The 267620-nt window shown below is 31.6% G+C and overlaps 7 protein-coding genes and 1 long non-coding RNA gene across 10 annotated transcripts; 5 read left to right on the top strand and 3 right to left on the bottom strand.

Annotated features, from left to right (window-relative positions):
* The first annotated feature begins 15923 nt into the window (after positions 1-15923).
* LOC142330690 (sodium-dependent phosphate transport protein 3-like) lies at positions 15924-48999 on the top strand. The gene is made up of 7 exons (XM_075376137.1): positions 15924-16092; positions 19027-19217; positions 27537-27770; positions 35104-35191; positions 42264-42370; positions 47157-47309; positions 48859-48999. The coding sequence occupies exons 1-7, from the start codon at positions 15924-15926 to the stop codon at positions 48997-48999; spliced, it is 1083 nt and encodes a 360-aa protein (XP_075232252.1).
* A 12424-nt stretch (positions 49000-61423) lies between these two features.
* LOC142330052 (glycoprotein-N-acetylgalactosamine 3-beta-galactosyltransferase 1-like) lies at positions 61424-85029 on the bottom strand. Its single transcript, XM_075375078.1, has 6 exons — positions 84794-85029; positions 83147-83306; positions 81868-81986; positions 75236-75346; positions 62602-62759; positions 61424-61629 (listed from the first exon to the last, which is right to left on the bottom strand). The coding sequence occupies exons 1-6, from the start codon at positions 85008-85010 to the stop codon at positions 61471-61473; spliced, it is 924 nt and encodes a 307-aa protein (XP_075231193.1). The 5' UTR covers positions 85011-85029; the 3' UTR covers positions 61424-61470.
* A 520-nt stretch (positions 85030-85549) lies between these two features.
* Positions 85550-127036, top strand: LOC142330497 (uncharacterized). Of its 3 annotated transcripts, XM_075375785.1 has the most exons (5): positions 85550-85848; positions 91665-91846; positions 98160-98309; positions 102409-102553; positions 125194-127036. In XM_075375785.1, exons 2-5 carry the CDS (start codon positions 91835-91837, stop codon positions 125832-125834), a joined length of 948 nt encoding a protein of 315 aa, XP_075231900.1. In that variant the 5' UTR covers positions 85550-85848; positions 91665-91834; the 3' UTR covers positions 125835-127036. The 3 variants fall into 3 exon arrangements, with proteins under 3 accessions (XP_075231900.1, XP_075231901.1, XP_075231898.1); XM_075375786.1 differs by lacking the exon at positions 91665-91846 and having other exon boundaries at positions 85551-85848; XM_075375783.1 differs by lacking the exons at positions 85550-85848; positions 91665-91846 and adding an exon at positions 95527-95663.
* Positions 127037-129502: 2466 nt separating this feature from the next.
* Positions 129503-136264, bottom strand: Sce (E3 ubiquitin-protein ligase Sce). The gene is made up of 2 exons (XM_075375204.1): positions 135225-136264; positions 129503-131563 (listed from the first exon to the last, which is right to left on the bottom strand). Exons 1-2 carry the CDS (start codon positions 136210-136212, stop codon positions 131346-131348), a joined length of 1206 nt encoding a protein of 401 aa, XP_075231319.1. The 5' UTR covers positions 136213-136264; the 3' UTR covers positions 129503-131345.
* A 237-nt stretch (positions 136265-136501) lies between these two features.
* Positions 136502-182273, top strand: LOC142330246 (alcohol dehydrogenase [acceptor]-like). The gene is made up of 10 exons (XM_075375415.1): positions 136502-136825; positions 139237-139439; positions 152893-153079; positions 155309-155556; positions 158800-158970; positions 163688-163841; positions 173556-173719; positions 175811-175988; positions 180762-180984; positions 181971-182273. Exons 1-10 carry the CDS (start codon positions 136672-136674, stop codon positions 182173-182175), a joined length of 1887 nt encoding a protein of 628 aa, XP_075231530.1. The 5' UTR covers positions 136502-136671; the 3' UTR covers positions 182176-182273.
* Positions 182274-183320: 1047 nt separating this feature from the next.
* Positions 183321-192522, bottom strand: LOC142330612 (uncharacterized). Its single transcript, XR_012757821.1, has 3 exons — positions 192448-192522; positions 187527-187689; positions 183321-183546 (listed from the first exon to the last, which is right to left on the bottom strand). It is a non-coding gene; the product is annotated as an uncharacterized LOC142330612 (long non-coding RNA).
* A 25623-nt stretch (positions 192523-218145) lies between these two features.
* Positions 218146-234827, top strand: LOC142330549 (uncharacterized). The gene is made up of 4 exons (XM_075375896.1): positions 218146-218411; positions 223557-223696; positions 229783-229973; positions 234538-234827. The coding sequence occupies exons 1-3, from the start codon at positions 218310-218312 to the stop codon at positions 229967-229969; spliced, it is 429 nt and encodes a 142-aa protein (XP_075232011.1). The 5' UTR covers positions 218146-218309; the 3' UTR covers positions 229970-229973; positions 234538-234827.
* Positions 234828-249722: 14895 nt separating this feature from the next.
* LOC142330523 (uncharacterized) lies at positions 249723-267074 on the top strand. Its single transcript, XM_075375856.1, has 3 exons — positions 249723-249965; positions 263276-263403; positions 266797-267074. The coding sequence occupies exons 1-3, from the start codon at positions 249840-249842 to the stop codon at positions 266981-266983; spliced, it is 441 nt and encodes a 146-aa protein (XP_075231971.1). The 5' UTR covers positions 249723-249839; the 3' UTR covers positions 266984-267074.
* The last annotated feature ends 546 nt before the right edge of the window (positions 267075-267620 follow it).

The following is a 267620-nucleotide window of genomic DNA, read 5'->3' as shown; positions in this document are numbered from 1 at the left end:
TTTCTCCCTGCCATTTCAGTATTATCGATTAGAGTTATTAAAGACTTACACCTTTCAATTGGCACATCATTGGTCTGTGTTTTCTTCTTTTTTTCGCGATTTCGCGTAATGCGGTTGGAATCATTACATTTTCCATCAAGGTCATGTTTTCAGTCAAGTTGGATGATCCAGTAGACATTTCTCGTAACGGTCAAAGATGTTACAGCTGTATCCAGTTGCCAGCCTGCGTCATCAAATTTCAATAATTTGTATCGCTGCTCAAGCTTACGAGTATTCAGAAAAACGCATCGTTTGGAGCTTTCGCGTAATTTTAAGTGGCACAATCTGAAAGCGCATTATTCACATGCTGAAACCTGACGTTCACTCATTATATGCATGCATATTTTAAACGGCTTGCGAGATATATTATTTTCTTTTCGGCGTATTAGATTAATTGCTTGAGCCACGGTTGAGTTCAACTCTCTTAACTCAGACTTTGATGTATACTTAGCTATGTAATAAGCTATTGATTCGTTGTTCCACATGGTTGAATATCCATACTACCTTTCAACAACTATAGGGGTGTACGATTGTAGTTGTTAATCCAGATATCTTCCTGACGACGTTTCAAAATGCATCCTCTTCCACCATTATGATTGAACTCATCTGAAGAATGAGTGACTATCTTATTTTTTTCTCACGTTTGTCTAGGAAAGCTAAATCGCCACATTGTAGTGGTGCTATTTTTTTTACAAGCAGCAGTGTGTCGATGTACCTGACATCGACTTTACTATCTCTTGCAGTTCATCATCGTTCAGTGGCATTTCACATGTACAAACTTCATCGAGTTTTTGGAGTCCTTCTGGTAATTCAAACGACGGATAATTCTCAGCCCAGCTATATGAAGGTGTGGGGTACCGCAATTATGGAACTCGATGCGCTACTAGAAATCTTTAATTTTTGCACAAAAAACTAGTTCATTATTGACAATGAACTTGATTAGTGTGTTTACCCGTGGCATGAAATGTCTACTGGATATTGTTTTATCATTCGTTGTGTCGCATGAATATCTAGAGAACTTGCATCTTCGCACGAGCGACCTTCCGTTTTTAACAGAGTTCGTCTTGTCTCCAACCAATGCAAGTCATTCCAACTAAAAGTAACGAAGAACGCTGGTAGTCTAATGCATCTAATTTGAGCGATAAGTTCATTTGGAGCCGGCCAGTAAGTCGATCGATGACCCTATTAGATTTCTTATATATAGGTAACGTCATCAATTCGACTTTCTTGACCTTGAATTTTTCTTCCTCAAGTTGATATAGTTGACTTGATACGATAATATTTGAACATGGATAAAGCACAGAAAAGGTAATCATTTCGTTGAAATTTTAAATCACTGCCTAAAATTCTGCTTTGAAAGTAGTCCATGGTGTGATATTGCTTTCACGAGATTCCGTAAGTCCATTAATACCGTAATGAAATAGATAGAACCATGACTGTTCCTCTCCCTTAATCTCATGACCTACATTTACAGTATTTATTATCACGTGTCTTTCTAATAATTTGGTAACATTCTCATTAACCTCCAGCCCACCTTCAACATTTGGCTGTACACAGTCTAATGGAAACACTACCGATGTTTGGAGTTTATATTCGCAGTTTGCGTTAGTATTAGCTCACTGGAAATTAGGGTACGTCATTGGATTTACTCTTCTACATGCCAGTTTAAACGATATTGTTTTTTGGCTGAACATCGATGTAGTCAATCGTATATTGAAAATTTCTAGAGCCTGCTGCTCCTTTACATATTCGTGTCAGCTCTTGTAAAATATCATACTCAATTGCACATGTTTTACCATTCTGTCCAGCAGTGGCTCCTTTTGGCCCACATGAATACAAGTCTGTGAAGTTGTATTTGTCATTAAAATGCATCACATCGTAGGATTTTCCAGCTGATATTAAAATGCCAGCCAAATGATTCTCAAACATTTTAATCAAAGCCTCACAAAACTTCTGTCCAATATTATCTTCATTTCGTGAACCATTTAGGTTTCCTAATAAAACAGATTTATTACTGTATTCAATCGTAAAGTGTTTACCATACATGATAAAATCATGTTTGATAATATCAAATTTAAGGAATCAGCAAATAGCTCTCTATGGGATACGCATTCTCTATTTCTTCACTGAGAGTATGAATAATTGTACATATCTTGTCGTTTTCAATCAAATTCGTATGTTCATTTAATCATCTCTCATATAATCATAACCTCACCAACTGATGATGAGAGTAGTTCGCGAAAGCACTTTGAGAAAGTTAATAAATCAATTCTATAATTCTGTTTTGGTGTTTATTTAATTTATACTATTATATCAATTAACACAACGGTTAGTTCATAAGGTATCTGAATTTTCAACAAAAAAAAAAAAGACAATCTTTGTTTTGTATGTGCGCTAATAATCCAAAAACTACTTGACCGATTTCGCTGAAAATTTCACAATTTATTATTATTTGTCCCGGGAGCGTTTACATGTTATTAGTTCCATATATTTGATAGCCTAGCATGAGATGCTTGTTATGTATAGGAATCACCAAAAACATCGTATATCCCAGAGCACTGCAATGATTTTGATTTATTTAATTGAAATACAAGTAATATTGTACATATTATTATTTTTGTATTATAATTTGTTAAATATAATACTAAATTTATTTAATTCAAACAGTCAAATTTAGCAATAGCGAAGCATTGCTGAGTTCACTAGTTGTGAATAAAAATCATTATGGAAGGAAGCTATGCTAAATACTACTATCTCTTAATTTCAGATGCTTATTTATATAAAACCACGTATACTACGAACACATTCAAGCATTACAGGGCAATAACTGCTAATCTTTTCATAAACAGGGTAGGTATACAAAATATTACTACCAAATGCGAATTTTACGTGTAGTAAAAAATCCATGAATACATCACATTCATAAATAAATTTTATTTACATAATAATGTGATAAAAATAATGCAAGACAAACACATAACGCAAGAATATTTTGAAAAAAAAACTTTTTAGTTGTTTCTAGAGTGGTTCATTAACTACATTATACCTTTAAAAAGGAGTTAAAAAACCTCCAACAATTCTTTAAGTAAATGACCATAAACTTAGAAACCAAGTTGTTTTATTCATTTTTCATCAGAAATTTCTAAAGCATAGTTTGATAGTACTGCCAGTGAAAATGTACGAGAGGTTATCTCTAAAGTAAAGACCGTGTCATTGTAAGAAAATTTCTTCTGAAAAATTTATAAATTTTTTATTTCTCTTAAACTACGAGTACATAACTTATACTACTTTATATAATCACCACATAAATTAAGATATTTATCGTAGCGATACACCAGCTTTAATATACCCTCGTCGTATTCTTCTGCCGCTAGTCCATTTAGCCACTGATTAACAGCATTTTTATGTTAATCGTCACCCGCGAATCGCTTACCACTCAAAAATTCGTTCAATTTCCCAAACTAATGGTAATCAGAAGGAGTTAAGTCCAGACTATATGGTAGGTGATAGTAAATTTCCCATCCAAATGTTCTCGATAAATCACGTGTCGGACCCGCAACATGTGAACGTGCATTGTCGTCCAGCAGGACAACGTCGTCGATCAGCCGCCCACGTCGCCGATTTTGAATGGCGCGCCGTAACTTTCGTAGAGTTTCGCAATAGGCTTCTGAAATCAATCAGCAGTATGCCAAACCGATCCCAAAAGACTGTGGCCAGCAGTTTGCGTCCAAATGGTTGTGGCTTGACCTTTGGTTGGTCTGGTTGGTGATTGAGGGTGACGCCATTCACTTGACTGCCGTTTCCATTCTGGCGTGTAATACGATGTTTCATCGCCGGTAACAGTTGAGTTAAGAAATTTATCACCTTTTTCTGTGTAGCACAACAAAAATTCCAAAGCAGATCCCATTCGGATTTTTTGTGACGTTCTGTTAAGACGTGCGGCACCCAACGTGCACAAACCTTCCTGAAGCCTAAACGGTCATGAATAATGCCACCAATAACAGCTCTTGAAACAACAGGAAAGAGAAGGGCCAGGTCAGAAATCGTTGAGCGACCATCTTTCCTCATTTCATCATCGATACGTTTCAACAAATCCTCAATGATTATCGAGGGCCTCCCCCAACGTTCTTCATCGTGCACATTAATTCTGTTATTTCTAAAACTTTTACACCATTTTCGGAATTTTCTTTCATTCATTACATTATCACCGTTCACTGCAACCAACTGCCTATGAATTTCAGCCGGCTTAACGTTCTGATGGTTTAAAAAACGTATGACCACGTATTTCACAGACGTCACGCCGGAACTAATCAAAATGGATTCAGGGATGGTCGAAATGTATATTTCTGATGAAATCTGAAAACCGAAATTTTTTGCGATTACAATACTTCCTTTACTTCGTACTAGGAAGTAAAAAAACGTATTTACGGAAGTAAAAACTGGACACTTTTTTGTAATATCCACATTTTTATTAATGAATAAGTAGTATAGTTAAAAACACAAAGAGTGAGAGAAATTCTATTGTTTCATTAATTCTTTCTTTGATATATTAAACATGTTGAGTTTTTCATCTTGGTTCCCTTATATCTATACTAATTGTATTTTTTTTGTGTATTTTATTAAATTTTTTAACTATTTTACCCCCCTCCTTTCATCTTTTATTTTTTTCTTTTGTTTGCTTTATTTATATTTTCTTAAAAGAGTAGAAAGAAATGAATATATAAATTTAGATCTTACTAATTAATTTTGTTATAATTTTTATTTATTTTGTCTAAGCAACTAATTTTATTGTATTCACGATTTATTCTACTGTTCATTGTTATTCTATTTAAGTTATTTTTCTTTTTATTTTATTTCAGTATATAAATATTTTTTTTTATTTGTTGTTATTGATTTTAATTACATTTGTTTGAACTAACTAGATTGTTATTATTAAATAGGTGGATTCTATTAATTATCTCATCTTCACTTTATTGTTTATGGACAATATAAATCTTTTACAATATATGAAAGATTTTCTATTTATGTATGAAATGTATTTATATTTTCATATAAAAGAAAATAAACACTTTGGTAGGTATTGTTTTTAGTTACCGATCTCCGTAGTGAAGTGGTAGCGTTTCGGCCTTTCATCCGGAGGCTATAGAAACGTTAATCTGTTGGTTTTGTTATTGTGACTGGCAACAGAATAGATATGTTTGACTTTCCCAGCATCGCTAGTATTTTCGTGCCGGAGACATATGCAATTAATAAGGCCTTATACATAACTAGCCCAACATTTCGACATGTTTTGATTTGCTCAGATTCCATGAGTGCCTTACAGACATGTACTCCAGATACCCTGTTATCTGTGAGATTGAGTGTGTTATTTCGCAAACGAACACCATAATACAAAACTGTGAGCTTCTACTGGATCCCTAGCCATAAGGGAATTTCAGGCAATGAGCGCGCTGATGGTGCGGCAAAGGAGGCTTGTTTCCAGCTTCCTTTCACCAATCGCATGGTTTTGAACGATCTTGTCCGTTTTCTAAAGATGATGGATTATGATGAGTGGAAAAATGAATGGAATGCTACCGTGAACAATAAACTTCCCCCAAATTAAGAACACTGTGTCACCATGGAGCTCCTCAAGCAGAAATAACCGTCGAGAGCAGGTTATTATCTGCCGTTTGCGAATAGGACAAACTTGGCTCATTCATGGATACCTAATGACTCAAACAGATGCACCCTTTTGTGCTCACTGCAACTCCCAACTAACAGTGCATCAGATCCTTGCGGATTGTATTTGTTATGCGGCATTACGTTGAAAATTTAAACTAGGGGTTTACATGCAACATGCAAACTATTTTAGGGGATAATGAAATGTTTTTATCTTATTTTTACGATTTCTTAGGGCCGTCTGTTTACATTCAAAAATCGAAATTACTGTAGTGTGTTTCAACTATCATGCCATTTGCCGTAAACTGTAATTTATTTCTTTAATTACGATTTATAATGTAAGGTATATCATTTGTAATTTGTTATATAAACACGCCCTAAATATAGATATAAAGAGATAATAATTCAAATAAAATATCATTCTTACTACATGGTTCCCGTTAATTTCATTTTATTCCACCAGATTACACTGTACATTTCAATTATTATATTGATAACTAGCAATCAACCATGACTGCGTAATATTTTAATTCTTTAACTTTATTTTATATTATATGATCTCCTGACGATGGTTTAATGGCTGAAAGATCTGGAAAAGTCAAAATAATTTTGCTGGTAAGGTAGATTTGCACTTTTTAATATTTATTTAATACATCATATGGTATATCTTTATGTTTTTATTTCGCTTTTAATATGGCCATTTACTTTGAAGATGCACTTTTGCGGTGCTGGGTCTTTTAGTTTTTAGATGCCTATTTTTTAACATTTATTTTTATACAATAAATATATTGTGTCCGGCCGATGATAACACGAAAGCGTTTTTCGCCCAGAAAAACAAAAAAAATAAAAATAAAATCGATTCCCGCTAGGTTGCATTTTTCATACACTCAAAATTCCATTTCCATATCCCACGTACAATTTCCAAGCTTACGTGGCGATTTAATCATGCCAAAAAAAAAGATTAAAAAATTTCTATATGTACAAATTATGTTCCTTCCCCTTCCATGACTGTATTTGCCAGTGTAACATCCCCTAGGGTAATGATAGATGTGTTGTTGCAATTTAGTAAAAGTTGGTTATTTACTTAAGGTTGATTATTGGTTGTTTTTTTTTTTATTAAATTTTATTATAGGTAAAATTATTTGTTTAGAGAAAATGGATTTAATGCAAGATATGATAAATCCAGTTCGATACGAAATTCAATAATTCACACTGTTCTATATGTTTATTAATTATTTACACAGTAATTTTTTATTTGTATAACTCTTCATACGTTGTATTTAAGAGTGGTTTAATGCAATTTTATTGTAACAAAGGTTTTATTTTATACATGCACGTGCTTTACTGGAAAGTATGTTCTTCATATAGGCTACGAATAATATATATATATATATATATATATATATATATACATCCATTACGCACGTGCAAATCTCTTTTGATCAAACCCCCCTATTACAATATATGCATATAATGATATAATCTACACTCTTATCCAACCGTATTCTTTCCGTATTTATGACATCCGTCGTAAATTGCAGAAAGTTCTAGCAAGATTTCTAGAGAAGTGCACTTGTTTCCCTTCTACCCTTATAAAATCCCTATAGGCGATTTCTTCACCCTCTCATTTTCATAAGCACATTTCTACGACTAACTTCCTCTTTATATTATGGAAACCTTCGTTTTTAAGGGTGATATCGCTCTACTTAAAAGATATTATAATAATGATATAGCTTGGTTTCCTTCCTTTTGTTGTAAATGTGTGATCATATTTAACTTATTTTGTTTTTACTCATAATAATTATTATTAATATAAATTATTATTAACTTAGAAAAAAGTAGATTTGAAATTTGTGAGCGACTATTTAAGAACCACTGGATCAATTATCGTGAATTAATTCTATATTGTACGGAAAAACTTTGCAGAATATAATTATAAACCACGATTGAAACACATCCGGTCAAAATTAAATCAAGATTCTCCCCAGTATCCAAAATTTTATACGGCAATCCTGTATATACCCATTTTTTTCTACAGAATTTAACTTCCAAATCACGAATAGTTGGTCACAGATTAATCAACATATACTGAGAAAACTTTTTATCATAGTCTATTTATAAATCATGATACTTATTTACCATCTTGGATCAAACCAGAATTTCTTAACGTATTTAAACCACATTTATGAGGAACCACAATTATGAAAGAAGAAAAATCTTTTATTTCTCATCTCTATATCTTTTATAATAAATTAATCTTTTTGGAAAAGTATTATTTCTGTTGAAAAGACAAGTGATTATTTAATTTTAATAAAAATGAAGCGGTTATAATAAACTAATTACACAAACTAAGTAAAATTCGAAAACTTTGCCTAGAGAGTTATTGAGGCCTGCAGTAACGACAGCTTCCTGATAACTGACTTTATGAGTGTAATTCTGAGCTTGAACTACAGACGATCTGAACTTATCGTTCAAATTATCTATTAGACCCTTTCAAGAGTAAACAAGACATACAAGTATGTGTATGGGTTCTAGGTCATTGCGGCAAACTTGGAAATGAACGAGCTGATGAGTTTGCCAAGAAAGCGGCAACAAATGGTCTGAGAATAGAATTAAGCTGTCAGAGCGACTTCATGAAATCAGTCCTTGTCAAAACTACGTACACAATGGAATAAGTTCTGGTTGCTGAGTCCTCTCACGACCTTATATGGCAACCGGAAGAACGTCTTTGAGAAACCTTTTATCCCAAATAACAGTAGAGACAAAGTCATCGTAACGCGGCTGAGGATTGGTCACATAACGCTAACCCACGCCCACCTATTTGGCTGTCGTCAGCAGAACTGTGTGGTGTACAATGTAAAACGGTCCGTAAACTATTTAATCCTAGATTGCCCAGTTGTTCGGGTCTGCTCGTCATCAACGTAAAGTATCGGCTTAACCGGAAGAAATCAATCAAAAGACTGTTGAGTTTTTTCTGTTATAGTTGGAAGAAGGAGCTTAATTTAGCGGTTTTGGTTAAATGAGATCTCTTACAGAATACTGTGTGCCCAATGGAAATAGTCTTTCTTTCTTTTTCCTGTTTAGCCTCCGGTAATTACCATTCAGATAATACTTCAGAGGATGATGTGTATGAGTGTAAATGAAGTGTAGTCTTGTACAGTCTCAGTTCGACCATTCCTGAGATGTGTGGTTAATTGAAACCCAACTACCAAAGAACACACCGGTGTTCTTCGGTATCGTAGATACCGATCTACGATCTAGTATTCAAATCCGTGTAAAAATAACTGACTTTACTAGGACTTGATAATGGAAATAGTCTATCGGTCATGTTCCTGTTTCGATATTTGTTATCCAATATTTGGTGTTTATTATCTAATTATTTATGAATACTTAGTTTTATTTAAGAGGCTAATGACTCTTATCGTTGATGTAACTATAAAGAAACAATTTTATCATTTTTGAAATTTTTCCCAAACAATTCACTAACATAAAATAATAATTAATAATGTTATAATGGCTAGGCTTCGTACGTCAAATCTTTGTCATAGAAAGGCAACACTTACTGTTATATTACCTTGAAATGTCTTATTTCTATTTACATAATCCGCACTTATTTTATTTCTTAAAAGCTATTCTAACAATTATACTACACGGTGGCGCACAAAATGATCCAACATTTGTTTTGGAAATAATTGTTTAGGTTAAACAACCTAAACATATACTAAACCTATTGTTTAGGTTGTTTAACAATCTAAACAATAGCTTAGTAAAATATAGGCTATAATAAAACATTAACGTGTTTTATGTTGGCAGAAGTGACAAAAGTTCGTCAATGTTAGTTTCTTCTCTTTCCGAGTGCGCTGTTTTTTTATCGATCCAAAGTGGCTGACAAAAGGAAGGATGTTGAAGAGCGCGTAAAGACTGTGTTTTTTTAAATAAAACGATAAGTGTGGTGCTTGCACAAATACGGTTGCGTACATATTTTCAAATTCGGTGGTCGCCCTAATTTAAAACAATACGTCTAGTTTTTACAATAAATTTAATAGTGATTGTTCAGTATTTGAGAGTAAGCGCAAACGGCCTGCCGATGTTCGTTCTCCACAGAATGTCAAAGCTGTTAGAGCAGCGTCGCTGAGGATCCCGGGCTAATCAACAAGAAAAGCAGCAGCAAACTTACGATTTCTAGGCAATCTGTGCGGTGAATTTTAAAAACCGATTTGCATTTATTTCGGTACAAAATAAGAGTGTTGGGTAAATTAACGGTTGACAACAAACGTCAAAGAATAGCGTTCGCTGAACGGGCTGTCAACCAAGACGTATTGTTGAACGATGTCAGGTTTTCAGATGATAACCCAACGGGTTGGTCTAGTGTCTTCCCAAATCAGCTGATTTGGAAGTCGAGATTTACAGCGTTCAAGTTCTAGTAAAGCCAGTTATTTTTACACGGATTTGAATACTAGATCGTGGATACCGGTGTTCTTTGGTGGTTGGGTTTCAATTAACCACACATCTCAGAAATTGTCGAACTGAGAATGCACAAGACTACACTTCATTTACACTCATACATATCATCCTCATTCATCCTCTGAAGAATTATCTAAACGGTAGTTACCAGAGGCTAAACAGGAAAAAGAAAGAAGAAGGTTTTCAGATGATGAAGCTACATAAGGGACTGGGGCCGGATGGCATTCCAGCCGAGATAATCAGAATATTAGCAGAGAGGATGCCTGCAGAGATTCTTAATATCATGAACAAGATCCTGAGAGATGGTTGTATTCCAATGCAATGGAAGGAGTCTAGGTTGGCCCTCATCAAGAAACCGGGGACCGATGACTTACCGGTAGCATATAGACCTATACGCATGATCAATAACATCTGCAAACTCCTAGAGAGATTGCTGGAATCGCGTCTGAAAATTGCAATTGAGGAACATGGTGGCCTTTCTAACGCTCAATTTGGTTTTCGTAAGGGGCGTCCTACGGTGGGTGCTGTTAGAACAGTTATGCGTCTTGTGGACGAAGCGGCGTCGGTACTTGGCGCACTAGGAAGATACCGATTGTGATAATGCTTGATGTGAGCAATGCTTTTAATTCACTGACGTGGGATGCGATCCTACGTTGAGAGATAGGGACATCCCCGGATACCTTAGAAGAACTATCCAACATTATCTGCAGTATAGGTTTGTTATCAGTTATCAGGGTAGATCCAGCTTCCGCTTCAAGGTGACGTGTGGAGTACCCCAGGGCTCTGTTCTGGGACCACTCCTTTGGAATCTGGTCTACCATGGAGTTCTTGGGCTGAGATATCCCTTGGGAGTTTACCCAGTGGCTTTCGCTGATGATCTGGCTTTGGTTGTCACTGGGAAAACTGAAAAAGAGATATCGGTGAAGGCAAACGCAGCGATACGAATGTCAGAAATCTGGTTATCTTCCAAAGGCTTAAACCTTTCGCGTGAAAAAACGAAATATGTAGTCATGACACGCCGTAGGAGAATAAACGATATTCCAATCCGAGTTGGGATAATCCGATACAACAGCAGACTTCAACCAAATACCTAGGTATCTGGCTCGACAAGAGACGGAGTTTTACGTCGCATGTGAATGAAAACGAAAGCGTGCAGAGAGTATGGTGAAAAATCTCAGCAGATTACTCGGCAATATGTCGGGACCCAGAACGGCGAAACGTAGGATCTACGCCCATGTAGTCAACTCTATTTTACTTTACGGCATACAAGTCTGGGAAAGGGCCTTGCGTGCCGATAGGAATAGAAGAGCCCTTGAAGGTATACAAAGGCGCATGTCATTGAGAGTGATATGCGCGTATACTTCAGTATCTATCGAGGCAGTATTTGTAATTGCGGGAGTGCCTCCGCTCCAACAGCTGGCGGAGATGCGAGTGAATATCGCACGTGGACAACCGCCTAAATTAGCATATGAAGAGATGCTGCGCAAGTGGCAACACCGCTGGGATATAGCAAATACGGGAAGATGGACGTACTGCTTGATACCTCTGATCCGTTCATGGTCAGAAAGGAGGTTTGGGGATACAAACTTTTGGTTAACGCAATTCTTTACTGGGCATGGGTCGTTTAGATCCTATCTATGTGCTAGACAGAAGGTAGAAGACAACAACTGTCCTTATTGTGGGGCACATGATTCTTCTGAACATGTGTTATTCGAATGTCACCGCTGGACTGAAGATAGGCGATCTTGTATACAACGCATAGGGCCCATAACTACGGAGAATGTAGTGCAAAAAATGTTAATTAATGAGGACTACTTTAAAGTGATTTCATCGTTTATAACCGCGGTTATTAAGCAGAAGGATGAGGAAGCTCGCCAGGAAGAAGCCGCGCGTTGAGGAAGGCGTGTACCACTTTGGTGAGAATAGGCAATATGAAGAAGTAATTTTGTGTGAGGTAATCACATCTTCTTAAAAAACTCTAAAACTTTGTGAAAATATACTGTAATGCTAAGATATAAACGTTGTCAACGGGTAAATTATGGTAGTGTTCCAGCTCGTAAGTTATGAGAAGATCGGATAAGAAGACATCAATAGATTCGCTGGATGAACATCTATAAAATAAACAAAAGATCAAACCGGTAAGCTGACCTGCCGTGCCGGACGTACAGCCGGTGGGTGGGGAGGCGAGCTAGAGTTAAAGACACTCTTCTGCTTCGAGTCAAACTTGAATGTAGATCCGTTCCAGAGGTGTAGGTGGACAAGATGTTCAAAAGAAAAAAAAAAGTTTTCAGATGAGGCACATTTTTACTTAGAGGGGGTCATTAATAAATAAAATATGCGTTTTTAGGCTTCCGAAATTGCACAAATTTTTGAAGCGAAATTGCGCATGCATCACGCTTCAAGAACTACGGTACAGGCCGCTATCTCAATTCATGGGGTAATAGGCCCATTCTTTCTTGAACTGACAATGAACTGTGAACGTTATCTAACATGCTGCGTAATAATTTAATTCTTCAGCTTCTTGCAAAAGGATTTCGATTAGAAAACGTTTTGTGGTTGGACAACAGGTCCTCGAACTGAGTCCTGATTTGAATCCGTGTTACTATTTTCTTTGGAGATTAATAAAGTAAAGCTTTTCCCTAAATATCCTCGGACAGTGTGGATGGAACTGCGAGTGCTGGTCACTAAGGCGTGCAACGATAACCGAGGATATGTGTCGTCGAGTTATTACCAACATTGGAGTTCGTGTTCAAAAAGTTGCTAGACGTGATGTTAGTCATATTGAACATGTGATAAGCAGAACATAATCTCCTGATGTATAGTAAACATGTTGTATTTTACTTTTCCACTTTGCGGTTCAAATAAATATTTTTTTAAATAAAAATATACAATTAATATAATCCACATTATCAGCACGTTGATGTGTATACTAGGACCGGACAGTCATGACTGTTTTAAAATTTTAACTATGATTTTTTTAAACTTTTGACTTTAAATGTATTAATTTTAACTCCTAATGATTGCTTCCAAGTAAGCCGAAGGATTTAGAGAACACATCAACGTGCTGGTAAGGTGGATTTTATTAATTGTTAATTTATTTATCTAACATATCAGCGGTACCATGTTTGAAAAATGAAATATTTTTTAACAATACCAAATGTTGGATTATTTGATGAGGTGGTTAGGTTTAGTCGGTAGGGCGCAGGCATACATATGCACATTAATAATAACTAGCGGAACCTGTTGTGACTCAGACACGTGTCCATAAGTGGGATTCCCCACATCAAAAAAAAAAAAAAATTGAAAAAATCTGATTTGAACACCACATAACTTCCAAGCACACCTATTAAATTACATATATGTATTTTTTTTTAATGAAAAGTACATAAAATCTTATTTCATTAATAACTTCCGATATTTTTTTTTGTATTATTGAGTTATATTATTTATCGAAAAAGTTTATTACAATCAGGGTTAATAATTATTAATAATTCAATACATTTAAATTAAAAAAAAGTTAAAAAATTAAGTCGGATTTGAACCGACGTGCCTTCTCCTTGTAAGTTCAAATATTTCATTAATTAAAATTTTATTTGGCTATAACTCTGGATCCAATGAAAATAAGTACCACTAATGATATATCGTTCAAAAGTTCTCAATGAAGGCTATTACTACAGTTAAGAGAAAGTCCAAAATCCAAATTTATTGGATTTTGGGCTTTTTTGGACACTTTTGGTCCAGTTGATTGCAATCAAAAGGAGAGGTGCACAAACTAGATGTTAGAACAGTCCTAAATCCAAAATTTCCAAGGTTTTGATTTATGCGAAATGCATTCGTACAGCCGTCACGCCGGACCTAGTCAAAATGGATATTTCTGTTGAAATCTGAAAACCGAAATTTTTCGCGATTTTTCGCGGAAATTTTTCCTTTACTTCGTACAAGGAAGTAAAAATGGGATTAGATGTTTGTATTCGTATACCCCTAAAACCATTAGCATATTTAAAATATAATGCATTTTTACTTCCTTGTACGAAGTATTGTGATCGCGAAAAATTTCGGTTTTCAGATTTCAAATGAAATATCCATTTTGACTATCCCTGAAAACATTTTGACTAGTTTCGGCGTGAATTCTGTACGTACGAATGTACTTGGCATAACTCAAAAACGATCAGCCATAGGATGTTGTAATTTTGGATTTAGGACTGTTGTAACATTTAGTTGTACACCTCCCCTTTTGATTGCAATCGACTGGACCAAAAGTGTCCAAAAAATTCCAAAATCCAGATTTATTGGATTTTGGACTTTGTCTTAACTGCAGTAATAAGCCCTAATTGAGAGTTTTTAACGATATATCATTAGTGGTACTTATTTTCATTGGTTCCAAAGTTACAGCCAAATGAGGTTTTAATTAATGAAATATTTGGATCATATAAGGGGATGGCATATCAGTTCGAATAAGACTTCATCTCCCTTTTTTAAGTTTTTTTTTTAATTTAAATATATTGATCTATTAATAATTCTTAACCTCAGATTGTAAAAAAAATTATAATAAATAATAATTTAATAATAACAATAAAAAAAAAAAATATGAAAAAATATCAGAAGTTATTAATGGAATAAAATGTTACGTACTTTTCATTTAAAAAAAAATGTGTATATGTAATTTAATAGGCGTACAAGGAAGTCATGTGATGTCCACAATCAATGTGCCCACCTGGTAAAAGGGTAATCCAAAATTAATTTTTATTTACAAGCTAAATTTTAGACAATTGTTTTTTTACTTTATGATGATCAATGTTCTTTTACTCATGATTTCAACTGAATTTCCTTGTAAAATCACAGGAGCTATTGAACATTTAAAAAACCTGTTAGAATTTTAAGTAAACTTTATTCAGTTTGTCATTAAAAATAAATATTTTGTATGAGATGAACTTCCTGCAGGGCTTGTCTACTATTACAAGTGATAGGATAAAGAACAAAGAGGGGACTGAAAGGGTTGGGATTTGTAGATGGAAAAAAGCAAAATAAGTTGAAGTGGTTTGGACATCAAAGTAGAATGGGAGGAGATAAATTAACAAAAATAAGGTTTTGATCAACAAATAATTCATATGAATTGACATGAACCCTCAGATTTTATTTTGTGAATGTATTGGTTAGATTCTAAAAAAATAGACTTATTAATAAATACTTTAAAAATAATTAAATCATTTTTACCAATATTAAGATATACTCTCTCACAACTTGGATAGAAATAAAAATAATGAAAAAAAAATAAACAGCAAAAAAACATATGTTTTAAAAAAGAAATGTACACAAACATCTGACAATAACTCATATGATTTATTAAAGTATGTAAGATTAGATAGAAATAAATTATCTCAGAAAAAATTACTTTGTTAATTTACATACAAGAAAAAAGTAAAAAAACACAAGACATGTTAATAATACAGTTAAAATCATGACTTCAGAATCTCAAGTATGACTTTAATAGTATTATTTAATGATTAAAACATGAGAAAATAGTTATTAGTTTTTGTGAATTAAAATTGTAAAAAAAGTAATATCAAATAATTGTGCTGTGTCATAAAAAGCTTAAATATAACAAAAAAAAGAAGTAAATAAGGGTATATGAAAACAATTTTTACAGATATAATCCTTAAATATTACAATAAAAAAATGAATAAGAGTACATGAAGACAATTTTTACTGACACAGAAGGATGAGGAAAAATACTTTGTCTGCTAGTGCCGATAATAATAATTATGTCAGAAGAAGATAAAATTGGTACAAGTGAATCTTTTGAGGGATTAAAAATTTCTAAACGTGAAAATGAAATTGGAAACTTTGCAGAACCAGAAGAATCTTTTTCATTTATTCACATGCAAAGAATATTAACTGAGAGGCTCGATAGAGGCAACGTAGGAAGAAGAAGTAAGTAATTTTGCAGTAATTCAGACATAACTGGCAGAAGAGTAATGTTTCATTTATGTTGTGGTTTGAAAAAGTAATACTTTATTTAACATTTGAGGTGTGATCAAAAAGTATCCGATGGCTCATAAAAATAAAATACTTAACCTGTTTATTTCCTTCAAAGTAGAACTCCCTTTTGATGTAACACACTAATTATTCATGAAATGATATGATGAATTTTCCAACAGTTGTGGTCTCTTGAGTCCGCATCATCCCTTAACTGACAAAGAACAGTTATGTAGTAGTACTCTTTATTGACATTTTGTCCTTGAAGAGAATATGCATGGTTAACCACTCCTGGATAATAAAAAAAGATTGTTAGCATGACCTTCATACTGTTGTTTGAAAAATATATCACAACAATGCTCTAGCCCATGAACTATATCTAGAGATTCTTGACAAAGTATGGGATTGAACACCTTCATCAGGCTCCTTACCCATCAAATATGGTTCACTGTGATTTTCAGCTCTTTCCTAAGCTTTAAATTCAGTTTAAAGAAAAGAGATTCGAAGACAGTAGGAGATCAAAAGAAATGTAACAAGAGGACTTATATGGTGCTCACTAAAAGTGACTTTGAAAAGTATTTCCAACAATGGAAATACTGCTGGATAAGTGTATTACATCAAAAGGGGCCTATTTTAAAGGGAACAAGTCACTGAACTAAATAGGTTAAGTATTTTTGATTTTACAAGCCAAAGTACTTATTGATCACACCTTGTACTCAGGGGCTTAGAATAAATTCTTGTACTACATAAATACTATAGTGAACAGACAGTGAATAAAGTATGTTAATACTACACAATATCCCTTCAACATTATCACAAATTCCTGACCAATTTTATATATAAACAACTTTGTAAATTTCTTGAAAGAGGAATTCTACTATTGTTGCTAACACAATTCTGCTATTGATAATCATATACACTATCACATGAATTCATGCGTTATTGATGAGTATGAGTGAGTTTGGGAGCAGCACTTGGTGCTAGTCTTTTCAGGTAAGAGGTAAACAGTTTGAAGATCAGATAGACTCCAAACACCCTGTTGTTTGTGAAATTCAGTGTGTTATTTCACAAATGACTAGACATAATATAACATTGAGCTTCTACTGGATCCCCAGCCATATAGGAATTTCAGGCAATTAGCGCGCAGACAGTGCGGCAAATGAGGCTTGTTTTCAGCCTCCTTTTACCGGTTGCATTGCTTCTATGATCTTGTCTATTTCCTGAAGAGGGTAGTTCATGATGAGTAGTAAAGTGAATGGGGTACCATCATGAACAATAAACTTCGCCCAATTAAGAACACTTTCTCACTGTGGAGCTTCTCATTTAAAAGTAACCATTGAGAAGAGATTATTGTCTGCTGTTTGTGAATGTGGCACACTAAGCTCACTCATGGAAAACTGATGATGCAAACAGGTGTACTCCTTTGCGCTCACTGTAACTGCCAACTAACAGTGCACTACATCCTTGTGGATTGCATCTGTTATGTGGCATTGTGTCACAAATTTAAACTAGGTGCTAACATGCAAATTATTCTATTCTAGAGGATAACAAAACAAAATTCTTATGTTTTACAATTCCTTAGGGCTGTCTGTTTATATTCAAACGTTTGAATTACTGTTTTTCTACTATTTATGCCATTTGTCACTAAGCAGATGGTAATTTGATTGTCTTATTTTTAGCATATGCTACAGATTTTTTCATTTTAAGATGGATTTTGTTTTTAAAGATGTCGTTAATCAATTTTAAATTCTGTATTTTTAACAATTAGTCTTTTTTTTTAAACAAATACATTGTGTCTGGGTGATGAAACATGAAAGTGTTTTTTGCCCTGAAAAACCAAAACAATCATCATTCTGCAGTAGGGTTCTAACACATCCTGGCCTTGTAAATCAAAGTTGCAACAAGATACAAATACAGCCTCCACATGAATGTGGGATACAGGTGCCTATGAGTCTCAAAATAACAAAACTTACAGAATATCATATAACTCAAATCAACAGTATTACTCTTTGTTGAAAGAAAGAGAATCTCACAATGAGGATATAAACTCAAGCCTTGTATTAACATCCCAAATAACTTGTTTTTGTTTTTAATTAATGTTTATAATGCCCCAAAATGTAATCCTCTAATAAAAGATAATACTGTTTATCTTTTCAGTACAGTAAAATTTTAACATAATTCAGACCATAAAAAATGACTTACAAATCTATAAAAAATCACAATTTATAAAATAATTTTTATTTATACAAAACACAAATTTATATTTATAAACACAATTTTATTCTTCTATATTCAATCTTTGTCAGAAGATCTTCCTCTATTTTCTTTAGACAATTGTTGAGCAATTTGACAACTTGTTTATTCTTTAATCAGATTAGATTTCAACTGGTTTTTAGTTTGAACAATATTTATTTATTTCCTCAACTATTTTTTTTGTAATATAGCTGTAGTACAAATTTCCCCAATTTATGATGTCAGTCACTGATAACCTGGGAAAAAAGAAGATGGAAATAATTAAGTAAAAACAGTTTAGGTTAAGTTATTGTCAGCTTAAACTCACCAAACCTCTGTAGGAACAATAATTAAGATAAATTTTAAATGGTCATTCTTGTTATTCTCCATGTATGAGCTAACTACATTATCCATGGTATAATACTGAATAATATTTAGGTACACCAATGGAGATTTGGAAATTGATATCTCCCCCAAATGCCCCAATGTAAATGCCAGCTGAGGATGTTTGTAGAGCATTTTACTAAATAATAATATTTAAATCCATTTATTTTTATATGTGAAAAGAATGTCAAACAATCCAAATAAAATAGTCTTGTACACTGCAAAGAATGAATTGTTCTGTGAGTTGTTACACTTTAAATTTTTTTATTACAGGTTTACTGCAACAGAGATTTGTTACATGCGTTATTGGAATGATACTACTATGTAATGTATACGCATTATCTACTTTAGTATGTTTTTCACAAACTGATTTAGACTATACCTATTCAGATATAGAGGCAGTAAATAGTTCATGTCCTGGACCACCAGTTAATCTTACAAGTGAAGAGTTAACTCTTTTAACAGTAAGTAAATATAATATTTAATTGCCAAGTGATATTTTATTATTTATTTAAACAAATCATTATATTTGATTTGTTTATTGATATTTCTATAACTGATTTCATCATTGATCAACCTTTTTAAACAGGTTAATTGTTTACCATTTGCCCTGTCTCAAAACTCTATGATATTGAGATACGATGTTATTAGATATCAGATTTGATATTAGATTTAATATGATATTATGAGATATCTTTGTTATTAATTTAACCTAACATGAACAATAGAAAAACATACTTTTAAGGAATTTCTCAACCAAAAAAAAATTATAAATCATAATTTGTATATTTAACATTAATTAGATGAGGTCAGTGAGTGAAGCGCTCTTCTAATTAAGGTTAAATATAAAAATTGCAAGCAAATAATATGTTCAATCATTCATGAAAAAAATGAAAACTTTTGGCTGTGAAATTTCAAAAAGTACCAAAAATTTTTGTATTAAGTTGGAAATTTATAAAAACATGCATACTACCTTTAAAAGTCTTCCAACGATTCAGACTTATCTGTTGGAGGCTATATCTGGTTGCTGCTGGTGCTTAGAACCATTGTAAAGCTGTCAGCAGAACATGAATTCACCAGATGACTTATTAAATAGTGTATTTGTTTATTGTACCTGGGCATATTTGCCAAAGTCTCAGGGCATAATTTATGTATAAGCTCCAGTATTAGGATCAACAAATTATATAGAGTAGTTAACTGGTGGTAATAACTTTCAAATCGTAAACAATTATAATACTTTGAACATGAGTAATGATAATAGTGACGGGCAAAATGTACTATTTGACTATTGCTAATAAAATTTCACTTCCACAAATTGGAACTGGAACAAAGAAACACTTTTTACTACTACCCCCAATACCTCCTACGCTCCAGTTACCAACAATCACCCCAGCTCTGTTATATTTTCTATGACCTGTTTTTTCTTGATTTATTTCTACAGTTACTCCTACACCACTAATCACTGAAGACTCTTCACAAAAACTTCACAAAGGTATGAACTTCAGTCTACACATGTACTAGAAGATATGACAATATCTTTAAATAAAAAATCTTGATGCAGTTGTTTTAGTGTAATCCAAAATGCAAAAAATTGACAAATCTGAGTTTAGTTAAATTATGATTCAAAAACAAAGTATTTTTAATTTGTGGGATTGTTTAGTCACACTTTCTTATAACTTTTTTTTTTTGGTGAGAATCAACTACATTAATTCTTTTGTGAGAACAAATCGCTTACCTTTCTTCATTTAATGTAATTTGATTTCCACAATTAGAACATTTCATAGATTTTGAAAAAACACTGTGATCAAACAAAACCACACAAGAATTCTTTATCTTCTGATTAAAAATAAACTGTGATAATGTAAGTCATATTCACTGCATGAAACAACTCATATGAACATGGTGAAACCATAACAACTGGATTACATGATCCTTGATTGTTGACCCCTTTTCAGGCTTGTGATAAGCAAGTTACTCTCTGAAAGCGGCAATCTACTAAATCCAAAGCTTTTCTGACTCATTTAGCTTACTTTATTTTTGTAAAAAAATCAGTTATTATTTTCATCATGTGCAATGTAAGTAATGCAGTAACTTATTCTAATCTACCTGTAATACATCCTACTTCAGTGATTTTTTCAATAATGAGATAAAAATGAGAGTTTTGAATAATAAACATGAAAGGGATTTTGAAAATTTAAAATGTTTAATCAGTTTTCAGAATTGTTAAAATTTTTTAATTAGGTATATTTTAATGCTTCATGTATAAAGATTTTGAAAAAAATGTGATTTGAAAAATTTGTATGAACATACAAAATTATTGAACTGATCGTTTGTAAGTTTTTTTAAAATAAAAGTTGCTAATAGATGTTTGAAATTCAAAGACATGAATATTTTTATTAGCCACATTTAAAGAAGGCAACAGGAAAAGCCATTTCTTTCCTTGGTTTTCCTAGTAAGCCTGGGGTGGTGGTTTATTCTCGAGTTTTTTTATTTTTGGAGCTGATTTGTTGTGTATGTCACAGCACTTTAAACCATTATGAATATGGCACCTAATATACATACATTTAAATGAGAAAAAAAATATTTACCTAATGATTAAAAGTAGGAAATGGGATATCTTAAACCTAATTAAAAAAAATTAAGCTATGTAATTTTAAAATTAGTCTTCCTTTATTCAAACAACAAAACTTATCTGTAAAAAACTGTTAGAATTTTAAAGCTGAGAATTTCCAATGCCTTATTTTTTTATAGATAAAAATTTTTAATTTTTAGTTCTAATTTAAATCAATTGTGAATTGGTTAATTGATGGATTATTTATTTATCTGGTACAACAGAAAAGCTACTTAAGCCTTGGTTTATCATACGTTGCAAAAAACAGGACAATATAATTGTCAAGTTGTGCAAATAATTCCTTGAGGCTTTTAATGAATATTTTATTATTTTATAATGAATAATTTTTTATTTTATACAAAGAAGTCGGATTGACTTCTTTGCTAATGAGTATAATGGGAGGATTTCCCATTATATTCATTAGCAACATCTGTGTATCTTGCATTTGGAGACAAATCAGATTTTTACTCAGTTAGAAAAAGTTTGAAATTTCTTTTTCTTGTACAAGGAACATGTAGCGCCAAGCCAGAGCAGTTATCAAACTGACCATGCAACAAACTATGAAAGTGTAACAAATCAAAAAATTTCCTTCAATCATTTAAGCAAGGAAGGCCAAGTTTTCTGCGAACTTCATTAGAAATGTAAAATTGACAGAAAATGGAATTTATGCTGGAGCCATGAGGTAAATTTTTCTTTGATATCCTCGATCATTGCAGATGTAAAATCTCTGTCTTGGTTCCACACTACTGTAAAATACTCCAGAAGACAACATACCAGCGATTTATACAGAGCGAGATAAGTGAATACATCTCTAAAATTCCCTGCCAACCATCAATCGAGACAAAGATTGCATCTTGTCTTGCTGTCTCCTCAACATGATTGACCATAGAAAGTGTTTGGTCAAAAAGTATATCGAGATCCCTAATTTTCTCAACTCTTGCAATTGGAACTCTATTAATAGCGTATTGGAAATATGAAGCGATTGTCTTGAGAATGACAAGGTTTTGTTTTGTCAATATTAAGAGGCATCAAGTTGGTCTGGGCCCAAGAATAGACTTTACAGATATTATGAGTTCTAATAACACTATACAGTTTTAACCCTTTCCACTGCAAGTTTTTTTTCTAAATGGAAACTCCATTACTTGTAACATATTTCACTTTTTGCTGTATGCATGAGACTTTTCTTTTCTTAAATATTTAACCTATTTCATGATGTTTGTACTTTAAAAAAACTAATTTCGCATAGAAAAACCAAAATAAATTCAGTATTTACATTAAAAACTTTTGTAGTTTTTTCTGCATGATGGGGTCATTGCTTTGGCTCCTGGTCTATGATGGCGTCTTACAGCTTCCGTTGCCGGCTGCAACTGAAATAGTGGCGTACGCTGATGACCTGGTCGTTCTGGTCAGTGGCAGGTGAGAGGCTGAGCTGGAAGAAAGGGGAAACACAGCCTTAAATGCGATCGGGGATTGGATGCGGGGACACGGACTGGAGCTGTTCCCACAGAAATGTGCATACATTACACTAACGGGCAAAAGAACGGTGGGTAGAATAAACCTCATGTTAGGCGGACAATTGCTACAAAAGAGAGACATGACAAAGTACCTGGGGGTACAGATCGACAAATCATGTAAATTTAGTCAACACGTAGTAGACAGTTGTACAAGGGCCGAAAAAACGTTGAAATAACTGAATGCGTTGATCACTACTCAGTCGGCCCCAAGGGCTTCCAAACGCCGATTAATCATGTCAATGATAACTTCAGCGTTGTTATATGCCACCCCGGTTTGGGGTAGAGCAATGAGGGTCATGAGAAACCGGGCACGTCTACAGAGGGTCCACGGACGTGCATTGTTGGGTGTCTCGGCGGGTTATAGAACTACGTCGTACAGTGCGGTATATGTGTTGGCGTCAGCTTTGCCAATTGACCTGCAAGTTACGAATGCGAGAGCTTTGCTACGATGGTATACGGAAGAGTGAGGTCGAGGCTAATGTAATGGAGATATGGCGTGAAAGATGGATGACTGGAAATGATGCAGCCTAGACAAGGAGCTAATCACAGACTTAGACATGTAGACGAAAAGGAAACGTGGTGATATAAATTTTTATACGTCACAAATGCTCTCCGGCCATGGAACGTTTGAACATTACCTCAATAGATTTTTGGCAGACGGGACTCACCGTTCTGCATGTTTTGCGACAGAGAGAACACAACGGAGCACACCATATTTATGTGTTGTTACTGGCATCTTTGGCGGACTCAAGCAGGCATCGACAGATTAAGACCCGAAAACCTGGTGTCCTTCATGTTGTCCTCAACAGAACTGGAGGTCCTTCGACACATATGCCGTGAAGGTGTTACGCGCTAAGGACGCTGAGGGGAGACGTCGTGGACTTTGGCGTAAGGAAGGACGGACAGCCCCATCCCTGATGGCCGGTATGCTTAGGTGTGCCGGTTCCGTTGAGCGGATAAGGACTCCGGGGTTAGCAAAGGTCAAGAATAAAATTAAGACCGAGATCCGGCCGTCGTGTGGGGCCCGAGAACGACATTGTCGTGCCTGGTTATCCCCTCCCGGGGATTAGAGGCAGGCAAAATAAAGATCTAAGATCCGACTGGGATGCCGAACTGCCGTGCCTGATTTTCTGCCGGTGGGCGGGGAAGCTCCCTTAGAGTAAAAGGACACTTTCCTGGGCTGAGCTTTACTTAATTATATTTCCAGCCCAAGGGAGTAGGGTGGAAAAAAGGTTTAAGTATTGGTATAACAATGGCTTCTGACCAGACCGAAGGGGAAAATAGACTATTATAAATACATAGTAGGTGTTGTAGCGCCGAATTAGGAAGGTGTGAAAGCATACTGAGACGAATGTTGTCGGGTCCAGGAGAGGTATCATGTGAGTTTTTAAGTGCGTGTGACAACTCGTTGAATGAAAATGGAGCGTTTAATTCGCCGAACGAATCACCAACGTTTAACAGTAATACTTCCATCTGTAATTTCTACCTCTGAAATTCATTACTCTATGATTTGATGAGAGACACCGAATGGAAAGAATCTGCCAAATTACTTGCCACAGCAGAAGGTGATATATAAGGAGTTCTTCATGAATGTGTCCGAGAATGGATTGTTTTGGTGATCTGCAAATTGTACAGATCTTACAGAACAGCAGACGTGGGAATAGTGCGTGAGATGGTGTCCATATATTTCCTATATGACTTCCTCCTAGCGTCTAAGAATACCTTATGTCATAGCTCTCTAGTCCTAGTGTACAAATCTAGGTGATTGATATTTCTAGAGTGTTGTACTCAGAGTTCGATGAGAGATACAAATTGCAGATACGCAATTTAAAAGGGACTGAGATTTTTACAGCAACAGCAGGAATGAGGGTAGCTAGTTGTAGCCTTGTAGCCGACACCTCATTCCGCATGAAAATAGCAACACCACTCTCTCTTCTATCTACAAGTCAGTTGTATTTCTCACATGTATAGCCTCTGAGTGTTACCACATCTTGCTTTAGATGCATTTCTTGGAAGCACATTATTAATGGTTCATGTGCGTACATCAAAGAATGTTGATGTGTTCTTCAATGCGGGACCAAAGATCTCTAACATTCCACTGAATAATGCTCATAAAGGTAGTTAGATACAAAAATATAGATAAATATATATGAAAAATTTAGTTGTAGGTGATTCGGTTTCTCTTTTTGAAATTTTTTATTTTAAAAAACTTTGATGCCCTGGGGTTGAGTGGCTCCTCTATCATATCCTCCAATAGACGTGGTGTTGGCTGGGGAGATTTTGATAAATGGGAAGTTGCAGATAACATCCCAGAGGAGGTGGTTGTGTGGGCTCCCTTAACAGGGAGCTTATTGGGTGGCTTACCACCAGCGGTATTTACTCCTGTCTGCAAAGGTAGAACTTTAAGGACAGGAACTTTCAGAGAGATCCCACTAGTGTTAACATCACTAGCTGCAACTATAGACTTCTTATTCATTTTATTCAACTCAGAGATAGTTGCAGTAAGTAAAGCAACTTGATCAGATAACATCTGAGCAAGCTTTTCCAGTTCTCTGCAGGATCTGCACTGCTGGTTGCATGCATTTATAGGAGCTTTAACTGATGTCGCAGTAGCAAAAGAGATATCCGGTTTAAAGAAGTTTCGAGAGCTAACTGTCCCTTTTATATTATCTTCGGGCGGCTGGGAAAGAATGCTTTTGCTCAGTACAGATTTTTAGGATTACCTTCTCTTCTTTAAAAGCTGGGCAATCTCAAGATCGAGCTGATTGTGTACCTCCACAGTTAACACATTTTTCTTTCTCCTGGCAGATAGTGTTGTTATGACCTTCTTTGGCACATCAACCACAGATTATTATAGGTTTGAACAAGATGTTGTGGTATGACCATACCTTTGGCATTGAAAACATTCCAATGCCAAAGTAATGTTTCCTTTGGAATGTTTGAATTTGGGATAAAAGGTTGCACCCGAACCGACAGGTAACCCAATTTAATCTTCTCTGGTGGTACTGGAAGATTAAAAGTTAATATAAGGGAAGGTGTAGGTTCTTCCACTCTGTTCTGTCATTTCTTTATTCGTTTCACCTCCACAACTTCTTGTGGAGAAGTTCATCAGCTATTTCTGTTATATCCATGTCCAGAAGGTTGCGGCAAAAAATTACTCCTCGGCTTGTATTTAACATCCTGTGGCATACCGCACTTATATTCCTGAGATATAATAGAGAGCGACTCTCCTCATCATTAAATGTTTCTATTAGAATTGTTCTGTCTCGTAATTCTTTTATGTTCTTCAGAGAACCATATGAACCGGTTACAACTTTGTTAATAAGGAAAGGCGGGACCTTTAGAAGGGAGCCACATTCCTCATTATTCCAAAGCACAACAAAACGAATGTTTTTGTATTTTATATTTGATGTTTTAGAATTAGTTTCTTCTGCAGGATTATTATCCTCATCAGACAAAGCTGACCAAGACCTTTTCTCTAGACAAGAAGTGGTGGCTTTTCGGATGGACCACCAACCATCATGACGTTTATTTGAGGACTTGAAATTTTGGTACCACAAGTACCGGCGATATAACAGACCACTCCAGCAGAGTGGATGCATACTGGAGCTAGAGCTACATACAACTGGGTTCACCCTGGTGCCCAGAGGACATTGTTTTGATATTTGAGACTCAGTACATAGAGCCATTCACCCATCAGCATTATCCACCTTGGGTCACGATCGCGTTTCGTAAGATGTCGCAGCACCACCAAGTGTATGTAAGAAGAAACAGTTAGGGCTGTGGGGATGCCAACCCCTAAAGTCTTAAAGAATAAGACTCCCCGTCAGGGGATACAATTCTTATTGTTTAAATAAGTTCTTAACTTAATAACATAAAATAGAACAGGCCTAATTTTATTAACATTGTTTTTTTTTTAATTTAGATGTCTTGTTATTAACTTAAAATAGCGCAAATTCGGTTTCATTACCATACTAAAATTATTAATGAATTTTATATAAAAAGAAATTAATGTATTTAAAGGTAGTATTATTATTTTTATGTATTAAATTCTACTAATATAAACCAACTTATACAGAATATTGAGGTATGACATATCTTACCTTAATTTTTTTTATGAATGTACTTTTGTGGAATTCTGCATCCTCAGTCATGAATTAAATACGTATTAAATAAAGACATTAAAAATGTTAATTAAAAATATTAAAATAAATGGTGTGTGTGTGTGTGTGTGTGTGTGTGTGTGTGTGTGTGTGTATGTATGGCACATGGTGTGTGTAATGTTTGTTACATTACTGTAACTGTATATATATATATATATATATATATATATATACAATATATATATATATATATATATTTCATTTTTATATGATATATTTTGAAAAAACTTTTTTATTTATATCTGTTTTATCCCAAATGTTATTAAAGGGTGCCATAAATTGAAGTGTTGCTTTTTCTGGTGTTTCTCAGGCATTAATACCATGTCTATTTTGTAATGACAATGCTGATCAAGCAGGGTTGAAAGAAAATTACTTATAAATTATATTAATCATTGAATATATTATAATAAACAAAGGGTTAAAATGAATTTATATTAAATTTAATTAACCTTTATATTTAACTAACATTTATTTATTTTTATTATTCTTTAACAGGAAGGTACGTTATACTGGGTTAAAAATCATTCAATAATAGTGAATTCTTATTTTATTGGTTATTCATTAACACAAATACCAGGTGGATTAATAGCAGAAAGAATTGGAGGTAAACATGTAGTAGCAATTTCTCTACTGTTTTCTTCTTTGTTAACTGTAACTACACCAGCTATTGTCAAAAAATTTCATGAGGATGGTGCAATTGTAACACGTTTCTTGTTGGGATGTTTCATAGTGAGTCTACTGTATCTATTTTTAGTTCTGAAGATTAATTACCTCGTTAGCTGAGGTAATTATAAATGTAAAATTATAATTAATCTACAGTCATTAATTATAATGACTGCTTGCCCAATTGTTAGGTTGGATCAATGTACCATTTCACACAACTATCAAATATATTAAAAAAAAATTTAGCTGATTGATTCTTTTTCTTTACAAATATACAACATTGGATGTTAAAAAAAACTGTTGACAACTTACATTACTTTAAGCATTTATACATTATAAATAATTGCTCTTTTAAATTGTAATTTTAAATATTAACTAATTTGGAATGATCAGTCAGTTGTGATTTTAACTGTTGCAACAAATAAAAAATGAATACCAGAATTTTCAAATTAAGTCCTTAAATTTTTTTCTATTACTGAATCTGAAAAGTCATTAGTTTATGAAAGACGGGGAAATATTCTTTAAATGAATCTAATTTGAAAATAAGAAGAGTTTTTCATTATTAGAAAAGACCTACTTTTCTTTCTTTCGCTTATTACTTTTTTGAAATAAGAAGTTAAGAAAGTATCTAATGGGTTATTTATTCAGGTAAATGAATATTGTATCTATTTATTTTAGTTAACATGTTTTTAAGCTACACATATGTAATCTTATGTCTTAAAAAAATACAATATGTAATACATTACAACCCAATAATAAAATGGTGGCTGTGAACAGTATTGACATTTCATTGGTGTTAAAATATAACTATTTCAGCCAGGCTTCAAATCCTATGTGAGATGAGTCAAAATATGTCGCACAGTAAAATATATTTTAGCTTCCAAGAAATAGAAGCTAAATTATCTTTTGTCTTACATAACCTTGATTTTGATCTCTGATTTCTTGTTAATTGATTAATGGGTAGCAATTATTTCAATTCAGAATGATAATGATGATGTGAGATATGACAAATGTTGTACAGGGATGATCTGTAATGTATGTTTTACAATTTTGGTAGTTTGTTTTATTACTAGAAGAGTTAGAACTTTTTTTTTAATGTAATTGTGTATTATAAAATAATGCACTTAATAGATACAATAATAGATACAATAATAGATTATCAGTAATCTGACTGTTAGCTAAACAACCTTAACAATTTGTCAATTCTACTATACCAATTAATGTTACTCACGCATTATCTCAGATATCTTCTGAAAAAAAAATTGATATGAATGAAGGATAAAAACCACCACTGGCTAATGTAATGAAGTAGCATCTAGATAACATTTTCAGCTAACTACAAACTATTTAGGAAATTTAACTATGATCGAAAGATAAATTTTCAGAAAATTTTCTTTTGAAATATATGATAGTTTGTTGAATATTTATTTTAACATGGATTGATTCAAAAAGTTATTATGAAAGATTATAAAACTGGAGTATTTAAAGAGGAAAGTTGGATAAGTTGTTGGCCTTGGGTACATGTATGGTGGAATTTCCTGGAAGTAAGATATACAGAATAAAGTCACGTTCTATGAGTTTGTGAAATTAGGATTGAAAATGAACCATAAAAAGTCAAACTTGTAAATGTTAGTCTAAACCAACAAAAAGTACTGAAGTGGGATAAATCTAATGAATATTTCAGAGAATTACATAGGTGCATGGGCACTGAGGTAAGTTTTTTTAACAACACTGAATTCATAGCATGTTGTGAAAAAATAAATAAATAGAATTTTATTCTGATTAGTTTGTAATAATAATAATTTTTTTTGTGGAGGAAAGTGGAAATGAATTTACGGACGGAGTGTCGGGCTACCACTGATGGTATTATCCATCCAATCACTATCAGCAGCCTACCGACTAAAACCCAAAACCACCCCTCTTTCTATCAGGTCTCGACCCGGAACCATTTAACACATTACTTCCGGTCGAGTCATCCTATACTAGCCTGATTAGGCGCTACCTAATTTTCAGGACTATCCAGGTCAAACTTTTTGGGCCTGAGAATGTTGCCGATGAATCGGGCTACACTTTCCCAGCTGCTCAGATTACGGAGCATCATCGGAACCACATTGTGGGGGCTGAGTGCTCCGAAATCCGCCTCAAGTGCCCCTCATCTGCCGCCCACCGAGCACATTTGAAAAAGGTGTGCTCAGCATCGTTCGGTACACCGGGGCAATAGAGGCAATCGGTGGACGGTGCTTTCCCGATGACATGGAGGTAAGCGCGGAAGTACCCGTGATCCGTTAAAAATTGGGTCATATAGTACTTCACCTCTCCATGCCGACGCTCCGTCCAGTCTGACCAGAGGGATAAGCCTTGCGGTCCATCGTCCTCTGGTCTCGTGGTCCCAGGTCTCTTGCCACGCGAGGAACGTGCGAGTGAGTTCCTCGTTGACAATGGTCTCTCGATCTTCACCTGCCCGTCGCCTCCTGTAGATCACCTGGCGCTCCCTTGCCAAAATAGCAATGGGTATGACGCCGTGACCACAAGTACTGCAGGCTCGGAGACCGTCCCATACGAGGAAGCGACTCTCAAGGCTGCGGTGCGTTGCACCTGCGCGAGCCGCTTCCGGTTTCTTGCAACTCTTAATGCCTGGGCCCACACTTCCGACCCGTATATCAGGATGGAATGCACCGTGAACATCAGCAATCGTCGTCTGCTGGCCTTCGGTCCGCCGACGTTCGCCATGAGCAGCTTTGTCGGCGGCTCTCCGAAGCTGCTCAGCAAAGCTGAGTTTCCAGTCAATCCTCATACCGAGGTACTTTGCGGCCGGCTCGGTCTCAACAACCTCTACTCCGACCCGCAGGGAGAGAAGAAGGGTGTCTATACGCTTCTTCGTTTGAACCATAATCTCCGTTTTGCTGAGAGCTAGACAGTATCCCTGGTCTCTTTAAGTGCTTCCACAGGTCCTGTGGTTTGGTCTATTCTCAGTTATTTTATGGCTGCTGGTCGAGTGAGTACCTTCCAGTAGTATCAAGTCTTCGCTGATTATAAGACTGTCGACACAGTTAGCGCTTATTTATTTTAGGCTTATTATTTCTTCCTTTCACGGAAGTAAGAGGGATACAATTATTGCGACCCGTACTCGCCTCATTGTGGCTGAAAGGTGGCAACGACTCCTGGTTGTAAGACCTTGTTACAAACAAGGGATTTTCCCTGGTCCTGGAGCGCAAGCAGATTACGGGGGCCGTAATCTGTGATTTCGTGCCGTACGTTTACATATTGTACCCAATCGATTCAGTAGCGGTCAAGAGGTACAAAGAGGGACAGGGGAATAAAGAAGGCCCCCACCTTTAGTAGTCCTGTCCCCAGGCAGTGGTCACATTCTTGGGTTCGCCCAGAGTTTCTTGTAAAAAGGAAGACAGCGAGCGTGACTCGATCCCACGGTAGTGAGGCTAGGGTAACTCTGGCCATGCTAGAGGACCAGATGGTAGTGAGGCCTGGGCGAAAGAGGAGAGCGGAAATTTCCCCGTTCCCCTCGTGTTCAGAGAGTGATCTCTGGAAGGTAAATGAAGGGATTCCCACCCGGGAAGTTAGACGCGACCCGTTGGTCGAGGACCGTGCGGAGTGAAAGCGTTTTTAACGTCCAACGTAACGGGAAAGACCACACGTCACAAAAAATGATTGTAGTCATCTGCACGCCGCACTGCCTCAACAACCCCTGAATTGCATCTAAGGTCAGCCGACCCTGCCGGAATCAGTACTGGTCGGATGACAGGCCACCTGCCTGATTCATCGTCGCAACCAGTCTTTTCATTAACAGCTTCTCCCATACCTTCCCAGCTCTCTCAAGCATGCACAATGGGAGGTGGTAGGACGGCGACTCTGGGTTTTCTTTGCCCTTGGGAATTAGCGCAGTCTTCCACCTGGCACTAAAAGACCCAGCCTTCAGACATGGATTATACATGTCTAGTAGAAGACGGGGTCTGCAGTGCCTCACTAGTTTGAGTACCTCAGCCAGTATATCGTCGGGACCAGGGGCTTTTTTGCCTTTCAGCGACCGTGGGACTCCCTCCAGTTCCTCCATCGAGAAGAGTGGGAAGTCACCCACGTCGCCGAAGTCTCGCTTGGTACGAACCGAGTAGGCTGGAAACAGCGTCTTAACGACGTGCCCCGCTTTAGCCTTGTCCAGTGGAGCTGGTGACCGTGAGAGCTCCAATTGCCGAGTTACTATCTTGTAACCCAGCCCCCAAATGTCTGCATCCATGGTCTCCGTCAGTTCTCTCCAGCAGCGTGCCTTGCTCAGCGTTGATGGCTCGATGGAGCCGCTTCTTTGCCGTCTTATACTCGGCTGAACTGGCGTTTGCGTCAGTGCGATTCCCTGCACGTTGCGCCACTCGTCTTAGTCGAAGACACTCTCGGCGCAACCTCGCAATCTCCGGTGTCCACCAGTATACAAGTCGCTTCCAGTGCCTCGGCCCCCCGTGGGGCATGGAAGCATCGCATGCAGAAGCGATCAGTTGGATGGTCGAAGCAACTACGGCTTCAGCGTCAGCATCCCCCCTTTGGTGATATTTTCAGAGGCTACCACCCCTATAAAGATCTTTCTTTTGAATTTCTTCTCGTCGATTTTATTGATGTATCTTTTCACCAGCCGTGGGAGCCCCGGGCGCTCTCGTCCATCTAGGACTCTAAATGAGATATATTGGTGGTCGCTACCGGTATAATCCTTGAGGACTCTCCAGTCCTGGACGAACATGACCAGCTCTTCGGAGGCGAGGGAAATGTCGGGAATGGTTTCCAAATATCCTGGGCGGCGGAACGTCGTCGTGTTCCCTGTATTGAAGTCCAGTACGTGCCGCCATGTCCAGAATGTATTTCCCTCTGGAGTTGGTATGCGCCATACCCCACTCTAACGCCCTGGAGTTGAAGTACCCAGCTACCACCAACCCTCCAACGGCAGCGAGGATAACATCCTCCAGCACGTCAACTTTCCGGCGAAAATCCGCTATCGAGTCATTTGGGGTGAGGTAATAGCTAAAAATCGTCACTTCACCGCAGCAGATCCAAACGAACCACTCGCATGCGCCGTGCCTCCGAATTTGGGCTCTGATTACTCTGAGTGCTCCGATTCGGAATCCATATCGCGGCAGTCCCGAGCGAGCCTCTAAACCGTTGGTTGTCATCACGGTCCCGGTACTGCTCGCTGAACAGCACCAAGTTGGCCTCCCTATCTCTGGCTAGCTGCAGCAAGCCGACTGCTGTTAAAGTTGGCTGTAGTGTGTTCAACATTTTAATGGAGCCTTCTCTTCGCCTGCTCCAGGGCTTCCCGGAAGACCTGACACTCCCTTTTTACAGGTGCATGAGCCAGCTGCGAAGCCTTAACCTCTTTTTCTTGGCAGAGCGTGCACTGAGGGGGGGTGGAACACTCCTTAGTCTTGTGTTCCCTTATCCCGCACTTATGGCAGAGCCGGCTTCTGTCAGGCCCCTTACATCCACTAGCCAGATGCCCATACCCATGGCACCTGAAACACCGTGGGACCTGTGCCCTGGGTCTAATTTGACAGTATAACCAGCCAATCCTTATCTTGGATTGACTGAGCAGTCTGGCAGCAGCCTTCTTTCCAATCTCTATTATTGCTGCTTTCTGCCTCCTGGCATTAGGACTGGTAATGCTAACTCGGCAGTCTCCTATATTTCTGAGATCTCTTTCTAGTGCTGCTTCCACATCCTCCTTCCCTATGACGCAATCTAGATCTTGGATCTCCCGTGGTTCCAGATTGCGGGCTTCAGCTCCTTCTTAAAGTGCAGCCTTCAGGACAGCACTGAAGGTCTTTTTTTCTCTGGTAGCGCTGCTGAGTTCAATCAGAATATCTCCCGCCCTGGTTTTTCGTATTGCTGCTACCTCTGCCTCAGTCTCCTCCAGTTTCACCCACTTCCGAATCTGACTGAGAGTTTCGGCATACGATTTCCCCTCGGTCTTTTTAATGAGGATCGCTTCTCTAAGATTCTTCCTCTTTTTCAAATTTTTCCTTTTTCTGCTGCCTCTGGAAGATTTTTGTTCCTCCTTTGCAACCTCTTCACAGCTCTGGCCCTTCTTTTTTCCCTTCTTATTTCCCACTAGTGTCCATGGTTGCACTTTTGGATAATTTGTGATTGAAAGGGTAAATAATAATAATACACTATGTATATCACATCAGAAATGGGTAGGTATGTTACCCACTGATAAACAAAGTAATCATGCCCAACATTTGTCTGGATGAATCAAAGGAAACTGTGATAAAATCTTTGATCAGCATTTCAAATTATACAATTATAAATAAAAAAATGATATAGTTCAATTCCATATTAATAATTAAAAATATAAACATGTGAAGTAATATTAAAGAAGATGATTGAAGATACTAAACATAAAAAATAATTACAAAATTAATCACAATTCAAAAAGAGTTAAATGTAGATGTAGAAAACTTTTTTTAATTTGTAATATTTAGAAACTCATTGGCAGAGAAATATTTTTTTCTATAAAACAAACTTTTCCAATCTGTATTAAATAAATTGGTGGGAAGAGTTTTTAAATGGTTCGATAATTTATTAAAAATGGTAGTGAAAGCATAATAAAGCTCTTTGCTATAAGCTGTAGTATTGTGTTATATGAAAACAGTTCAGATGTCTGGTTTGATACAGGTGGGTGTTGTTATTTATTTAAAGAATAAATGATTGTTCTTTTCTGCAAAGATTGCACATTTATAAATGTTATAAAAACATGAATAAGTTATCTTTTAATTTCCTTTGTCTACATGAGTAAAAAAGGTGAAAAATAAAATTATCTGAATGTTGTTATATAATGTACCAAAAGCCACTTGCTTTTTTTTTTAGAAAAATAACAATATGGGATTTTTAAAAACATTAATTGACTAATATTAATGTTTGGCTTCAATACTAGAACAGTAAAAAAAAGAAGAAATTTGACCAGTGGAATTAAGTAGACAGTTGAGAGGAGGAAATCCTGGAAGCTGCATCATGGGTAGATGGAGCCACAGTAACTAAAGTCAGGAGGATGGAATGGAGGGATCATGCAATAACAAACAAACTATTAAAAAATAATGTGTTAGGAATATGCAAAAGGTAAAATAACATTTAGACGTTCCATAAGGTCATTAATAATTAATTATTATCACAAACAGTGAATAAATTTATGAAAAAATGAAAAATTCAGTACACTAAATTTTTATGAGTAACAGATAAAGTAAGGTAATTAAAATATATATGGTCTCTAGGACATACTAACGATCGAACACAATCAACAAATTCACCTGTATATATAATTTACTTATTTAGTATTTACTAATCAGAAGAATGTATGTTTGAAAGGAAAAAAAATTAATCTGATTCATAAAGTGATTTTTTATTGTAGGGACCAATGATACCAGCACTCTGTGTAGTTGTTGCCCATTGGGCACCACCTGATGAAAGAGGAAGGATAATAACTATTGTATTTTGTGGTATGTAGAACAAAAAGTTCATTGTAATTAAAGTAGATAATTTTAGTTTGACCATAAGTAATAACACAATACAAAAATAATCACTAGTGAAATTTTTAGGAGAAATTAATCAAAACTATGTGATCATTTTCTAATGCAAGTGCTGCAGATGATGCTCTAGGCTTGCAGGTGCTTACAATCTTCCTTGCCTTGAAGTAGCTGACATTCTGCAGGGTTTTGACTTTCTGTACAGCTACCTTGTCTTTGTTAACAGGACAGGTCTTTGTAGAGCAGGCTGCCTTTACAGTTTACACAGGAAGGAGAATCCTTGCATGGCTCTCCTTCATGAATCATCTCACTAGACATGTATATTTGTGGGTTTTTGCATTGAACAACAGTGTGGCCAAAATGTTGACAGCTGTAGCATCTCATTGGTTGCGGTAAAAAAAGCCTGCACATCTAATCTGTGTATTCCTGCACGCACTTTCTCTCTATATTTTTTTTGGAGGTTTTAGGGCATCAACTACTTTGATCATTAGCCCTTTCTACTTCAAAAAAAAAGAAGAAAAACAAGACAATTCTTTTACATTTAATGAAACCAAAGACTGTTAATTCATTCTTGATTACAAATTCAAACAAATACAGAAATAAAATAGCTAATTATCTTGATTCTTGAACGTATCACACTTGTTTACCGCCTAGCCTTTCCTTTCGGCTACCCTTTCTTACATCTTTTTTCCATCCTTCTTACAGTTTCTACTTCTGATGACAAGGTGTATGAGGCCTCGAACAAGGCATCTTCTTCCATTTCAGACACCAGTGATGACAACTTAGATGGAGTGGTTCACGTGGGTATTATTGAATCTAAACTTGATGCAATCTCCAATGGTATATTTGGGGATTTGGGACGGCTGAAGTACTAGCTGTCCTCTGGGTTTTGGGAAAAAATTGGTGCAGGTTGTATTGCATCTATATCTGATGGTTACTTGCACCTGTGTCGCACTAATCTCAGACTTTTTCTGCAGCCTTGCCATACTCTCCTTCGCCTTATGATTGGTCGAAGGAGTGATGTTTTTGGCTCCTTATCCTTACGCACAACATCGATTGGTGGTTGCATCCTCGCAGGTTTTGCTACTTCTTTTCATTGAGAAGATTCGATCCTAGTGTCAATGATGTCCTTCTGTGGATGAGTATTTGCGGGTTTTAATGGTTTCTTTTGCTGAATAGATTCAATCTCAGTGTCAGTGATTTTCTCTATCACAATAGCAAGACTTTGTGCAAGCATAGAAAGCAAATGCTCCACATTAACTTTGGATGACGAAGGGGCAGCAGCTGCTTTTGCATAAGTAATTGTTGGTCAAGGTGTTCTACTGCTAACAATTTTCCTCGCTTCAGGGTAACTTATCGTTTGCAGTGTTTTAACTTCCTGAATGGCTGTTTTCAATTTGTACACTGGCTAGTTTCTTGAAAAGTAGTTGTGATGCCCTTTGCAGTTATGCTGGAGGATCTTTACACCGATTGCCTTCATGAGTTTCCATTCTACACATGTAGATTTCTTGCCTTTCACATCTGACCGCAGTGTGTCTGAAATGTTGGCACTTAAAACATCACATAGGTTGCGAAATAAATGCGCACACATCTAGATGATGTATAGCACATACTTTTTCAGGCAGATTAGGTCTACTGAAGGTCAACATATGTGACCTTCACCATTTCTTCTCGTGGTTAACCTGTGGCATTTAATCACTCCTTGACTTTACATTTCCTCCATTATTTCTTCTTTGGTGCAGCTAAGAAGATCATGGCAAACAACAATTCCTTTCAATGATACTGTGTGGTTGAACAGACACAGAGAACTCACTGCTCTTCTTTAAAGCTTGAACTATTCTGCTTTGACTCTCTTTTATGGTTTCGATATATAAACCATTGAAAGTCTTGCGAATATCTTTGACAGAACTAACAGCACAATCTGCAATCACTCAAGCAATTAAGAATGAACTGACTTTCTGAAAGTTTCCATTCTCCCAACAAGATGTCCAACAAGATGTCTTGGTCTGGGTGCATTTTGCTAAAGAAACCCTTCCTCAAATCTTTACTAATTCTGTCAATATCTTTGCTACATTTCCTCTTCGCTTCTGGTGAATTTGCTGTTTCTAAATGAGGGTGTTTATGTGCTCCCTCTGCCATGTTGAGTTGTTCAAGTTTCTGCATGATATTTCTGTAGCAAGGCTAGTCACCGGGGTACACCCCCATTCCAGGGCTACTAACCTTGGAGGTCCAATTGGTAATGTGGTGGAAATTGCATATTTCCTGGCAGAGAGCTGATGCACAATCTCTGCACTGACTCCAGGTCTCTACTCACCGAAGTTTTCAGGGCTCCCATTCACCGACGTACATGTGTACCTTCACTATATGCTTACCATCGTAGGGGACATGTGGACAGCGGAAGGGTCTCCATTACACCTGCAATCATTTCAACTCTGGCCATCACATCACCAGCTCTAAATATGGTATAAGTCCATTTTCAAATCATTTCAAATGTACATGGTGGCAGAGAAAATCCAATCAAACATAGTGTCCTGAAGGTGAAAAACAAGTCAAAAATTATTCCCAGGAAAATATTTGGTGCCCTGTTAGCCAGCTATACATATTGTACATATGTACAGCTGTTACTGCCCTGGACGTGGAACATAGGTGGTGTGTTCCAAATGTGGGAACTTTCTACATCAGGGCATTATTTTTTTTGTGGATATCGACTACGGTCTTTAGCCCTTGTCACGTTCTTTAAAATAAGGGTCTAAATCACCACCAGGTTCATCATATGTAAGGCTGTAAAGGGCCCTTACACTTAATTTAAAAACACCAAAGTAACACAGAACATACATATTAGTACTTTGATAACACTTACATCGTGTAAAGGGCCTTGATACTAAAATGAAACAATAAATAAACAAAAACTAAATTAAAAATGAGTCTTAACAATACTAACATTATTAAAAAAAAATCCATATTCATAGAAGAAAATACTTCTCTTAGAGATTCCTTAAACACAAGAACCTGAACCTACTTATAGACTTATTAATAATCTGCTAGTGTGCAGATAAGCAACTATTTTTTCTTTTCCATTTTTCAAATTAGCAGTAGTATTATTTATTAGACTGACCTCTTTCTGAGGTCTTCATATATGGCACACTCTTCCATTAGATGCTTGATTGTAAGAAGTTTATTACAAACCTCACACATTGGTCTTTCTTCGCCAGTTAACAAATATGAATTTATTATTCTTGTGTGACCGGTTCTGAGTCTGGTCACTGCCACTTATTGTCGGTGAGTCAGTTTCACATCGCCCTTCCATTTATATGGAGAAGTTTTAATTGCATTTAGTTTCATATTTAACCTTCTCCATTCAGAGATTCATATTTATTTTTGAAGGAATGATAGGTAGACAGATTTTAAAAAAATCTCAGGTATTAACTATGATACAAAAACTGAAATGAGTTTTTTTTATGGAGGTTTATAGAAAAATATTATTTAAATATAAGCAAACATAAGCAAGACCAAAGTTTATGGAGAAATTACCTTATTAAATTTGTACCAATTATAACACTAAAATTTTAGAAAAATGCTAAAATAAGAGTAGTTTTTAAATAATATTGTTTTTTATATTTCAGGAAGAACTCTCCACCTTTCCCCACCTAATAATAACTTTATTGGAACTGTGTTTTTTTTTATATTTCTTCTTTCTGATCTGTGCTGTACTCAGTACAGAGTCACTAATAGGTTATTAAATTTCACATATTTATTTATCAAAGTTGGAAATTTTTCTTTAAATAATATTGTACTAGCATATGCACTTAAAAATGTATAAAAAAAGTATTTGTTAAGCATTCCTGCCCTGAATAAAACCATATTATGACAAAATGCATACTACATTTCATATGCTAAATAGCGTGAACATTCATTTTAAATTTGAAAATTTTCGATTAGCCACCATTAAGACTACAGTAATAATGGTGGCCACCCTGTCAAGCATTATTTTTAATAAATAAAATGACTTTTCTTAACAGAAACCTATAGAACCATTCATGTTAAAATAAAAATTTATTTAAGTACAAGGTTTTTAAGTATTCCCACTTCACTGATATACCCTGTTACATATATATTATTTACAAGGGGTATCACGAAGTTCTCCCAGAACTTTCATAGCCTATTCTATTCGTGAAAATAATAGAAAAAGTTTTATAAAGATATGTCTGAAAATGCTTCGTTTGTGAATTACGGCTAGTCAAAGATTCCGCTCTGCTTTCAGCTAACGTGGTGAAATGAGGTCTTAATGAAATATTTAGGACGTTAATTAAAGGGCACAATTAGTGATTTCTTATGGCTTTTGACCTGAAATATTGAATAAAATAGGCCCCAGAACCGTATCTGTAGTAGTTTTTGAGAAATCTGGGGTGAAAATCAATGAATTGGGGTAAAAAAAGTGGTTGGAAAGTTATTGTACGTCAAAAAACATAAGTTTGACGCACAATAAATTTGTTAAATGGATAATAAACACATAAAACTTATAAACAAAATTTGTAGAGAACACACGTAGAGAATTTATTGTCAACTTTGAGATAATAATTTTTCAAATAATATATTGTATTTCTGTAATTAATAAAACAATTATTATCTAAGTAATTTCTATTTTACAATTGTGTAATTTTCTGTTTTTTGTTTTAAATTTTTTAAAAGCAAATCTTGTTTTTACAAATTTTTCATATCTCTAAAACAAAACTTGTTTTTTGATTACGTTAAATAAGTACTTTTTTTGACAAATGTAGCAATGTACAGTTTCTAAGTAAAATTCGAATTTTTCTGATTTCTTTGTTTTAATTCAACTTTTCTTACTCCATCTTGTTCAGAAATAAATTCTCTACGAGTCTTCTCTACAAGTTTTATGAATTTATTATTCACTTAACAAAGATATTGTACGTCATACATAAAAAACAGAGTATTTACCCCACTTTATTGATTTTCATCCCAGATTTCTCAAAACCTACTGCATATACGGTTGGGGAACCCATTTTATTCGATATTTCAGGCCAAACATCATAACAAATCACTAATTTTGGTCCTTAATTAACGTCCTAAATATTTCAGTAAGACCTCATTTCGAGCGACATTTTTCACTAGCCGAACTCGCAAACGAAGGATTTTAGTACAAATGTTTGTATGAACTGTTTACATTAATTTCATGAGTAGATTATGAAAGTACCGGGAAAACTTCGTGAAATACTCAGTGTGTATATGCATATATATATTTTTTTTTTTTTCGTTTGGTAAATATATATTAAAAATTACTATAAATTTGTATAAATAAATATTTATAAAATTATCTTTTTAATTTATATGCATGTATATTTATTGTAGACAAAATAAGAGAAATGGTTTATTTTTAAAATTAGCATTATTTTTTGTATTAAAAAAAAAATTAAAATATTAGGTTGTACTGTTTGCTATCGATATTAGTCAGTAATAAAGAGTAAAGCATTAATTGAAAATGTACTTAATGTTTTTCAACATTGATCCATGAGAACTGATTTGTTAAACATAACTTCAGCACTTTTTATTTAATCCAAAATCAAAATTACTTTGCATCTTACAGTTTGGAGGATATTTCCTGAGAGTGATGGTTGTTGCATTATAGAATAATTATCAATATACAGGATTGTTCTTACAATAAACATTAAAGTTATCACAAAATAATTCAAACATTTTTGGAAAATCAAGACATCAAAGTCTATCTTTTTTGAGAAATTTATATTTCTATTACAAAATACAGCATTAACATTTGAATCACATAAGAAAATTACTTGACAATTTGATCAGTCTTCTTTTGGTTTTAAGGAGATCTTTTCTAATAGTTGTTTTATAATTTTTTTCTTTTGTAAGAATACAAAGCTTTTTTTAGTGCAATTTACTAAAGATAGTGGTTAAATGTGAAAGTACTGACTACTACTAAGCATAACACAATGGATGCAGTGTTTCCATTTGTTTGTGATTTTATTCACTTATATCTCTGCTGCTGTAACACTATGTGAAGGAAAAATTTCTCTTTGGTACAGTCAATACAATTTGTTTTAAAAAAGAAAAAAAACAACAGTTATAGTAGGAAAGAATAAGGTGACCTTATACAACATTTAAAGATCACCTTCAACTTAAGGATCCTCTCCTTTCTTTCTTTTCCTGTTTACCCTCCGGTAACTACCGTTTAGATAATACTTCAGAGGATGAATGAGGATGATATGTATGAGTGTGAATGAAGTGTAGTCTTGTACATTCTCAGTTCGACCATACCTGAGATGTGTGGTTAATTGAAACCCAACCACCAAAGAACACAGGTATCCACGATCTAGTATTCAAGTCCATGTAAAAATAGCTGGCTTTACTAGGACTTGAACGCTGGAACTCTCGACTTCCAAATCAGCTGATTTGGGAAGAGGCGTTCACCACTAGACCAATCCGGTGGGTTAAGGATCCTCTCTAGAGGTGATTTTCTCCTGTGAGAAACTTAATATAACCTGAGAGGAAGTCAGTCACTGAGCAGTAACAATTTCAACCAAATTGTGAAACAGAACTTTAAAAATTTTCCTACTATATTATCAAATTTATTTAGAATTATAGAATCTTATACCCAAATTATAGAGTATGTTTTTATAAACTAATGAACCATAAATAAAAAAGCATAAATTATTTTTGTTTTGTATCCTATAATCATATGCCTCTGACTGTTTTATAAGTACTGACAGGTTATTTTTGATGAGTATTAAAATGTTATTGATATTAATATGCTGTTGTAGATAAAGTCGCTTTAAAATTGATAATGGAACTACTTGGCTCTTAGTGTGTCAATTACATTATAAGAATGTGAAATTACATTTTTTTTTTTGTAATTTTGTTTAATTTTCATTTTTATTATTTATTATAGGTGAACAGTTGGGAATAATTTACAGTACAATAGTAAGTTTTACCGTAACGAATGCAGTAGAATTTGGGTGCGAATACATTTACTATCTTTTTGGTATAGTTGGTTTATTTTGGTTTGTAGTATGTGCTGTTATCATTTACAATGACCCAGCTGTAAATCCTTTTATTTCACCCTATGAAAAACAATTTTTAAAAGATCATCTGAGAAGATTTGTCAAAAGAAACAAAGTATGTACATGTTTTAAATTTATACTACAGATAATTATATGTAACTGTTTGGTGGTCTGGCTGAGTGGATTATATTTTACTTGGATACTTCTACACATTTCCTCACAATTTAAGGATGTATATTTAGGAAGTTTGAGCTGGTTCTTGGAAGGTTTTTTAATTTCTGAAGAAGAACTTTTTGTTGTGGCATATATAAGCTGGACATAGAAAATTGTTTGAATGGTAATGTGCTACTTTCATCTTGTGTAACATGCCTTGATTTCATGATAGGTTAATAATAGAATGGATGTCTTTTGCCTAGAGGGAACCTTGAAAGTATATATTCCTAGGCAGGGTTGTTTGTTTCACTCTGCATTTCTGTTGCAGTTCTTATTTTTGATATCCTTTTCTCTAATTTAGGTTCTATGTATGTATATTAAACCGATGTGTCTGTCTGGAACCTATCCAAAGCATGCTTTCTTGAACCAATGAAACAAAGCATGAACAATGAACCTTCTGGTTAAATTGTTTTATCTTCTAAAGCCAGGCCTCCTAATCCTTCCCAAGATACACAATAAAATTAGTATTATCTAATTAATTGCTTCACTATTATTATCAAACCAAAAGTACTAATACTGTTTGTATATGATGAATGGCTAAAGGATGAATAAAATGCAGTGACCTTATACATATTTTGACAATGGTTATCATAAATCTGTATCGTTATAATAAAAAGTAATAAAACCAAATTTACAATTTTTTTAATATAAGTAAGGAATTAAAATTAAATAAGCCATTGTGTTTGGATTAATGATGTAGAGCACTCTAACAGTTGTATGGAGAAAGTTTAGTAAGTTCAAATCCTAAGGTTTAGTAGTCGATTGAAATTTTTCTTAACAGGACCGTGCCTGCATTTACTTTGAAGTGTTAAACTTTGAGGAAGTTTTTTATTTGATCATCTTTTTCTGAGTCTATTATAAAACTTATTTATTTTCTATTGGTTGATAAAAAATTACTGTATGGAATTGCTTGTTGATGTGGCAAGTACCTAAGTAATAAATATTAATTCACCAATTAGTTTGCAAAGAAGATTATCCATTTAATAATGAAGAAGCAGTGCTTAGAACATAATTATTCTTTATTTTATCATTGTGAGAATATCAATAATAATGAGTTTATTGCACGAAAATTAAATTTATGATCAGTAAAAACTTATTCATTATTGAAACTAAACAGTGAAATACTTGAAATCATTCTGTGATCTTGCTTGGAAGATTTCAACAAGTTGCCAGTATTTATTAAGGGTATGGAATTATGAAATACATTTTTGCACCATTTAAAGGAATGGTTGTTAAATTTACAGATATGGAAATATTTTTTAAACAAGTTTAGTAAAGTTTTTGAAAAACTATAAAAATATATAATTTGTACTAAAGCAATGTAGATAAAGATTTTATTTTCATAAAGATACTTAGTAATAAGAAACATTCTTTAGCTTGTGTTATATTGTCAGTAAGAGATGTTCATCAATCTACCTTTTAAATTTGTGGTACATAACCACAGTTTTTTTAATGAGTCTTTTGTAACCTTATCTTTGGATCTTCCCTTTGAATTGTATAGTGTTTGTCTTTTAGATTGTGGTACGGGTTTGTTAAAAATGTATAGTAGTAGCATTAAAACTGTGTTATATCTAACCAGTACTTAAAATCGTGTGTATGAAATGAAATAATTTTAATTTTAGATATAAATAATTGATTTTTTGTTGTATGTTTATACGTGTACCATTTTAGGTATGCTGATGTAATTTACTGTACAGTGTTTCACAATTACAAAAAAACTATTAGTTACAGCTGCGCAGTTTGTGGCAAAAGAAATAAAATATTATGAAATTTTTTTTACCATGTCAATAAACTTCAACATGTGTGTCTTTTGTCACTCGCAGAATGTCCAACCGATAATCAATTTCATGCCACGTGTTGGTCAACATTTCTTCGGTAATGCTAGCAACAGCATCAGTTATTCTCCATCTCAATGTGTCCAGGTCAGGTGCAGGTGTTGCATAGACCCTATCCTTAACATAATCCCAGAGGGAAAAGTCTAATGGAGTTATGTCTGGTGATCGTGGTGCCCAGGGAGTGGGAACTTTGCACCCAATCCATCTGCCATGAAATGTTTCATTCAGAAAATCTCAAACTAGTAATTCCCAATGTGATGGTGCACCATCCTGCTAGAAAACTACTCTAGGTTGCAAATTTAGTTGAGGTATAGCAAAATGTTGTAGCAGATCCAGGTAAATGTAAACATTGAGCTTTCTCCTGGATTGACGCCATTTTATAAAAAATTTGATTATTGTGCCCTCTACTCTGCCACTACCTGCAACAAACCAACATAAAAAAAACTTGATAATTTTTTCTTTCTTTTGCCACAAACGCACAGCTGTAACTGTAATAGATTTTTGTAATACATTTTTGTAATAAATTTTTGTGATCGTGGAAAGACTTTATGGACACTGTATTTTTTATTTGTAAATGTGGAAAACTGTGGAATAAAATATATATGTACGAGGGTCATTCAATAATTAAGCAAACATTTTTAGTGAAGGAAACGCTTAACGCAGGCAATTTAAACGTTTGCGTTAGTTGGCAATCTTGCGAAGTGTGTGTTATTCAGCTGTTCGATTAATCTTTATGTAAACGTAATCTTTAAAGTCGTAGTTACGATGGCATTTTCGAATAAAGCACTTTTGAAGAACAGTGTTCCGTGATCCGATTTTTACTTTCGGAAAGTGTATTACCGTCCGAAATATTCTCTGGGATAAACAAACAATACGGCACTAGTTGCATGAAGAGTGCGAGTTTTCACGCGTGGGTGGAAAATTTTAAAGTGGTCGCAAATGTTTGACTGACGGCACCGCTCCGGGCGTCAGGTCACAGTGTCGACCTTGGCCTTAGATTCTCGTATTGATTCATTTATACAAGAAGACCGATAACTTACAGTTGAAAATATTGTCGAAAAATGTAGAGTAAGTGTTGGCATAACTCATTCCATCATTCAAAACAAACTGAACTACCGTAAGAATTGTGCAAGGTGGCTTCCCAGAGAGCTTACTGTTCATCACAAAGCCGAGAGATTTCGCATTTGTACCGAACTCAAATTGAATAACGAAGGTGGCCCATTTTTGGATAGGATTTTAACCTGATGAAACTTGGATACATCATTTTGAGCCGGAGTCTGTCAAAGGATGCAATAGAAACTCCCTAAATCGCCTGTCCGTAAGAAATTCAAACGCAACCATCGTTTAGTAAAGTCGTGTTTGGAGTGTCAATGGTCTGATTTTCTGTGATTATTTGGAGGAGCAACGCACTATCAACAGCCTATAACACTACTCAGCCATAATTGGGAACAAAGTCAAGATCACGTTGAACAGGAAAACCGGAATGGCCGAGGAAAGGCGTGCTTCTTCAAGACAACATTCGACTTCATACAGTACAACTGACTCTGGAAACTATTGGCAAAGTGGGTTGGGAGCTCCTATCTCATCCTCCTTACAGCCCATTGAATTTTTATCCGTTTGGTCTGATGAAAGAAGCTTTGTTTGGCATCAAGTTCAACGACAACGAAGAGATAAAGAAAAAAGTACAAAACTGGCTTAGAGATCAAGATAAAGAATTCTTCATCGAGGTGATAAGAAGACTCGTAAAAAGATGGGACAAGTGCAGAGATAGTTGGTGGGGATTACGTGGAAAAGTAGACAAAAAAATTGTATTTATTTAATAAACCATTTCTTCGGTATAACTATTTTTCTGTTTAATTATTGAATGACCTTGTGTGTGTGTGTGTGTGTGTGTGTGTGTGTGTGTGTATGTGTGTGTGTGTGTGTGTATGTGTGTGTGTGTATGTGTGTATGTGTGTGTATGTGTGTATGTGTGTGTGTGTGTGTGTGTGTGTGTGTGTGTGTGTGTGTATGTATATATATATATATATATATATATAATTTCATAATTTATATAAATATATTAATACATGAAGATGAAATTTTAAAAGGGTGATGAAAAAACAACAGAATAATAAGTTAAATTAATAATTATACTTAAAAAATATACAAAAAAGAATTTTCATGAACAATGTGTCAAACTCTTGACTAGATAATATGAATGAAACAATTCTCATACTAATTTAATTTAAATAATATATTTAATATTCATGAAGCTCCCAATACCATTCCTGTTGCAGAAAATCCTGCCCTAAGAAAATTATTAAATAACATGTTCTTTTATTATAATTACATTAGTGTGGGATGTTTTCATTTAGGTCTAAATAATTTTCTAAATAATCCACATGTTTTTTTCTTTATTTCTCCTTATTGTAACAAACTGAAACTGACCATTTATAAGAATGTAAGCTATCCTAATCAAAAGCAGACCTCCTATGGGTTATATCTTTCCTTATTTTTCACCCCTTCTTCCTTTCAAAGGTTGATGTTTAATATTTATAATGAATGATTGATTTGATTTTAATATTGATGATTTTATATTTTAATATAGTTGATTTTAATATTTATTAATGCATTTTAGATTATGGATTGTCCAAATATAAAAAGTAAATAATATTTCATTGAAATAACATTTACATGAATTTTATTTTAAGACTATTGTTCTTTAAAAATATAGGGTCTGCTAGGTGATGCTACAGAGTAGGAATGATAGGGGCCAATGGTGATAACAGAACTTATAACCAGCATGAAAAATTAGTAGAATTTGTGTTGTTTTATTTATATTTTATTAAACTGCATTTATTTTGATTTTAGTATTTGCCCAGCACACCAATTTTTGAGATTCTGGGATGTGTACCAGTATGGGGATTAGTATTTGCTCATATTAGTTATGCTGTGTTGTTTAATCAGTATGAATTTTTTCTTCCTATTTACCTAAGGAACTACCAAAAAATAAGTCAATACTCTGTAAGTAAATCTCTGCATTAAATAATATGATATTTTCATTCATCTAAGCAGAAATTATTAAATATAAAATAATGCTGCAGAACTTATTTATCTTTTTACATAAGAATTCATAGTTTTCTTTTTGCAAAAAATTATCTATAACAAGTCTATCTGTCATAAATTGTACAAAGAAAATATTCATTTCTTTTAGCATCAAAAAATTAAAACTTAACAATAAATAACAATTAATCACATATTAGCTTTAATTTTGTTGATATACTGAATTGATTCTGGACTCAACAGAAAAACAAAATTAATCATACAATGATTGTATTGATGCAGTAAATTTTTTAAATAATCTACATAACACAGAATTTCATTTTTTTATTATTACAGCCAAATAATTATTGATATTAATTAGCTGTGGTAGAACCAATAGATGGAATTCACTTACATGCAAGGAAAAAAATTGTTTAATTTATTTAAGTTAAATTAATGTAAATATTAACATAACTTTAAATGCATATGCAACTCTGACCAAATCAAAAAGCATCATACCCTCTTGTTTTGAATGGAAAGAGGTAAAAGTTGGTGTTTAGTTTTTTATTGTGAAAAGTGTACCATATATTCAAACTATTTCAATTCACTATGAACATAAATCAACACAATTATTTACAGTAACAATTTAAGCAGTTTTTCTTATTTCCTTATTTACTAATGCTGCTAAAATTTAACCAGACCAACTAAACAAATTTAATAGCTCCATTTATTTTTATTTATTTATTCATCTAAGATGAAGGTTACACTCTGGTAAATTCCTTAAATTTTTTATATTGGACAATTTTAGGTTTAAGCCAAAACCTAAGTCTTGGCATTTGTAAAATAATTGAATTATTACTTGAAATTTCATGAAACTTATGTTCGACATCAACATGCTGATATTTCTAGTCAAATGTTGAGAACATCAGAAAAATGTTTAATAGCATCATAGTATACATTCCAACTACCGATAATGAAGTTCAAAATTAACCATTTTGAGAAATGTTTCAAATTCCTGTTTTCAAAGCCAAAGCGATTTTAGGTTTGAATTTTTTACATATAACATGGTAATAAAAACAGTTGAACTTGAAAATATTATTATAAAAATTTATGCTACTTGTCCTCTATAAATTCACAGTCTGGAGCCTTGTGCGATATATAGTTATGAGCTTCTTAGGGTAATGATACCTTGGTGAGCACATAACATGCCTACCTATCTATCAAGGACTCTATCCAATTCTTTATTTTTTAGAAACTTATATCTTTTACAATGCATATGTTGTAGTTTTAAGTGATTGTTTAATTTCAGTGTCCAATAAATTCTGTTATAAATTTACATGATTCAGTTTAATTAGGATGAGATTTTTTTTATTGGTTATTATAAATAAAGCTATTTTTCCTGCTCAACATTCAAGTAAGAGTGCTTTTACAGAATATTTAATAGTGCTTAACAAATAATTCTAATCTGTTAATTAATTAACATTGTTTGTTGTTTAATTAATACTTATATAACTACATTTTCATATTACAGAGCCATTTGTTCCATTACATCACATCTGTAGCAATCATAATTGTAGCAGTACTATCTGGATGGCTAGCAGATATTCTTTTGCTGAATGATGCTCTATCAATAGAGAAATTAAGAAAAAGTTATGCAGCAACAGGTAAATAGTGCACATCAAAGTATATAGTTGTCACTATTTTTAGACAATATATTAATTATAAAAAATGTACATTATGTATCTTTAATGAGATGGGCTATACAATCAATCTCTTTCTTTGTCTGTACAATAGTAGTACAGCCAGGATTTTAGTTAGGGTTGGAAATTTGTAACTGTATACTGGTAACTGAAAAATAGCATTTACCCATTTCAGTCAAGGGAATTGATTTGAATTATTCTTTTTTAATGATTCAGTGTTTTTAAGCTTATGGATGACAACTACAAAGTTGAAATTTGTATTGCAAACTTTAATATACTACAAAGTTTAAAATATATTTAGTTGATATTGAAGATATTTGTGGCTTTAATAGATGCTATTACTGTATCTCTCACAAATATAATTAATGAATATTTACATTGTGAAATGTTTTACAGTTATCTTAACTAAACTCTTATTCTTCTGTAAATTTTATATGTAATTTATAAATTTAAAGACCAATGTTGTTACACCCAAATTTCTTAAATTATTTGAAAACAAGCAGAATACTTACAAATTTTCTAGAAAAATATAATATAATGACAATCTTTCAGCATTATTTAGGAAAAGGTTTTCCGCTGATATAGTTCAACTTAATTTTTTTGAAAATATTTTAAAGAACAGGTAAAAAAAACAATTTTTTACTTTCTTTGTGGTATCTGTAAAACATTTAATAATAATTATGAATGAAAAACTTAGCTAATCAAAATGTTGATAATTAGTTAAATTCATAGCAACCAACCAGAAATAGAGGGTAAAATTTTGTTTTTTGCTAAGAACACTCATAAAAAATTATAGGTTCTCATTCAAAGATGTAAAACACAAGAGAACCACAGAAATCTTCTTGATTCTTTGCTATTTGCAGATGATAACTACAATATTTATATTCAAAGGTAAATTACTTAATAAGATTTGACAATTCTGCATTAGCTGTTAAAAAAATCTATTCTTTTATTTCAATGTGCTCTTCAGGAACACGAACCATTCATTACTAATCACATGGCTTATACTACCATAGTAAATGGTAGTATTTTTGTTGTTCTCATTATGAAATTTTTCTTTGTCTTGTGAGATAAAAAATTCCTGTGAGAGTTCAAATTAAATTATACTGCTTCACTTTGAAGTGTCTTAATGAAATACTTATCATTATTAAATAAAGCTTTGTTTGTTGAAGTGGATCTGAAACCACTTCAGTCATTAGACCATCGATAGAGTTCCTGCTGCACCAATTACGTAGCAAACAATCAAGATCCCTGTAAAGGAATGTACTAAATGGCGTCTCCATTCTCCCAGGATTCCAAATCCCCTGTACTTTCTTGATGTTTCTACAAGGATACAGTGGCGGATGAAGTGCTCGAAGAAGCAAAGCACTTCTTAAAGATCAGAAAATCAAAAAAAAAACTGGACAGTATTTAATTTAATATGCATGCAGAATTTTTGTATACAACAGGAAAAAACTATTTCCTACGGCTATAAACATTATTCAATGTAATGTTTGTGATCTTTGTTCTCGCTGTGAGGATATTGAAATCCTAATAAAGGAAGAAGATCCTTTAATAATGTGTCTGCAGGAGACTCAACTCCATTCACAGGATTATGTATCCTTTCATGATGACATCTGCGAAAGATATGACCATCAAACTGAGGGCAGCGGGCATGAAGGTGTGGCTGTTTTCCTGAAGGAAATCATATTAGTCACATGTATTCTGCTGGAGACAAACATTCCCTGCAGTCTCAGTGAAGAAATTTGCACCATTCAAAATAATATCTGCAACTTATATCTTCCATCAAATTCCAAAATCAATGAAGATGATCTGTTCAGTCTTTTCCCAGATTCCTTTATCCTGCCTAATAATTGGCAATTTCAATGCCTATCACTATTCATGGAGCTCAACATCATGTTCTTCCCAAGGCACTACAATTGATTGACTGAGGTAGAACTTTGGTCCCTGCTTATTGAACGATGGATCGTACACATTAGTATTATTTTCATCAGGTACATTTTCTTGCATTGATCTGTCCTTATGTTCAGCAATCCTACTCCCACATCCTACCTGTGTCCCTGAAAATTTCTTTGTAAGCGATCATAGACCAGTGTTATCTCAGTCGGTAATAGTGATTTACCTAAGAGTCAGCCACACAGGTGGGTAGTTCAGAAGGTGGACTGGATCGAATACAAGGATTCCTTTGACAAGAACTGTGACAAGAGAGCTAGCGCAATTCACCAACTCACCAAGTTTACACACCAAATTCTCGATAGCGTGAATGAATTCATCCCTTTAACATCTGGAAAGTCAAGTCAGCTGCTGTTCATTGGTGAGATGAAAACTGCAGACATGCAGTCTTAAGACTTGCACTAAAATAACTTATTGCACACACTAAGATACATACATAAAGGAAGTAGTTTTATGTAATTTCAATTGAAGACCTTATGACTCAATTGCTCTGCGCATTCACCAACGCGAGGGATGTTTGCCATCGAGTGTTTCGGTGTACTAAACGTTTTTTTTTTTTTTCGCTCGGTTGGGGTGAGTGTGAGCATGTCACACGTGTACTTAATAAATTGTTGTTTGGAGGATACTTTCTTGTGTGTTGGAAGAAGGGGATTGTGAAATTGTTGTTTAAAGGAGGCGACAAGGATCCTGCTGTTAGTTCATCATATAGGCCTCTGACATTACTTCTGGTTATTAGCAAAGTCTTTGAAAAGGTTCTGTATCTGCGTATAAATGAGAGGTTAACCTCGCAAAGATTGTTGATGGAGAATCAGTACGGGTTTCGTTCTGGAAAGGATACTCCATACTCTGTGTGTTGAGTATGGTAACAACCAATGAGACGGAATATGTCCTAGGAATTTTCCTGGACATTTCCGGAGCATTTAATTGTCTATGGTGGCCTTCTGTTATTTCCCAACTCCAAAAAATAGAATGTACTGTAAGTGAATTGCAAGTTATGCAAAGTTACTTCAGTCATCAGGATGTGCTGCTCTGTGAGGGCAGGCATGAGGTTGTCAAGATGCTGTCTAAGGGATGTTCCCAGGGCAGTGTGTTGGGTCCATTATTATGGGAGGTGAAGTTTGATTCTCTCCTGCAGCTGAGGTTGCCCAGCGGGTGTTGCATCGTGACTTATGCTGATGATGGGCTCCTGCTGATCAACCCACCAGGTTGGTCTAGTGGTGAACGCATCTTCCAAATCAGCTGATTTGGAAGTCGAGAGTTCCTGCGTTCAAGTCCTAGTAAAGCCAGTTATTTTTACACGGATTTGAATACTAGATCGTGGATACCGGTGTTCTTTGGTGGTTGGGTTTCAATTAACCACACATCTCAGGAATGGTTGAACTGAGAATGTATAAGACTACACTTCATTTACACTCATACATATCATCCTCAGAAGAATTATCTAAACAGTAGTTACCGGAGGCTAAACAGGAAAACAAAGGGCTCCTGCTGATCGAAGGAAGTTCGGGGAGGGAGATTGAACTCCGAGCCACTTGGGCTTGCAGGATGTTTGAGCTGTGGGTTCATCAACACAAGATGACGTTAAGCCCGGGTAGACCACAGCCTCCTCAAAGGCCGTTTGGCAGTGAGTCGGCGTATCCGTGTTTCGATGCAGCACAGCGTATAAAGTATGTTCAGGTTAAATAGTAACTAGGGGTGTTTCTTGATGAGAAACTGCAATTTAAGAAGCACCTTCAGTTCAATACGTCGCGGAGAGGGCCTGCAAAGCCTTCTTCGGTATTTGACGTATGGTCAATCCTGATTGTGTTCTTTACTTCAAAACCATGAGCATCCCTTAAATGGCATGTGCGAGGCTGTTATGCTATATGCGGCGCCTGTTTGGGCGGTTACGCTAAAATATAAAAGTTATCGGTATATATTATTAAGGACTCAACGCCTAATGTTAATGGTAACGGGTTGCTATTGTACTATTTCACGGGAGGCAGTCTTGGTGATTGCAGGCGTGAAACCGATAGACTTGATTACGTCTGAAAAGAAGTAGCGGTATTTTGCTAAGAAGTCCGGTGAGTTGACTTCGGATAAAGTTAGAGAAATTAAACATATCCTCTGCCTGCGTTGTGGCAGGCAGAGGAGAGATGGTGGGCGTTATACGCATGATCTCTCTCCAAATGTTGTTGGTTAGCGAGACGGCTCTTGGGTGCACCCTAATAAATATGTAACGCAATTTCTTTCCGGCCATGGTACTTTTAGGACAAACCGCAGAAATTCGGCCTGGTAGATGCTGGGATGTTTCCTCAGTGCGGACAATTGTACGACACCTACCATGTTCTTTATGAGTGCTCAAAGTACGAGTTAATGCATACAAAGACCATTTACCGGCTTGATAGGAGGGGATACACGAACCTCAAGAGATCGTGTATGCATGTTGTGGTTCTATCTAGCTCTGGTCCATTCCCGCTTAGATTATGGCTGCATGGCTTATTCGTCGGCACGGGTTACTGCTCTAAAGATACTTGATGCAGTCTACCATTCATCTGGCTACAGATGCGTTTTGTTTCGTTAAAGCCCTGTGGTAAGTCTACTAGTGGACAGTGGTTAGCCATCCCTTTGGAATAGATGAAATCACGTTATAATAGATGAAACCAGAAAGTGAACTCTTTTATAGATGAAAGTGAAAGTGAACTCTTTTGTAGCTCGCATTAACGCATAACCAAACTGCCCTAGTTTTGATGTAGTATTCTCCAACCTGTATGTTAATCGATATCAGGAACATGTGAGATCTACTGCTGTGTTAGACATTAAAGCTCAGCGTCTTCTTTTAGGTCTAAATATACAATTACCTCCAGGGCCTCCTGTTACTCAACATTACTATCCTCCTTGGCAGCCTTCTCTCATGAATTATTGCTTTAGTCAAAAAGGGACATGAATCTGTTCTTAGAAAAAAAAATGTTTCATATTGTAAATAATGTGAATTCAGATGTTGTGTAGTTTACACAGACTGTTCCAGACATGATAATTCTGTTGGTTGTGCTTTTGTAGTTGCAATAGGACACATGAATGTTTGGTCTTCCCAATATTGTCAGTGTTTTTTGTTGTAGAGCTATTTGCAATAAACAAGGTCTTAAATATATTAAGCCCAATATTCCTACACATACTTGTCTGTTCAGATTCCATGAGTGCCATGCAAGCTGTTAGTAATACGTGCTCTAGAACTCTGTTGTCTGTGAAATACACTCTAACATGACTGAAATGACTCTCTCTGAAGAAATGACATAATGCAAGTGTGAGCTTCTGCTGGATCTCCAGCCATAATGGAATATTAAGCGATGAGTGCGCTGATCGTGCAGCAAAAGAGGATTGTTTGCAGTTTCCTTTCACTAATCGCATTGTTTTAGATGATCTTTATGTTTTCTTAAGAGTGTATTTCATGATGAGTGGCAGAGTGAATGGAATGCTAACATCAATAATAAACTTCATGAAGGAATAACTCTTGTGAGGAGGTTATTATTTGCTTATTTACCTATTACGAGTAGGGCACACTAGGCTGACTGTTGGATATCTGATGACTCAGATAGATGCACTCATTTGTGTTCACTGCTACTGCCAACTGATCGTACATCACATACTAGTGGACTGTTTCTGTTATGCAGCACTGCACAGAGATTTAAATTTGTGGCTAACATCAGAAACAGTTTAGGTAACAATATAACTATTTTATCGAATGTGATACACTTTCTGAAGGTCAAACATCTGAATTGAAAAATTTGATTATTCATAGTCTTTTTAGTCTATGCCATTTGGCATACGCCAGATGGTACTTTGTTCTTTTGTTAAATTTTAATTACTGTATTTTATCATTGTTTTAATTCACTCATTTATATATTACTTTTGTGTAATTTTTATGTTAATCTTTTAAATTTAATTTAATATATAAATATTGGGTTTGGGTGCTAATGACAGTACTTCATTTGCTCCCAGGAAAAGCTATCAAAATTTAAAAAAAGTACACAAGATCATAGCAAGCTAATAAAACTCATATTGTCAAACACAGCAGCCCAGGAGTATACTAATTAAATTGTACTGATTGTAATGTTACCCTGAATAGACCTTATACAAATTCACCCCTATAAGAGGAACACATACATACACTACATGCATCAAAATCACCGGATCTTGATAAAAATTTATAAATTTTTATAAATTTTTTTTTTTTAGAATAAAAATTTCCAAATCACATTTTACAAACAGGACACGCTACCACAATAACAAATTTCACATACAACTCATAAAACCAAGATTTGAATGTACTTGAACAATATGAAATTCACAATTCCACAAAATTTGACAATATCAACATATTAAAGGAAACAAAACAGAACAAATATATTTTCTGATTAAATTTTTAAGGGGGAATTTCCTAATGTTTTTAATACGGATTTGTTTGCTATCAGTGAACTGGATATTCCACTGAGAAAGGAGCAATAATTAGCTCAAAAAAGGTTTTGGGAAAAGGTTCATTAATTAATATAAATGGGAGTCATTTAATATTTAACAACAATATTGTTTTCTAAGATGGAATGAAACTTATCCAAATAGCAGTAATGCTTCAAACAAATACTGATCAAAGTTTTTAAAATATACTTAACATTTAAAAAAAGTTTTGGATGGTTTTATAGAAATTTGATTATTTTTAGCAGTATTTTACTGTCCTCAATGACTGGTGCTGGTGTTAACTCTGGGCAGGTTTAATTAGGTAGACAAGTATTAAGAATGTGGTTGAAAATTTTATGTGTGTTTGGTGACTACATGACCAGACATATTTAAATTGCACATACTTCTTTGATCATCATGTTCTTAATTCTTATCTATCTAATTAAAAAACTCTGATACCAGTGTAATAACAGCAGCATTAGCCACTGAGCATAGTTTAAAAAGACAAAAAGCCTTTTGAAGTTACTTTTTATTTTAAGCAAATTCTTTATTATAAAATTTGGTTTGGTGTGTCATTACAAAAGCCTTTAATGTCATTGTTGACCATTATGGACAAGAATGTGAAAAAAAGATTAAAAAAGCATCCTGACTGAATACGGCTAATCTTTTAAACACTATATTCAGATATTTATGTGTGGTTTATTATTTTAAATGCTGATGTTGAAAGCACTGTAGGTAGCAAGTGTTTCTTAGTTTTTAATGTATTGTATTTGGTGATTATGTTTTTTATAATTTTATTAATGATTAAATTAAATTAAACATTTTTTGAATATATATATATATATATATATATATATATATATATATATATATAATACATTTATAATTTTTAACACGCGTTTTAATTTTTTGCAGCATCATTTGGTTCAGTGATATTCTTAGTTATTGGAGTTATTATTAAATGTAACAAATATGCTGTATCAGTTTTGTTTATTGTAGCAGTAACATTAATGGGTTTCTTTCACAGTAGTATCAGGATTAATGCGTTTGACCTCAGCCCAAATTATGTTGGTACTATAACAGGCTTAGCTCATGTTTTCAGCAGTTTGATAGACTTTATTTCACTAAAATTGGTGAAGTATTTTATTTCACAAGTAAGTGTTATTTTTAATAAATTTTGCATTAGTAAATATAATATATATTATCCTTAATCTTTTAAACATAATTAAAGTTTTCAGCAAGGGAAATACAAATATGTTTAGTTTTAACAAGAATTTTTCATTTTCTTCAAGATAATTTCCTTTTCTTTTTCATTTTCTTCTGATTTTTCAAATTTTTTTTCAAGATTATTAAAAATTATCATCCTAAAAAAAAACGATTTGATGCTAGTAGGTGATAGATAAATTGTAATAGTATGTGATAAATAAAATTCATTTGTAGCAGGGTCAAATCTAGAAGATAAGTTAGGACACTTAAAAATTTTTATTATTGACATTAAGTACCTTTATTTATTCATATATAATAAAGTCAATGGCATTAAAATTAACACCACAGAAATAGTATAAGTTAGCATGTTGCAACATGCAGTATTTATTAGAAGAGGTATGGGTTGTATATGGAATACAGTGAACTACATTCAACCCAGCAAAAATCTTTAAAAATTTCTTTGATCTATTTAATTAAAAACATCTTGTTGCTTATTGAATTGTTATTTAATTTCTTGTTGTCTTGACATTTTGAAAACATATAATTGAACATCTAACATTAACGTAACACATATAATTGAACCTTTTTTTCTTTTTTTTCCTGTTTAGCCTCCGGTTACCGTTTAGATAATACTTCAGAGGATGAATGAGGATGATATGTATGAATGTAAATGAAGTCTAGTCTTGTACATTCTCAGTTCGACCAATCCTGAGATGTGTGGTTAATTGAAACCCAACCACCAAAGAACACCGGTATCCACGATCTAGCATTCAAATCCATGTAAAAATAACTGGCTTTACTAGGACTTGAACGCTGGAACTCTCGGCTTCCAAATCAGCTGATTTGGGAAGACGTATTCACCACTAGACCAACCCGGTGGGTTATATAATTGAACCTAGTAACATATAAGTATACAAATAAAATAAGCATTCATCTGAACATTAGTATGCGTGACCATCCGGACTGAATGTACAACACGACTCCTCTGGGTCAGATTTTGGCGCCGAATGAATAGAAGTCACTACAACATCATAGTGACCACTCCTTGCAGTATTATAACAGAGGACATCGTATGACCATAGCTTGTTGGGGAGCTCTAGCCCTTGCTAGGTAGCAGCAGATGATGGCAAAAGTGGAACGTAACAGTGATCATGGAGTGTATTTTCAAATAGCAACATAAAAGTATGAGGAGAGTATGGTTAGTCTCATCTTATAGAAAAGAGTCATTCATTGTTTTTACTTACTCTGAGTTTTTATAACTGATATGGGGTTTTTGAGAAATATATTATGCATTTACAATTTTTCCAAAGCATATGAGGTGTACAATTTGTTAATATGAATTTGGTATCAAAACTCTCCATTCACTAGAGAGAAGTGAATGGCATATGGATTTTCTGTATTCCAAAAAATAATTTTGTAATTTTTTTTACATGAATAGATGAAATCAAGCCTCATGCTTAAAAAATTTCATTATTTTATTTTGTTGAATGAGTATTGTGAAATCTGATTTAATAAAATCTTTTTTCTTAGAATTAGCAGATCTCCCTTCACTAACTTACTTCTTTTGCCAATTTCCTCAATAATTTTAAAGAACTTCCCTATAATCTATTAGATATAAATGTAAGTTTTACCAGACAAGAAAGTAGGCAGGCATTTAGTGAATTCATCATTATAGACAGTTAGTGGTGAGCTCACTATGAAGGATTTTTTAAACTATTATTTTTAACACAGTAAATCACAGTCTGATTTTATAATTTTATTAGAAAAAATAAGTGATTTCATAGCCGCTGTTAAAAAAAAAAATGCCCCAACGTCACGTCCGTGCAATAACATCTATGCACATGACATGATACTTCGGTACCTTCACTTATGTTGGCTAACGGGGCAATGGTCTTGGTCTGGAGCTCGCCTTTGGAGTACAGGAATGGCAGTTCTGAGCTGTCTGAACTGGTTGCATTTGTGCTTCTCGGTTTTGCTGTTTGCAGCAGTGGCGGGAGACTTTGCCAATTTGTCAGTTTTGTCAAAAATCGGAGACTCAGCCTCCCTACTTGCTAAACCAGGCTCCTTGCGACTTTCCTTATTTCCAAAATTAAATTAAATTAAGAACATCGTTTTGAGACTATTGATGACATTAAAGCAAATTCGTCCCGGGCCTTAAAGGCCACTTCAAATAAAGCTAACCCAGGATTGCTTTACGAAGTGGAAATCGCTGGGAAAAGTGTGTGAATACGGGAGGGGAGTACTTTGAAGGGGCAGCACAAGGACCAATAATCTTAAAATTAATAATAACGATTAAAAAAATAAAGTTCAGTTATTTTCTAAATAGACTATACATTTATTGGAAGAAAAAATTGTGAATATTTTTTCTGTATTATCATACAGAAAGCAATAAAAATCGACTAAGCTTTCATTTAATTTCACTCCCACAATTATTGTTAAGGTTTTTTAATGCTTTTAAAAGCCCTACATTTACAAATAAAAAAATTAACTGATTTAGTTACAACATAAAAAATAAAAAATGGTCCAAACAAAATTGTATTAATATGTTTTATGAGATCATTTTAAAATTACTTATTCATAACTGTTTTCACTGGGATTCTCAGAATCAAAATATTGGAACTGAAGAATAATGGCATACATTATTTTTGTATTGTACTGGAATACAGTTCAATATACACACAAGCATACTGTAATACAAATATACTGAATTCTTACTACAATAAAAACAGCAATCTATTTAGAATTTATTTCTACATTAGTTGATTTCTTTCTATATTAGTGTGTATATTGAACAATATTGGGACAAGTAAAAAACTATAGTCACAAACATTTAATTAACTTTTTTTTTGTTTCAGCACGGGTATTTAGAGTGGCAGGTATCGTTTATGATTTTATATCTCATTCTTTTCTTCAGCTCTGTAATTTTTGTACTGTTTGGAAAAGCAGATTTACAACCTTTAAATTATCCTGACATATAGTCATTGATAAAATGTAACTTAATTTTTTAATAAAAAAATCTTATACATTTACATTTCTTTATCATAAATCTGTCTACTGCTGTATTAGATCTGACAGTGTCATTAAACATAATTATGAGTCATACAGAAAAATTAATGTCGATGTGATGAATATGAGAAAGAAAATCATGAGGAAAAATAACTGAAAAACAAGCAGTGAAAATTTGCTTAATAGTCTTCAACAAAGTTATATGAGGTCAATCTAAAATAATTCTACTAAATGTAGAACAGTTTTCATTCCTTGTATTAAAAATGCAAAATCACATGTAATTTTAATAAACGTTTTATAATCACGTGTAATTTTAATAATAATGTATGTTTTATAATTTATCAAAAAGTATATTTTTATTTCTTTATAAATGTTATTTCTATTCTTTAATTATTAATATTATCATTATTTTTTTTTAATAATGATTTGTAATTTTGGTATGCAATCTTTCCCAGTATGTTCCTAAATTGGTGTGGTTGCAGATACTAGCCATTTGCAAGTACTGAAGGTAAAATTAGGGTGACAAAGACTTTAAAACAAGAGATCATAAAGCAATAAAGGTTTTAAAGCTTACAAGGCTCATTAAGCTATACTAAGTTGTTAATAATTAAGTTATGAAGAGTTATGTTGTGTGGGGATTGAAATGCTCATGGTTGATTTAGTTCTATCAGCAGAGGTTCAGATGAAGTCGTTCAGAGGGATCAGAGGGAAGAGAGTACGCTAAAAGATTATTTTTTCAAGTAGGCTTCTTAGTCAAATTTTTACTAAAGAAGGGAAATCTGAGTGATAATAAAAATTGGAAGGAAATTATTTTATTTTCTGATATTCGAAATATTATGGTTAAAGTAATATTTGCTTAGAAACGTGTGAATGGCTTTAGTAAAAAGGGATAAGGTATTGATAAGATAAACATCATAAGAACTAAACAGAGTGAGAATAAATATCTAAACAGTACCTACTCCTAAATCCTTTGAAAGAGCCTTTGACTACTTTGACTCTAGAGAAATCATATGGAAAATTATGATATCACCTGGTCTCCTATAATATTCTGAAAAAGAAAATTATATTTCAAATTTATGAAATTAGGAGTTGGGCAAAATTATTTAATTACTCTGTTCTGTAACAGAATTTAAACTGCTTATTTTTCCTCATGTTAAAAATATCGTACTTTACAGAATAGAAAGTTGTCTACAAAGAATACAAAGTATAAAGAGAACACGGAAGTGCTCCAGTTTTTATTAACTGTTATCTTCAAAGAAATTTGAATGTAAAATGGACTGTTAGAAGAGAAAAAAGTATGTAAGTGCAAATTAATTATATAAGTTGGGTTGGATGTACACAAACAAAAGATTCTTCATGCAGTTTTAAGATGATTGTTAGACTAGAATCTGCAACTAGAAGGAAGACAGGATGATTTGATAGTGAAGAGTGATTTGAGGCAGGATGGTGTTAAGGAAAGAGTTAAAGGAGATTTAAGAATTTTATAGAAATATTTTCACTAGACTAACAGTATATTTAGAAAGAAAAACTTCATTTTATGGTTAATATAAATAATAATTAAAGAAAAACGGTTTTAATAATAATTTCTTAAAAAGAATGATTTTACTTTCTTTATTTTATTTTTAAAAGAACAAAACAGTTTGTTTACAAATGACATATTTTATGAAAAAGATACAAACAAATGCGAGTATCATAAAATTAATAACTAAATTGGCCATCATTGCTCATAAAGAAGCAATGAATTATAATATAAAGAATATATAATATAAAGAATTATACAAATTAAAGGATTGACTATTATTAAAATTAAAAGGAAAATAATATTTCTGAAGAATTATTAAATTTAATTATAATTTATTATTTGTCTTACAATGAATATCACAATAACTTTTTTGATATTGAATGTTATGTGGTTTAAGAATATAAATTAAATACTCCATTGTGATCATTAGTTCTGGTGAAATATAATGAAAAGATATTGCAGTATCTGAACAACAATTCCAACCCTGAAAAAAATATAATTTATTAGAGGTATTTATCTTTCATGTATTGCAAATTATATTTTAATGAAAAGATCAGAATCTTAAACAATCTCTATTTTAATGATTTCGTTTATCAAGATATTAATTACATTTAATGACAAACTGAACTACAGTATTAAACGCAAATGTTTTACTTGTAAAACATTTTAAAACCCATTCAAAATACATTAAATAGTTTATATAAGACCTTTTCAATGCTGTTATAATGGTAATTTTGTTGATTCATGGTTGGAAAAAAATTTTCAATTTAAATCAGCGCATAAAAAAATTATTTTTTAATTTTGTACATCTACCTTTATTTTCCATATGGGTGTTATCTTTTAAACAAAATACATCACATCAAAACAACCAAAATAAAATTGGTTTCAAAAGCAGATCAATAACATTCAGTTGATACATTAGTTATTCATTGATACATTCAGTTATTTCAAAACAAGATACCAGTACAATACAATACAATCACGTACAACATACTGTTTTTTTCTTTTTGTGTTTGAGGTAAAGGCTAATTTTCATTGATTCGAGTCTTTGTTCTTATGTTACATTTGAATAAAGTAAAGAGTAAATATTTACATTATTAATATGAATTGCATCCTCCTAAATCCACTAACTGGAAAGAATTTTGTCGAAAATATGTCTACCAGGCAGGGCAATGGAACTTCATGGAAAGAATTTTTAATTTAACATTGACTGTTGTTGTGCATAAAATAATACTTTTAAAAACTGGCACAATATTTACACAGTTTTAACACCATTTTATCATATAGCATAATTATAGTAAAATAACACTCTGGAATATAATAAGAATGTATAGAAATCAGCTGTTTATTGTATTTAGGTTATAGTGTTGACTGTTGAAAGGATGAAATGTATATGAGAAAATTTAACATTTAATTTAAAATTTAAACAAAGTAAAAAAAAAATATGTATACTAACAGTTGGGCTAGGATAGTATATATGATCCCAATACCAGTTCTCTTCAGATATTCTGTTTGGAATCAAATGATCATAAGGTACAAGAGGAAAAAACCGTCCTCTTCCAAAGGAATCCCTGGTATCAATTGCTTCTGCACCAATGCTTTCCATACAAAATCCTATAAAACAATTATATTAATAGTATAATACAGATAATAATACAACTATCATTTTAATAATACAGAGTGCTAAGCTTAAACAGAGGCTCCCATCACTCAGTAATTTATACTAAATGCATATTTTGGTGTGAGATGTGTAAAATAATGTGAAAGATGTTGGTACGACTAGAGCTGGAGTGGGATTGCACGTTTAAGTATTGCCAGTCTGTGTCAAGCATTGGATTTTGAATAAGGTTGTGTAATCATGAGTTAAAGTTTATTGAAATGCGGTTAACTGTTGAAGAATGTTTGAAAAATAGGTCAGACCAGAAATGTACCCGATGCAGGTCAGTTTTAACGATGCAGGTCCTACAGTACATTAAAGCGGCAGTTAAAAGATCTCCCCATAAATCTTTTCAGAGATTTAAGCCAGGAAAAGAACATTTCTCTAGATTCAATCCACAACCCAATGAGGAGATTCCTCATTGGTGTTTATGAGGAGAATGAAATGTTATTAGAACACTGGCATTTTAGTTTGTGCTTTTCACAGATAAAGTTTGGTCTCACCTTGATTGGTACATTAAATGAACATATTTGGGGAAATTCTTCATTTTAAAGTTGCAGCTAGAGAAATATTTTGTCCTAAATATCTGTTCCGAGCGCAAAATAAATTTACTACTTGGCTTCGACCAACCTAGAAAGACACGGTTACGATTACATAGAGTACGAACGAAGTGATAAAATGATGGCTAAATGGGATTTCGGTGAGGACTCCAAATCAATGTGATTGTGGAGCCGAAGAACAGATGATGGAACAAATTCTGAATGTTCGCGCTGAGCCCTCAAAGATATATGGCAAGAAATCAGAATAGTCTCAACAGCTGCAAGAGACAGTGGTATCACCAGTTGTGGTGGTATCATCATACTTTCAATACGCAGACTCGCCAACGGTCCATTTGCAAGCTTAGGAGAAAATTTTACAAGTGTTCCCAAGAGAAAACGTGGTTTTCTCGTGGTGGTGATGTAAATGCAAAGTCCCGGCTCTGGCATAGTAAACGTAATGATCAGGTTGACGTATTTATATTTCAATTTGATTTGGAAGTACAGAATGTTGCAGATATGCGGGCGACTTACAGAGGGAATGTGGCCGCCAGTAGAATGTTTGAAGGAACAAATATCGATGTGGATGTGACCCTATTTCGTGGATTAACGTGGTGAACAACGGTCGGGTGCTGGTTTATTCCAATAGGGACCATCATTTAATAACTTTTGAGATGCAGTTTGGGAATCAAGATAAAGATCAACGTTTTCATGTGGTTGAACCTGGTCGAGTCCGCCTTTCTGGACAAGAAAACGTTTTGAGTAAAGATTATCCGCAGGGAGTGTACTCAGTCCGTTCTTGTGGACGGTAGAATTTGACACTTTATTGTGAGTGCGCTTTCCTCCGGGATGTTTGACGGTGGGTTATGTGGAAGATGCTGTGTTATTGATATCAGGGAACTCTAAAAATGAATTTACTAGAAAGACTCAAAATTTAGCCAATTTTTTTGGATAAGTAATAAGAGGCGATGAATCATGGGTGTTAGAATACGATCTCGAGACTAAACGGCAAAGTTTTGAATAGCACACAAAATATTCCTCGTCCGAAGAAAGTACGCATGAGCAAATCCAAGGTGAACACAATGATTATTGTTTTTACGACATCTGTGCAATTTTGCACAAAGAATTTGTACCTCCAGGACAGACAGTTAATATCGGCTTTTTGGAAAGACTTCGAAAACGGGTCCAGTGAGTCCAAACGGACAATGTAAATGATTGGGTGCTGCACGACGATAACGCGCCAGCTCACACTTCGCTTTCAATTCGAGAATCTATGACGAAGAAAAACCCACCTCCTTTACTTCCACAGACTCCCTACAGGCCAGATCTAGCTCCGTGCGATTTCTATCTTTTCTCTGAGTTTATGGGACACCATTTTGGGACGATGGAAAACATAAAAAAACTGTAACTGATGACACACACACGCGTGCACGCACACACACACACACACAAAGAAAATGACTTCCGGTATTGCTATGAACAGTGGAAAAAATGTTGGAATCGCTCTGTAACTTTCCAAGAGTCGTATTTCGAAGGAGATGTCTTGTAATTTCTGGTCCAATTAAATAAAAGATAAGTAAACTTACTCATGCTTATTTAATTTTTTTAATTACAAAAATGAGTAATAATTCAAAATTACAAAGTACCTTAAAATCAAAAACACAAATAATGCGAAATGTGCATTAGTTAAAAAAAAAGTAACAGAAAGATAACTGGTGGAAGGCTAATCTCCTCTAGCCAGGGCGCTGTCCCCTTAAACCCCCACAATGTTCATTAAACTCATGCTTGCGAGAATAATGATGAAAAATAAAAATTAAAGCTTGTTCAATTTGTAAAAAATATCAGCGTATTGTAATTTCTTCAGAGCAACATTTCGATCAGTGAAAGCTCCAATACTTTGAGTGATTTGAAGAATGCAAGTTTCAAAATAGTGAGCCTCCATTTTAAAGTTACTGGTTATCCGTTTAAAGGATGAATAAAAATTTATTTTATAAGTGTCTTAGTGTTATCCTGGCAAACATCACTAAGAACAGACCGTACTTCGTTTCTCATATTTTTATTTTTTATTTTTTTAGTCATGTAACCGGAGTGAAGTGCAGCCAATCGCATCGAACATACAGTAACAGTGACAGTAGCTGTGTCGGTTGAACCACCACTGTATACAGTTGCAGCCTTTTTTAAATATTTTTCGGAAGAATATTTGCAAACCCAAATCAAGTATTCTCATTCAGAATAATCAGAAAAGGGAAAACTCTGCAATCATTATCCAAAATATTTTTACCTTCTTCACTCCTTCGAAAAATTTAGTAATTGGTTTTTAGATATATGCACGGACACCAAAAATCAAGTTGACATCTTAATTCGTTACCGAGAAATTAAAAAACCAGCAAATTTAATTATTACTCAATTTTAAAATATCCCTTCTTAGTGTACAAATATACCGTAAGAAGAACGAGTATATAATACATTTTCTATTAATGTTCATTATTTTTTTTCTCCGTTGATTATCAGTCAGTCAAAACATGTTCTTTTATATATATTTACTGGGATAATAAAAATTGATTCTGTATTCCTGATTCAGCCAGTATTGGTGATCTACTTTTCTTATGGGTAACAATTACATTCACACCTCCGAGGAATTCATGGCCATCCTACAGGGGGAATGTGTGAAACAGCGGCCACAGCCTGGAAGACGCGTACAGAATGTTTACTGGTGGAACAGGGACATTGCGAGACTGCGTGGTGAAACCAAAACAGCAAGGCGGAGGATGCAGCGCGCACGACGGAGGGACTCTGAGCGCCTACAGGAGGAAACGGAGGTGTTCCACGCGGCACGAAGAAGCCTTTGTAGAGCCATTAAGGCTGCCAAACAAGAGGCGTGGCAACACCTCGTGGAAGACCTGGAGCAAGATCCGTGGGGCAGGGCCTACCAGATCGTCACCAAGAAGTTTGGTAGGCGCCTGACCCCATTGACAAGGGAACAGTCTCTCACAGCGATAACGGAGCTCTTCCACGTCAAAGAGGAGGAATGGGAACCGATAGCTGGTGATCAACAAAGGCGCTTCACTGTAGAAGAACTACAGTGGGCGTCCAAGAAGATGAGCCTGCGGAAGAGCCCGGGCCCAGATAACATCCCTGGGTCCATCGTGAAGGTGTTGGTGGATAGGCACCCGTGGACGGTGTTAGACATGTTCAGTGGGACATTGTCCACGGGGAGTTTTCCCGGCTGTTGGAAGGAGGCCAGGTTGGTCCTCCTCCCGAAACCGGGAGCCGAAGAAACCAGGAAATACCGGCCGATCTGCCTCATCAACGAGATGGGAAAGCTGTATGAGAGACTGATCGCTGAAAGACTGCGGTCGGAGATTGAGGCGGGCGGAGGTCTTTCCCCAGACCAGTACGGCTTCGTTCGGGGAAGATCGACCGTCGACGCCGTCCGACGGGTGCTAGAGTGGGCCAGAGTTTAGTCGGCAGGCACGTGGCGACGAAGGAAAATCCCATTGATCATTCTCCTAGACATCAGGAATGGATTTAACAGCGTGCCATGGGGAGTGATCATAGGAATACTCCGGGAGAGAGGGATCAGCGGCTACTTGCTCGCCGTAATAAATGACTATCTGCATGAGAGATCTCTGCGGGTACGCACAGAGGAAGGAGAAGATGACTTCAACATGTTTGGAGGGGTTCTGCAGGGGTCAGTGCTTGGGCCTCTTCTATGGAACATCGCGTACGACGGCCTTCTGCGGGAAGAACTCCCGGAAGGATGCCAGTCGGTCGCGTACGCAGATGACCTCGCGCTGATGGTGTCGGGACGGTCGGAGGAGGAGGTAGAAGATAAGGCAAACTTGGCGGTGGCAGTCGTCAGCAGATGGCTGAGGGAGAGAGGACTACGACTGGCACCGCACAAGACGGCAGCTGTCCCGATCACCGGCAGAAGAAGACTGAGAGGAATGTCCTTCATGGTAGACGACGTACGGGTCCACACGTCCGGTTGCGCTAAGTACCTGGGCGTGTGGATTGACAAGAATGGGCTGTCTAACACCCACCTCAGAGAGGTCACTAAGAGGGCCGAGAAGATACAAGACGCTCTACAAAAACTAATGGGCAACAAGAGCGGACCACGGGCGAGCAAGCGACGGCTGATCCTTTCAGTGGTTTCCTCCGTCTTGCTGTACGCGGTCCCGGCCTGGAAGGACGCACTTTCGAGAAAGAAGAACGTACGGATGCTAGCCTCCCTTACCAGAAGAGCGGCGATACGCATAACATCGGCGTACCGCACCGTATCTGGATGCGCAGTGGCAGTCATCGCAGGGGTGCCTCCCATCGACCTGCGGGCCACGCAGCTGGTCTCCACATACGAAGGAACGCCGAAGGCGGAAGCCGGGAGGCAGCTGATGGTCAACTGGCAGGAGATGTGGAGAACGGCTACGGCTGGGGCATGGACCAGGAGACTGATCCCGGACTTGGGACCGTGGGTCAGGCGGAGGCATGGGGAGGTAGATTACTTCCTCACGCAGTTCCTGTCTGGACACGGGGAGTTCGGGGTCTACCTACATCGGTTCAAGAGAAGACGGACACCGAGGTGCTTCTACTGCGGTCAGGATGACACGCCGGAGCACACCTTTTACGAGTGCGAAAGGTGGGCTGTGGTCCGGCGTAGGCATGGCACAGATGGCCTCACTCCAGAAACAACTGTAGCTTACATGCTGAAAGGGAAGAGAGAATGGGATGCGGTACAGAGCATGGTGGCTAGCATCCTGAAGACGAAGGAGGTACATGGAAGAGAGTGGGGAGAAGACTTCTAGGTGCGGGTAAGCAGCAATGTCCCTAGCAAGTATACTGTGTGTTTCTTCTACTATATATATTATTTTTGTGTTGTATTGTATTGTGAATTCATTGTCTCCATTGTCACTGTGGTTGGTACTCTACGGCCGGCTCGAGATGACAAGCACGATCGCTTCGACCGTGTGCAGGAGGGCCACGGCTAGAGGTGACATCGCCGAAGAGACAACATGAAGTGGGTTTCATTTATTATGTATTTTCCTTGTATTGTATGATTGTGGTATTATTTTATTTTATTGATTGTGTTCCTTCTAACGGTTACGACGGCACTCACAGCGAACGTGCCCGCGGATTGCGGAAGGAGGAATAAGTTCAGACGCCAACGTGATGGGCTGCAACTTAAGGGAGGAAAAATAAATAAATAAACAAAATACAGGGGGCGAATCGTGGTCGCCGTGCAGGGCCAGGGAGGCAGCCTGGATGCAGAGGACGCTTTGGCTCCTTCATATGCAAGAATGAAGGTCAGTTGGGGTGCTCCGATGATGCATTTGGGACCCTCAGGTGTGAGAGGGGGACGCGGCGGTTTGCCGGCTTCGCGCAATGCGTAGCCGGCAACCTAGTGTAGGGACGGGAAGGGTAGCCTCTAAGTGGAGGGATGTAGTAGTCGTCCAGAAGGGAGGGCTGCTGCATCTTGATGAAACTGAGAGGACCCCGATGGGACGCCAAAGAAAAGGCAAGACAGGGGGGCAGTCGACTGCCACGACACTCCGACATTCCTGCGCATAGCCTAATGGCGGAGGCCGGGGATGTTGGGGGTGTTTAAGAAAGAAAAAAAAAGAAAAAAAAAAGGGTAACAATTACATGGAATTACATACTTTCTGAATTTCGGCAAATTTTAATATGTTAGGTTTTATACCTCAATAATTTATATTTTCAGATAAGCTCCATCTCTGATAGAACAGTCTGGAAACTCGTAAATAAAATACACTTGTAGTAAATTTTGTAAAACTGTTCAAAATTATTGTTAAAAAAAATTGTATTTTTATATTTTATTAATGATTAACTTTAGTGTTACTTAATATAGCAGGTATACAACAGTTTCGGGCTCAGCCCATCGTCATATAGCAAGTTTACTACAAAGGACGAAATGCATAAAACTTATATAATATATAGGCTAAAAAATATAATTTAATACACATAATTTGTGTGCATTGCAAGCGATAGACGGTGACATGCATTCGAGGTATCCTCTTTTTATGGAAATACACTAAGCACTCTTTACCCTAACCAACGAGATATTCTGCTGGATTCCAAGCCAACTGGTTTCCCAGGGATAAGCATGCTGACGTCGCTGCTAAGGGACCCATTCAAAACCCGCATTCACTACTCGTATTCTTGCCTCCAAATTTTCAAATGTTATAAAACATCTGCGAATGGAATGGGAGAGAGAGTGGAATGCGACAGTTGATGCTTCCTTGGTTTTCATCCAGTAAAGTAGTCCGCGGATAGGTCATACCAGACTGACACACGGGCGGAGGACTGACTGACGAAGGAGATTGAGAACAAGTGGTAAGAACGGTGGGACGGCAGCACAAAAGGCAGATGGACACACCGCCTGGTGAGAGATGTAAGGCGCTGGCGAGGGAGAGCTCACGGCTCGCTGGATTAATGCCTTACCCAGTTTATGGCGGGCCATGGGGGATACAGAGCATACCTTCATAAGTTCGGCCTCGATGATGAACAGAACTGCCCGGGATGCGAGGAGGAGGAGGAAACGCCTTACCACGTGTTCTTCTACTGTCTGAGATACGAAGGAACTAGGACAGAGCTACTTGACATACTAAGCAGGGAAGTGATGTTCCAGCCTAAGGAGCTGATGGATATAATGATAGAAAAGAAAGAAAACTGGAAGGCGATCACTACGTATGTGAAAATCATGATGAAAGACCTCCAAGCATGGGAGGAGTCACGAAACAATAGGCGGCGTCGGAGAGTGCGGGTGCGGACAGGTTCCCCCGTACATACGGGGGTCGCCTTGACTGAAGAGGCCGCGGACACTCCACTCCCGTATCTGATGGCGTTCGCAGGTAGTAAGTATGAGTGCCTGGTTAGTTTATGATGTAAGTTTGCTGTATTATGATACGTATATATTTGAGTATTTTGCTTTTGATGTATAGTATGATCTTGAGCTAATTCCCTTCTTCTTGGGGCCTTATTGTAATATGTAGTATTTTGTATCTTTTGCATTCTGTGAGGTTTTTCTGTTCGGCTGCAGATTTTTTTTTCTGCTGTCCGATCTATGCATTTTTAGTGTTGTGTTTTTGCACTGATCATGTAATATTAATGAATGTCTCTTTTCAAGCGTTTCTTTTTCTTTATGTTCTTGCTGTTATTTTTATGTTTTTTCTGTTTATATTGTTGTGAGACTTGTACATATTGTGTGACTTTTTTCTTTGCATGTAGTTTGTAGTATGTAGTTTCATAATCTGTTTTCTGTATCTTGATGTATGGTGATGTATCTTGTTTGCTGTTATTTTGCTGTAACTGATGTGTTTCTGTTGATTTTCCTATTATGATGCGATTGCACTACGACATATGAGTTGGCGTGTAACCCCCCTTCCAGAAAAATGCTTCTTTAGCGGTTCCAGGAAGGGTAGTAGCCAGGGGTGGGGGTTTAGTCGGTAGTGCGTAGATTTACATACGCATATTAATAACATCTTGCGGCACCTGTTAGCGAGCCCGACACTGCTCTAACACGGGTACTGCTCTCGTTTTTAATGATTATGGCTGACGGTCGCATGGGTAAGTGATAAGTGGTAAATAGTTGAGTTGTGTGTGTGTTTTGTGTACTCTGGGTGAGATTGTGGAAATTTAAATTAACTTTTGAGTGCTCTTTGGTGGATAGGTTATATCTTGTGGCTATGTCTTCTTAATTGTGGTTCACTTGTCTTGTGTTGGCTTGATTGTATGAATGTATAAATGAATTGTATGAATGTATTCTTGTAGTGGTTTAATATGGATGATGTTTGCTAGTGGAGACCGAATGTGTGTGTGGGCACTTACCCCCTCCTGAAGTGATGCTTTATTAGCGGTTTTCAAGGAGGTGGGGTCACCAGGGGTGGAGGTTTAGTCGAGTTGGTAGTGCGCAGGAATATATACGCATTTTCTGTAACAGCTTGCGGAACCTTTTAGCGAGTCCGACACTGCTTCGGCGCCCATAAATGGGGTTCCTCCACCTCACGGTGGAGTCAAGTGTGTTTCTCCACTTCACGTGTGTCAAGACTGACACACGGACATCTTATGGTAGTCGGATGATATTCCTATGGGTCCTCAATGTAACTACCGTTTAACTGTTCACCATATTTTTTTGGACTACGCAGCAATACGTCACAATGCCTACCACAATACGGCGTATTCCGTACAATAAACCAGTGGCAGCTCGCGTACAGGCACTGTGAAACTGCAGAACTCTCTATTTTTACTTGATATTATCGATAACATTTAATATAATAAGCCCTTTTTTATTTATTTCTTTATACTTTTACGATATATAATCATCCTTAAGCTTAATGTCAGTAGCCATCCTCCAGTTTATGAAAAAGATACAAAAATCTTTATATGGAACTGTGTGGTGTTTGTGCGCATGCGGACACATAAGAAGCTACACGCGAGGCTGCGGGAGAGAGAGCACTATCCCTCACGCAGTGCCGACCCTGGCGTGCTGGTGTAAGGTAGTTTGTTTTTTACTCCGTGTATGTATATTAACGTTCCTTGCTCATTCCCTTTTCTAGTTTAGTCGGTGGAAGGAATATGAAAAAGATTTAGTTGTTTTTTCAGTAGGGATCAGAAGACGGCGGAAAGCAAGGGCTCTTTGATTGCTAAATCTGTCCAAAAACACGTTAGAAGTACGAAAGAGAAGGTAATTAGTAAAAACTGATTATGTATTTGTTTCTGTGTACATAGAAATTTAAATTAAGCACCACTGGGCTATAATGTTTTTAAGCGGATATTTTATTTAGTTATTAACTAATAATACTAAAAAATGTTACTGTATTGACATTTTATTATTTATTCGTGTACCGTATTATTAATCGTTACGTTAACCGTGTACATTTATTATTAACCGTGTACCATATTCTTGAACGTGATAAACTGTAGAATTCGAATTTTTATTATCCTGCTTTCGGCTATTCTCTATGATTAATTTTTTCTTCGGTTCTTTTATTTTAGAGAAAACTTTAACCATTTTGAAAAGGCCCAGAAAAATGTTTCTGGAGCGGGACCCCCACTAATTTTAGTTACGAGCCCCCACTGCAATCAAAAATCTTTTTATTTGAAATTTCAAAATTCTGATGCTTAAATCTTATTTTGGTAACCATTATAATCAATAAAAAAGCTCCATTTGTACGGGGGGCCCCAAAATTTTAAAAATTCGGGGAATTTTTTTTTGTTACATTTAAATGTGTTTTATAAAAATTAAAAATAAGATTTTTAATGATTGAATTGCAAAGACTTTCCGGTAAAGCCAACATAATTTGCAATGAATGAAAGGCCGAGGTAAAGGATTTCGGGGTCATTCCGCCCCCGAAATCGACATTTTAAAATAAAATTTAATTATTAAAATAATGATCAATTTTAAATTCAAAGAATTAAATATTAGCGAAGAATTCAGAAAGCCGAGGTTCTACCCGCCACGAGAATCGGCAAAAATTAAAATCATTTAAGTAAAAATGTAAGAATTAATAATAAAATTTATGTATATGTATTTTATTGGGGTGATATAAATCAAATTTCTAATACTAAAAAAAAATTGGAAACAATAACCTCAAAATTGTTTTTAAAAAAGTATTATTAAAAAATCATGATTATTTTTATTGTTAACCACTCATCATCAATAACTACAGAGGAAACAGTTTAACAAAAAATATAATAAATTAAAAAACACGACTGCCGAAAAAAAAACATTGTTGACAAACATTACTTTTTTTCTGGTTTGGTTCCATCGTGATTTTGTATTAAACTAGCAAATACCCCGTCACAATTTAAAAAACTGTAAGATTAGTTGTGAAAATAAAGCAACAATTCCGAATAACCGTGATCTCTTAGATCAAGAGTATATACCTGATACATGCGAAAGTTACCCTTCAACCTATTAACAAATACCTCGTCTGAATTTTGAAAATTGGACGAGTGTTTGCAGAGATATTATAAGGGCACCTCATTGCACCTACCAAAACAGCGCTCTAAGGGCACCTCATTTGTTACCAGTTAATGGTGATAATTGGTCTAGCCTTGGACGAGGTGCTCGCATCACCTCAACACTCTAGTCTCATATGCAGTCTCCACAGGAAGCCCGTTATTATTAAACAGAACTTTTTATTAAACAGGAATTTTTTAATTTATTTAGTATTATTTTATTTTATCTAACGTAAATTTATGTTGTTTTATTTTTAGTTCAAATCCAGCTCACACAGTAATAGAGGCTCATGGTTCACAGTTCATTAATTCAATTCATTAAAGTTTGTGTTTAACTGGCAAATTTCCACTACTACATTTGTATATGTATATATGTATTGTTTGACACTCCCATTAACATAAGGATTCCAATGCAGGATCATACATCTAGCTCAGTCCAGTCATTGAGCTACTATGATGGAACATACATACATACACCCTAAATACATTACACTCCTTTTTGGGCAGCTGTGTAATAAGGAAAAAAAAAATAGATTAAGAAAATAATTGAAATAAAACTTTAAATAAAAATATAAAACTTTAATTAAGAATACCTTTGAAATTCTGAAAAATTAGTATTTCTAACAGTATTTATAGAATAAGTGTAAAAATTTAAATAACTGTTGCCGTTTTTTGTAATCAGAATACTAAGTGTGTAATGTTTAAAAACATCTTCAATACTTAAAACTTCAACTTGCACTATACTTAATGCTTTAATGTAAGCACCTAATTTAGGCTGAATTAGATGAAAATTTATGTCAAGATAACAAGAACTCTATATGATTAATCAAAGAGATATCTCTTTTCTTTTTTTTAGCCTCCAGAACCATCGTTAGGATTGCTGTTTGATGAGATCTACCAGAAGAGAACTACCAGATTTGGACTACTGAACCTGAAGATTTTCTTTGAATCTCCCTTACACCCACAAAAATAGGCATATAGTGTGCAGTTTCAAAGAAAAAAATAATAGAACAGTGTTTTTTTTTTTTTTTAAAACTGTGGATGCTACCAAGAAATTCTCCTGTAGTTCATAGCCTGCTGGTTGCAACAGATTGCCTTACAGCTCACTCTATGATACAGGTGCTACAGGATTTTTTAGTGGAAGAATTATTTCAAAGGATTATGGCAAACAGGATCCCCTGATCTGATTAGTCCAGACTTCTTTCTATGGGGTTACATAAAAGAAATTGTTTATAGGAGGAATCCACACACCCTGCAGGTAAATATTACCAATCCCATGCAGGAAATAGACAGGATACAGCTAACAAGAGTAGCCTGGAACATGATCAAATATGTTGATAAGTGCATAGAAGTGGAACATCATTTTCAACACCTTCTGTAAATATTACCTTGGCAATAAACTATTATTTATAGACTAAACTAAGTGATGGGACCACTTAGTTGAACGCCTGTATAATGATAGTACAATATAATAATTGTAAGTTAACCTATGAAAAAAAGTTTTATTACTCCAACAAGCAATACCAGAAATAAAACACTACTACACTTGAGTCATGCGGCTATACATGGGAGTGCAGTAATACATAAAAATTGTATGATAACTTTCCTACTGCTTTTTCTAAATTTGAGAAAAAGTGACTGTAGGATCAGCAATGCCATAATTTTTCTGTTCTTTCTGGTGTCTTTGTATTCATGATTTTAAAATTGATTTAAAGACACTAAAATCAAGCAAAACAAAAAACCATTTTGTTGTTTTGCCACCTCTAATTTCATGATCAGTAATCATCTATTTCAGAATTAATTTTGGTGAATGAAAATTTAGAATAAACAGTGGGCATGTAACAAAAAATGTTAAAATACAATTTTAAATATTGGGAAACAATGAAAATAATAGTAATAATTACAATATAATTAAATCATACCCATTTCCACATCTTCAGATCCTTCATTGTCTTTTTTACAACCAGTATTTTCGTCATTGTTGAATCCATCTTCAATTAAACTTTCTACAGCAGCTCTACTCAGTATATAACCTCAAAATATAGACAGAAATGAAATTAATCTAAATCTACAAATCCAAGAACAAACACTGTTCAAAAAAATTTTTTTTATGATTTAATAAAAATCAAGCATTGCTTTTAACTTCCAGTAGTAATAACATAAACCCACCGGCTTGGTCTAGTGGTGAACGCGTCTTCCCAAATCAGCTGATTTGGAAGTCGAGAGTTCCAGCGTTCAAGTCCTAGTAAAGCCAGTTATTTTTACACGGATTTGAATACTAGATCGTGGATACCGGTGTTCTTTGGTGGTTGGTTTCAATTAACCACACATCTCAGGAATGGTCGAACTGAGAATGTACAAGACTACACTCCATTTACACTCATACATATCATCCTCATTCATCCTCTGAAGTATTATCTAAACGGTAGTTACCGGAGGCTAAACAGGAAAAAAGAGAGTAGTAATAACATAACCTTTTTCCAGTTTTACTATTATCCATTTTACAAGTCTGGTTCATAATAATTGACTAAAGTAAGATTAATTTATAAAAAAAAATAATAATAATAATAATTTCAATGTTGTTTTAAGTACTCATTTCTTGAAAATATAGCTCAAGTATTTGTTTAAAAAAATATTCTTAAATGAATGTAATTAAAGCAGTAATTTCTACTTAACATAACCTTGAGTTGTCAATAATGTTCCCAATATGTCAATACAAAGGTTGAGCTTGTTTTATTTCAGTTTTATTAACATATCATACCTTGAGAAGTATCCTATTTTTTATACTGGAAAGTTGTTAACAATGGATACACTGAATGTGTATATATTCATTATTGAAGACCAAAGATTTTTCATTTGACATCAACTTTTTTAAAACATACAATATTAGCAAAAAATCAAAAATTAATGTAAAACATAACAGTTTCCAGTTTCTGGTTTAATAATTTGTATAGTTTTTATCAAGCAGATGTATGTGTATTACTGTTAGGGTTTAGTGGACAACTATTTTTTTTTAATTTTATATAAATTTTGACCTTTAAAACATTTTAAAGGATCCAAACTAAGGTTTATTGAGGAAACACTTTGTAAATCTTGATGTATAGACAACTTGTCCCTTGTTCATATAGTGAATGTAGCTTGTTACAACTGTTGATTGCCAGACCGGGATATGTTGTTAATTAGAAACCAACAACAGAATGATGACTGAGAAATAATATGAAGGAGTCTAATAATTTTGATGCAGTCAGGCTTCAAACTATGACACCCTGTAATGTGGATAGCACAAAGGAACTTCATTTCTAATTCAGTCATACTGAATATAAAATAGTCACATTATCATTCTTATCATTCAGTCACATAAAATTTACAAGAATTTAGTCTTAGTATACAGAATAGAGAAAAAACCTCAGATTTGAAAAAGAATGTAATTGTTATCATACTGAAATGGAACAATTTTTGGTATAGTGATAGACTCTGTTATGGTAAGAATAAATTAGTTATTAAAATAACTTACATTCGATTTCATTCTTTGAGATAGTTTTCTAATAATACTGAAAGATACTTTCTTCAAAACCGTAACATCATGATGAATATTGTTATAATTTATTTTCGCAGGTTTACTAGATGTAAATCTAAACTAATATATTATTTGATTATATCAGTTGCTGGATAACCTCAATAATTAACACAAATTTTAACAAAAAAGCTACTTATAGATTCATTTTAAGGATAAAATCAAAACCTAAACCGACAACGATTGTTAACGTCTATATGCCTACAAGCGCCCATGATGATGATGAGGTAGAGTGTGTATACGAAGAGATTGATAAAGCAATTAAACACGTAAAAGGAGATGAAAATTTAATAATAGTTGGAGGTTGGAATGCAAGCATTGGAAAAGGCAAGGAAGGAAATATAGTGGGTGAATACGGGCTGGGCAAAAAGAATGAAAGAGGGGACCGACTTATAGAGTTTTGCACGAAGTATAATTTAGTAATTGCCAACACCCAATTTAAAAATCATAATAGAAGAATATACACTTGGAAAAAGCCAGGCGATACTGCAAGGTATCAGATAGATTATATCATGGTTAAGCAAAGATTTAGAAATCAACTCGTTGACTGCAAAACTTACCCTGGAGCAGACATTGATAGCGACCATAATTTGGTGATAATGAAATATAGATTGGGGTTTAAAAACCTGAAGAAAAGGTGTCAGATGAATCGGTGGAATTTAGAGAAGCTTGAGGAAGAGGAGGTAAAGAAGATTTTTGAGGAGACATCACAAGAGGTCTGAGTAAAAAAGATAAGGTAGAAAATGTAGAAGAAGAATGGGAGAATGTTAAAAAGGAAATTCTTAAATCAGCAGAAGCAAACTTAGGCGGAATAAAGAGAACTGGTAGAAAACCTTGGGTTTCAGACGATATATTGCAGCTGATGGATGAACGTAGAAAATATAAGAATGCTAGTGATGAACAAAGTAAAAGGAACTATCGGCAATTAAGAAATGCTATAAACAGGAAGTGCAAAGAAGAGTGGATTAAAGAAAAGTGTTCAGAAGTGGAAAGAGAAATGAACATTGGTAAAATAGACGGAGCATAAAGGAAAGTTAAGGAAAATTTTGGGGTACATAAATTAAAATCTAATAATGTGTTAAACAAAGATGGTACACCAATATATAATACGAAAGGTAAAGTCGATAGATGGGTGGAATATATTGAACAGTTATACGGAGGAAATGAATTAGAAAATGGTGTTATAGAGGAAGAAGAGGAAGTTGAGGAGGATGAAATGGGAGAAACAATACTGAGATCTGAATTTAAGAGAGCATTAAAAGATTTAAATGGCAGAAAGGCTCCTGGAATAAACGGAATACCTGTAGAATTACTGCGCAGTGCAGGTGAGGAAGCGATTGATAGATTATACAAACTGGTGTGTAATATTTATGAAAAAGGGGAATTCCGTTAGACTTCAAAAAAAGTGTTATAGTCATGATACCAAAGAAAGCAGGGGCAGATAAATGTGAAGAATACAGAACAATTAGTTTAACTAGTCATGCATCAAAAATCTTAACTAGAATTCTATACAGAAGAATTGAGAGGAGAGTGGAAGAAGTGTTAGGAAAAGACCAATTTGGTTTCAGGAAAAGTATAGGGACAAGGGAAGCAATTTTAGGCCTCAGATTAATAGTAGAAGGAAGATTAAAGAAAAACAAACCAACATACTTGGCGTTTATAGACCTAGAAAAGGCATTCGATAACGTAGACTGGAATAAAATGTTCAGCATTTAAAAAAAATTAGGGTTCAAATACAGAGATAGAAGAACAATTGCTAACATGTACAGGAACCAAACAGCAACAGTAACAATTGAAGAACATAAGAAAGAAGCCGTAATAAGAAAGGGAGTCCGACAAGGATGTTCCCTATCTACGTTACTTTTTAATCTTTACATGGAACTAGCAGTTAATGATGTTAAAGAACAATTTAGATTCGGAGTAACAGTACAAGGTGAAAAGATAAAGATGCTATGATTTGCTGATGATATAGTAATTCTAGCCGGGAGTAAAAAGGATTTAGAAGAAACAATGAACGGCATAGATGAAGTCCTACACAAGAACTATCGCATGAAAATAAACAAGAACAAAACAAAAGTAATGAAAAGTAGTAGAAATAACAAAGATGGACCACTGAATGTGAAAATAGGAAGAGAAAAGATTATGGAGGTAGAAGAATTTTGTTATTTGGGAAATAGAATTACTAAAGATGGACGAAGCAGGAGCGATATAAAATGCCAAATAGCACAAGCTAAACGAGCCTTCAGTAAGAAATATAATTTGTTTACATCAAAAATTAATTTAAATGTCAGGAAAAGATTTTTGAAAGTGTATGTTCGGAGTGTCGCTTTATATGGAAGTGAAACTTGGACAATCGGAGTATCTGAGAAGAAAAGATTAGAAGCTTTTGAAATGTGGTGCTATAGGAGAATGTTAAAAATCAGATGGGTGGATAAAGTGACAAATGAAGAGGTATTGCGGCAAATAGATAAAGAAAGAAGCATTTGGAAAAATATAGTTAAAAGAAGAGACAGACTTATAGGCCACATACTAAGGCATCCTGGAATAGTCGCTTTAATATTGGAGGGACAGGTAGAAGGAAAAAATTGTGTAGGCAGGCCACGTTTGGAATATGGAATATGTAAAACAAATTGTTAGGGATGTAGGATGTAGAGGGTATACTGAAATGAAACGACTAGCACTAGATAGGAATCTTGGAGAGCTGCATCAAACCAGTCAAATGACTGAAAACAAAAAAAAAGATTCATTTTCAATTCAGAGATTTTTCTGGCTAGTTATCATTACAGTAAGCAGTGAAATAAGCACTAAAAAAACTGGTTATTTTGTTTTTCTTGATATTTGTTGGCTAGCATTCACAGTTACATTTATAATACTTTTAAAGAATTATTTATGTAAATACATAACTGAATACATAAAGTGTGATTTGTCATAATAGCTCTGTTTAATATAAACAGGTTTCCTTAGTTTGAAGTAGAAAAGTGAGCATAGATGATCTCGTTCAGGTCAACTACCTTTTAGATAAAGGGAAAGGATAATGGGCTCGTTGTCTTAGTCAGGTTTTTTGGCACATTCAGTAGTTCATATCATCCACTCAGTAACTAAACATGCTAAGTGTGAATTTGTGGCTTTTATGATACTTTATATGAACTGAGTTTAATAATCTGTGCATCATGTCAACAAACTAAAAATGGTCGTGATAACAACTGAAAAAAACTGGATGCAATTAGAAGAATTAAAATTGCGGCAGTCGATTTTGATATCAATGTTTCTACTGTTTCTGATTGGGTCAAGATGAAAAATAAGTTTGAAGAGTGTTCTTATACAATGCCAAACAAGAGAACAACAGAAGCATGAACAGCCTGGAGCTGTCTTCATGCTTGGTTTTGGGTCTGGCTCCAAGAGGGTAATAAAAACTGATGAACAATGAAGACGTGTCTAAACAAGAATGTGAATGAGTCTGTGTTTCCATGATTCATGCAACAAAGGGAAATAGGAATGGCAATGCCATTAACAGGTCCAGTTATTCAGGAAAGGCCAAGATTTTATTCAAAATGATGGGTGAGCCTGGATGACTCAAAAATACCTACAGAATATGTCAGGTAAATGTCTGTGGTCATAGTTTATCTGTTGATGTTGATGCTGTGAGCAGTTTTAAAACAGAAATGGACAACTTTTTCCAGTGATATAAAAAGATCAGATCTATAATGCAGATGAAAATGGGCTAAATTTTGGTCAGATGATGAAAGAAATTGCAAATCCTTGCAATTCTTTTCATCATCTGATATTTCTACCAGATATGGTGAACATATGTACATTAGGTATCATAATCGAATAGTTATGGATAATCTGCTTTGAGACACTACTTGCTACTAAAAATGGAACAGCTATTATTCATATCAAACATCCCATGTCAGGCTTGCTAGAGAAACTGAAGAATGAAGAGGGTTATCACTGCTCTCTTCATGGAGTTGAATGTTATACCACATGTCAGTGTGGCCATGTAACAAATGATATTCAGCTCTTTTCTTGCACATCACAGGAGCTCAAAAGTACTGTAACTAATACTAATGGATATTGTATTTCATGTAATTTACATATGTCACAGACATAATACTGTAACAGACAGTATAAAGCAACAAATTATGCTCTGAATCAATGCATTATAAACCTAGTTATTACTTAGGAGGAAAAATATTGGTCAGATGTGTTAAGTATTTGAAGAAGTAAATTCTTCACAGAATTTCATCAGTTAAATATTTAAATTAAGTTTATTTAATTAATATTCTCCATGTAATATTGAGTTAATATTTCTTTAATAAAATAATACCGTTTTTCTAAAGTTTAATTAGAAAGCAAACAACAGTGATTTATACTAAGAGAGAAAGTACTAAAATGATAAAGTACTAAATTTTCTGTTTTTTTCATAAATTTTATTTTTGTTCTATTCTTTTGTTCTTAATTTGTTTATGTCTATTCTTGGCTTTTATAAAAAAAATTAATGAATTGCTCAAAAAATTAATTCATAGAATGTTAATTAAATCATTTGCATGAACTTGAAACAGTTGATACCAAAACAGTTGTTCACATCTGTGAAGGTAAAAAATTATGAGAAACAACAGTTACACAATTGATTTTTTAACACAATTAGCACATAAAGAGTTAACTAAAAATAATCCTAAAAGTGACTTGTAAAACAAATATCATCAAGGAAATTGATTAAATATGAAAACTAAAATAAATCAAACATTGCTAATAAAAAAGAGATTATGCTCAAAAGCATAGGATTCCATTCTAAAGTAATTTTTATGCGCTGTGTTCATCTTCATTTACACACATATATCCACATATAAACAATGAAATATGCAGATAACCATTAAAATCATAAATTATAGTTAATACACATAAAAATGTTGATTTAATTTTAAAGTTAATTGTTCATTTTTAAAATTATAATAAAATTTTGATTGTTAATTACCTTACCGGCTCCACCACTCATAAATCCATTTTCAACGAATTTACTAAACTTACAGCCAAAGTATAACAGATCAGAAAATATATAATTACTTAATAAGTATCGTAAATTTTCCATTACAATATATCTGTAAATTAAATAAAAAAATATGTAAATTCATTTCAGTTTAGCAAATTTATAAAAAAAATATTAATCTAAAAACTTTTTAAATGCAAGTAATTTTATTTAATGTTACAAATGTAAAGTATTTTACTAAGAGAAGATATTAAAGATTTGTAATAATAAAGAGAAAAAGTTTTTTTTATTAATTACTCTTATTTAAGAAACTTCACTATAGATCCAAAAATTCATTCATTGGAGTTTATACTTCCTGAAGAATACAAAGCAAAATTGTGCAGAATTATTATTCATTCTACATCATTTAAAGGCGTAGTAAAATTTTGTTATAAAAAAAATTGTAATTGCAAGTTTAAAATATATGTAACAACAAACCTATAAATCTTGACTTTGATAATACAGCTTTATAATTAATCTGAGCTGGTTAGAGCAGTTCACTTAAATTTTTTACTATTTTAAGGAAAAGAGATAGTAAATGGAAATATAGAAATAACTCTCTTGTGAGTGGTAAACGCAAAGTTTAAATTAAAAGCTGCTTAAAATAAATCATTGGACTTATCACAAAATATAATACATCAGAAATATATAAATTGAATTGCTTCAACTGCACAAAAAAGTTGTTTATTGGGTCAAATGGAATACCTTTTAAAACAAAAGATACAATGTACATTTGAAAGCCATCTATTGCAACATAGTATCAGAATTTACTAACATTTCCTAGATGCAAACCATAAATAAAATTATTATATAACCTTGATATTCTAAACAAACACAAAAAATATGAATTTATTAACACAAAAAAAAATAAATATAATCATAATATATTACACAAGTAGGAAGAATTCAAATCCAATAAATTTCAATTTAATACATGTCTACCTAACTCAAAATCCCTACCATTGCAAACAGCAGCTTCAGTTTCTGAAGATGGCTGACATAGAGATTGAAAATGTTATGACAAACTTGAAAACATTAAGTTTGTTTCATTTTTTTGTTGAGAAAGTTTTAAGTTTTTTACATTACATAGTACATGCTTTTATGGCTATGGGATTTCAGCTGTAATTGTTTAAAATTGAATTTCAAAATTATAATTGGTTTAAATTTTACTTATTAATTAGTAAATTACAAAATCTGTAGAAGTAATTTTTAAAAAATGAAAGGAATACATACGTGTCATCGTCAGCTTTTAAAAACCACTGATAATCATCTAAATAATTATCATAAATATAAGTAAATGTCGCTTTTGTTTTACCCCATAACATTTCATGACCTTCTTCAACTGATAGTTCTACAACTGGCATGTTGCTTGTATTTTTGTTGATAGTAGTACCTACAAAGTACAAAGTAGCAATATTTATAGTATAATGCAGACTTAGAAATATTAATCATTATCTTTTCTTAGTTTACTTTATTGCTAATATTTAGGTTTTTTTAAAGGACATCTTTCAGTTAAGTATAATTAAACTGGAAAGTAGTTTAAGCAGTTAACTGCCTATTTGAAAGCAGTTTATGAAAATTCTATTATGAAAGTTCTATGTTTTTGTAGGACTGACTCTAATCAGAAAGAAGATGCAATTAATTCTAATTGGACCTGATGTCCACGTATGAATGTATTTTAATCAACAAAGATCAATTAATCACATTGTTTCAAGATAGATACTGAAGAAGATTAACTTCTAAACTGTAATTGGACTAATCTTGAAATAGAATAAATAAAAATAATATTAGAACACATTACCAAACAAACCAGTACTCAAACAATAAAAGATCTAATGAATGTACAAATACACTCTGTAATAACATAAAACTGGCATTTCCAAATAAACTGAAGGAAGTAATCACAAATGTAGCAAATTATTTATATTTTAGGAAGGATTAGGAGGTCTGACTTATATTATAATATACCTATATTACTTATAAACTTCATTTATATTATGGCTAAACCTATTATCAGAAAAGGAACTATCCTTTTCTAATTACATTAGTCCACAGGGAGTCTTCCCTATCAGGTAACAACAAGAAGCACTGAATTTACAGGTATCTGGAATGGAAAAATTAGGGATTAAACCTATATTCACAAACTTGATAAAAGAGAAAAAAGGGTAAAAATATAAGGGGGTGAATGGTGTGAAATAATCATCCTTTCAGAGGAGCTGCAGTTTAAGACAAACATGTGTACTCAGAAATTGAAGCTCAAGGTCCTTCTAAGCAGTGGGGACTCAATCCATCTAAATTCCCTTAAAAGATATTTTTAACCAGGTGCAAATGTTCATTACTAATAAACAATTTTGTATTGATTAGTGTAAGTGTGCTGCAAGAAAAGTTTTCTTCCTTCAGGAATTAAAGAGCCTTTTATGGCGACATAAAGCTACTGAAGGAAAAAAAACTTTGCCCATCTCTGGAATTGCGTGGCTTGAGAATTATCAAATTGAATTTTAAACTATTCAGTTACAGCATCATAAAAAACCTGTGTAATTTTCATATTTTAAAAAAGGGATCTTAACTCATTTGATCATTTTATAACAGATAGAAATATATTTATCAATCAGCAGTTATTGTTCAAATATTACATGCTTTTGGCCATATCATAAATAAACATATTTTTGACTTAGATATTGCTGTTAATTGGCTGGAACTTTCACATAACAGCTCCAACACTATTTCCAAAAAGGCATTTACAGTCAATAAAAATGGGATTAAGTTTACACCTGGTTTAGTTGTTCATTAACAATGGATTATTTTCTAACAATATAATTTTTTTTACTGATTGTATATTAATATATAAATTATAATGGTATAAATGTAGATAATACATACCATTTTCAGGCGAACTCATAAATAATAATTTATTACATCTTTTACCCCATGTATCCATAACAGCTTTTCCTTTAACATTTAAGTTACTAGGTGTAGTTAAAACAGCACACAATACTTTAACATTCTCACTAGTTTCTATGGCAGATACTTTGACATTATTATAGTTATTACTAACTTCTACATTTAATCCATTATTTTCTTGCAAAACATTAATCATACTTTGTTTTGATAATATTCTATAAACCCTATAACAATGAAAGTAATTAAACGAGCTCATTGATCATAATAATAAATTTTTTGAAAAGTAACTGTAAAGCACTACAAAATTGACTTCAGAAAATACTTTCAGAGCTTTTATGCAGCTGCAACATTGCTGTTGCTGGATATGAGACACTTTTTTTTTATTTACGTTATATAAGTTTTTTTTCTAATTTTATGTGTTTGTAATTTAATATTTTTTTTAGTGTGTTCTATCTACAACTTTTATGTGATGTAAACAAAATTAAAAATTGTATTTAAAATGTTTCAGTATATTCAGTTTCAAAGAGATGATTTCTGATTTTAATTTTGATGTGTTTATACGGATTCTTTGGGTCTATGATTGAATCCACAGTTTACACAATGCAGTGTAGTAGTCACAGCAATTTAAATTATATACATCTGGGTTTTATGTTTAATAATCTAATTTTATCTATCTGTGATAACAATTTCTGTATTTTATTTGTGGTTTTAAATGCAACGCCACAACTTTAACTTTCCTTCCTGAGATTGTGTGTAGTTTTGTGTAAATATTAAATGATGGCCTCAAACTAATGTTGTTAAATATTAGCATTAAATATTTTCTGTCACCAGATGTGTTTTCTATTAGTTTGTTAAATATTTTATTTAACATATTAAATTGTTTTGACACTAGCTAGTATTACCCAACTGAAGGCAAGTTTGTGATAATAATATAAACTAATATAAGAGGAATTGTAGGTTCAGGTGTTTGGCTTATGTTCTTTGTTGAGAAGCTGACATATGGAAGGAATTTGAGTTTCTAAGCAATAAAGTTCGTAAGTACAGTTGTAGTATTGTGTGCAAAGTGTTTAATAGTGTTGATTTTAACATTGTTGGATTCTAAATATATGATACTATCTACAATGTTTACCCATGTCAGATGACAAAAGTATTAAATAAACAATTTTATTTAAATTTAATTCAATTTTTTTCATATTTTCACACACACACACACACACACACACACACACACACACACACACACACAACACATGCGCACACACAAATTATTTCATTATAATAGTCATTATAATATATATGTATTATTATTATTTTTTGTATTATTATTATTATATTTTTATAGTAATTATAATATTAATTTTACTGAAATTACACATGGCATCACACTTAGACTAAAAGCTGTTACTCCAGGATGTTGAACTAGTACGGGAGGCCATGAGATTCCACTTGGAATCTTGGCAGTTAAGGAACCAAAACAAAAAGAAACCTAAAAATATGTAATTTTACAATTACTTAATACACTTAAAAAAAATGTGTTGGCTATGTGGCATGTCACACTGAAATTGGACTTGCCCACTTGGTTAAACACATAAAGAATAGCTCCTGGTGGTCAGGGGCTATTCTTAGCCCCTGACCACCACCTTGATACTGAAATTAATCTTCTTAAGATTCATATTATTCCTCTGAACTGTTAAATTAAAATTTAAATTCCATTTCAAATTCCAATTATAAACTACCCAGTACAAGAATATTAAGAAAAGACTTTTACATTAATTTTACCATAAAAATAGTTCATGGGATCTCACATCCTCAGTCATGATTGAGATATTTAGTGCAATTGTATTTAAAAAATTTAAAAGCACCAAAATAATTAAAATTATTTTTGCATTCATATAATAAATTAATTAACAGTTTTCATTGGGAGACAGTCTTATAAAATCTGCAACAGATACCAGCACTCATATAATAAATTAATACGTCATTTTCATTATTTTAGTATTTTTAATTAAATATTTCTATCATGACTCAGAAGTTGGGAACTCACTAAAGTACTTTCATGATAAAATTAAGGTAAGACAATCTCAATATTCTGTATTAGGTAACTTATATTAATAGAATTATATATATATTAATTTATATTATGTATATACGAGGTGCGACAATAAAGTAATGAGACTGATGAGAAAAAAATGTTGCTTACCGTTTTAGTCATGTTTAGTGTTGTCTTCTTCAAAGTAGTTCCCCTCTGATTGCACACACTTATTCCAGCGCTTCTGCCATTGATGGTAACTTTTCTGGAACTCATCTTTTGTAATATCCTCCAATACCTTCGTCACAGCTTTTTGGACATCTTGTGTTGTTTGAAAATGGTGTCCCTTGACCACCAATTTGACTCTTGGAAATAGAAAAAAGTCGCACGGGGCGATATCTGGGGAATAAGGTGGCTGTGGTAGTACTGAAATTTGTTTTGAGGTTAAAAATTGCTGTACTGACAGAGCAGTATGAGATGGCGCATTATCGTAACGCAGAATCCAATTATCAGCAATGTTGGCACGGACACGAAGAACTCGTTTATGAAGTCTTTCTAAAATTTCTTTGTAGAAATATTGGTTAACTGTTTGTCCAGGAGGCACCCACTCTTTAATTCAACAATTCCCTTGGAATCGAAGAAGCACACAAGCATGCATTTCACTTTTGACTTTGATATGCGAGATTTTTTTGGTCTGGGTGATCCCTTTGAGAACTTTGGCGTTTTGTCTCGGATCGTATTGAAAAAACCAACCTTCATCACCAGTGATAACACGGCTCAACAAATCTGGATTGATTTCCGTTTGCTCTAACAGATCGGCTGCCATATTTTTGTGTGTTCCTCGCGAAACACGGTGTGAGATTGTATGAGATGGGGACCATTTTTGCAAAAATGTTTTTCATACTAAGATCTTCAGTTAATATTAAACGAACCGTTTCTCGATTGATGTTGAGTTCTTCTGCAATCATTTTCACGGATAATCTTCGATCAGATCGAACGATTTCACGCACCCTGGTGAAGTTGACATCTGTCCGTGAGGTTGATGGTCGTCCACTGCGGTATTCATCTTCAACATTCGTTCACTAAAAATTTTATGCCACCGAAAAACTTGAGCTCTTGATATAATCTCCTCTCCAAAAGCCTTCTGAAGCTTACCATAAGTTGTCGTCGCGTTTTCACCCAATTTAACGCAAAAAGAAATGGCATACCGTTGCGCAATATTTTGCGGTTTCATTTCTGTGACGAGAGACACAAACACGTGTTCACTTATTACACCACAACTCACGACTGAGCAGTTGCATCAATATGCCGCTTGGACTAGAAGTAGCTTATAAACCAAGGTCAAAGATGGTGTGCCTACACAAGCTGCAGGGTTGCCACATCTTGCAAAGAAAAATCAGTCTCATTACTTTATTGTCGCACCTCGTACATCATGCATACATACAGTGATTACAAATTGCACGCCAATCATTCGGAAGATAATTCTGTAGCCAAAAATAAGAAAAATAGTTCATATTAATATAGGTCAAAAACTGTTCATTAATTAGTTACAACTCTCTCTTTCTGTTTAGCCTCCGGAACAACCGTAAGATATTACTTCACAGGATGAATGAGGATGATCCGTATGAATATAAATACAGTCTTGCACGTCTCAGGGACAACCATTCCTGAGATGTGTGGTTAACTGAAACGGCTCGCGAAACATTTAGCCCTGCTTTGTGCTCCCTCAGAGAAATTAAACCGTACTAAAATTCTTAAGAGTACAAAGCGAGGGGTAAGTTTGGTGTTTCCTTATTGTTTTTGATTAATCTAGCTTGTTTAAAAATTTTGTCGGAAAATATTCATTTTTAGGTTTGGAATAAAATAACTTTGTTAATTTACTAATAAATAAATAAATAAAAATTTCTGGTTGGTTAACTTTGTAGAGAATTTAATTCAGAGAAAATTGTTGTAAATAACCACTATTAAAATTAAACACATATGCAAAAGTTCAACTTTAATTAGAAAATGAAATACAAAAATAATATGATTTTAAACAGAACAATTTTCATCAATCTTTGAACAACAATAGTAAAATTTTTTTCGTAAGTTGACAATAACAGCTGATCGATCAATAATTAATCTATTATATAAAAGAGAATGTCCCCTGACTGATTCACTGACTCATAATCAACGTAAAACCAAAACTATTTTAGGTATAGACTTGAAATTTTCAGGGTACCTTCGTATCTTTAAGTAGGCGTGCACTGAGATGAGCGCAAGTAACCATAGAGCACGGGCGAGTTGCGCTTCCCGTCACGTTCAGAGTCATGTCTCGCTTCCCTTTCCCCTTCCTCTTTTCCTTTTTATTTCCTTTCCCTCGTTTTCCCCTTTTTCTTTTCCCATTTTACCTTTTCAGATTTTTCCCTATTTCCCTTTTACAATATTTCCCTGTCTTCCTTCTTCACCGGTTTTCATTCCAGTTGGTTTTTGATGAATTTCGGTATAGGTTCATTTTGCCGCTAAGCAGAAATCATGGTAAAATTCTTTGTTATTCCTAATTTAAGAACAAAGCCTTTTCCGGACACATGTTTATTATTAACTTTTTCATTATTTTAAACAGAGAAATACAGCTGTAAAATTTAACGGCATTCTTCTGGAGCACTCACACACTCATTCTGTTGCTCTGCGCACGCACACGATATATTAATATTACTTATTTGACAGATATAATGAATTACTTCATTTCCATGCTTTACCTATGCTTTTAATCTCAACCATTTTTTTGCATCTGACGTCTTCAATTATTTGCTTTAAATATTATAATTTTTTAATTCCATTTTAATTTAATTATTTATTTATTTTAAATTTAATGTAATATTATTTTATTTAATTTTAATTAAATTTATTTAATTCCCTTCCTCTTCTCCCATTTCCTTTCCCCTTTTTTCCACTTTCCCCGTCTTCTTTTTTCCCTATTTCCCTTTTCCGGTTTTTCCCTTTCTCCCCCGCGCGTAAATCGGTCTAGTAGTTTTTTTAATCTATAGCGGACATACATATTGGAACCACTGCAATGGAATCGGAAAATATTTAGTATAGCGTATGTTGCTTTTACGTCCAACAGATAGCGCTGTTAACACGAAATTTAGTTTTTTATCGATTTGAACCCCTTAAAATCAAAATTTCGCAAAATCTTTTCTCAGTGCACGCCTACTTAAAGATACGAAGGTACCCTGAAAATTTCAAGTCTATACCTAAAATAGTTTTGGTTTTACGTTGATTATGAGTCAGTGAATCAGTCAGGGGACATTCTCTTTTATATAATAGATTAATTATTGATCGATCAGCTGTTATTGTCAACTTACGAAAAAAATTTTACAAAGTTAACATGTTTTAGATATTTTTCAAATTTATTTTAATAATTTTTATACATGTATGTAAATTTTTCAATTTAGATCGTATCACTTTTCCGACCAGTTTGTGTGATTTGTTTCTAATTAAAACTGAACTTTTCAAATTTGTGCTTAATTTTAATAATCGTTATTTACGTCAATTTTCCCACAATTAAATTCTGTACAAAGTTAACTTGAAATTTGCATTTGTTTATTGGTAAATTAACAAAGTTATTTTTCTCCTAACTTAAAGTATATTTTCCGACAAAACGTTTTCGTGTTTACCCCGTTTTTCTTAAAACCTAAGTGATATAGAGGTCTGGGACCATTTTTTTTTTCACTTCTTTTATCAAAACCATAAGAAAGCACCAAAATTTACCCTACGATTTATACCCTAAGAATTTTGGTATGGTTTAATTTCACAGATGTAGCAGAAAGCTGGGCTAAATGTTTCTCAAGCCAAAACTCGCTAACGAACCGTTTTTTGACCTATATTTATGTTTTACTATTTGGCTATATAATCATCAGCTATTTTTGGCTATTGATCGTTCAGCTGTTATTGTCAGCCTACGAAAAAATTTTAAAAAATTAGCATGTTTGGCTTGCAATTTAGAATCACTCTGTATTTATGAGAACAGAACTTCAACCTAACTTTATCTTGTAGTTACCATAAATGTAAGTAATATCAGATAAATTTTGATTATATTTTTTTAGTAAAGTAAATTTAATTCCTTCTCCTATGTGCATATCTTATTGTATGTCTTGAACAATCTATATTAAAGAAGTATTTGAAGAAAAGAAAATTTCTTACCGTAAAAAAATTATTTATTTAAAAATTTTGATTAGATTTACTAATAGATCCCATTACTATGATGGTTGCAGGAGATCTGAAATAAAATATGAGATACTCCTGGAAATGCATAACCATTCTAAGGAATAACAAACATTTAATTCCAGGCTTACTATCAGAAAGTAGAGGAGTGATTTTTTTTACTATTGCCTTCTTTGCTGAACTGAATACACTTCGCACTTCAACATATGACTCTTACTGAGATGCAGATTATATTCAGCTCCATAAATGGCATTTTATTCAGCTCACTATAGGGACTGCAAGGACAGAAACATAATTACTTACTGATACCTACTGAACTGACCATAATGCACCAGACTGGGTTTATGAACTATAACTGGCACCTGTTAATACCTCAAGTATTTCATCATTTACATAACTATAATAAACATGGTTGTAATACCTCTAAGTACTTCATATAAATCAGAACTACAATAAGGAAAGAGATTGTAAAGCAATAAATTAATGATCCTACTCTGTTATGAAAAAATGTATTACATTCATTATCTCATTCAATAAGAGAAATTTATAGATCGGTGTAACAAAAAAATTCTTACCTGTTTAAATTATTATAATTAATATTGCATTCATTTTTTACAGCAATTATTTTATTATTTGCATCATTTAGTATTAAAACAGATACAACTCCGCATAATATACCAATAGTGAATACTAATAACAATAATAGAAAAAATGTAATGCCAGTACAACCTGAAAATGAAAGGGAAAGTAACTTTTTAAGTAAAAGATTAAAACAATTTTGAACGTAAATGAACATAAAGGTAAATTGTTAAATAAGTTCTTTATCCAAAAAGATTACAATGTAAATACATTTTTTAGTGTCAAATATTATAAATATATCTTTACACAATATCCATTAAATAAGAAAAGAAAAAACTATCTGATATTTTTTTCTTTTTATGGGAAAGAGAGAAAGAATTTCTACAAGTTACAAAAACATATTTCAATTTATTTCAACTTTATCTTCTACAAAATCTTTTACTGTCATCAGTAAATGTAATATAATAATTTTTCTATGAAATTTATTCCTAAATAAGATAGTATGAATTAAAACAATTTAATTATTTTTTTATTTATTATATGACACTTATGAGCAGAAATTTAATTAATTGTCAGAATATTTAATCTAACTATATTAAATCTTACAATAACTTAATTATTGTTATTCTGACCATAATGGGTAATTAATAAATTAGTATGACATTTTTACTCAAATCATTTTGCACATGTTTATACGTGTAAAAACATATGAAAGAGGATGGTGAAACATTATTTCACACCTTATAATTATTATCATGCAACAAATATCATCAAATTAAATTACAAAGATTTAGTTACAAATTTAGAAAAAGAAAACAAACCATACACAAATTTAAAAATATACTGGTAGCAGAAAAAAATGTAAATATTAGGGTTAAAAAAATAAGAGCAATACTGAGATAATTATATCAGTAGTAAAGGTAAAAATAAAAAGAAATTAATTATAAAATAAATTACTAGCTTATATACCCGGTTGACTGCTTAGAGTTATAATTTCTTCATCCATTTATTTTTTACAAAATTGTCATAACTTTCCACAACAAACATAAATCTTCTTTGCATTCATTCCTTCTTCTTAAATTTAACCTTTCAAATCTAGCATGTTTATTACCCTAAAATAGTATGGCTTGAATGAAAACAGGGGGAGTTTGAAGAAAGAACTTGTATTTTAAACTTTTGAACAATATACAATACAACATCTAATGCAACTGTACAGCAAATATATTACATAGAAATAACTAAGCTGTATAAATTTATGCAATTTAATTAAATTTTTAATTTGATTTAACTTAAATTTAATTAAATTAATTAATCCTGTCATGATAATCGAGAAAAATGGTATAGAGATCTATAATTTGTACATAAAGAGTTACATATATACATGTACAATATAAAAATTACAATTTACTTTCAAACTACAACACAACAGATTTCAAGGCTGCAATGATTTATTCTAATCCAATGCTTACCAGTAAGCATTTAGTACTCAGTTACTAAGTAATAATTTTCCCAAGTTTGGTTGGAATCAATTCTATGGATCATCAAGAGGAGCTTTGAAACATATGTACATACAATGACTTTTATTTATATTAAGATTTATAAAATTAATAAACCAATTTAAAGCAAGTAACATTTACAATTGCAGTGATAAGAAAGTAATTATAGAGAGAAGGTATGAAAATACAATGCACTGCTCAGTGATTTCAATCAGTTTAGACTGTTGAAGCAGCTGTAATGTGACTATGATAAGAATGAATAATGGACACAATAATTTAAATTTTAGTAATTTATCATTAAAATCATCTGAAAGAGTACAATATAGAACAGTTGTGAAAGAAAGAAAATATCAATGGTTTCATTTATATTATTTGAAGAAGTATATGAAGAAAGGAGCTGTCTCTTAAATTGATGAAACACTAAGTTTCATACATACTTTACCTGAACAAACCAGCTCAAAGAGTTAACAAGCCACAAGACTTTACTCTTAATATAGCTTTCATAATTTAAATCATTTTCATTGACCTGAATCTTTGGAATTGTAAAATATTCAGGCAACTCAGTGAAAGGAAATAACTGATTAAAATACCCTTAGTTTTTTTTCATGTTGAATGATATGTTGTAATAGTTTAAATAAGTTGCATCTAGCAGCAAAATATAATTATTCATAAAATTAATTCTTTTCCATCTTCTGATTTTGTTTTGTTTCTATCTGTTTAAAACCTTTGCAAATATTTATGTTTCATCAGAACATTTATTTATAAAATTCAATTAAAAATATAATTTAAAATATTTAAATTATGGAGAGGTATGTTTACTATCTCATTAATATGGGATTTTTCTATCATTGACCAAGATGGTAAACATACCTCTTTATAATTTTTACATTTTATATTATGTTTTTAATTAAATTTTATGAATAAAGTTCATGATGAAGCCAAGATCTCTGGGAAAGTTCTAAACTTGGAAAAAACAAAACAAAAGTGGCAAAAGTTTTATAAATGTATATTTGTAGAGAGAGAGAGGGGAAGAGAGAAAGTGTGACTGAGAGAGAGGTTGATTTCAGCATCCCACTGAAATTGATAAAACTGCCACCACTGACCATTGGTTATAGAAACTCTGCTTCATATAAAGAATTAAAAATAACACATTCAAATAAATTTTGACACATTGCACAAACTTCAACTTTAATACCTGAACATCATATTGAGTATAACTTTACACCAATAACACACAAAAAAACAAAACAAAAAAAACACTATTACTAAAAATAGCTAACCATTTTTAAATCTGCATTTTGAGATAACTATTCGACTACAAAAAATAATTTTTTTATAAATAATATGAATACAAGACATATTAGTATCAATATTACAACTGAATTATATAATATAAAATACATTACTTAACTCAAACATATAGAAAAATAGCAGATTATAAATGTGAAAAATAATAAAAATAATCTATAAGAGAAACTATTATCAATGTTATCAGTTATTTCATTTTTATAACCACTTACATAATCTCTACTAGATAAAATAAAATGAACTAAAAAAGAATATATTGGAGATCAATAGCATAATTAATAATAAATTACCTTTTTTACATAGAAAAATATAAATTTGAATCTGTTCTTTAGTAGATGTTAAATTTTTAGCTTGTTTTAATTTTTATAGCACATAAAATAAAATAAAAGATATATATGAACTAATCTATACAGAGAAAAGATCACTGATTTACTGTTCCTATCCTGGATAAAAATGCCTAATTTCATGAGGGTTTATGAGTGGGATTATTGATATCTAGAGAAAGCCTTAAGGTTACCTGGATAAGAGTTGATTATCTGATTGTACATTTTCTTTACTGGTGGCAGTTCATAATTTTTCACCATCTATTTATTTATCCTTTTTTTCTGGAATGCTTTCTTTTCAGTTTATTGCTCTTTGTTAAATCTATGTTGGTTGTGATGGAATCTTACAAGTACGAGTATATCCTGATCTTGTAACAGGGTGAATATGCCTGCAACTCTGGCTGAATATTCTGTTTCCTTTCTGGTGGCTGGGCAAACAATTTATTTGCTAATTATGTAAACCTAATCTCTTAATCAATTATTTCTAAAATATGAAAAAAAAGTATTTTGGTATTACAACTGAAAGTATATTCTTTGGAACAGAACTCAGACATAATTTAGATAATAAATTAAAACATTTAATTATATATTACAATTTTTTTAAATGTAATGTTACTGTTCTGATTATTATTCATCATAACTTTTTTTATTAATATTATTCAAATTATTTGTTACTGAAGACAAAAAAAAATTAAAAAAACAATATAATGAATTACTAATGCATGAACGATTTTTAATTGATAAGATAGTAGTGATATAGTATTTCTTATCTTAGAATTCTATTAATACCAATAATGATAATGATGTTAATACAATGAATTTATCAGAATTTCCTGTGCATCATGTTTGTTAATAGTTCACCAATAAGTAAATTATATAAAACTAAATTGACATTACTGCAAGAAATAATAGTAAGTAATAGAACAATTATTTTATTGCTTAATTTAAAATTTATTTCATAAAATAAATAATGATTTATAAAATTTATCATGATTAAATAATGATAATTAAATTATAGTATATGCTAAATGTGCTGTTTAAACAATCTTCTACGCCATTATAATTCAGATTTATGATAACTTCTTAACTATTCATAGAGAGTCTTTTGTAGGGGTTGAATTAAAAGATAAGGAAGGTGAGCAGGTCTTTAACTGTGTGAGGTTTTTGGAGAGGCATCATAACTGGTGAATTTTAAGAAATATTTACTAAAATAAAAATGATTACAACTGTTAAAAAAAACCCAATTTGATCAGTCTATATGGCCCATTTTTTTCTATATAACTACATTCATGTAGTTACATTTAACTACATTCAAAAATAAACAGTATGAATATTAAGGTCTGCTAAGTAAATATGCTTCCAAAAGGTTTTTTAGAAATTTAGTAAGTCCCTTTCTCAGTGTACTGCTGATGGATCTATTTTTAATAGTAAGTGCTTCTCTTAAATGGGTTAAATAACCCACAGATTGTGGTCAAATAATAAAATTGATTTCTGTTATGTTTATTCATTTAGTACATATTTTTATTAAATTATTGTATTAGTAAATTGCATACTTTTTAAACATATAAATTCATCATTTTTTTCATTTTGTGAAAAAAAATTTGTATTTTTTGGCTGATATCTTTATATTTGTGACCTGTTTCTATGAGGCAATTTCCAAAGGTTGATTCTGGGTATATATCAGATGCCATTAATTTATGAATTCAAAGAATACATTCAAAAAATGAATCTTTTCAATTCATTTGACAATTATAAAATTAAATAAAAATACTATTTATTTAAGTTTGTTTTAACATGTAATTACAGCAAATATAGTACCATTTATTGATATAATTTCATTTTTTAAATAACATATCAAACAAATGTCCTTCAACATTTACTCTAAAGTGTTTCTATGAAGTTTTGCATCCCTGCTTGCTCCATGTTATCTGGGATTTCTTTAATTTCTTCTTTCTTTTTGATTTTCTTCTTGTATGGAGGCTTTGAGTACATTAATGTTGTAAACATTAATCATCAGTAGATCATTAGGTTTACTGGTGAAAATGCTAGATTTTTAGATAACCCCAAGAAAAAGTAGTTGCATGCTAACAGGTCTGGAGAATATCCAATATTTCATTTATAAATCACGTGGCCTGAAAACTTCTCTTGAACCACCACCGTGGATGCTCTAGAATTGTGGACTGGTACTCCATCCTGCTGCAATCATATCACATTCAAGTCGATCTCAGGAACAACGGAAATGAAGCAATTCAGGGGCAATGCAAATCTTGTTGCAATGAGCAAATCTTGGGCAATGTAACATCGTTGTGTACTGCTAAGAATTGACTGTCACCACATGCTCTTTCTCTTTGAAGAAAAAAAGACTTGATTTCAAAACTTAACAGAGTACATCAGACAGTTACACATGGGCTGTGAAGAGGACACATCTGAAACTACTTAAAATCCTGTCGGACCATTTTTTTGTTGGTTCACTGTGTCCAATAAATGAAAATTCACTTAGTCTTTATAAACAGGCATATTTTTTCATAGATAAACAAATTTGCACTAAAAGTGATGCTTGCTTTGTCATTTTCACTTGACCTTACACTGCCATGATTTTTTACAGATGAAAGTTCAAAATCCTTGTGTATGTGTAGAATTCTTCTGACACTGCTGTGGGATAAACAAAGTATGCAGTGAGATTTCGAGTTAAATGCTGAGGTCTCCTCATAATTGCCTGCCTCACTATCAGTGTTTGGAGGAATTTCCATGTAATGCACAGGACTACGAATTCCTGTGCACTTTCTTTTTTACTGCAGAAGTAATTTGGAATTTTGTTATCCACAATTTTATTGAATAATGGCTAGGAGTGGTACCATAACACTGAATATTGAAATGCTGATGGAATAATCACTGTGTAATCACAACAAAATCACTATTTCTAAAATATATTTTTACTACAAAAGCAGGTCCTCTGCTCCTTGTAACTGAAATGGTATCTGGCATGCAAGGTCACAGTCATTTCAATTCCCGCCTACGCTTCAGGGTTATCAACTTATTTTGCTTTAAAAATCATCAGGTTTCCATGACTCACTTCTTAGACTGAAAGCTTTTATTAAATATTATTTTTGATACAAGGCATAGGCAACATGGTAAAAAATATCATCCGTAAGTAAATGATGACTTGTTCTTGCTTAGAAGCAAGAACAATCTTATTCCTCCTCAGAAGCATACACAAACAGGTAATGATGGATAAAACAGCCAGATAAGAATGTAATTGTCAAATATAGATTACTCTGAAGCTTTGTCTGGTCAAGATAATTGTTAAGAAATTTGTATTCATTATTTTTCACCTTACTAAGATAATTATAACTGAAAGTACATTTTTGAAATATGGTATTTTATTTTGTTTTAATTTTTTTATTCAGTGGATGAATTTTATTTTACAACTGTTTTTTCCACAAATTTTTGCATTCGACTGGCAAAAGATCATGGATGTATTCAAGGAACATAATTTTAATGGTACAATGCCAAAAGGAGGCAAAACAGAAGTAACAAATATGTTCAATAAAGTTCAGGTAATAATAATTTTATTTTATTATATTAATTGTAAAATATTACTTAACCTAATTATTTACTTAAATCACTTAATTTATTTATATATTTCTTTATATGGCAGATAAAACAATCAGCTGTCTACTCCAATTTCATAAAAAATCTTTTTATGGATCATCCATTAGTCTCACTTGGTACATTTAATCCATATCTCCAATATCTTCTGTCCTGTGATACTTTCTTAATTAAAACATTCTTGTTACAGACTACATCTTTGATTATTTGCTTTACACAGCATCTTTGTTTCCTCCCACACAAACCTTCTATCTTTCCTTCAGTTACTAAATTCACTAACACTGACTGTTTTTCTATCTTAATATAAATGGCCTTCCAAACTATTTCTGTTTCATGTACAATTTTTGTTGCAGAATTCTTTTCCTTTGATTGATCTTAAAACCTCTTCATTTTGACCCTTTTCAATCCAATTAATTTTCTACATTTTTCCCGAAATGTCATATTTCAAATATCTTTTTGCCTTTTTGATTTACCTTGTGGTCCATGTATTGCTGCCATACACACTGAAAACATTAAAAAAATATATATTCTCTAATTTCTACATCTGTTTTATGTTAATAAATGTTTTTTTCTGTGTAATGTCTCTTCTTCCTTATGTTAATCTTGGTTTGATATTTTCCTTATATCAACCATCCCTTATAATTTTATTATAAATTATTTAACCTCTGGTATACAGGGTTTGTCTATTTGAACATTCAATATATCTTCCAGTCTATCATATTTCTTTACATTTATTTTACTCATTCCTTTTCTGACTAAGTAGCTGATTTGTCAATCAGTCAATAATATTTAATATTTCTTGTAACTCATTTTTCTTCTTTTTTGTCATATCGAGGGTGGGCTTATTCAGCCCATACTGGCATACACCTTTTATTCGACCTCAAATAAAATAAAAATTTTATTTTAGCTATTTTATTAAGCTTTCATCAAAGCTTACCATCATTATCTTTATTCTTTAAATTATTATCTTGTTCATAAACCTTTATTTCAAATCTTTTATCACTTCTTTATTAAATTGAAAAGAAATAGGCAAGTACTCTGGAAGTTGGGCCAGCCACTCTGATTCCACCTGAAATACCATGGACCTTTCAGTAGTTGGCAAGATAGCTTACTTTATTATCGGAGTTTAATGAGATGGCAACCGTCTGTGCCTGATTTTAATAATAGAATAAAATAAATATTATTGTTTTATTTTCTTCCGTGATTAATCTGATAATTAAGATACATTTATTCATATTCTTTCTTCCTTAAATTCATATTTTTTCTGAAACCAAATTGGTTTTCAGCTAGTACGCCTTTCACCTTCTATATTGTTCATTTGTACATTATCCTTCTTAGTACATTTTTGTCCATTCGTAATAGTTCTCACATTTATCTGATTCTGTTTTCTTTGGTATTGTAATTTATTATACTTTTATTGAAATATAAGGAGATGTTTCCTGTTCTATCTGTTTTACAAAATTGCTTTAAAACAGAATTATTCAAATAATATATCAGTTTGCTCCATTGTCTTGTTTGTGTTCATAGGTGATGAATGAAGACAACACCTTGTTGATTACTGAAGGATCGTTTAATTGTAAGCTGTCTTGGCGGTTTAAAATAATTTTGTAACATAACACTTGTAACTTATGTTACAAGTGTAACATAAGTAATGTTCATCCGAACAAGGATTGAGAGAGTCCATCTGGACGTGACCGCCTTGGGTCAGGTCCAGAACTTCACTGTAGGCCTCGTCCAGACATCTTGAATGTCTTACATCACTGCCCTCTGAATTAGCTAACTGAGTTCGTGGAAGCACAAACCCCGCGCCTAGTTCTACCCTTAATTTGAGCCAATTTCTAGTAAATGTCTCAAAATACGGGGCAATTTAACAAAAACATACCACCAGAAATGTTGTTTGCAACAACAAAATTTAGTCCTAGTTCCCTTAGTGAATTCAACTTCAGTTCATACCCCTGACTTTGTTTCATTATGGATTCCAGTCTGGTCTACCAGGGAGAGGTAGACAGACCTCCTACTCCTACTCAGCTCCATTGCAGAGTCCGGCTGACATTTACTTAATTTCGACATCGTTGAGATGTCACTACACCTCACCGCTACATGGAATCCATTCAGACCACTGCAGCAGAACCAATGAGTATTGCAGCTGGGGCATGGAATTACAACAGGGTATGCCCTGAGACCATTGTTTGTGACTCACTAATGTAGAGCCATTCACTGTACGTTACCGTGTGTTTTATAGGTGTAAACAAACGCCTAAAAACAAACGAGTGTTGCCTTGTTTGGTCCGTCAGTAGTATTTTATTTCCTACCCGGCATTACTGCCAGATGGTATTAATGCAGGTGGTATTACCTACCTGGCATATCTGGGGAGCATTTTTCCAATCCGTTACCTGGGGATGCTCCTGATGAGGGACAGGTAACCCCCACACAGGATTATTATTATTGTAATTACTAAAAATAGTTTAGTAAACAATTATAGTCCTATAGCTATTCTTTTGGTAATCCTAATCCTTCTTTTGGTAATTTGGTGAAATCTTGCTTGGTGGTTTAAAAACAACAGTAATTGTATGAAGGTCATCATCTCCTTGACTGGTTTCAAAGTTATTTAAATGATAGAAAATTTATTATTAAAATAGGCAATAGTTTTAGCGAACTTAAAAAACTTGTAAAATTAGAGCTTGTCTGAATAGATTTTATTACCTAAAAAATGTTCTCCTTTTTATCTAATTTTTATTATGAAGTGAGGGATCTAAGAATCTTGTTTGATGATACTCTTAGTAAAACACATGGAAAGGATAGTCAGTAAAGCTAGAAGAAACCTTGGTCTCTTACAATGGATGGTGCGTTACTTTAGAAGCATGAATACCTGTCCTTTCTTTACAAGTCAATTGTGAGGTCTCATCTTTAATATAATATAGTAATCTGGAATTGTATCTGAGAATAGACCTCTATTATAACTGAGAATGTTCAGAAAAGGTTTCTCTCATGGCGTAAGAGGAAGTTTCATTTCCCACCATTTGGGATGAAAGAATGCATCGGTCAAGTATTCTACTTTCCATTTCTTGCTCATAGAAGATGTCTTTGGGATGCCCTGCATTTTTATTGTCTGCTACATGGTAAATTTGTCCAGGAATCAGATTAGTGTACCTAGTTCCTGATTAAGGAATCAAAGATAGTTTTTTTTAGTGTAAATTTATTCACCATCTGTCGGCACCAAACAATAAAATTGTAATCCTGTAGTAATATAATTGCATAATGTAAAAATTACATTAAAAATGATAAATGAGCATATTGTAAAAACTAACAAAAACCTCAAATATTAAATAACTACACATTATCATCTAAATTATGAAAATTCACCAGTCAAAAAAATAAATAAATTGTTTTTATAAGGAAGAAACCATATGATTCATAATAGCAAGATTCTCTTGACTGGTAGGATCCATAATAGTTATATAAATTCTACATTATTTTTTTAAAAATAAAATTAATTTTATCTTTAAATAGTGGACAACTAAGCTAATCAAACACTATCTTTTTACATGGCATATATAAGCAGGATATTCAGAACAAGGTTTACTTAAAAAATATACCTCGTACGTTTCAGAGTTGGAAGATTGGCAATTTTTTTCTATGCCAGGAATCAGGAGATTGCTGAATTTTTCAACAAAATTAGGAAGCAAATAATTCAATACAGTTTTATACTAATATCATACAAATGATATTCATGAGGGAACTAGTCCATTCCTTATTCTCGTCAGCTCTCTATTTCCATAAGGTACCTAGTCACAATATTCACAGTTAAAAACAAACCTCACAAAAGCAAAAAAGAAAATCAGAACTGACAGAAAAGCAGAACAGAAGAGCTGACAACATTGTTACAAAAATTTTTCAGCTACATTTACATTACATATTATAAGTTAAATAAAAAACTATCCTTCCCCTTAATATATATATATATATACACTTGTATATACACTTTTTTTTGTTTGAGATGTAACAAAACGTTTTAGTATTTTATTGCAATCAAATTTGTTTTAACAGGAAGTTCTCAAGGATGATCCAGAACTATGGACATGGATACATAAAAAAGCAGAACAGCTTAAAGAGAAAAAAAAATCACCATTTGATTTTGGTTTTGATCTGTTTAAAGAATATTTAGATTTTATGAAGAATAATAATGTTAAAGGTTAGTAGAAGTTCTTTTTATTTTAAAATCTAAATAAAAATCCTTAATTTTACACTATTCAATGAATGAAATGTCAACTAAAGAACTATCTCTTAAAGGTATATTTGTAGCATGGATGTTAAAATAAAATTACATCTACAGGTATTTTCAAAGAAAATTATATAAGAAGTTTATATAATGTATTAATAGTTATATAAATCTAGTTTTAAATGTAATTCTTCTTTAGATTTCTACTGTATAATTTCTAATTCACTATCACCTCTTACCTAATAAGAATTTAAATCTGGCATGAAAACAATTTCTTCTAAAATTTGTTACCAAGCACTCATCTATAACTCATGCCACTATATTAACAAATTTAACACAATATGTTGCACATAGTTTGTGTATATAATGCACAAATGTTAACAGTTTTTTTTTTAATTAGTCTCCTTAATAGCAATTATTTTTTTTATAAATAATTAAATACTGTGGTATCTGTAGAATGTTTGACAAAATTTAATACTTACAATTTTTTAATAACTTTCTTCAAATTGTTTTTCAATCAAAACATTCAAGTGGGTTAAAATATTATCCTGCTCTGTGTATATGTAAGTATCAAGGTTGTTAATGTTATCGATTAATAATCTCTGTTTGTAAGGTGGTTTGCAAATGTTGACTGTGTTGTTACAAGAGGCTTTCAAGTGTTGATTGTATTTTTATTTGAACATGTATCTTGTTTGATCATTGTAAACATTGTACAGTTAGAGAAGTTTGGTTATTTTATATTACAAAGGCATTCATTGTTTTCTTTGATAACTGATTTCTACATGTAATAATTTATTCCGTTGATCATTAATATAATTTTTTTAAATTAGTCAGAATATGTTCTTTGTTTATTTATGTTAATGTAACATATTTTTTATTATGTGTATTTTAAATGGTCTTTTAGATGATTTGATTATGTTGAGTAGTCTATAGATCAGAGGTCAGCAACCTTTTTGTCAGTAAGGGCGCAAAATAAATTAAAAAATTATTGGAGGCGCATGGAAAGTTACTGGAGGTGCCAAACTAGTATTACACAATAAGCGAATACAGTTACCTTAAAGTGAATAAAACAAAATTGTTCTTCCCAATCAACAGTAAAAAAAACAATAAATTCTTTTTCTTTTACAATTATTCATGATAGGTTATTTATAAAATCCATTTAACCAGTACGATACGTATCTGACAGTGAAATATTGCGTGATATGGTTACTAATAATACATAAATAATAAAATATAGTCAATAATAATAACACTCAAAATATGTAGCACTCAGAATACAGTAACATACTACCAAATTTATCAGAAGTGAGAATATTCCTACATGCCAAGTAGCAAGTGGGTCAGTGTATGACCTTGATTGCTATTTACTGACACTGAGGCTTGTGCAATTATATTGTCTTATATTCGCATTATGCCAATATGGTTGTTGGGCTTAATAAGTGTGTAATATAAGGGTGTATAAAAATCTCATTGAGGGCGCCACGTTGCCAACTCCTGCTACAGATCATACTTCTAAGAGCATATAATTCATGTGAAGTTGTATGGTTTGAAATCTTGTAAGTGACACAATCTGTCACTGTTGGGTTTCTGTTAATTTTTAAAGTGTTTTTGTTGTTTTCTATGATGGTGAGGACAAAAAAATTTATTTGTTTATTGAGTTTGTATGCAACTGTAATGATTAATTTGGTGTATTTGTTTATGTTTGGTAGTAGTTGTTCACTTTGTAAGTGTTGCTTTACCCTGCTAGTATACTATTTTCTGTATGTTTTTTATCGGTGGAATATATGTTTCTTCTGTATATGTTGCACAAATAATTCAGCTAGGATACTGGAAATAGAGAAATTTATATTTAGGTCATAAAGTTCTGTGGCGTAATATTTATTTTGGAATTCAATATAGTTTTTTAATAAAATCTATAAACATAAAAAGAACCAAACCTTTATCATATTTCAACATCATGAAATTTATGTAAACATACAATAGTAATACTAAATAAAAAATTTAAAAAAGGCATGTACAATATCACTTGACGTCAAGGTGAAAAATCAGCCAGCAACTGAAAGTTGTTACAAGGGAATCTGAAAATCTCTCTTCAGAGTATTGAAGAAAGATACTAAAAATTTTACATTTATAAAATTAGGTCTGGTTTGGTATTTAAAGTTTTTAGTTTTAAATAATTTTTATATACCATTATGGACAAAAACATAGCAAATTTTAAAAATATTTTAGGTGACCTGTATGCGATAATAGTTATCCCTAAGATTAATATAGCAATTCTCTATTAAACAAGGATTTCATGCCAGGCTTAATAAGAAACTAAGGATTAAACTGGATTCCCATTATCTTTTCCATTGAGCCAGACATATTGTCACACATTGGTACACAAAGACCACTGAAATACACAGGTATTGTACATACTTTCAGAGAATATCTGATATATCTTAAACCTTATACATTTATTAAGTAACACAATAAAATGTTTGTTGGTACATGAGTCGCTTCTTGAACATGACTCAGCCATTACTAAGAATAACAAATATCTCACACTTATCTTAAAATAGAAAGTAGTGGAGTAAAATGTTTACTTGTTTACTCTTCACTGAGCCAAATATATTGATGCAAATGAGTTTATTAAATCCACTGAAATGTAGATGGCATTCAATCTCGAATGACATCACCTATTTTCAGTTCAAGAACTGGTTGTGTTGTGAATATCATTATTGTTTTCCAAAGCACTTAAGCCATGATATTGAGTCAGAACTGATATCTCTTGAACCTCAGATGCTTTTTATTTATCTCAGCTGTAAGAAAAACAGAGAGAATAGCAGATGAAAAGAATAAATTACTAAATAGTCAATGAAGATGGTTGCAAGATTGATGGAAAGTATTATGACATAAGATTAAAGGCCTTAATTGTAAACTTTAAATTAAAATAAAAGTATTTATTAAATAATGTAATATATAATATATATGTTACACTATGTTCTGTTCAAAGGAACAGAACCAGTAAGATCAAAAATTATACTTAACTACACTGCCTCTGAACAGATAAACTCTTTTAATTATTTGGATGTATTCTCTCCTTTATTATGGATGAAGGCACTTGCAATAAAACTAATAAATTTAGAAGTTTTTGTGTAATTATACATTAAAATTTAATGAAAATGCTATAAAGAGACAATATTTAAGTTTCACAAGGCCATTGCTGTATCTACTCTGTCATATGGCTGTGAGGCTTGGGTTTTAAGGAGAACTGAATTAAATTTTATACAGGTCACTGAATCACTGAAATGAATTTCTTAAGGAGCCTTAAAGGAGTAACAAGAAGGTTTATAATCCCCAATGAGGATGTTAGAAGAGACTTCAATATTACTTCCATAACAAATGTAATAACAAATTATAGAGAGTGAAAGAAGGAACATGTAGAAAGAATGAAGGATTCAAGACTCCCAACAGCTCGTTAATTATGCTGTATTAGGAAGGAGCGGAAGAGGACGACTAAGGAAGCACTGGATTGCTGGTACAGTTTTATGACCTATACCGTGTTATGGGAATATACATGAATATTATATGTAATTAAAAATATAATAATAATCATTTTTTAAATATTACTATATTTTATATTATTTTTTTTAGAATATTTGTTGAGAATAACAAAAATTTTTTTTCTGGCTTAATTTTTCACGATAATCAAATTTTTCAACAGTTAACTACATTATAAACACAAAATAATTAGATAGGTACAGTCTTTTTTAACAAATGGTCATCAAAATTGATTAACAGGATTCATATGCCCAGGCAAGATCCAATACCTCAATCTACTTTTGGTTTACAATTTCTTACACATATAAATAAAAACTGAAATCAAGTAACACATTTGAAAAAGATGTCTAGCCAGTTGAATGTTTTGTATATTATAATTATTGAATGAGGTTTTTGTATGAATGAGGTTATACCCCAAATGTCTTATGAGCTTTTTTTTTGTTAATGTTATCTACAAATTAACAGTTTCTAAAAAATGACCTTTATCTTTGGTACCTGAATATGAATATTAGGTGGCTTATATGTAGAATGTAATAAGGACACTTTTCTTGCAGAACAGGAACTATTGATTTTAATAAACAATAGTTAAGTACAGTACTTAAATTACAACAAAACAAGGTTTTAATCATAGGGGTGCACATAGTCAACAATGAGGCCAAATGCACAAAATGTTTTAGTAAGATGTAATGGTGTTTACACCAAAGTCAAAGAAACAAATTTTGAAGATTATTAGATGAATTTTTTTTGGAATGACTATGCACTCTAAAATATATGACGGTATAACAATAATGACTAGGTCAAATTTGAAGTACAGTTTTAACATAATACTATCTTAAGACTGCTCCCAGTGATGTAAATCAAAATTAATAACAAACAATTTAAAATTTCTAATACCAAACTGTACAAAAACACTAAACTTAGTAATTCCAAGACATAATTTTATTTTATTTATATTTTTATGTACATATATAATTTTTTTATATTATTTAAAAAACTAAGTACAAATTATGAATTTACCCATAACTTCTTGAAACACAATTTTTTTTTTTAACTCCGGATCTACCGTTAGGCATTCTTCAGAGGATGAGATGAATGATTTGTAGTGTGTGTGAAAATGCCATGCCTGACCAAGATGAAATACAATTAAACAAATAGGAAGTTTTAGTACGAGGTCTGTAAATAAAGTGAGACTAATTTTTTTTGGCAGCCAAAGTGGCAACACTGTAAAGTTACTAGTAAAAATATGGTTATATGAACAGCTTATTTATATTAGGTATTAACATTTTAGTCGATTATTGCCGTGTGAGAAAAACACAAACTTTTCGTGAAACGAGTTTTTGTTGTTCACAACAAAAATGAATGATACTGATGATGAGCTACATTTTGCAATCAAGTTTTGTGCTAAACTCGGTGAGAATGCTACTACTGAAACTTTTTCAAAACTAAAAACAACATATGGAGATGATGCTCTCTCACGAGCCCAAGTTTTTAGATGGTTTAAAGCATTTTCAGCTGGCCGGGAATCAGTTGTGGATGATCCACACTCTAGAGTACCGTTAACGTCAAAAAGTGTCGACAATGTTGAGTGAATCAGAGACTTGACACGAAACGACCGGCAATTAACTGTCAGAATGATTGCAGAACAATTAAATTTGAACCATACACAGGTCATCAAATTTTGACAAACGAATTGGACATGAAAATTTTGTGCAAAATTGGCCCCAAAAAACCTTACTGTTGAACAAAAAAACAACAGGGTGGAAGTGTGCAGCGATCTTCTAGGGCGAATTGAAATTGATCCTGATTTTTCTAAAAAAAATGTTATTTAAAGGTGATGAATTTTGAATATTTGAGTACAACCCAGAAACAAGACGCCAGCGCAAGGAATGGCACACTTCAAACTCACCACATCCTAAAAAATCAAAACCATGCTAATTCGTTTCTTCTAATTAGTAATAGCACTGTCCATAAGTTGTTTTTGCCTACTGGACAGACTGTAAACCAATATGTTTACCGAGAAATTCTTGAAAGACTGCGGAAAAGAGTTGCCTTTGTGAGACTAGCCATTAAAGACAACTGGATGCTGCATCATGACAATGTACCTTGTCACACTGCACTCTCAGTTAATAAGTTTTTGGCAAAAAAAAAACATTCCTGTACTTCCTCAACCACCTTATTCACCTTACTTGAGTCCCTGCAACTTTTTCTTGTCGCCAACTTTAAAAAAACACCTCAAAAGACACCATTTTGGAACAGTAGAAAACATTAAAGAAATGTAACCGACTATCTGAAGGATATTCCGGTTTCTGAGTTCCAACATTGCTATGAAGAGTGGGAGAACCGTTTGAAGCATTGCATGGGTTCCCAAGGGAACTATTTTGAAGGTGATAGAGTCCATGTGTGATTGGATTGTGAATACAAAGTTTTTCTGAACCAGTCTCATTACTTTATTAACAGACCTCGTATAGTATTATATTTAACCATAAAATGTCAAAAATACACAGCAAGTTACTTACTATTAACTTAGTAAAATTTTTCTTTTAAGGATCTAACAACCCCTCACTTGAAAGGACTACTTTTGTGACATGTGCTACATTTGTTTTAGTTCAACTGCAATCTTTCTAATCACTTATCAGACCCCCTGTAGCTGACACCCTATTAATTTCATACTTTGGCTGTATTTTACCACATCTTGTAGTATTTTTTATTTAAATGATTCCCGGAATAATTATTTGTAATGCTGAATAATAATTATTGTCATACTTGCATTTACCCAATTTTATTTAAAATTAAGTACTATTATTTATTATTATTTTTTGAAGAGGCTCTACAAATTACTATAAATTTTAAAATAGTAAATATTATATATTCAAGTAAAATAATAAAGAAAAGAAAAAAGCTTCTTTAACTTTTTAAATTTCAGCTTTTTCATGGGTTCAATTGACAACTCCTTCATTTTCTTAGAATAGCTATTAAAAAAAAAAAAATGAACATGATTTAATCTATTAAGATATAAGTTTTTTGTTTTTGTTTTTAAAAATTAAAGTTTATTCTTTTAATTTTTTGGGGTAATTGAAAAGACTTTTTGATGAAAAATATTCATATAATTAAAACATAAATTGTTAATAATTTTAAAAAATATTATTCTAATGATGAACAGTGAGTTTTTAGTTGTGTAAAGTTTATTATTTAGATGACTATTCATTTGGGTTACAAAAAGAATTTACTTGGTAAATTTGTAAATGTAATTATGTATTCTTTGCCTCCTTTAAACTAGTCCTCAGAGATTTGATATACATATGCGTTCAATCCTCATTTCTTTCCATCCTCAAAATATTCTGTGGAAAATCATTTTTGGCATATCTTTTGGTTCACATAGTGGTTTTTCCTTTATTTAATCTAACATTGCAAGTATAATGTCTAATGTAAATTTTATATAATGTCTATCATCACCATTGTGCTTACTCCAAGTGTTACATATCCACTTCCATTTGAAAAATTTAAAAATGTTTGATATGCCTACTTCATAAAAACTAGTATAAGCCTAGTATACAAACTAGTAAGTTTCATGAGTGTAAGCATAGTACTTTAACACATTAGCCCACTTTTATCAACCTGACTGTAATAATTAAATAATAATAATAATAATAATAATATACTGTATTCTATAATGTTAACTTCAAAAAGATGAAAATAACATTGTATTATGAAGACTAATATATTAGGGAAATTTTAGTTACAGATGCCAGCGATGAAATTGTTAACCTGTTGAGAGACGATATATTACGCTATCTTTTAATGATGGAATTAAACTGGCCAACAACTTTACCAAAAATAAGACCTACACTGAAAATAAACAAGAAAAATATTAAAACAGAAACAAACAGATAAAACAAGAAAAGTTTATAATGTACATCAAGACAAGAATACACAATATATACAGATCGATACTTTAATATTAGATACTCAAATAGATATGTTAATACACATGTGAACTGAAAAATACACAAAATAAATACAACAGAATGTCTACATTTACAAATCTAATTCTTTAATTCAATAAAATATATTTTTTTTTAAGGTATATACATGAAACAGCGTAAAGGATATTACATACAAGTTAAAACAGTTATTAAAATGATGAAAGATAAAAAAATTCCGGAATAACAAATAAGAAGCAGATTTTTTTTTAGAAAAAATTACTGAGATTTTTGAAATCTTGGAAAACACCTTGTTTTCTGTCTATAGTTTGGGTGTTTTAATAGATATTCAGAAATGGATTAAGATAGTTTTATATAGTTCAGTAAACATTTTCAGAACAATATTTCATTTTTAAAAAAAAATATACACAGAAATTTTTATGTGTCTAATTAAAAATGATTTTAAATCATAAATATACTGGTAATACTATATTTATTGCAGTTTTTTTATAAGTTAAAATTTTACACCTTTTATTATGAACAGAACATTCTTTGTTCACAAATGAGTTTTAGCAGAAATTGTTTGAGTGAGTAAATAATATTCTAAATCCAAAATGGAAAAATAACTTAGTTTAAAAAAATTCTATTCTTTTAATTTCTTCCTCTAAGAGAAATAAATAATATTTAAAAAAATGAAATTGTAGTGAAAAACAATTAAAACTTTAATTGTTTAATTAATATCAATTTAATTTGAATCTTTTAAACAAATAAATACATTACACACACTATTTGGTAAATACATCTAAAATATATTTACACTGTAACTGTGGGAATGACTAATGGTTAACTACATTGACAGACAAAAAAAAAAAGTTTAATATTTCTCTAAGTGTGATACCATTTCGTGAATTGTTTATTTGCGTATATTACAGATCTGTAAATAGAATTTTTCTATCACCCTTAGTTTAAATAAATTACCAAAAAAAATTTAGGAAAAAATATAGGAAGGAAAAATATAGATAAAACTTGTAAAATTTATAATTTTGCATGGCCATACGTGTATTAGAATGATTTCGCTGATGCTTTTCTTTTATAAATAGCGTCAGGCACATCCCAAATTAATGTCCAACAGTAATCAGCTAGCATGTTAGTGTTCCATTTCGCTTTACAGCGGCTTTCCATCACTGAAATGTCTGGTGGAATCATTCATTGTGTTCGTCACTTACATCTCCGAGGTTTTCTGGGAAAAAAGTGGGGGAAATGTATTTTCAAAGACATATATCCCATAGCTCTGTATGAAGTAAGAAGTTGATTAACAATATCATGGTAATTGTCAGATTTTTGTTTGCCGAGAAAAGTTTTGCAAACATCTTTAAATGAAGCCCAAGCTGCACTTTCATTATTATTAAACATTGAGTTAAATAGATAATCTTTGACCAACTCTCTTATTTGAGGACCAAAAAATATTCCATCTTCAATTTTTCCTTCACTTACATTCGGAAATTTCACCTGATGTATAAAAATCCGGGATTATCCTTCTTCATTGCTTTTACAAAATTTTTCATTAGTGCTAGCTTGATATGGCGAGGGGGTAAAAATATTTTTTTGGGTTCAACTAAGGGCTCATGGATAATATTTTTTTCCATTTGGAGTTAAGTTGTTTCGCTTCTCCTACTCTTTGGTAACATAAAGTTTATCCCTAGCTTGGCTGTCCCATTCGTAAAGAAAACACATGTATGTGTTTTCATGTTACATGTATTTGTGTTATAGCCTAACTGCATGCCTAACAAAATAGCTACAACTTTCAAATCACTACATTTGTTCCAGCTATGTTTTTATAATTATTTTTTCAAGAACGTCTTTCATCACATCGTTTGTCGCTTTCAAATTAATACCATAAGCAATTGGTATAGAAGGATATTTGTTACCAGTGTAGTAGAATCACTTTTAAATTATACTTGGACGAATCAATGAAAAGGCGCCAGTCCTCAAGTTTATGAACTTGTTCTAAGTGCAACATAAGCTCATCAATATTTGTGTAATAAACCAAATTATTTTCATCAATAAAGTACTGAAAAAATTCTTTTTGTCTGCTTCGAAAGCCTGAAATTTTTGTATTTTTTAAAATTAAATTCCAACCTTGCAGTCTTGATCCTAACAGTTCAGCTTGATTTTTTGATAAATTTAAATCCCTAACCAGTCATTTAATTCACTTTGGGATATAAGATGTGGCTTATTGGAAAATAAGCCAAAATCATTGTTGTCTTCAGTACTGCCTGATTCTTCATCGCTGCTTTCGAAACATATATTCACAAGTGGCTCAGGAACTGGAATAACTTCGCTGTGAGGTACAGACCTGACTGCAGATTGCAATGAAGGATATTTTACAGTATGTTTAGATTTTTTTAGAAATTCCAGACACACTTTTTAAACAAAAGTAACAATCTGTTACATGATCCTTTGGTTCACACCAAACCATAGGTACACCAAATGGCAAAGCCTTCCGTGTACCTTTCAGGCATTTTATTAAATATATAGAAGAATTAGTGCATACTATATGAGGAGCTCACATCTTATCCTGATCACCAATTTTACACTGAAAGTAAAAATTATATCCTTTTTTAATTAAAGGTGAAATGTTTTTTTTATTTGATTTTACAGTAAACTCACCACATACATAAAAAAGGCATCCACATCATTTACACAATTTCAAGGCATTATGACACTGTACTGTTAACAAACTTAAGACAGCAATAAGACTGAACTAAATTAATTCAGTCCTAAATCCAGTGCTTAATACAAACAATACCAGCTGTGTTTTCAGCTAGATGTTTTGACCTGCACGGACATGGTTAATCTTGACCGTGAAGGCTCACTCTTCAGTATTAGATATGATGTCATAATATCTGATTATGATATGATTTAATTCTTTGTCTAGTATTGTTTATTTATAGCTTATAAATTATGTTAACAAAGTTAAACAATAAAAAATGAGCTAACAAAATACAATTTAAAAGGTTAAAGTGCTAACTACATTGAAAAATGAAAAAATCCTTAATTCAAATTTAAAATTTTTTGAAAAATAATGGGTGATAGAAAGATTCTGAGTTCATATTCATTTTCAGCATCAAAAAACAGATTAAACTCATATATCGCATGTTTAGGAACAAAAATTATGTTTGCCAGTGTTATCAAACTGAATAAAATTATTAAATGTTAAATCATTAAAAATTGTTGAATTTCTCATATAGGTGTCCAATATTAACAACAGTTAAGTGCTCATCAATCAGCATTAAGTATAATTTTTATATATTTTTAATAAAAAAAATTTCCTTGCTTTCTAATCTATGTTTTTGTTCATAATGATAAAAAATTAATACTATTTAAATCTATCAACTTTTTAAATGGTAAACCAACCAAAATTTATTAAATATATATATTTTTTAAATGCACACACTTTCAGTTGATATTGAAGCTATCTTCAATGACTCATAAGTTATCTTAAACTGTTACATAAATTTGGTTCATATTGCTTTCTAAATAAATAAAATATGTTTCCATATATATTTTTTGGAACATTAGTTTCATCCGGTGAGGTTAAGACTGGATCAATTTTTATAAAGTATCTCATCAGTTGTTTATATTAATTTCTATTGAAAAAGGACAGAAGGACATATGAAAACAAAGCATATTATTTGGATATATATTTATAGAAACCTATTTATTGATTTTTATAAAAGGATTCCATACAAGTTTTTCTGAATATTTCTGGGTTGTACATAATGTTGAATTCATCATTTCTCTGGCAAAACTTTAATTTCTGTTAACCCTTCAGAGCAGAATAACCGTTTGTATATATAATAATACATTTTTTACATCAAGTGATATATGAATGTACACCTTGTTGCTTCTAAAATGGATTGCAATTTATTACACATTCATTATGCCTTCCTCCAATATCTTAAATGATTTCAGATAATCTTTATTTTTTAATTGTCTCATACAACTGAACTTTTGTCAAATTTTCATGGAATGGTAAGCTGTTAGTTCACAGTCAGTCAATCATTAATTTTTTTAATGATGCTGAATGTGCTGTTTGGCTTTCTTCAGAATTGTGATAAGAAGCGTTATCTAAAATAACGACACTGTTTACTGGCAAGTTAGGCATTCATTTTTCTCTTATCCACTTTAAAAACATGCTGCAGTTCATCTGAGAATGATAATCACCTGAGGAGGATTTGGCTTTCCATACTATCAAGCAGTTGGGAACGATCCCATTTCACCACCGGCATGGATAATTATTATCCTTTCTCCTTTTTAAATTGCCACAGCAAAACACTCAGATGCATTTGAAGGTTGCCAACAGAAATGTTGGCAATGAGAACTTAAAATATAAGTCTCATCGATGTAGACAATTGATCTTCCTTCAATTCAATGTTCTTCAACTTTATTCAAATACAGAAACCGTTTGTAATGAATATCATATTTTTCAATAAGAATTGCCCTGTCATTTCTGATTCTCTTCCATTTGAAGGCCATGCTTAAAAAAAGTGTCTGTAAGCTACTCTTTTGCTCATTACATACCCCATCACTTTTTAGTTTTGCAGTAAGTTTCATTAGAGAATACAAGCAGCCTTCGGTTAAGTAAAATTTTAACATTTTACATCGTACAGCATTTCGATCAAAGCACTTGCTTTTTGCATTTTATTCCTGTGCAAGGAGAATTAAATTTTTTTCTGAAGCTATTTCACCAGTAATTCGATAAACTGTTCTTTTGAGATTCCTGTGGCACATGGAACACAATCTACAACTTTTTTGAAGTCACTAACAAACATTCCAACTGCAGTTTCTCCTGTCATGTAATTAAAAACGTCGTGTATAATTTCTTTACCTTGTCTGAATGTCCTTTCCACGTAAATTAGACATAATATGCAAAATATAAAACCAATTCACTGCCATAAGAATAGAGCCGACAAAAATTTGCTAATTTAATGCAAATAAATTAATTTTAAAATTTCACTTAAGACTTCAACTACTTTCAAGAATTGAAATTCAAAGAAAGCTATAATTGGATAATAACCATACTCTTCGGACACAAACAATTAACTGGACAAGTTTTAATACATGTTGTCTCTGATGGCTGGTACTAGACTGAGCAACTACATTAGAAAAATTCATTAAATAAGAGCAACAGAAAAGGTGAGAATTTATTTAAAGAGAAACTTGAGTCTTAACATAACTGCCCATCAAAAATCATATGATTAATGATGTTGTAATAATTTAATTTATAACAAATAAAAAAAAATATATATATATATCATATGAAACTGCAAATACAGTATAAATTAGAATGGAATAATTTAGAAAAATCTTACAACGGTTTGTATAAATAGAAATTTAATGTTTCATTTGAATGTTTAGAATGACACATTGTTCGGTTATTATTTACACAAACCTGAATAAAGAAATCTTTCTTATGTATGACTCTTGCCTAGCCTAGCGTACGGTTGTTCACCACTCCCAGAACAAAGGGCGAAGAGTGTAGCATAAATGTAGACATCAATCTTGTGCTTGTTTGACTTGGATATTATATACAGTTATAAAACTATAAATAAATACATTTAGGGCTAAACACTAATCAGTAACAGTTAAGTAGTCTTTATAATATTGCATAACATATCTTTTCAGTATCTAATCAAGAAATAAATTATCAGTTTAATAATATATAAACTCAAGATTAAAATACAAGATGTGATTTGTTCATTGATTGGAATAAACAATAGTCATACCGTATACATACTGTCTTTAATCGAGTAGTATTATAAACCCATGCTCGTTAGGCAGCAAGATATACTATTAGCTATGCTATTCAGATCTATGCCAATTTGGCTTGGACAAGCTATACAAACGTCACGATGAAACAAATCAAAATGGATATTTCCATTGAAATCTGAAAATCAAATTTTTTTGTAATTATAAGTACCTTGTACAAAATACAAGGAAGTAAAAAGTCATCAAATGATGTCTTTGATTTACTTGATGAAATTCACAAAAACATGGATCAATAAAGTATTCCGTTTTTGGAAAGTCAAAGCATTTCTCTTTTTTGAACTCCTAAAGATAAATGATATAAACAACATTTATGTGAAAGTGATATGAGTATCGGTCACAATTTTTAATTGTTTATTTAATCTTACTCAAAAGTTTCTTTAAGTAATTCAGATATCAGCAATTCTGTGATTTGATAATTACTTTTCAAAAATCTACAAGTTTTTCTCTTTTTTAGTAAAACAAAATTGTAGTAAATCTTGGAAGGAATTCAATTTTGATTTTTTTTTGTAAATAGAGGTCGATAAAAAATGGTGAATAAATTCTATTTTTATTGGAAATAATACATAAAAATCAAACCAAACTTCTATGTAATGACATTTTAATGAAATTTCATAAAAAACTTTCCCAAAATAAACAAAATTAATATTTAATAAATAATTAAATTATCTCAGAAAACTAAATATTTATATTAATAATTGAAAATATTCTCCAGAAGTACAAATTTCAGCTAAATGAATTACAAGTGATTGAATTCTTCAACATTCTTGGCTTGAATTTATTTTTTTGGTTGAAAATATTATTCTTTGTAAAAATTAATTTATATTCTATTATTTTATTGTTTTTTGATATATAACAATGACTATATATACCCTACAGAAGAAGTGAGAATTCAAATAAGCTAATCAGCCAGTTCAGCTGGCCATGCTTCTTCTAGTTAAGAATTTCATCTAATTTCTTTGATTGAAAATGTTGTTTGTTTACTCTTCTAACTTTTTTGTTGTTTATGGTTTTTAGTATAAATGAGTTTAGGAATAAGTTCTTTATAAAATTTATAGAAAAAAACAATTTCTGTAAGATAATATGTCTCTCCTTTTGCAAATCAAATTTATGTAAAAGAATCTTTTAATTCTTATGAAGTTTCAAAAAAATATACCAATTTTTGAATATAGACCATTGTTTTACATTTATATAAATGTAATAATACATTTTTATGTTTGGACCCAAAAAAAATTTACCTTGTCTGACAAGACCTAAAAAACAGTTTTGCCAAATCCATGTTAATATGAATTATTTTCATAAATACGAAAGAAATATTCTGAAACAGTTTTTAAAATAAAGCCTTTTTTCACTTTGCATTTTATTATTTCATGCATTTTTTTTGTTGTTTTGCATTAAATTTTAACTTTATACTTATTGAAGAATTTTAAATTACCTGCGTCTAACTAATTATAGTTTAAAAATTCTCATAATATAAAATTAGCATAATCATCTCAAATTGGATGAAAGGAAATTCTTCAACAATTATGTCATGACTGATAAGGCTTGCAGGTTTTCACTGTTTATTTTAAAATATGTTTTCATTTAATAGGGAATTTATATCGGTAGCTTAATCCATAAAAATTTTAGAATTGTATTTTTTGTAAGACATTTTTCATTCATAAATTTATTCATTAATTTTTTTTTAAAAATGCTTATTTCTGTTTTGTATATTTTTTTACTTGACCTCTGCATAAATTTTTCAATTTACTTTTACCCTCTTTTTTTTAAAGGTGCTTTCATCTTTTTTCAAAATAAGTTCATCTAAATTTTCTTATTTTCACACAATTTTTTTTTAAGCAACGTTGTCATCCAAATTATCACTTTACATTTCACTCTTTTTTCAAGGAGTATTCATTCAAATTTTCTTCTGTTCTTTACTTTTTATTCAAATCTTTCACTGTCATTAAATTTTCCACAGAATCTTTTTTTTTTGGTGGTCTTTACAAGAATCTTTTCATTAATCTGAGTTGTCATATTTTGACATGCTGTTCAATGACTATATTTCTGAAAAAATTACAATGAGTAATTCATTGTAATTCATGAGATTTTTCACAATTCTATGGTTATTAATCTTGGTCTATTTCATTTTATAGTATTGATTAGCATATAGTCTTTTATAATTTATTTGACCAAAATGGGTAGATCAGAATGAGGAGGTCTTGAACACAATGACAGTGGTACTGATATTAAAACATAGAAAAATATTATCCTGTCTTCATATTACTCATACAATCTAAATTTATAAGACCTGGTAAATAGATATCCACTATTTAGAATTTAGTTGGTGACTTTTAAAAGATAAAATTATTTATGTAATTATAATGAAAATATAATTTATTCATTACCGGTAAACCAATAAAAAATTCAAGTTTTGCATTGATACACTTCACCATAACATCATCTACAATAGCTTTTGTAGGAATTTTAAATAGAATATTAATTTATAAAATAAAATATTACATCATAATTTTATATATATTAATAACAAAAATAATAAGTTGGAAAATATTTTAATCTAATAAAACATAAAATATTATTAATGTACATACTTTTATAATATTGTGAAAAAATATTGTTAGTATTATTATTCGTGTCACTAATCAATGTTGTTCATTGAATAAAAATCTTTCATTCATCACTTCTGTACTCCCTTTTACAAAGTATTATGCTTTCACATTTACATTTTGTTTTGAAACAATTTTTTTTAAGATTTTCCTTTTACACAGATATTTTAGTTACACAGAGTACTGTAGGTTGATGTAATATTAAATACATATATTTATATATATTTTCTTTTTTCTCTTTTTTTTTTTAATGCGTAATATAGAATATAATTAATTAACAATTAATCTAGACAAAAATTAAGTGATTTTTAACTCCCTTTCAATAGATATATCTCAAATTATTATCACTGAAATGTTTATTGAGATATATAACTGAAAAAAAAAGAAGGAAAAAGTTGAGTGATATTACAAAAATTCTGAACGTAGGTTAAAGCATTCTAAACGTTGGATAAAGCATAAGTCTAAATGAAGTTAGATATAGTAAGAGTTTTCATGTGAAACCTTTACAGAAAAACATGGGGATCGTGCTTCAGTGAATCGGTTAATTTGTTAGTAGAGGGTTGTAAGTTATGGTAGATGGTCGTGGTTAAAAGAGATCATATGAAGGCATAGTAGGTTATGTAAATACACTGATGGAAATGTCTGCTGAGGCATTTGTATCGATGGCATCCTGACAGAGGCCAAACTGATGACTATGTTTTGTTATCAAGTTCATCAGTCAGACAGTCTAAAAGACAACCTCCAGTAAAGCCCATCAAAGCTGGGAATGTTGAGGGTGGTATGGTGACTGGGGATCGTCTTTCCCTATGGGGGGTCAGGATGTCAAAATACAGCATGCATTAATTAGTGCTTGGATGAGAAGCATAAATACATGCATAATCAGTGTTTCAAGGTAAATTGAAATGTTAATAAATCAATTTTTTGCAAAAGAAATTCAAGAAAACTACATAATTTTTTATATAAAAATTATCTAGCTACAAAATAGGTATAGGAAAATGAATTATAATAATATTTTGTCAAATTTTTATTCTTGACAAATATGCAGTTTTGGAAAAATTATCACTATTTTTTATGCAACTTAGAAACTTGTACTATTTGCAGACTTAATAAGGCAGAACACTACTGAATTTAATTGATAATGAAGTATAAAATATAATATAAATAAATAAGCACTCCAAAACAAAGCAATAGTATTTAATAAAAGAAAAGCAGAAAAATTATTGAAAATATTCTATACTATTGTTTATTACTACTACTACTACTACTACTACTACTACTACTACTACTACTACTACTACTACTACTACAACAGAACAAGTAAATAAAATATTTATTTTAAAGTAACTACAAACTACAAGTGATGACTCACTTTAAAATATATGGAACCATTCTTCGAAAGGCCTTATGAAATCAGTACATTCCTCTGTGGACTTTTTGGGTCCATTCAAGACCGCTGGCACTTAAACAGCAGTGTTGATGTTAACTCCACTGTTGAGGAAGATGCTGATAATGAGCTCTGAAAGGTCTTTAGAAAAATCTTTTCAGTAATTTGAAGTGTTATATTTTGACATGCTGTTCAATGAATTTAAATTCTGTTCTGATGAAAAAAGAGGATGCAGAAATTCATTTGATTTCTGTTATGCATTTCTCCAGGCCAGAATTGTTTATAAGTGACTTATAAATATTGAAACAAATTATCACATTTTTAGAAAGATTAACAATCAAGGTCATTAAAATTCCCAGATTCATATTATTTTTTGTTTGGTTGTAACTGTTTAATCTATTGCTGGGAACAAGCAATTTTAAAAACAAGTATATACACTTCTAACACATTAATTTACTTGTATTCTGCAGTTAGGCAAAAAGTATGTAAACAGATAAAATCTAAATGATACAAAATCTTGTTTAATCTTTAAGAAATAAAGATTCACCAAATAACAGTTTAAACTATTTCCAGATCTTCTTCAACAGAATCCTTCTGCAATTTAGTTTTACAAAATAATTTCATTTGATAGAAAACAAAACAAGAAGTTATCACTCAGAAAGACAATTCTATTTCAATTCAAAAAACAAAAAAATGTATGTATCTAATTGAGAAACCAGTTATACTAATCAAAATATTAAAGTCATTACAAATGAATTAAATTTTGAACTGCATATAGCCTCACTTTAAGGTTTGAACAATACCATTTTCTGACTACACTTTAAAAGTTAAGTGTAAAGTTTAATGAAGAAATACACCAACTTTTACTAAATCTAGATCACAGTAATAATGATTTACAAAATCAAACAGATATAAGATTCATGAAAGTTTATATTTTCGGTTAAAGTTTTTATATTAGTACAAACTATTATTAATAATTTATTTGAAATAATTATTATTTACTCCCAATATGAAAACACAAAAAAAAATAAATTACTGAAAAAATGCTTAATTATTATCAGTATTTTAATCTTTAATTTAACTTTTTTTAATAAGTAATTTGTTACAAGAAAACTGGCATTCTGTTTAACTTTGGTGACTTATGTTAACTGGTTTGTTAAACATAATATTGGCAGGGGCATTTTATCTTTGTTACAAAAGTTCCCTTTAATCTTTTTGCCAAGTTGCAAGCACAAAAATCAATTGTGGCTAAAAAAAATTATTTAAAAATCAATTTGTGCAAAATGTTTTATTGTTATTATTTAAGTATGTATCAATTCATTTACATATACATATTTAAATCAAAACACCATTAGGTAACTTGTTTTATTTTAGATTAACATTTTGTCTTCTGTCCTTCATGGAAGTTCGTTCTTTGTAAAATTCATTTATATTTACATCTTGACCATTGGCTAATTGTAATTTAATTCTCATAAGGTCACCCAAGTATTCATTTTTAAGTCTGCTTTGGTATTTTTTTTTATGGAATTCGTAACAGAAAATCCATGTTCACAACCTGTGCTGGATAAAAGTTCCCGTATAGAAAGGAAAGGTTAGAAAATTCAGATTTAGTTTAGACAAAGATTAAGATATAGCTAAAAGTCTTGAACAATTCTAGTTTAGTTTTCTGTAGAATTGTAAATTTCAATTCTAAATATTTGTTTCATAATTTATCTATATCAACACTTTTTATTTGGCATAAATTCTGAATATTTTTTTGAAAGCTGTATTATATTTTGCTTTCCAAAACTAAAATTGTTTCCTGAATTTATAATAATTTCATAATCAAATGCTTGCCAATCTTTTAATTTTTCATCTGGAAATCTGCTCTCGAAGTGCAAACAAACACGTTCGGTAAATCGAATTTATAAACATAAAGCACGTATGAATATAATTTTAAAATTCTGATAATATTTCTTTTACAGTGTCACTCCAAAAGATTTTGTGTCCCAAATATTGAGTTCTTAGTTTGTTAATTTTTACATACCAATGAGAATCAATAATAATGTTAAATAACCTTTTTGTAGATATTTGCACAAGGAAGTGAGCTTGTCCAATACATTTTTCAGGGCAAATATTGCTACCCAATATTGTGAATTAATCAGAATTTTTTCACAATATTTACAAATGGGGTCATTACATTCTATCTGACTTTTACAATACTCAATTAATGTATTGTAATTTTTTACTAAAGCACCAACTGCAAAATACCTGGATAACCATCTAACTTTATTTAATGGTTTAAATGATATAACATCATGCTTTGACACTTAAGCTAATTAATTTAACATTTTTCTTTTTGATTCTAGATCAGTGAAATATTGTGTATACAGTTCTAATCAAATTCTCTATATCCTGCATAACAGATACATTTTTCTCTGCATCATCTAATCCTAAATCTTCCCTACATGCTACACAATGTTCAGTTAAATATATTTCTCTTTTGAGAATTGCTGCAACCCCATTCTTCTTCCGTACCATTACACTGGCTTCAGCACTTGTAAACATTACAATTTTTTGAATATCCAAATTATTTTCGTCATAAAACTAATTTTTTCTACATCAACATACTACTGCAACTTTTCAGTTTCACTGGATCTTCAAGTATAGGTTTGTATACAATTTTATTATCTACTGGATATTTAAAATATAAAATTAGGACTTTTGTACAGAAATATCAGAGCTTTCGTCAACAAAAATAATATGAAAATTAAGATTTTGTTACTTCATTGAATAAGTATTTTATAAGTGTGGAGCTTATGCATTCAACAAATCCAAACACATAATTTTTACTTCTCCAATTTTGAGGTAGTTTAATATTGAAAATATCACGTTTTCAATTATAATCTTCACCAAATCATTTGATTTTGCATGTTCTTGGTTTTCCTTTTTAAATTGATGTTCTTCAGAAGTTCCCATTAGAATTTTTTAAATTCCATCTTTTTTAAATGTTTCAATTTATTTACTGCTTCTGTATGTTATTTTTGAATTAAATGCCATTTCAAATAATCAAATTTCCATAAATCCATACTAAATTCTCTCAGAGATTTTGCTTCTGTAAAGGGAGTACATAGAACATTTCCAGTTTCATTATATTGAAAAACTTCATTTAATTTCACGGCTTCTTTTTTATCTGAAGATGGTGCATCAGTTTCAATTAATGTTGAAAGCCATTCCTTTTTAAACAATATGCAGGCTTTTTTACAGTTAGTATTTGGTTTTTTACTTTAGATCCTTCATTTAGACTTTTTTATCTGAATGTTTAACGACAAATTATCAGTATAATTGTTATTACAATACAATTTAATGTGTTGTAATTTATAACTTTAAAACAAATAATACAAATAAGTACTGTATATAAGGTCCACCAGACCTTTGTAGCGAGACATAAAAAATCAAATTTAGAATAACAACCACACTATATTTGTACACAATGTTGATTAACTTGTAACAGACTCATATATCCAATGCAAGTAAACATTACAAGATATGCTTACGCGTACCTATTTGTGAATATTTTTTGTAATGCGATTTGCTTATCTCGCAAGTGAGCAGTTGTTTGGACGAGCAGTAGCGTGCGTAGTCTGTTTTGATAATCTGTGCATAATAAAGTATTCTTCGGATACCTAATACTAGTCAACTACGTATTCTTTGTCATGATGTCATTTGTGTACAACACATGCGCTTTTTGGCGTGATCATACTTTGTAATGTTTACTTAAACTAAACAATTGAATAGTAGTTATAAACTCCTGTAAGAAAGGCATAGTGTATGCTACTCAAAATAAACTAAACATGTAATTGAATATACCTTGTACATTGTATATGTACACTACATTGTAGCATGTGTAGATGTGCGGGGAATAAATTTCTCTGTACAATTTATTGCAATACCTGTAAAATCATTGCGCAGTCGCACAGCTTGGAGAGGGAACTACGCTTGTGTCACCATAACTTTTAACAGAAGACTACTCTCAGAGACTTTAAAGATGTAATGGAACAATAATGTAAGAAAACCAGTTTACCTGTGTTGGCATAGTGGATGGTGTCTGTATTTTTCCTTGAACAATTCTATCTGATCAATCTTTTGAATAGTAGTTCATAATTTTAACCAAAATCAAGGCATACTTCTTTCTGGTCCATTTTTGTAGTTCTAAATTTGCTTTTAATTTTTTAATTCAGAGATAAATTCCAAAGTTTCTAATGAACAGCAATCTAATCAATCAATTGGTTTAATTTATTTAAAAACTGAATATCCTATTAAATGAAAATGTATATTTGTAGACTGATTACTGTTTCTGAAAAATCACAAAAAATTATCTGGAAATGACAGATGCCATCGTATATCTTTTAGTTTCCTGAAACTTTTGTGACTTTTGAAGATTGCACCTAATCAATGAAGATTGATGAGATAATACATTTTACTCCTATGTAATCAAACAAACAATTTAATTAGTTGTTATTCATTCCAAGTGAGGTGTTTAATACATAAAAACATATACTAAAATTGTTTTAGGTTATGTTATCTAAAAATAATGCAAGTAAATAGCCTTATTTCCAGAATTTAAAATTCCAGCCATGGAATTGTTAAATTCTGGAAAGTGAGATGAAAGAAAATAATTTGGAAAGAGCTAATTTTTCTCTGTTATGGACGTAGAAATCACTTGTTTTGCACATACCTGAAATCTGATGAGGAACTTCTTTGCTGAAAACTGCTTTCAATTCAGAAGGTTTAAAGAAGCCCAATAAATTTTAAAGCTTTAAAGAAGTACTTATTATGGATAATGCTAAGCCTCCTCATCCTTTATTATAAAGTATAATTTAAAAAATCAAACAAAATGAAACAAGTAGATTGTTTCAAAAAATGGTGGGACAGTATGTAAAGTTTTCCTAAACAAAAAAAAATTAGGGTTTTCTTCTCTTTGGCATAGGTTCTTACTTGGTAGGTCAGATTACGTCTTAACTAAGAACAAAGAACCATATAAAAAATTAAGTAAGACAAAAATCTTTTTTTTGCTAAAATTTTTACCTAGGCAGGAATGCTAATCCACTACTGAAGTAATCTAACATATATGTACTGATGTAATGTAAACAAGAAATGTTACATGAAACTTTCTGTATGTTTTCAGAATACTATACAAATCATCAGGAGGTTTACAAATTACTATTCTTAAATTCCTAGCATTATTAATCACATTGTTTTATTGTGAAATTTCACCTATACATAAGGATAATTATTAAGTATTATTTTTGTCAGCAAATTTACTTAATTAAAATAATTTTTTTTTTTCAGGTGTTATAATAGAAAACCCTGAATATAAAGAAACAACAGTTCAAAGGACACATGAAGACTTAAATCCAGATTTTGTCATTATGTATGGTAAAGCAAAACTAAACAATGAAGTTGAAACAAAGAAATCTGAAAGTCATGAACTTAAAAGTAAAATTAAAATAAATAATAGATATCATGAAAATAAAACTGACTACCAGCAGCAAACAGAAATGCACACAGAAAATCATGCAAAAGAATATAATAAATATAAGGTGGAACCGCATGATTATAATGGATATTATCAGAATCATCCAGGTCATACATTACAACCAGTATATTATAGAAATGAGTATGCTGGAACAGGTTATCATCAAGAAAGAAATGATTACTCTAAGAATAATGTCCCAAAAAAAGTATCTAATCAAGGACTTGGAACACACAACAATGAAGGCCAAGATTACACAAATCATCAAACACAAAATAAAGATGATAATTATGCTACACAAAATGACAATAATAATAATGGACATGAATTTAAACCACATGGTCAGCAAAATAATGATGGCTTTGTACATCCAACAAAAGTTGTAGTAACAAAACCCAAAACTACAAATACAATTTTTGGTTATGTATGGAATTTAATAAAATTTATATTTTTTTAAAACTATTAATATAAAAAAAATTAAAGTTATCTTATTTAGTTAAATTTATTAATTATTTTCTCTGCATTTTAAACAGCTGAGCATAACAACGTTCGGTACGCTTAAGTTGAAAAATTTATAACAAGTTATAAAAAAGAATCCTGCATTTGATTTTATGATTACTACAAAACCCCTATTACTTGGCTGTTTATTTTCCAGTTTGGAATAATTTATTTTATTATTATGCAAAATTACTACAGTCTGTACAAAGTTAACTCAATCCAATAGCATTTACATTAAAATGTATTTAAAATGATAAAAAGCTGCATAAAGAAGAACAGAATTCCTACAAAAATATTCAACTTACTGTACCTTAAAAGAAACAAAATCACTTCATGTATCTCTTTGTAATTTAAAGTATAATATGCACTTAAATTCATTACACTGTAATACTGTACGTGCACGATTTCAATACTTTTTACAGAAACAATGCATACATAATACTTATATTAACAACATTTATAAACTGTTTAGAACCCAGAAACATTGGTTATTTCACTATACAATCACAATATATTTAGTTTTTGGTGTTATGGGGAATGACATTTTATGGTTTGTTTATTCAAAACAAAAAAAAATTTGTCTGTATAACAGAAAATGCACAATTTTATAACGGAAATATATATTTTTACAATATACACGTTTAATGGTTTTCCCAATACCATATTAAATTACCTAAAAATTCAAGATTAATAGTAGTTTAGAAACTTCAAATGTAAGTGTAATTAAATTTAAGGTGAGGTAAAATATTACTTAGGAACATAAAATTCAAGGAGGCAATTTCCTTGTGAATCAGATTACTTGTGACAATGTGTTACATAGCTTTATACAAATTTGTTGAGTGGATACAACATATCCAAATGTGCAATTTCTGAAATAGTTCTTCAAGTATGTAGAACAATCTGTAAGTATGTAGATAATCAAATTATATTAGTTTACTGTAATATATATATATATAATTTAGGAATGTAAACAAAGTAGTAACATCTTATACTTTTGTATAATGTTTCTCATAGAGAAAATGATAAATATGTACACCGAAGCAATGTTTTTATGCTTCCAAAACTAAGTTTTCGTGCAATGTATCAAACTATGTACCAAGCTCTGGCATAAAATTTATTTATAAAATAGGATTTATAAATAAATCATAATTGTATAATTAATGTCTTCTATTAATTTGTTTTACTTAAGAATTATTTTTAGTAAAACAACAAAAAACTGTTTTCGGCAAAGAAAAATATCCCTGTAATTCCTCAACCACCTTATTCATGTGACTTGAGTCCCTGTGACTCTTTTCTGTTCCCCACTTTAAAAAAACATCTCAAAGGATACACTTCGGAACAGTAGAAAACATAAAATAAAATGTAACCAACCATCTGAAGGATATTCTGGTATCTGAGTTCCAATAATGCTACAAAGAGTGGGAAAACCGTTTAAAGCGTTGTATGGCTTCCCAAGGGATATTTATCTGTAGTTGAAGCATGATGATATGGGGATGTACAGATAAAAAATTGGAGTTTGTAAACCACATTTGCAAAAGAATAGATGCAAAGCTAATGACAACTGAAGAAAGAATTGAAAAATAAAAAAATAGAAGATGGCAAATCACTTGGCGGGAAAGTAGACTAACTACAGCTATAAACGATGAATTGCAGTCATATTATGGGAAAGCAATTCAAAACAACAGGACTGCCAAAGATACGCAGGCTGCAGTGTGGATCATTTATTACCATAAGTGGTTTACCAATGATGAACCAAATAGTCACAGGTTGTGTCCTAAAGGAATAAATAGTTGGTGTAAGTATAATAATAAACACTTGGTAGATCCTCAGGAACCACCTTATAAAGACAGAAGTATCCTTTGAAAGTAATAAAACCTGTTTTTCAAGCTTTATCAAACCATAATTTATTGAGTAAGTGCATCAATGGAACTATGCAAAATGTAAATGAATCCTTCAATAATGTAGTGTGGACAGTGCTTCCAAAAAATGTATTTACAAAATGAAAAATTCTTGAATTTGGCATGTATGAGGCTGTAGCTACATTCAACTAGGGGACATTAGTTGTGATGTTATTCAAAGATTTGGACTTCAAACTGGATATTACATGGTAAAGGTCATGAAAGAACTTGACACACAACAAATCCGACGAGCTGAAAAGTCAATTCCATACTATCAGAGATTAGCCAAAGAGAAAAGAAGGTTTCCAAGAGGAAGCTAGAGGAGGAAAAGCAAGAAGAATATCTAGCTCACCTGTTTTGAGGTAGGATAAAGTGTTATTTTACTTACGTTGTATTTTATTTTGGAATTTTGTGAGTTCTATGATTTTAGCATAAAAGGAACATTTCCTCGGAAACCAAATGACCAGTCAAACCCAAATCTTCAGGCATATCTTTACATATTCATATACACATTTTAACATGAGATATTTGTTGAAAACAGTTTCTGTATATTTTTATGCAGTTAAATTGACCAAAATTTGATACATGTAGCACTAGAATACAGAAACATTTTATTTATTAAATCAAAATTTTAAAAACTCCTCATGCAAGGAGGAGGAAATTTTAAAAACTCCTTATGTATCAAGGATACGGTAAACACACAAAAAAATTCATAATGATCAAACTAATACAAGCTGAGAAAATGTTCCTTATGTTAGTATGGGGAAGATACTTGATACCTTATACTACACTACACATTAAACTAGTAAGTTTTTTTGTTTTGATATTATTTAATTACAAACAATGAGTACATTTTTTTGGTACCCCTCTGTCAAGAGATACTATCATAATGGATAGCGCTGGCATCTCATCGTTTCATATGGTCATAGATACAATTCTTTGCACCTGTAATTTTTTTTTTGTATAAAATGAACTTGTGATGAGGCATCAGCTAACTGTTACATAAAAGTTAACAAATTGCATAATCGCACAAACTTATTCTCATTTGTGAACTGTATTGGATGTTAAACAGCTTTATCTTTTATAAAAACAAAGTTACTTTTTAAAATTATTTTAAGTCTATTACTAATAATGTAAAAGGAAAGTCATTCTTTTATTAGCTTTTTGAGAATGCCAAATTTAAACATGTAAATTTGAATAAGAGAATTTTCTTTAAAATAACTGAATAGTCAGAATTTGGGATTTTCATTCAAATAGTCCTAAGTTTGACTTTTAAGATTAAAATTTGTTATTCTTCACTTCTTTCTTAGTAATTGGGTAAATTATAAAATAAGCTTTTCATATTTTCCTTATTTTTCACTAAAAATAAAAACTAAACAAAAAATATCCTTAGGAAAAATGGCAATTTCTCCTTTCTTCTACCCCTGTCCGCCCCATTTTGTTATTTTTATATAACAATTTATATCTTAAGTTTGGATAGAGAAATCACATTAATATTTGGTTTTAAAATTAGCAAAAAATCAGAAATTAAATACCTTTGCAGATAACAAAATGGCGGCCATGTTTATTTTTTCAATCTATTACATCTTTGTAAATATTAGTTTTATCAAAATCTATTTTATTTATTAAAATATTAAACCTTTTATTTTAAACAAATTGACATTTTATTTTTTAAAATTGGTTAACAGACAAAATTTGGCAGAAAATTGATGTAATTTTGTTTCTGTTTTCATGTCCTCCACTTTATGTTCAATTAGATTAAATATTAACTGTTCTTATTTATTGTTAATTCTAGTATTGTATACATATATAAAACTCACTGTTATCTGTACTTTCTTAACAGTAAAGGTACCCATTAAGAACAGGTAGTTTGTGGTGTGTAATGGTTAGATTCAAATGGAACAAAAATAGGATGGGTACTGTGAATTTCAAAGTATCCTTTTATAAAGATATATTAAGAAAAAACACATCATTTTACGTTGTCATATTTAATTACAGTAGTAATATAAATAGTATCAATTACATTTTATCACAATATAAAGCTTACATAAAAGGCGAACAATTTTTAACGTATAAAATACATTTAACTCATTATTTACAAGATATTACACATTTATTTACAAATGAAAGGATGGCTATCACAAATGGAAAAAATATTTGTATTTATTTTTTGTCATTAACATAGAAAAATAATTCAATTACGATGACATACTATCAAAATGACAAAGGATTTTACTTTATCTGCTTACTACCAATAAAAAAAAATACCTAGACAAGAAATTGTTTTCTATATTTACAACCTTTTCTCTCTGAAAATTATATTAAATAAAAAATTATAAAGGATATGTACAAGAGTTGTAAATGGATGTTGAAGGATAGATGCAAGAGGAATATAGAAATAAAAAAGTATCAATCAATGTTTTAGAGATATGGAAATAACTAAACAAATAAGATTGAGGAAAAAACTAGTTATGGTGCAAAATAATTGTTTCATAGCTTATTTTCATTTATGGCCTTGATGGTTTGTTGTCATTCTAATGCAAAATAATATACATATAAAAATATATAAGGATGAATATGTACACAGACTAGAGGGATACATTTTCAATGAGAAGTTACAAAAATGAGCAACATTGCTAATCATAAACATATTTCAATAATGAAGTAATGGGTAAATATTGTTTGAATTACTGATATATATATATATATATAAAATTATATTAAGGGAAGAAGGTCCCCTAATCACATTCACAGATTAAATAAAATTAACAAAAAGAAAAGAAAGAAGATAATTCTGTTGTCATAAATCTAAAATAAAAAGAACATAATTAAAGTTGGTAAAAGAAAAAAAAAAATCAATACATTTAACAGGAATAACACAAGATATAATGGAATTATATGTCTGACAATTAAGCATGCTGAAAAATTTGGAATTTAATCTGCAGAACTCAATAAGAAAACATACTTAATCTTTATACAAATTTGATGAAATTTAGTTACAGAAAATATCATTTTCTTACATAGAATGTGTAGTATATATATCACCTCAAAAAGGAACACCTAATCTTAAAGCAGATAAAAAATTATTTGATGATTGTGATAATATAAAAAAAAACTATTATTAAAAAAAATGCCAAAAATGAAATACTTAAAAGTGTCAAAATTGATATCATATTTCTAACATTTTAATCAACAACTGAAATGACCAGCCTAAAATTGCACAGCTTCTTCAAATAACTGAATAAGTCAAAATAACTTTTTCTCTTCATTTTGATAAGGTATACAATCAAATTACAAACACAAAGACCAATTTGTGTATTAGCCATCTCAAAATGGATGAAAATCATTCTTTATAAAAATGTTCAAAATTATTTACGAAAAGGTAAAAAATTGTCTTCAGTGAATTTTTATATGCTCATAAAAATTAAGAAAATTTAAACTTTAATTCTTTCTTACAAAGAAAAATTTGTTTCGTCTAAGTTAAAGAATAAAGATAAAACTCGTCCTTAATGCCAATACTGAATAAAAATGAAAAAAAAAGAATACATAAACAAAAAAGATTACAAACGCCCTCATGTTTTCTTACAAGAATAAAACATTTCCAGTGGCTTATTCAATTTCCAGAACCGGTCATTAACTTGTCTCAGTGTTTGGCTCCCACTAAGTGCAACATGCTGTCCAGGTGATGGTGCCACATATATACAAAAATTTAGACTCCGTTCTGTTATTCCAATTTCATTTCCAAGATCCAATGCTAATCTTGTCGCCAAATATTTGCTCAAATGGTCAACTGAAAAAAAAAAAAACAATTGCAAATAAATAATAAATATTAAAAAAATCCATTATAAATAATATAAATGTAAAAAAAGAAAAGGATACTATCAGAAGTAATGGGGATTGGATCTATTCTGATAAAGAAAATTATAGGAAAAATATGTGTAATAATTTAACTATAAAATATAACTTGACCTTAGCTGATGTAATGTTTTTTGGGCATTGAAACAGCAAATTCATTCTACTGCACCTTATCAGTGAACATTGTAATTCTAGTAAAAGACTTGCTTAATATAGTAAGTAGTAGCTTACTAACTAATAAGTCATTTGTTTTTTCTTACAAGTAGGGTAACAAAAGATAGTTTATATCGAAATATTGTTGTGTGTTTGTGGTTTTCCAAGACACTGAGAGATAACAAACTAAACATTTTTTAACATACAATTTATTACTCTAGGGATATAAAAAAAAACAATAATTACAATAACAACAACAATAATAATAATTACAATATGTATATACTGTATAACACACAGAATAGTAATTCAAATAAAAAGGCATGATGTATTTAATAACAGTTAAATTATAAAAATAAGAATATATCCAGTTTATTAAAAGCATTATAATGACCAGTAGAACCTATTATTGCATTAACAACAAGATAAAACTAGAAAAGTTCATACAATTCAATTTTTTCATTTATTGTCAACTATTATTTTTTCATTTATTTATTGTCAACTGAAAATTACACATACAATTTTATTCAACATATTTATCCTTGACGCAGCTAGCAAAAGAAACCATGAGCGCTAGTTGTGAGTTCATAGCATTATAGCAGGATGATTAATAAAATAACTAATTAAAAATACAATATTTAACTAAACAAAAGTACATGATTTTTGTAACATATACATAAAAAAAAAAATAAATAAAAAATTTAAATTGAAAAATTAAGCTAATAAAATAGACTTAAAAAAACAATAAATAGAACCACAATGTGAAATTATTTAAATTTACACTGAAATCAAATAAAATAAAATACAATAAATTCATAATCTAAAAAAAGTAAGGAAAAAACATTACAAGATAATATTATATAATACAAGAAATATTCATAAGATAAGACAACTGAATACTATTATGAATTTGTACTGCCTTAACATTCACTTAAACATTCAGTTTTATATACGTCAATTTTTTAATGTTAAAAGTAGTATATTAATTTAATTTGTTATTAGTGTGTACTATTTTTGTCTTTCAATTTCGTAATTTAAAATATATATTGTGTTTCACCCATTCATTTATTTATTTGATTAGATTACTATTTATTATTTAGACGATAAAATGATTGGGGACTTTTACGGTTTATAAAAGAACTATCCTAAGAATTTATGAATGAGTATAATACTTTCACTTTCACTACTGTTAACCAATAACTCATCAAACTACTTCTTATATTCACCCACTGTCCACACTGGTATACTCATGAAGTACTTCTCACTCATAGTTACTACATGCTAACTGATATCATTGTTATCACGTGCACCAAACATGGCCTCACCTAACTGCTGACTCTCTTTGCTGGTCCCTGGTAGTATTTATATCCTCTGACCTACCTCATTCCTTTAATCGTTGAAGCATAATAACTTTCATTGTCCACGTCCTTATATTTTTCTATACATTCTTATTCTAGTCTGGTAACTCTTCTGGTCAAACAACAGTTTTTGTTTACAACTGTCTATATTATAAAGAACACATTTTTAAATAGACCTGTTATCTAAGAAAATAATTCCTTTTAGTTCCTTTAGATTCTTCTTTATTTTCTCTCTCTAGTCTTAATTGGAAGAAACCAGTTACGCTGGTCTTGTTACAATATATAATAACATTATTACTTTCAATTGAAATTCTAATAATTTGTTGTTTTACTACTGGATGTTTATCTGTAAAAAATATACATCTACAATTGTCATCTTTGTGCTCAAGGCCATAAGCAATGAAAATTTTAACAAAAAACTGAAAATGTACTTTAAACTAAAGTTTTTAAAGCATATATATTGTGTTTCAGTTGTTGTTGTAGCTATTTTAAATGATAACAATATTGTTAGATAACGTCATTAATGAATATCAATGAAAGCAGAGTAAAAAAACAGAACTCATATATTTAAAGATGATTTTAAGAAAGACAATGCACAGAGCAAGTCACTGTAGCGGAAAATTTAAAAACTTTGTTATTTATTTGACATTTGCGTTTGACTTTGTGACAATTGTATGAAGGTTATTTCACAATTGGATCAATATTCCGTATGCTGTTTATTCAATTAACTCATAGATTAGAACATTTGAGGTCTACATTAAATTTAAAACATAAAGGAGGTACAAAAAGTGTTGGAAGGCCAGAAAACATTGATAAGGTTAAACTGCTGTAACATGTAGTCCAAAACTTTCTGTGATTAAACATGCATTTGCACTGAATATCAGTGAATCATCAATCAGTCAAATCTTACATGCATGGATTTTTAACAAGAAATGTTGCAGCATTTCATTTATGCACCATACATTTATTTCAGATGAAGTTCATTTTCACTATAATGGTACTGCAGGTCATATCGGTCATGTGTAGTTACAATTGAAATTGTAACTGGTGCTTTTCAACAGGGTTATATCCCTCTTGAAAATTTGGTATGGCTGTACCAAAACCAAAAATTTCATAATTCGGCACTGCAAAAAAGTAATATGTATTATTCTCTGACTAAATAATTGGTTATGGTATACAATTATGAACACAGTCTAACAATCAGCCAGTTTAAGACATAAGATTAATTAAGTGAGGTTAGTGAGTAAAATGAGCATTAGGTTATGTTGATACTGAATTAAGTTCAGTACACAATCAATAGTTACCTAACCTAATCTATCCTTAACTTTGACCTAAACCTAATTAAATTTCACTTCAAGTTATTCACTTGGTAAATAAGGAATATTGCAAAGTTATCAAAACTCACACCTTAAGCTTAATCTAATTAATTTAGACTTAAGTGAATCTAATCACAATTGTAATGTAACTTAACCTCACTGAAACCAAATTATTTAGTCTGAAAAAAAAGTATATTACACTTGTACAACGCTGAATTACAAAAATTTTGGTAATGGTACTGTGTAACTAATGAGGGATGTAACTGGGCTGAAAGACGTTTCTGATGAATAATTTCAATTATAACAAATAACTTAGGTCCTAAATAAGGTATACTATAAATTTCATCAAAATCGGAGGTAAGATTTGACTTTCATTGGTAAAAATGTATTTCTCAAATTAAGTTCACAAAAATGTGACATTATCATTGCACTGAAATGGGGTTCCAGTACTAATATTTACCTATTTTAAGCATTATTTTGTTCAATTACAAAAACATGTTATTTTATCATAATTATATAAAATAATGTATAAAACATATAAAAAAAAATTATGTTATATTGAAACTTACCTTATATAGTTAATTTTTCTAACTTCATCAGCCTAAAGCTAATTTTCAACAATTCCCGGGTAAAAAAATTGTCTTCACTTTTAAGTCTAAGGGAACTATAGTTGTTTTCTCAATATCTTGGATAAAACTAAGCTAAATTGGTAATAAATATTAGCCAAAAAATTAATAAATTATCAATATTAATGAATATCAAAACTCACCTGTAGCATTGGAAGTTGTTTTCAAGTAACGTACAGAATTATCTTTAAGTGCTTTCATGAGTGGTGTATCAGCACCCATTTCTGTTGGATGTGGCATAAATATCAATTCAATTTCATCCAAAACCATATCTGATGGTCCTTCACCTTCAGTTACAGAGTCCTGTCCTCCAGATGCTTCAACACTAGAATCTCCAGATTCATTTTCAGATGTAACAATCGATTTCGGTTTCTTTGGCACTTTAGGACCACTTGCGTCGGATTCTGACTTATATCCCTGAGAATGATGCGAAGCAAAAGAAGATTGAGGTGTATCTGTTGAATCAGAATTATGCATAGAATTTTGGCTGTGTTGTACTGATGGTGGTTTTTGATTTACAGTTGACGCAGGAGTTCGTTCATTCGTGACAGGAGGTGGATTGGAATTTGGATTTTCATTGGAAACAATGTTCTGCTGCTGTTGCTGTGGTTGTGGCTGTTGTTGAGAAGTATCATTTTCATTAACTACCCCCGCTGCATTTTTCTTTACTCGTTGTAATCTATTCTGAGATTGTAATTTAATACCTTCATTAATAGAATTCATTAAAGCCGCTTGACTATGACTTTTATTCAACTTTTCTAGAACTCTAACCTGATGTGCTTCATATTCATCCCGACTGGGATATATTTTAGAAATAACAAGATCATAATTAGGATCAGGCCTCAGAGAACGTTTAGAAACTAATTTTTTCCTGCAAGTTGGGCATTCTTTGTTACCTGATCTTAATGCTGTAATAATACAATCTGAGCAAAATCGGTGTAAACATTCTTTTGTTGTCATTGTTTTCTTTAACATATCAAGACATATTGGACACATTAACTCACTATGAAGGCTCCTTGGAGAAACAGCAATTTCTGTATTATCCGTAATCGCTTCCTGAGGTGTTCTATGAAGTTCATATAATGATAATTCCCAAGTTTTGTTAAGCCCGATCGGATCACATGACGCCATTTTCACAAATTTACCACGGAACCAAACAAACAAGAATTCCAAGCAGCTGATTTTACGCAACCCTCTCGGTAGTTTATTACTGCCTTCTAAATTAGCTCATTTACTCATACATACGGTAAACCTTTTTGTATAAATATAATAATATCTGAATATATTTGAAACCAATATTTATATTTAGTTCTAATAATTGAATTTTTCTAGTCTATTTCTTTTCTTTCATTAAGGAACAAGAATTCAGGTTCTTATTAAAAAAAAAAAAAAAAATGGAATCAGCTAGACGGTTGGTAAACTAGTGTTAAGGAAGCAAAACATGATCGTAGTTCATGGGTTATTATGTTGGCTGGTGAAGTAGAATGGCGCTATTTGCGAAAGTAAAGTTATAATTTGATTAGCTAATTTAATTAGATGAATTTACCTTTATTTACTAAGTAGAAGCTTTAATTGTGATAAAAATGAAAGATGTTGTTTTACGGATATTATTGTTGGATTCTTTTAGTTTACTCTTTTTGTGCAAGTCTTTTTACAGTCTTCATTTACTTGCATTACGGTTTTGATAAATTAAGTAGCTGGATTACAGATGATTCTGTAGAAAATGTTTATGATTATGTTATTGGTAAGTCTTATTATTTAAATTTATTATACTGTTTTGATTTAGTAGTTATAGATTCAGTTGTTATTTTATATATAACTTTTGATTTAGAAGTGAAATACTGAAGATAAATGTGTTGTTACCAAATACATTAATAGATAAGTACATACATATAAGATGATTCATATGGTTTCTGATCTTGTAAGGTGTATTAGGAAGTGCTGCAACAACTTTTATGATTACATAACCTCTGTTACCAAACATAGTATGAATATTATTTGATTATTCACAACTTAATTGGTGTACAGAAAAATCTGTCTAAACAGAGTTTATTTGGGTTGCAGTTAACATATTACCTTAATTAACTAATCAGATAATTACCATTAAGTATATTTTTTTATTCTTGTTGACCAGAAAACTGTTAGAATTAAAACTAATTTCGGGCATTAAAAAAATAAACCTACAAGAAAGTATAAAAAAATGGGTACTTTTCAAGAAGATGCTGATCTATAGTTTCAGTTGTGATTGTAGTTAGTTGTTAGATGGCTCCACTGAAAGGAGAAAATAAATAAATAGTATATATTTTTTCTATTTAAATACATAGTACATTGTTCTGTAATATCATTAAAATTACTTAATGATGCTGTAATAATAAAATAGTAAAATAAAGTATAGTATTTTTTGAGTATGTAATTCACATATATCATTTATTGTATAACTTAACAAGAACCTAACCTGTATTTCTGCATTAAATGTGACTCAATTTATGCGATTTCATTATATGGGGAAATTTTCCAGAACATAACACCCGTGTAAATTGAAGGTGCACTGTATAATAAATATATATAAATAACCAAATAAATATATATATAAATTTATGTAATAAATAAATCCAAAAGTACAAATATAATCGAACCAAATTTAACTATGCTCACTTCATTTGCTAGTCAAGGTTAGCGAGCAAATTGAGCCTAGGTTAAGTTTGGTTAGATTATATTTATTACATAAAGTTAGATTATAATTTTTATTTATTTATTTTCTCCTTTTAATGGCGCCATCTAACAACTAACTAGATTGGCTGCGGGCATCTTCTTAAAAGTACCAAAAATAGATTTAATAAAGTTTTATCCAACTTTGTAATTAAATATATTTTGTTTATAAAACTTCTGTTTTATGATTGTTTTAGTTTACTTTTTTTATTTTATTTTTTTGCGAGTAGCAGGTGCTTTTTATTTTGTGTCAACTTTGATTGGCAATTCTGTTGGTTCCAGATGTTTAACTGCACTGGATTATTTAATATGTTAATATTTGGAGAATACATATCATGCATTAGACTTACTATAAAGTACTTAATAAGAGTAAATTTTATTTAAAACTATTTACATGTTATATATTCCGAGCATAATAAAAAATCCATGCTTTTGTAGTTGCCACACTGATTTCCATGGTTTATTAAGGGTAAACTTAATGAGGTAAACTAATCTCATTTAAGTTGAGGTTTTTTATATATGTTGTACTTATTTATGTACAACTTCCCGGCTCTTTTCCGTTAAATGGCAGCATTTGCATTTTGTCGGGAATAGTGTAAACACGCCTTGGTATGAGATGGAATGACATCATAGCTGCATGGTGTGTCATTACCTCCACTTTTGCGCTGTAATTAATTTATTTACAATATTCCATTTCTTAGAAATATTTCATTAAATAAAAGCCTTCATTATTATTTTCATAAAAATGTAATTTTTATTTGCTAAAATGAATTTACTGCAATTGACCAGTAAAATTCTCAATAATAAAACAGCTATTCAATGCTTGCAAAACAAAGGTGTTCTACACAGTCTATACTTATGTGCTAATGGACATAAAATAAAAATTATACACTCGAGGTAAAGATTTATTTGAAAAAATTCTTCATTGTGTTGTGGAATTTATGCCGTCCAAATAAATTACTCAATTAAATTAATAAATCATTATATTTTGTATTATTCTACATGATTAGTATTCTGTATTATTTAGGCCTGCAGTATTCTGAGTTATTCATTTTGTATGTATATTTATATTCCTCATTTTTATGTATGTTTATTTTTGTATATTGTACATTGATTATTATTGTATAGTGTATGTTTGGTATTAATTTAGTAGGCAATCTACCGCTGTAGTTAGTTTTTAGATGGCGCCATGAAATGTTATATTGAAATAAGTAAGTAAATAAAATTATAAATATAATTAACCAAATTTATTTTACCTGGATAAACCTGATCTGCGTATTAGTCACTAAATTCAGGTTGATTTGCAGTTATATGTATTGACTGTTAATGGCAAATATGGTTAGACACTTCTGCTTTATATTTCATTATTTAAATGCTGTAATAGAGAATTCAATGCTGTATTTTGTAAAATGTGAAATTAATGCAATTTATGTTATGTTTTTATAGTGGGTGCTGGTACAGCTGGTAGTATTGTTGCTGCAGGGTTAGCAACTGATCCTGATGTATCAGTAATAATATTAGAAGCAGGAGGTTCACCTTCTCCTCTATTTGATATACCTTTGTCAGCACCTATGCTTCAACTAACACCTTATGACTGGCAATACAAAACTGTACCACAAAGATATTCTTGTTTTGGACTTACTGATAAGGTATATGTTTTACATAAGCTATTCCTTGCTTTTAAACCATTTTTATGTTTTATATTGAGGTTAATAAAGTTAAATTTTTCATTATCCATTGTGTGATAAAGTTTACTTTAAGTTAAAACTATGAAAGTAATTTATTTAAACATTAAATTGTGTACATGCATATACTGATATATATAATTTGCCAAGGATTTTTTTTGGTGAAATTAATGGTTTCAAATAGTATGAAGCATGATTGATTTTTGAAAACTGTATTTATTGTTATGAATATGTATTGTAACACGTTGCTGCTATGTCATTTTGCTATTGTCCCTTGGTGACTGACTTTACTTTAATGATAAAATTGTGTTTCTCAAACACAATTGGGATTCACAGTCGTGGGGGAATGACCCCTGATACTGATAAGCATCCACAGTTAAAGCAAACTACATTTTACAATTTATATTTAAATTGTATAATTGCTTTATTCACATATCCTTGGTTTATTTACAAACACAGTTTGTTTCAAAATTTACTTGAATATGAACAAATCTTGCTGTTTTTATTAAAGAAATTACCTAAAACACAAATAATTTATTATTTTTCAGTATTATTGAACTTAACCTGTGTGGTTGCTTCATATAATATTTTTCTATGAAATTTATTATAAATTGTAGGATAAGATTAATCGTTTATTTTTTATTATAAGAGAAAAAAAACATGTCTTCAAAAATACAGATATTTTTATTATCAGATTGCATTAAATTTGAATGCTGTAAATGTATTATATAGAAAGAAAATGGTGAAAAAGAATTTTTGTTTAAATAACCATGGTGTTGCTGCATTTCTTAAATATAAAAATCTGTGAGCTACATAAAATATATTCAAGAAGATTGGAGAAAAATATTGGTTCATTTTGGAACAGTCTCTATGAGGGAAGGTTCCAATATTCTGTGATATTATTCACATATTGCATTCGTTTAGAAAATTGGATTACATGCACTAAAAAAATTGTAAAAAAAAATCACACAGTGGTACTTCGTTTATTGCTTTTCAGACTTATGTAATAATGCTTTCATTTGTTCTTGCAGGTATTTTCAGTAACATTGTTATTGATGGTTTTCACTATGGTTTCTATTTATGTTATTACTGATTGTTATTATAATGTTAGTGATGACTTTCTGACTGTATCCTTAATTTGTGTTTTTAAATCATAATATTATTAGCTAAAACAATATCCTTGTTTTTGTAGACAATTGCAAGAATATTATAATTAGATTATAAGGAAGAACATTTTAGAAGTAAAGTTGGTTTGATTTCTTATTTAAAATGAATAGTTTAGTATAAAATTTGTATTTGTTGTTATTTAATGTCAGTTGGATTCTGTTAATTAACCATACATCTCAGGAATGGTCGACCTGAGACTGAACAAAACTACACTTCATGTACATAACATCCTCAATCATCCTCTGAGGTAATATCTTATGCTGGTTCTGGAGGCTAAACAGAAAAAAAAGATTAAAATAATACAAATATTTTTTTTTATTGAAATAAATATTTACACGTTATTTTTTCAATAAATAAAAGATATCATTTGTATTCATTTCAATGTAACAAAATCCAACTGACATTGATTTTATATATATATATATATCAGATAATTTATTTCACTATTTCTTATTTAATATTTAAATATTTTTTTATATGTATTTTTTTGGAAAGTGCCACAGCACTGTTCAGTGAGTGTGTTCTTCAAACCGTACAATAATATTTTTTGCAGTTCTCAATTACATCAATTTATTTAATTAAAGATGATGTAAAAAAAATATGTAAAATAACAGTTATCACCTTGTCAGTTATTAATAATTTTCCGACTAATATGATGGATACAGAATAAATTTATAGCAGTTGTTAACTTATTGATACTCATATCAGTTCTTTCATTTTTTCTAGTACAGTAAAATATCAATTATTCAAACTAATAGGGACATAGCTCAGCTTAAATTTTTGGTTGGATCTTATGTACATGAATAATTAAAACAACAGAGTAGAACATTAAAATTATGTTCTTCTTTTAAGAAATACATACAAATTTTATTTAGATATTTTTATTGTTATTAGATAACAATAAATAAGTGATGGAACGTAGTAATTCGTTAATAAAGTTTAGAAATACTATGGTACTTTTAATATAATATATATATATATATATAGAGAGAGAGAGAGAGAGAGGTAGGTAGTAGGCTACCTAAAAATGTTTTAAAAAGACTGAATACATGTGTTTATTTAAACCATTCAATATCTGTAAGATATAATAAAACTCATACATGAACCCTACGTTTTTTAAATTTAGTTTTTGGTTAATTTATTATAATAAAGGTTTTTATCACTAATAAGAATATTTTTCACAATTTTAGTAAGAAATTTTATGACATATCTTTGACTTTGTTCCACAAATGAGATTGTTACTGTGGTGTTAGTGGGTACATATGTGGCAGTCTTGACATCTAGTATCAGTAATGTGACTGATACAGTGTGTCTTGGCTGTCTGTTCTGTGTTAAATAATAAATTATATAACTATGAGATGTGATAAAAAATGAAAATTTTTATTTTTATTAAAAAGAACTTATTCTTCTGTGCTGAAATTGTATTTTTCCAAGTAGTCCCCCAGAGATATAACACACCTCTCTCAGTCTTTCTTCCAATCTTCAAATATTTGTGGAAAGCATTTTACAGTAAAGCCTGTCTGTGTTCTCTTTGTTGGTATAGCAATATCTTCTTCATTTCATCTCAAATTTCTTCATTTCAAAGATTGTTTTTTTTAATATTCTCTTAATCAGTGGGAAAAGGAAAATATCTCAGGATGCCATGCCTGGAAAGTACACAGACTGTGCATCAGTATGATTTTATTTTTGGCTAAATAATCACTTATTATTGAACTGATAATAGTTTCCAAGAGCTGTTTGCCAAAGTTTGTAGCAGTTTTCTTTAGTTCCCTCATGTAAGCAGCATAAAGCCGCTAAGTAATACTGTTTGTGGACTGCAAGACCTTGTGGAAAAAAGTAGTAAGAACCTTAGCAATCACCTTAGCAAACTTCCTGTGCTTTTTTCAGGAAGCTTTTATTGGAATAATAGGACCTTCGATTTCATTATTGTTAACCATACACCCACATTTCGTCACCTGCTATTACACGTTTGAATAATTCTGAGTCATCAGTGATGTCAGTTAAAAATTATTTTGCAGTGTTTTTGTGATATTGTGTTTTTGTTGCAAATTCAAGTTCTGGAACAAATTTTGCTGTTATTCTTAACGTAATCAAAATGTCAATAGAAATTGTTTCATATGAGCTGTAAGATATTCCCACCATTTCAGCAACTTCTCTATTAGTGATTCAGTGATTATTAATCACAGTGTCTTTTATTTTGTCAGTATTTTTATCAGTTGCTGGTTAGGGCATGCAACCTTTTTGAACCGTTTTGAACTTACAACCCTTTTGCTATCTTAATGATTTTGTTGAAGCTGTTTGCACTAGGCTGCCAGATTTGAACCAAGTCTCTAAATATGGCCGAAAATATTTATATACATTATATACAGTGCTGCTATCATGTGGGGAAAAAAGAAAAACTCAGTCAAAAAGAGATAGTATGTAGAATTAATAAAATCTCATTTTTTATAACATCTCATATATTATATATATATATATATGCAGGGTGTAACATGAAGTTCTCCTGGGACTTTCATAAACTATTTTACTTGTGAAAATAATGGAAAAAGTTCATATAAATTTATGTCCTAATGCTTCATTTGCAAGTTACGATTAGTGAAAGATTTTTGCTTGGCTTTCAGCCCCGGTTAAACGAGACCATGGTGAAATTTTCAGAATGTTAATTAAGGGGCAAAATTAGTGATTTGTTATGGATTTTGACCTGAAAATTCAAATAAAATAGGTCCAGAACTGCAGCTGTAGTTATTTCTGAGAAGTCTGGGATAAAAACCAATAAGTTGGGTAAAAAAAAATCCTGTTTTTTATGTTTGATGTACAATAAATTTGTTAAATGAGTAATAAACAAATAAAATGTTACTTGAAAATTTTATTTTAAAATTATTTATTATTTATTATTTAATTATTTATTTGTTATTAGTAAAATAACAATAGCTGATTAACAGTGCACAATACTGTATTAGTGTTTAAACCATTCTGTAAGGTAAATTAAGTATATCATGTACTGTGAACTATGCTGTCATTAATGAAAATTTTCTGTGAATTTTAGTTTGAACATTATCAGTTTGCTGTTGAAGTAATGTCATAGTTATTTAAATAGAGGAATACGCTGATATGGTATTCATTTAAGGTGTGTATAATGGTAAATGCTACAGCTGCTGCAGTAGAATTTAAAACATGTTTTCCGAATTGCAGGATTCCAGATCCCAAAACAATTAGCGTGACTATTCGCAATCTTTGGGAAACAGGTTCATTATCTAGTATTTATACCAGCTATGAACTGTATGTCCAATATGATGTTATCGATGCTGTTCAGCATAACCCAGGTGTCAGTAGATGTCTTTCTAGGTGGATCTGAGTTTTGTATTCAATGGTTTGGAGGACACTTAACTAAAACAAGTTTTATCCTTATCAAAAAACAGCCAATTCAACATCTATGCCGAGGAGATGGTCCACTTCACTTGGAGTTCTGCAACTGGTGGAATACAAATCAACAACTTTACAAGTATGTTTTGTTTACCGATGAAGTAAATTCCATTCGAGATGGCATCAACAACTTACGCATTGAGCATAATGAGGATAAGTAAATCCTCATGAAATGATGGAAGGCAATTTTCAACGCTGATTTAGCGTCAATATATGGTGCGGCCTTCTTCACAATCAGCTATTTGGACCAGGAGGTCCACATTCCTGGCCACCAAGTTAGCCTGATCTAAAATGGCAAGCTCAATTTTGAACATTATACTGGTATATATGTACGTATTTATTTATAGGAACTTCTTCCATTATTTTCATGAGTAGAATAGATTATAAAAGTCCCAGGAGAACTTTGTGATATATCTGGTGTATTTCTTTCTGAGAAATTGTGCATATGCTTATTACAGTCAGATATTTATTACTGGTCGATCCAAACAAAGACTTTTTTTTAAAATAGAAGCAATACTGTGGTAATATTTAGCATTAGTTTATAAAAACTTTTATTTAAAATTATATATATATCAACAAAGATAGTTAGTTTATTAATAATTTTTCATATCTCTTTATTTTAATTATTATTATTGTGGAAATATTTAGCAATAGTATTATAAGAGATTTGATTTAAAATTATACATATATTATTTTTAGATAAGCAAAGATAGTTTATTGATAATATTTTCATATCTCTAATATTATTTGTTCTGCTAATATTGAAATAAATACATACTTGCGTACGACTTAACTGAAAATATTCAAAGCACAAACTATAAGATTGAGGATATGTCTTTGGAAAACACATTGCATATTCATGCATTTTATTCCTTATGAATCTTCAGCATTTTATCCTGAAAGTTGGAATTATCTTCTTTGCTGGCTTCACTCCTTTCCATGTAGACTAATTGCCTGCAATAGCTGGAGCTAGCAGTATTGGTGGTTGTAATTTATTTCCAGTGATAGTCTTTCAACAATGCTAACTGCAAATCATAGAATGGTATTTTCTTTTTGTTGACGTGAAGTAAACTTTGTGTGAGTTGAACATCATCTCAGTAATATGAATACAGTTGGTTCTTGTTAATCCAACATTCTTTAGTCCAACACCTCCAGTAATCTGACACTTTTTGTCTAACTGCTGTGGCAATTCGTATAATGCCACTATTTTTTTTTTTTTTTCTTTTTATATAAAAAAACAAATTATTTTATAAAAAAAAGTAATACTCTAATAATTTACTGTACAGTACTTATACTGTATAGTACTATTATTATACTGATAGTCGCCAACAATGTCTTTAGCTGTGTCTGCACTAGTGTGTGGTGCCATTAGCTGGCAACTTGTACAGTATCAAGGTCTACACATGGCAGTAAACTTCTTACAGAATCTTACTACATGTCTCAGTATTGTATAATTGTGTGCCGTGTTTGGTTGTCATATTCATTTTAATGTGTCTAGTTTTCCTGACCTTAAGGTGTCCAGTTTTCCATATCTTTAACAGTATCCGAACATCTTTATTTTTAGTTTTGAAGATGTTGAAACCACAAAAATGTAAGCACATCATGCTAAGTTTATTTCAAAAAGCAGAAATTCTTAAAAGAATTGACAAAGTCAAAAAGATTGTAGCTTCATTATACAGAATTGGATATGCAACAATTTATGACTTGAAAAAAAAATTGGTTAAAAATACAAAAAAATGTGTAAAAGATATCAGTGGTAAAAGTGATTGGAAAACATTAAAATACGGCACATTCCTGTTAATGGAAGATACATTTTATGCTTGGTTTAACCAAGAATATTCCAAACAACTCCTCTTTCTGGTAAAATCATAAGCTTCATCATTATATACTATAGAAAAGCTTTCTTTTCTATAAAGAAATAATGAAGAAACAAGATTTCTGTGCAGGTGAAAGGTGGACAAATTCAAGTATCACTATGGAATCTGTTTCTAACCACCACAGGTGAGAAACTTTCTTGTGATTTTACTGCCGTTGAGCCATATAAAGAAAAATTTATAAAGACAGTCCAAGAGTTAGCTCTTGTTCCTTTTTTTGGCCTTCTCCTTTCTGGAATTGCTGTTGGAGCATAATCTCTGACAGGGGAAGTATACAGCCATCAGATGTCAGTATGCGGAGTGCCCACGACCTCATTGCATAAAGATGACCCCTGTAAGCGCTCAGCCACGAGTCTGTCCAGGCCAGCACCCTCTGGCAAAGAGCTTCCTTTGAAACATGTAATCTGTCATTCTGTTTCTTAACATAGTCCTCTATAACCTTTCTTTCTAGAGGTCCTCTCATCTTAATTCTTTGAGTGCCTTTTGGATTAAACATGACCTCTGTGCCCAAGGCTTCCAGCATCTCTTGTTGTTCATTCTCAAATTGTGTACAACTAAAATAAATACATAAGGGGTCTCCTCCTCAGCACATGTGGGACAAAGGTCCGTCCGAATGATCCAAATAGAATCTGTACAAGTAAGCTGTACAGCCTGCATGGCCTGCCAGGAACTGTGTTAAAGAGTAACCCAGCAAACCATGATTCCTTTGATACCAGCTTCTAATATCTCTGACAATGTGGTGTGTCCACCACCCTTTTGTCACCTCGGCCCACTTGTTTTGCCAGTTTCCTAACAACTCCCCTTCTATATCGGCAGAAATTCTCCTCTTATCGATGGGAGGTACAGGTCCCAAAGCCCGGAGTTTCTTCCTTTGCTCAATCAGCAGGTTTATAGGTAAACGGCCAGCCAAGACCTCGGCCGCCTCATTAGAAATTGTGCGAAAAGCGCAGATTATCCATAGACAGCATCTCCTGTGTGGAGCCTTGAGTCGTCCTAAATATTTTGCATACTTTGTGACACTTCCCAACAATTCGACCCTGTACAACATCATGGTGTACGCAACTCCCGCTAATAGTCTCCTCTGCAACTGGGTCAGGCCAGGAGACAGGCAACCAACCTGTTTTATCTGTTTTATCAAGGGTAAGCGAGTGGCCCTCCCCTACCATCCACTCTTTGATGACTTGATAAGTATCGCATATCTTAACGGTAGCCTCGTGAACTATGTCAACCTCCACCGCCAAAGCGAGCTAATCCATGTAACCCACCAGGGTCACTCCTGGCAAAAGGGAGACGTGGAAGACCCTGTTATAAGATAACACCCAGAGAGTTGATCCGATGACCCATCCCTGTGTTACTCCTCTGTATAGATTACGCTCAATTGTTGTTCCATCTTCCAGATAGCAAACAAGCCTACACGCAGTTAGATATAACTTGATCATCTGTCAGAGGTACAGTGGAATTCCGAACTCCACTAGTGACCCCGTTATTGTGACATGAGAAATACATTTCTCACGTCAAGGGTGGCAAGTGCACACATCGCCCAGCTCCTCCTTGTGACTCTCTTTGCAACCAGGCACACAGCGCCCACTGCATCAATGGTGGACCTTCCCTTCCAGAATTCCAGAAGCTGTACTGGCTGGCGAAGAGTCTGCTCACGTTATCCACCATCTCAGATATTCTGGTTGGATTATGTGCTCCAATGTCTTGTTCCTGACCAGGTTTATAATGCTGATGAGAGTGGATTATTATTTTGGAGGCTGCTACTGAAAAAAAAACATTCATCTGTTGTGCTGAAAAGAGAGCTTCAGATCGCAAAATATTGAAAAACAGAATTACGTTTATGCCTTCCTTGTTTTAACAGAAGTAGTACCATCCTAGGTCTTTAAGTTAAGCGTGGATTACAAGGGAAATATTTATTGAATGGTTTAATGAGCAGTTCATGTCATCAGTAAAAAAATTCCTCAAACAGAGAGATATCAGAAAAAGCATTGTTACTTTTAGACAACTGTAAGGCACCCAGATGAGGAAGACTTAGAAAATAAAGATGGGTTTATCCGTGTCTTATTCTTCCAAATATTTTTTTGTCTTCAGTCATTTGACTGGTTTGATGCAGCTCACAAAGATTCCCTATCGCCAGTCATTTCATTTCGATATATCCCCTACATCCTACATCCCTAACAATTTGTTTTACATATTCCAAACATTGCCTGCCTGCAGGCAATGTCCCCTCTACATGTCCCTCCAAAAATTAAAGCAACTATTCCAGGATGCCTTAATATGTGGCCTTTAAATCTATCTCTTCTTTTAACTATATTTTTCCAAATGCTTCTTTCTTCATCAGTGTGCCGCAACATTTCTTTATTTGTCTCTTTATCTACCTATCTAATTTTTAACATTCTCCTATAGCACCACATTTCAAAAGCTTCTAATCTTTTCTTCTCAGGTACTTGGATCATCTACGTTTCACTTCCATGTAAAGCTACACTCCAAACATATACTTTCTGGATGTTTAAATTAATTTTTGATGTAAACAAATTATATTTCTGATTGAAGGCTCGTTTCACCTGTGCGAAATGAGCCATTTTATATCGCTCCTGCTTCGTTCATCTTTAGTAATTCTACTTCCCAAATAACAAAATTCTTCTACCTTCGTAATCCTTTCCCTTCCTATTTTTATATTCAGTGGTCCTTCTACATTATTCGTACTATATTTCATTACTTTCATTTTGTTCTTGTTTATTTTCATGCTGTAGTTCTTGCCTAGGACTTCATCCATGCCACTTATTGTTTCTTCTAAATCTTTTTTACTCTCAGCAAGAATTGCTATATCATTAGCAAATTGTAGCATCTTTATCTTTTCACCTTTTACTGTTTCTCTGAATCTAAATTGTTCTTTAACATCACTAACTGCTAGTTCTATGTAAAGATTAAAAAGTAACAGGGATAGGGAAGTCTTTGTCAGACTCCCTTTTTTATTACAGCTTCTTTCTTATGTTCTTTGATTATTACTGATGCAGTTTGGTTCCTGTAAATGTTAGCAGTTGTCCTATCTCTATATTTGAACCCTAATTTTTTTAAATGCTGAACATTCTATTCCAGTCTACGTTATCATATGCCTTTTCTAAGTCTATAAATGCCAAGTATGTTGATTTGTTTTTCTTTAATCTTCCTTCTACTATTAATCTGAGTGCTAGAATTGCATCCCTCGTCCCTATACTTTTCCTGAAACCAAATTGGTCTTTCCTAACACTTCTACCAGTCTCGTCTCAATTACTGTACAGAATTCTAATTAAGATTTTTTATGCTTGAATAGTTAAGCTAATTGTTCTGTTTTCTTCATATGTGTCTGCTAATTTTTTTGGTATCACGACAATAACACTTTTTGAAGTCTGATGAAACTTCACCTTTTTTGCAAATATTACACAACAGTTTGTATTATCTATCGCCTCCTCACCTGCACTGCACAGTAATTCTGCAGCTATCCCATCTCTCTCAGGAGCCTTTCTGCCATTCAAATCTTTTAATCCTCTCTTAAATTCAGATCTCAGTATTGTTTCTCCCCATTCTTCCTCTTCAATTCCTTCTTCTTCCTCTGTAACACCAGTTTCTAATTCATTTTCTCCATGTAACTCTTTAATGTATTCCACCCAGCTATTGACCTTTTCTTGTATATTTTAAATTGGTGTACCATCTTTGTTTAACACATTATTAGATTTTAATTTATGTATCTCAAAATTTTCCTTAACTTCCCTGTATGCTCCATCTGTTTTACCAATGATCAATTTCTCTTTCCACTTCTCAACACTTTTCTTTAATCCACTCCTCTTTCTGCACTTACTGTTTATAGTATTTCTTAATTGCCGATAGTTCCTTTTACCTTTATCATTATATTCTTATATTTTCTACATTCATCCATCAGTTGCAATATGTCCTTTGATATGCAACGTTTTCTACCAGTTCTCTTTGTTCCGCCTAAGTTTAATTCTGCTTATTTAAGAATCTCCTTTTTAATATTTTCCCATTCTTCTTCTACATTTTCTACCTTAACTTTTTTACTCAGACCTCTTGCGATGTCCTCCTTAAAAATCTTCTTTACTTCCTCTTCCTCAAGCTTCTCTAATTTCCACCGATTCATCTGACACCTTTTCTTCAGGTTTTTAAACCCCAATCTACATTTCATTATCACTAAATTATGGCCACTATCTATGTCTGCTTCAGGATAAACTTTGCAGTCGATGAGTTGATTTCTAAATCTTTGTTTAACCATGATATAATCTCTCTGATACCTTGCAGTATCACCTGGCTTTTTCCATATGTATATTCTTCTGTTATGATTTATAAACTGGTGTTAGTAATTACTAAATTATACTTCATGCAAAACTCAATAAGTTGGTCCCCTCTTTCATTCCTTTTGCCCAGTCCGCATTCACCCACAATATTTCCTTCCTTGCCTTTTGCGATGCATTCCAATCTCCAACTTCTATTAAATTTTCATCCCCTTTTGTATGTTTAATTGCTTTGTCAATTTCTTTGTATACACACCCTACCTTGTTATCATCATGAGCACTTGTAGGCATAAAGACATTAACAATCGTTGTCGGGTTAGGTTTTGATTTTATCCTTATTACAATGATTCTATCACTAATGCATTTTGAAATACTCTACTCTCTTCCTTATCATATTTTTCATTACGAAACCTGCTCCTGCCTACCCTTTATTTAAAGCTGAGTTAATTATTCTAAGATCACCTGACCAAAAGTAGTTTTCTTCTTTTCACCGTACCTTGCTAATTCCTACTACATCTATATTTAGCCTGTATATTTCCCTCTTTAAATTTTCTAACCTACCAACCTTTTTTAGACATTTAATATTCCACACCCTTACTCGTAGAATGTTACTTTTTAATTTTGTGGTGAGCCCTTCCTTAGCAGTTCCCACCCGGAGTTCCAAATGGGGGACTAGTTTACCTGCAAAATATTTTACCAAAGAAGGTGCCTTCATCTTTGTTACATGAAAATGCAGAGAGCTACATTTTCTTGGAAAAAAAAACAGCTGTAGTTTTCCATTGATTTCAGCTGCGCAGTACTCAGAAGTTTTGAGTGATGTTGATAAGGCCATTTAAGTCCTCCAAACCCACGCCCTTAACAACCACTAAAAGAGCTACTGCTCTCTCAGGAATCATGCCTTAGTCACGCTTTCAATAGATACCTTTCTGATATGGTTGCACCTTTTGTCTAGCTACTCTGTATCTCTGAACACTCAAGCCCCTCACCATCAGCAAGGCTCATGATTCATAGAGAGAGTGCCAAACATTATTACGGCTGTCATTCAGCCAATGGATCAAAATCTAATCCAGATGGTTAAAACAAATTATAAAAAGAGTCTATTGTATAGTTTAATTAGTAAATCAGAAAATACGTCTAATTTAAAATGTTTGACAGAAATAAATCGTAAAGACGTTGTACTTGATCTTGCACAAGCATGGGTAAAGAAAGATTCCTGCCAAAACATTAGCGTACTCTTGGAAAAATTTGTGGCCAACTCATCCTCTTTTACATTTATACAAAAAACATTAAAAAACTGAAAAATGAACATAGCCAATGACAGATGAAAGAAGTGATTTCAGCTCTGATGCTGAAATAAATGACATAAGGTAATCACTAGCCCAACTATGCAGTCAGAATGACTCAGAAGGACTGACACAAGATGACATAAATAAATGGCTGACTGGAGAAGAAAATGGCTGACTTGAAGATGAAAATTATCAGTCTATGACCAACCAGGAGATAATTGAAAATTTGCTGGATCAGGATGAAGACGATGTCAGCAGAAATGTGACACCTTCACCTTTGATTAGCACCGTAGGTCACGAAAGTGTTTTGAGTGTGTTTAACATGTGTATCAAGTGGGCTGAAAAAAATGAAGTGGCAGCTGCCGATATTTTAACATTAAAATGTTTGCAAAAAAATTATTTTAAACTCTCCATTAAAGCAAAAAAACAAAAGACTATTGACCACTATTTTTCTGTTAAGTAAGTACTTAAAAAATAGAGTATCCATTTACCAACAATTGTGAGTAAGTACCAACAGTTGTGGTAAGTGGATATTGTATTTTTTATACAAATTGTATAATCCAACGGTGCCAGATGTTAAGAAAATTGAACCTAAACTATAAGTAAGTAACCCTTCAGGTTTGTCTAGTGGTGAACACGTCTTCCCAAATCAGCTGATTTTGAAGTCGAGAGTTCCAGCGTTCAAGTCCTTGTAAAAGCAGTTACTTTTATATCGATTTGAATACTAGATCGTGGATACCGGTGTTCTTTGGTGGTTGGATTTCAATTAACCACACATCTCAGGAATGGTCAATCTGAGACTGTACAAGACTTCATTTACATTCATACATATCATCCTCTGAAGTAATACCTGAATGGTAATTTCCAAAGGCTAAACAGGAAAAAGAAAGAAAATATAAGTAAGTAGATGTATGTATTATTGTTATTTTCTTAATCATATTACATCAGTTTGAATTAATAAATTCATATGAAAGTACATAACTGTTTTCTGTTGTAATTTTCATTGAAATTAGGGTAATGCCAGTAATCCAAAAAAATTTCGGTAATCCAACATCAGGGCTGCCTGATATGATCGGATTATCAAGAGCCTACTGGATATTTTACTAGTAAAATGTTGTTTTTCTGGCACTGAATTAATAAAACAGCATAGTTTTCAAATTTTATATTCTGTCAATGTAGTTTGTACTTTGAAAGGCTTAGAATTTTTTTGGCAATTCATGCAAGTAATTGAAGAGTAATCTTTTTTTTTATTGTATTTTATTAGTTCAATTTTGATTGTTTCTCTTGGTGTTTTTAAAGTATTGTGCTGCAGAGATATGTTTGTATTGATGTATATTACAAAAATGATTTTATTTTTTAGATAAACTTATTTTTCGTTTAGGTTAGTCCTTGGCCTAGAGGTAAAATTCTTGGAGGATCAAGTAGATTGAATTACATGGTTTATGTGAGAGGTCATTGTAATGATTACAATACGTGGTCCTCTGATGATAATGAAGAGTGGACTTGTAATGAAGCTATGAAATATTTTAGAAGATCTGAAAGACAAACTGGACGTTACCATAATAATTGTATGTGTACTTTTTAAAATAGATTTTATTTTGTTATTTTTCTAAAAGTGATATTGGAATGAATAATTAAAGTTATTTATTTATTCATTTTATCACAATTTATCTAGTTATCAATATAGCCAATATTTTTACATAATGATTGGAGGTGATGAAAATCTGCCAGATCTAGATTAAGAATCAAATCCAGGTCCATTATTCAGAAGCCAGAATACTGATTACTATACATCTAGTTAGCCACTAATAATTATTGGCAGTAATAGGATAATAATATTAAAATAATATATATATACATATACATGTTGTTCCTATATCAATTACATGAATTTGAAAATTTTAACTTTTGAAAAATTGTTCAGGCTTTTTTTTAAAACGTATTCTGAGTGAGTAGATGCCAAGACCATTTCTCTGTTAATCATGGTGCTATATATATAGCAGTGTATAGCTTTATACCAGAGCATTAAAATTTATAAATGATAATACAGTATCAATAACTATATAGCTATCAATAATGAATATAACATAGGAACTGTTAATAATTTTTACTAAACAAGTGTATATATAAATTTAACAGTAAAACATATTCTAAAAAATTCTAATAAAAATTTTCTACCCATAATATATAATAATTGCACATTTAATTTTTTTTAAAAATCTTTCTATAAAATATTTAATATGACAAACACGCACTGGAATTGTCAAATTCAACCGGGCAAGAATTGTCTGTAAGTGATCTCAATGAGCGAGTTCAAGAAGACAATCAAAGACCCATTGCCCATTACATGACCGACGAAGAAATTGTCAACTCCATTCTACAACCTAACGATAATTTGTCAGAGGAAAAAAGGGAAGGTGTTGCAGAGGTTGCTGTTACGGAGAGGTCTACACACTCAATAAAAGACATTCTGGAAAATATAAAAAGTGTAATTACATGGATAGAGTAACAAAGTGATAGTGATAATTGTCATTTACTGGAATTAAAAAGTGTAAAATCATATATTATAAAGAAGAAACATACAACTGCGAAACAAAAAAACAATTACTTCTTATTTTGAAAAAAATAATTTACATTCAAAGAAGAAATATATCGTATCTTCTGCACCTAACTTGTTTCTGTGTAAGTACACATTATAGTGCACTTACTATAGTGGCTTTTTCTATTAAACCATTTTTGCTTGATATTTGCCAATTTTTTTAATTGATCCCCTTTGTGGTAAAATTTACTTCTCGAAAAAACACGGTTAGCCTATAATGCGGGTTCATGTAAGTCCCCCAATAACCGCGTTATAGCGGTGTTACACTGCATTTACAATGAATCAGTTGTATACAAGATAAATTGTGGTAGTGATAATTCTAAGAAATATTTACTGACATGACCAGCAGAACGTTTGAAAAAAGATTCTAAGAACATTTACAAGCGTTTTAAGTTTGTAAACAAAAATCTTATGCAGACCATGTAGAAAATAATAAGCATAAATTCATTAATTTACAGGACATGGAAATTTTACAAATAAATAGTAATAAACTTAAAACGTAATCTCTTGAAAAAATTGACATAGTGCAAAAAAATTATAAATGAACAATTAAATTTTGAAGATAATTGGTTTAAACGAATGATAAAATTTATTTAATATTAAAATTATCTAAATTATAGCAATATAAAATTATCAATTTTTCATTTTTCATTATTTAAAATTACCATTTATTTATTGATCTAGAAGCTGAAATGTACTTCTTTTCTATTTTAATTTGTAACATAAACGATTATTTATTTGAGTCTGATGAAGTAGTGATTACTACAAAAGTGGTCATATAAAAAATAAAATATTAATGCAGTAAGTATTACAGTTTTTATTATTGATAATAAATATAGATGTATATATTGACTGCTGAATCAGAGCCAGACTGATTAGTATTATGGATTAGTGGATGGCAAGGACTTAATGTTTATCAGTAATATCTGTGTGACCTCAAACGCTGACTTCAGCTTTGAACTGTTCAATTTAAATGATTACAAGATGATGAAAAGAATTCTAGCCTTAATTTTATAGTTTGAAATACTTCACAAATTCAGTTTTTTTTGTTCAGGGCTGAGTAGTAATATGTTGATATTGTTTTACTTTTATTTACATATAAATTCATTCATTATTATCTAAATTTTAATTTATTGTAACAAATTTTTAACATCCTTACAAGATATAAAAAAAAAAATTCATTGTAATTTTTTTTCAGATGACACACACAGTCGGTTTGGATCAGTTGCAGTTTCAGATTTAAAATTAAATTCACCATTTGCAGATGCATTATTAGCCGCTGCTTTAGAGTTAGGTTTTAAACCAAATATTGATCTTAATACCTGTAATAATACTGGTTTTATGAAAGTGCAGTCAACTACATTGAATGGTTCTCGTTTTAGTACTGATAAATTATTATATAATAAAAAAAATATTAAAATTTTAACAAATTCCCATGTTGAAAAGGTTTGTAATTTTCCTTTTATTTCATGTTTATTTTCTGTAAAACAACATTATTTTATTATTTGTATGTTTAAATTTGTTGCAACATTTTGGAAGTACAAATCTTATTGAATGTGTAACCTTATGGTGAACATTTAACTTACTGATGTTAGTTTTATTAGTTCCTATTGTATTTAAATCCTATTGTATATTAAGAAATGTAGAAGCATTATGAAATTGTTTTTAGAATATTTTATCATGTTGTTATTTGCGAAGAGCTTTTAAAATTTAGACGTTTACTATCAAGCTTAATATAACACACCATTTCATTTAGGTTGATGAAATCTGTTAAGATTTATTACTTTCATACTTGTAATTTTTAACATTGTTATGTATATATAATGTTAAAATCAGATACTCTTATTGTCTTATCATCTTTCGGCAAATGTTTTACCAATTTCTATTGAAGAGAAACCCAGCTACAGTAATGTACATAGATGGGTCGAAACACAGTGGTACCATTGGATGCACTTTTGTTATAAATGACAGAACAAATTTGTTTAGTTTACCTGGTGTTAAAAGTGTCTATAATGCTGAACTGTACATCATCAATAGTTTAATATCATTAACCCAAAATACTGTCATATCCTCATTTGTACCGATTCGTATAGTGCACTCCAAGCTTCAGAAGGCTTGTTTGTTTATATTCTAAACATCCTATCGTTACCAAAATTCATAATGCAATTGCTGAGTTGAACTGTCACAACACACAAGTGAGTTTCTGTTGGATGCCTAGTCCAGATAATGAACGTGTGAATTTCACTGCTAAAACGCATGTAGTTTTTATCTTTCACCAGTCATATTACTACTACTGATTTTATTAATTCTGTTAAACATACTCTTCAAGGAAGGTGGCAAAGTGACTGGATTATTACAGTAGATAATAAACTCTGACACATTAAGGATACTATACGGTCATGGAGCTCTTCAATCTGCAATAACCACAGAGAGGAGGTTATTATTTGCCATTTACGAATAGGGCATACTAATCTTACAAATGGACAACTAATGAGTCAAACCGATGTACTTGTTTGTGTTCGCTGCAACTGCTGACTAATGATACACCACATACTCATAGGCTGTGTGTGTTATGTGGTATTGCATCGTAAATTTAAATGATGAACTAACATCCAAGATATTCTAGGAAACAATATGATGATGCTGTCGAATATCTTGTTGTTTCTTAAGGCTGTGCTTCTGTATTCGACTATTTAATAATTATTTAAATATGTTTTCTTTTGTAATATATTATTATGTTTGTCGGGGGATGATGCAAAAGTGTTTTCCAACTTCTCAATTAAAAAAATAGAAAAAATAAAGATGCATTGTATTCCCGAAACAGGTCTATTAATATTAATTTATTACTTCACTAAATTTGTTACAATATTTTGCTTAACTTATTCATAAGAATATCTTAGGTACAAGTACACTGAAATTTGCTTTCTTTGAGAGTACTGATGTTTATTATATAGCAGCACTCTGGATAAAACAAAAATGCCATTTGTAGAGGCAGATGCCATAATTTTTTTGTGTATATTTGACTTAAAGAAGTCAGCAGGAAATTATTAAAGTTTTTACTTTCTCTAGTAAGCCTGACACAGTAGTGTATGAGGTGTGTTCAAAAAAGTAATGAGAATTTTTGTTTTTTGGAAAGAATTTTATTTACTTGTCTATATTATTGTTATCCCCTTGAAAATAGCCCCATTTGATATTATACACTTATGCCACCGCTTTTTCCAGTCCCTGAAACACTTCTTGAACTCAATCTTTGGAGTAGTGTTTGGCTCTTTCAGCTATTCGCTTTTAATCTCATCTATGCTTGTAAAATGACGACCCTTTAAGGTTCTCTTTATTTTTAGGATAAAAAAAGTCACATGGGGCCATGTCTGGAAAATATGGCGGTTAAGGTATCATTACAGTGTTGTTTTTGGCTAAAAATTGACAAACAAGCAATGAAGTGTAAGCAGGCACATTATCGTGGTGCAAAAGCCATGTATTGTTTCACTATAAATCTGGGTGTCTTTTCGGATTTCCTCATGTAAACGGCATTGAACTTGTAGATAATACTCCTCCTTATTGATTATTTGACCTTGTGGCAAAAACTCATGATGCACTATGTCATTAAAATCGAAGAATACAGTGAGCATAACCTTTACATTCGACTGTACTTGTCGAGTTTTTTGTTTTGGTGAGCCAGAATGCCTCCACTGGGACAATTGAGCCTTAGTTTCGACATCGTATCCGTAAACCCATGTTTCATCACCTGTTATGACACGTTTCAGTAGTTCTGCATTGTTGTTGAGTTCATTTAGCGACTCTTTAGCAACTTCCATTTGCTGCTCTTTTTGTTTGAAATTCAACAATTTTGGAACAAATTTTGCTGTCACATGTTTCATACCCAAAACATCTGAAAAAATTTCATGGCATGAGCCAGTTGATATCCCAACATCATCAGCAACTTCTCTGATTGTGATTCGGTGATCATTCATAATCATTTCTTTCACTTTTTCCATGTTTTCATCGGTTGTTGATGTGCTGGGGCGCTTGTCATCTTCAACGTCTTTACGGCCATCTTGAAAAAGCTTATACCATTTGTAAATCCTTGCTTTACTCTTAGCAGACTCACCAAAAGCAATATTTAACATTTTAAAAACATTACTACACTTTATTCCATTTTTATAACAAAATTTAATACAAATTCTCTGATCCATTATTTATACAAAAAAAAGTCGTAGATCGTACCAAAACACATGTTATCCTTTTGACAGCTGACAACAGATTAAACATCCAATATGGCTAAAAATGTACAGATACTTTTCAGACATGTTTACCAATACAACAATGAAAAAATCCTGAGAATCGGACTAATACAACCCTCGAAATTTCAAAATTCTCGTTAATTTTTTAACACTCCTCGTACTTGTTATTTTAAGCAACAGTTTAGCCGTTTGTGGGATGAGTTGTTTATTATGTCAAGCAGCTTATCAGCTACTCCATCTTTACATAATGTAAGCTGTATATGAGTTATTACATTTTTAGAAAATGTTTTTGTAGGGCCTCAGTACTCCTTCAAAAAAATCCTACCATTATTATTGTTTATATTTCAATCATGATGGCAGATAAGTTTTGACTTAATTAAATGTAAATCTTTTTCTACATTATTAATTTAAAGCAATGTTTGTATCTTTTTTAAAATATGTCAGCTAGGTTTTATTAAGAAGGGGTTATGAAGCTTGGGGTGTACGATATTGGAAAAGAAGACAAATGCGTATAGTTCAGGCTCGAAGAGCTGTTATTTTATCTGCTGGTACTGTGGCTACACCCCAAATTTTAATGCTGTCTGGAATTGGACCTCAAAGACATCTTGATAAACATGGTGTAAGTATTTTCTTTAATTATTACTTTATAAATTTATGTAGTTGTTGAAATATTAAGTAGGGAGCAGTTATGTTAATTTGATTTAATTTCTGAATGTTAATTAAGTTTTTACTTTAATGATTTTTGGTACACTTTAATTAAATCACAATTTCTTTCATTAATAAAAAACTCTCCATCAGTTTTAGAGTATTACATATTGAACAAAAGAATGCTTTTGGAGTAAATACTTATACTGAGTTTTTGTTATTTTCATACGCAGATTATCATTTATATAAGTGACAAAAGTGGTTAAAAGAGAGATGATTGAGGGTAGTGCATATTTTACTTAAGGTTCTACTTATAGTAAAACCTTCCTAAAAGTGGAAACCATTGGGTCATCAAAATTTTTTTATTTTGGGTGGTTTCGATGTTGAATAGTGACTGTTTTGAATAGATGGGGTTGTAAAAATATTTACAGTTTATAAATCAAAATATCCTATTAAAATTAAATTAGAGTATTTAAAATAGATTAATGAACTTGTAAAATAACAAAATTGTACTAAACTTTTAAATTTCAATAAACATAATTCATTGATATTGTTATAATGTTCAGCTAATATACTGATGGCAACCCACTGGGTTGATCTAGTGGTGAACTCATCATCACAAATCAGCTGATTTCGAAGTCCAGAGTTCTAAGGTTCAATTCCTAGAAAAGGTACTTTTATACGGGTTTGAATACTAGAACATGGCATTGGTTTTCTTTGTGGTTGGGTTTCAATTAACGACACATCTTAGGAATGGTCGTTAGGCTAAAAGAAAAAACTATATTGGTGGCAGTAATCTGAAAAATAATCCAGTTTTATCACCATTATTTATTTTCTTCATTTTATTTTGACCAGCCATAATAATTTGTTCCATCCTTTTACTTTTATTGTATCAATATCACTGGCCGCTATGCAAATTTGATTCTAAATGGTGTTGAGTTGTTTCTGTTTAAGCATTCAAGAGCCATTTATTGCTTTACATTAATTTTTTTCAAAATTCTCTTGCAAAGCTTGTACTGAAATTTTTGCTAAAATACTTTTGAATGCTTTTTGCCCAAATTAAAAATATGAAGAATAAAATGTTTAAATGACTAGTAAAGGTAAAGTAGTATACTATGCACTTAACTATATTTATTCTAACTGTAAACTAAATGTAATGTAATTACATTACATTAAAAGTAACTGAAAACGGCAAAACACATTAAAAAAATGTTATTGTACACTAATAACTGAATCCAAGGTAAACATTATTTAAAAACTACCAGATGGAATGGGTTTTAATTATTTTTAAAGAATTCTACCATAGTTTGAAGGCATTGTTCTGGTTTCATATTAAAAGTTGAAAATAAACATTTCATATTAAGTTATAATTTAATGTAGAATTCTACAGTATTTGAAAAAATATAATTCACTATTATCCAATTGTGCCCTAGCTAGACTGGGAAAGAATTATCTCCATTGACATATAATAGATTTCCTTTATTCAAATATTTTAATTCTACTAAAAATAAAAAAGACATTCCAGTTTAATAAAGCTGCTTAAGAAGGTTTTAACTGAAGTTAAGAAAAAAATAAAAAATAAAATAAAATTGTATTTTGATGTTTAAATTTATAAATAGACAGTAAAACAATTAGTTATAAATGTTCATAAAGCACTTGTAAACTGCAGTAAAACAGGTGAGGTATTTTGAAATATTAACTAACCAGTGCTATATGGAAACCAAATTACCTTTATGAGTATTTTTAAAATTTAAGTTAATGAAAATTATTATACTGTTACAAGATTTAGTTGTTACCATAATTTTTGCTTCATTACTTCTAAATGGATACATAATATGAAACATTTCAATCCTTAAATCATTACATCTTTGATATCTAGAAACCTAATTTCAAACTCTCTTAAATTGTAATAATAATCCATCTAAAATACATTAAGATGAATTTAATATACATTACAATGATGAGCAAGTTTTTTCAAAGAAGCAGGGGGTTGTTTAATTTTACAGCTAGTAACACATACAAAGTAAACAAATGTGTTAAAACAATAATTGATGTGGTGTAGATAATAATTTAAAAAATATTTCATTAGTGTGACATTGGATGTGTTATTCTTATGAAGTGAATCAGTAGATTATGTAGATGAAAGGAACCTGTACTACCCTAGTATTTGAGTCTGTAGCTTGTCAGACTGTCCTTTAATTACATTAGTCAACACAAAATTTGTATTTATGCTATTGAAATTGTGTTGCCATGTAAAGGTTTTATGTAAATCATAAATTTGTAAAGGTTTTTTATAATGAACTAATTTTGATCAACTACTGTTTACAAGTTAGAGTAGTCTCTGCATTGTTACTTTTAAACAATGTGCATACATGCTTAATAAAGAAAAAATAAATAAATATATACACTTTATCATGAGAAGTAGACACATGCAAACACATCTGTATATGATATCATATGGTCATCTCTTGTTGGCTACTACAAACCTTAAAATCTTATTCAGTTTAGCTTCACTTGTCTATACTGTGTGTTGTGTTTCACAGAGTTATTACTATTTTGCTATTTTTTTCATCAATTCTTTATAACACAAAAGTGATTTCTTTTTTTATTTACTACAATATGGCTTCTGCAAAGTTTTGTGGATATTCAAATCATTCAGACAGTTTTTGTTATGTCTGTGATAAATTTACGCCTAAATCTCAAAAAAAAATACTATTTCTGAATTGATAAAAACAGGTTACAAATTTTATTTTGATTGTAGATTCAGGAATCAAGGTAAAATGTGGGTGTCTCGTGTTATTTTCATATCGTGCTTAGTAACTGTTAACTGAATGGTTGAAGGGGAAACGATGAACCATGCTATTTGCTTACCGATGGTTTGGCGTGAACATAAGGACCACTTCACAAACCGCTACTTTTGTATGACCAAATATATTTGGATTTTCATTCAAAAATTAACAGTTTTCATGCTAAAATAAAAAGTAAATATGCAGATGTATTGCCAGCTCTAAAGCCGGTACTACACAGAGAGGAGTTACCTGTATATGTACCACCATCTAATCCGACATTGCTAGAAAAACAATCTGAAAATGAAGCAGAGAATGCTGAAGAGTTTCTTCCTGTATCTAACGAGAAATCTTATTTAATCCAACAATATAAACTAAATGATTTAGTTCACAATTTAAAGTTATCGAACCAACAAGCTGAACTTCTGGGTCAAGACTGCAACAGTAGAATATTTTAGCAGAAAAAACAAAAGTTGCTATGTTTAGAACACAAAATAAAACTCTTTCAACTTATTTTACTAGGAAAAATTCATTGTGCATTTGTACCGTTGATGACGGCCTGATGAAAGCGTTTGGAATTCAGCATATTCCTGAAGAATGACGAGTTTTTATTGACTCTTCTAAAGTTAGTGTGAAAGCAGTTTTATTGTGTAATTGTAAAAAACATCCATCCATTCCATTAGTTCATGCAGTCTACATGAAAGAAACATATGAAACTATGGCATCAATACTAGAAGCAATAAAATACAAGGAGCGTATGTGACAAATTTGCAGTGATACTTCTTGGTTTACAAAATATTGTTGTTATTTTTGCCTTTGGGATAGCAGTGATACAAAACATCATTACCAAGTAAAGAACTGGCCATTGCAGCAGAACTTTGTTGCTGGTGAAAAAATGTAAAGCATTTATCATTAACTGAGAGTGGTAAATAATACTGCCACCATTCCACATAAAACTCAGATACATGAAAGATTTTGTAAAGGCACTAGACAAAGATGGACTAGGATTTAATCATTAAAAATAGGTTTTCCTAAACTGAGTGATGATAAGCAGAAGAAGGATATATTTATCGGTCCCCAGATCAAGAAACTGCTTAAGGACTTAACTTTTGATGATAGACAATAATGTGAACTAGTGTAAGGAAGTCCTTCAAAATTGTTGTTTTTTTTAGGCAGCAGAAAAGATAAAACTATGTATTTTTTTATTAATAAGCTGTTAGACAACTACAAACGTCTAGGATGTTGCATGTCATTAAAAATTCATTAGATGGGAGGAAGTGAATTTTCCAAAAAATTTGTGCTCTGTCAACGACAAGCAAGGAGAGTATTTTCATCAGGATATTCTGACATAGACCAAAAAAGATATTTAGTACCAAGGAAGATGGGATACTGGAATAAGGTGACTATTGTTGGTTTAAGAAACTGATCAACCATTGTACAGGCAAAAAGTTTGTCACCATATTTTAAAAATAAAGGTAAGACAATTCCAGTGATTTAAACTTTTAAAAACTGTTATTTTTAAAAAAATTCCAAATATTTAGACTTTTAGAAAATGTTATTTTAAAATTGTATTAATGTATTTCAGTTGCATTTGAATAAATATAAATTCAGTAGATTTAAAAAAAAATTTAATGAATAACCTTTTTTTTGTACCAAATGCATTAGACATATCATTTAGAACTAATACATAGGGGAGAAAGAGCAGCCAATATTATTGATGATGAGTTCAGACTTACAAGCACTTATTCAATGAGAAATCTTTCATTGATTAAGAGCAACTATGAAAATTTTGTATGTAAAGCCTCCCTCCCTTAATTTATTACATTGGTTATTGTTTTATTAGTTTCAATTTATATAAAAATAATTTTTATAAATTTCTATTTGTTTTTTTGCTATATTTTTTAGATAAAGACATTTGTTAATTTACCAGTTGGTGATAATTTACAAGACCATGTTGCTACAGGACTAGATATAATTAAATTAAATTCTTCATCTCCAATATGGCATACCACCATGACTAATCCTAAATATGCGTATGATTATTTTGTTAAATCTGAAGGTATATAAGTCTTTCTTTTATAACTACTTTTATATATGTAAGAGGGTGTACTCACTGTTTGTAATTAAATAATATCTAAACAAAAATACCTACATTAATTAATCTAATTTGTAGTGTAGTGTAAGGTACTAAATTTTTCATGTTAGGAGGAGCTGGCAATTTATGTCATGCATGTGCGAGTGGTTTGTGGTGGAACGAGCCAGTCATATTAGTCAGTGCAGCAGAAGACAATCGAGTAGCAACAGTGGCTGAGGTTTGCTTATTGTTTGTTGATTGCAAGGCTGTACTGAAGTGGTACAAGAACATTCACGAGGTACAACGACAGTGGCAGAGAAAGATCCGGCCGAGCATGAACAGTTACAAGTCTGGCATCCAGTGCTGCCGTGTTGCAACATTTCACCTTGTAACTGCAAAAATCAGTGAACCAGGGAGCGCTTGAAAGTGGAATGAGCCAGTGTAAGATGCATTCTGAAGAGTGCAAAGTGGAAGGTGTACATTCCAAGACTGCTACACGCGATGAATGAGGATGCTCCAGATCGAAGGATGGACTATTGTGAATGGTATCAGCACATGGTTGGTGAGGATGAGAAATTTGCAGGGAAGTTAGTGTGGACTGATGAGCTGTAATTCAAACTTAACGGTACTGTGAACCACCACAATTGTGTTTATTCGGCTCCTGAAAATCCTCATGCTCATGTGGACAGGGCAGTGAATCCATTGGAGATTGCTGTGTAGTGTGGTCTATCAATGCATGGTTTGATTGGTCTCTTCTTCAAGGGTCTGTAACTGGTGAGATGTACCTTGATATGCTTCAGACAAGGATTTTGTGTGCCATCCAAAACCTGTATGGTAATGAACTTCTTTACGTTTAACAAGATGTCAGGTTGTACCTTGATAAAACTCTACCAGACGGTGGGTAGGTTGAAGAGGTGCTGTTGAGTACCCACCTTGGTCTCCTGATTTGACGCCTCTGGACTTATACCTCTGGGGGACCATCAAGAATGACATGTATCGACAAAAACCAGCAAAAATCCTACAAACTACGTGAAAAAATTGTAGAGTCATGTGCTGCCACTACACCAGATGTACTAACAGCCATAGCTCAGTGTGCACTTAGACATCATGGGCGTTGTATAGATGGTGCTGGTGATCATTTCGGACACATACCATAACCCTCTCTCTGCCAAAAATTGTCACGAGATATGGACTCGCAAACAGTGAGTACATCTTTTTGGATCCCTTTATACATATACATATAGATTTAGGTATTACAGATTTTTGCATTTACTGATTGTGCATTTATTTTGTGACAGCTATTTTTACATTATATATGTTTTTAACATTTCATTTATTATTTTGGTCATCCATCCTGAGAGTGGAAGTCATCCCATTTTATTATAAATATAACTAATAATAATTTTTTAACTAATGTGTTTTATTTAATGCAAAACTAACTTTTTCTACCTAGTTACTATTTATATATAAGTACTTAATGCATTGTCCAACGGGCATTTTAATTTTATGTCATATCTGTCCACTGCCCGCTCATTGACATAATTAATCATTGTTTACATTTGGCCATTAGCACTCACACTGCTTCTTTCTAAAACATCCTTCAGTTTGGTAAAAAGACTATAGTCAAATGCAGCCAGGTCAGGGCTGTAGACAGGATGATAAAAAATTTCTTACTTAAATTTTACAAGTATCCATTTGCATTCATTACTAAGCCTGCGAGGAACACACTTAGCATAAATCTATAATTAAAATGAATAGCAACAATTTAATAAATAAGGTGCCAGAAACAACTAACAGATTTTCACATATTTCATGAAGTGTAAAATGCCAATCCTGTTTGATGAATTCATAAACAGACTCAGAAAATTATTCATAATGACAGATGGGCGGCGATCAGTTTGTTCATAATCATAAATGATTTGCCGTCCTGCATTAAATTTTTAACAACATTGTTGTATTGATAATTCATCCAACATATCTTTGTAAAACTTACAAAATCATTCACCAAGATTTGATGGCCACATACTTCTTGCATTAAGAAATTGAATTAGATCTCAGTTCACAAACGGTAGCATTCTTTATTTTTTAATCCATTTTAAATATGTACAGAAATTGTACAACTATACAGTTCTCGCACAGTTTTAACATATATGTGTATATGTATATAAATTCTATTAAATAAACCTTCTAGAGAATATTGAGTTAAGCATGTTTTACCTTAATTTTTCATGAAAGTACTTTTGCAGGATCCTGCATCCTCAGTCATTATTGAAATAATTCTGTTATTTCAATTATTTATTTAATTTTAATATAGTTTACATTAAATATATGATTTTTATATTTATATACATGCATTTTAATATATTTAATATATATTTTAATATATTTAATTTTATGTCATTAATTTCTAATATGTCTAATTTGTGTTAATATTAGAAACAGAATGTTTATTTTTTATTAGATAATAAAAAACAAACATTCTGTTATTATTACAGATACTAATACAAATTTAAAGATATTAGAAATTAATAAAGGTGACAACAGATTAAATATATTAGAAAAATATTATATGAATATATATATATATATATATATATATATATATAAGAGGCTCGGCTGATAAATTTTGCACATATATTTGTAGCATGGGAATAAAAAGAGATATTGGAATGAATTTTTAAAAAATGAATAAAATTACAATACCTTAGCTATGAAATACAGTATTTATTTTAATCCCCGTTTACACTGATACACCTTTCTCAACGTATGACAAGTTTTACATTTCTTTACTGAAAAATTCTGGTGGTATTTCTCAGATCCAAGTGGCCACAGCTTCCTTCACCTCATCCTTGGTGAATCCTCCCAACTTTCAGATCCCTCTTCAGAGGAAGGAAAAGTGGAGGTCACATGGAGCCAAATCCAGCAAGTATGGTGGATGCAGAATAGGCTCAAACTTTAACTTACAGAGAGCCTCAGTAGTGGCGTACAATCTGTGAGGCTGTGCATTGTCATATTGCAACATTATGGGCATGGTGGTTTGTCAAACGCAACATCTGAGGTGTCTTTAACATCTCAATGTACCATTTGGAGTTCACAGTCTTCCCACGTTCGAGATACTCTGTCACATAAACATGTTTGACGTCCCAAAATACTGTCAAAAGGAGTTTCTTTGCCAAGGCTTGAGTTTCAGATTTTTTAGGTTTTGGCGATTCGGATGTATTCCATGTATTTGCATGTTTGTCTGTATCCCATGCTTTGCCTTTTTTCTTCCAGGTTGTAATGATGTACCCAACTCTCGTCCCCGGTCACAATATTGAAAAGGAAGTTGTTTCCTTCAGCACAATAGCGCTGTAAAAGTTATTCGCAACATTCAACATGATGCTGCTTGTGTTTGTGTCCATCAGTTTGCATTCTGTCATCTAGCACAGATTTTATGGTAACCCAGTTGCTCGATAATGTGGCCTATTTGTTCTTTAAATATGCCTAAGTGAATAGTGATACGTTACTGGGTGATTTTCCAGTCACTTTGAAGCAAATTGTCCACCTGCTTTCGATGTTTCTCATCAATCACAAAAACTGGTCATCCATTGTGAGGTGCGTCCTCAATTGTCACTTCACCAGCTTCACATTTACAAAATTTCAATGTCCACCTATTCAAAGTACTCCTGTCAACAGTTTCACTACTGTAAACCACTTTTAAATGATGAAAAATATTTGTAGGATTCACATTTTTGCTGCTAAAAATTTGATCACTGTGTGCTGTTTTAACCATGTTGACATATTGACCATACTCAACTCCATTTTAACTGCTACTGAAAATTTACCAATAAACATTTCAATGCATTATCCGCAGGTTTGTAGAGGGAGATTTCAGCTATCATGAGCTGCCATGCCCAACTCAATAGTACCTTTTGTCTCTATGTAGTATGTTAGTGTGCAAAATTTATCAGCCGAATCTCATAAATTGAAACAAAACTTCAATTTAATAAATCATCAGACAGTGTTTGAAGGAGATGGTCTTGTAAAAATTGCAGTAGATAACAGCACTTGTGTAAATTAATATGAAATTTTCATTATTGTAGTATTTTTATTTTTAAATCTCTATTATGCAATAATGGAATTATTTCAATCATGTCTGAGGATATGGGATCCTGCAAAATTACTTTCATTGAAAATTAAGGTAAGTTATGTGGTATCTCAATATTCTGTACTGGCAGGTCTATTTAATACAATTTAAATAGAGGACATTTCATAATGTTCTTAGGAGTTACAAAAATTCATACAAAAAAAGTTACAAAAAAAGTATTTCACTTGCCTAAATGAAAGTTGTACGAGGTGATGCAGGGACTCAAACGATTTTTGTTAAAATCTATAAATGTTCAATATGACACGGCATACATCAACACGAAAGTCTAGCTCTTGCCAAACTCGTTCTAACATGTCACTTTCGATAGAGTTGATTGCATTGATTATGCAAATTCTTTAACTCACCAATATAGTGCGGCATTGGTGGGATAAACACCTTATCTTTCACATATCCCCAGAGAAAGAAATCACATGGCGTGAGGTCTGGTGATCTTGGTGGCCGCAGCATAACGTATTGGTCTTCTTCAGACGCACGTCCTATCCAGCGTCGAGGTAATGTTGTGTTAAGGTACTGTCAAACCTCGTTATGAAAATGGGCAGGACAACCATCTTGCTGGAAAATGAAGTCGTTGAGTAGCTGAGGCGTAAGCCAATAATTGTAACATATCCAGGTATATCGTGCCAGTTACTGTCGTTTCCATAAAAAAGAACGGCCCATACACTGCCTCACGAGAGATCGCACAAAAACCGTTTACTTTCGAAGAATCCCGAATGTGTTCCACATAAGCATCTGGGTTTTCCGTTTCCCAAACTCGCACGTTATGACGGTTTACTTTGCCGCAAATATGGAAAGTAGGTATATCGCTGAAAATTATCTTGTTTACAAAACCTTCATCTAACAACATCTTTTCCTATAACTGTAAACAAAAATTGAGCCTACGTGTTTTATCTCCATCAGAAAGACGCTGGATTAATTGAAGATGGTATGGTTTGCATAATAAACGTTTATGAAGAACTCTCTACACTGTTGTTTCCGGAATTCCTAATTCTCTGCCTGCAGCCGCAGTCGATTTTGACGGGCTGCGAATGAAACTTGCATGCAGACGTTCGACATTGACTTCCGAGGTTGATGGACGATCAGTTGATTTTCGCTTGCACAAGGAACCAGTTTCACTGAATTGTTTATACCATGCACGAATTGAATTGTTACTTGGTGGCTCCTTATGAAATTTCAACCAAAACGCACGTTGCACAGAAATGACTGACTTTGACAAGTGAAATTCTAACACACAAAACGACTTCTCGCTTCCCATGGTAGCCATTTTCTCTACTGTCAATGCCTAGCAAGCAAATGGTTTACTAACTGCCTAGTATATGTGGAAAAAACTATTTGAAGTACTCTTTCGTACAGTACTTGTTTTATTCTTATGAGTGAAATAGTTTTTTGTTAATGAATTTTCAAAACTCTAAAGAACATTATGAAACGCTCTGTATAGTACAGAGGAATAATATGAATCTTAAAAAGATTAATTTCAGTAAAATAATGTGTGTATGTGTGCACGCACGTGTTTACAAATAATTTTAAGAATGCAGTGAGAACTCACACAGATAAAGTAGATATGTGATGGTCTGGCTGAATAAGAATTTAATTCAGTCCAATAAGGATGCATGAATGGGTATTATCTTCCAAATGATCTTTGTATTATATTTTCTATTTGTATTATTATAATATTAATAATTATAATCATGTCTATTTCATGGATTACAAAAGAAAAAAATGATTTCTGAACTATGATAGAAAAAATTAACTGTTATACTGTGCTAGTAAACTATATTCCTTTTTTCCCTATTCCTAAGTTTTAAATTTTTATTTGTAGCAAACATGGTAAATCATGCATAAAGTAGCGTGTGTTTTTTGTCTTTTTAATATAAGTGCATTTTCATTATTCCATATCTTTAATTATATAAAATATTAGTGCTTAAGTATCTAAAAATGTAGCTTTATCTGTATTTAAGATATTTTTATTTAATTTTCTATTTGTTGGAATGCATTTTCAATATAGCACACTTTAAACAGAGTTTGTACTCTGAGTCTGTACAAGAGTTTCACTCTTGTTAAAGTTAGTTTTTTTTTATGTTCCGAATTGTGTTTTAACAATGCTATTGTGATATTTATATAATTTCAATGAATGGTAGTATAAAAACATAGTTTTGAAGGAAAGAAGCACTTCTATTAATCTTTCTGACAATCTTAGCTTTCTAATAATGAAGAATACAATTGCTCACACTAAAACAGCCGTCTGCATGCCTGCACTTTCTGTAAAGTACAATTTTTGCACTGTAATCTGTACTTTATAATCTGCATTGTAATCTCATTCATAATAGATGAGTGGATGAGTTCCTGACCATTAAATGAAAATTTTTCTTTATTTTAAACCCTTGTAAAAGCTACATTTCATCATGAATTGACAGTCACATGAACTGTTAATTGAAATGCAAATGAAATGTTAATTATACAACATAAAGTTTGCATTCTGACCATCCTCAATGTAAGTGTTTCCTCTATTTTGAAAAGCATAATGATGTTTATAGACATGTAATCAGAGAACCTTCATATTTTGAAAAAGTTCAGTTAAATTATTAAAACTGTAAAAATATTTCTTATTACACTTGCTAAAAGTTATTTTATATATGTATAATTTATATAGAGGTTTTAAAGCTGTGTAATATTTCTCTAGTTTCATATACATTGATTAATTATACATGAAATGAAAGAGCAACTCAAATAGTTTTGGGTGTACACAAATTTATAAACTGTTTCCTATACCTTCTGCTTGAAAGCACTAGTAACAAATATGGCCCAACAGGAAGTGTTCTGTGTTTTGCAGTTTGCAAAGCATGAATTGTTTTTTATGTTGGTGAAGGGAAAATCTGCAACCAGATGGCCAGCGCTCTTTGGCTAGTAGATCAACTGGTGGCATTCTGGCAATCACCAGTCACTCCTCCTTCCTCTAGTGAGTCCTCTCCTATTTTTAATAGTCTCTCTTAGAAGCCTCCACTTCATGGACACAGCCAATAGACTGATTTCCGGCTTTTTCTGGTGCTGCTTTCACCTAATGTTTCTCTGCATACATCAACCATCACGCCACTCAGCTCCACACCCTCAGAGCCATTTTCTGCACAAATGCATCTCAGATCCCAGGAGCCTGGATCGGTCTCATTCTCCAAGGACCCAATACACCAATTTCATGACCTTACCCCATGGCCCTCCAGTGATAATCTCTATACAGCGATGGTCGCTGAGAGTCTTGTCTTCCAACACTCGCAAACACACATCTCTTGCCTCAGACTCCTCAACAAACATAAGGTCTAGAGTTAAACCCTCTCCCCTCTATGAAATGTGTGTGTACCAAAGGTGGCACACACCATATTTACAGAGGCCATCACCTCGGCCAATATACTGCCTCTTAGATTTGATGTTTCACTGCAAAATTCAGGGGACTTCACATTGAAGTCCCCGCATATGAATGCCAGGCCATTCCGCCTCCACAAATCTGCAGTTAGACTCTCTATCCTGTTAGTAAATTCCACTGTTGATATGTTAGGTGAGACATAGCAGCTATAGAAAATCCTGTCACCACCCTCAACTCAGATGAACCCCAGTCCCTTACTACTACCACTAATTGCACCCTGTTTGGGAACTGTTGCTATGGCACAAGTACATTCATCATCCAATATCATCCTGTGAGTTTCACTACACCAAGGTTCAGTTCAGCAACCAACATAACTCTGCCTCACAGTCCTTGGCCATGGCCCACAGTAAATCATGAGGCTGCTGGGAATGGCTGGTATTCAGCTGTAATACTTTTATTGAGCTCTGCATAAAGTGGCTCTCCACACCACACTTTCTACACATTGCCGGCTCTCTGCACCCTGCCTTTAAGTGGCCTTCCTTTACACAATTGAAGCAGCAGTGCATATGATCTGATCCCTGACACCTGGAGTCTTTATGTCCCAGGTCCCAGCACCATTAGCATCTTTCCTGTTCAGTATCCATTGTTACTCTACAAGATATCACTCCCACACTTAAGCAACCCTTCAACAGGAACTTCTCAGCCGCCTCACTACTCACAGTTAACAAGGTCACCTGAGTTCCAGAGTGGGCTGGCCTGAGCCCAATTGACTGCTCCATCTCCTCATCCTGTTTGGTAACTTCACTGCTTTAACCACCTGTTCTTTGATGGCCAGGACGTCGATATCTTTAAAAAGATTTTGGAGCTGAAAAGTTGGGTAATGCCAAGAACCGGAAGGATTCAGGTTAATAAGGAAGGGATAGGGAGATTGTTTACTACAGTTAACAGCAACATCACTATCATGCAGAAACAAGTCAAAGGACTTAGAAAAATTTGTAGTCTTGTGAGGTTTTTTTTAAATAAATTATTTTTTATAAATAAGTCTGGTATTAAATTTAAAAAAAAATTAAATGAAGAAAAAACATTTTGTTTACATCAAAGTAATTTATAAAAAAATGTCATTATAAAATTGAAAAAATGCTTTTCTATTTTAAGCAAAGCAGTACACATTCTGATTCTATTTGTTGGTAGCTTGAAGCTTGAATTAATTAGTGGAGTTATCTGAATTGTTTACTGCTTAACATTATTGTTAACATTTTCTTTTATTATTTGAGCAGAATGCAACTCAACCAATTTATATTAAATGTAAAAGCTTCTCTTTTGGCTTTTTAATTGAACTAGGTAATAGTATGAGCTGTGATTTAAGAAATATTGGTCAGGAGGCCTTCATATTAATATTATTTTATGTTAAGTTCTATGTTTTTCTATGATTTCAGAAAATCTATTTCAAAAAAATTATTGAACTCACTCTGAAAGAATTTCTGTTTGAATGGTTACATTATCCAACTCTACTGATTCTGAATCAACCAGAACAATTTCTTTCTTAAGAGATTATTTCCCAGAAATCTCAGGTTTTGGTGGTCCATGGTTATAAGGCACTTCTTGTTTTATTGATAATGGTCTTGGAGTGATTTTGTATGCTTCCCATATAACTTTCATTGGAAATCATAAAAATTGAAGTAGTTGTGGTTTTAGTTTCTAGAATTTTAAACCATATTTTATCTATGATTTCTGGTGGGATAATTTAATAATTAAGAAGAAGTATGTTACTGTAAAATGATGAATTTTGCAATGTTAGTCTTTAAGAAATAAGTTTCACATATAAAAAAAATTTCTGTACTTACTATGTTTATATGCTGGCATTTAAATATTTTGGTGTTGGGTTTTGTCACATTACCCATTTTACCTTTCTCATTAAAATATGTCTTCAGCACATTTAAGTCGTAATAAATATAATTCTAATATATTATTTAATTTAATGACTTTTAAAATGTGAACAAGGCATTCTTGATTGGGACTTGAACCTGGACCTCTGGATGAAAGGCAGAGGTGTTACCATAATTTACAAAAATTTTATAAAAATGTATTTTACATAATAATTTATAAATATTTTTTTTATTTTTCACTTTTAATGAAAATTATATATATGTTTAAAATTTTCTTTTAATGATTACTGAAAATTGTTTGACATTACTTTCAGGTCCGTTTACTTTTCCTGGCTGTGAAATTGTAGGACTAATGCACAGCCCTTTTATAAAATCTGTAAACAATACACCACCTGATATACAGATAATGACTTTACCAGCTGGTTTATCTACTGATGCTGGTGTAGTGTTAAGAAAAGCTATGGGAATAAATAATTTGGTAACTATTATTTTTATAATTTATTTTTTGTTGGTTAACATTGGCTGTAAGAACTCTAATGTACTTTGAGTTTGTGTTTTAAGTTAAAGTACATTTGTTGATAAAGTATGATTAAAGTTTGTTGTAAAAAAAAGAAAATTATTTAATAATTATTTTTAAAATAAATGAAAATGTGCTTCTAGAGAATATTTTTACAGCTCCTGCTCTTTATCACTATTGTTGCAAATGAAATTGTTGTTAAGGGTGCCTATCTCTAATAGTTATGAAAAATCTGTAGAATATGGTTAAATAGAGTATTTTGATCTGTATACTGTTGTTTAATTCATATTTTTTTCAAAATTTAGAATATTTATAAATTTCATATTGTTTTATATTTCTACTCACATCAAATACGCTAAGCCAAACTTGCATGTTACAGTTTAATTATTTGTATTTGTGTCTAGTTTTTGATAAGGTAGATTTATAAACTTACATTCTGATATACTTTTTGTGTTCATTTTATCTATGGGTAATAAGGTATCAGGTCTTACCATTGCATCATCATTATTATTATTAATGCAATTTAATTTCATGCTTTCTTATATCTTTGTTTATTAATGTGTGTTTCCTTAAGATGTCTATGATATTTATTTTGTTCAGAAACTTTTGTATAAATGTTGGTTGATGTTCAAGGTATGTTGTAAAAATAATGATCAAACCTTTTGAAATGTGTATTGATTTGGTAGTTTTGTGTAAAGAAAAACATTACATCACATCTCAATAAGGATTCTTTCTATATTGTGCAGTTCATTTGCTGCACGATTCAAGTTTTTTATTGTTTGTGTCACATTTTGGTTATTTTTACAGTGAGTGATAATGTGAGCAACATATTAACACGAAATGTTTTATGAAACTCAGAAAAACATCTACAGAAACACATGACTTATTAATGCAAGCTTACAGTTATGATTGCTTTAGCCATATTCAGCAGTATGAATTATTTATAAAATTTTAAAATGTATGTGAGTTGATTGATAATGATCCGCTTTCAGGAAGGATGACAACATTGACATAATCCTCTCATTGCACAAAAGTCAGAGAACTTTTGCATCTAATCATCGTTACTTTGTTGGGGAGTATGCATTATATATAATATAATAGCAGATAAATATATAATACAGCCAAGTGCAACATTTCACTTGGCCTTGCAATGATTTTCTATTCAAAAAATTGAAGGCATATTGAATCAGCAAAGCTTATGTCCTGGTTGATGTTATACAACCAAAAAAGATAATTTTCATATTGTGTTGTATTAGGAGCTGTGGAAAAATAATTTAAATAAAAATTTAAACTGTTAAATCAATTGATGATAAAACCTTTTAAATATCATCATAACAGGTGACAGAACATAGGTTTAAACTATGATGTTGAAAACTAAAGTTCAGCCTTTACATTGCTAAATTTAGAAAGACTAAAAAAATTTTTTGAGTTTAACCAAATGTCAAGATCATATTGACAGTAAAGCTGTCATACACTATGAATTTTTACCTCAAATGGAAACATTGGAAATAAATAATTCTTCTTCAAGGTGAAATAGTAAAAAGTGAAAACTGCTGTGAGTTACTTTGATTGCTGAAGACAGAAATCAAATACAAAAGGTGTAGTAAACTTTCCAAGGTGTGATTTTCCTTCAGAAAAACACTTGACTTGACCTCGTATGGCCAATAAAACAATTTATCCTCAAGATCTCAATTTTGAGCTGTTGGACCACCCATTGTACTGGCCTGACTTGACTTAGTAATGTTTTCTTACTTTTGGCCCACTGAGAAAAGAAGTGTCAGTTGAATAATTTTTGTTCTGGTCATGAAGTGGTGCAAAATTGGCTATACATCAAAACATTTCTTCCAGGAAGGAATTCAAAAGCTGATTTGAATATATATATATATTCAAAACACTTATAGACTTACTGTAATTTATAATATATAAATTATACAATATTTTAATATTTCTATTGGCTATTTTCATTTTTTCCATAAATTATATACTAAATTTTATAGTGTTTATAACTTTTCAAATAATGATTTCGGTAATAATATTAAATTATTTTTTCAGTTATGGAAAAATTATTTTGCACCTTTAGTTGGTCAGTCAGTCGGTACAATGTTGGCAACATTGTTACATCCTAAAAGTAGAGGGGTTGTAAGATTACGCTCATCTGATCCATTTGAATTACCAATTATAGATCCTCAATATTTAAGTCATCCAGATGATTTACATACATTAAGTAAGGGTAAGTACAGAAGACTTAGCAAAGATGACTGTGTATTATGTAACTTTTTTTAAAATAGCATTATTAATGATAATTTAAGATCAGTCAACATTTAGCTTTAAATTTTGTAAAATAATATTGTTACAGTTTTATTATGGATGACTACAGAGAGAGTGTTATGATGTCTACAGAGAGTATACAAAATGAAAGATGATGAAAACAGAAAATAGTATAAATTTAAAAAAATTTAATCAATATAGAAAGTGCAAAGAAACAAAGGATGTTTAATTTGAAGAAGAAATGTCTTAAATTAGAAAAGAAAGTAATTATAGTAAAGGTGGATTATCATATTTTTAAAAAAAATGAAAGTTTTGGAAAAATTAACTTAAAATGGACCATTGCTGAGGAATAGATGGAAGACTATTGTTAAATCATTTCGAATGACGAAATGTTTTTTCTTTATTCTGTTTTTTCTAAATAATAACAAGAAAACTTGGAGCAGTACATTGAAGAAATATGTCTAATGAGGAAAAAATATGTCTAATAAGTATTAAGGATGAAAAAAAAATTTGAAAAGATTTTCATAAGTTCAGAATTTGATTTAAAAGATTTTAACTGGATGAAAGGCTCAATGATATGTGGTCAAAATTATAAGCATTATTATTACTTATGTATTCAAAAATTGTAATAACTGCTTTTTTAATCACTCCTTAATTAATAATTATAGTTATTTAGAATAAATTGAAGTGATCAAGTGGGACAAACTAGTATGAAAAATGTTTGAGGCTAAAGATTTAAATAAGTATTTAGTATAGTTTATTACCAAACCAAATGAAGTTAACTCTGTAAGAAAAAATTATTTCCACTATCCTATCAAAAAAATGTGTTCTCTGCCAGAGGATTATTCTTGACAACTTATTGCATTTGGAAGACTTTATATTTTACATTGTATCGTTCCTACTTTTAGACTTAAAACTATGAATAGAATACGTTTTAACATTTATATAGAATATAATTATGAAAATGTAAGATATAAAAATAAAAGTGTTTATCCAGTTAGTCTTTGACAAAAAAATAGATTTACAGAAAGACCAATCAGTGTTTACAGGACGAAAATGTTTATACCCTGCTCTTTGCCGATGATCAGATACTTCTAGCAGAAGATGAGAAAGACATGATATACATGACAAGGAAGTTACTTGAAGAATATAAGAACTGGGGTTTGGAGGTTAGTAACCAAAAATTACAGTACTTCTTTGTTGGAGTTGATGGAGAAGATTTTAGGTGGTTCAAAAGTAGGTAGAGTTAAAGAATGCCGCTATTGGAAGTACTTTTTTGTAAATGATGAAAGAGATGTAAAAGAGATTAGGAACAGAGTAAACAAGGGGAAAGTTATGATGAGGATGTTGCACTCTTTGTTATGGAATTTGGATATCTGAAAGAAAACAAAGAAACAGCTTTTTAGAAGTATGATAGAGAGTTGTGTCACACAAGGAGCTGAAGTATGGGGGACAAATCAAAGGATGTAACAAATTCTTCAGGCAAAGGAGATGAATTTTTGGAGATGCTGCTGCAAATTGACTCATAAAGATAAAGTAAGAAATGAGGTCATAAGAAAAGAAATGAAACTCGACTCAGGATGCCATTGATTGAAAAGAATTGCAGTAGTACGGTCACCTAAAAAGAATGAATTCTGTGAGGCTTCCAAAAATAACGTATGAATGGATTTTCCAAGAAAGGAGAAAACGTGTAGGCCGAAATGTACATGGAAAGGAAAAATAAATGAGGTCATAAGGAGAAGAATGATTGATGAGACAAAATGAAGCGATCGTGGATTATGGAGTGTAGAATGTGGGGAAACGATCAATAGGCTGTAATGACCACATATAAGTAAGCACCAATCAATCTATTCTATACATTCAGTGCTAGTTTCACAATACTATCTGTTAAAAAAGAATCATCTCTACTTCTAGCCTTAAAAATTATGACTAAAATATGGTTTACCGTTATACCAAACATACTTTTCAAATATGTAAAAAAAAAAAAAAAATGTCTACCAAGTTAGACATAGACAAAGTATAGGTACATAGAAATGCCAATCTATTCCACGCATTCAGTGCAGATTTACAGTATTGTCTCTCTAACAGAGAGACAATATTCTCTGTTAATTTGTATTCTCTCTGTAATCTTTTTAAAGAAGTAATTCAGTGAGAAAAAAATTGGTTTGATAAACTCCTGCAAGTTAGTGTAACTTATGGATCAGAGATTTGGACACTTGGTAAGGCAGAAAAAAGCTGTAGGCAATAGAAATGTGGATATGAAGGAAAATGACAATAATTTGAATGGATAGAGGAAGTAATGAACAATTGCTGGAAGTAAATGAGAATAGATAGATCACTTATAAACTTTACTGGAAAAGGAAGAGCGAAATTGATAGGAAGCATGGTACAACATGATGATTTTTTGACAAATATTTGTGAAGGAAATGTATTAGAGAAGTCAAGAGGTAGACCAAGAGCAGCCTTCTTTAAAAGTGTTGAAAAAGAGATTGGTGAAGGTGCGTAAAGAAGAAAGATAGGCTAATTCAACAAGGTATGGCCTTTAATGTACGATGGTATGATTGCAAGTTGAATAGTAATAATATAATTCAGAGGTTAAGCTAATATTATAAAAAATTGAGTTTGATTATGCTTAATTAAAGTTTAATAAAGATTTTTTAAATTATATTATTTAGTTTTGTTTTATATTTTTTCTTTTTCTTTTTCCTGTTTAGCCTCCGGTAACTACCGTTTAGATAATTCTTCAGAGGATGAATGAGGATGATATGTATGAGTGTAAATGAAGTGTAGTCTTGTACATTCTCAGTTCGACCATTCCTGAGATGTGTGGTTAATTGAAACCCAACCACCAAAGAACACCGGTATCCACGATATAGTATTCAAATCCGTGTAAAAATAACTGGCTTTACTAGGACTTGATCGCTGTAACTCTCGACTTCCAAATCAGCTGATTTGGGAAGACGCGTTAACCACTAGACCAACCCGGGTTGTTTGTTTTATATTAAATAAATTGTATTCTTGGAATAATTGGCGAAATAGTAATAGGTATACACTTCAGCTACAATCTCTGTGAAACAAAAATGCTTTACTTTCTCCATTATCTGCTTTTCACGTGTAACTGATAAATAAAAAAAGAAAGGAAAGAAAATAGAATTAATTAGTTTATTTTATAGTAATTTGTTTTTTTATTAACCACTGTTAAATTTAATGATTTTGTAAATAAAAAAAAATAAAAAATAAAATTTTAAGGATTTCTGAAAAATATACTCAAAAAAGTTTCAAACAATAAAAAAATTGTTAAAGTTGGCATGGTAGAATTAAAGAAATAAGTGTACTTTTCATTCCCTTTCTGTAATAGATATACATTAACGTACAAGAACATAATTTGCAGAAATTAGATACTTAGGCAGTAAAATTACAAATGATGGACAAAATAAAAACATAAACAAAACCTAACTGTTGTATCAGGAGAGTCTTATACAGAAAAGAAATTTACTAATATCATTGATTTGAAAATTAGCAAGGAACCCTTGTTAATTTTTCTCTGTCAGAGGTTCTTTTCAATTCTTTCTTAAAATTCAGTTCAATTAACCTTCCCCCCGCTTATAGGATGGAGGAAAGCTAAAAGACAAAATGGAGGGTTTTGAAATATGTTGTTATAGGAGAATTTCAATTTTAGGAGTTGATAAATTATGAAAACAATTTAAGGTGATTAAGATTGATCAACCAAATATTCAGGCATCCAAAAGTTTGGTGGGCAGAAAGGTAATTTGACCAAAATAAAGTGTAGAAGATAAAAACAGTAAAAGATGGCAAAATGATGGTTTTTTTTTTATCTCCTGCAGAAGAGTATGTTTGATGTAATGTAATGTATTAAAACTTTTTTTTTGGATGAATTTTTGAAAATGCAAAACAGTTATACCAAGTTTCTCCTATCCAATCTTATGAAGGTATATTCAGCACAATTATTGTCCACAGCCAGCTGATACTATTCCATGTACATCATTTGACACTTAATATTTGCAGGACCACATAGTATTAATTAATCATCACAAATAATAATCTAAGATAAGAAAAAGAAATTGTGATAGAAGTCTGGTTGCAGAATTTGAGAGAATAAGGGAGCTTAAGTTCAAGCCAACTTTTAAAAACTGTAGTGTCAAAGGTGTGATAGCACCTTGATTAAAAGGCAAAATGGACGAGTGTGAATTCTTGACTCATTTCAAAAGTGTTTAAAAAATCTAACAATCAAAAATTATTATTTCTATCTCTCTTAAAATTAAATATTAATTGTATTGATTTTAGTTTTTTGTGTTGATGGATTACTAGAGATGAATTAAGATTTGAATTGATGAACTGCTAAAGAGTAATAAAACCCTATTAAAAATGTTTTATTCTAGAAGATATTGAAAACCTTTTGTCCACAAAATATGAATTTTAGATTTGCAAAAATTTTCAAGATAAAATGAAAGATGGAATACAAGAATATTGGTTAACAACATGAAAAATAAAATTTTATAAAAAACTATATGAAATCTATTATAGTGTTTTATGCAGCTTTGATAAAGTTTATATGAAATTGAATTTTTTGTATGATATCTTATTTATGAGTTTACTGATAGAGGTTGTTTATAAACTGTAATAGAATTGTCTAAGGTTTTAGTAAAACTTAGATTTTTAATGGTGCTTAGTAAAAATAAATTTTTTATTTTAATAATTTTTTCTTATCTTGTAGGAATGGAGATTTTAGTTGATTTAATTGAAACCCGTGCGATGAAACGTGTAAATGGACATTTAAATAGACAGATAATGCCCGGTTGTGAGGCTTTTACATTTGGTACTAAAGCATATTGGGGATGTTACATAAGACATTTAACATTGACTGCTTATCATCCAGTTGGTACTTGTAAAATGGGGATGAAAAATGATAAAACATCTGTTGTTGACACAACTTTAAGGTATGTATTTTAATGTATTATTAAATCAATATAATGTATTATAAAATCAATATATTTTAAATTCTAAAATCTTGCGATTCAATGTAGTTTATTGTGTATGTACTTTCAAGCAGTAAATGTTGCTTTAGGAATACTTTTATACTGTTCCTGAGTGTTCAGAGCTATTTGAAGCTATAGCTCTTGTATGATTACAAGACTAAAAGTAACCTTGAACTCAAAGTTGTTGACAGCAGCTTAAAATAAGAAAAAATTAAAATAAATGGAATGAAAAGGTCTGTATGGCTTTTCTTCATGGCAGACTGGTAGTGTCTTGAGCTTTCATTCAGAGGTCCGTGGCTTGAATTTCAATCAGGTATGGTATTTTACATAAGCTACAAATTTCTATCTTCATATTCCCATGTACAAGCTGCTTTGTAAGCTTCTGTGGTGAATCAATTTATCAGTTAAAAAAAAAAGATAAAAAGGTGTCATTAGCAAATGAGATTATGTACCATAAGATTTTTTTTGTTAATGATATAATAAGTGTTATAAATAAATAACCTGACATAGGTCACAGTTAAATATATCATCAATGACTAGTGATTGCTGATTCTAACCTTGCCTCAGTTGAGGTTATTGCTGTAGATTTTCTTTTATTATGATGACATGTAATTAAAATGTCATCAGTCTGTTAGATTTAAATTGTGTCTGTTCATTTTCAGTTTGTTGTAGTATGTTTTTGCAATAGTAATATGATAAATATGATTGTCAGAGATTTGTTTCCTAAGAAACATAACAGCTAAAGAAAGTTTACTGAATTTGTGTCTTGCTGTAGAGATTTGAAAATATTACCGTCATGTAGAAATGTGTACTACTATCGCTAAAGAGAGATTTCCTTTATTAAGTAATCCTTTTAGGCATTTGTTTATAGATTTTCTTCTATGGTGAATTTCCTACCTTTCATTTTACTTTGTTTTTAAAAAAAAATTTTTGTTGTTTTTTTTTAGGGTCCATAACACAAACCATTTATTTGTTGTTGATGCATCAGTAATGCCTACATTACCAAGTTCGAATATTAATTCAGTTGTAATGATGATAGCCGAAAAAGCTGTTGATATTATTAGAAGAATGTGGTTTTTGCAAAAATCAAAATGTTTAAAAAGTGATATATTGTTACAGCGAAATTATACACCTGTTGATTATATATCTTAGAATATTTACATTTTATGTTATAGAAAATTAATTACAATTTTTTTTATGTTTAAAAAATTGTACTTGTGTTATTTATTATAAAACTATTAATAAATGAATATTTGTTAATGTAACATTTTATTGAAATATCACTTCCAAAGCTACTTATTTGGATTTTTCTTGTGTTTATACATATCATGTTCTTTACTACATATTATTATTAGTTAATGTTATAATGATTATACATTATGTACCATGTTTGTTCCTAGAAGCTTGTTTTTGGCAAACAAAATGTGTAGCTACTGTTAATAGTAATGCTGCTTTATTAGTATTGTAACTTAATACTACTTTTAAATATTAACATTGAAGTTATTACAGTTATTAATTTATAGCAACTTAATTTAATAGTAGTGTTTGTCTGCTGTTCTGCATTTCTACTTCCAAGGATAGGCAGTAAGGTTATAATGGAGTTTATTGATGGCATTTTACAGCATGGTAGGAGGAGGGATTTTTACTTTAAATCCAAATTGGCAGCTTCCAACTTGGATCCGTGTTTGAGTAAATGACATTTTAACATTTTTGAGTGATTCAAGTAGCTTATTTGTACATTTACTAATAATAGTGGCAGCAGCCGAATGGAATATGGCCAGTATGATAATTGAGAAGTCTCAGGTTTAAGTCTTTGTGGTTGTTTTACTTCCTTGTATGAAGTAAAGGAAGTATTGTGATTGCAAAAAATGTCAGTTCCAGATTTCAATGGAAATATCCATTTTGACCATCCCTGAATCCATTTTGACTAGTTTTGGTGTGACGTCTGTATGTATGTATGTAACATCTAGTAATGCCCCTCCCCTTTTGATTGCAATCGACTAAACCAATAAAGCCAAAAATCAAAAAAAAATTTGGAGTTTGGACTTTTTAACTGCAGTAATAAGCTCTCATTGAAAGCTTTTCAATAATATATGATAAGTGGTATGTATTTTCATTGGTTCCAGAGTTATACCCAAATAAGATTTTAATTGTGAAATATTTGGATGTTAGGGGAAGGCACATCGGTTCGAAGCAGACTTCATCTCCTTTTTTTTTAATTTAAATATATTGATTTATATAGAAATATATTATTCTTAATATATATATTATTTATTGAAATATATTTATTTAACCAGTCATTGTAAAAAAAATTTACGATGAATAATAATTCAACATATCTCTCGCCGAACACTGAGTTCAGTGCTCTGGATATCTCAGACCTCATCTGGTACTGTCTAATATCGATCTCTCCAAGTGCTTGCCGGCTTTACTCCCTTGTTTTGATTGGTTTGTTTGTGTTTTATCCTTCATGGATATGACAGTTAGGATAATTTAGTGTTTCCCAAAATGAGGGCTGGACACCTAGGACAGAATAAGGGTAGCAAGAGCTGTTTAAATAAACAATTTATATAACTTTTATTAAAAAAAATACTTAGTTAAGTACTACTATCTGTTTACTTGACATGGAGACCTGAAGTAAACAAAAAACAGATGCTAAGCAAGACAGTATGAACTGGGTGTGCCTGATTTAGTCTTAACAATAATACAGAAATAGTGCCTGTTAGTATATTCTAAAACATTTAATGTTTATTAAATTAAGAAAAGGTTATAAATTGTGAAATATACTAACATTATCTTCAAATTTTGTTTTAGTGTTACAACAGTAATTATTGTTGTACGCAACTTGTAGCTATGCAAAATAATAATGGTTTAACGAAAATGATAAACGTAAATAGGTTTATAAAGAATTTGTTAAAAGCTTTACACAAACATGTATAAAATATTTTTTTAATTTATTTTATGTATGTAAATAGTATTAAGTATTTGTGTTTCTGATTTATTACCACTTTTTGGTGGGTTTTCTCAGTTTCTTACAGTGAATCAAACACTTATTTATAGGTTCTGTTATTCCAAGTTATACAAATCCTTTTACTTGACTTCACACTAGTTCTATTGAATTCAGGTTACAGTGGTATGGTGGAAGCTGTAATACTGTATGTCCATTTGCATCAGCCATATCATTGATCACATATTTGTTAAATTTTTGCTTATTTGTTTTAACTTCTTCTATGAGTTCTACATTTAAAAATGTAGATTCAAATGGGATTTATTTTTCTCTCAGCCACGGTAGTATATTTATTTGTTTTAGCCATATGTATTCAGGATTTTTTTCTAATTTTACACTATGGTATTGTGCATTATTTGTAACAATAGCACTATTTGGCAAGATTAATTTCATAATCACATTAAACCATTTTTTAAAAAAATTACCTTTCATATCTTTGTGATAATCACCCTTTTTATTGGATTTGAAAACTAATAATGCACGTTAACAAATCCTTCTTCATTCCCTACATGACTTACAATCAACCATTTTATTTTGTTGCTTGTTGATTTTTATACTGATACTTTAAACCAGACAGAAATGCCTGTTTAGATGTCTTATAGGAACTAGGAACTGTCACACTGAACTTTATTGACTGAATGATGTTCGTTCACCCAAGTTTCATCCAGATAAAAAAAAAAGTTTTCCCATTTTTCTAAAATCTTTATTTTGTTTCAAATATTTCCTTTGCCAAATCTTTATATCGTCTCTATCAATGATAAAATTATTTCTACTTTTTCTGACAAATTTGTAACCCATTGATAAAAGAAGTTTATGTAAACTAGCCCATACTTTTCAGTAAATCTGGATCATTTTTGACAGCCGAAAGTACCTTATTAAGTGAGGGCAATTCATTTTTAAATAAAAGAAACCATGGACTTTGGATCTGACACCATTTTCATTGAAATTGTCAAATTGGCATAAAATAGGTTTTGAATATTTTCTTTTCTTTTTCTAGAATGTACACTACTCCATATTTTTTCTTTTCAGTTCGCATTCTCTCGATACATGAAATAGATATAGATATATAAAGCAAATAAGTCAAAATTTCAGTATGATACTTATTTAATTCAAATTAATGAGAAAAACAACCTCACTCAAAAAGTGACTTCTATCACAAGCAGTTAACAACACCACAGTTAAAATAACAAGAAAAGTTTCACAAGACCAAATAATAGTTTTTAAAATAATAGCAGAAATATAATTGTCTATTTAACTATAAACAGCAATGAAGTACTACTTTTGTTCATATAGCATCATACATGATATGTACTGAATTGCAAATCAAATACTTCCACTAACACACAGAATGTTTGTTTACTCTTGTCCTTGAGTAACAAATAATATGAATTTTATAAAATTAAGAAACTGAAATTAGTATAAATCTTTCAGTAGTGGTGAATTGTTTACATTGCTGTAGATCTAACATATTAAATAATATTACAATTACATAATAATAACTAATAATATGATAATCTGAAATTAATAACTGGCATAAGTAATTATTATCATTCTTATCTTGTGGTAACTATTTTTAAAAGTGGTGTGTTATTTTTGTCCACCCTGTCTATGGATTGCATTGTTGAAGGTTGTTGTATATGTATGTGTGTTGTATATATACCTGCACCATATACATGCAGATTGTTTAGTTCAGGCATCAATGTAGACAGAAAATATATAAGTATTGAGTGGGGGATTAGTGATATAGTTATTGTTATAAAATGATAATATTACAACGAAATAGGGAAGTCTTGGGAGCAGTTTCAGCTTATTAGTATACTGAGCTTTAGCTTATTAGCTTTAGTAGACTGAGTATTTCACTAAAACTTATTCTTTTTGTTGACTGTTTCTCAATAAACATTTATTGTCATATTTATCAATGTTAATTTACTGTTTTTATTTACCTAACTGTTAAATATATATATATATATATATATATATATATATTTAATTAGTAGGTCATTCACAGATTCTTGGGTAAATAATTAAGTAGTGTAGAATATTTATTTAATAACATTAAGTTAACATTACTGTAACATAAATCACCAGGTAGAGTATATTCTAGTCCCAATCGACTTCTAATAACGTGTATTTGTTATCTTGATTTACCAATCCCTCTTAACTAAATTGCTCTGAAGTTCCCTGTGATAGTGTCTAAGGACTATGTTTCTTTTCTAGAAGGTTGCAAACAAAACCAGTCTGAGGTATCTGTCTGGTAAACCTGAACTTCTAAAATCTAGAATATAAATCCTTACTAATTAAACAGCTCAAGTACAAAATAATGACCCTTCTGATTATTTGAACGAATAACGAAAAGTTTAGTTGTATATATGGTCAATAACAACATTAACATATTATTAAAATAAAAATACAATTAGTAATTTGCTTTTTACATAATCATAATTAAACTAATACAAATATGTAATTAAAAACAATATTTGTAAGTATGTTCAAAAAAATTTCATAAAAATTCCACCAAATGAAATTAAAGAAAACAAGTGAATGAAATAGTTAAATTGATCAAAAATGTAACAATATATATTATTAGAATTAATCATCTGTGCTTGGTAACAAGCATAATTTATGAATATATCTTCGTAATGGACCGTTAGCTGTTTGCAAATCAACAACTCTTACAAGATTATCAGAGCCATTAACCTGGGTGACAATTCCATTTTTCCAATGGAGGAGTAGAGAATTTTCATTAATAACTAATACTAAGTCTCCAACACAAAGATTACGTGGTGGAAAATGCTTGACAGCTGATCAAGCTGTTGTACGTAGGTTTTTGCATTATATTGAAAGCATATCATACATTTACGAGTGATGGAGGAAACAGCTTTACTTGCCGTTTATTATACAATATTTCTGTCGTAAAGAATGATGAATAAGTTCAACACATGCTAGAGTTGCAAGTGTTCAGCATTAATGATTACTTTTGTGATGTCAATATTAGGATGTAAAGCAATAGGATGTTCCACATGGTAATGTAACAGAGAGAGAGTGTTGCAGTCTGCCACCTACACGTAGTAAGCCTGAATTATCCAGAAATGGATCACGTGAAATAAGTTTGCTTTGTTTTAGTTTGACTGTTTTTAAGGTTATTTAATTCATCACTAAAATGTATGTGTTGTGATTGTCGAATAAAAAACTTAAGAGTGTGGTTTAGTTCCTGAGTAGTTAAAGGATCACAAATTAGTTCGGATTGTCTTGATTTGGCATTATAAATAAATCTGAAACAAAAACTAAAGGTGTGAATTAAAGTATGTAGCAATGAAAATCGTTCTGTGTAATCGAAGACAACAGTAGATACAAATGATGATACAATATGTTTGCGTTTTTCTATTACACATTCAGCACTTATATTACAGTTATTAAAGGTAATAATATCTTTCAGCCAAGGGCAGCAGTTTACCTAAGCCAATGAGGACCAAAATGATATTGTCAATTAACTTACTTTATGAACAACCTCTAAACAATACGTCTGCAGGATTATCAGGGGATTTGATGTAACGCCAATTAACATTTGTGGTAATTTGTTGAATCTCAGAAATTCTACTGCTCACAAATACATTCCAACTAGATGGTTGTCCATGAATCCAGTGTAGTACTCTTAGAATCTGTGTAAAAATGTATTTCATCAAATTGTATGTTTGAGGCATTAATTACCTTTAATAATAAATAATTAAATAGGAAACCAATACAAAGTTCAAGTCTTGGAAGTTTAATTTGTTTTAAGGATACCAATTTTGACTTGGAAAAAGGAAATTGTATTAGTAGTGTATACAGTTCTTATGTAAACACAACAGCTATAGCTCTTTATGGAGGCATCAGAGAATCCATGTATTTGAATAGAAATAATTCTACTATCAGTGATGGGTTTCATGAAACAATCTATTTTAATGGCTCAATCAAATGCAACTGGTTGTATAAAATAAGCCCTGTGTTGGGTAATGTTTCGTCCCAATTAATTTTAAGTTGTCACAATGATTGCATAAAATGTTTATGTAAGAAAACAATAGGACCAATGAGTCCTACAGGGTCAAATACATCCGCTACAATCGACAGAATATTTCTTTTAGTATGTTCTTTTAAGAATCATTAGCATGAACAGTTTGCAAAAGTAGCTTATCTGAAGAATTAATCCATAGAACTCCTAAAGTACATAAATCTGTTTTTGATTTAAAAGAACGGAAGTACTGTTTTCAGAAGAAGAAATGATGCTATTATTTGAAAACCATTTACGGAGTGGAAAACCATATTGTTGTAATAATTTAGAAATATCAATTTTTAACTGAATAACTTCTTCAAAGTTGTCTGAACCTGTTATTAGATCACAAACATAAAAATCATTTCGAATGGACTTACATGCAAGGAAGATTCATTTTCATTTTCATTTGCATGTTGAATTAAACACCGTATGGCCAAATATGGTCCCATACGTTATCATACATAATGCGTAGTGTTTTATCTACGATCTGGAGAATCACGCCAAAGTGTATGTTAAGTGTATCTACCTTAGAATGATTAATTTTGTCCATATGAACAAGTGTATTGTGTTTCTTACTACAAATCTTACATAGACTCTTTGAACAACAGTGAATAATAATACAATGGCCTTTACAAAAACAGTTAAACAACAATTATTTACCAAAAAGGTTTTACAATTATCTAGGGACAAATTAAAAAATTCCTTACATTAATATATGTAATAATATGATTTGATTTACAAAATGAACATTGATACAAATTGGATTTTGCATAATAACTAACATTATGTCTTTTGTATTGTTTATTAGAATTTAAATTAAAACGTTTGATTAAAGATCTGGTTGTATTTTATGATGTTGTTCCTTGGTATCTGTATTCACTTGCGTGTTTGAAGTGAATGTATTAATATTTTCTAAAAGTTGTCAAGGTGGGAAACCTCTCATTTGACAGCCTTTCTTTCCATAATCTTGAGGCGTTATGATCCATTTTAGATGTTAATTGAAGAAAGTATCTACAAATTCTTTTTGCTACTTAGGTATAAACGCCACAGCAACGTAAAAACTTAAATACTTAAAAAAGTATGGTGTTAATTAGTCAAGGTTAGCGAGCGAAGCAAGGTAGGTTAAGTTTGGTTAAATTATATTTATAAAATAAATAAATATTTATTAAAATTAATAAAGAGACTGTTTTGAATCTATATTAAACTCTATATCAGCCCATTTTCTACCGAAATCTGATTGACTACTTTGTTTACAAATAAAGCTGTAGCTGCGGTGGCATTAATACATAAGTACCTTCTTTTTTGACAGAATCTGATTTTAAAATGCGTTCAGCATTGTGAACAGCAATTATACATTTATTGTGAAACCGCACATTTAATAATTATAGAGCAACAAGATAATTTTCATTTGTTATTGAAAGATCTTTAATAGTAGCTAGAGCTTGATTCTATAAAGAACAATGTAAATAATGTAATTTTTTTTAATGTTAGTTAAATCATCTCTATTGCATAATAAATCAATAAGTACAAACAAGATATATTAAAATAATACTGTCAAGACATTACCTTGAATTATTTGTATATTTATAGGTTGTAATTGAGTTTGTTTAAATTATGTATTTGTACTAACTTCTTGATAGATTATTTTTGATCAGTATTATTTATTAAATGTTGCACTCTGCATTCTACAGTACACAAGTTTTCCTTGACTTGTTCATGATCCAATGATAAAACATCATCATCATCAAAATCTAATTTGTTTTGATTGAACAGTATCATATTTGCCTTGTAAATCAAGAAGATTCCTTACCTTAATTTGCAAGGAGTGACAATCACCTTGTGATGGATCAAATTTGTCATTAAATGGGGAAATTCTAGTTATAGAGGCCTTTATTGACCCTCTTTGTTTAATTAATTGTTCCTTTTCAATAATAGTGATTTAATTTAATATAAATTATTGCTAATGTAAATTAAATATGAAATAAATAATATTGTAAATGATATTACATCAATGTTGATACAACATAAATTAAATGTAAAGTAAATTATGAAAAATCCTACATAAATGATGTAGTAGAATTAGGCACTGTGAATCATTGAAATTGTAAATCTACATTGAAATTGTAGATTTATATATACCTGCAATTGTAGGACCAATAACAATGTATGTCGAAAAGTGGAGATGTTTCTTTTGGAGATGTATTAATAAATGTAATGAGTGAAATAATACTTGATGAGCCCTTAAAGACTTGTAATAGTCTCTTAGAACACTGGAATTGGACTAAATGAAGTGAGGAGATTGCTTATATTCTGTGTACAGAGCCGCTGAATCGTCAGGAGCTGAGTGTATCCGAAAGGAGCTGTGTGACCTGTAAAGAGCCGAGTGATGCCAACAGGAGCCGAATGCATCACAAAGGAGCTGTGTGAACTGTATGGAGCCAGGTGCATCCGAATGAAGCCTACGTTCTTTAAATTTTAAAAGTCCTCATGAATGAAACCTAAGTCTAAATCCTGTTAAAAACAAACTTATTTTAAAGCTTGCAAACAAAATTTTTCATCGTTAATAATATTGTAAGAGGGACTGCAACAGGTGAACACAGAGACAACTATAAATAAAGTTATAATAAATGCAAACTACAAATTACCACAGAAATCAGAAATTAAATTTTTTGGATAACTATAAATTATGAACCAACGAAAATTATGGTGTACAAAAAATACACCATGTATAGTAATTAAATAAGTAAATTCAAATATACAGAAACAATGCAACCCATACAGGACTTTAAGGGAATCTTAAACAGAAAATAAAAACAATCCTGGAAAAAAAAATTGTTAGGTTTTAGGTATTAGCCTAACAACAAAATTTAACATTTTACATTAACTGCATTATAGCCTATAATACCAAATCCTAATTTAAGTATGAACATCTACAAAATCCAGGAACATTTGAACAACTTTAATCATTTGATAATTCATTTAAATGCAAATTTTTTTAAATTCATTGAAATGTAAAAATATATTAAAAAACTTACGTAATACAACAATTTTAAGCCACTCATTTTTGGATTTTTGGACCAAACACTTCTGTTATAAACAAAACTTCTTTGGTAATGATGTAATAATGCTTTTTAACATTTTACTTCAGACAGAGAATTTACTAAATACTTGACACTGCAATGGCAAATCAGGTCTGAAATTAATTCAGTTATTAATTCTACAAAATTATTTCATTCCTACTTTTCAAAGTTATTTTATGATAATAAGTGGAATTTGAATAAAGAATGCACAACGACACAAACTTGTACAAATGATACCACCTTAAGTATTTACTACAAATGATTTACACCAATGTAAATTAAGATCAGAAAGTATATATTTAGTTAAAATTACAGGAGATAAAATATGTAAGAAAGGGAAGATAAACTGAAAGTAACACCATTAAGTTACAAAAACAGAGATTTCAGTTAAAAAATCTGCTATAAGGCTAAGTAAATGCTATCAAGCAAGCTAAAATACAAAAGGTTGTTACTAAAGCTGTTGTATCATCATGCAAATTCATGGTTTATTTATGATTAACATTTTGTATCCTAGACTTTGTGATATTCATGTCTTTTTATCCTAGCGCACCAGGCTGGTCTAGTGGTTAACTCATCGTAAATCAGGTGATTTCAAAGTTTCAAATCCTAGTAAATGTAGTTACTTTTATTACAGATTTGAATTCTAGATTGTGGATATTAGTGTTCTTTGGTGGTTGGGCAATTAACCACACATCTCAGGAATGGTTGACCTGAGACTATACAAGACCACACTCAATTATATTAATACATATCACCCTCTAAAGTAATACCTTATGGTGGTTCCAGAGGCTAAGCAGATGGAGAAAGGTCCCTGTAACCTGGGGCTTTTCGAGTGTTTTATTCTAAAAAAACTTCTGTTTGAATTTTGTGCTTGTGCGAGGTGCATGATATGAACATGTTTAGAAAGAGAACAAAATAAAGTATATTAAAATTCACTTCACTTTTATTCATTCTGTGAATTGAAGATAAGGCTAATCCATCTCTAGTGCGACTCGTTTTTTTTTGAACTACATTTACTTTTGGTAACTCTTTCCGATAGCACATCCAGCTTTAGTATGAAGCTGCCACAAAAAATCTAAAACAGCCAGTGACCTATACAACCGGTCTGTAAATATTGTATGTCCCTTGTCAAGATAATCATAAATGAGAAATTATTTAATTTATTTTATTTTTAACCGTGTAAATTTCAAATTGAAGCACATATGCAGTTGACGAATCAGATTGTTTTGGCAACGTGTACAATATTTGGACCGAAAACGATATAACCAGGCACTAAAATATACACCAAAATTATTATTTTTACTTACGAATAAAAATAAAACTACTTTGTTTACAACCAATAAAATAACACAAACAACTCTAACCCCAAGCAGAAAAACAAACCATTTATTTAGTTTATACTCGATATTTTCAAAAAGATCCGGCAGAGTGCAGAATAAAGCAAAAGAATCATTCCAAATGAACCACACAACGACCGAGGAAGCGTAACAACGAATGCGATATGTAAGTTACGGAATTAATGTAGTAAATTAAATGATAAAAGACAAAAAAAATTATTTTCCAATTATTAAAAATAAAATTCAATGGCCTCCAAAGTTTAGCAATAGGGAAGATCATATATTTTTCAATTTTGAGCTATTTAGCAAAATTTTAAAATATTTCTAAGCTTGTCTCTCTTTGAGGGTTTGCTTTTTTCTACTTCTTATCCTTGTTATTTGTGTATAAATGACGCGAGTATGAAAAAAGGTATCAGTAAGTGAATCATTACTCTTTAACAGAATAATTTTAAATGATATAACAAACAAATCTGGCCGTGGAATCGAGTAGTTCACTGGTTAAATTTATTCTGTTAACTGGAGTGCATTTAAAAAACAAAGTCCCAATACCAGTTAAACATTTTTTCTGTTACTTTAAAAGATCATGTTCTGTAGACTGTGGTTATTGTAACTGAATTTCAATCTCAATAAGTAACTTCAAAAAAAAAAAAAAGTAGTGTGATCAGTAAAAAGAAGCACCAGGTCCAGGCCTAATATATGATAATCACTATGACGGATGTAATGAATTTTGTAGAATGTGAAAACTGGCATGCCTGATCAAGACTATCAAGCCAAACACTATCACTATGCCGGAGAAACCCATGGTGGTTAAGATAATAATGAATTTAAAAAAAGATAATATTGATTTTTGTCTGATGAAAAAGTGACACATACAGGTTAACAAAGGATAAATAAGTGTTAGGGGATAAAAAGTTGGAAGAAGGTGAGAAAGTCAGAGTTGGCTGATGTGATATACGACACAAGCTTAATGAATGTGCAGATGTAAGAAAATCTTGGTTAAATGTTTAATTTAAGAAAACTATATCTGGAAAATTATGAAAGATATAATTTACCAGAAATATAATAAACCTTGCCAAAGAGATATATAAATGTCAAGTCATTCACCCAGGAAAGTTGACCAAGAGATTAAGGGTAAATAAAGACGTCAGATTGCACTGAGTCCAATCATTTTAAATATTTCTGATGGTAATTGATGATTTGTTGAGGTAGGCAACTCAAGGTAAAAAGAGTGGTGGGATTCATTCAAGAAAATTTAGGATCTCGACTTTGTTCACGAGATATGTACACTGCCACCTCATAATTTTGTTAATATGACAGACAAAGTACATCAGTTTGGAAAAGGATGCCGGTTAGTACAGCTACCACATCATTAATTGAAGCTAAATCAATATCTTTATGTATAAATTCTGCAACAAGAGATTCTGTCATAGTTACCTGATTGAAATTAATGTCACAGTAAATTATTACTCTATTGTTTTTATTAATTGCAAATACTTGTCAACAGTTATCAAGAATTGAGGTCCTTTGCTATTAGCTGTATTCTGTGGCTGATGCTGTTATTGGACAAAGGCACTTTTGAAAGTTGCTTCCCAGGCCAGATTCTCTGATCATAAAGTTCACCATATCTATAACAGTTGGTAAAATGACTTCTGCAGTTGTATTGGACTTTTTACTTTTTGCAATCCTATTTTCTACTTTGTAGATGCTAGTAAACTGTTGCTTGATATTGATGCTTGCTATAAAAATTATCTTTTGTTGGTTTACCATTTTTCTTCCTTCTAAACTAGTCACAAGATCTATCTGACTACACTGGGATGACTGGTTTGTAAATAGTGTTTAAACTTTCAACTTATAGCATACATTCTGATAATAAAACATTCGAATGCAGAACACATTGTGCCACTCTTCGCCATTGATGTTTTTAAATGTTTACCTTTCTTCCCACTATTGCCACTAGTTGATAATGTCCCTCTTCAATTTCACTCTCACAGTGCTTATTGTTGTATTGTGAAATATGTATAATTCTTGTAACCTATAACCAAGTCACCTGCACATTTTTTTATGAATTAAATTTTATTTAAAAACATAATTTATGGGATTATACATTTTAGAAAAATTAATAATATTGCATTCTAGAATCAATTAGTAAATTACTAATTTTAGTAAAATTAGTAATAGGAATATAGTCTGCTACGACAGACTCTATTGAATTATAATTTAATTGAAAAAACAAATGAATTTAAATTATGCTATATAGTAACATATAGAAAAATTATAATATTTTATATTAAAATTTTGAAATATAGATCGATTCATAGGTTTCTTTAATGAGTTAAATAGTCATTTATGTCATAATGAATTTTGTAAATATCATTAGTAAACATGGCAATAATAAAGTATTAAGTATATTTTTGAGAAAAATGTTGCTGATTAATGGAAAATTATAATTCATAAACGTTTCATGTCAATTTGTAGTTATAATAATGTATATAATTTTCTTTCATCTATTATTTGACATGTTATTGTAAATGTGTACTATTTTTATAATAATCTAGTCTGCTGATTGACATTATTTATAATTAACTATTAATTTGTAAAATATTATTTTGATAGGTTTGACTTCTGAAACTTTCTATTTCAATATTTTTAATTAATACTTTTTAAGTGTTTTGTTTGTTCATTCAGAACAATTTTTTTTTGTTAGTTTAAAAAGATTAAGATATAACTGAAATTAATTTTTTGGTTTTATAATTGTTAATTGTTGTAATGTTTATAAGTAATTGATGTGAATATTAAATGTGTTACTGTTGTACTAATCAGTAATATTTTTATTTATACTTAACCCTTTTTTATTTCTTTTTTTAGGTTTCATTTATCTAGCATTTTATAGTCTAGGTTTTCTAAATAAAGAAACTAACAAACTGGAAGACTGTCTCTGTACGTTGTTCAGTTAATAAACATTAATTATCTACAAAGTTTAATTCATAAAAAAACCTTTGAAATTTATTTGACTGCAACCCTGCAATTTTTTTTAAGTGCCTGATTAACACTGCAACCATTAAGCTTACTATGCAGTCATCAGGCAAGAAATGGAGTTACTGAATCAGTCCGTAGATGCTCTCATGACCAGATAACAATAAATCAATCTTGCTAAGTAGATACTGTTGTATCCTGTAGTAGTGTATAACATAACATAACAACCACAGAAAAAATAATGGGAAGAAGGAATCAAAGATAAATAAGAAAGGAAATGAATGAGAAAGAATGGTCTACTCACACGTATGAGACAAATCCCACCCAGAGGACTTTCACCAAAGCGTCTACCAGGCAGGTGGAAACCGTATAATTTCTCAGGAGATCAAGTTGTTTTACCTAAATGAGTTTATCCATATTACAGATCAACAATCGTATGTTTACCAGCTTAATAATATGAAGCTTCATCAAAGATGTCTTTTCCACTTGGAAATAAGAGTCAGCTTTGCAACAGGTACATTATTTCTAAAGGAATAATCTTAGCCATGTTAAAATTTGTGTAACATGCATAAACTGTAAATAATTAAACCATGTTGTTTTTATTAGAAATGAACATTTAAGTTTAATCTATATTACTTGTTTACTTTCTTTTAAAATTTATGTGTTTAGTTTTGTTTCAGTGTTTAAAACTAGATTATGTTCATCAAAAAATTGGTTCTACAAATGTTAATTTGAACACAGACAAAATCTGTTTCTTTTTGGAAGTTATTTGACATCTAAAAGTATAATTGTCAGCATACAAACATAAGTTGGGTATAAAGTACATAATTTAGACATTTATCAGTTACATAAACAGCCCTTTAGAGAAAATAGGGCTCCAAGATTTGTTGAGAAACTCAATTTTAATTTCTTGTAGTTGTGACCTTGCTCACCTTTGCAGTAGCACTAGATACATTCTCACATAAACTACTTGTGTAAATTTTTACATTTTGGTTTAGTAAAACACCTAAACCATTCAAATGTCAAATGATATAAACATTATTTATTTATTTCAATTCCAAACTTGAATTTACATAAAAGTATTTTAATGAGATGAATGGAGCGACAAAGAATGTTGATAATGAATATGGATTGTTTCTATAAATGCTTAAAAAAATACATTTATGAATATGCTTGATACATCTTATTGTTCATCTGTAGAGTCAATTATTACATGCAAAAAATTCAGAGCACCTGTAATGTAGGATTAACCTTTACTAAAACCATGTTGTTATTTTTCTCCAAAAATGAAAGTTTTATGTATATTAGTTTTTAAAGTTTTTTTGCGATTGTGAATAAAAAAGATACTGGCCTGTAATTAGATACAAGAACAGGATTAATTATTTTTGAAGTGGTTAAATCTTGCTAATTTTAATTATATATTGCTCTTTACTACTTTTTTTTTATTTGTGTCATTGGATTATGTCCTTAAGAAAATCTATTTTCAAAAGAGTTTACTTGCTGCTCGTAAATTATACCTGTAAACTATTAATCTTTATTCTTACTGATAATCATGCCTGTTACAAAACAGTAAAAGTTGTTTTTCTTTTAGCTCAGGGCAAAAGAATATAATAAGATAATTGATTATCTTATTATGTATTAATAAGATAATCAATTATTAATTATGTTACAAATCATTTACTTGAGTCTGTACATCCATTATTCTGTAAGGTATTAGTTTTATACAGACGTCTGTTTTTAGTTACACTTCTAAGCTGATAATGTTAAGTAATTTTAATAATACAAGTCTTTTTATTACCGAAAACAGGTTTCTTAGTTTTTGGTAGTTTTTATGTACAGGATATCTTATGAAGAAGTGGAAAGAATTTTTAATTTTTAACCACATGGTAGTCGTATTTTGTATTATTTAATGTTTAATTCGGAATCAACTTGTATTGCCCATAACCATTAACATATATTTTAATTATTTATTAATATAAATAGTATAAAGTTTGAAATAATGTGGACGTAATGTATTAACTCGATATACTTGTTATTTCAATTACATCAATATAAATAGATCAAGAGCAGAAGTAGTTTAAACATATTAATTATAATTATAAGCTTTACTTTACTTTGTGAAACTAAGAAGTCTAGGAAAATATTAAAAGCTCAAAAATGTCAATCTGCTTATCTTTCATGTTTCTGTTATCAGTGAGATAATTTGCTCTAATGTAGTATGAAGTAGTATGCTCTGTTGGAAATTCTTATATTCTTTTTTATATTACATATCTGCTATTTATTATTTTGTAATTGAAACAGCCCTGTGATGACTGAATTTTTGTTGCACGAGATAATTTATTAAATATTTTTTCTACATTTGAAGTGAAGAATTGTGTTTAAGAGAAGTTTGAGAGTAGTAAATAGTATTCAGTTTATTTGTATATCAATTTTTTTAAGATTCGGGGTAGACAATTATTTTTTGAGGGATATGTTCACACTGTAAGTGTTTGTCGGGGATTTATATATATCATTCTTTTATGTAGGTATTCAGGACAAGCAATTGTTTTTTTGGGGGGCAGTATTTTATTGGGGGATGATTACCAGATTCACAAACACTTTTACACTGAAATTGTTTTTTTTTTGGTAGTTTTGATCTTTTTATTAAACATCAGGAATAATGTTGCTGCTATATTATATTGTTTCTATTAGTTATTTCAAAAAGCTCACAAATTTGGTGTCTTATTTTTTCTTTCTTTTATTTTGAATGCTTTTACTATTACGTGCATTACTTTTACAAGTACAGTATATTCCTAATAAGTCTAGATTAAAATTATCCTATAATACAATGTTCAGTTTTTTATTATTAACAACACTAAAATAATTTTGTATGTACATTAATTTAAAGGAATTTAAAAAAAATGAATATTTCAAGTGAAAAAGTGATTAGAAGTAACATTACACTTTTTTAGAATAGTTAATTCACTGATATACAACATCTTTTTTATGGTTCTCTTTTTATGTTACCATTTTCAAAATCACACTTTTAATCCAGGTTATAGAAGGGTAGTTAGAAATTTTTATCACCGTAAATTAAAAGAAGAAAAAAAATTATATTAGATGTAGTAAATGATTTATTAAAACTTATTAGTAAATGCTTTAGTAGATTCTTTTATAGTTAATTTTTTTGTTATTTTTTGTTTTGTGGGTGCATAAAACAAAGGTTCATTGCTAGTGCTTGAGAACAATGATTTTATAATATATAAACTAATTCTTAAAACATGTGCTAAGTATAACAATAAATAAACTAATCAACAGAAAAAATAAATTAAAAAATAAAATTAACTAACAAACCACACAATAACACAGAAGAAATAAGAAAAATTAGATAAAATAAAATAATAAGAAAACATATAATAAGTATTAGATAATCGAATATATATATCTGGCTTTAAGATGTTCGATAATATCCTCAGATTGTTTCCTACAATTTCTTGGATAGTAGCTCCTAATTTAAATCTCCAATGCAATGTCGCATAACACACAGACCTCAAGAATGTGGTGCATCATTAGTTAGCAGTTGCAGTGAACACAAATGGATGCATCAGTCTGATTCATCAGTGAGCCTAGTGTATCCATATGTAAGATTAGTATGCCCTATTCGCAAATGGCAAATAGTAACCACCTCTCAATAGTTATTCTGGATTGAAGAGCTCCACAGCAGCATACTATCCTTGATACATTGGAGTTTATTATCTACTGTAGCAGTCCAGTCACATTGCCACTTTCCTTGAAGAGTTTGTTTGATAGAATTAATAAAATCTGTAGAAGTAACATGAGTGATGAAAGATGGTTAGTTACATGTGTCTCAGCAGCGGAATCCACATGTTCATTACCTGAGATACCCACATGGCTAGGGATCCAGCAGAAACTTATGTGCTAAAATGGTTCAGCTCAGTGATTGCATTATGAATTTTGGTGACGGTAGGATGTCTAGAATCTTCTAAAGTTTGGAATACACTAAACAAATCGCTACAAATAAGGATGTGACAATGTTTTGGATGAATAATATTAAAAGCCTTGTTGATGACGTATAGTTCAGTATTATAAACACTTGTAATACCAGGTAGATTGAACATGTAGGTTCTATCATTTACAACAAAAGCACATCCAATGGTATCATTCTGTTTTGACCATCTGTGTGCCCACTGCATCTGGGTTTGTTTTGAAGAAGTTGGTCTGAAAGACGATAGGAGTTGTTTTTAATAGTGTATGATGAGGTCATAATTAAAATTTATGGGGTTCAGTCTCCACAGACAATATGAACAGGGATAGGTGGGGAAAATAGAAGGTGTGTCATAATTTAAAAGGTAGAGTAAGCACCAGGTATACATGGTAATACAACACCAATAGGTGTTGTATTATATGGATGATATTCATACCATTGTAAATAAGGGTTTGCGAGGACTGCTTTAAAAACCAGGCGATTTGGTTGTCCTTTAAGAAGGGCCGAGTAAGATGCTAGCAGCTGGTCCTATCTATCCTAAAGTGATGGCTCACTGTAATTAACAAGTATACTTGCAATAGAGCTTGATCTAAAGGCACCTGTAGTGAGCCAAAGAAAAGCTTGATGTACAGCATCCAGCATCTTAAGAATGGTATGATGTGCTGAAGAGTAGGTGATGCAGTCATAATCTAAATGGGACCAAACTAAAGAATAATAAAAACGTAACATACATGATTGGTCTGCTCCCCATTTGGTGTTGCTAAGGGGGCAAAACCAAATGTTGACCCACATAAGACAACTATCAAAAAGCAAACCTAAAAACTTAATGTCAGGAGAGGTAGCAATTGGTCCTTCATTGAGGATTTGTGGATTAAAAAGGTCTTGCAGGCGAGAAAAGACTATACATTTTGTTTTCTCAGGTGAAATTGTAAAGCTGGTAACTTTGAATCAAGCCTCAAGGCAAGATATATTATTCTGTAGTAGTCTCTCAGCTGTGGCAGTTGAATGGGTTGTGATATATATAGCAAAATCATCAAGAAATAAAGAACATGAGACAGGTGGCTTCACACATTTAGTAATATTGTTGATGGCTATATTAAATAAGATGGCACTAAATACATTTCCTTGAGGCACTCCATTCTTCAAGATGATGCATCGACACAGAATCTCCAACATGAACACGGAAAGTTCAGTCATTTAAGAAACCCCTAATAAAGGCAAGCATATTGCCCACAACTCCCCATTCTTTAAGAATGTTTAGAATATTTCATCACCAGGCTGTAACGAAAGCCCTCCTGATGTTAAAGAAGATAGTGATGAGTTGCTGGTGAAGCAGAAAAGCATTTTGGTTAGCTGTTTCAGTGATACCAGATGATCAATGGAACATTGATTTTGGCAGAAACTGTTTGTTTTGGAGATATCAGTGCATGTTTCTCCAAATAACATGTAAGCCTGCAGTTCACCATTCTCTTCATCACTTTACACAAAATTCTTATCAAGGAGATAGGGTGGTAGACTAAACAGCATGTTTTATCTCTACCAGGTTTAAGTACTGGTACAACAGTGGCTTCTGACTAGATGGGTAGGAAGACTTATGCGAATAACAAACCATTAAAATTACCCAGTGGGTGTTGTAGAGCCAAATTGGGAAGGTTCGTGAGCATACTGAGATGAATGTTTTCAGGTCCAGGGGAGGTATCACATGAGTTTATAATGCAAGCATCAAGTTGTTGAATGTAAAGGGAGTATTTAATTCGCTGACTGAATTACCAACTTTCAATGGTACTATTTCCATCTGTATCTTATATTTCTGAAATTTGTTAGTATATGATGAAGTTAGGGACACTGAATGAAAACAATCTACCAGGTTAGTTTTGAGTAGATGACATAAGAAGTTCTTCATGAATAAGTCCAAGGATAGACTGTTTCTGAGATCTACAAATTTCATGAAGCTTCTTCCATACAGTAGACGTGGGAGTTGTGCACGAGATAGTGTCTATGTAATTCCTACATGACTTTCTCCTTGTATGAATTCACGATGACATACCACTCTAGCCTTATGATATAAATTCAGATATTCATTTGTAGACCTGTGGTTAAATTTCCGCAGTACTTACTTGCTGTTTCCTAATCACATTTTTGCAATAATAACTGTTCCAATTTGCTCTTTCAGCTATCCATCCTGTGGTCTTTTGTTCACCATGCAGTCGACACCAAAAGCAATAATAATTGGTTTATGGTTACTGCCGTAAAAATGATCACAGACAGACCAATTAAGGCAAGGGAGTAAACTCGGTGAGCATAAGGAGAGGGCGATATTGGATAAAGTACCAGTCTAGAACAACATAAAAGTGAATGATTCATCATTCAGCAGGCAGAGGTCCAAGTCTTGTCTTACTGTGCTCATGATATTTACTTGAGGGAGCAGACTGTTTGGCTCCATGAAAACTATTGGGCATTAAAGTCTCCTGCTATTAACAACAGAGATGGAATTTGGAGGAGGAGATTTTTCATGTCTAGTGCATCAAACTCAGAGTTCAGTGAGAGATATAGACTGCAGATGTGCAATTTGGAAGGAATAGATATTTTTATGGCGGCTGCAGGGATGAGGGTAGCTAGTGATATCTTTGTAGCTAATATCCCATCCTGCATGAAAATAGCTACCCCACCACTCTCTCTACTGTCTATGACACAGTCAACAGTCGTACCTCTCACAGAAATAGCCCCACAGAAATAGCCTCACAGAAATAGAGTGTTATGTTATAAAAGGTGTATTTCTTGGAAGACATTATTAAAGGGTCTTTTGCACTATCAATACTCTAATATCTTCAAACCAAGAATGAAGACCATGAAAATTCGACTGGATAATGTTCATAAATGAAGGTAACTGTAGATATATATAGATATAGAATTATATATATATATATATATATATATATAAAATTAATTATAGGTAATTCAGTTTTTCTTTTAGAATTTTTAATTTTAATAATCTCCGATGCCCTGGAGTCGGGCGGTTCCTCAACCATATCCTCCAGTATTCAAAATGATGGTGGGGGAGATTTTTAAAAATGGGAAATTGCAGATGACAACCCAGAAGGGGTGTTTGTGTGGGTTCTCTGAAGAGGAGCTACCGCCAACTGTATTTACTCCTCCCCGTAAAGGAATAATTTTGGGGACAGGAGCCTTTAAAGGGATCCCACTAGCATTGGTTTCACTAGCTGGAACTATTGATTTCTTATTGATCTTATTTAGCTTCAAAATAGTGGCTGTGAATGAGGCCACCTGATCAGATAACACCTTAACAAGCTGTTTTAATTCACTGCAGGATTCACACTGTTGATTACCTGCATTTGTTGAGGGTTACCTTGATGCAGCGACTGCAAAAGAGATGTCTGTTTTGTACCAGGTTCTAGGAGTTCAGCGTCTTTTTATACTCTCCTTGTGCAGCCAGAAAAGATAGCTTCTGCTCGGTACAAAATTTTTAGAATTGTCTTCCCTTCTTTAAATTTGGGCAATTTCATGAGCAAGCTGAATGTTATCCCCACAGTTAACATATTTTTCTTCCTTGTTTTTCTGATATACAGGAAATCCTCCTTCATTAGATTTAAAAAATCTTTAATTCCAATTATAAGGGGCCAGCAACATTTTTTTTCTTCTTTAATTTAGCTAAGAGATCATGAAAATTTTTTTTTCTTACAAAATTATCTCATTTGTTGCATTGTATAATGGCATATGTTAACCTGAGAGCTGGACTCTGCCTCATTCAAAAATTAAACAATAGTATCCTAACCACATCTTTAACAAAGAGATATTACCTTTAAATCATAAAACTTTTCACTTGTACTCCGTGATTTATTTTTTCATATCTGTTTGCTTAACATTGTATCACTTTCATATCAATAGTTTAATTGACTGATGTAGAGGGATATTTAGTACCATTATGAAGTAGGACTGCTGTTTTTGAATTCCACTTCAAAGTAATTATCATGTCAGACTAAACAAAGAAATATTGTGAAAGGTAACAATAAAGTAAAAACATAAGTAATTCTGTTTGTTGTGTGAAAATGTGTTTGCTCATGGTGTTTCATTGAACTATGATATCATAGTATTTGATGTAAATATAAATTACTACAAACAACAAACTTACATATTTAAGATCCTTAACAACTATTCAAAATATTACATAATTACAAGTTCATAAAATTAACCAATGATACTTACATATTATACTTACATATTTAAGATCCTTAACAACTATTCAAAATATTACATAATTACAAGTTCATAAAATTAACCAATGATATAATGTATGAAATGTAAATATATATATTTTCTAACAAAAATGTTTTTTTCAAAACATGGATTTTGAAGTCTGTAAGAAATAAAGGCTGAAGCAAAAATTCTAACTTCAGATTTAGTTTCAGCATTAAAAACACATTAAATGCAAATGTTAAACAAAAATGATGTTTATCATTGTATTAAATAAGATGAAACTATCAATATGTCATTTTCATTTTCTATACAGTTTTCTTCATAAATTTTATTCTGATGACTATTTTTTATTTTATTTACTCATAATTCAACACTTCAAAATGTATTACATTTCCCTTTATCCAGAACAGCTCTAAATATAAGCATGAAATATTTAGTTGTGTAGATTTAGCACATCCTTGTTATTTATAAACTAGAAAATTACATAATATGTTTGGCTTTAAGTTAATTTTTAAGCAGTTTAATTTTTCAGTAGAACAAAACGATTTATTTTTTCCTTATTGATTAAAATTTTCACTTTGTCTGTCTAACCTACGTTGATATCTATATAATGCAGTTTCATAAGGGCACGGTATTATTTTCAGGTTGATCAATATAAGCTGAAAGTTTGCATTTTTTTTTCACTTTTACACAAAATATATCAATGTATGAACTTTTAATTCTTTGTCTTTTTACAGAAAACATCTTTATGAAGATCATCTTGCTTTAGGAGTTCAAGGATAGACAATATTGTCAGTTAAAGAAACCTTTTCTCATGTAAAGAGAATCGTGTTTATTTTCTTACTATAATGTGAGCCATCCAATTGGTGAGAAAGTAATGGGAAACTTCTATAAGTTTAAAAATTATTATAATTTTGTTGAAATGTCTAAAATATACTTGGTTACCACCAAAAATTTGACAAGTTTATCATAATAATCTTCTTTAATGTATGCACACTTATATTTGCAATAGGAGGTTAATTCTGCCTACCTAAGATCAGATTCCTCTTTTGTCAGTTCTGTTTGATTTAATTACCAGAGTAAGAGTAATGAAATTATATTCTTTTTTTATCTTGGTGTGGAAAAAAAATGTGTTTAAAAAAGGTTAGAAACTAAACTATTCAAATATTTGTATGACATACTCTTAATTTTAACACTGATAAATAGCTGGAAATTTAACAATTTTTCTGAATCGTTAGCGTTATGTTTTACATGAAAACAAGTGACAAGATTTACATAAAAATATGTAGTTGTTGGTACAATTTTAAAGCATGTTGAATTTGATTGACATCTTTGTTTAGGGGAAATCACCAGAAAGTAATTTCTGATATCATAATTACGCAGTGAAATCCATAAATAACATAGAAAATTGTTAAGATGTAAAAAAATAAAAAGGTAGATAAATGATGATAACTATTAATGTAAATACTATACCATGTTTGAATTTTTGGAGCAGGTTGGTACTTGGGATCATTCAGTATAATAAGAGTTATTAGGTAGTACACACTATCAGATATCATACAGACTCATTACCCATTCTGGTAATGGGTTGAGCAGCTAGAACATAGTGGGATCTACTCTTTATTCACAGAACCAGAAAAGGAGAATAAATGATCTTTGGTGATAAATGATCTTTTTCTAAATGACCCAAAGAATGAGAAAATCTCATCCAAACAATTGGTTTAAGGCTCTGTCCAGGCAACAGGTAGCCATGATCATGATTTTTTATATGATTGGGTGTTTTTTCCCCACGATTTACTGTAACACATTACTAATCAATGATTTAGCACTTATCAACTAAAACATATGATGCAATGCAAAAAAAATTACTTCTCCTCTAGAAACTTCAGAACCATTTGAGACTGGTACAGGCTTTCTAAAGGTATGGTTTAATCATCAGTATTGTCTAGCATGTAGAAGTATCATTTTAACTGCCATGCAGTAATTTATAAAAATGTAATTGTGAGATATAACTGTATATACATAAATATATATTTAAACACACATACACAATGTACATATATATATAGAATGTCCAGACTAAAGTTTTTAACCAAAAACGAAAAGTAATGGCCTATATTTAGAAAAAAAGTCTTTGTAATCTGTTAAATGTAGGCTCGATCGACATGAAATATCTTCAAGATTTTTCTGTTTACTCTCAAGATCAGTGAAATATCCATGCACAGAGAAGCTGACTCACAATGCATTTTTGTTTTTACTGGGCGCAAAACGAAGTGTCTTCATTAGTGCCTGAACATGATATTGTATAATAAAAAAATAAATTTAAAAGATTATCCTAAAAATTATACTAAAGTAATATATAAACATATATGACATATGCCAAATGACATAAATAGACCAAAAAAGATTATATGAATAATTAAATTTTTGAATACAAATGATAGCCTTAAAAAATCGTATGACATTCAATAACATAGTCATATCATCACCTAAGATATTTCTGATGTTAGGCCCAAATTTTAATTTCTGATGCAATGACGCATAACAGACACAGTCCACTAGTATGTAGTTTACCGTCAGTTGGCAGTCACAGCGAGCACAAACAGGTGCACCAATCTTAGTCATCGAATGAGCCTGGTGTACCCTATTTGTAAATGGCAAATAATAACTCCTCAGAATGGTTATTCTTACATGAAGAGCTTCAGGATGACACAGTCTCCTTAACTGGATGAAGTTTATTATTGATGGTAGCATTCCATTCAGTTATCACGAATTACACTCTTCAGAAAATAGACAAGATCATTCGAAACAACATGATTACTGAAAGGAAGCTGCAAACTAGCCTCTTGCCGTACGATCAGCTTTTGCCTTAATTTCCAATGTGGCTGGGAATCCAGTAGAAGGTCACAGTTGTTATGTTGAGTCATTTCAGAGATAATAGACTCTATATCATAGACCATAGGGTGTACAAGTACAAATCAGTAATGGCTTGCAAGACACTCATGGAATCTGAACAGACAAGTACGTGTCAGAGTGTTGAACTTAGTATATTTAAAGCCTTGTTAATCTCAAATAGTTCTGCGATGAAAACACTGGGGAGGCCAAACATGTATGTCCTATTGCCAAATACAAAAGCACAACCAACAGAATTATCGTGTATAGAGCCCTCTATATAAACTATAGCATCTGGATACATACTACAATATTAAACAATTTGTTCCGTAGGATAACCGGATTTGTGTACGTTTTATGATACCGACAAGGACTAAAGCAATAATTAACTAGAGAAGGCCGCCAAGGGGGATAATTACGTTGAGTAACAGGAGGTAAAGAAGGCAATTGTATATTTAAAGCTAAGAAGAGGCGCTGAGCTCTGATGCCTAATAGAGCAGTAGAACCCCGAGTGTTCACGATGTCGATTAAGATGTGGGTTAGAAAACACCGCATCAAAGGTAGGATTATTTGGTTGCGTTTTAATGCGAGCTACATAAAAAGAGATATTTAGTTTTGCCTATTCCAAAGAGATGGCTCATCACTACCCACTACTAGATTTACGTCAGGGCTTGATCGAAACGCACTTGTAGCCAGACGGATGAGTGAATGGTGGACTGCATCGAGCATCTTTAGAGCGGTAAACCAAGCTGACGTTACGCAGGTTCCGCAACTCCCGACGGGTCACAGGAAAGGTTATTTTCTACTCGGTACATATCTTCAGTATAGCCTTTTCTTCCTAATACTCGGTAGCATTCCCGTGACCTTGCCTAGTGTGGATCTTTACATTTAATATTTTTTCCAATTAAAATTTTTCTACCACATCGCATGAGCGAGGTGTCATGATGACTCGTACGGCTGCAAAGTGCATAAACTTATAACTTTGTGCAACCGATTTTGTTGTGATCAAACTCCTGACACTGAAAACAGTGTCTTGGTTTTGGTATCTATGGTCGCACACGGACAGAGAGGCAGCCAATTTTTATTCGCCCAGGGTCAGTGGAAGTAGAAAAGGTTGGAATAAGTGATGATGTTGGTACATCAACATCATTCTCCTTCCTCATTATCCTCTGCACTGCGGGGTTAGGTCTTTTGATCTTTCCGTTAATTCAATACCAGGCAAGTCACGGCAAAAAATCACTCCCTTGCTGGAATTTAATGTACTGTGGGGCTGTACTATTATCTCGTCCTTCCTTACGTTCCTAAGGGCTAATAGTTTCCGACTCTGGTCATCATCAGTTACCTCAATCATCAAGATGCCACTCCTAAGCTTTTTAATAGATTTAGAACAGCCGCAAACTGTTACTATACATTTACTTATTAGGAACGTCATAATCATTAGGATCCTAAATCCTAATCATTAGGGAGGTAAATCATTAGATAATGATTTACCTCCTCGTTTTAGTTTCACTTCGTTGTGCTAATTGAAAAGTTAGCGCTACCTGTTACACTTTTTGTTTCCATATCTCCTGATACATCTTTACAGTTGACAAGACGTATCAGGAGATATGGAAACATATTTCCTTCCAAATTCTCCGATTTGTTTGGTTTTTCAAGTGGTTTTCCTTACAACTTCCAAAAAATTGTTATTTGGGACTGCCATACGGTTCCCAAAAATATCGGCGATATAACGGATTACTCCAGCAGAGCGCGCGCGTACTGGAGCTAGGGATGCATGCAATGGGTTCACCCTGGTATCCAGAGGACATCGTTTGAGACTTACTACGTACAGCCATCCACCCCTTTGGCACGATAGTTTCCACCGTGGGTTACGATTGAGTTTCATAAGGTGTCGTAACAACATCGAGTTTAAGTGTAAGAAGAAACAGTGTAAAATGTTTTGTTACTGTGTAAGGATATATGTCGTATAGTGTTTGTGTAATGTTTGTGGTGTGGTGTGTGTGTATAGAGTCGAAGGTTTTGCAGATCGGTGTGGGAAGAAAAGCTGCAGAGGCTAAGTTCGTGGGGGTCATGAACCCCCAAAATCTTAAAGAGTAAGATTCCCCGTCAGGGACTCACAATGCAGTTGTAATCAGCAGTAGTAAATTGAGATGTGGACTCTACAACAGAAGGTTCAGTGCATACTTTATACTTTAATTAATGGAGTTTCAATCAGTTACGCGTATTCGACGTGTACGTACTGAATGAAATATCGATCTTCCTACATCCAAGTCTATTCATCAGAGGGATACGACTCTAAGAGAGACTGGAGGAAGCTTGGTTTCATAAACTGGAAACCATCTAGAAGTTTCGATTAGTAACGAGACGTTAGATAGTGTATTCGATGCATTCGTCAGTCCTGGGAAAGTCAATTAGGCGGGCTAATTACGAACTCCAAATTCCTCGTTCCACTGTTCACGTCATTGTTCATACATGGCAACGTTTGCGAACGTACAAGTTACAACTCCTTTATCACATTAAACCAAATGATCGCTCCATACGATATCAGTTTGCTGAAGAGATAATGTATCGTATCAAAAACAATCCTAATTATCTTGATTCGTTGTTATTTAATGATGAGTCAACCTTTCATACGTACCGGAAAGTTAACAGACACAGTTGACGAATTTGGGGTATTGAAAACCCCTATAGAGTAATCGAAAATGAGAGGGACTACAATTGCATTATGAGTCGGCTTGCCTGCGCATTCTTATTCCGATGACCTTGAGAGAATACAGAATAAATCTTGGAGATATTTCCTGTCGATTAAGCCTACGTATATGAGATTACGACGACTGTTTTTCTAAATACAGGCCAGTACTTTTGGATACCTTTAGCCCGGACACTCCTGCGTATAATATATATATATATATAAAATATAAAACATAATTTCATAATTGAATGGCAAATTTGTTTTTATAAAAAAAGTAATAAATTATTTTATAATAAAAGTAATTTATTGTAATGAAAAAATTAATTAAAATAATATTAATGAGATTTAATACTAATAAATTAAACACACAATAACTATATATCAAAATAATAATTATAAGGCATTAAAGAAAAATTACGTTTTTTTGTACTTTATGAAAATTGTGATTTTATTAAAACGCGCAGTTGAACTGTGACTCATAAATGTGTCATACTACAGTCAATGTAATTCATATTTAACTGAAATGTAAACCGTTAAGTTAAATCTTACATTATCATCGTACGATGATTTAATTATCATAAATTCCACAATAAGCAGTTTTGCAAAGTATTTCGCATAGTAAAAAGCATATAAGAGTATCGTATATCTATTATAATGGTAACAAATTTCGACAATAAAAATAGGTGCTAATAAGTGTACCATGGAATGATTAAAAATATTATCTTAACTGCTTAGATTGAATTTCATGTAAAGGAAATTATTTTTCTATAAGTAATATATCCTATTATAGTAAGTAATGACCTGTACTATATGTGATATAATCCATTTATTTCAAACTAACACTATTGAAATTCACAAAGAATAGTGAAAACACACGCGCGCGCATTCATGCACATAAATAAATGTTATCTATTAAATTCTATTTCATGTAGATAAAAAGAGTTTTTAACGTACGACTGTACTGGTGTATTATGTGAACAAGAAAGGGTAGTATAGAAATAAGGAACAGAACATTAAGGAAGGGATAATAAAGACGAGATTGGCTTGACAAGGTTAATCTCACAACGTGACAAGAATAGCAATGTTTGGACCTTATTGTCTCACTCAAAAGTAAAAGAGAGTTAGAAAAGGGGAGATGAAGATAGAAAGCTTATCGCGCTTTTGTTGACGGGAGGGTGGAAGGTTGAGTGGAGAGGTGTGTTTAGTCGAGAGGGGAAGCGGTGGGGTAACTAAAACATGAGAGAAAGAGAAATAGAAAGGGGAGGGGATTGAAAGGCTTAATCATTTACAATAACAGACGATGTAGTTCAGTTTGAACTACTCTCTCCATCCACTTTTCCTACCCGCTATTCTCTACCAACATTCGCTCATTCGTTTTTCGCATGGACCAAAACCCACAACCAAAGGAACAAACGCCTGTCTGTTCCTTATCTCATTACAACACAACACTCTGTAATGCTTATCACGTATTTCTCGTTTATATATTTTGTTTAAAACTGGTCGGTCGTAAGGAGTGTTGTGTAGCCTTCACTATTTTGTGCAGAGGGTCTCTGTTCTCCGCCGCAAAAGACGGCGTATTCTGCATGTTAATAAACGGTATTACATTTTAACCTCCAAGGTAAAACGGGAAGGAGAGCGGTGACAAGAAATAAAGGATAAAGGACCAATGAGGAAATGGTTAGTATGGTAACCCTTTGTTTAATTGTCCTTTGAATTAATAAACGGCACCTCTTTTCTACTATATTTTTCTTTATCGAACATTTCTAATTGGTATAATTAAAAAAAAAAAAAATCTGTTGTGGACACCACATGACTTCCTTGTACACCTATTAAATTACATATACACATTTTTAAAAGTACATAAAATTTGATTTTACTAATAACTTCCGATTTTTTTCATATTTTTTTTTTTTTATTGCTATTATTGAATTATTATTTATTGTAATTTTTTATTACTATCAGAGGTTAATAATTGTTAATAAATCAATATTTAAATTTAAAAAAAGTTAAAAAAAGAAATGAAGGCATTGATTCAAACCGCCTTACCCTTGTAAGAACCAAATATTTCATTTATTAATGTTTTTTAGGCTATAACTCTGGAATCAATGAAAATAAGTATCACTTATGATATATCGTTAAAAAGCTATCAAAAAGCTTATTACTTCAGATAAGAAAAAGTTAAAAATCCAAATTCTTTGAGATTTTGGGTTTTATTGCACACTTTTGGTTCAGTCGATTACAATAAAAAGGAAAGGTGCACAACTAGATGTTAAAGCAGTCCTAAATCCAAAATTTCAACATCCTACGGCAAATCGTTTTTGAGTTATGAGAGATACATACATACGTACGCAGGTACATATAGACGTCACGCCGAAACTAGTCAAATGGATTCAGGGATGTTCAAAATGGATATTTCCGTTGAAATCTGAAAACCGAAATTTTTCGAGATTACAATAACTAATCGGTTCTATCCAACAGGCAATCACCATAATATAGAATATCCATCACGTTCCTAATTTTCTTCAATTTTTTTATTCTAATATCTATTCTATTAACCAAACCTAATTGAAATAAATTTTTCTTTGACACAGAAATTATATTGGTCGACCACGAGATATCGAGTTATATTGTTTGTTAGAAGTTGTAATAATCGTATACTGCATTGTGTTCGATGCGATCATGTAAGTAGAATAATAAATAAATTAGATATTTACATCGATTGAAATATTTACTCTGCTCTTTTCACTTATTTATTTAACACTAAAACTACATAAAGACCAAATGAAATATAGAGAAACATTTTGTTGTAAATTGTTGAAATCTGTTTACGTAAAAAAAAAAAAAACTACAGCAATTGATGAAAACAATTTCTCTTCGCTGATACAACTAAACTTTATTTCTATTAACAGTAACATGTATTTACTGTTAAAACTGTACGTAACTTAAAAAAAAGTATCTACGCAAGTAGTATCAGAAAATTTTTATTTTTAGTTACTTAAATTATTTGTTATAGAATTTAATAAAAAAATAATTATAGCCCGTATTAATATATAAAATAAGCAAACCTTTGTATGCTTGTATTTAAGTGCCTAAAGAGAAGTTGAGAAGTCTTTCCCAGAAAATAAATTTCCTATTTTCTCGAGTGCTAAAGATATCGCTGATCCTTTTAAACGTAAATAAAAATTAGACTGATAGTACTTTAATTTATTGCCTACAAACAGTTTTTTACTTGCACCTATCAAAATGTATTGAATCCATATAATACACCGTATCACATATTAAATTTTTGTTATCGTTATCGGATATCATAATGGTAATGATAATTTTTTCTTTTGTGTTTGGTCAAAACTGCTTGTTGTTTGGATGGTTCTCAGTTTTTGTTTCTGATAAAATGTAAGGTTTTGCGATTGTATATGACCTAGTATTAACAGGATTCAGGGCGGTAAGTATTTTATCGGTCGAAATTTGTTGTATTGCAATTGATAAAATTTTAAATGGGAGGGGGTTTTTTCCAAAAAACAAAATGTCGCTGTAAGTAAAATATCGAATTCATTTAAAGTTCCTACTATTCTTTGGATAAGGTCCTAAAACGTATGTAAGATATCACCAACCATTGGCCCAGGGAGTGGAAAAAATGAGGTATAGAAGACAAGAACAGTTATATCTTCCTTAATAAACACCGTATCGAATCGGTTTAAAGTGGTCGTTAGTTCTCTAAACATTACCTAAAACGTTTGTCTGAAACAATTTTTGATATTACCAATCCTTACGGTAAGGGATGACAAAAATATTTCTGGAATTGTAAGAAGATGGGCTTGTCACATGGGCTAAACATGTGAAACTTTTTTCACATGCAACCATTATCGTATTGAGTAAATTAAATTTTTTTCTTAATTTTAAAGTGGAAATCTTTTTATCCCCTACTTTGCGCCGGTGAAATCTACCTCCGCCTTCCAGCGCGCCGAAAGGGATTTTTTTTTCATTAACCTCGGACATTACAAAGTTTCATTCAAAATTAACTGACTTTACATGCATGTATTTTTACGATCTCCTGTAAAAATATCTTAGCATTTGAAAAATAAAATAACTTATCGTGAAACGTTTACCTGTTAGAAAATTTTGCAAGGTTAGAATATTTACTGTGGAAGTTCATTAATTAATAAAAATTTTATTAAAATATTACACTTATTTATTTCAGATTATGGATTTTAGAATATAACGTCCAATTTGTAACCATGTTTATTTCGAAAATAAAAACCACAAATTTTGAAAGTTGTTTTATTAAATTAAAATTTACGAGGTAGTGTTTCTTTGTTCACAAATATCTCCATGTATGTTATTTAATAAAACAATACTATTAGTCCGTATTAATACATAAATTAAACAAACATTTATATGCTTGTATTTAAGAACATACAGAGATGTTTGAAACCTTATGTGACGTGATTAATTCTTTCAAGAAAATCACCACTAAAATATTTTTCATACGTTTAGCGATTAACTTATTTATATTTCTGGTCTAATTAAGATGTAGTAGAAACGAAATAGAGAATGAATGTTTTTTTATAGCATGATATTCTCGTATTAAAGAAAAAAATAAATTGCAAAAGAAAATAACAAGATTAATATATCAGAGAAACTGATATCTAAACTAAATTTTTTACCGTAAAAAAATGTAAACAGTAAACGTTTGATTATGTTCCATCATAGCAGCTCAACGGCTGATTGATTTAGATGTATGACCTTGCGCTGAAATCCTTACGTTTCCGAGAGAGTCATAGGATATATAAATATGTGTATATATATATATATATTTAAACTAGCGTATCCCGTCGCGACTTCGCCCCCAATATAGATGTAGTTTCACTCGCAATGCTTTTTAAATATAAACAATTTAAGACAATCAAAAAATTTATTACAATCCCAAATCTAGCATCCCCATCGCGGCTTCTCCCGTGCTCTGTAGTTACTTGCGCTTCCCGTCTCGATCAGAGAGTTATGGCTCGCTTTGCTCTCCATTCCGTTTTTTCCTGTTTCCCTTTCCTTCCCCCGTTTATCTTTCACTTACTTCCCTTTCCCTTCCCCTTTCCCCTTTCCATTTCCCGTTTTTCTTTTCCCTCGTTTCCCCATTTTCTTTTTCGATTTTTCCCTATTTCTCTTTTCCGATTTTTCCCTTTCTGTCTTCTTCCCCGGTGTTCGATTCCAGTTGGTTTTCGATGAATTTCGGTATCGGCTCACTTTGCCGCTAAGTAGAAATTTTGGTAAAATTCTTTGTCACTCCTAATTTAAAAACAAAGCCTTTTCCGGACACATGTTTATTATGAACTTTTTTCATTATTTTAAACAGAGAAATACAGCTGTAAAATTTAAGGGCATTCTTCTGGAGCACTCACACACTCATTCTGTCGCTCTGCGCGCGCGCACACGATTATTAATATTACTTATTTGACAAATGTAATGAAAAGCATGAAAATGAAGTAACATTTTCATGCTTTACCTACGCTTTTAATCTTAACCAATTTTTTTGCATCTGACATCTTCAATTATCTGCTTTATATATTCTAATCTTTTAATTTAATTATTTATTTTAAATTTAATTTAATATTATTTTATTTAATTAAATTTATTTAATCTCCTTCATCTCCAATTTCCCTTTCCCCCTTCCTATTTCCTATTTCCTCTTTTCTTTTTCTCTTTTCCCTTTCCATTTTATTTTTCCCGTTTTCCCCTTTTTTCTTTTTTCCATTTTCCCTTTCTTCCCTTTTACCTTTTTCGATTTTTCCTAATTCCCTTTTCCGATTTTTCCCTTTCTCCCTTCTTCCCCGCGCGTATATCGGTCCAGTAGTTTTTTAGTCTGTAGCGGACACACATATCGGAAACACTGAAATAGAATCGTAAAATATTTTGTATAGCGTGTGTTGCTTTTACGTCCAGCAGATAGCGATATTAACACGCAATTTAATTTTTTATAGATTTGAACCCCTTAAAATCAAAATTTTGCAAAATCCTTTCTTAGTGCACGCCTACTTAAAGATACGAAGGTACCCTGAAAATTTCAAGTCAATACTTATAATAGGTTTGGTTGTACGTTGATTATGAGTCAGTGAATCAGTCAGGACATTCTGTTTTGTATAAGAGATATATAGTAGTAATATATATATAGTAGTAAAGTAGTAATATATAGACATATATAATAGTATGTATATAGAGTAGTGCAATTTTTCTCTGTGAATGATTCTTAGATAAATAATAAGTATTAATTTCAGACTTATTACTTACTTTCTAATTTAGAATCATTAATTTTGTCCATATGGATGAATGTATTGTGTTTCTTGGCACAAAATTTTACATCGATTTTTTTTAACAACATTGATTAATGGAATGGCCTTTTCGCAGACAATTAGAACAACAATTATTATCTCCCAAAAAGGCTTTACGATCATCAATAGACAAATTAAAAAATTTTTTATACTGATATAATGATTTGAATTACAGAACAAACACTGATTAAAGTTAAATTTTTAATAAAAACTGACATTATTCTTTTTTATTATTTATTATGATTTAAAGTAAAGGGTTTGTTAAAAGATTTGGTTGGATTGTGATAATACTGTCCTTTGGATTCGTTTTCTGTTTTCACTTGCGTGTTTGAAATGACTACGTTAATGTTTTCGTGAAGTTGTCGTCTCGTGATGAGAAATTCTATAGTCTTTAAAGATGAGAAACCTTTGATTTGACAATTTTTCATTCCATAATTTTAAAGTGTTACAATCCAATTTAGATGTTAGAAATTAGATATAAATTCATATGTATTAAAAGGAAGTTACATCGCTTCAAGCGAATTTATATGTAAGGATATTTCGTTAATAAAATTACACAAAGTATTTACAGATTCTCTTTTATGAAATCTGATCCTACGATGCAATCAGCAATATGAGATGCAATTAAATATTTGTTGTCAAATCGTTTTCATTTTCATTTGTCAGTGGTAAATTTTTAATGATGCTAAGGCTCCATCTCTCAAAGAAGAATGTAAGTAGTGTAATTTTTGAATATTAGTTAAGATTTACCGATTGAAACACAAACTTTAATGAATTGAATTAATGAACTGTGAACTGTGAGCCTCTATTACTATATTAGCTGGGTTTGAATTGAACGATTCAAACCAATCGAAAGAGTAATATTACAAAAATAATTCATTTAAATTTATATTAAATAAATTAAAAAAAATTGAGTTTAAGAATAATGGGCTTCCCGTGGAGAACAGCGTTTGAATGTGAAACTAGAGTGGTGAGGTAATACTCGCACATCGTGCGAGACTAGACCAATAATCATCGTTATTAACCGGTAACAAACAGGTGCACCTGGGACACTGTTTAGGAGGTGTAATAAGGTGCTCTTGTAATATATCTGCAAACAATCGTCCGATTTTTAAAATTCATATGGGGTATTTGTTTGTTAGTAGGTTGAAGGTAACTTTTGCATGCATCAGGTACACTCTCGATCTAATAGGTCATGGTTATAAGGAAATGTTGTTACATTTTCGCAACCAATCTTCCGATTTTCAAAATTCAAACGGAGTATTTTCTAGTATAATACAAAATCACGATGGAACCAAACCAGAAAAAATCTGATGTGGACACCACATGACTTCCTTTTACGCCTATTAAATTACATATACACATTTTTTTTAAATGGAAGTACATAAAATTTTATTTCATTAATAACTTCTGATATTTTTTCATTTTTTTTTTATTGTTATTATTTAATTATTATTTACTGCAAAGATTTTTTTTACATAATTTACATTAATATTTTTTGTTAATAATTACAATACATTTAAATTAAAAAAAGGAGATAAAGTCGGATTTGAACCGATGTACCTTCACATTGTAAGATCCAAATATTTTATTGATTAAAATTTTATTTAGCTATAACTCTGGAACCAATGAAAATAAATACCACTTATGATATATCGTTGAAAAGATATCAATGATGGCTTATTACTGCAGTTAAGAAAAAGTCCAAAATCCATACATGTTTGGTTTTTGGGCTTTTTTGGAGACATTTAGTCCAGTCAATTGCAATTAAAAGAGGAAGTGCACAACTAGATGTTACAACAGTACTAAATCCAAAATTTCAACATTCTACGGCTAATCGTTTTTGAGTTATGAGAGATACATACTTACGTACGTACAGACGTCAAGCTGTCAAAATTGATATTTCCGTTGAAATCTGAAAACCGAAATTTTTCGCGATCATAATACTTCTTTTACTTCGTACAAGGAAGTAAAAGGGGTAATGTTTGTCAACAATATTTTTCGACAGTCATGTTTTTTAATTTTTAATATTTATCTTTTGTTTAAAAAAGATCAACGCTAAGTAACTTAACTTTTTGATATGTAAACATTTTTTTATTTGCAAATTTCATTTATAAAAATTGTTCAAATCAAAAAAAGATTTCATCATTTAAACTTTTACCGGTATTAAATCTTATGAGGGAAATCCTATGCAACGGAATATCTATACATAAAAATAAGATGAAAATTTATTTCTAACGAATATAGTTAACAAATAGATCAACTGCAAGATATGTGAGATATCCAGTGAAATTTAACAAGATATTATCTCATCGTTTAATATATTTATTAAAGTTATTATTTTAAAGTTTCAAGTGAGTATAGTATAAATTACAGTAATTAAAGAATTTAAAAGTGAAGGTTAAATATTTTCATGTTATTGAGAAATAAAAATTTCGCGTTTTAATTAATTTATTTAAAAAAAATATATAGACTATTTTATATAAAGGGGTATTGAATGATATTAAATAGTCGCCATTAATAGTAATAATAATAAATGATTAGTAATTAAAAAAAAAGAAGATAATGGTAATTATGATGAGTGCTGATGATTATGTTAGTGATAGACTGAGTAGATAAGATCTTCTGTTGATCTAGGAAAAATGAAGGCAGCTATTTTAATTTAGTAACATACATTATATTATTATTAGATCTAAACATTATATTATACAGGATTTTTATAGTGATTAAAAAATTATTTTAATATTAGAAAAAAATGATTAGTTTAAGATATTTATTGTTCTGTTATTTAAATTGTGTTTTAATTAAAATTAATTACGTATATGCTCACCCAGTACCTATAAGTGATATTAAACAGGTAAACATTTTTTTTTAATAAGTAATTTCTATAAATTATTGTACCATATTGCACAAACATACTGCTTACGGAATTTATATAAATATTGAAAAAAATATATAGTCTAGAAAACTACATTCTAGAAGTATAATATAAGTGTAAAACTTAATTTGTTGTCGACCAAACAGCTTTATTTTTTCTTGTACCTTTAGTATTTTTACATAATTTTCTACTACATCAGAATTATTAATGAAGGAGATTAAGCAAAAAAAATTAAATATTTAAAAATATAGGGAGGTATATTTTAGGAACTAATATAAAAATAAGGTATAAAATTATTTTATATCAGTATTTGATACGGTAAACCTAATTATTAATATTTTTTATTACTCAGTCAGGGCTCTCTTTACTCGTGCTTATCATTTAATTTTGGGGCCCGGCCCCCCTGGAAATCCACTGTGCTCATTATCCTCATCCTTGTGGGAATAATACTGATAAAAAACAATAAAACCTGTTCAATTTATTTAATCAGCGTATTGTAATTTCTTCAGAGCAATAGCTGGGCAGCACAGGACACGAAACTTTCTGAAGTATGCGAATTTCAGAATAGTCGGCTTCCATCTTAAAATTTGTAGGTACAGCAAGTTACCCGTACAAAGGATGGGTAAAACGTATTTTGTACGATTCTTAGCGTTACCCGAAAAATACTACGAGTAGGTGATCGTACATCATTTTTACTTCTTATGTTTTATTTCATGTTTTTTTAATTTTTTGTGGAACTATTAAGTACATCGTAATTTAGAAAATGGACTTATATACAGTATTTACAGCTTTTTTTCTGGTCTGTATGCATATAGATTATTCTCACAGAAGACTCTGGATCAAGCCACATACAATTGTCCACGCAAGACTCTTCAAGTGGAGACTAGCCACATGAAGCGTCTACCCTTGTGACTTATTTACTGTCATCAAAAAAGCAACTTTAAATGGAAACTTGAGTGGATTTAAAGTGAAGAATAAGTGCAAAGGAATGTACTCCGTACACCATCGATTTCAAATAGACTCCAAATTCGGGATTTGGTCAACAGTTTGGTCATAGTAAATTTAAATATCGGCAAGGAACAAAATCCGGTTGTAATAGCAAGCCATTAAAATGGCCACCATATTGAAAGAGTGAAATAGTTTGTAATTGCAATTAGTTATATGTTTTCACTTCTTTGTATGAAGTAAAGGAAGTATTATGATCGTGAAAAATTTCGGTTTTAAGATATCAACAGGAATATCCATTTTGACTAGTTTCTGCGTGACATCTGTACGTACGTACGTAGTATGTATCTCGCATAACTCAAAAACGATTAGCCGTAGGATGTTGAAATTTTGGATTTAGGACTGTTGTAACATCTTGTTATGCACCTCCCTTTTGATTGGAATCTACTGAACCAAAAGTGTTCAAAAAACCAAAATAAAAAAATTTGGATTTTGGACTTTTTCTTAACTGCAGTAATAGGCTCTCATTGAGAACTTTTCATAAGTGGTATTTATTTTCATTGGTTCCAGAGTTATAGCCAAATAAAATTTTAATTAATGAAATATTTTGATCTTAGATGAAAGCACAACGGTTCGAATCAGACTTTATCTCCTAATTTTTTAACTTTTTTTTTTAAATTTAAATATATTAATTTATTAATAATTATTAAACTCAGATTGTGAAAAAGTTTTAAGATAAATAATAATTCAATAATAACAATAAAAAAAATGAAAACGTATCAGAAGTTAATGAAATAAAATTTTTTTGTACTTTTCATTCTAAAAAAAAAAAAAATGTGAATATGTAATTTAATAGGCGTACAAGGACTCATGTGAAGTCCACATCAGATTTTTTCTTAGGCACAGAATCTATGTTCTTGTAAAATTTTTTCTTAATCGATTGATTAGTTTTTGCAAGAAAGAGTAACATATTCATTTTAAAGAGAAACCCTTACGTTTTATTAAAATGTATATGTAATAAATATATGTTAAGTTATGTTTTTGATCTAATTTCCACAAAAAATTCCAATAAAGAAAAGAGATCTTTGAAAGTAATAAACGTGTAGAAAAAATGAAACGGTTAGTGAACAAATTAATTTTTAAAAATTATTTTTTAAAAATTAAGTAAATTTATTTGTGAAATAAAATTTTTATCAACGAAGATAAAAGTAAAATACGGTATATTAGAAGCGTAAAGGGGAAAATTCGGTTTAGTACATTTTTTGATTTTCGTTTTATTGCTTCATAACAATTTTAAAGATGATCCGTATGTCCTGTTTATTTATTGTAGTAAAAAACGAGTTCAGTCGAATACGTATACATAGACTATTGTAAAACCTAGTAAGGCAAAGAAAGAAATTAAACCATTGAACATGGAAAGGAGTTGTCGTACTCTGTGGTCTAAATATTCATGCTATTTTTATGAAGATCAGCATTATTCAATACAGTTTAATCTAGAGTTAACTCATACAACAATCAATTTCGATATTAATCTAATTTTTGAAGTGGAAACACGTACTATTTTTACTGTAATTTAGTTTCATTTTTAGTAAGTAATTTTTATTTTTTATTATTCAGTAATGAGTCGTGGGGAGAGTGGAACAGACTATAGAAATACCCGATCTAAGAAACATTATGGCATATTAAAAGATTTAACTATCAAAATGTAAGTTGTTAATTAAGAAGTGAAGAATATATTTTAAATATTATAAATAATTTTTTTTTCTAATACTTTTATTTATAGTTTCATCAACAATTAAAGTCCTTAGCAACTTATCAGTGTAATGTAATTGTATCGTAAATTTGTAGTGAACAAACTCAGCTAGACTACTCCTGAGACGTCTTTAACTTTTCCTGTTTTTTAGCCTCCGGTAACTACCGTTTAAATAATTCTTCAGAGGATGAATAAGGACGATATGTGAGTGTAAATGAAGTGTATTTTTGTACATTCTCAGTTCGACCATTCCTGAGATGTGTGGTTAATTGAAACCCAACCACCAAAGAACACCGGTATCCACGATCTAGTATTCAAATCCGTGTAAAAATAACTGGATTCACTAGGACTTGAACGCTGTAACTCTCGACTTCCAAATCAGCTGATTTGGGAAGACGCATTAATCACTAGACCAACCCGGTGGGTACTCCTGAGACGTCTGGTTAATTGAAACCCAACCACCAAAGAACACCAGTATCCACGATCTAGTATTCAAATCGAATAAAAGTAACTACCTTATTAGGATTTGAACCTGAGAACTTCAACTTTAAAATCAGTTGATTTACGATGAAGAGTTTACCGCTAGACCAATCCGGTGGGTTATTATTAAATTTTTTATAGTACTGAAAAATGTTACTAATATAATTAAACTAGAAGACCCGGAAATGCTTCGCTATTGCTAGATTTGAGTATATATATAGTAAATGAACACAACTGAAAGTTTGATAAAACATTAACAAAATGAACATTACGGAACTTCACATAATTTAACCTTTACCTTTTCCATTTTACCCTTTCCCCTTCTCATTTTCCTTTTCCCCCATTACCTTTTCCAATTTTCTTTTTTACCATATGCCCTTTCCCTACTTCCCTTTTCCATTTCCACTTTCCCTTTCCTTCCCTTATTTCTCTTTCTCCCTTTTCTTTTCTCTCCTTTTCCCTTTCCATTTCCTTTTATCCGTTTTTCCCTTTATTTCTTTTTTCCATTTACCCCTTATTCACTTCACCTTTTCGATTTTTCCCTTTCTCCCTTTTTCCCCGCGCATAAATCGGTCCAGTAGTTTTTAAGTCTATAGCGGACACACTTATCGGAAACATTGAAATGGAATCGTAAAATATTTTGTACAGCGTGTACAATATAGATAGCGCTGTTTTTCAAAAAAAGCATGTTTTTACCTGTCACAGGTGTGACATCTTAGGTATATAAATAGTAAGCATATTAAAACACGCGTGTATTCGAATGCAGCGTTGTGTCAAAATTTTAAAACAATCGGTAAAGTACTTTCGGAGATTTAAGATTTTGAACAAACGAACATTTAAATTTTTATTTATATAGATTATAATAATACATTTTTAGTAAACAATTAATATAAAATAAAATAATATATATATAAATATAACAAAAATATAACAAAAATACTATAAGACTAGTTCGACCTTTAAATGATGCAATATGATTTTTAACCGACTGCAAAAAATCTGATGTGGACACCACATGACTTCCTTGTTAAACAGTAAATTAAGGTACCTCATTTATGCTAACATATTTTACATATATATATATATATATATATATATATATATATATATATATATATATATAAAACAGGTCATCGAAAAAGGTTGCAGCAATTTAAAGATCTTATCTCAGAAACTACTGGAAATAATCAAGCGAGTTTTTTAAAAAAATTCACCAACTCAAAAAGTTTTTTTTTTAGTTACCTTAGAATGTTTCAATATGAGCTCCGTTGGTCGCTCTCCAGCCAATAATCGACTTCTGCCCAGGTCTGCTGGATCATCGCAGGCGTAACTGTGGCAATAGCAGCGGTTATCCGACGTCTTAAATGTTATACATTCCTGATTTTTTCACTGTAGACAACGTTTTTAACGTATCCCCAAAGAAGAAAATCTACGATTATCAAATCTGGGCTTCTTGAAGTTCAAAGCACAGGACCGGCCCTACCAATCTAACGATTATGGAATCTTTCATTGAGAGCCCTTCCAACGCCTAGACTAAAGTGTGAGGGCGCACCACCTTGTTAAAATATTACAGCGTTACTTTCTTGTTCAATTTTCCCCAGAATTTGATTTTTTCACTTCCACGTTGCCAGATTTCTTAAACTATACTCCGCTAACCACAAAACTCACTGTCCTTTCTGCTGAACTGTCATCATTGCACTGACTTACAGTGGTTCAGAGGAGTTGTGCCTATCGCCTCAAGGTCACATCTAAAAAAAATTGATGTCGTCCCGATTACTCTGCAGTTTTGCAGTTTCTTTATCAAAATTACATACGGAGATATGATTTTTTTATAGCTGTAACCTTTTTCGATGACTATATGTATATTAATTTGGAATAAGGATTAGTTTTTTACTTATTTACTATTTAATAGTTCGTTTAATATTTTTACGTGTTTTTTTATTTAGAAGAGGTCACTATTACAATTCAGCAACTATGGACAATCTCCAGATTACCAACAGTATGATAATAATCAATATGATAGTCAACCAGGAGGTTTTGGTTTGTCACAACAACCACAACAAACTCAAGCAAAATTATGGTTAAGGTAAGCAAACCTTATCTTATACTAATAAGGATATAATTTACATTAATATTAAGGAAATAGGATAAATATGCAGTATTAAAAAAAAAAGGTAGAATAAACTTGGAAAAATTCCCTCTGAATCAATCAGTTTGATTCGTAGGAAAAAATAAATTCTTAATATTCCATAATTAAGTAATTTCTCCCTTTCTTTTTATGAAATTAAAAGCTGGTAAAATATTTATATAAAAATTTTATAAAAATATAAGTTGATTTACTAATTTATTTGTATCTTATATGGATTTATTTATGAGTAAATTAAATGTAATTTAGTAATTTTAATTTTGAATCAAGAATAAAATCTGCTTAATTTATAACATGAATATTTCAATTTTTTTTCTTTGTGTTTTACGGGCATCGACTGCTAAGGTCATTAGCCCTCGTCACATTCTTAAAATGAGGTTAGTATCACCATCAGGGTCGTCGTATGTAAGGGTGTAAAGGGCCCTTACATTTTCATTTAAAAACACAAAGTACACAAAAACATTAAACCACAATAAACAATCAATACTTATGGGTTGTAAAGGGCCCCGATCTTAAAATTTGAGATAATATCCCAAGAACATAAATGGAAAATATAAGTCTTTACTTTACCATTATCTCCTTCTACCTGTCTCATTTATTTATTTATTTAAGCACCCTCGGAGCGACCAGAACCGCCGTTAAGCAGCATATCAGTCGCTCCAGGATGCCGTGGCAGTTGACTCTCCCCGATAAAGAGTCTCGTAGGACGTAACCCATCGGGGTCCTCCCAGCGTCATAAGAGCAATCTGACCACCTGTTCAGGACGACCAAAAAGCCCCTCGGCGGGGAGGCTGCTCTTCCCGGTCCTGACCTAATTGGCTACAGGCATGCATTGAGCTTACCCATAGCCTCGCGCCGTCAGTCCACCCTTGAGGGTTTCCCATGCCATCATTGGACACACCCCGGCTCACTGATCTTGCATGCAGACGAGCCAGGGCAGCCTAGGCAAGAGGGCTACCTCCCGTCACTATACGTGCCGCGCTTCGATACTCCCTTATATATATAAAACTACCCCTTAGAGTTTGTTTAACACAGCTTTAAATTTTTCACTTTTACAGACTTTTAAGAAGTCCACTGGCGTATAAATAAGCAACTATTTTTTCTTCATTTCCATTATCCAAATCATCAGCAATATCATTTCTTAGCCGGAACCTCTTTCTGAGGTCCTCATATATGTTCACTGTTCCATTAGATGCTTAATTGTAAGTGTTTTATTACAAACACCGCATATTGGTCTCTCTTCGCCGATTAACAAATGTGAATTTGTTATTATTATTAAGAATATTCCGTAGAAATAGTAAGCTCTTAAATATAAACAAATATTTAGTAATTTAAGTAATCGTAGTATTACATCAATAATAGATCTAACATAAATTCTATTAGCGATATCGAATAATGAATAATCAAATTAATCATTTATTAATAAACTAACCAATCATAGAGTTTGTTAATGGATAATGTATATTCATATCGAAATATGAGTACTTATTACTTGTATTTAGAAATATATTAATAAATTATTTTTATAAATAATCAAGACAGGCATTATAAGCGCCAGTTTAATTTTATTTTATTATACTAACCACATATTATGTTGTTAAAATTGAGATATACTAAACCTACAACCTAAATTGACCCCAATTTGTTGTATTAAACAAAAAATCCACTGTGAAGTAAAATTTAGGATTCCTTTTTCATATTAAATGTATACTATCACACGATGAAGGATTTTGTAAGAAGTTTAAAGAAATTGTAAAAAACAAAAATTCCCTCTAGCTTTTATTATTAGAGATTTCTCTAATATAATTTTTATAGTTATAAAAAATAAATTTCGTGCTACTTAGTATTATTCTTATTTTTTTTTTTAATTTTTAGGTCTGCAATATAGAAAATAAAGTGATTTATGTTTTCAAATCTATTTTCGACTCTAGTAGTCCAGAGATTTTGTAAAAACCGTTTAGTACGTGATACATTTATAACGAATAGACTAATAACGTTGATAACATTTTCATAATTTTTAAATTATGAGTTAAAACTCACATACACACGTACCTGCGTGTGAACCGGTATAGACTAAACATAACTGCTACATTAACAATGGATTTATAATGTTATTTATTTATCCAAAGTTGGTAAGATAGGTAATCATCTTCTTATTTTCTTATATGAGGCTATCATAACCTTTTTTTTTTATATTAAAATTGATTATTTACTAGAAAATCTACTAAAATTGTACTAGATAATAAAGCTTATTTGTTACTATTTATTTCTGAAACGCCAACATGCAAGAGAATTTCTTTAAAAAGAAAAAAAATATTTTAACTATGAAAACAAAATGAGAATCGGTTCGCCATTCTCGAGATATGAAACTACAGCAGTTTGATAAAATTACAAATATACGAGGATTATTTTTTTTCAAGGTCCGATCGGTCACTGAAATTAAAACCACTGTGAAAATAACAAAGTTTTTATTTGTAACAAGTACTTACATAGTTACCTATTTCTCTACATAGTCGCCACTCCGATTTAGACATTTATCGTAGCGTGGTACCAACTTTCCAATACCCTCGTCATAGAACGGAGCCGCCTGTGTTTTCAGCCATGTTTCTACGCTGGTCTGCAGCTCGATATCTGTGCCAAAATGTTGTCCTCCTAGTGAGGACATGTTTCATGTGAGCAAAGAGGTGAAAATCGGATGGAGCCAAGTCCGGGCTGTATGGTGAGTGATCAAACACTTCCCAACGAAAACGCTGCAGGAGCTTCTTTGTTACAGAAGCAGTGTGCGGCCGAGCATTGTCATGGAGAAAGACAGTGCCTGATGACAATATTCCTCTCCGCTTATTCTTAATTGCTACTCGTAGAGGTTGAAGAGACACGCATTATGAGGCTGCAGTGATGGTCGTGCCATGTTCCATGAATTCCACCAAGAGAACTCTATTCCAACACAGTAGCCATACACTTTCTGTTGGAGAAGGTTCGCTTGAACTTCTTTGGTTTATTGGGAGAATGAGAATGCATCCACTGTTTGGATTGTTCTTTTGTTTCTTCGGTACCGAAATGGACCCATGTCTCGTCCCCTGTGACAATTTTGTTCAAAAACTCTTTTCCTTCATTGTGGTAGCGCTGGAGAAACGTTAGGGAGGCGTCCATTCTCATTGTTTTGTGATGGTCGGACAGCATCTTGGGAACCCATCTCGCACACAGTTTGCGGTACTGAAGTCTCTCACTTACAATGGTGTAGAGAGTTGACCTTGAAATTTCAGGAAACGAATCACTCGATACAGAAATTGTGAACCGACGATTTTCTCGAATTGCCTCATCCACTCGCTCAACGAGATCATCGGTTGACACTCGCTTCCTTCCCTGACCGCCTGCATCATGAACATCTACACGTCCTGCTTTAAAGTTCCTGTACCATTGTCGCAGTTTGCTGTCACTCATTGAAGTTTCACCGTACACATTACTTATTCGTCGATGAATTTCAGCTGCATTACACCCCTCAGCCTGAAGAAATCGAATTACCGCACGCACTTCACACTTGGCGGGAGATGCTATTGTTGTAGACATGTTTACGTGCTAGCTGCGTGCACAGAACTAAACGAAGTGATGCGGCGTGATTGAATGCCATTCTAGAGGCGCTGTACAACACATATGCGCAAAGGTTCATCCGATTTTTGCGAGGGGTTTTATTTCGCGATCGATCGGACCTTGAAAAAAAATAACCCTCGTATTTTCAAAATTAAGAAAACTTCATTGCTTAATATTTTGTTGAATTCGGAATGAAATGTATGTAAGAAATTAATATTTTATACTTGAAATTATCCGCCAATTATACTGGACCTTATAATTGATACTCGAATGTAGCCAATTTACATTTATGTACATGAATCACAATCGTCCGTAGAAGGCATTAAAAAAAACAACAAAATTAGTAAATTCATTACTAATTTCTTAGGAAAATGTTTTATAATATTAGTAGCCTACAAAGTACAAAACTAATAATTTTATATAATCTAACATCAGCTATATTAAACTGTCTCTATAAAAAATGGAGGGGGGTTAGAAAATAGGGAAATTTTGAGAAGTTATATTGGTAGCTCTGATAGCCTCCAACCCGAACGTTTGTGTAACAACAGTTCAAATCATCACACTAGTTTTTGTATTGTTGCTGAGGTGTGTTGTGTTCTTTACTATGTTCGTTGTTCCAAGAAAAACCAAGGTGTGTTTTGTGCCAGGCCGAATTAAAGTCCGTAGTTTTAGTTGAACGTGCATTTGGACGTAAATATGGAAAAGAGCAACCATATGAAAATAATATACGACGTCGGTTCAAAGAAACTGGATCTGTTCTCGTGGAAAAATCAGCCGGTAGACCACGAGTATCAAACTAAACTGTTGAACGAATTAGACAATGTGCAATCGGAAGTCTTAGAAATTATAAGTCCTAACAAATCCATCTCTCGTCGAAGCCTTGAGTTAGATATTCCCAAAGCAACAATTAACAAATTTTTACACTAAAGATTGAAAGAAATTACACGCATAAAAAATCCAGCTACTGCAGGAATTGAAACCTGATAACGGAGAGAAACGTTTCAATTTCGCTGTTGAGATTTTCCACAAAGTTAATGATAACGATTCATTTTTAGACCATATAATTTTTACGGATTCCATATTAATGGGTGTGTTAACAGACACAATCCATAAAAATATGGGAATCTGAAAACCCAAATGTAATTTTTGAGAAACGACGCGACACGCCTAAAGTTTGTTGTGGTGTGATGAAAAATCGTGTAATCAGGCCTCTTTTCTTCGCTGAAAAGACTATTAATGTAAATATGTATCTCAATATGTTAAACAATTACTGCTTTTCTAAACCGGATGGATGAATTCAAAAACATATAACGGATTCATTTCCAACAAGATGGCGCATCCCTGCCCTTTAATGCATTCGTCAATTAGGCTTTGAACGGAAAATTTGAACAAAGATGGATAGGCGGGTAAGGATCTATACCCGACCTCCAAAGAGTCCAGAGCTGACAACTTGCGATTTTTTCTGGTGAGGATATATAAAAAATACTGTTTATTCAACAAAAAAAATACGCGACCTATGTCACTTAAAGAAAAGCATTAATATAGCAATTGTTACCATGACAGAAGATAAACTAATTCGGGTATAGGCAGAAACTGATTTTCGATTGGACATTTGCCGAGCGATTAATGATACACATATTAAAATTAATTTTATTGGTTACGTAAAAAAACTGTTTAAGATGAAAAATTCGATAAATAAACAACACTAACTGTAAGTAATTTTGTTTCATTTAATCAATGTTCAAAACCACACCATTCTTTTACAAAGACTCTGTATTTGATTTTGAAAAACACAGTCAAATCGATCAGTTTGTTTAATAAAATTATAAGTCAAAGGAAACTGAATAGAGATGTCATTGATATTAAACCTCAACCGATTAATTACTCTCCCAAAAATTAAATGTAAATTTTCAGTTTAACATCTACGAGTATAAATCCGTTTTTAAAGAGATTCAGAATGGTAAATTTTAGATTACAAATTAAATTAATGGCATTTTTAGCTAAGAATAAAACCATTGTTATTATTTTAATTCATTTCTCAATTTTTTGAGTTTAATCAAGGGAGATTGGTAGAATATTTGCCTTTACTGACAGTAATTTATAAAGGTATATCAGCAACGCAGGGTGCAAATGAACAATAATCATTTATATATACATATTTTGATCATCTGGATAATAATTTTAAAAAAATGAATTCTAAAAAAAAACCGCTGTAAAATATATATTTTTATTTTTTAAAGAACATACTAAATAAAATTATTTTTTAAGCACAAAAACTAAAGAGCCACAAACGAAACTTACATAAACCTCTTTTAAGGTACGTAAAACCCTTTTAAACTTTCGAAATATTTTACCATTAGAATCATCTTAGTGAATTCAAGATTTCTGGAAAATTTTGTATTTATTCTCTCTTTATTTAAAAAACCTTTTTTTTTCAGGAATGTGTTTGATACAATAACGGATCTAGTTATTAGAGGATTATATGAAAATTTTCCTAAAAGATGGACCAAAAGAAAATTATTAAGACTGAAAAATGTAGTAGTAAGAAAATTTAAACCAATTGTTATGAAACTTGTTCGTAGTGTATTAGGTAGAAAAAGAAAAGCTGGAAGATCTTTAAGTTAACTGAGTAAGTAAAATATAATTTTTATGGATAATTAGAAAAAATAATAATTCTTAAAATAAAAACGAATTAATTACTTGGAAGTAATTTTGAAATGTTTATAATTATTATTTTTTTTATAATAATAATAATAACAACAAAAAAAGAAACAGCCTTAAACTCGTTTAAAAACTAACATTTAAAAAACTTATTAACTTTTAATTCAGTTACAGTTCTATTAGGTTGTAAAAGTTAAAATACAAATATTTTTAAAATAATGTAACTTCTTTAATTACATTGTTAATTAATTAAAAAAATAAGGCTACTTCTTTTTTTCCATTACTGTTTTAATTGTTCTTAGATAGATATTATAGTGGTTTAATTCGTATTAATGTTTTCGGTTATACTTTCAAAACTTAGATTATTTTCATATAGTACAAAACAGTTAACGACGTGCAAATTAAACTACATAAAATAAATCAACACATCTTTTTGTGAGCTCAGTAAAATAAAATATTTTTTTTTATTTTACAAAGGGAAAACTTCTATAACTCTCTTCATTGTTGTCACGACTAAATATAATTGTTGATTATAATTATTATTTATTTTATGCAAATTTATATTAACAAACAAGACTTTAATATAGCAGTAAGCATGACAAGGTGTAAAAAGTAAAAGATGACTTGGTTACAAAAAAAAAAAAAAATACAATACTATAATACAATGAAAATTGTAAAATATATTAAAACAAAGAACAAAGGAATCAAAAATGTTACAAAAGTATCCATTACTTTAAAAATTATAGACCAGATATCCCCAAAAATTTAAAACTATATATTAAAATTTATAAACACATAATTATAAGTTTCCTTACACATAATTATAACTCTCCCTTTCTCTCTCTCTTTCTCTCTCACTCTACGTGTATACACGCGCTATGTTTGTGTGTGTGTGTATTTACGCTTATAAAACAAAACAACATGTAATGAAGAATTAATAGCGGAGGCACAACAAAAACTACCGAGATAAATTGATGAAAATTTGTTTTACATATTCTTCTTACGATATAAGGACACACTAAGAAAGAATTTTTTTGAAATTCCGAGTTTAAAGGGTTTAAATGAAGTAACAATGAAATTTACTAATTTAAACATTTTTCAGTAATAAATAAATAAATATATCAATTTCATTTTTTGTGCGTGTGTAATCGTCATGCGAATATCTAAAAATTAAGTTTTCGAATTTTCGAAATTCCACCTTGAAAGGTGAGAAAAAAGTTAAAAAAAATTTTAAACAATGATTGTAAATTTTCCCCATTTCTGACTATACTAAACAAGTTATTTACTGGATTTGGACTTGCAAATAGTATCAAGATAAATATTTAAAAACCATTTTGGTTTTTTTTTTTTAAATTTTGGTTTTTTTAAGGGGTGCGCAGTATACGGCGCCTGTGTATAAACCCAATGTAGCCACTGCCACTGTTACTGTATGTGCGACGCGACTGGAGCTGCAACTGCCTCCATTTATTTGAATAAAGGTATAAAATAAAAAATAAAAAAAAAAATTAGAAACGAAGTACGGTCACCTCGTAGTGGTATTTGTAAGGTAATACTAAGAACTGAGCATAATAAAATTTTATCCGTACGAAGGACATCGCCTTAACTAATATTTTTAAGGTGGCGGTCGACTACTTTGAAACCCGCATTCTTCAGATGAATCTGTTTTGGGTCATGTACTGACCAAATGGTCCGTTCGGTGTACGGACCAAATGGTAGTTATTTATTTATTTATTACTAAAAAAATGTAAAAATTAGTAAACTTCATTGTTACTTCATTTTAACCCTTTAAACTCGGAATTTCAAAACTCGGAAATTACAATATACTTATAGTTTTTATAAATTGAGCACGCTTTAATTTTTATTTATCATTAGTATGTATATTTTGTCACAAGCATGAGTATGATGAATGCAGAGGAGTTCAGGAGGCAGAGCCCCCTGGTTGAAATGGAATGATCTGCTTAATATTCCCTGACCGAAGCGGGAAATGCAAGTAACCATACAGCGTGGGCGAAGCCGCGTCTGGGGTTCTACTATAAATATACAGAATGTTTCTAAAATGGTGGGCTGGCTATACTTTTTCGGATTCTTCTTGTAAAACTAAACAAAAAATATCCTTAGGAAAAATGGTAATTTCTTATTCGTTCTCCCACTGTCCGCAATTTTGTTATTTATATATAAAAATTTATATCTGAAGTTTGGCTAGAGAAATCACATTAATATTTGGTAAGCATCATGTAATATTTGGTAATCCACACATGTAAAAAAAAATCTAAATGCTATAAAGATGTAAAGACACATAATCACTTGGTTCTATCTTAATTTTATTTTATTAAATTTATTAACATCAGGTAGAAATTTAATATCAAGTACAAGAATTTTATAATAAGGACCACATGTCATTCATTTGGTTGCCTTCGTATTAGCAAACGGTGAATTGGTACCGCATAATATATTACCTAAAATATAATCGGAAGGTTAAAAATTTCTTTAGGAAAAATACTCGAAAATTTCGCTCAGACTCAAACTTCCAACTCAAAGGTGTATAAAGCGGGCAACATAAGTAATTTTAAATCCTTAAAGAGATCGTAGGATTACCGTGTATAATTCTAATCAATTTTTGTTACACTTTGAAAATTCCTTTCATATAATTAGAAACTATGGCAACTTTGCTATTGATGAAATTAAAACTAGTTTTCGAAAATATGTTCTGATATTAAATAAGTGTTTATTAATGGAATATGCACTTAAACCTTGAATAAACAATTAATTTCTCAATAAATCATTATTTTTTATATTTATTTTCATCTAAATGAGATTTCAAAGCTATCCAAAACATTTAATAGATTTTAAAGTTATTCTATTTACAAAAATTAATGATGTTTTTCCCCAGTTATTATTTAATTGTAATAAATCACTCAAAAGTAATTTGTTTTAAAATCTTTATGCTTTCTAAAACGATTAATTTTGATTATAACAATATTAAATATTTATTAATATAATCGTACTGGTACCCAAAAGTCACTATACCATTTTAAAATAAAATAAAGTTTTATTTTTTATTCGTTAATATTTATATTTTTCCAAACAAATAATGGAAATAAATTTTATTTAGTTTTGAAAATTAGATAGTTTATTTATCCATATAAATGTTCTTCACAATGATGCGCTTTTTCTAAGGTGTGTAACCTGTGGTAATATTTCTTGATTTATTCCTTTAATATCATAACGGATTTTGGCCCTCAATTGTTGAATGGACTGTGGACTGTTTCGGTATACGGTATACTTTATCTTTTAAATACACCTACAGAAATAAGTCTGGAGGTGTTGTCGGGTAAATGTGACGGCGAATTGATTTCAGAGTTTTGGAAAATTATCCAAAAATTATCTTCCAAAAATTTGCCTTAAAAGTTCTATTGTTGAGCGAATGAGCGAAGAACTATGTTTATTAACATCATATCTCTGGTGTGTGTCCTCAATTACGAGACGCTTGAAATTGTCCAACATATCTAGGTACCTTTCTCCGGTGGTAGTTAGTGCGTTTCCTGCCTCATCTTCAAAGAAGTAAGGACCAATAATTGTTTCTTTCTTCATTTACTTCACACTAAATCGTTACTTTTACTGGGTATAATTCACATTACCGGACTATCTTCGGTTTTCTGTCTCGAATATTAATTTGTTAAAAAATCCCTTTAAGTTGAAATGGGTTTCGTCACCCATAATGAAGTCGAAAATGAAATCAGCTTCTTGCTTTGCTAATTCTTGGATCTTGAGAACATGTGCCCGATAATCTGCTGGCTTCAGTTCCTGCGCTAGCTGTACGTTATACAGATAGATACGTTATTCAGTATTCTTTGAATACTCCTTAGCGAGATTTGGGACATATCCAACTGCTGGGACCGGTTTCGAAGTTGATGTTGAAGGCTCAATTTTTTCGTTGAACACGCTGAATGTTACCTTTTGACCTCCCTGAACGTGACCTCCCAGGATGTGGTAAATCACTCATAGATACCTGTATTTTAAACCGACGGAATAAGGTAATCGTTGCTTCTTTTTTTTCTTTTTGTTTAACCTCCGGGACCAACGTTAATTCATCTCATCCTTCAGAGGATGAGATGAATGATTTGTAGCGTGTATGAAAAATGCCATCCCAGTCAGGCATGGCATTATCTCATCTTCTGAAGCAATACTCAACGGTGACCCCGGAGGTTAAACAAGAAATAAAAGCATTGCTTGTTTAGATAGCTTTTGTCTCATCCCCAAATTGATGAGTGTAAGCTCTCTACGTTAACACAATTGATCGTTGTTTTTGTAGATAAAATTCGATTACTTTCACACCTCCAATGTCGTGATTTTTTTCAAAATTGATTTCCAAAAATAATATAAAATAAAAGTATGAAAGAAATAATATGAAAGAAAAAATTTGAAATCAATTATTTGTAAAACGTTAATTGATTTTTTAAATGGTCTAATGACTTTTGGGCCACTCAGAATATTTGCAATTTTTAAAAAATCTCTTTTTTAATCTGTTACAGTTATCTGTTAAAGGTACTTACGTATTTAATAATGAACATAATAAATAATAAAGAAGGAGCTGAAAACTATAGAGTTATATCTGTCCAGGTTAAATCTGCTGGACTTAAAAGTGGATAATTTATTTACGTTGAAATATCTATGAAGAGAGGAAAAGTTTTTACCTTTACATTAATCAGTGTAGATTAATAACTTAAAAATAAGGTTTAATATTAATTAAACAATTTAAAGTTTCAAAAAATGGAGAGAAATATTTTATGAAATTACGGAATGGGAAAAAATAATATTTAATTAATAGATCTTTTATAAATTTTTGTTATTTTTATTTATACTTTTATGAATAAATTATTTATGTATTAATTATAAAAAAATACGAAAATGTAATAAATAAATGCAATATTATAATTATATAAATCTGTTCAAAAAAGAATCGATGTGTAAACGTTGCATATTTGTGGTCCTTCCTATATACAGTACTTATTTTTCATGTCCGCTTTATATGTGCGATTTAAAAAAAAAACATTTAAACTGCAATAATGGTACATATTTAAAACATTTTAAACAACAATTTTTTTTTGTCTTCAGACATTTCACTGGTATGATGCAGCTCTCCAAGATTCCCTATCTAGTGCTAGTCGTTTCATTTCAGTATACCCTCTACATCCTACATCCCCAACAATTTGTTTTACATATTCCAAACGTGGCCTGCCTACACAATTTTTTCCTTCTACCTGTCCTTCCAATATTAAAGCGACTATTCCAGGATGCCTTAGTATGCGGCCTATATGTCTATCTCTTCTTTTAACTATATTTTTCCAAATGCTTCTTTCTTCATCTATTTGCCGCAATACATCTTCATTTGTCACTTTATCCTCCCATCTGATTTTTAACATTCTCCTTTAGCACCACATTTCAAAAGCTTCTAATCTTTTCTTCTCAGATACTCCGATTGTCCAAGTTTCACTTCCATATAAAGCGACACTCCAAACATATACTTTCAAAAATCTTTTCCTGACATTTAAATTAATTTTTGATTTAAACAAAAATTATATTTCTTACTGAAGGCTCGTTTCGCTTGTGCTGTTCGGCATTTTATATCGCTCCTGCTTCGTCCATCGTTAGTAATTCTACTTCCCAAATAACAAAATTCTTCTACCTCCATAATCTTTTCTCCTCCTATTTTCACATTCAGTGGTCCATCTTTGTTATTTCTACTACATTTCATTACTTTTGTTTTGTTCTTGTTTATTTTCATGCGATAGTTCTTGCGTAGGACTTCATCTATGCCGTTCATTGTTTCTTCTAAATCCTTTTTACTCTCGGCTAGAATTACTATATCGTTAGCAAATCGTAGCATCTTTATCTTTTCACCTTGTACTGTTACTCCGAATCTAAATTGTTCTTTAACATCATTAACTGCTAGTTCCATGTAAATATTAAAAAGTAACGGAGATAGGGAACATCCTTGTCGGACTCCCTTTCTTATTACGGCTTCTTTCTTATGTTCTTCAATTATTACTTTTGCTGTTTGGTTCCTGTACATGCTAGCAATTGTTCTTCTATCTCTGTATTTGAACCCTAATTTTTTTAAAATGCTGAACATTTTATTCTAATCCTACGTTATCGAATGCCTTTTCTAGGTCTATAAACGCCAAGTATGTTGGTTTGTTTTTCTTTAATCTTCCTTCTACTATTAATCTAAGGCCTAAAATTGTTTCCCATGTCCCTATACTTTTCCTGAAATGAGAGATGAAATGGGAGAAAGAATACTGAGATCTGACTTTAAGAGAGCATTAAAAGATTTAAATGGCAGAAAGGCTCCTGGAATAGACGGAATACCTGTAGAATTACTGCGCAGTGCAGGTGAGGAAGCGATTGATAGATTATACAAACTGGTGTGTAATATTTATGAAAAAAGGGAATTTCCGTCAAACTTCAAAAAAAGTGTTATAGTCATGATACCAAAGAAAACAGGGGCAGATAAATGTGAAGAATTCAGAACAATTAGTTTAACTAGTCATGTATCAAAAATCTTAACTAGAATTCTATACAGAAGAATTGAGAGGAGAGTGGAAGAAGTGTTAGGAGAAGACCAATTTAAACAACAATTATTTGAAAATAATTGTTGTTTAAAATTTTTCAAATGAAACAAATTTATTTTTTCTGGTAGAAGTTTATGGAAAATATTTGTGTCACAGTAGTAAATCTTTGAACAATTACAATATTCAAACCGAATAAAAACTGAAATTGAAAATTTTATTATTTAATAATAGAAATATAAGGGTATTTAATTAGATAGAATAGTAAAATCGTATAAATTAATCAATTTAAAATCTAATTACAGTGGATTTATACGTAAAACAATTCATTCTGTGAAAATTCCCTGAAATATTTACATTTATTATCTATTAATGAATCATAATCATAACAGGTGTTATAATCCGTCAAAAGTAAATAATAGCTAACAATACATATATATATAATACATATATATATATTATACTTTTAAAGTGATTCACGAAGAATGTAAAAAAATTTAAAGCATGTTTCTACTGGTGAAAATAAAAAAAAACATCACATAAACAAAGGTTTCGAAACGCTTCGTTAGCGAGTGTCGGCTGAGGAAAGATTTCCCTCTGATTTCTATGCCTTCGGTAAAATTAAACCAGACTATTATTCTTGGGAATCCAATTGACAGGTAAATTTTGTGGTTTTATATGAAGTCTCACCTGAAAAATTGTAAAAAAATAGATCCCAGGTTTGTATTTTTAGAAGTTTTTGATATATCTGAGGTAAAACACAAAAGATTTCGGCTGAAAAACGCACTATTTTACGTTTGGAGTAAAATAACTTTGTTAAATGGGTAATAAACGCAAAGGTGTTAAACAAACTTGAGAGCTTTGATTTTTAATAAAATGATATTAAGTTCACAGAAAATAAATACAAACTTAAGAATTTCGAAGTTTATTAAAAACAATATACATTTTGTGCTTTTCCATTGCAAAATTCATAGACAAAAATGATATCTGCATATTTTTCATTAGAAAATTTATTAGGCGTTGTTAGATTCATGATGAAAGTAACAAGGTGTAGCATTGCGCACAGTATTCGGCGCGCATACGTATACGCTCGTCCCAAAATCTCATTTTCTACCGGGTTATTTGAACATATAAGTAAGGGATTTTGGGACAAAAGTTTTTAGTTGTACAAAAATTTTACAAAATTTTAAATACATGATAATGATTAAACGAGCTAACAATCGAATATTTATGAATGATTATTCACTTTCAATATGAATTAGTATTATTTGGTACTGACAAAGTTCTAATATTTATTAAAAATAATAATTTTTTTTTTTTTAATAATCCTTAATAAAAATAAATATTTTATACAAGCCTATTGATTCTTAAGAGTATTGAAATTGATTGTTAATTAAGATAAAATTCAAAGTAATGAATGAAAACCTAAACAAACAAACAGGGGACACATCTTATGAAGTGCAACTGACACAAAGTCTTCGTGTAGGGTGTGTGGCTCTATGGTAACGACTCCTTTTGCTATTCGTGGGGTTCGGTATCGAATCACCGATAATTTTTTTTTATGTTCATAAAATATTTTTTTTACTAATATTATTTTCCATTTATTATGTGAAACTATTTAATGCTGTTAAAATGGAAAATCAACTAAATGGGAGATAACTTATTTCAACATTTTATAACTAAAGATCTCATATTATTTATTTTGGTCAATCTTCGTAATTGATGATTTTTTAGTTTAATTAAAAATATTATCGCAAAACAATTTTTGAAAGAAATTGCTTTTAATAATCTAATTTACATGGGAAAATGAGATATTACTTATTTTTTTACGGGTACCAAAATGAATATTACTTTATAATACTGAAATAAAAATAAAATAAAAAGTTGTTTAGTGAAAAATAATTTTATATTCGATAAACATATTTTTCTAATGAGTCAAATGAAATGCAAGGGATTTTCTAGGTAAACCATTTTAAACCGCGTGCAATAAAGAGAACAACTGTTCTGCATTCAGGTTTGATATCTTAATCCGTTTTGTTTTACAACTCTGACAAATTTTTTTACCTGGACAAAGCAGAAAAGAATTTTCTCTCTGAAGACACAATTCTGTTTTAGCTTTTACACGTATAGTTTGTCTCTGAATTTTCTCGATTTTATAACTACTCGCTTTTAATCAGTGTTTTTTTTATACAAATTTATTCTGATACAAATGTAAATATGCCGTCGTGTTATTTTCCCAATTGTTTGAGCAGAACTGATTCGCCAGCGAAAAAGAACGTGAAATATTTTCCGTTCCCGGAGAATGAAGCATTACAAAGTGTGTGGCTACAAAAATGCGGAAAATCACGTGATAATATAAAAATTGAACATGGTAAGTTCAAAAGTGTGGTTTTATCTGAATTTAAATTTTGATGAAATAAATATGATTAAATTTCAAATTCAAATGCCTGTATGGGAAAAATGAAAAGAATATATTACTGGCTAATCCGATCAATGGAATGAAATTTTCTCTGAACTTATTGACTTCATCTTCAATTATTTATAAATATTAGAGTAAAAATCCACATTTCGACGCCAATTTTCATATACGTCAATAAATTTTATTTTTTTATGTTTCAAAAGTTTGTTTATTTTTGATAATTCTGCCTTTAATCACATTGATGTCTTGCTTCTGTTTGTGCGCCAACCGCATAAATGAATTTAAACATCATGGCGGGAAAAGGATTTTGGGACGAGCCACTGCGCAACGCTGGGTGTGCGACACCTTGTTACTTTCATCATGGTTAGAATGTCATACAAGCACTATTTTACTAATTTTTATTGCTGTTCAAATGCAAAACAAAAAAGTTAATTGTTAGCATCAGGTGTTAGTATTAACCTACCGGGTTGGTCTGTTGCTGAACGCGTCTTCGCAAATCAGCTGATTTCAAAGTCGAGAGTTCCAACGTTCAAATCCTAAAAAAGGCAGATACTTTTATATGGATTTGAATACTAGATCGTGGATACCGGTGGTCGGTACCCACGTATTTTTATAATACGCTTATTTATATAATACACGGTATTAAATATAATATTTTTTGTTTATTAAATTTAGTGATTCTAACTACAAGTTCGCGCGCATATCGTATTTCATTTGCGCGGTTGTGGCGGTACTAGCGGCCAATTTAAATACTTTTTTACACTTTAAATATTATTCATTTATTTAATTCTACCGTACACCTATGACGTTTTAACATAGCAGACGACTACAGCAAACCCACCGGGTTGGTCTAGTGGTAAACTCGTCATCATAAATCAGCTGATTTCGGATTCAAGAATTCTAAGGTTCAAATCCTAGTAAAGACAGTTACTTTTACTTGGATTTGAATACTAGATCTTAGATAACGGTGTTCTTTGGTGGTTGGATTTCAATTGACCACACATCTTAGAAATAGTCAACCTCACACTATACAAGACAACATTTCACTTACAATCATACATATCATCCTCATTCATCCTCTGAAGTAATACTTGACGGTGATTCACGGAGGCTAAACAGGAAAAAAGTGTTAGTATTGCCAACTTATGAAATAAATTACTTCAAACAATTTAGATAAAATGCTAGTTAAAAATTAGCATTCAATAAATTGTTTTATTCATGTGTTGTTTTATTTGGTTTTTAATTTATTTTTTTAGATTGTAATTGTTTATTTTACTAAAATATTTAATTTTTTTGTTTTGTAATGTTGAAAATTTAGTCTTGTTTAATAGCTAGATAAAATTTGCGATATTTTGATGTTTTTTTTTATAAATTTCAGAATTCTTACGTTTATATTTAATTTCTTTAAAATTAACTTCGACAACTTTTGTTTAAAACATTTATGTGTTTATTACTCATTTAACATAGTTATCTTATGCCAAACATAAAATAGTATGTTTAACCCACCGGGTTTGTCTAGTGGTGAACGCGTCTTTCCAAATCAGCTGATTTGGAAGTCGAGAGTTCAGCGTTCAGATCCTAGTAAAGGCAGTTACTATACGGATTTGAATACTAGATCATGGATACCGGTGTTCTTTGGTGGTTGGGATTCAATTAACCACCACACATCTCAGGAATAGTCGAACTGAGACTGTACAAGACTACACATCATTTACTCTCATACATATCATCCTCACTTATCCTCTGAAGTAATACCTGAACGGTAATTCCCGGAGGCTTAACAGGAAAAAGAAAGAAAAAAATAGTGTGTTTTTTGATCGCAATTTTTTGTTTTTACCTTAAATTTACCGAAAACTGCTAAAAATACAGTTCTGGAACCTATTTTTTTTTTTCAATCTTGCTGGTCAAATTTAATATATAACTACTAAATTTATCTCTTAATTTGGATCCTGAGGATTACAATCTGATTTTATTTTATTGAAGGCGTAGAAATTAGGGCGAAATCTTTCATCAGCCGCCACTCGCTAACGAAGCGTTTCCGAATCTTTGTTTATATGAACTTTTTCTTTATTTTCACCAGTAGAATATGTACTAAAGGTTTATTACATTCTTTGAATAACTCTTCTTTCTTCTACGTTGTTTGTTCTCCTACCTCTGTTCCTTTTCCAATAGAAAGATTTCCAAAACGTAATTTGGTTTTATTCACATTCTATCTTCCAAATTTAAGGAAAATTTTTTGAACGAATATCCTTACGTATTTTAAAAAAAGTAGCTGACCTTATAGTTATCGTTCTTAGTAATTTTTTTTTGTGAAGAGATAAGTTATAACTTTCTGTGAAATAAATTGCGATTTTCAGGAACAACTTTTAAAATAAAAATTTGTGAAATGAAAATGTTATCATATTTCTGCCCTTTTACACTTTTTTCTGTTTTAGCCTTCGGAACCACCGTAAAGTATATTTCAGAGTATGAATGAGGATGATATGTATGAATGTAAATGAAGCGTAGTCTTGTATAGTCTCAGATCGACCATTCCTGAGATGTGTGGTTAATAGCTAGCTGCTACCTTTTACTTAGCTGCTACAAAATACTATAAAAATGACAAATATTAATTTTCCATAGTTTTAAGTAATTATAACAAATTATTAAAACGCCTATTCTTCATTAATATAAACCTAAATTTTTATACATAAAAATTTTATTTCTTCATTACATGTACACCATTTAACTAGTGAACAAAAAACCTAAAACAAACAAATATACTTATTTTTGACTGCTGCAATTTAAAAAAGTTCCTTAAATTTTTTGATTTTGGAAGGAAATATGTATAATTATATTCCTTTAATTAGCGTAGCTACGATGGTTGTAGCTAAATGATAATTAAAAAAGTTTCATACCTCTGAAATTAAATAAGTTTTTTTCTTTGTAGCAGCGTTTTTACATAAAACTTGTGAAAATAGTACCCAAAATACTGATTTTTGCAAAACGAGATGGAAAAATAGATTTTTTTTAACGTAAAAGAAATTTTATATTAGAAATTTGGAAAAAAATGTTTATCTTAATCAGTTTCTTATATTTAAAATTAACGGAAATTTTTAATAAATTACATTTAAAGTTGTATCTTGTGCAGTTATTTTTTGTTTATTAAAATCAATAACTTTTATAAAATAAAAAAAATTCTTTTCAACCATCTGTTACTGAAATCCCAAATATTTTTGGCGATATTTTTTGGGAAGTTATAAAACCATTTACAGCCCATTCCTATAATAAAGTTTTAATTTAATTTCATTAATGAACAAAAAAAAAACGGACTATAAATGAAATTATTTATAACATTTTTGTTATATCTGATATCACTTGGATGGTACTCACGTTGTAGTCACTTCTGCCAGGGATAATCATTATTCCTGGTAAAAGTTATGTAAATATTAAAACAATGAATTTTAATCACTCTGTATGGAATTTCCTATAAATTTTTATAACTATGACAAAATTAAAATAATTTTCCATTTAAAAAAATAAATAAATAAATATTCATCTAAAGAGCTGTACAATCCTCGGTTATAATTAGGAAAATATATTTTATATTAACATTGATAATTTAATAAGTTATGAATGATACAGTGTTTCAGAGAATGCAAAAAATATATTTTTCATCAAAAGAGAAATGGGAAGATTCATCTCATAACAAATTAAAATAAAAGTTATAAAACTTTTTAAAGTTTAAAACAATTATTATAATAATTGTTGATTATAAACTTAAACTATATTAAATCCTTAACAATTTTAACCTATTTTAACTTCTTTGTACGAAGTAAAGGAAGTATTGTGATTGCAAAAACGTACTTTTGGAAGTACGTACGTATGTATTTCGTCTAACTCATAAACGATTAGCCGTAGGATGTTGAAATTTTGGATTTAGGACTGTTATAACATCTAGTTGTGTACCTCCCCCTTTTGACTGCAATCGACTTAGCCAAAAGTGTCCAGAAAAGCCCAATATCCATACAAATTTTGATTTTGAACTTTTTTTAACTGCAGTAATAAGTCTTCATTGAGAGCTTTTCAACGATATAAGATAAGAGGTACTTACTTTTATTGGATCCAGAAATATAACCAAATGAGATTTTAATTAATGAAATATTTGGATTTTATAAGGGCAAGGCACATAGGTTCGAATCGACTTCATCTCCTTTTTTTTAATTTAAGTATATTGATTTTTTTTTGCTTTTAAGACCGCAAAGGACCACTTTAGTCAGAATTATTCAAGTCTTTTTTGTCGATCTTTTGGCCTTTAAGTTCTTAGCTTTTACTTTCTCCCAATATTTAGTCATTCTTAATGATTTTGCTTTAAACCCTTTTTGTATAATTAAAGGTTCTTACTTTAAAGTTGGTATTCGGATCTTTAATAACAAATTTTAATTTTTCGGATTTATTAAGTAAATCTTCGTAAGTCAAATTTAATTCTTGCATATCTTCTTTAATTTCTTTGATCCGTAATGGCGGGTTTTTTAAAGACCAAAATTGATGGATAATTCTCTTAGTAATCCTATCCTGCGGTAATCTTAACAAGTGTGCACAGAAAGAAATTCGCTTCTTTTTCATAGTATCAATTAATGATTCCAAGTTTTCGTACAGAAATCTATTAGGCAATAATTTGTACTGATTTTCGTGTTTATATTTTTTGTTTATGCAGGTTCTAAGAATCCTGCGTTCAACTTTAAGAAAGGGTCAGTCCTATTTTTCTGATTTAATCTAAATAAAGTCTCGCTCGCGTAAGTAATTACTGGTTTAACCACAGTTTTGTAATGTCTACTTTTAGTGTTAATCGAAAGCGATGTTTTATTGTAAGTATTTTTGGTTACTTGTAGCACTTTAAATAATTTATTAAGTCTTTCAGTCCAATTTTGTTTTTCGTTACAATTACAAGTAATCTCTCAAATAATTGAGAGATTTTATTACTTGTAAATATCTTGGAGAGATACTTATAAAAGTATCTCTCCAAGATATTTAAATTTTTCTACAAGTTCTACTTTGTTTCCATAAATATTCACAGAATTAATAACTAAAGGATCTATAGCCATCATTTTAGTCTTTTTGTAAGAAATTTTAAGACCAATTTTATTCGCAAGTTCTTCTGTACTTGTTATTTGTATTCTGGTTTCTGCGATACTATTAGCTTATAAAGCTAAGTCGTCGGCAAATCCTAGGCAATTTAAATTTAAGTTATCTCTTTTATAGCCTATGTGAATATTTTTTGGATTAATTTTAAACCAATCGCGCATCAGAAATTCTAGTGCACAATTAAATAATAAAGACGAAAGTCCGTCGTCTTGTCTCAGTCCGGAGTTTATGTAAAAAGGTTCGGAAAATTCGCCACGAAACTTCGTGGCGAATTATTAACCTCTAATTGTAAACAAATTTTTACTATAAATAATAATTCAATAATAACAATAAAAAAAAATATATATATGAAAAAATATCAAAAGTTATTAATTATATAAAATTTTATGTACTTTTCATTAAAAAAAAAAGTATATATGTAATTTAATAGGCGTAGAAGGAAGTTATGTGGTGTCCACATCAGATTTTATTTTACAAGTTTATTACAGTCAAAAAACTTTATAATGTATCATATAATATTGTAATGGGTTCGCCTCAAATGTATTATATTTTAATTGGTATTTATTTTGTTTATATAGCTTTTATAAAATTAAGTTGATGAATAAATAAATAGTTTGTTGTAAAAAAAAAATTATTTGATATGGTTTTTTTTTAGAAATGTACCACAGGACTAACTTGAAAGACTGAGAATCAGTAGGTTACATAATGCCTAGTAGACCTAGTCTAATTAATAGTTATTATTAATCCTATCATTTAAACTTATTAAACTTTTGTTATCTGATTAAAAGTTACATATAAACTTTGTTCGATTAAAGTTAATTCTTGGGTAGATAATTCCAAACTTTATTATATATATTATCAATTAGAATTGATAACAGAATTAGAACAATTAAGGTGGTAGACCAGGGATTACACATACACCATTATACAACTTAGGTACAAATAGTACTACAAAAGTTGTACTAATCTTTACCTTGCTGTCATGAAGTAATATTTAATGAAATAACGTTAAATCATACAGTTTAAGTTCACACAAAATTGGATAACTATGCAACCAAGCAAAGTAGATAGACATGTTATAAATATACATTATACGAACAGTCAGATGATATTTATATAGAAATATTAAAATTATTTAAAAAATTCTTTCCGAAAATTAACTAAAAATTATAAATGTGATATCAAATTTAACATTTTTGTATATTAGTATAAAAAATATCAGTACTTAACTAAAATAATTAGTAAAACGAAACGCTCAAGAATCGTTTAGGAAAAAATCTAAATTAAATGCGTATTTCACAATCTCATTTTGGGTAGTCAAACTCGAAAATAAAAGATCACCGTACTAAAAGCTTTAGATTAAGCTCAGCTTCTAATTTTTGTTATTAAGATAATTATATTATATTTTCTGCTAATAAAACTATGATTTCTATGTTGAGTACTGTTTACCTTTCTTAGCTTCATTCTTTTGTCGTATGTTGATGCGTTTCAGTAAAACTCCATTGTCAAAACCTGTTGTATTCAGCTTCTACGTTGATGAACAATAATACTTTTATTTTTATTTTTGGTTTTTATTAAGAAATTTATCTAATCATAAAAATTATAATATATACATGACTTGAACGGGACGGAAAATTTATTATAATTTTAATTATAATCAAAAGCTTTGTCCATAATTTTTTAGTTTTAAAAAATTATTCTCACCTAATTAGTAAAAATAAAGTTTTAAAAAGTAAAACCATTTAGCAGATGAAAGTCTTCAAAAATATTTGTCTTTTTTATAAATTCAAGTTTTGAAAATTTTACAGAAAACTATTGTAATTTTTTGATAAGAAATGAACCTTTTACATACAATCTATTTTTTCGCTGTAGAATAGTTGTATTTGTATATTGTTATATATTCTTTTTAACAAATTAAGTAGAATTAAACTTGGAATAAATTAGTGTTGATAGATATATTTTCTTTCTTAAAAAAATAAATTTTGTAACTAATGAGAGGTACAAAAACATCGCAGTTCACCGGTAAAAAAAAATTAAATCTTTAAAATGAAAATATAAAGTAATGAATAAATAATTTAATAATATCTTACATTTTTATTTAAAAATCAATTATTTAGCACAAGAAGTAAACCAAGAAAAAAAAACTTGGAAAGTGATTGGGTGTTGTATATTGACTTTATATAATAATGGAATAAACAAGAAAAGAAAAGGTTAAGAAGAAAAATGGATAAAAAATAAATAAAATAGAAGAGGGAAAGATAAGGACAGAGATATAGTTGTTGTGGGATGAAAGATTGCGATAAAGACGGTAGTAGATAATGGGGAGTTGGGCGATGAATGAGAGCAGAACAGGCAGCGGTAAGGAGTAGAACTAACTGGTAATGGCAAATGAACCGAGACAGAAACGCGACAGCATTGAATTTCCAAATCATTTCCATTTTCATTCAATATCTTGGTCTTATATACACACACGCACACATCTACAAAAGGTTTTTTTGTTATTTATCATACAATTTAAATATTTTAAAATTTAATTTTCACCTTTATTATTACTTAACTAATCTAATTTAAAATAAAATAAATTCAGTTTTTCCATCTTTTATAAATTTTTTAATTAATTTATACAACTAAGGACGACTGACTTAATATTATGATAATTTTAAGAAAAATCTGTTGTCTACCGAAAAAATATTAAAGTTAATTTAACAGATGCTAAATAAATGAAATAATATTTATATTAAAAAATTAGTAAGAAATATTTTATTAAATTTATTAATAAAACTCTTTTTACATTTTTACTGATATAAAATTATTATCATTGCTATTATTATTATAATTATTACGTATATTATAGAAAAAAAGACATTTTTGAAAAGAATTTTTATCTCATATGATGTGATAGTTGCTCATTAAAAAGTACAGGTTCTGAACCAGAAGCGGGTACAGGACTATCTCGGGCGATGCCGTCGACGCAGTGGCCGTGGGGATTTCCTCGTTCGGAAAAGGGAGTATATGTACCGGCGAGCGGGTGAGGCGGATGCAGAGGTACACTGGTGGCAAGAGAAAAGGGATCAGTCGACCAAAGGCAGATGGACCTTCAGACTGATCCCTAACCTTGACTCTGCCATCCCACAGATGACTCTGCCGAAAGCACGGGGTTACAATTTATTCTACGTTGCAGACCGAACGATTGGGACATGTGGTGTCTACAACATTGCTTAAAATTATCCGAACAAAGATCGCAGAAGTTCAGAAAATCTAGTAGCACATATATACTCTTTACATAACCACGTATTGTTAATATCTATTTGAAAGAAATTGTGGAACTTTTAAAGGTACCATAAACATACAGTTTTGGCGTTCCACATAGAATTTTTAAATGTGTCATCATTGAGAAACAAACAACTCTTTTTTCTGGGTCGTTCATAATAAAAAAATCAGTATTGAGGACAACATTCTCCATTTCTTCAACAACGCGATGATTGCACAACGTTTTGGAGACTTGGATGAATCGATTCTCTGGACTGCCTAATTATACTCACTTGATTAACTCAACGTTTCAAGTTGATAAGGTATTCTACGTCTCCATTATTTGTCGATTCTGTCTGTAAAACATTTTACGGCCTATACGAAAAATCTTCAGCTGCTTTTCTTTTCATAGAATTTTTTATTTTTATCTGTTAATTATATTTTCTTCCAAACTTGCACGAGTGTGTTCTTAAAAACTTTCTGTAATTTCATTCTCCAAATCAGTTTTTAAGTAACACTTAAAAACACAATTTTAAAGTAAAAAACACAGTTTTTGTGGTGCACACCCATCGCTGAATTCCGTTCATTACATGTTTGTGGAATCTGAATTTGTAATCACCAATTACGAATATTAAATTTCCCTTCTCAATTATCATAACTTTCATGATCGATGCACTACACTTGCTATACACTATTGACAACTCTTACTAAAGACAATTAAATGAGGAACGGAACAGAATGGAACGCAAGGATGTCGGAGGGTGCAATACCCTCCTACTTTTCGCAGTATACGGACTTACGTCCTTTGCTGCTGGGTGATTCTAATGGACTGGCGGTTATTAATAATGGTTGGCGTTTATTCGTTTTGTGAAGTTTGGATTGCGTTCCGATCCAATGGAGGATTTGTCGGTAGGGGCCCGATGGAACGATGTGCTAATAAGCTTATCTTCCATGACGCACTCCATTTCAGCCTAGAGTGGGCTGAAATCCTTTATTTAGGTGGGCGTCCTCTCTTTAGGAGAGTACGTAGGAGGCGATTTTTGGGCTTACACTTTGTCATTTACTTAATTCACTTCAATTTAACTTGGTTTGATTTAGGGAAATGTGGTTGGATGGATTGCTCTGGGGCGTTGCGTCCCAGAGCTATCTCAGTCAGTAGAAAATATATTGGGATTTACTAGTCTGAAATGAGGAACAGACCGCGAAAAAGGTATAAATACACCAGTAAGCAGGTTGGGTGGGGGTGTTAAACCGATCTTATTGTTAGTAATTGACCGAGCCCGGAAATACAGGTCACACTCCCTCACTCTCTCTTGTGTGTGTGTGGAGGGGAGAGGCATATTATAACCGTTTAGTTATAATAATAAATAAAACTAAAATTAATAATAAATAAAATTATCATTTAATTAACTTTTTTTAAAGTATATTAAATCATTATTAATTTAATCGCATAGCAACATACATTAAAACGTGATTAAAATCATTCTAGTTCAGTATAAGGAAAGATATAAAAGTAATAAGGAGGGAGAGAAATAAAAATAATTACGAGATTCGAGCGCTACTAGGGCTTAAGTCGCGCCATCTAGGGCAATAAAACACCACATGCTCTGCTGTATCCAGTCCGCCGCGATCGTGACAGCGACTTGTATGGCAACTGCCCATCCTGTACAGATAGTCCTGGAAACATTCATGTCCAAACAAGAACAGGGTGAATTCGTAGCCTGTGTTACCATGTTTTCGCTCCACCCAGTTCCTGACGTCGCTTATAAGCCCATAGGTCCACCTTCGTTTGTCCGAATCTCACCATCTGTCACGCCAAGCCATGTAGAGACCGTCAATTGCTTCCTTTCTGTCTCGTCCATTCACTACTGAAGCTCTCATTTGCGCCTGTAAGTCTATGGGCGGTACCCCAGCTATAACCGATGCCGCCTCGGCGCTGATCGTACGATACTTTGCGATGATAGGTCTATTTAGCCTACGTTGTTGTAACGTATTTATTTCACATATTTAATAAAGTGTAAAATACAGTTAAATTAATAAATAAACCAAAGCCTTAAAAAAAAATAATAAATTCAATTGTTCTAATTAAACTATTACAAAGATAATTTTACGATAAGTAATATAAATTTGAATGAAAAAATATTTCTAATATTTAAATTTTTTTTGTAAATGAAAAAATATTAAGCGTTAGTAAAAATAATATTGTTTTTAATGAAAAACAATATTTATGGAACAATAATAATAAAAATAACGACTGATAGTTTATTACATTGACTAATTACATAAATAGCCTACATTTAGAGATTATAAAAAGATAAAAATCGATAAATTTCATCTGGAAACTTCGATTATTTTACTATAAAGATAACAAAAAATACAACTGACAGAATCAATATGTTATTAATAACGAAAATGAATGAATTTAAAACCATCAGGAGTATTTTTAAATGTTTATTAATTAAAAATTTATATAATGAAAGGTAAAATGTTTGATTTAATTAGTTTATTTTTATTATTAAATTTATTATTTAGTAATATTTTAAGAAGAACTGGATTTGCTGAATCGTTACCAGCTTCTGAAAATCACATTATTAAACAGGTCAGTTAAAAAATAGCTTTATTTTAAATATTATTCAAATTAAGATACTAGCAAGAAAGGTATGAAAAATTCTGAAATAATCAAAAACATTGAGCCCATATTGACACTAGGTAAAAACTAATGAAAATCCTAAAGGTTTTATTCCAACATGAGAAATCCAACATCTGTAGGAAAAATTATGCTTATTCGTCCATTTATGCCCTTTTCGTACATATTTTAACATAAAAATAAGAGTCATGTAATCTTTCATTTACTTAGAAGTACCGAATAGTGAAATTTCCTTTGGGAAAATTCCAAAAAATAGGTGAACTAAGCTCATAAATGTGCGGTAGACTAAAAAAATTGTGTGGTTGGACCTATCCGGCAAAAAAAAAAAAAAATGGGTAGAAAACAAAGTTTATTTTTTGAATAAAAATAAGTGCTATATTATAAGGTTTCAGTAGAATTTATTAAATTGAAATCAGCTGAATACAAAATAAATTATCGTTTTTAGAATTTTATAGTGGTCGGGAAAGGCAAATAAAATCCCATGTCTGTGATTGAACTGCTTTTCTGCTGCCACATCAGTCTGGCCTCGTATTTGCTAGTCAGGTTAACTGAATTGAATAAAATAAAATGATAGAATTTAGTATACTAATTCTGTCTTTAACAACAATGGTTCCCAACCTTTTTTGACCGACGTCACACTTCATTGAACGCCCATGATATAGCGATACATTTTATTTTATTTGATTGATAATAATGACAGTGATGGTACCGTAATAATAATAATAATAATAATTTTTTTTTTTTTTTTTTTTTTTTGAGGAGGGAGGTGGAAATGCATTTACGCACGGAGTGTCGGGCTCCCGCTGATGGTATTATCCAATCACCATCAGCGGACTACCGACTAAAACCACCCCCCTTTCTACCAGGGCTCGACCGGGAACCGTTTATCACATTACTTCCGGTGGAGTCCTCCTATACTAGCCTGTTTGGTTCTACCTAATTTTCAGGACTGTCCAGGTCAACCTTTTTGGCCCTGAGTATGTTGCCGACGAATCGGGCTACGCTTTCCCAGCTGCCCAGGTCACGGAGCATCATCGCAACCACGTTGTGGGGACTCAGTGCTCCGTGATCCGCCTCTAATGTCCCTCGATCTGCCGCCCACCGAGCACATTTGAAAAAGGTGTGCTCAGCGTCGTCCCGTACACCGGGACAATACAGGCAGTCGGGGGACGGCGCTTTCCCTATGACATGGAGGTAAGCGCGGAAGTACCCGTGACCCGTTAAAAATTGGGTCATGTAGTACTCCACTTCTCCATGCCGTCGCTCCGTCCACGGTCTGACCAGAGGAATAAGCCTTGCGGTCCATCGTCCTCTGGTCTCGTGGTCCCAGGTCTCTTGCCATGCGAGGAATGTGCGAGTGCGTTCCTCGTTGGCAATGGTCACCCGGTCTCCGCCTGCCCGCCGCCTCCCGTAGATCGCCTGGCGCTCCCTTGCTAAAGTAGCAATGGGTATGACGCCGGCGACCACAAGTACTGCAGGCTCGGAGACCGAATAATAATAATAATAATAATAATAATTTTTTTATTCATTCAATTTACACTTTTATAAGATCCTCTAAACTGCACAGCATTTTGTCAGGAGTTTTCATATAACAATAAAATACAAAGTTAAAACAAAAAACAGGAATAATTCTATTGAAAAATAAAAAATAATACAAAACTCTTAACTTATGAATAATTAACGTAAACAAAACAAAATATCTCCTTATCCTCATAAAAATAAATATTGTGCTCTCCAGCTCTCTTCTTCATGTTAATTTAAATTAATTAAATAGGTAAACAAACATTACGAATGTCGTCCTTTAAATTTTTCATAGAAATGAAATTTAATGTACCCGGTGACAAATCTGAGAAAATCTTTAGAACAAGATATGACAACGTACGATACACAAACACAGGCCAGTGTGTAAGATGAGGAGTGTTACAAGTTTCATAGTTCATATCTTCTATTTTTAAAATGTTTGATGGGAAAAAGTTATCCATAATAATATTTTGATACAGCAGACCTCTGGGTGATAAAAGTCTGCTGATTCTATGAAAATCTTGGATATTTTCTGGAATATGTATATTGTTATAGACTGTTTAGAGTAATTTTAATTACTTGTTTTTGAGTGGAAATTTAAATAAAAATTCTCAGAATTTCCCCCAGCAGTAATACCCTATCTTAAGATTGACTCAAGTAAAGTGTAATATACAATTTTTAAAACATAATTAGGGAAACGAAAGTTTAGATGATACATTTCACATTATACACAACGCAATCGAGCAGAAATAACACTAATTTGCTTAGACCAAGTAAAAAATCGATCAATTGAACCTAAGTACTTAGGCTTGGTTTATAAGTTACTGCAGGGCAATTGTAGGAAGGTGAATAATTTTGCAAATAAATACAAGTATGTGTTTTTAAAAATAATTTTTCTTTAATTATTGATTTTGGACAATAGATGTACATTACAGCTGTCTTTTCTCCTTAATAATTAAGCTTTGATTATGAGCGTAGCGTAACAGTGCATTAAATCTTTTTGTATATGAAATAGGATACAATTACTATGACTAAAGCAACATCATCAGCGAACTGATATAACCTACAAAATTAAAAAAAATGATCGAAACCAATTAAACTAATTAAATACAGCAAAGGCCCTAAGATGGACGTTGAGGGACTCCGGAATCTACGTGAACTCTGACTTAGTTTTTTGCCAACTTTTACACAGAAACTGCGGTTAGATAAATAGCTCTAAAACCAAGTTAGCATAGGTACATCGACCCCGATTTCTTTAAGCTTTCTCAATAATACTGAATGAGAAAGAACATCGAATGCTTTAAAAAATCGATAAAAAAACTGAAATAGGTTTCCCTTATCCAAATTCCCGTTTATATAGGTAGATAAATCTGAAAAGAGTTTATTTTCACCCAGGGCCTTCCTGAACCCAAACTGACTCCTTCTAAGAAAGCCAATTTTCTTCAACATATTTATATAACCTTTTATGTATATATCGTTCAACAATTTCATCCAGAACAGAAAGAATAGAAATCGGCCTACAGTTTGACTCATTACCGTGAAAGCATGATTTTTAAATCGATCGAATTATAGCAGTTTTTAGAATATCAGGATAAATACCTGCTTTAACTGAAGCATTAAGAAAATTACAAATTAATGCGCTTTTCCCATCACCTACAAACTTCAGATCAGAAACTCTTAATAAATCAATACCAGGAGATTTCTTTTCATTTAATGCCAAAATTACCTTATTCACTTCCTGGCCAGTGACAGGAGACATAAACACTATCAAGCGGAACCAAATCTACTTAAGGTGATAACAAAACATGGCATCTGTGCTTTATAATGTTTATTAAAACATCTCTTTATTAAAACAATCAGCAAAATGATATGCCAAAGTCAATTCTTCATCCTTAAAAAATGTTTTAAATACTTCATCAGTTTCCAAACCCGATTTTTTTCCAAGCATCTTATTATGCCAGGTATTTTTAATGTTTCCCTTATCTAAAGATAATTTTTTTAGTAAAATTTATTTTTCTGCCGTTTAATTTTTTTATTTAATCGATTCCGGAAACTGATATAGCAATTTTTCAAGATAAGATTATCAGGAAATTGCTTCCATATTTTAAAAAGTTTATCTATTTCTTTAATTTGACGTACTAACTTTGATTTAATCCATTCCTCTTTCAATTTATATGTATTGGTACGAACAATGACAGATTTTATACGAAAAACTAAACTATTTTGGAAGGTTTTTTAAGAAAAAAATTAAAAAAATTCTCAGAGCTTAAGAAATTTTTTATCTCATTAAAATTAGTATTTAGTAATCGCGTTTTAATTTCATTTGCATTATAAAAAGAATAGAAACCACAACCTCTTTCACTACCATCGTAAACATTATTACTGTTATTAGTATTACGAGTTTTATTAAAAAATATGGATGCACCTATTAAATAATGTTCGAACAATTTGGTTGACACAACAAAAGGAATGCAAAAAAATAAATTGCTCCTAATATACACATGATCAATAGTCGACTTTTTTTTAGATCTCTTCTCACAACCGCTTCACTAGCAAATACGTTTAAACCCTGCTCTCACTCTTCTTTGAAAGCGATTGATATCAATATTGACTTGAATAACGGCTCTTCTGTATTAAATAATTATAAAACCCTATCATCTTCCTTTGAATTAGAGCAGAGTATAAATGTATTTTCTAGGAAAGCTGTTGTGAGATAAGATCTAAAAAAGTCAATTATTGATCATGCGTATATTAGGAATAATTTTTTTTCTTACTGTAATTGATTTTTCTTTTCTAATTTTTCTTAATTCTTTTTTTCTTCAGTAATTATTTTTCATACACATTGATGATCCTGACCCCCATAGAGGAAGATAACCTCCGCTACAGTGACATTCTCTTTTTTGGAATTTGTAAATAGCAGACGGCAACCATAAATTATTAAATGCTCCGGAAAAGTTCAGGAAAATCCCAGGATATATTCCATCTCACTGGTCGTTACCACACTCATCACACGAAGTATGGCATCCTCAGTACCCTATCCAAGACGAAACCCGTACTGATTCTCCATCAATAATCTTTGTGAGGTTAACCTCTCATTTATACGCAGATACCTTTTCAAAGACCTTGCCAATAACCGGAAGTAACTTCAGAGGCCTATACGATGAATTAACAGCAGGATTCTTGTCACCACCTTTAAACAACAATTTCACAATCCCCTTTTTCCAACATACAGGGAACTATCCAGCAAACGATTTATTAAATACACGTGTAACAACTCTCATACTCACCCTAACCGAGCGAACAAGAAGCTTCGCTGTTACTTCATCAAAGCCTGGGACCTTACCCCTATTTAAACTTTTTTTTTGGTTTAACCTCCGGGACCACAGTTAGGTATTGCTTGAGAGGATGAGATGAATGATTTGTAGTGCGTGTGAAAATGCCATGCCTGACCGGGATTCGAACCCGGGACCGCCAGATGAAAGGTTGAGGCCCTTATCTAAACTACAGATAGCTTGATGCACCTCAGCCTCGGTAATCTCCAAAGATAGTGCACCCCCGCGGAATTGAGCGACCTCTTGCCCCACCCGCTGATGGTATGCGGTCTCTCCAGTTTCACTATCATCAAGCAGTAAATCGTCTAGCAATTTGTGCAAAATCTCAGAAATATCCGAAATTACACCAAACCTGATCGAGAGAGCAGACAGGTCATTTGTTCGTTTGTGTCCCAAGACCCTATATACTGCGCCCCAGGGATCCTTGATCCCCTGCTCATGAACAAAGGAACGCCAGGAGTCCCTTTTCGCAGTCCGGACTTTATGAACGTATTGAGATTTTCAGCAACAAGGACTGCCCGTCCTTGTTATCCCGATTACCCTTACGTTGAGAAGCTCTCCGCAAACGACAAACAACCTTCTTCACGCCGGACAGTTCCCTATTCCACCATGATGCAATTCTCTCTCGACCGGAACTTCAGGGAATTGAAGACTCAGCGGCATCAAGAAAAGCCGCCGACAAACCAACTGCCATATCTTCCAAATTCAAGATATCCAGACTCCGATCAAAAACTCGGTGCCTGATCGAAAGTAAATCAACAAATTTCTTCCAGTCCGCACGTCTGTGCAGGAAACGATCCTGCTGAACCGGAACGTAACATCTGTAGCGCTTACTCAAGCCACCAGCAATCTCATAGACAATCAATCGAGCAATCATCAACTACCTTCCTATTACAAACATTGGCAGGGATAAACCTACCAACGGTAACATCGATATTCATTCCACTAAACAATCGACGCCCACCTACCATACCTACATAGGTGGGCAACTCACCAGGTACGTTATATATACCTGCAGATCATGGTGAGTCCCTCTGTTAATTCAGCGCCAACATCGGTGAAACCGCTATGCCACAAGAGTAGCTTAGTATTCACTTCCACACCTATAAGGATTAGATCGCTGCCAGAGAATCATAGGATTGTATCTCAGACCTCAAGATGACGATCAGCAATATCTCTGTACTTGGAAATATGAACTAGCAGCATACAGATGAAAGTTCTAAAATATTTAAAAATATCAATTAAGTTAGTCCACTTCACAAAGTTTAACGATGTCCAATGAAGGAAAATCACATATTAAAACTAAAAATTGTTCCCAATATTTACGTATCGAACATATATTATAAGAAATAATGTTACAGTCTTATCAGAATTCGTCAAAAAGACCAAGCGGCCTTCCATACCAGACATCAGGATAAAGAAGGCATTCGTTATCAGTACTATTAATAAGCCGGCCTCCGTGGCGCGAGTGGTAGCGCCTCGGCCTTTCACCCGGAGGTTCTGGGTTCGAATCCCGGTCAGGCATGGCATTTTTTCATACTCTACATTTTCCATATCCCACCGCACAGGCTTCAAGCTTATTGTGGTGATGTCATCAAGAACAAAAAAAAAAAACAAAAAAAATGTAACATGTATTAAAAAGGAGAGAAGAACTTATTTACCGCAAACAATAATAATAGTAGTAATATAAGCTATACTAGGCAGTCTGTTGGACTTTATAAAAAACACATATATAAATAATCAGCTCATTAAAATAAATTGATACACAGTTAAAATTAAACCAATAATGAAGTTAGTTATATAAGTACTGTTTGAGTAAATCTGTTGAACTTATAAAGATTATAAGTTGAGAGGGTTTATTCCACTAACCTACCGGGTTGGTCTAGTGGTTAACGCGTCTTCCCAAATCAGCAGATTTGGAAGCCGAGAGTTACAGTGTTCAAGTCCTAGTAAAGCCAGATATTTTTACATGGATTTGAATACTAGATCGTGAATACCGGTGTTCTTTGGTGATTGGGTTTCAATTAACCACACATTTCAGGAATGGTCGAACTAAGAATGTACAGGACTACACTTCATTTACACTCATACATATCATCCTCTGAAGAATTATCTAAACGGTAGTTACCGGAGGCTAAACAGGAAAAAAAGAAAGGGTTTATTCCACTATGTACAGATAACAAAAACCATATGACATAATACTAATAATATAAATAGAGTAAATAGCATGACACTTTTGTATATCAAATGCTCACGTATTGTACATTTTGAAGCCTACGATGACTCATTTTGTTAAAAACTCAGTTAAATAATAAGTCATTCAAATCTGCTTAACAACCAACTCTTTAATAAAAAAGAAAAAAAAACACTTGTTTGAAAACAAATTATATGTAGAGAAAAAGAAATTACTCATTGAATTAATGTAAGTAAACGTCTTTAAATTGAAAATATTATCTTATAATTTATAACATTCATAAAAAATTTAAGAAAGAAAAATATAAATATAGTAACCCAGTGATTCCTAACTGTGCCTTGCGGCGTCCTGTGGAGCCGCGGTCTCTTCGCTGAAGCGCCGTGAAATACTTTAAAACCTTCATAATTAATTGAACCAAGACATTTATAATTACTGATTTAATGTTAATAAACTAAAAAAAAAAAAAAAATAATGAAGATTCACGAATTTAGAAGAAACAGAGTTTAGAAGAGTGAAGGATTTAGAAGAAACAATGAATGGCATGGCTGAAGTCCTAGGCAAGAACTATCGCATGAAAATAAACAAGAACAAAACGAAAGTAATGAAATGTAGTAGAAATAACAAAGATGGACCACTGAATGTGAAAATAGGAGGAGAAAAGATTATGGAGGTAGAAGAATTTTGTTATTTGGGAAGTAGAATTACTAAAGAAGGACGAAGCAGGAGCGATATAAAATGCCGAATAGCACAGGCGAAACGAGCCTTCAGTCAGAAATATGATTGTTTACATCAAAAATTAATTTAAACGTCAGGAAATGATTTTTGAAAGTATACGTTTGGAGTGTCGCTTTATATGGAAGTGAAACTTGGACAATCGGAGTATCTGAGAAGAAAATATTAGAAGCTTTTGAAATGTGGTGCTATAGGAGAATGTTAAAGATCAGATGGGTGGATAAAGTGACAAATGAAGAGGTGTTGCGGCATATCGATGAAGAAAGAAGCATTTGGAAAAATATAGCTAAACGAAGAGACAGACATATAGGCCACATATTAAGGCATCCTGGAATAGTCGCTTTAATATTGGAAGGACAGGTAGAAGGAAAAAATTGTGTAGGCAGGCCACGTTTGGAATATGTAAAACAAATTGTTAGGGATGTAGGGGGTATACCGAAATGACACGACTGGCACTAGATAGGAAATCTTGGACAGCTGCATCAAACCAGTCAAATGACTGAAGACAAAAAAAAACACGACTTTTATTTATGTCTATCTTACTTACAAGTAGTCATACTTTTACAGGGTAGGGCGCCATGGAAAAATTTTAAAACATTATTAAGTCCTGGCGACCTTTGATAAAGGGCGCCCCGACTCAAAAATGTTTGGGAACCACTGTACTAACCTACTGTTAGATTTTTCTCTTATCACATAATGTGTGGGGAAAAAAGAAATCAAAAATATCCACGTAATATAATCTATCAAAAGAAAGAATATGTTGTAGATCTCGGTACTAAAACAAAACAAATAATCAATAAAATTCCTTACAGTATTTCCTTTTCATCATTTGCGTTAAACAAGGTATTACCAATACTTTCACACTTTTCTACCAAAAACAAAGGAAAAACAACAACAATAATAATAATAATAATAATAATACGAAATATATAAAATTATACTTACTCAAATCATCCTTGCTTTCTATTTTCAAGGTGATCGACACATCAGATTTTTTTACGTAAATTTTGCCGCTTCGAACCAGACATATTTATAATGGAAGTCTTACTTTAGCTTTTTAACAGATGAAAGAAGTAACTTATATTCTGTTAGGTTTCCAGTTAAGTATATTAAGTCATTACCAGTCCCACCGATGTCACTATTTTTCTCAATTTTCTTTCTATTTAGTAACCGCAAATCTCGAGTCATCTTATCACGAAACTGATCAATAACAACCTGAATTTATTTTCTGGCTGGAAGTCTAAGTGCAGTAATTACTTCGGAATTATAAAAGTTAATACCCATTATCCTTGACGTCACTTAAAATGTTCATTAAATTTTCAAAATCAACACGTCTTTTGTTCTTTTATACCGTGAATTTCTAAATTAAAGCGCCTACGGTATTGATCTATTCTGTTAAATTTAATTTCTAAATCATTAATTTTAAATGTTAACGTCTTTTTCAGCACATTCCACGAGTAAGTTGTTAATTTTTGTTTCATTATCACCCAATTTTTTAGTATTACAAACTACCTCAACCATTAATTCCTCGTGTTTTATTTCAACTATTTCCCTAATTTCATTCACTGATTCCATTTGTAAATCAATTTTTTTATTTAATAAATCAAAGGATGATTATGATCAGTTTAAATTTTTTTAGTTTCCTGGTAGTATGGATGTGCGGGAGCAGCTACAAATTACACAACACCATGCTATTTTTTGAGTATAGACTTAGGTATATACGTATTTTCCGAAAGTCCAGAACAAACAAGATGAAAAGGAGTTTTGCGTACATGGCATTTGATCTTTTTTTTTTGTTTAGCCTCCGGAACCACCGTTAGGTATTACTTCAGAGAATGAATGAGGATGATATGTATGAATGTAAAGGAAGTGTGTATGTAATCTTATATACAGTCTCAAGTCGATCGTTCCTAACCCACCGGGTTGGTCTAGTGGTGAACGCGTCTTCGCAAATCAACTGATTTCGAAATCGAGAGTTTTAAGGTTGAAATCCTAGTAAATGCAGTTATTTTTATACGGATTTGAATACTAGATCGTGGATACCGGTGTTTTATTGGTGGTTGGGTTTCAATTAACCACACATCTCAAAATGGTCGATCTGAGACTGTTAAAGACTACACTTCATTTACATCCTCCGAAGGATATGGTCATCCTCTGGAGTAATCCTGACGGTGGTTCCGGAGGCTAAACAGAGAAGAAGAAAAAAGGGTCGCCCATTCCTGAGGTATGTGGTTAATTAAAACCCAAAACCACAAAGAACACCGATATTCACGATCTAGTATTAAAATCCGTATAAAAGTAATTGCCTTTACTAGGATTTGAACCTTAGAACTTTCGACTTTAAAATCAGCTGATTTCCGATAACGGGTTCACCACTGGAATCCGTCACTTGGCGGGTTCTAGTGGGTATGGCATTTGACCTGGTTCTCTTCAACCGGCTGTGGTTTGTTACAGGTTATACAGGCAACCAACATTTTATAATAACTTCAATTTAATTTGATTTACACCATTTAATATGTTTTACACCACTCTCGCAGGAAATCACCTCTCCTCAAATAAAAATAAGCGAGAGCATATAAAAAAATGATAAAAAATAACATTACGGACAAAAAGAATTGTTTTTGTTTAAGTACTCTCACGGTCGAACAAACGATCTCGTAACGGAGTAGAGAGTTGAATAAACACGTCCGCTCTCCTCGAGCGAAAAGAGGTGATAATAATAATTAAAAAAAATAATAAAATGTATTGTACAAATCCAGTGTAAATAGACGGATATTAACACGCAAGCGGGCGCATTCTTCTAAACACAAGCAGTATGTCGAGTGGCGTCAGAGAAAGTCAAAAGTAAGTGGCTGGAATACCGACCTATCTATACTAGAAGTCCAATTAAAAAGTATATAATATTATTATTACTAAAAAACCCACCACTAAAATTAATGTGAAGTCTGGGATCGATGGTTCCACAGAGTTTGTCAATATGAGGCCTTGTGGTTGACAGGCCAACACGCAAATTACCTTCAAGATGAATCAGACTGTTCCTCTGTTTAAATTTCACTATTTCCATTGTAGAAAATGTTGATTCGCACAAGCATGATGTTGAAAACGGCAGCATAAATTTTATACCCGTTTTTGCAGTTTTGGGATACTGTCACGCATAAATCCAAAAGAACTGTACTGGATTGTTTAGAAATTTTGTTTTCATGATAGAATCTCATGAAAAGTTTATCAATTTATTCTTTTCACTGACAGCTAGGTTAGCGACATCTTGTATGTTGAACTCACCAAATGTACCAAAAGAAAAAGTTACCCATTCTAACTTTGAAACGGAGAAGGTAGGGGGAAGTATTTTATTACTGATGTTTGTAACGTGTTTAGTGGTTCTTTTATTAACTTCAGGAATTTGTTCTTATTTCTGTAAATTGACTTAAACTTACCTGTATAAATTTCCCTCAGTCTTGAAAATTTCCTAAGCTGAGGGATAAATCTCTCAGCGTGGCAAAACTGAACACTCGGTTTATTACCAAGTACAAAGGTTAAAATATGCATTGCAGGTGTTCAGCATCACTTAAAATTACCAGCAATAAGAGAAATTAAACTTAGCATTGTTACATATATTGACTGGTACAGTTTGCTCCAAAATAAATTTTACAGTTTTAAAGGTTTCATGGTAAGTATATTAATTACGTTGCATACAGTTTTCCTGAATGACATAAAATTTATTTAAAGATTTTTAAATTTTACGACACATCCCATGGGAATGAGTGATACAAGTATATCGTGACACACTGTTTCCATCAGAGGCTGGGAATCATTGTTTTAGAGCAAAGTACTAAAATAAAGTATGTTATATTTTTTTATGCAATGGGGCTTATTGCTAGGGAAAAATAATAGTATTATCAAAACAAAACTAGGTCACTTTCGTTGGTAGGACTAGAAAGGGAGTAACTACAGCACGCTACGCGCCGTACAAAAAACATTAACTACAATTCAATTACTGAAGTGTAGTCAAATAATTTAAATACCATCAATAAAACTATTCTGAGTTAACTAAAATATTAATTTAGTGGCATGAAATCCTTTTTTTGGATTGTTTATTACGATTTAAAAGAACTAATATCATTGGTAAAAAAAAGTAACTATTCCAACGGACATAGACTTCTAACAGATTAATAAAAAAATCCGACAACACAGTTGTAGGACTTTACGGTCACGCGGTTTTTTTAGATGCACAGCTTACATACACATATACAGACACAGACAATTTAATTAAAAATATTTATCATTTTATTTAAATATAATATTTGTTATTTATTTAATTCAATTATTCTACCTAAAGTACATGTGGATACCGTATTTCAATCGCGAGGGTGTGGCGGTACTAGCGGCCACTTTAAATACTTTTTACGCTTTAAATATTATTCATTTATTTAATTCTACCGCTCATCTGTGACGTCACAACATAGCAGACAACTACAACAGTTGTACGTCAGTACTACACTAGCGCTCCTTGTGGTGAGAGGAGGTACTATTGACGCAGTATACCCACTTATTAGTTAGTTTATTAGATCATTTTTTGTGGTGAAGGTGCGATTTTGCAAAAATTTTTCTTTTGCAAATATTATTTTTTAAACATTTTTAGCAAATATGCCTAAGAAAAATATGACCTTAATTAGGCAAAATCTCCAGATACTGCGGGTGACCTTGCTGTACAGCCTCACCCCCTTAATCTTTTAAGTTGAAAATTTAATGGCATCACTGCCCCATATTAGAAGTAATCTAACCAAATATGGTCAAAATCGGTCCTGTAGTTCTGGAGATATAAGAAGTGCAAGACCGAACAAACACACGTACATATGAACAGCCGGAAAATTTCCATCTACTTTTTTGTTTTTTGGATTCTTTAATAGTCCTTATGGGATGTCCTGTGACTGTGTATTGGCATTGTTTGTTCTTGAATGTGTAAGTGCGTGTGGTATGTGTGTGCGAGATATCTATATGCCTTTCTGGTATGTTTGTGCTTGGAATGGTATCGTGTTGATATTCTGATGCGTTTTGCTGTGTTGTGTGTGATGTGCGCGTAATGGTTGGATTTGATGTTTGCTTGTGGTGACCGATTGTGTGTGTGGGCGTTTACCCTATCATGAAGTAATGCTCTATTACCGCTTTCCAGCAGGGGTGGGTTTGGAGGTTTAGTCGGTAGTGCGCAGGAACTCATACGTAATTAATAACATCTTGCGGAACCTGTTAGTGAAACCGATAATGCTTCGACGCCCGTTAAAGGGGGTTCCTCCACCTCTTCAAAAAAAAAAAGAGTCAAAACGTCAAGCCGGTGAAAACCGCTTATGCCCAAATTGGACCGATTAGAATATTTTTCCTTCTAAAGCTATAGCTCTGCTTTAGCGCTGGACGGAGAAGTAAAAATACTATACGTTTATATTTTATTTGTAAAATGTTATAATTTATTTTGTATTTTGTTTGTCTAGAAAAGATTATTACTCCAGTTTAGTAGGTTTGGACAAACTCAAGATTTGCAGCAAATATATGACCTGGCATATGATCAGCAATCTAATGCGCCGACTACACTGCAACCAAACTCACAGTTATGGTTAAGGTATTATTTTTAATTTTTCAATTAAAGTATATAAAAAATAAATTTAAATGAAACAAAAAAGAAACAGTACTATTTATAATTTCTTTAAAAATACTTCGATAAAAAAATAATTTTTTTTTTAATCGAATCCTATTTATTCTTCACCAATAATGATTTCTTTTGTAGAGCTAATTGCTTTGATTTTTTCATTATAAAGTGTTTCAGGTAAAGGGAAGGATTTTTTTAACGTAAAATTTCGTTGTCCAACATTTGAAAATGACTTTCTTTTTTGTTATAGCGTTCCTTAATACTGGATTTTAGTAGCATAATTATATTTAACCAGATGTAATTCTGATATCTAGTATTTTTCAGTTAATGAAAATTATTTAATTACTTTATGAAGATTAACTGGAAAACGAAGGGTAAAGTATATTATAATCCATACGCAAATGAACCTTAGATTGGTTTCTGTTGCAGTCTTTACGTCGTTTATTTATAATTCTGTTTCTTAATTTTATCAAGAAGGATTTTCAATACTTTCTTTCTTGTAAACTGATTTTTTTTTTTCATAACCATTGGATTTTTTTAAAGTCTCTTCATAATTTATACATAAATAAAAAATATAAATTAAAGCAAATTTAAAAAAAAAATAAGATAAAATCGTAATGTAAAAAGTAACCCTACTTTAATTCTTCTTCCGAACCGAATTAAGCATTATTAATTTATTTTTAATTTTATGATTCATCAAGAACTTCAGTTTAAAAATAAATATTAAAAATTAAAAGACACGACTGCCAAAAAAAAAGAAAACATTGCTGACAAACATAGTTCTTTAATATAGGATTATTAAAGAGCATGCGGGTGGCAATTTTTGTATAATAATATTTTTTTTCAATTGTATTTAAATTTATTTAAACACACACACACACACACACACATATATATATATATATATATCGTGTATCCCACGAAGAGTCATACGCTATTGATTTAGTATCACTCGCCCATTCCATCATACATTCTATTGTAAAAAAAAAAAATAATAATAATAAAAAGTCTGTCTGTAGAAAGTCAACAGCCAGTCTGTGAAAATTTTAACCTTCTAAAATTTATAGAAAGTAAATGGCGGTATTCAAATAAAAACATCAATTTCAGGTAAACCACATTTTTTATTCATTACAAAGTAACACGTCATCGCAAATCAGCTGATTTCGAAATCGAGTGTTCTAAGGTTCAAGTCCTAGAAAAGGCAATTACTTTAATACGGATTTGAATACTAGATGGTGGATACCGATGTTCTTTGGTTGTTGGATTTTAATTAACCACACATCTCAGGGGTTGACTGTACAAGACTACACTTCATTTACACTCATAGATATCATCCTCATTCATCCTCTGATGTATTACCTGAACGGTAATTACCGGAGGCTAAAAAGAAAAAAGATGATAATTAGAACTAGAATAATTAAAAACAATTAGGTAATTACTCATGGTTGTGATGAATTATTAACTCGTTTTATGCGTTTAGAACATTCGATTAACAATACATTATCTGTTTTTAAAATAATTTTTACCAGCTGTTTTGACGTGAATAAAAAATGTGGTTAATCTGAAATTGATATTTTTTTTGAATTGCCATTTTGTTTCTATAAATTAGTTTGAAATTTTCACAGAACGTTTTTCTAATCTTCCTTTAAAGGTTGTAAATTTTCAATAAAATCGGTGGGGGAACGGGCGAGTGATACTAAATCAAAAGCGTATACCTCTTCGTGGGTCACATGGGTATATATTTATATAAATAAAAATGTAAATGTTCGTTTGTTCAAGATTATAAATCTCCGAAAGTTCTTCACCGATTGCTTTGAAATTTTGACATAACGTTGCATTCGAATACGCGCGTGTTTTTATATACCTATTATTTATATATGTAAGATGTCACACCTGTGACAGGTAAAAACATGCTTTTTTTGAAAAACAGCGCTATCTGTTGGACGTAAAAGCAGCATATGCTATACTAAATATTTTACGATTCCATTTCAATGTTTCCGATATGTGTGTCGCTATAGACTAAAAAACTACTGGACCGATTTACGCACGGGGGAAAAGGGAAAAATCGGAAAAGTAAAAGTCGAAAAAGGTAAAAGGGAAGAAGGGGAAAATGTAAAAAAGGGGGAAACAGGGAAATGAAAAACTGGAAAAGGAAATGGAAAGGGGAAAGGATAAAACAGGAAAGGGGGTAAGATAAAGGGAAAAATTAAACAAGGGAAAGAGAAATGGGGGAAGGACAGGGAAAGGGAAGGAAAAGGAAATAGTGTTAGAAAGGAAAAGGGAATGTGGTAACAATGAAAACGGGAAAAGGAAATTGGGATAGGGAGAAAAGGAAAAGGGGGAAAGGAACCAGGAGAAAAGGGAGAAAAGGCAATAGAGAAAAAGGGAAAGGTTAAATTTTTTGAAGTTCCGTAATGTTCATTTTGTTAATGTTTTATCAAACTTTCAATCGTGTTCATTTTATCTATATATCTACCCATATCTAGCGAAGCATTGCCGGGTCTGCTAGTATATATTTATATCCACATGTAGAGCCTATGACACTCCCGGTAACGTAAGGATTCCAACACAGTGTCATATATCTAAATCGGTTCAGCCGTTGTGCTGCTACTACTACGGTGGAACAAATATACATACAAGCACCCTAAATACATTAAACTTCTGTTTGGGCAGTCGTGTAATAAAAAAGGATTTTATTTTTAAGGTCAACTTATATTTTTTTTATAATATGTTTTTTAATATTTAATTTTTATGAACTCGTAAACTATAAAATACTTCAAAGTAGTTTTATAAGAAAAGTTTATCTAAAATTAAAATCAGATATGGGATAAAATGATTTTAAAATTTAAAGGGTTTTCGCTGTTTGTAACTACGTTTTCGATTCGAATTGACTGATTTTCGATTCAGATTGATTGAAATTATATTTTATAATTTTTATTCAAGAGTTATTTTAACTTTTTTAAAAGTATGTTTAATAAATATACAAGTAGAAATACTCGTTTTTCGGGATTTATAATTATTGTTTATCTATTAATTATTACTTTTTACATAAATTCTTTTTAACTTATTTTATTTATTAAAGTATCTGAATTTTTATATATACCAACTTCTCAATTTTTATTGATGATAATTTATTTTAAAATCGAAATAAAATCTAGTTTTAGATAGTACACTTATTTTTTAACCATTTTAAATGTTGTCATCTATGTTTTTATTTTGATTACTGTTTAGCGTATTTCTTCTTTCAAATTTCTTTTATATAAGTTATTTTCAGAAACTAGCACAAGATAAATTAATGAGATATTTAATTTAAAAAAAACCCTGAAAACTAATAAAAAATATGTTTAAATCTTAACTTTTTTGCAGATATTTTTTTGATACGTTTACGGATTTAATACTTAGAGGATTATATAAGAATTTCTCTAGTAAATGGACAAAAGGAAAAGTAATAAGAATAAAAAATTATATAATAAGAAAATTGAGACCGTTTGTAATGAGAGCAGTTCGCAGAGTACTTGGTCGTCGACGAAAAAGGCGTAATATGGGTGTTTAAAACAAAAAAAAGAAAAATCCTTAAATATTGTATATATGTAAATAATAAAAAAAATTACCAAAATAAATTATAAGGAAATAATAAATAAGAAGTTACGAGCATAATTTATCGACCTACCTGGTAGAGTAGTAAGTCTCGACTTTTCATTCGGATGTCCCGGTTTCGAATCTCGGTCAGGCATACGCTGAAAAAAATTGTCATTTCCTTATTCCCACGCACTAGCTTTGAGAGATTACGTTGTGAATTAATTCATCAAGAAAAAATAATAGATGAAAGATACGTTACGTATCATACTATAACACTATCAAGGAAGTTTCAGATTCGTAAACGATACTCAAAATGTTTTACTTTTATTTTATTTGTACATACTACATCAAATGAGTGCAAATAAAATTAAAGAAGGCCGTTAATAAATCGAAAATGTCTGAATTAATGCCTGTTCAGAGAACATTGCTTACATGCAAGGAGAAAATACTGTAACATCCAAATAATTTATGCGTTTAAGATAATAAATTTGACTTTTTATATGGACACCGTTTAATTTATCGCTTTGATGAATTTATTTATTTGTTTTTGTTTTGAATTAAAATATTTTTTTCAAAGTAACGACTGTTTTATATCCTACATTCACTTTGAT

This window comes from Lycorma delicatula, chromosome 9, assembly GCF_047948215.1.
Source record: "Lycorma delicatula isolate Av1 chromosome 9, ASM4794821v1, whole genome shotgun sequence".
Taxonomy (NCBI): Eukaryota; Metazoa; Arthropoda; class Insecta; order Hemiptera; family Fulgoridae; genus Lycorma; species Lycorma delicatula.
Note: the sequence above shows the minus strand (reverse complement) of the source record. Positions and strands in the feature narration are given on the sequence as shown.

Coding starts and splice junctions, on each gene's coding strand:
- LOC142330690 (XM_075376137.1), top strand. CDS start 15,924: ATGTCAGAAGAAGATAAAATTGGTACAAGTGAATCTTTTGAGGGATTA. Junction 35,192..42,263: donor AATAACTATTGTATTTTGTG/GTATGTAGAACA, acceptor TTTGGTTTGTAG/TATGTGCTGTTATCATTTAC. Junction 42,371..47,156: donor GATTTGTCAAAAGAAACAAA/GTATGTACATGT, acceptor TTTTGATTTTAG/TATTTGCCCAGCACACCAAT.
- LOC142330052 (XM_075375078.1), bottom strand. CDS start 85,010: ATGATTAATGTTTTGCAAGAAAATAATGGATTAAATGTAGAAGTTAGT. Junction 81,987..83,146: donor TTAAAAGCTGACGATGACAC/GTATGTATTCCT, acceptor TTTAATTTACAG/ATATATTGTAATGGAAAATT. Junction 75,347..81,867: donor ATTTATGAGTGGTGGAGCCG/GTAAGGTAATTA, acceptor CTATATTTTGAG/GTTATATACTGAGTAGAGCT.
- LOC142330497 (XM_075375783.1), top strand. CDS start 95,595: ATGTTTGTTAATAGTTCACCAATAAGTAAATTATATAAAACTAAATTG. Junction 95,664..98,159: donor CATTACTGCAAGAAATAATA/GTAAGTAATAGA, acceptor TTTTTTATTCAG/TGGATGAATTTTATTTTACA. Junction 98,310..102,408: donor ATATGTTCAATAAAGTTCAG/GTAATAATAATT, acceptor TTGTTTTAACAG/GAAGTTCTCAAGGATGATCC.
- Sce (XM_075375204.1), bottom strand. CDS start 136,212: ATGGCGTCATGTGATCCGATCGGGCTTAACAAAACTTGGGAATTATCA. Junction 131,564..135,224: donor AACAACTTCCAATGCTACAG/GTGAGTTTTGAT, acceptor TTTTTTTTTCAG/TTGACCATTTGAGCAAATAT.
- LOC142330246 (XM_075375415.1), top strand. CDS start 136,672: ATGTTGTTTTACGGATATTATTGTTGGATTCTTTTAGTTTACTCTTTT. Junction 136,826..139,236: donor TGTTTATGATTATGTTATTG/GTAAGTCTTATT, acceptor ATGTTTTTATAG/TGGGTGCTGGTACAGCTGGT. Junction 158,971..163,687: donor GACATCTTGATAAACATGGT/GTAAGTATTTTC, acceptor TATATTTTTTAG/ATAAAGACATTTGTTAATTT.
- LOC142330549 (XM_075375896.1), top strand. CDS start 218,310: ATGATTAGTTTAAGATATTTATTGTTCTGTTATTTAAATTGTGTTTTA. Junction 218,412..223,556: donor CTATAAGTGATATTAAACAG/GTAAACATTTTT, acceptor TTTTTTATTTAG/AAGAGGTCACTATTACAATT. Junction 223,697..229,782: donor CAAGCAAAATTATGGTTAAG/GTAAGCAAACCT, acceptor TTTTTTTTTCAG/GAATGTGTTTGATACAATAA.
- LOC142330523 (XM_075375856.1), top strand. CDS start 249,840: ATGAAAGGTAAAATGTTTGATTTAATTAGTTTATTTTTATTATTAAAT. Junction 249,966..263,275: donor AAAATCACATTATTAAACAG/GTCAGTTAAAAA, acceptor TTGTTTGTCTAG/AAAAGATTATTACTCCAGTT. Junction 263,404..266,796: donor AACTCACAGTTATGGTTAAG/GTATTATTTTTA, acceptor ACTTTTTTGCAG/ATATTTTTTTGATACGTTTA.